Below are 208,714 nucleotides of genomic sequence, written 5' to 3' on the forward strand. Positions count from 1 at the left end.
GAGTTCAAGCCCCAGGACTGCCCCCCCCCACCCCCAAAAAAGCTGGAATTTAGATGAGAACCAGTAACAGTCAACTGAGCTTTTGTCATGAGAGGCCACGAGATGACCTCCCACATCCATACACTGCACATCTATGGTTCCACACGTCTCAGTTAGCATATGCATACCCTGCAAAAGCCCTGTATGAGGCTCAAACCTGTAATCCTAGCTGGGATCAAGATTCAAAGCCAGTCTGGGCAGGAGTCTGTGGGACTCTTAACCACCCAAATGCCTGAACGAGAGCAGCGGCTCAATTGATGGAGCACTAACCTTGAATAGAAAAAGCTCAGGGACAACGCCCAGGCCCTAAGTTCAAACTATTAACCATCAAAAAACTGAAGGTGAGCTGTGGCCCAAATGGTAGAGCACTAGCCTTGAGCTGAAAAGGCTTGGGGACATCACTCAGGCCCCAACTTTCAACTATTAACTATCAATTGGTATCTTAAGCTTCCAAAACTTGCCACATATCGGAAGTTTAACAGAAAAAGGAACTTCAGAATTGCTGTCAAGGTGTTGCTAAGCAGGTAAACGTGAAGTACTACTTTTCCTAAATACAAAAAAACCCACTGAGTGGATTTCAAAAAATGTGGGGGGGGGGGGCTTTTCAATTATGCAGGGGAAGTTATGAACAATACAGGGTTGCTGCAGATACCCCAGTGTCAAACACATCAAGACCAGCCGAAACAAAAAACAGGTTGCTTACAATAACAATGAAAATTTGTTTTCCTTGAATAGACTTGAAAACTAGGTTTTCACTACAATAAATTCACAGCTCGTTTTCGTCCAGGTTTGACATGTGGTTTACTATTACTAGTAAAAATCAGCTTCACACTGACAAAAATGGAGACTGAAAGACAGCTGAAAACTTTTCCCATAATTGCATTTTTTATTAAACACCAAGCACTACACCAAAATGTGCCATTCACTTGAAGACCTCTTTACGACTAACACTGACTGCGCTATTCACAATTTCTCTCCACACAACCATACAGGAACATGGAGACAAAGGGGCAGTTAAAACTCTGCCCTCATTACCTTTTCTAAACAGCATATACTGGCCATTTGCTGACCATGTGTGCAAAACACATTAAGGCATGAAGTGCATAGCGCTAGTGACTTTTGAAAATGTTTATTATTTCCACTTGGCAAACAGAAAAAAAAAATGGACTACTTTCCCTGGTTAGTGGTAGTTTGTAGATAAATGGAATACTATTAAGTTAGGCACTTCTAGCCACTTGAAGATTATGCAGTTATGTGGGAGTTTTAACAGGAGAGCCCTAAAATCTACATTGGCTCCAGGTTAAATGTACCTGTGCCACTTATGATTTCCTTGTAAGTGAATTAAAGGCACCCTCACATTTCAACTATTATAAACACACTTAGCATTTCTTCCAAAAAATAAGTTTATTTTCTCAAGGCTAAGTTACAAAATTGAAAATTAACAGCCAACAATTAACTGTAAGAAAATATACGTCGGTAACATTGGTAAATGCAACATACAAACTTTATTTAACAAAAATAACATGTAAAGTCAAACAGGCACTTATATTAAGAGAAAAAAAACTAGAAGAAATTTTAAACACCTTACAATAACCTACTTGCAGTTGCATTTAACTGAGCTCTGTTGCTGTGAAGAATACAGCTCATGCACAGGTATTGATGAACTGTACATCTTTTTTCAAGTATTCATTGAATACTACCCTTATATACACATATACATTTCAACAAGAGTTAACTGATGATCCCAGATAGACTTCATTTTTGTTGCTCTTTTGGAAGAGGTCGTCTAAAGAGAAGAATATGGGGTTCTGTGGAAAGAAAATGTTTAATATGATTGAAAATGGTTAAATTTCATTTATGCACCAAAATTCAGAGAATTCAACTGGACGAAAATTACATTAACTAGTTGAACTATTGAAAATAGATTTTGCTTTCAAGTCAAAATAAAGAAAAACCATCTATGAGAACATTCCTGAAGACAGTGATGAGTCAGAGTTGTTCTTAATTTTACAGTCTTAATCACAGCCCAAAGCAGGGAAGTGTAGTATCTCCACAGGAATAGTGTGGATTACACAACTAATGCTTGTCAATAATTACCAAGAAAGAAAACAGCATGGTGACACACACCTGTAATTACTCAAGTGGGAGGATACAGCAGGAAGGCCAGCTATATAGTGAAATGGTCTTCACTTTTTAAAATGGACACTAATCCTCCACATATCCTGTTTCAGTAAATGTAGATTGACTCAAGTATCTAGGGAGTTCCTCATACTGCAGTTGCTTGCAAAATTCATCCCAATGGTATTTTAATATATAACTTTCCAGCAAGTTAAAGAATTGACATTTGGCAAAAGTGAAATTTATCAAATATTACCAAATGACATTTTTTTTGGTTGTTTTTGGTTTTTGCCAGTCCTTGTGCTTTCTCAAGACTAGAGGTTGAGCCACTGCATCACTTCTGGCTTTTTCTATGTATATGGTATCAAGGAATTGAACCCGGGTCTTCATGCATGCTAGACAAGCACTCTATCACTAGGCTAACCTCCCAGCCCCTCAAATGATTACGTTGCTAAAATAAAAAAACAAAAGCCGACAACTATTTTAATCCAATTAACACTTTTTATAGCAAAAACTTACCTGGCTCATGAATCATGTAATGAACCCAGCCAAGACTCTGTTGGACACCAAGTCTCCTCCACTCCTCTTCAGACATCAGGTGAGTTTTGGGTACTTGTTTAGAAAGTTCTCTGGGTAACATGACATGTCTAGTAAGAGATAGAGCCAGGCATTAGTGCTAGTGCTATGTCTTTTCTACCATTACCATTTTATTTGCATCAGTGGCACTGGGAAAGTTTGAAACCAGGAGTACCATGGCTCAAAGGCCAGCTTAGCCTATGGACAAGAAAAACTTCTCTATAGCTGGCTGAACACTGCAGCACAGAAATACCTGTCCTCTTAGCCATATAAGAGACTGATAATCTGGAGAATCACAGTTGCAGGCCAGCCTTTGAGAGTCTTTGAGAGTCTCATCTCAATGGAACTATGGCTATGATGGTGTATGCCCATCATACCAGCTACCACAGAAACTGTTTTTAAAAATAGGACAATCATTAGCCCAGGCAGAAGATGGGAATATCTCTAAAGCAATTAATGTTAAAAAAAAAAAGACCAAGAAGTATGCTTAAGCAAGTTCCAGGCCTGTTTACATCATGTCTATCACCTGTATAAACTAGCTGTATCAGGGTTTGATTATAATAGGAAAAAATTTTAGTCAGCTTCACATGGGGATTCTTATACTTCATGGACAATTTTCAAACATAACCATGCCATGTTATAGCTTATAGAAACTTAAGCATAAGAAAAGACTAGGAAATTAACTTTAGAAGCACACTAACAATATTAACTTTTGAAATTTACAGAATATACCACAGAACATACATACTCCATTTATCCTATAATCTCCATTATTGGGAAGACTGAGATAGGACTGAAAGTTTTGAGGCTACTCTGGGCATTTTGTGGATAAAGGGCTGGGGAAGCAGTCCAGCAGTGAAGCATTTGGAACATCTTTATTAAACTGAGACTTACTATATTACATCTGAAAATATGAGTACTGTTGATATGTCTTAGAAACTACCTTTGTAAAATGTTAATAGTATGTTTTTAAAAGAAAAACAGCTGGGTCTTGATGACTCCTTTGTAATACTAACTACTCAGGAGGAAGAGAACGTAAAAGACAGCGATTGGAAGCTACCCAAGGCAGGAATGTACTTAAGACTTTAATCCGAACTTGTTATCTCTTATCACCAAAAGAGCTCACAGTTAATTATTAAGGCTGGCCTGGAGCACAAACGCTATGGGGAACATAACAGGCCCAGAGTTCAAGCCCCAGGACTAGGACCAAAGAAACCACCCTCTCATGCTAAAAATTTAGGAAATTTTTATGTTTGCCAAATTTTAGAAAGGTACTGCAATTTACACCCTGCCCCTACCGCTGGATAAATGCTGGCTGGGCTCCTGGTTTTCCTACTGAGAAGTATAAAAGATTTGCAAGTTATTACATACATGGTCATTCAAGAAAGCCACTTTCCTCCTAAGGGGACTACCACAGTAGGGGGGTGGGGGGCAAGGAAGGGGAAAGAAACAATCTACTTAAGCTTGACTTCCTCCTACCCCCAGCTCTTGGAAGCCTAAAACGAACAGGGCAGGCAAACGGAAAGCGAGGTCACCACGGGGCCAAGGGCGGCCCACTCCAGGAGGCTAAGAGGTTGGCGGGGGACATGTGTGGCCTAGGGCCGGGGTGGGGTGGGGGGGCCTCACTCCGCTGCCCAGGCTGGCCTCGGACCCCCTCCTCCCAGGTGCCGGGTTTTAAAGGCCTGCGCTCCCACACCCAGCCCGGCCGAGCAGTTTTTAAGCCTTTCGGCTCCTTTTCCAAATTCCACAGCCTCTCCTTTCCAGTTCAATGCTCGAGCAAAGCCCCCCAAACGAAGCCAAGAGTCCACTCTGGCCTCCAATCGGATCCTGAACGGTGGTTAACGCGGCCGCCTTCGCGGCGGCGGGTCCCCCCCGTCCGGGCCGACCCCGGACCCCGAGGCCTGGGCGCCCGCCGAGGTCCCCACCACACCTCACCCCCAGCCGGAAACCGGCGCGGCCTCTCACTCCCGGCGGGCGGACCAACAAAGGCCCGGCCGACCCGCCCACAACTCGGGCCGCGAACCCACCAGCCCCGGGGATCCGTGCCGGGGGAACGCGGCAGGGCCCACCCAAGACGGCTCACCGGTACTCGTAGTGCTCGTCGAAGTACTTATCCGAGTAGTATATCTGCTTGTGGGCCATCCTCCCGGCGCGCAGAGGCGGGAAAACAAGGTTTGCGTGAGGTGGAGAGAGGAAAAAAAGCCGGGCACAGCACGGACACACGTCCGCTCTCCGCTGGGGAAAAGCCTCCACTAACGACTGTAGGCCCAACGCTCGAATTTGAATCCGACAGCCCACTTCCGATTGGCTAGTGCCATCGACCAATCACCTTCCCCGCTTGCCAACCCGTGGCCGTCCTATCACCGCCGCCCTCCCGCGGGTGAGCCAATCAGAGGTCTGTTGGGGGTGGCCCGAGGGCAGAAACAGACCGTTAAGGAGGCTTCGGGAGGCTGGAGAAGTGGTTTGACGGACAGGAGCGTGGTCTTGGAAGGGCGGAACCCGGACGTTAAAGGCCTCTGGGCTCGTGGGCGGAGGCGGGGGCGGTTCTTGAGCTCTCGCATCTTATCGCGGGGCTTGGTAAGGGCGGGCTGTCGGAGTCGGCGCGGGGAGGGTGAGGTGGACAGAGTAGGTCAGGCCGACTGAGTTACCGGGAAAGTGGTGGTTGTGAGGAGCGGGGGAGCCGCCCCGGGCGCACCCGTCCCGAAGCGCCTACCCAGCTCCGGTGGAAGCTTCTGGAAAGGCGCCCGGGCTGGACGGATGCCGCCCGTCCCCGGGGTGGGGAGGAAGCTCGCCTCGGTCTGCACCCGGCCGCCTCCATGGGGCTAAACGTGATTTGGGTATTCCTGGGGCTCCTGACTGTTGACTCCCAACTTGAGAAGTTGTCAGAATTCACTGTGCTTTTTTATCTCCTGTTAACAACCCCAAGGCTGGAAGGCGGAGCACAGACCTGGAGCACCGAAGGTCCGGGGCCCAGAGGTCCAGTCCCCGGGACTTGGCACCAAAACACACCGTCGGAGGTCGGTGAGTCACGACTATGATCTCAGTTACCTCAAGAGACCTGAGGACTGCGGCCTGGGCAGGAAAAGGTTTCTCCGTTTGGAGAGACGTATCTCCCGTTCACCAGCCAACAGCTGGAAGGGAAGCGGTGGCTCCATGGGTAGAGTACTGATCTTAAACAGAAAATAGTACCCAAGCAAGCCCTGAGTTCAAGATCCAAAGTCATTGAAATGTTCGTAAAATGAGTTACTGGAAGGACATATACCAAGACATAAAGACAGTTACTTTTACATCACATAATTAAAAGTGACGTACATGTATGTCATATCGTTCAGTATTTCCACAGTCGCTCAATTTTATAGGAAATAAAAGTTGTTCTGCGCAATGCGTTGTGTCCTCACCGTGTCCCTCCCACCCTGCCGAACTGTGGGGCTTCTTTGAAGAATTGCTATACACAGAGTGGGTGCCCGAGTCACAGGATGACCACTAAAAGACCACCGAGAGACTTTCCGAAATGCAAAAGCAAGGCTTTATTCAGGCAGGCTGCAGCTCGGGCTTTGCCCTACACTCCCATACAGCGGGAGCCTAGGAGAAGCCCTGAACAGCTTTCCTACAGGGCTTTTAAAGACAAACACTGCAGATTTACATCAACACAGCAATCAGCTACTGGAGTGAGATAAGGTAGGGGTTAGGGACAGCTCAGGGCAGTGGGAGCTAAAGGAGATTCCCATGCCAGTAGAGTCCTAATTAGCTGTCAGGGTAGTTTTATGGTTTTAGAAAACAAATGCCATCCCTTGAAATTACTGGTTAATTTTAACACAGACAGGTCAGTTCCTGGGACTTAATGGCACCACAATTCTGTTTCTTTAATTTTGTGCACTTTTGAGTCACTCACAGTTTACATAAACAACAAGACAGTTGCTGCTTCAGAATGGGGGTGTTTTTTTAGCTCTTCCTTAGAAACAAGTTCCTTTTGCTGCTGGCAGAAGGAAGGTCAGGTGGTAATCCAGTTAGTCCTTGCTGAGGCTTCACACAACTCACTTCTCTGGTTTCTAACATAAGAGAGGAAGCCAAGCCCAGTGCTGCTGGCTCACTGTATAGTCTGAACTGGGATCTAAGGATCCTGATTCTCCATTTAGTCAACAAAAAGCTGGAGCTGTAAGTATGGCTCACTTGGAGAGAGCATAAGTCTTGAGTTGAAACACCTAAGTAAGAGCATCATGGCTGAGCTCAAAGCCCAATGGATGGTGAGATCTCCTGACAACTTACAAAATTTAACATTTACTGGTGCACTATACTACTGGAGCTATGCCAATGGCATGTTACTTCCTAAGTCATTGTTCCTTGGGATAGGAGCTGAGATTAAGGTTTTCACCTAGAGGTTGTGGGTGAATTCTCTCCATCAGACTAATAGAAAGCACTTTAAAAATTGCATCAACATTTTCCCCTGGTAGCTTTGAGCCTGCACATTGAGCATTTATAGTGGGCAGGGTAAATAAAAAGTTCAGCTGTGAAATCTTAACTAAAATTTTTTGGTCAGAAAAAATAATTTATTTTCAGTTGCTTTGCAGTGTTGAGGATCAATCTCAAGGCCTAAACACTTCCTAATAAGTGTTCTACTACTTGAGCTATATCCTCAGCTCCTAAGATAAAGTTTTTAATGAATTTAAATTCCAAACATTTTTTAAATAACTATACATTAGCTGTGCAAGGAGGATTGTTCTTTGTGAGATTTCCACAAGTATGTACAATGTATCTTGATGAAACTAATCCCATCTGTCACTCTCCCATTCCTGATTCAACAGGTTTCTTTCTTTTCTGATATATTTTTTTAAAGTTGTACAAAGAGGTCACAACAGAACTGGAGGGAAAAGGGGTAAAAAAAAAAAAGTCCACCAGAAGAACTCAATGGACATGGATGGGAGTGACCTATACAACTCATGGGTGGAGAGGGGAGGGAGGAACTGGGAGAGAGTGAGGGATTTGGAGAAGACAAAAAGAAATGTACTCATGACCTGACTCCTGGAATTGTAATCCCTCTGTACATCACCTTTATAATAACAAAGTAAATTAATTAAAAAATAAAATAAGTCAGGTTATGAGAAGAGTGCTTCTTGTGTCATCCCTTCCTTAATTTCCCATTCCCCCCTCGTAGTTCAGTTTTTACATAATGTACATTGGCTATAATGACTACATCACTCACCCTTCCTTCCATTCCAGCATTCCTTCTATGCCCTCACCATTGTGTGTACATACCATATTTTCTTGATCCATTCAACTACTGAGTGACATTTAGGTTGATTCAATATCTTGACTATGGCAAACAATGCTGTAATTGTAATGCTCGAATTCTGAATCCTTACCCAAAAGACCACCAGAGACCGGAATCAATGTAAAAACAAAGAAGTCTTTATTGCAAGCTCGAGCTGGTCTCTCAAGCACATGGCTGCGATCGGTGGCTGCAACCCGTGACGCTGAGAGCCCCGAGCCCAGGGGTACAGCACTTTTTATACACTTCTTTGGGGAAGCCAAGGGCTTTTCATACATCATTGCATCTTGTAGCAATCCATTACATACTGCGAGAAGGTCACCAAACCACTCTAAAACATAATTGGCATAAAGTGAGAAAGAACTCAAAAAGAATTATTGGCTAAATCAAAGGGACTGGGTACTTCAAACTGATTGGTTAGGGACATCCTGCCCTAGGCAAATGTCACCTGTGGGTCATCCTGCCCTGGGCAAACTTCACCTATGGGTCATCCTGCCTTGGGCAAGCATCACGTGTGGGTCAGTGGCTCATCCTGCCCTGGGCAAACACCATCTGTGGGACCCTCTGCCCTGCGCAAACGCCCTTGAAGCTGCTACCTTGAAACTGCTATCTCTGCTGGTTTAGAACTAGTTCAGAGTGACCTTCTGGCGGGGCCTGCTTAAAAAATAACTTTTTACTGAAGTTGCTCGAACTTCAAAATTAATTTAGGCTTCTCATAATGAACATGATTGTGCTGGTAGCTTTAGTGTGGTGGCCTGTTTGTGGTCTGTTAATGTTTATAGTCTCAATGCCATCCAGTCTTACCGGATAAGATGGAATCTCCATGCTTAATTTTCATTTTCCTCTATGGCCAGGGATATTGAACATTTTCTCATGTGGTTATTCTTCAGTCTTGTGTGGGAGTGGGGGGGGGGGTTGTGGGGCTTGAACTCTGGGCCACGGCACTGTCTCTGAGCTCTTCAGCTCAAGGCTACCGCCTTATCACTGAAGCCACAGCACCACTTCCGGTTTTCTAGTGGTTAGTTGGAGATAAGAGTCTTACAGACTTTAGTGCCAGGGCTGGCTTTGAACTATGATCCTCAGATTTCAGCCTCCTGAGTAGCTAGGATTACAGGCATGAGCCACCACGCCTGGTGTATTCTTTACTCTTGTACATCTAAGAAGTCTCTATCTCATTGTCCAGTTATTGATTGGGTTATTAATATTCAGGGGGAAGAGTTTTTGAATTCCTTGATATATATTAGATATTGGGCCCCTGTTGAACATATCATTGGTAAAGCGCTTCTCCCACACTATTGGTTGTCTTTCTAGTTCAGTAGTTATATTCTTCATTGTGACCACTTCTGAGTCTGATGTCATCCTATTTATCAAGTTTTATTTGCTGTGCCTATGGGACTCTCTTCAGAAAGTTTCTGCTTATGCCAATAAATTCTTATTTCTCCTCCAACATTTAGTAGTTTCAAAGTAAGTTTCAAAGTTTCAGGTCTGACTTTGAGATCTTTAATCCATTTTGAGATGATAATTTTTGCAAGGTGACAAAGGGACCTAATTATAGTTTTCTACATATGGATGTCCAGTTTTCCCACCACCAATTTTTGAGGCTTTTTCCAGCATTTATTTTTGGATTCCTTGTCAAGTAGCAGATGGTTGTATGTACTTCTGGGTCTTCCAGTGTATTCCATTGGTCTTCAGGCCTGTTTTTATGCCAGTGCTAAATTGTTTTTGTTATTAGAGGTCTGTAGTAAATTTTTTTTTACTGAAGTCTGGAATTGTAATATCTCCGGATTACTTTTTTTTGCCTATTATTGTTTTGGTTATTAAGAGGGTCTGTTGTGGTTCCATAAGAATTTTTATATTCTTTTCTCTTGGTGAAGAACGATACTGGGATTTTCATGTATTGCATTGAATTTGTAGGATGATTAATTCTATCTATTCATGAACATGGGAAGTCTTCCTGTTTCCTGGTATCTTCTTCAGTTTCTTCAGATTTTTGTAGATTTCAACATATTGTTAGGAAAATGGAGAGGAAAGGAAGGAGACGGGCGAGACTGTATTTCCCACAGGTGAAGACTGTTTATTGAGACAGAGCAGTGACAGACCCAGCCTTTCCACAGGCTTGGAGACTGTGTGAAGAGAACTGGGACAGGAGTTGGCTTTTTATGAGGTCTGAGCAAGGAGGACGATATTAATGACAAAGCCATTAGGTTAAGGGAGGTAGGGGCTTTCATTTGGGCTCATGATGGAATGTTTACAGCCAGGCTTAAATAGATTGCCCTGCTGGAGTCAGACAGTCTGCACTTATCTTTGGTGGCTTGCCTGGTATATCTATGCACCTGGACAAACAGGGTGGGAGGGGGTGTCAATCCTTCATATGCCATCTTTGGATACATAGAAAGAATGGACTGAGAGGGGAGCTACATGAAGTTATGAAAATAAAGCAGTTCTTCATTGGTTAGGTTTATTTGTAAATACTTTCTTTTTTTGAGGTTATTTCAAATGGAATTGTTTTCTTGATTTTCCTCTCAATTCTACACACTATTGGTGCATAGAAAAGCTACTACGTTTTATTGGTTAATTGCATATCCCCCTAGTTTGACAAAGTTATTAATCAGCTGTAGAAGCTTGGGGCTGGAGTCTATAGAGTCCATAGGATCATGTAATATGCAAATAGGGATAATTTGACTTTTTATTTCCCTACTTGAGACGTGTGTGTGCGTGTGTGTGTGTGTGTGTGTGTGTGTGTGTGTGTGTGTGTGTGTGTGTATTTGTCTTGAGGCTTGAATAGAGGGCCCGGGTGCTGTTTTTGAGCTTTTGTGCTCAAAGCGGGCATTCTACTATTTGAGCCACAGCTCCACTTCCAGCGTTTTGCTGGCTAATTGGAGATAAGAGCCTGAGACTTTCTTGTCTGGGATGACTTTGGACAGGGACCCTCAGCCTCTCCAGGTAGCTATAATTGTAGGTGTAAACTACGGTTGCCAGTGTATTTTGGAGTCCTTTTTATGTCTTTCTCTTGCCTTAGTGGTCTGAGTAGGAATTCTAGTATTAAATTGAAAAGGAGTGGAGAGAGTTGGCTTCCTTGTCTTGTTCCTGATTTTAGAGGAAATGGTTTTAGTTTTTCAACATTTTATATGATGTTGGCTATGGATTTGTCATATATAGCCTATATCATGTCCGGGCACATTCCTCTTATTCTTAGCTTCTGCAGAGCTTTTTATCATAAATGGATGTTGGATTTTGTTGAAGATTTTCTGTTGAGATGATTGTGTGATTCTTTTCATTGGCCTTCATTATCTTATACCAACATATACATTTACCCTCTTAGTTTTTCCATCCTCTCTCAACTTTACCTCTTTTTTTCTGTGCAGCTTCTGCTGTGTAGGCCAGCAGATTACTGTCCCTCCAATAAACTTTTTCTGCCTGAACCATGTGTCAGTTTCCCTTTGGCCAAACCTTACACCTACTACTTTTCCCCGGGCCTGAAGTATGTTGCCTACCCTGAACCCTAGCCACCTGTAGAATCATGGCCATCAAACTTTCGTGGGTTTACCTAATGTTGCCTGACCCAACCTACACCAAGTTTTCTTCTACGTAGTCCATTGTGCTTACCATCGTGGGTTTACCTAATGTTGCCTGACCCAACCTACACCAAGTTTTCTTCTACATAGTCCATTGTGCTTACCAAGAGATTCTAGATAGCTGCAGTGCGGATGACAGCCTGTAGAGGGGTTCTATTTTTCCTGTATTGAGCATAGCATAGTTTTGTTGTTGTTGTTTTCCCCAGGAAGTCAAACTTTGATCTCAGGATGGGGTACCTGTGCTCCTGCACTAGGATATAAATGAAGTATGACTCATAGTGCTGTCATTTCCTATTAGGACCAACAATTGAGTTCCCTATATTAGGTAAAATGTCTGATCTCCTCAGGAAGGAAACTGGGTGGCAGGTAAAAAAGTGCTTACAGAGTGGAGCAAACTGACATGTTCTTAACCCAGATAGAAGTAGGGAAGATGGTTTCTAGCCTCTTGCAGAAAGAGACTTGTTGGATATTGTATAATCTAGGGAATGTTTGGGTCCTTTTCTTTGCCCTTTTTGTATTTCCTTTTTTTGATGATCGTCTTTATGTATGATGTATCTGTATGTATATCTTCAGGGGGTGGGTGGAGGGCACATAACTCAAGGGAAAAAGGATAAAGAAGCACAGCGGTAGGACTCACTGAACACTGATAGAAGTGAACTATACATCTCATGGGTGAAGGGAGGAACTAAGAATGAGGGAATGGAAGATACCATGAGAAAGGAAAAGTACTCATGACCTGACTCATGTAATTGTAATCCCTCTATACGTCACCTTTAAAATAAAAAAGTAATTTTTAAAATCACTAGAAGAAGGCAGAAAAGTGGTTAATATAAACAGTAAATTTATTTGAAGGTGAAAGGAGAGCCATGAAATTAACTAGGGAGAATTAGAAGACTGTCCAAGTAGGGACATCCCCGCAAGTGAAAATTAAAGGCATATTTGTTCCTGCTAGACAGTTGTTCCTTAGTCCCCTCCTTCTGGAAGGATATAACTTTGGCTTTATTTGTTAAGCAGTACTTTCTCGTTGTCAAAGGATCTTCTACTTGGATGTAAGTTTCTGACTAGTCAGGCCCCTCCCATCCTGGGTGAAAGTAGAAGGTTTTGACTTTTGCTTTTGTATCTGACCTCAGCACAGGTGCTGGGACATGAAATCTGCCACCTGAGGCAAGAACAAGAAAGGTGACTTATTTTTTTTTGCTCTACATATTTATATTTTATACTGCAGCCTATCACTATCAGTTACTTCTGAATCTCCATTTTCTCCATGCCACCCTTTTTTAATTAAAGAATTTATTAACATTGATTTTTACATTATATTTTAAATGACAGGTTTAACAAACAAGTATTCAAGAAGGGAATCTTTATTTACAATCACTGAGACTTAGTATTTAGAACTTAATTAAAATTAGGCTAAGGGTTTGTATGTCATAGAAACATATTAATTTATGAAATAAAACATTATGTCTATAGAGTCATAGGCTTTTATGTCTATATAGTTATGTTTATATTTCCATTACCATGTCCATAGCATTGGGTATGCAGTTATTGAGTCCTCGCTCTTGTACTCTTTGGATTTAATAGCCACATATTAAGGATACCATGCGCCCTTTGTTCCTTAGGTCTTGACTTGTCTCACTCAATATGATTTGCTCTAGATTCATCCACTTCCCTGCAAATGCCATTATTTTATCTTGTCTGTTGGCTATGTAGAATTCCATTGTGTATATATACCATATTTTCTGTATCCATTCATCTGCAGTAGGGCATCTGGATTGTTTCCATTGCCTGGCTATTGTGAATAGTGCAGAGATGAACATAGCTGAGCAGGTGTCCTTATAATATCTTGGGTCATGATGTTCAGGGTAGATGCCCAGAAGTGGTATGGTGGGATCGTAGGGAAGGTCTATTTTCAGTTCTTTAAGAAACCTCCACACTGCTTTCCAGAATGGCTGAACTAGTTTACATTCCCACCAGCAGTGTAGTAGGATTCCTTTTTCTCCACAACCCTGCCAGCAACTGTCATTGTCTAACTTCAAAATCTTGGCCATTCTGGTTGGGGTAAAGTGGTATCTTAGGGTTGTTTTTATTTGCATTTAAGAAAAGTGACTTATTGTCCTTTATTTCCTTCCATAGGAACGTTGGACCCAGTTGCCTTTCTATCCCTAACTGCTTAACTGGGGTCAAATACCAGTTTTTCAGATCACAAGAAATCTGAGTCAGAATCAGCCATATTGGATCTAAGACTTGGCACCAAAAGAAATAACATTCAGTAAGGGGAATTCTGAAAAAGACATACAAGCATAGAAATATGGCCATACAGGGAATAGATGTGCCATTGAAAATATAGTGGTTTAACTATCTCTGCCATTATTGTAAGGGACTCCAGTATGGAGAAACAGAGAAGCTACCTGTTAAGAGATTGAATTAGGAGTTTTTATTAGAAGGCCAGGAATGTAGGTGGACTCCTGTGGCAAAGACCTGTAGCCCCACAAATACACTTAACACTGTCAGAGAGGAAAGACAAAGCAGAAAACAATCCACACAAACCAGGTCAGCTCCAGTGGAGAGCGGAAGGGGGACACCATATTGACCAGAGGAGGGCCAGAAGACAGGCCATGGCATGGGATCCCTGTACCTGAGCTGGTCTGGGCTTACCTAGATAGGGCCAAGTCAGGAGGCAGGGTTACAGGCAGCTTACAAGTTCACAACCCAAGACTGGCTGGTCCAGTAACCTATTGTCCAAGTCCCCACCCTAGTTTTAGGAATTCAGGCACACCCATCACATGGCAGATGGGACTTCCCTGCCTCCACCCTGAAGACAAAATGGCACCAGTCATACCCAATACTCTATCATCCACCACATGGCTAATATGGCACCAGTTAAAGTCAGCATCCCTACTTCACCATCATGGCTATCTTGCTTGTTGTAAAGCTTGTGAGAACTGGATTTCTCTCTCTCTTTCTTTTTTTTCCTTCCTTCCTTTCTTTCTCTTTTTTTCCTTTCTTTCTTTCTCTTTCTTTCTTTCTTTCTTTCTTTCTTTCTTTCTTTCTTCCTTCCTTCCTTTCTTTTTTTTTTGTCATGGAGCTTGAACTCTGCACCTGTGCACTGTCCCTGAGCTCTCCACCTCAAGGCTACCTCCCTATCCTTTGAGCCACAGCACTACTTCCAGTTTTCTAGTGGTTAATTGGAAATAAGAGTATCACAGACTTTCTTGCCCAGGAAACCTTGATCCTCAGATCTCAGCTTCCTGAGTAACTAGGATTACAGGTGTGAGCCACCAGCACTGGCTTGGATAGCTTTCTATTGGTGGATTTCTTTTTGGCTTCTGTAAGGTTATGACATCAAAGACTTACTGCTTCTTATCCCTATTCCTCATCCTTTCTCCTTTTCACTTTTTTTTTTTAGTGGCCTCCTCCCCCTACCAATTCATTGTCTGGTAAATTTTGGTGCCTTGGCTTTCCCTGCCATCTGCAAGTTCTATAGGCCACAATTTCTTGATTGACTTCCTTTACTAAACCCATGTCACTACCCTAGCAGCCAACACAAGATTCCTAAAACCTCAGAAAGTATGTTATTTCCTCACCAGCAGCAAGTAAATCTGAAGCAACAAATACTAGCTAGGCATCCTCTTATTCGATTTTTTTCTGATTTTACTTAGAGATAAGATTGGGCCAATCTGCCCCAACTGCTCCTGGAAATCCGGGAAAGTTTAACCAGTTGCTCACACAAAGGACACAGATGAAGGGATGCAGAGGAGTGAGTAAGGAAGAAGTGGCATACACATTTTGTGTCCTTTCCATATGTACCACTTCCTCCAAACACCACATATTCTGCTCTCTTGAAAGTAATGTCTATACTGGGAAGTGAAGGACCTGTCTCTTCCCTCTAGGCCCAATATTTTTCTGTATCTAAGGGTAAAATATGAAGGATTGAGTCTTGCCTTATTCCCCAGGGTCAAACAAAGCAGGTGCATGCTTTTGTGCTTATCTGCAGGCAGGTCATTCTGACCTTGGTCTCCAGGGGATAACAGCCCCCACACCTTAAGTGGAGCATTCCACTGTTGTCCCAGCCAATGATATCCCCCTGGGCCCCGAAGAGACCATAACCCATTTTCTATTTTCTGCTCCCTTGTTATGCCCTATATAAGCCTAGCTCAAAATCCAGTCCTTGACATAACCTTCAATCCCATAGGAAGGTCTATCTATGACCCTTGCTGTTCTTCAGTAAACATTCCTTGCCTGTAGTCGATCAAGTTTTGCCTTTTTCATTCTTCTCTATTTTCCTAACAAGGGAAACAACAGGCTCAGAAAGGCCACTGTCAATCAATGTAACCTTCAGACTCTTTCTCCTCCCCAGAGGCTGGGGGCTAGGCAGTCCCAGTAGGGACTAAGCAAGACTAGGTCTTTCCAATGACCAATTCCCACCCTAAAGTTGCCTAGAGATTAGCCAATGAACTGGCTAGCATGTAAAGGAATTCTATCACTTAAGAGACAACCCAAGATTTTAATAATTGTATGCCTGGAATCTGGCAACCTCTAAAAACAACAAGCCTATATTTAATACTATTACAAGATAATTCCACACATGAACAATATAAATCATAAGAGGAAGGGTTGGCATGATGGAAATGCTCATCCAGGTCCATGAAGCATCCAAGAAAGATCAGCATAACATCACCAGTTATCTATGTGAAAGATAGTCTGGTAACTACTGGGAAGGATGAAGTAGGACTGATGTGTGAGTCGACCATGGAAAAGGAAGAAGATGATTTACATAAGCCAATAACACTATTCGAGGAACTGAAAATTATGAAAACTTAATTATATAATTAGTGTAAACAATCTTCTCCATAATCTATAGGTTGGATTGTTTTTCCTACAAACTGGAAATTTGACTATGTGCAGTTCTCACTTTACTTGATCAAATTGTTGTTATTCTCTCTGAAACATTTTCTGTTAATTATCCTAAGTAAAAACAAAACGAAAACAACAACAAAAAACCAGTTCTGCCAGTTCTGCTAGGATTAGAGGCATGAGATTCAGGAGGCTGAGATCTGATGATTTCAGTGCAAAGCCAGGCTGGGCAGAATAGTCCCCATGAGATTCTTGTCTCCAATTAACAACTCAAAAATCAAAAATAGATCTGTGACTCAAGTAGTAGAGCCAGCTTTGGGCAAAATCAGACAGAGTGCCAACCCCAGTGTTCAAGCTCTAGGACTAACACACACAATTCTGCTAATGATCTTTATTCTCGTTATGGTTCCTTAAGCTATTGAAATATATATATATATATATATATCAAGATATATCAAGTAGTAGAGTGTTTGTCCAATTTGTCCAGCAAATACAAGGCCTTGGGTTCAGACCCCAGAGTCATTCTGCTTATCTTTCTAAATCTAGCTTATCTTGCTACAGTTCCATCTGCTTTACTGAAAGTAGCATCACTCTTGTCTACCCTGTGGTCAGGCATTCTAACTTTAAATAATCATACATAAAGGGAAGGCACAGAACTGGAAGGACAAAAGGTTAACACATGCATCTGGGGCACTCACTAGACACCATGTTGAAAATAAACTATACAACCTGTAGGTGGAAATGAGAGGGGGAAACTGTGAGTAAAGGAAGGGGTGACATGGTCTAAAATGTACTTTTTACTTGACTTATGTAACTTTAATCTCTCTGTACATCACCTTTATAATAATATTTTATTTTATTGCCAGTCCCAGGGCTTAAACTCAGGGCTGTTCTCAAGGATAGAGCTCTACCACTTTGAGCCACAGTACCTATTCTGACTTTTTTCTATGTATGTGGTATTGAGGAATGGAACCCCGGTCTTCATGCATGTTCAGCAAGCACTCTACCACTAGGCTAAACTCCTGGTCTGGTAACAGTATTTTTTAATTGTACATACTCTTCCTCACTTTGCCTCTAAACACCAGAAACAAAAATCATACTTGGTTCGGGTGACAGTAGTTCACATTTGTGAGCTTAGTTATTCAGGGAGCTGAGTCCCAGAGGATAGTAGTTTGAAGTCAGACTGGGAAGAAAATCTTTCAAGAATCCATTTACAAGTAATCAGTAAAAATGCCATATCAGAGGTGTGGGCAAGCTAGACACAGTGCACACAAATGAGAGCTAGAGTGTGAGGAAGATGGATGCTGAGTTTCCAATGATTTTACTCCTAGACATGGGTAACTTTTTTGGTGACTTACCAGGGGCTATTGTGGTAAACCCTATAGGGAGACCAAAAAGAGCCTTTTCAATATGAACTCATTTCCATTCTTGGGACAAGTTGGGTGGCAAACATGAAAGAAAAGATGGCTTCAATAAAGATAGTAATCTGAAGAAAAGCATGTGTGGTGATGTAATTAATGGACTGTTGGGTAAGTGCTGGCTTAGAGCAAGTTACTGTAAGTGGCCTTGTAACTGAAACCTGGAAAAAAAAACAGCCAGGGGCAGAAGAGATTTCAGGAGCTAGGTTACCAGGACCCTGAGACATTCATGAGGGGTTTGTATTTGAGTTGAGATACAATGGGAAAGCATGATAGAGAATGTTAAACAGGATGAAAGCTTGATGTACAGTCTTATTTGGCTTGATTGCACAGCGAAGGGACAAAAACAACCTCAGGATACACCACCTTTCCTGACAGATGCCAGCAGCAGCCCACAGATAAAGCCATGGCCCTACAAATAAATAGTATTACTTTTGCTATTCAAATACAAGAAAATTATACGAATATAGTAAGTACTAATATAGTACTAAGGACTTGCCATTCAACAAAGCAGTTTATGAGTACCACGCATCTTTTTTTTTTTTTTGCCAGTCCTGGGCTTGAACTCAGGGCCTGAGTACCGTCTTTGGGATTTCTCAAGGCTAGCACTCTACTCCTTGAGCCATAGTACCACTTCCTACTTTTTTCTGTGTATACTAAGGAATCAAACGCAGGGCTTTGTGCATGCTAAGCAAGCACTCTACCACTAGACCAAACGCCCGGCTCACAGTGCATCTTGTTTACTGCTTTTTGAATAAGGTATTAAGTTCCTCAGATGGATTGAGGAAATGTTGGGGCCTAGCCTCCATCTCTGAAGCCTGATTCTGGCTCAGCTGCAATTAAAGGGCTTTGTCCAGGCATTTGGTCTTTTGCATACCTCTCTTAAGGCTGTGTACGTGACTCGATTGAACCCCCTGCAGTTTCGCGGGTCTCGCAGCAGCTCAAGTCTCGCTCCTGCACCTGTCCTGCCCACTACCTGAAAGCCCCACCCAGACCCTTAGTGGTAGCACAGGGGCCCTCTTCCTATTGGCTAGCTTCCCAGTGCCCACCTTCTCCTACCCTAACAGTATGTAACTAATTGTCTGAGGCAATAAAGGAGGAGAGCATCAGAGAGAATGAGAGATCAGCAGAGATCAGCAGAGAGATCTGATGCGCTTTCATGGTTAACACTGCTTCTGACTCAGCGTGGTTTTTTCTTCCCCGGTGATTGGGGGAGGGCTGGGTCTTCGACACTTACCATCTCGCTCGGCTCCCGGGGGACTACAGGCTGGCCCTGTGTGTCCCTCCCCGTTCCTGTGTTGCTGCCCCAGAGAGGAGCAACAGCTGGTGCCCCGTGTGAGGAAACTGCCGCCCCGTGTGAGGGCTCCACGTGCTCGAGAAACTCACCGCCAACGAGCTAATCGGACTGCGGGTAAGTGTACTCCCATCAAATATGGGAAAGAACCTTTCTAAGAATGACCCTTCCCTCGACTCTCTAAAGCTCTTCCTTAAAAGTCGAGGGTTAGAGATTTTAGTTGCACAGACATGTAAAGTTTGGGATACTTTAGTTAAAATCGCCCTGTGGCTGCCAACTAGCAACTTGGTAGACTGGAATACTTGGGAAAAAATTGAGCATCTAATCAGAAAAGCCCAGATAAATCTAGGGGAGATTCCTTCAGGAGGAGTTTATTCAGTCTTAAAGTCTAGTTTTTCTCCTCAACTTTCCAAGGAGAGGGCTGAGTCTCCTGGGGACACAGTTAACAAAGAGGGGCCAGATGCCTCCCTTACTCCCTGCGGAGATGCTAATCTCTCATTGTCTACTGAAAGGCCAAGTTCCCCTCAGGGAGATGAGAAGGAGCCACCCTTTACCCCTCCCCCATCAAACCCAGGCCATGAGCCCTCAGTAGTCTCACAGGAGGGTCCGGGCCTAGTGTGCCCTGTTAGCTTCCCAACCCCCACAGCGCCAGGGTTCCATCCACCCTCAGTAGTCTCACAGGAGGGTCTGGGCCTGCCAGGGCTCCATTCACCAGACAGGCTTCTGCACGGTGCTTCTGAGGTCTACAAGATATTGCAGCCTTTGAATGGAAGTGTGTCAGAAAGGCCGGAGAGCGTGACCCCAACAGACAGTGTCACTAGTGAGGCACCATTTGAACCTGGCCCTGAGTACTGCCAGCTTTTCCCTGTTAATATTGACCCGGGTGGTAACCGCCCTGCAACCGGGTATCCCTGGGAGCCTGGCGACCTTAAGGAACTCAAAAAAGCTGTCTTAGAAGTTGGCCCTAATGCTTCTTGGACGGAAACCATCCTCCAAGGCCTTGCTCATCAACCATGTACTGCAGCCGATTGGATGGCTCTAGCCAAAGCAGTTCTTCCAGGCCCACTTTTCATTAACTGGTGTGCCCTGTATATAGAAGAATGCCACCAACAGGCGGAGAGGAACCAACACGTGCAACCTGTAATCCCCATTACTTTGGGGATGCTTACAGGGACCTCCGATCAGTACTCAACGGGGGTCCAGCAGGCAACCATACCCCCTCCCTATCAGGATCAGATTAGAGCTTTGGGCCTAGCGGCCTGGAGAAAACTGGAGGAGGGTCCCTCTGAGTCTCCTATAGCAGGAACTAACCAAAGACCAAGAGAGGACCTGTCTACTTTTGTTGATAGAGTTGAGAAAAGCATAAAAAGGAAGTCTTTGAGCCCTTGGAACTCCCCAGTATTTATGATTAAAAAGCCTAATGGCAAGTGGAGACTACTCCAAGATTTGAGAAAAATAAATGAGAGGATGGAACTTTTTGGGACCCCCCAAAGGGGGATGCCCTGGATACCTGACATTCTTAATGACCAATATCTCATAGTCATAGACATCAAAGACTGTTTTTTCTCTATTCCTCTCCACCCGGAAGATACTGAGAAGTTTGCCTTCTCCCTTCCTTCATTAAATTATAAGGGGCCTGATTTGCATTTTGAATGGACAGTTCTACCTCAAGGTATGGCCAATAGTCCTCCTATATGTCAGGACTATATGTCTAGAGTCTTATCCCCTCTTAACGAGGAGACAGGCTCACTTTTCTATGTATATATGGATGATATCATTATAGGAAGCCCGGACACTCAGCATTTAGATTGTCTTTTTAATAAATGTCTCCAACTGTTAAAAGTTAATGGCTTCCAGATTGCCCCAGAAAAAATCCAAAAGATACCCCCCTTTAAAATCCTGGGATCTGTCCTAACACTGGATGTTGTGTCTCCTTTAAAACCCCAATTAGCTATCCAAAATACTTATACCCTGCCCCAACTTCAAAAACTTCTTGGTGAAATTAATTGGATGAGACCATGGATCTCCATAACCACTGCAACCCTCACACCTCTTTTTGATCTCTTAAAGGCTCTTGATCTGACCTCCATAGTAACGTTGTCAGCTGATCATAAAGAGGTTCTAAATAAAATTCAATTAGCTATTGATGAAGCAGCCTTAAAGAGGTATGATCCTGCTATGCCCCTAACACTCTATGTCCTATCAGGACAGACCCTCTTTACTGCCCTTTTAGGCCAGGAAAGGGAACCTCTTCACTGGATTCACCTGTCAGTCGGAGGAACACCTAGAGTTTACTCCATGACTGACCAGATGGCAGATTGCATTGTCAAAGGACGAGACTTATCCACTCATCTTTTTAGGAGTGAACCCCATTTTCTTATTGTCCCTTTTAGGATTAATGATTTCTCTTGGCTACAAAGAAATAATGCTAGACTAGCAATAGCCATGGAAGGCTTTCCAGGTAAAGTGGATTGTCATTATGGTCCCCATAAATGGATGCGCTCCTTTAGTCAGCTGGAGTGGCAACCTCCAAAACTTTTTCTAGGTGAAGCTGATCCCTCCTTCCCCACCGTATTCACGGATGGAGGCAAGAAGGGGGCTTCTGTTGTTATTTTCCCCCCAGGTAAAGGCAATTCTTCTCCTGCAGTGACCCTGTCTCATGAAATACAGGGCTCAGCGCAGTTTAAGGAACTTTATGCGGTGGTCTTAGCTCTATATGAGGTTACTGGTCCTCTTAACCTATTCTCAGATAGCCTGTATGTGGTCAATTTGTTACCTAACCTCGTAGAAGCTCATATTAAACTTGATAGCAATCCCATCACTCCTTTGATGATTCAAGCTAGAAATCTGCTCAAACAAAGGATTGCTCCTATGTTTATTCAACATCTGAGGGGACATCAAAGCCTTCCAAGTGTTTTGACCAAAGGCAATGCCCTCGCTGACCAGTTAGCCTCTAATCCTGAATGTTACACTTTACAGGAGGCTATCTCTTTCCATCGGCTCACGCATGCCAACTGGAGGGGACTACACCACCGATTTCCCCAAGTCGCTATTAAAGACCTAAAAAAGATTATTAGGACCTGCAAATCATGTCACCCTTTCTTACAGGTTCCACCGCTCCAAATGGGCGGTGTTAACCCTCGAGGTCTTAGGCCTAATAATCTGTGGCAAACGGATGTTACACATTTTCCCTTTTTTGGAAAACTTAAATACATTTTTTTAACAATAGACACCTTTTCCCATGCCTGTTGGGCTACAGCCCATTCCGGGGAGAGAGCTAAACATGCTATCAGTCATTTTCTTCAATGTTTTGCTACTCTCGGATTGCCAGACCAAATAAAAACCGATAATGGTCCATGTTTTGTAAGCAAGTCTCTTGATGACTTCTTTAAACAATGGCAAATTACCCATACTACTGGCATCCCTCATAATCCCAGAGGACAGGCAATAGTAGAAAGATATAACCATGTCCTTAAATCTCAATTAATAAAACAAAAAAGGGGGAATACACTCCCCCCCCATGATCAGCTAAAGATGGCTTTGTTTACTCTCAATATTTTAAATTTTGCCAAAGGGGAACATCTCTCACCCTTCCAGAAACATTGGACAACTTCTATTCCCTATCGAACTGTCTATGTCCGGTGGAAGGACCCCCTTAATGGGGAGTGGAGGGGCCCTGACCCCCTCATTACAGCTGGAAGAGGATTTGGTTGTGTTTTCCCCACTGATGAAACAAAGCCAATTTGGGTCCCTACAAGGGATCTTAAATATTGTCCCCAAATATGGAGGGACCCCAATAATATTGATGAACACCCAGAAGGCTCTCTGCCTCCTGAGGATATCTCTCTCTCTCTTCTTTTTCAGAATAAATGATGGACCTTACAGTGCTGATCCTGTTTCTTCTTGGAGTCAAGATACCCATCATCAAGTTCCTCTGGACCGGACTGCACAGATGGCTACCCTATGTCCTTCCTTGGCCCTATACTCCTCTTCTTCTTATTCTTAACTTTTGGGCCCTGTGTTATCAATAAGGTTACAATTCATTCAAAGCAGGATAGAATCCATTCAGTTGATGAACGAATCCACTCAATTGATGAACGTACAGGTGCATTACCAGAGGCTTGCTACCAATGCCAATAACTCCTATGACCAAGGAGAGCCCAATGACGAGGAAGGATCCCTTGACTCCCCTTAGATGTCTCCCCGAGAGCCAATGACGGGTAAGATCTCTGGAGCGGGGACAACCTAAGACAGGCCCGGGGGTGATCTGTACTGTGGGACAGAAGGCCGCAGAGCGCTCAGTGACGGGTAAGATCCCCTGAAGGGGACGACCTAAGACAGGGGTTTTGCGCGCTTGTCCCCCCCTGTTCTAATAAACAAAAAGGGGGAATTGTTGGGGCCTAGCCTCCATCTCTGAAGCCTGATTCTGGCTCAGCTGCAATTAAAGGGCTTTGTCCAGGCATTTGGTCTTTTGCATACCTCTCTTAAGGCTGTGTACGTGACTCGATTGAACCCCCTGCAGTTTCGCGGGTCTCGCAGCAGCTCAAGTCTCGCTCCTGCACCTGTCCTGCCCACTACCTGAAAGCCCCACCCAGACCCTTAGTGGTAGCACAGGGGCCCTCTTCCTATTGGCTAGCTTCCCAGTGCCCACCTTCTCCTACCCTAACAGTATGTAACTAATTGTCTGAGGCAATAAAGGAGGAGAGCATCAGAGAGAACGAGAGATCAGCAGAGATCAGCAGAGAGATCTGATGCGCTTTCATGGTTAACACTGCTTCTGACTCAGCGTGGTTTTTTCTTCCCCGGTGATTGGGGGAGGGCTGGGTCTTCGACACTTACCATCTCGCTCGGCTCCCGGGGGACTACAGGCTGGCCCTGTGTGTCCCTCCCCGTTCCTGTGTTGCTGCCCCAGAGAGGAGCAACAAGGAAAGCCTGAAGGGAAGTAGATGACGCTGAACTACAACAATCTATACTACCATCCTAAAGCCTTATATAAAACATGTTTGGAATAAATCTTGATTTTACCATCTTCTGCAATTCTGGAAACAGCCACAAGAGGACTTTCTGCTCCTAATGTTTATAAGCAGCAGTTTTAAGATTTCTCCCTCTCCCTCCCCAATCTCCTCTCCCTTCCTTTTGCTTTTACTGAGGGTTTGTAGGCAGTGGTGTTCTAAGAAAATGCTTAAGAATCAGCTCTGACAGGACAGAAGAAGCCTGAGTAGCATTTGCTGATTCTTTGGAGCTAATACTCCTCAGCATCAGATTATAAGATAGCATCTATTTAGCAGTAGGTTCACAAGATTCATAGCAGGCTTGCCTGGGTTAACTACAGCACATCACTAGCTGTCAAATGTTGGGAGTGGCAGAAGAAAACAAGGCAACAGAATCATATCAAGAGCAGATAGCTGGAAAAAAGTATTATCTTGTTTTTAATAAATATTTCTATAGCAGCAGGTACTTTATATTCTATTTCATTAATATAAACTATCAAATATTATAAGCAATAACAAGTGGTAGAAAAGCAGAAAAATAAGATCATTCTTTAATTCTACTTTGTTAGAAATTATATATTCCTAGGATTAAGTACTTTTACGAACATTGACTCATGTATTCTTAATATAATTTCTAGCAAACTTCATTACTTTAACAACCTGATTAAACATAGTATATTGGTTTGTGGCTGATTAAATTAATAACTCCATATTCCTCAAAGTTTTGTTAGTTAGCTGTTAATTGGGACACTAACACAAAATCTGGACATAGACATGCTGGCATTTGGCAGAATAGGAGACTTTAGCCCTCAGCCTCCCACAGGCACACTCATTTGGTAACCACCCTCACACATGGGAACCCTTGTAGGAGGCTCCAACACCCCACTGGAGGAAAATAAAACCTAACTGCACATTGAATAGGTGAACTTTACGGTATCAACCTGCCCCCAACTGGCACAGTTCAGTGACAAGAGCCTCCTTCTGCCAGTGATTCTCCCACAGAGAAGGGAGAATATCACAAACACTTGGTTTCCTCAACTATGTGGAATGTTGCCCAAGACAGCCAATTCTTTTTTTATCTATCCCAATCACTGAGTGATTGGCATAAAGAAATGGTCTGGGGATAGCTAGGAACAGATGTAGGGGTCTATAGCAGCTAGCAGCTTACAAACACTATTAAGAGACTCACAAACCTTGTAGAATGCATCACCCCACCATAACCCATAGGTGCCCTCAGAATTCTGCACACCCCCACAACAGCTGACACTCCCAGGACACCTCCATAGATTATCTGCATGTTCTTGCACATGGTCTATACACCAACAAATTGACTCTATATACAGGATTGGGAGAAGATAGTTTTCTTGAACACTTCAGGCCACTGCCCTAGGGACAACAGGAGGCTCTCAGCTCTTGGGCTGGCTTTGTGAGAAGTAGTAAAGATCTTTCTTCCCCAATACCAGCCAGTTAAGATCAGAGCAGACATCTGCCTCTTCAAACATGTAGATAGCAATCCAAGACTTCAACAAACCCCAAATCATCCAGGAGACATTGTGCCACCAAAGATACAATAATTTTTCCCAAGAAAAGGAGATCTTTACATTTTTCTGAATAATCCAAAATAAATGTTTTGAAAAAAGCTTGGTGAATTTTGTAGACAAAAAGAGAAAGCACAATGAACCCAATAGTTGAATAAGAGTAGAAGTTCAATGAAAGGCTACAAGTTTTTTTTTTAATTCAGAGCTGAAGAACAAGTAAAATTTTAAAATGAAACCAGGAGCTTTGATAACTAACATGCAAAAGAATGCATGTGTGAACTTGAAGAAAAGGCCACCTTAAATAATCCAGTTAAAAAGAAAAAAAAGAGAAAAGAAATACAGTGAGTAATAGAATTAATGAGGCATTTGAACTTGAGCCAGCATATGTGTTATGGGAGCTCTACAAGGAAAAAAAAAAAGAGCAGCACAAAGATTATTTAAGAAAATAATGGGGGTTGGGAGCATGGCCTACTGGTACCGTGCTTACCTAGCATGCACAACACTCTGGGTTCGATTCTTTGGTACCACATATACTGAAAAATACCAGAAGTGGTGCTGTGGCACAAGTGGTAGAGTGCTGGCCTTGAGGAAAGCCCAAGGACAGTGCTTAGGCCCTGAGTTTGAGCCCCAGGACCGGCAAAAAAAATGGCTGAATTCTATGCAACAGCTCACATCTGTCTCCCAAATTACTTGAGAGGTGGAAATTGAGAGGGTCGAAATTTGAGGCCAGCCCAGGTAAAACAGTTCATGGAGATCCTATTTCAAAAGAAAAGGCTAGTAGTTCATGCCTGTTACCTCAGTTACCACAGGAAGTCTGTGGGAAGCAAAATAATAGGATTACAGTCTAGGCTGGTTTAAGAAAGAAATGAGGCCTAGGGTCAAACAAAAAGAAAAAGATAAAGAGTAAAAAAGACTAGTAGTATGGCTCAAGCAGTCAACAATCTGCATAGTATGAATCTTGAAGTTTAAATCTAAGTGCCTAAGTTCACCAAGCTCAAAACTTCAAATTAGTCACATGAACTAGGTAACTCATCAGCAGATTCTCAGCAGAAATCTTGCAAGAGAGGACAGTGGTATACTATTCCAAGTGCTAAGCACCAACATAAACCCCACTAACCAAGAATACTATACCTAAAAAGACTTTTAGAAATGAAGAAGCAGCAAAGACTTTCCCAGATTACCATCCATCAGAGTTTATTTTTGCTAGACTCACTCTTGTAATAAATGCTAAAGGATTGTTTCAAATTGAAATAAAAGGATTCTAATTAGTAACACAATCTATGAAAGTATAAACTCACGAATAACTGCAAACATATAGAAAGCTGTAATACACAAGGAAGGCGCACAAGTCACTACCTCTCCTGGTGGCCACTGTTGCTGTCAGAGTGGCCTTCTCCATAAAAAGACCTTTTCTTTTGAATGCAGGATCACTACAGGTGTATTACACTATACTTTCATGTCCCAGGTACTATTTGTGTATAATGCAGTTATTTCTCTCTCTTCAATCATCCCAGGCAAAGACATCCACTTCCTGCTAGGAACCAAATCTTTTTTTTTTTTTTTTTTTTTTTTGCCAGTCCTGGGCTTGAGCTCAGGGCCTGAGCACTGTCCTTGGATTTTTCTCAAGGCTAGAACTCTACCACTTGAGCCTCAGCACCACTTCTGGCTTTTTCTACGTACGTGGTACCAAGAAATTGAACCCAGGTCTACGTGCATGCTAGGCAAGTACTCCACCACTAGGCCAAACTCCCGGCCCTGAACCGAATCTTTTTCAGTTAAACAACAAATTGAAATGAAGGATGCAGGAGATTTTTTCTCTGAGACCCATAATAGCCATATGTCCCTAAAGATTTGTCATGCAAGCTAAGTAAAAGGAACACACGACACTGCTTATAATGCAAGGATGTAGTGGATACTTGAGTCAGTCTTGGGGTTTTGTTGTTATTGTTGTTTTGATTTTTAGGTGTGTGTGTGGTGGGGGCAAGTACTAGGGGTTGAATTCAGGGCCCAGGCACTGTCCTATTGTCCCATAGTTTTGTGTTTGTTTTGTTTTTTAACTCAAGTCTGGAATTCAACCCACTTGAGCTACTGCTCTACATCTGGCTTTTTGGTGGCTAATAAAGATAAGTATCTGATGGACTTTTCTGCCTGGGCTGGCTTTTCAGTTGTGATCCTCAGATTTTAGCCTCCTGAGTAGCTAGAATTACAGATGTGAGCCACCAGTGCCTGGTCCAACCAGTTTACTAGTCTTGGGAAAAATGGATCATTCTCGGCAATTCGTAGGTAGTTCTGAAAAACATGGTGGCCAAAGTGGAAACCAGACAAGAAAGCCACACAAGCATTTATGTGAATGAAAATTGCACACATACTTCAACACACATAACAACACTACAACACAGCAAGTACAATTGAACATAAGCCACCTACCATCAGGAAGAGGGGGGGAAGAGAGGAGAAAATGCAAGTAGGTCTGTTAGGGACAGTTACTTTTCTCACAGACTGAGGCTAATTATATCTCTCACATTGAAAAGTGTAATGAACGAACTCACTTTCCTGAAGGTTTAAGTTGTACATTTACATGCTAGGTTCTGTTTTGTAGTAGTCTATCAATCACAAAATGTTTGTATGATTTTCTTACAAAATACCTCTTTTATCGCCTTTGTGTTTTGCAGAAGGTTTGATTTTTGCCCAAAGAACTTGGAATTAATTCCTCCACTTTGTGTTATGGTAAAACATGTGTTACCATGGTTTCTTAAAACAAAATTTCAATTAGCAGATGGAGCTACTGAGAGGAAACTGTCTCTTTGGTATAGGAGTTAGAGCAGAATTAAAGCTGAAATAAACACATTTCAAAATATCCTATCATTTAGAACTATAATGGATGACTGCCAACAATATGGTGGTATATTAATTATGGTGTTTAACATTCCTAATTGGTACATATATCTTATAAAAATTAGCAAATTTGAGTATAGAAGTTTAGTTTACGATACACTTTATTTTTGTTAGTAATATTTTTAAACTTAGAGAATGTTGGATAGATAGGAGATGAAATGTAGAAACTTATTTAGAATTGACTGCCAATGATCACAAACTATTGAAACATTTGGAGATGTTGAAGTGAACCAATGGAGATAGCAATTTAAATTTTGGTGATTTAAGATTATCTTTGTACAGTATTTTAAACACTCAGAATCTACTAAGTGAGATTCAATGTCCATGGTTTGTTATCCCTCAAAATTTATCTTCTATAATTTTGGAGAAGAGGAAATCCATCTTCCTCTCTGGCTATCACCTGGCCTCATGTCTTATCCAAACATCAGCCTTTAGAAGCCAGATTCCAGGCACTCTTGAGCCTGTGTGACTGTGAGTTGGCTCTGTCTTGTGCAAATCCAGGCATTTCTGGGGAAGCATGGAGTGAGGAGTAATGAGGTATCTTCCCAAAGGCCAAGGACTGATGGAGAGGAAGCTGAATTTGGCCTAAGCTGTGGAAAGCTCTGTCTGTCTCCAAGGCCAGAGAGCCAGGAACTCCAAACCCCGCCCCCCCTTCCTATAGTCCAGGGAAGTTGTTGCTTTAGCTTCATGATTGGAGCCCCACTTCCACTTCTGGGTTTTTAGTGGTTAATTGTTGATGAGAGTATCACAGACTTTCCTGCCAGATAGGATTTGAACCTCATTCTTTGACTCTCTGCCTTCTAAGTAGACAGGATTGCAGGTATCAGCCACCAGTGCTTTACTTACCAAAGTATTTCAGGAAAGGATTCAAAGCTGAATGAAAAGATTTTTGCTAGGCTGGGAGTTTGGCCTAGTAGTAGAGTGCACAAAGATCCGGGTTTGATTCCTCGGTACCAGATACATAGAAAAAAAAGCCAGAAGTGGTGCTGAGGCTCAAGTGATCGAGCTCTAGCCTTGAGAAAGTCTAAGGACAGTGCTCAGGTCCTGCACTCAAACCCAGGACTGGCAAAAAAAAAAAAAGATTTTTGCCAATAAAGCCTATCATGGGATTTGGACTTAATGTTATTGTTTTGCAGACACACCATTTCCCCTCCTTTATTATGAAAACAGAAGCAAATTTAGACTATGTCTAATCTAGGAGAAGAATAAGGGATGTTCTCAAATAGCATGGATGGTGTGAAGTAGATTCCAAATGAGGAAAACTCAAAGCAACATTTAAAAGTGAGGTAACTAGACACACAAAAAAAGTGAAAAGTAAAGCATGATTTTCTTTTTTCTTTCTTTTTTTTTTCTGATGGAATGTCTCCAAGCAAATTGGGTTTTGAGAGTTTTGTGACTGAATCACAGTGAAATGACTTGATATATTTTGAGCCATATTCTTTTTCTTGAAGGTTTTGTGGCTTTATTTAAACACAATTAAGGGTACATGTGAGCCATCTATTTGCTTTCTTAGCTGCACAACTTGGCACTGAGATAGGTGACTCCCTACAGGATAGCTTTGCTGCAGTTCTTGGAAGAAACATCATGGAGGATCTCAGAACGGTAAGTTGTCACTGCATAGCAGGAGCCCATCCAGATTCTTGACCTTGTAGATAAGGAACTTGGCTACTGGGCAACCCGTTCTTTGTCTTCTTGTCCTTTTCAGAACCAGTGATGGCCATGGTGGGGAGGGCACCTCTTGAATTTTCTCTAGACCTTGTTATCAATACTCTTGGGTTTCCATCTATTTTGATTAATTTTGCGTGATACTGAGGCTTGAACTCACTGGCTGGGTACTGACCCTTAGTTTTACTCTCAAGGCTGGTCCTCTACCCACTTGAACAACATTTCTGCTTCCGTCTTAATTAGCGCTGAGTCTCATGAACTTCTCTGCTTAGGCTGGCTTCAAGCAGTGATCCTCAGATCTCAGCCTCCTGAGTAGCTAGGATGAAGCACCCACATCTGGCTTAATTATGATTCACTTTAACATACTGGTCTGAATGATGGGAGAAGATCTTCTTTGTCTTCTTTCTAATCATCTTAAGCTTCCCAAGGGGTTAGAGGGGAGCTATAATGCTAAAGAGGAGATGGCTGCCATCTCAGTGGGCAGCATTGAAAAAGAGACTATATTTTGAGAGAGGGCTTAGGGTGTGTTAGAATGGAGATGTGGCAGTGTTCAGTTCTTGCAAAGACCATGGGTAGGTAATAAGGACCACAAAAATGTTAATCCACTCACGAGGGCAGAGTTTTCATGACTGAATCACCTTTTTCTTGGTCAGGTCTCTCAACATGATTGCATTGAGTGAAATTTCCAACACATAAACTTTGGAGAGTACCATCAACACCACAGTAGTAGGCTTCTCATAAGATTTCACACATCTAACCATTGCGGGGCAGGAGAGCAAAGTTGTCCTGAGATAGCTCTGGGTTCCTCCATGAGGCCATTATCCATCCAACTTGGGTGGGGGAGAGGGCGAGTGGTGGGGATATTTTTGTGTTTAAAATTTTCAAGGATATGCTCCCATGATGCACTGCTTTCTTCAGCTACTGTGCAGTAGCACAATTTAGTGTATTATGTGGTTCTAAGAGTACATAGGTGTGTTAATTAAGCTTTAGCAGTGAGACAAATCAGTAGAAAAGGACAGAAATCCAAATCTCTTACGTTAAAAGCTAACAGCTGATGTCTTAAGCCTATGGGAATGACTTCTTCCTGGTAGTTAATTATTTTGTGACTGCTTTATAATTTCCAACATGATGTTCCCTTGCCAAGTTTATCTGTTTCCTTAAGTAGGTAGAAGAATGAAACTACAGCTTTATCTATGGGTAGGGTTTAATGTTTATGGTTTGGGTGGCTTTTTTGTGCCAATACTGGAACTTGAACTCAGGGCCTGGGCACTGTTCTTTAGCTTAATCGTCTCAAAACTGATGCTGTACTTGAGACACAGTGCAACTTCTAGCCTTTTTACTGGTTAATTCAAGGTAAGAGTTTTATGGGCTTTCCTGCCTGGGCTGGCTTTGAACAGGAATTCTCAGATCTCTACCTCCTGAGTCACGAGGATTATAGGCTTGAACCACTAGCATCCAGCTTCAATTGTTTGTTTGTTTGCAGGTCCTTATATTTCAGGGCCTGGGTGCTGTCCTGGGCTTTTTTGCTCAAGGCTAGCACTCTACTACTCGAGCCACTCTGTCATTCTAGTGATTGAGTAATGTCTAGAGAATGGTTTTGATAAATGCATTTTTATGCATTGAATCTCCAGCATCTATTTATTTTGTGAAAAATTTCTTGCCATTTACATGCCATCCTATCATACACACTTCTAATACCACAGATTATTTCAAGAAGAAGGGCTGCAGTCAGATTTCCAGCCCATCCCCAGGAATCTCAGACAGAGATGCCAGACACGGCTCCCATCTGCTTCACTCCATGTGTGGCCACAGCTGGCCACACCAACGTCTTCTTATATGCATACGAGATGAAATATCCGTATGATACATAGGGTGGCAATTTTTTTTATTATATTGAGGAGGGGAATAGAGTGTGGGGACTGAGGACGGGTCCCTAAAGGGACTGTGGAGAAATTGTCCTCAGGGAAGGAACAAGCAATTAGCAGTAGAGCCCGGAGAGGAAGATAGGGAGAGTAAGTAAATGGGAGGGAAAATGATCTCTTCCTTGGGGCCCTGGTGTCAAACACTTGATCCCATCAAAGTGATAGCGTAGATCCTAAGTGGCAAAGCTCAAGTTAAGGATAATGGAGGTGGGAGAGGGTGGATTGTCTGTTCTAAGAGCTCGGAATAAGGAACAGAATCCAAAGCTGATAAGCCAGCCCACCCAAGACTAAACTTTCAAAACTATAATTCAATATGGAACTTTTTGTTTTAAGACTATTTGCACGAGTCTATTTTATGTTCTAATAAAATACCTTAAGCTATTAACTTCATAGAGAAAAGTTTCTTGAGCTGATAGAGTGGCGGTGTCCTATTGAGGACTCCCTGACTGTGTCACAAGATGGCAAAGAAGCAGAAAGAAAACTGCTAGTGTTCAGAAAGGGCATGTGTACAAGCAAGGAAGCAAGAAGAGGGGCTCATGCCTTTTACAACAGGGTCATGGCAGGAACTAATGCATCCCTCAGACCTGACCACCCTCACAAAACATCATTAATCCATTCAGGAGAAGAGGAGCCTCATCCTAGATCCTACCTCTTAAAGGTACCACCAGCTGTCAACATGCCCACACGGAGCAGCACATCCAGGCCCTACCACCATTCCCTCCTCTTTTCAAATCACACTGGTGATTGAACCCTGTGGCCTCATGCTTGCTAGCAAGTGCTCTTATCACTGGAGACATTTCCCCATCCCCTTCTTTTTGTTTCTGTTTGTGAAATGAAGTCTTGGCCTAACTACCCTTGAACAGCTCTGTCCTCCTGCCTCCCCCTCTGGAGTAGCTCATGGTAGAAGCATGTGCCACCATGCCCAGCTGTAGCCTTCTTTTGGAGCAAGCCAAATTCTGTCCAGAGAATTATGGTAAAAGTGCTGACATAGGAGACAGTGGGGTCAGAGTTTAAAGGAAAAATGTAGGAGGGAAAGAACTCTTTTGTAGGATTGTCTATCCATCCTCTCTGGCTTCTCCCTAACTCCTACAGGTACCACTTTCTATATTTGGAATTTCCTAAATCCTAAGATTTAAATTTTCTTTTCCTTCCCTTCCTTCCTTCCTTCCTTCCTTCCTTCCTTCCTTCCTTCCTTCCTTCCTTCCTTCCTTTTCTCTTTCTTTCTTCCTTCCTTCCCTTCTTTCTTCCTTCCCTTCTTTCTTCCTTCCCTTCTTTCTTTCTTTCTTTCTTTCTTTCTTTCTTTCTTTCTTTCTTTCTTTCTTTCTCTCTCTCTCTCTCTCTCTCTCTCTCTCTCTCTCTCTCTTTCTTTCTTTCTTTCTTTCTTTCTTTCTTTCTTTCTTTCGTGCTGCTATTGGGGCTTAAACTCCAGGTCTATGCACTGTTCCTCAGCTTTTTTGCTCGAATCTAGCTTTCTACCACTTGAACCACAGCTCCACTTCTGTGGTTAATTGGAGATAAGCTACCATCCTTAGATCTCATCCTCTTGAGTAGCTAGGATTACAAGTGTAAGCTACTGGTGCCCAACTGCAAATGCTTTCTCTTTGTATCCACCTATTTAACTTAGATGCAGCATCACTATTTTCTCAAGCACTGAGTGTTTACATAGCAGGTATTTAAGGTGTTTAAAATTAATGGGATTTTGTAGTTCTAGAGGCGTTTCCTATGACAACATTGGAAGTCTCAAATATCCCTGGCAAGTGAGCATGCAAACCTGGGTTTCTGTGGAAGGGAAAGTTTAGTAACAGAGTTTGCATTATTAATCTCTCCTCTTGTGGGAAATCCAGAAGGATATCAAATATGATGACCAGCTCCTAGACTTCACCAGTGACGGCCTCTTCCTTTTCACTCAGTGTCCACTGACAACCACTTTACCAGGTGAGTATCCCTGTAACCTCTGGATATCAAGGGATACCCCCCATGATTTGGGGGCATTCCCACTTTATATTTGCAGTTTCTGTAATTTCACATTTGAATAAAGGAAGAGAAACTATGTTGGAAAGCTGTTAAAAAGGGGCACAAGGTGGATTGTGGGGCATTTCTTCAGGAGAGCAGTGAGGAGTAACCCGTGGACAGGGCAAGCAAAAAATCACCTGTGGATTCTCTTTCCAGTGTTACTTCACTCTTTCATCTGTTTGGGGAAAAGAAAACCAAAATAATAACTAGGGGGTTTGGGGATTTGGCTGAGGGGAAGAGTACTTTACTTGCAAGTGCAAGGCCCTCAGCTCTGCAAAAAATACAAAATAAAAAATTTGAAGAGTTTCGTTCGTGCCTTGGGGTGAGGGGCAAATTGGGGTGAGGGGTGGATTGTGTGAGCTCTTTGATGGCTGATCCATGCCTGGAGCATTTCCTGGGGTGTCAGGGGTGTTAGCCAAAAGGAAGCACTCTGGGCTTTGGGGCTAGGGTTTGAAATGCACTGCCCCAATTCTCTTAAACCCCCTTTCGTCTAGGCCTCCTCTCCCCCAGGCTTCCTTCCCCCAGTCTTCCCACTCCTATGTTCTAGTGGTTTTTGTTTGCCTTTCCCTAAGAACTAATGACATGGAATATCTTTCTATGTGCTGGTCATTTGTCTATTTTCTTCAGTGACATGTTTACTTCACTTTTGTCCATGTTCTCATGGATCATTTTCTTTTTCTAATGTTGACTTTTGAAAGTTCTTTATATGTTCTTAACACACACACAAATCCTTTGTCAGTTGTAACTTGTGTTTACATCCTATTAACAACATCTTTCCTGGGGTTGAACTCAGGGGCTGAGCACTGTTTTGGGGATACCTCAAGGCTAGAGCTCTACCACTTGAGCCACAGTACCACGTCTGGCTTTTTCTATGTGTGTAATACCAGGGAATCAAACCTGGGTCTTCATACATGCTAGGCAAGCACTCTACCACTGCGCCAAACTCCCGATCCCAAACTTTAAACTCTGATTAGTTAGAATTTATTGATTTTTTTTCTTTTGTGGATTCTGCTTTTTTTTTTTAAAAAAAAAAAAGAACAGTCAGGAATTCTGCCTTCCTCAGGTCCTATAAATTTTCTCCTTTTTGCTTCGACATTTTATAATTTAAATTTTATATTTGAGTTCATGACTCATTTCAAGATGGTTTCTTTTGATAAGATGTCAGTTTTAGTTCTATATTTTTTCCCCTTCAATTCCAGTTCAACTACCACAGGAATTATCCCTTAAGAACCCTGTCCTCACAGAGGCAGGAAAAGTCAGCCCTAAGTCCATATGAGGCTCTTAAGATCATTTGGTAAACTGGGGCATTGGTAGTTCTTGTCTGTAATCCTACCTATTCAGGAGGCTGAGATCTGAGGATCGTGATTTGAATCTAGCCCAGGGAAAAAATGTCCGTGAGACTCTTTTATTTGCCACATATAGGGCTTGAAACAGGGCCTGGGCACTGTCCTTGAGTCTCAAGGCTAGTGCTCTACCAATTGAGCCACAGCACTGCTTTTGGCTTTTTCTGTGTATGTGGTACTGAGGAAACGGACTCAGGGCTTCGTGCATGCTAGGCAAACACTCTATCACTAGGCCACACTTCCAGTGTCCATGAGATTCTTATGGCCAATAAACTACTAAAAAAAAATGCCAAAAGGGGAGCTGGGGCTCAAATGGTAGAACACTAACCTTGAGAAAAAAAAAAAGCTCAGGGATACCATTCAGGCCCCGAGTTCAATCCCCAGGACTGGCACCAAAGAAAATAATCTTGTACGTGAGAGGACAGACATGTGTATCTCAGCAGAAATCTTCAGTTGGGGAATGGGAGTAATTATTTTTCTGATACCACAATGTCTGCTGGTTGGAATCAGACTTGTTGAGTTTATTTTGTATTTCTGGTTTTAATTTTTATTTCTTGTCATTGTGGTATTTGTCTATCCCATTGGTTTCAGGCATCAGATCTCTGTCTCCAATACCCGCTCTGCAATATACAGAAAACCAAAGCCTAGTGATCTCATCATTATGTTTGGGCTCCACAGCCAGTTGCTCTCATTTTTGCTTTTAGAATTCTTTTCATGGTTATATATTAAACTGTTTACAGGGCTTGGGGTTGTGTTTAGAGGGGAGGTCTAAGAACATAATTTTCTCTGAAAGCAAGTGTATCGTTGACTTTTTAAAGCCTGATTTATTAATTGTAGTAATATATGAGCCAATAAATTAGGTTTCTTTCCTGCAAAAATAAGTAGAAAAGGGTCAGTTTGTCTAAATGGCCTACAGATATTTCCCCCAGGCTCTAAGTAGTCAAGAGGTTCTAGTAGGTGTTAAGTCTATCTCACCCTGGAAGCATCTCAGTGGGATACATGCCTGGGCTCTGGAAGCTGATACTTCCTGGCATTCTAATAGATTAAAAATCAGGGGAAGGAAAAAAGATAGCAGTGCATACACAGCGATCCCTACTTGTTTTATTTTTGAACATCTTCTTCTTAATTATTTGCAGGTTTTGATTTATATGGCAATAGCCATATACTGCAAGTCAGCTTTCTGTAACTTTTGTAAGTTGGAAAAGCAGGGAATTGAATTAATTGGGCTCATATGTGTGAGCCCTGAGTTCAAGTCCCAAGAGCAGCAGCAGCAAAAAAAAACCCCAACCAAACAACAACAACAAAAAAAAAAACCCACTAAAAAACTAGCTGAGCCTTAGCTGCAAAGCAAGAGCAGGTTCTATGATAAAATCATCATCTCTACCAGATGCAGATTCATTTGCCATGAAAAATCACAAGAGCTTCCAGGGGACTAGGAGGCCCCTGGGTTGGGGAGTTGTAGGCACAGAGGTGGTGTCCTCTTAAAGAACAAATATCCTGGCCAAGTTATCCATCTGCTTTCCTTTAAACTTTCCAGGGTCCTATTGGATGTGATATGTGGGCAAAGATCCCCAAAGAGCAGTAAAGGAGGTGAGAAGGCAATCTCTCCAGAAGATTGCCCCTGCTGTGCCCTGAGTGGCCCAGGCTTGCCTCAGAAGTTGTGGGTGCCTCTTCTGCCAGCTACACAACTTGGCCTCAGTTTGTACCTGGTAGACCTCGAATGAGTTCTCTGATGAAAATGAGCTTAGTAATAGAGTATTATGGTCTGGCAGCAATCTCCACTGTCTTCAAGGGTAGGGCTGGAGCCAGCAAAGGGGGTCCAATGTGATCAGGACCAGCTAGCTATCAACGAAGTTAGCACTGGTCTGCATAAGGCTTCCCTCCCTCTCATCCATCCATCTTGTCTGCCTGCCTGCCATCTTGCCATCGTGTGTGTGTGTGTGTGTGTGTGTGTGTGTGTGTGTGTGTGTGTGCGCACATGGGCAGTGGTACTGAGTCTTGAACTCAGTACCACTTGGTCACTCTCCCTTATTTTTTCTATTCATGATTAACATTCTACCACAGTTTCACTAATGGATTTTTGCTGGTTAATTGAAGGCCTCAGCTTTGGCTACCTGGGCTGACTTTGAACACAGAACCTCAGATCTCAGCCTTCTGAGTAGTTAGAAGATAGATGTGACCTTCCAGTGCCTGCTTCCTCTTCCTTATCAAAGACAACTGCCCTCCAGGAGCTGAAGAAACAGGAATCAGGAAATGGGTCACTTTCAGGAATTATCAATAACAGAATGTGTCCCCAGCAAATAAGAGCCATGAGAATTGGCTTGGTGGAAGATTCTGGATTCCAATCTGGATTTCTGATGAAATATTACAATCTGCTTGCCAGAACATGATTTTTAGAGACATTTAAATGGAGACTTTAAAAATATTTTGATTTGCTTCATTTGGGGCTTTCTAAACATTTACTATTTAAAAATCTTTCAGATTAATGATTCAAAATGCTGTTTACTTCTGACAACTTATGTTTGGTGTATACTTGCCATTTATAAATGTTCAACAAAACCAGTCTCATGTGGCATTTCAGTAAGGTTTGTAATTGTTATTATTGATTTTTCATATGATTGCAGTGTGGATGATGAGATGTCTCAAAAGGAAGAAAGATGGCAATTGCAAGGGCATAAAAGCTTAGAGTATAACTAGAGAAGGTTCATCTCATCCTATCATCTTCCCCTAGGACCAGCTTGTAACAGTTTCTGATAAATTCATTGTGAGTGATGGAAGAGAATGGCCCTAAATTGAATCTAAATATGCCAGCCAACCCAGCATCTCAAGCTAACACCATCTCTAGGCTATGGATAACAGGCTGATGTACTACTTACAGGATTCCCTCCTTAGCAACAGAGTTTCCATGGAAACACGTGGTGACTCATTGAGAGGAAGGAAGCAAGAGCAAGCAGCCGTTTGAAGGAATTTCTCATTGAAATAATTACTGTCATTTTCAGTGTGTATAAGAAGTTCTCTTTCTCTCCCTCCCCCAAACAAGTCCATAATAACCTTATAGTCAAAGAGTGTAAGTCATTTGCTTAGATTTAAAAGAATTCCAAATAATACAATTCTTTTTTGGAAAGCATATTTGGAAACACTTGGAGGTCAATTATTTCCTTTTTGGGATACAGGGAATCATATTTATTTGAATACTGATCCACATATGAAAATTCAGCTGAAGGTTAGATTATGAATGTACAACATAAAAAGCCATGCACAACACTTCTTTTTTGCAGGTCTTGGGGCTTGAACTCTGGGGTAGGCACTGTCCCTGAGCTCTTCAGCTCAAGGCTACTGCCTTACTCCTAGAGAAGTAGGGCTGTGGCCCCACCCTCCGTTTACTAGTGATTAATTAGAGATAAGAATCTCAGGTCCTTTTGTGCCCAGGCTGGCTTTGAACTGGGATCCTCAGATCTCAGCCTCCTGCATAGTTAGGATTACAGGCATGAGCCACCTCACCCGGCTATAACACAATTTTTAAAAGAAAAGAAAAAAAACCACCTCTTGTGTGTTCATTTCCTGGGGTTTATTTGGTAGATACTATTTTATGTGATCAGTGGTACATATGCATTTCACAAAATGCCTTTCTTAATTTCTTTTTTCTTTCTCTTGAGAGTATCTTCCTTTGGTCTTACTATGTGTGAATTTCTAGAGTCCTATATAATTTATAATGTCCTTGTAGCAACACCATTTTGATGGAATTTTTACATTGGTTTAAATACTATGTATAACAGAATATAATAAAGTATCATTTGTTTTTGGTTAATTGAAGTTGCCTAGCACAGGTAGAGCTTATTCTGCTTAGCAACTGCTAAATGCCAAGTTATTGAGGAAATGCTGATCTGTCATACTTTGTTTAAAAATATCAGGGGCTTGTCTGAATCAGAACTAAAGGAGTAACAATATGGCATTTAATGAGTTGTTCCTAATTCTGTGTGTGCACGCTCGTGCGCGCGCGCATGTGTGTGTGTGTGTGTGTCTGTGTGTTGGAACTAGGTCTTAAACTTATGACCTTGCATTCTTTTTATACTCAAGGCTGGAATGCTACCACTTGAGCCACACACATAGTTCTCTGATTGCTATTTATTATTGTTATTATTATTACTATTATTTTGTCAGTCCTGGGACTTGAACTCAGGGCCTGAACACTGTCCTTGGGCTTTCTCAAGGCTAGAGCTCTACCACTTGAGCCACAGTACCACTTCCAGCTTACTATGTCTTAGTTTGTTTTCTACAGATATAACATCATACCTGAGGCTGGGTAATATGTGCTGCACAAAGTACATTTAGTTCACATTGTAGGAGAATGAAAATCCATGATTGAGCAACTCTATCTTCACGGTCTCTGTGAGAACCCCTTTGGGCTATTTACAGCATGGCAGATGGCTTCATATAGTGGGAGCCAAGACCCACTTTTGGGGTAACCAATCCAATTCTATAAGACCTAACATATTCTCAAGATGGGCATTGATATCTTGCAATGGCTGTGTTCCCAATGACCTGAGCATCTCCCCACTAGGCCCCACCTCTTTAAAGTACCACCATATCCCAATACCATTACATCAGGACCAAGCTTCTAGCTTATGAGCATGAGCCTTTGGGAGACAAACTATGTCCAAACCAGGGTTGACTGGCCATGACCAGTTACTAAGGATTTTCTTTTTAAATTTCAAATCTCAGTCTCCTGAGTAGTTAGGAGTTCATGTATGAGCCACTAGAACTCAGCTTGAAAACTCGTTATACTATAACGATAAGAAAAGATTCAAGATCAAGACTAGCAAAAGAATCTAACTAGTTGGGTTTAAAATGTTGTTGTCATTGTGACATGTGTTTTGTCATATATTATATAAGAAGATATCTGGATGTTAATAGTTTGCCAAGGTTAAAATGCAATATTCAAGCAAAGAATAAGTGGCTCATTACCTCTAATCTTTGCTACCAAGGAGGCTGAGATCTAAGGATCATGGTTCCAAAGCCAGTCCAGACAGAAAGTTCATAGGACTCTTAGCTACCAGAATAGTCATAAGTGGAGCTGTGCTCTGGACTTGAGCAAAAAAGCTAAAGGACAGTGCTCAAGCCCCAAGTTCAAGCCCTAGGAACACACACACACACACACACACACACACACACACACACACACACACACACACTTCCAGTATCCCCCAACTAATTCCATAGACTTGTTCATCTCAATGGAAAATGTCATTTGATTTGTTTTGTGGGTTGTTGTGAAGTTGAGACATGATGTGGACCCCTCTGAAGTAGAAAGACCACAGCTATCTCTCCAGGTTCATGCTCCTATGTTCAGAAACCACCTAACACACCCTTCAAGTTCCTACAAAAGTCTAACACTGGAATGCAGTCCTCTCTTCAGAGTTACAGAAAACTGCCTGAGATAAAAATTTGTACCAGGCAGGTCTATAAATATGTAAGCTATATAGGCTGTCATTAAGACCCCAAACTGTCAAATTGGATTCGTGTAAATGCAAGAGGAAGGACTGAAAATGACTTTCAAAATATGACATATATGGTCAAAGCCCCTGGAAGCTGGCACACTGAATTTTCCATGGGGGCCATCAATGTCTTCCCTGATAAACATGCAGTGAGCCTCATTTCATCCATGCAACATAGCTGTAGTGATCCCAGCAGCTGGTTATTCACCTCACACAGTCTTGGCAGAGGCCCTGCTGGCCTCTGCTCACAGAACTATCCACAGCTCACAGGACTCTGTATAATGACTCTCTCTGCCTCCACTCAGTAAGCTGTTTCCTAGCAACAGATTCACCATAGTCTTCAAGCCCAGTGATAGACAGGAACTCCATGCAGACAGAAAGTCTACTCCAGGAGCCTCACAAGAGATCCAGCCATCTTCCATGACTGCAAGAAAACCCTCAGTGGGTTGTGGTAGCCAAAATCCACCAGCATTGTAGAAACATGTCAGCATCCTTCAAAGAATGTTGGAAGGATCAACATAACTGAAGTAAACTAACCAATACTCAAGCCTTAGAATTCAAGTAGAAATAAGCATTTAAAGAGCTAAGTATTCATTTGGCATATTGTATTTCTTGTGTGTGTGTGTGTGTGTGTGTGTGTGTGTGTGTGTGTGTGTGTGTCTGTGTCTGTGTGTGTCTTTGTCTGTGTTTGTTTCTGTGTCTGTGTGTTGGGGCTTGAATTCAGGGCCTGGGCACATTGTCCTTTAGCATTTTTGCTCAAAACTGGCACTCTACCATTGTTCCCTTCCACCTGATTTCTATTTTCATTTCATTTGAAAAAAGAAAAGATACTGTAAATTACTCCAATCTTCTGAAAACTTGCTAGGACTCATTTTGTGGTCCTAAACATTGTCTCTTCTATGTGTGGGAAAAAAATTGTATTTTCCCATTTTTTGAGTGGAATGTTCTGTCTTTGTCTATTCGGTCCGGGTAGTCTTATGTGTTCTTTAAACCCCCTTTCCTTTTTGCTCTTCACTCTGGTTCTATCCATAATTGAAAGTGAGGTACTAAAAACTCCACCTGTGTTATCTTCTCCCTCAATTTGGTCATTAATTTCTTTACTTATTTAAGAGGCTGATGTTTGATGTATTTATTTATATAATTACTCTATCTTTCTGGTAAATTGTCTCTTTTATCATTCCATGTTTCTCTTTGTCTCTTGTAACATATTTTTTACTTAAGGCTCATTTTGTCTGATTTACCATAACCACATCTGCTTTCTTTGTTTGATATTTGGACGCATATGTATATCGTTAGGTCTAAGTCTCTTTTGGACAGAACATATTTGAATAGAAAAATTGTAAGGGTATGAAGTAAAAATTATAAATTTAAAGAGCAATCAATTATATTAAAATACAATTATCAGGGCTGGGAGTTTAGCCTAGTGGTGGAGTGCTTGCCTAGCATGCACGAAGACCCAAGTTTGATTTCTCAGTCAGTACCACATACATAGAAAAAAGCTGGAAGTGGTGCTGAGGCTCAAGTGGTAGAGCCCTATCCTTGAGAAAGTCCAAGGACAGTACTCAGGCCCTGAGCTCAAGCCCAGGACTGGAAAAAAAATACAATTATCAACATTTAAAAAAATCACTGCCAGGCGCCAGTGGCTCTCAACTGTTCAAAGGATCACAGTCCAATGACAATCTAGACAGAAAAGTCCATGAGACTTATCTTCAGAAGTAGAGATGTGGATCAAGCAGGAGAATACCAGCCTTAGGCAGAAAAGCCATGTGACAGCATAAAGTCTCAGTACTAGTGCATGTGCACCCCCCCACACACAAGCATTGATATAACATGCTAATCAAAATGCTTATTTGTTAATTTATAAAATATGAAGATAAAGAGTCAGACGCCCATGGCTCAACATCTGGAATCCTACCTACTTGGGATGCTGAAATCTGAGGATCCTGATTTGAAGCCAGCTCAAGAAGAAAAGTTTGTGAGATTCTTATCTCCAATTAATTACCAAAAAGCTAAAAGTGGAGCTGTAGCTAAAGCATAAAAGCTTAAAGACAGTGCCCAAGTCCTATGTTCAAACCCCAGGACTGGAACACACATACCCATACAAAGTAACCAGACATAGTATTATTACTACTTTAATTCTGAGGTATAAATGATATTTTTGAATTCATGTAGAAACTACTCTGGTGGTTGTCTGTTCTGGTTATAGATTTATTTCTCCAGGTTAGAAACAGTTTTCTTAGAATAAGAAAGGTGTTTGGGGGGTTGGGGCTGGGAATGTGGCTTAGTGGTAGAGTGCTTGCCTAGCATGCATGAAGCCCAGGTTCTATTCCTCTGTATCACATACACAGAAAAAGCCAGAAGTGGTGCTGTGGCTCAAGTGGTAGAGTGCTGGCCGTGAGCAAAAAAAAAAAAAACTCAGGCACAGTTCCCTGGCCCTGAGCTGAAGACCAGGACAGGCAAAAAGAAAAAAAGAAAGGTGTTAGGATAAATACAAGATCAGTAAGTGGGAGAATTAGGAGATGAAGCAACATGACTTGATTTAATGTGCAAAAACTATAGATGGAGAATGAAAGGGTGGAGTAAATGACTAACTTCTTTATGGATCTGGATTTTGAACACCCACATAAGTGACTCACAAGCTTTGTCTTTCCCATATCATAACATAGTATTGATTACCTGTTCCATGTATCTATTTCATAGGACATAGGCCAGGATTGCTCTTTAGCATAATTGGTGCTCTTTCTTCATAGTGAAGGCTCTGGGCCTTTGTCTAGTCAATCCCAGGCTGACTTGAGCTTCTCTGCTCATCCATTTATTCATCCAAATATTTCCTAGGCTGGTTTTCCCTGAGAGGTGAATGAGTCACATGCTGAGCAGGGTTGGATGCTAAAGATAAAGAGATATTTACAGTGACCCAGGCAGTAGAAAGGCCCCTGGAAGAAGGGTGGGGCAGCCCCATCCCACTGAACTGATTAGGATTCACGTGAACAGCCGTAACTCACTCTTGTCACTTCCTTGAGCATTGTCAGCTTTCTTCCTCTATGTGGGACTATGTACACAGGGCCCCACATAGAGGGTGTTCTGTCTGAAGAATCCCTGAGAATAGAAATCAGGAAATGGCACCCCATCTGATCTGGAATGGATGTGTGGATAAGGAAGTAAAGGAACTATAGGGATGTTGTCTTTTTTTTTTTTAAATCATAAAGTCTGTCCTGACCATGCCAAATCAGTTATGCAGACCTACACATTCTCCACCTCAATCCATTGACAACATTATTATAGGTGGTATGAATGCTGATTACATTAAGTAATCCCTGTTTCCTCCTGAGTTATGCCCCTACAAGTGTCGATTTAAGGATGGAAATGCAGAGCAAGACAAACCTGTAATCACAATGAAATATTATTAAATGGCTACCTATAGGCTCTGTGTATGAAAATGATCATGTATAGTATTATAGATTATTACTCATTCACTAACAATATAGCTGATCATTGTTGCATTATAGATTATTATATATCATTCACATATTATTATATTACACATAGCCTTAAGGATTGCTATCAGTTGTTCCTCTGCTGCCCTATGTGTTTGCAAAGGAGATCTCAAGTAATATTAAGGAAAATCATACTCACCCTAGAATCCTCCCTAACTCCTTAGTCTAACATTTTTTTCAGATAGAAATCAATAAACCCAGCCTTGACTAAGAGATGGAGACATAACTTAGAAAAGTGATCTCTTACTACTGAATTTAATGTCATGATTATAAATAACTCCTTTACATATGTTCAACATATCTCAAAGTATAGTACATCCAGTTTGAAAACTGACAATTATCTGTCATTTGTTAAAAATACAAATCCTGTACTTTGCTAAGTATCCTTCTCCTCATTTCACCCTATCCTACCTCAAATAGCTGTGTTGTTAGCAAGGTACAGAATAGCACAGAATGGTTTTAAGAACTGTCCCATAATAGTACTGCGAACATTAGAATACAAAGTAATACCTCATGTACTATTTCTCTTTCTTGCTTGAAATCAGGCTTGAGCTTTCTTCAAGGCTAGCACTCTACCACTTGAGCCACAGCACCACTCCTGGCTTTTCTATGTATGTGGTATGGAGGAATTGAACCCAGATCTTCATGCAAGCTAGGCAAGCATTCAACCAGTAGGCCAAACTCCCAATCTCTCACTTACTATTTCTTAAGTTAAAAATAGAATTTATGGGATAGAAATATAGAAAAATAGAAATTATGGAATGTGGTTTAGTGGTACAGGGCTTGCCTAGCATGCACGAAGCCCTGGGTTCAAGTCCTTAGTACAATATAAACAGAAAAAGCCAGATGTGGCATTGTGGCTCAAGTGGTAGAGCACTAGCCTTGAGCAAAAGAAGCTCAGGGACAGTGTCCAGGCCCTGAGTTTAAGACCCAGGATCACAATTGGGTAAAGTCATTCTAATCTGCAAACATGATTAAAGGTTGCCAGTCAATTTGATTGCTTATCTAGGAAAAGTTTAAAAACTAGATCCCTCAACTTGAAGTCTAGAAGGTATACATGTACCCAGAGCAAAGACTGCCTTTTGGGGGGGAGGGAGGGTTGGTTTTCTTTTCTGGCCAGTACTGAACTCAGGCCCTGCATGCTGTCCCTGAGTCTCTTGGTACTCAAACATTCTGTCACTTGAATCATCCCGCTGCTTCTGGATTTTCTGGCAAGGCCCGCCATTTTGAACATCTCCGTTCCCACTTCCTGCATGTCAGACTGGAATTGCTCTTTTTTTCTTCTTTCTTCCTTCCTTCTTTCCTTTGTACCTTCATTCCTTCCTTTGTTCGTTCATTCCTTCCTTCCATCTTTCTTTTCTTTTCTTTTTTTTGTCAGTCATGGGATTTGAACTCAGAGCCTGTCCTCAAAGGACACTGTCCTCAAAGCTAGCACTCTTCTACTTTAAGCCACAGCACCATTTCCTTCTGGACATTAATTAGAGATAAGAGTTTCACAGACTTTCCTGGTTGGGCTGGCTTTGAACTGTGATTCTCAGATCTCGGCCTCCCAAATAGGTAAAATTACAGGCCTGAGCCACCAGTATCTGGCTCTTCTTTCTCTTTCTCTTCCTCCCTATTTTCTCCTATCTGATTTGCTAAATAAATCTTAACTTGCAGTCTACCTTGCAACTTTCTTGTTTTGTGAAACCCCTTGAGATGCTTTTTATTGTGGAGTTGGGGGTATTGGTTGCAGAGAATTATTAGGAGCTGAGTTGAGGATAGCTCTTTGCTTTTTAAAAAAATGTAAACTCTAATAGTTCTTCAAGGAAGCTATATAAGTAGCCATAGGCACAGGAAAAATATTGTTTTAGTTACTGGATTATTTACCACCACTCCCCCCGCCCTGCTCCTGGCACACATACATATACACCAGAACTTGAACTCAGTGTCTGATGCTGGCACATCAACAACAGTTGAACCCCATTGGCCTCCAGCAATGCTATGACCCAAACTGGTCTCCAAAGCAGTGACAACTTTTGTCCCTCTGTAGACAAAGGTTATGGCTGAGCCTCCCTCCCCTGGGCCTGCATGTGCCTAGTTTGTTCACCATGCCCAAGCAGGCTGCTCCCTGCCTAGGGCTCCCCTGAAGTTTAGGTGAGGAAGTGTGGTAGGGTGGGACTGGGAGGTTGGGAGGAGATGCAGAACTTTGTCTGCTCTGAGTCCGTTCTAAGTCCTCATTCCTCCAACCTTTTGAATCTTCTTGGGTTCTACACACCTGAGAGTGTGGCAATGGAGAATTCTGTTTTTCTTTACCTTTAGGAATATCTTCCTACATCCAACAGTTTTAGGAGTTAAGTTTGTTGTTTTGTCTTTGTTTTCTTTTTCTTTCCTTTTGCTAATACTGGGGCTTGAACTGAACTTGAGTTCTGTCCCGTCAAACAGCTGGCATTTACCACTAGGCAACACTTATGCTTTAAAAACAAAAACAAACAACAACAAAAAAAAACAATTGAAGATAAGAGTCTTATAGAAATTCCTGCTGAGGCCAGCTTTCAACCAGGATCCTTAGATCTCAGCCTTCTGAGTAGCCAGGATTACAAGTATGAACCACCAGCACTAGGCTGGGTTGTTTTGTTTTGTCTGACCCAGTCTCACTGTGTACTCTGGACTAACCTCAAACCCAAGATCCTCCCAACTCTTGTTTCTGAGCACTGGAGATTAAAGACACATGCAGCCATACCTGGCTTATTTTAGGAGTTTTTATATCTAGTTATGTTTAGAACACTTTATAAGATGATCTCTAATGAAATCCAATAACCAAACTTATGGTAAAGCTTCTAATTAAGGAACTAATCTTAATTTTTCCTTAAGCCTATAAATACCATTATACTTGTATACACATTTGGAGTCTGTCCTTTACCTTACAGTACCATCCTCAGCAAGGAAGTAAAGCAATAATGAGCTTCATTCCAGCTGAGGTCAAGTCTCAGGATCTCCTCCATTTTCCCAAATAATATCTCCTACTGCCTAGAACTTGTTCCTAGCTCAAGGATAGCACTCACTCTACCACTTGAGCCACAGCTCCACAATCTGCTTCTTGTGAGAATTGGATATTAACCTGGCTAATCTTTTAAATGAATTTTTTCATGTGCTAAAATATTAATTTAAAAAATCATCATCAATCTGGGTAACCCATGGCTCATGCCTATAATCCTAATTACTGAAGAAGTTGAAATCTGAGAATCACAGTTTGAAGCTAACCCAGGCAGGAAAGTCCAGAGACTCTCATCTCCAGTTAACCACTAAAAACCAGAAGTGGAGCTGAGGCTCAAATGGTAGAGTGTTAGCCTTGAGTCAAAAAGCTCAGGAACAGCACTCAGGCCCAGAGTTCAAGACCCAGGACTGGCAAACACACACACAACTAATTGTACTAAGGCTGTTTTATTCTAATATATCTACTTATGCATCCTGATCAGTAATCTTGTGTTATTTTCCTTCCCAGTAAAAAATCCTGATTCAGGCTGGGTGCCTGTGATGGAGTGCTGTTTTGTTATAATTTGGATACTTTCCATTTGCATGTTAATGTAATTTTAGGAGGAATACTGAACATCTGAGTCCTGGATGATACTAATAAACTAATAATTACAGAGGTTTTAAATTATTAGTTAAATGGCTTTCACTTGAGAATTTTAAGATTTTGTTGTTCCAATAATTCTTTCTCACAACACTTAAATAAGTATTGAGGGCTGACAAAGTTTCTCCCCTTTCACCTATGCTTATAAATAGGTAAATGATTTTGTGAAATCTTCCAGGTACTCTCAGAATGATAAATTCAGGAAAAAAACTTTGAGAAAATTTGGAAGCTATAAACATGTAAAATCTAGTGGGGTAATTAGGATTCTAAGGTCTTATAGCTGTTTGCTTTTTACCAGGGAGTGTCATTGTCCCTTTCTCACCTCCAGGAACATTTTCCCCACCTTATAGACTTCCTTTGTGCCTATTTTCAGAGCACCCCTATCCTGGCCTCATGCGGATATTTCCCATAGATGGATTTTTTCATTTGGTGGGATATTCTATCTATCTATCTATCTATCTATCTATCTATCTATCTATCTATCTATTGAGGAGGCAGCATGCACCAGTAGTTTATAACCTTTTGCTGTTAAGTAGTATTCTACTCATCAGTAGGTGGATGTACATTTGGGTGGTTTCTACTTTTAGGGCTGTTGTAAATAACGATGTTAAGCATATTTAAGCACAGGACTTTTGTGGGAACATTTTTTTTCATTTATTGGAGGCAGATTCCTCAAGTAGAATAGTTGGGTAAGTAAGTACATGTTTTTTTTTTAATTTTTTTATTGTAATTAGTGAAAGGGTTACATGATATTTGCCAGATAGAAGGTGCATTAATTCACATACATTGATACCCTTTCACATGTCTTGGTAGTAAGTACATGTTTATATTTTTTTTCTTGCTGGAAATTGAAAGCAGGGCTTTGCACATGCTAGGTAAGTGTTCTACCGGTGAGCTACATCTTTAGCCTTATATGTATCTCCTTTAGAAGCTTCAAACTGTATTCCAAAGTGGCTACACAGTTCTGCATTCCCACTCATGCAAATGAGTGATACCTTTCCTGCACTGGAGATGGAGGGCCTTGAACACTGCCCACGGGTGTGGTCTAGAGCAAACAGTATTAACTATTGCAGGTGGGTAGGCTCTCACCATGCCAATAATCATAAGAAAATTTTATCCAACAGCATGATTCACTCAGCTCTCTGGAAATACATTTGCAGTCAGCTCCTACTGATAGGACCGCATGATATAGAACTGTCAACATTAGAACCTTAAAGAAAAACAACTTTTTCTTGTGAGTGGTTTTATCCAAATGGATCTATAAACAGTTCCTTTGACCTAATCTTGCACTCTATTGGGTGGCCTGCTAAATTTCTACCCTATTTTAATTTTTGAGGACTGGATGCCTGTGGGACTGAAGTTCCTTTTCATGTGGGCTAGCAAAAACTGATTGGATCTAAGAAGGCTGTAGCAGTAACCAGAAGAAGACTGCCAAGTTCATTATAATACCATTTGCATGCTTAATGATCCCCCCCCCCATGACAGCTGACAATTACCATAGCGATGACTGGAAAGAACCATAAAAGGAATGAAAAGAGGTGTTTGAATTCCCAGAAAACGCCCTGCCCATTCTCAGAGAAGGCATGAATATTCCTTCCTTTTATAAGCCTGTCTCCTCTCTTCATTTCTTTTACAACTTCCCCACCTCTATAAGCTAAGAAGTTGGTTTTGGAATTTTATCTCCCTCTTCTATTCTTGGCCAAGTTCCCTTCTGTGCTTAATTGCCATTTGGTTCCACAGTTCCTACAGGTAAAAAGGACCTAATTTGGGGGTCAAAAATTAGTAACAGTTGAAGAAAGCTTGTAGCCTTTCTGATTCCTGCTTCTTTATCTGAGCTATTTCTGCCTTTCCAACACTTCTGGCCTCCAACACTTGCCTGCACAGAATGATTATTTTGTCCTCAGGCCCTCAAGGGCCTTTTCTTCCCCCTTCCCACACTTGCTCCCTTCAGTAGTGAGGCTGAAACCTAAAGCCTTTGCATGCTAGACAAGTGCTCTAACACACACACACACACACGCACGCACGCACGCACACACACACACACACACACACACACACACACACACACACACACCAGTCTATTTCAATGCCTTTCTATTAGTGTGGGTCCCTACTGAGCCCCTCTAGTCTGGATGTGCACATACATGGATTATTTCCTACCTCTCTTTCCTTTTATTTTATATTTGTGTCACCTACAAAGAAGAGGTCTCCATAGACACTTTATATTGCCTTGCGAAGGTGGAGTAATCCATGGTCGTGATCATGGCTCTGAAGATGTTTCAAAATAATATGGCTCTGTATCTATTCCAGCCTGCTAAGCCAAGCTATTGTCCTGAGGATTTCGATCCTAGCTAATCTACCCTTTTAGAGCCATATTACCCTTCTTGTTCATCACTCAGTGTGGTCTTGGCACAATGCTTTCTTTTGTGCAAAACAGAACTCAGACTCTTCCTGTATAACTGGTGTGCTTTGCTGCTATGGTATTTGCGGGAATTCTTTATGGTGATTAGGAATGCTAACCACCACTAACTATTCACATTCATTCTTCCATAGCATTTACTAAACTGGGTTTCCATATTTATCTTGTAACATCTGACTTTTTTTTTCTTTTTTTGTGTTTCTAGGGCTTGAACTAAGAGCCTGAATAAGGATAGTACTCTACCCCTTTGTGTGTCACAAGTCTTGCTAATAACACCAGAAATCCAGGAAAGGATTCCTTATCAACATCTAAGCATCTTTCTTAGCTCTTAGGTGTCCTAGCCTGATGCTTATCTCTTGGGGTGTAAGAGGCAAGCAGATACCTGCCTCTGTTATCTCCTTCAAGGGAGTTCAGAGGCAGAGTACTTTAATATATATATATATATATGTATATATATTCTTAGATTCTCTTAGCTTGTTTTGTATTGCTAAGAACACAATCCCATGACCATAAGAATTCTAAAGAAAAGAGGTTTATTATGACTCATTGTTCTGGTCCAAGGTCATGGGGCTGCATCTGGTGATGTCTCCTGTTAACAAAGCCCCAACCTAGCTCAGTAAGCAGGTGTGTGTGTGTGTGTGTGTGTGTGTGTGTGTGTGTGTGTGTGTGTGTCTTTTCTCTAATAAAGCCACTGAGATTCAATCAGGGACTCCTTATAAGGGTTTTTACCTACTTCTACTCCCCATCATTAAATACCTATTGTGAGATTGAATTTTCACTCTAAATACCTCACAAGGATTAGATTGCAACAGGACAAACTATATTCAGACCACCACACACAGTATGTAAATTTAATTTAACTTTATCATTAACCCAACTCAGTAATCTTTCCTCTCATCCATTTCTAGGTGTTTCCAGTTGATAAACCAAAGATTTAGGCTTTGGGGGAAAATGGCCTCAAATAACCATGCATAATGCCCCAGGGAGAATAAAGATCTCTCCTGTGAAAGGGGGGGTTTGGCAGCTTCATTCTGCTCCCGAGACACTTGTAAGCTTTCCTGCTTTTCTCCTATGTTCCAAAATGCGCATATCGTCCTCCAGATAAGTGTAGTTTTATGGCACTATTATACTCTTGGAACATTAATCATTGTCTTTGGGTACATATCTTTCCATATACAATAAATTTCACAGTTATTTATATTATTAAATGCCCCCTCTACTTCCATTCAGAAAAAAATAAAAGAACTGAAATACAAAGAATGCTATAAGAATTCAAAGGCTGCTGTGTGCTAAAGGGTTAACTGTGTTAGAGTTGGGATTTTCCTCCTTGGAGGCAGCCACAGAGGTGTTTCCACCCTCTTCCTTTATAAAGAGAGAATTAAGGGCCAAGAGCCTAGGCTTTGCATGCTCATTCACTGTGCATTCATAATAAAAGCTGAACTGAATGGTACATTCATGGTTATGTCTTGCTGTCGATGAAAGGGTGAATGAAAGTTTGGGGGCACAGCTCACCTCCAAGAGATTGGTCCCGTTCATTTTCAGACACGACCCAACCCGATCTTCCTGAATTTCCATCTAGTCTCTCTCCCTTTTTAATTCTCCATCTCTCTCCAGAACAGCTGCCCTCTCCCCCCTCGAGCATCTTTGTGATGAAGCTGGGTGGATTTTTTTCCCCTCTTTTATTATTTTTTTTTCTTTTCCCACACTGCAGTTGGATAAAAGATCCCGCCCTTGATTGAAATGGAATCTTCCACTATTGAGCGAGCCTTTGTTGAATGAGTCATCGGCGCGGATGCTCATTGGCTAAGGCCGCTGGAGCCCAGAGGGATTGCCTGGCAGCCGCTGCAAGGCCCGGCTTCATTCACAGAAACGCTGGCTCGCTAGCCCTTTCATTCACACAAACAGCATTTCATTCACATTTTTTTTTCCTCTGTTTTTGTCTGCTTCTAATGAAGAATGGGAATGACGGGGCTGTTTGGCTTCAGATTGGAGGGGCATTCTGATAACCATCAAAATCGTCTGTGGGGTGTGCATTTGTTGTTGCTATGCAAGCCAGGGGAAGGGAAAAAAAAAAAAGATTGCCGGATGGCTGTTTGGCTAGGGCTGCAGCACTAGAAGGGAGGCCTGGGGGTTGCATTTCCTGGGCCGGGGATGGCTGAGCTCCTCTGCACTCCTGAGTCCTAAGAGCTGGCTTCACTTTGTGTGCCCATCCTGGAGCAGCGCTCAAGAAGCCCCCATTTCACCACGCTCTGTTGCAAGACTCAGGATTTCATGTATCACTCATGTTCAGTTCTGGGTGTGAGAAGACTCAAGGTGACCTGATAGTGTGCAAGAGGTGGATTTTCGTTTGTTGGCATAGAGATTGCTGGGACACTTTGACAGCGAGTGTGTCACGCAGTGCGTGGCAGGTTATTTATTGTGTAAAGCCAACTGGCAGAGACCAACTGAGGGAGAACTTAGTGAGTCTCCAGAGTCTGGGGGCAGACCTGGTAGGGCTGCCAAAATGCCATGCTCTCCCAACTTGGAGGAAGAAGGCCTGCCTACATCACTGCAAGGCCCCAGAGCTTAACTCCCGAGCAAAACAAAGCAAATCTCACCCACCACCACCCCCTTGTAGATCTGACGTGCTCTTCTTGAGCTGGTCATATTTTCTTCTTCCTGACTGCAGGACTCCGAGCAACAGCGACTGAAGAAACACTGAAATGTATTGGTCGCATTTCTTAGTCATTTTCCCAGAGCTTAAACACATTTAGTTGGAATGAAGCTTGCAAAACAGCCTCTTCTTTGGAATGGATTTCTGGAGCCTGTTGCCGCCTATAGAAGAAACACTTTTCCTTTTTGGAAGTGAATTTTCAACTTAACCCTGGCTGAGAAAGACCACTGTAAACCAGCAGGGAAGACCCTGTGACAGACGCACTATGCTGAAGTTCATACGCAGGTTTATTTTTTAGGGTTTTTTTTTTAAGTTCTCCCCTCCCCCGGAAGAACTGCACTGCCACAAAGACATTCGTCATGGCTGCTCTGTTCATTTGAGATGGCAAAGAAAAGCCCTGAGCATACCGATATCAAATTTGTATTTTATGTTCAATTAGGGGTGACTATATATTCTTCTTCTTCTTTTGTTTTTTGTTTCTATTTCAGTTTTTGTTTTAAAATCTGGCTGCTTTCCGAATAAGAATTCATCAGGATCCACTGAAGACTTATTCTTAAGAGAGGGAGGGAGGGAGAGAGAGAGAGAAAAAAAAAACCTTCGTCACATTTTAATGCATCACTCTTGGCTTTGGGGCTCACTCAGATGAGCTGAGCAAAGAAGAGGAAGAACCTGCCATGGAATAATTGGTTTCTAAAAAGTTCATGAGATCCTTTGAAGCAACTGGATTTACCTTTGGCACAGATACTGAATCCAGGGTGAGGTAGAGGGTTGGGGGGGGTGGGGAGGTGAAGAAAAGGTTGGAAGGAAAAGATCTGTGAAGGTAGGAAAGAGGGATTTGAGAACCGATTGGTTCCAGTTGCTGTCAACGAGTGGATGTCAGATTCCACCCCCCCTTTTTTTTTCTTTCTTGATACAGGAAGTGATAACGCAGCGCTCACCGAGCCTTTGTTGAGAAGGGTCTTCTCTCACAGTGAGTCATGGTTTTGCTGTGAGCCCCGAGCCGCTGGGCGCTCTCCATCCCAGGCAACTATGACTTTGGCAAACCATACATCCAACCCCAAGCAGAGGTCTCCAGGGCGGGGGCTGCGTGGTTGTGGCTGTGTTGGCCTTTGATGGTTGGAGGGCTCTGTCCTCTTGCCTCCTGCTCTCCCCCTCTGGAAGGCTGTCCTAGGACCTCCCTGCTCCTTGTCCCGTGGAGGGAGGGGGGGCCGTGGCTCATCTGCTATGCGCGGCAGCCCGCGCCGAGGTCGGCGGCAGCAGCAGCGCCAGGGCGGATGCGGCGAGCCCATAGAGGGGCATGCTTCCACGCACCAAGTACAACCGCTTCAGGAATGACTCGGTGACATCGGTCGATGACCTTCTCCATAGCTTGTCGGTAAGCGGTGGTGGCTGTGGCGGCAAGGTCTCCGCGGAGCGCACGACCCGGGCGGCGACCCCCTACCTGGTGTCCGGCGAGGGGCTGCGTAAAGCGCCCGACGATGGGCCCGGCAGCCTGGGTCACCTGCTTCACAAGGTGTCCCACCTGAAACTCTCCAGCTCGGGCCTCCGCGGCCTGTCGTCCGCCGCCCGGGAGCGGGCTGGAGCGCGGCTCTCGGGTAGCTGCAGCGCGCCCAGCCTGGCCGCCCCGGACAGCAGCGCGCCCCCCGCCCCGCGCGCCCCGGCTGCGAGCATGAGCACCAGCAGGAAGGGTCGGCCGGGCGAAGAGCCACTGCCCAGGCCCCCTCGGGGGGTGCCCCACTCCAGCGATCAGGTGCTGGGGCCCGGAGTCACCTATGTCGTCAAGGTGGGTACAGGGAGGGGAGGGTGGGCCGACTTGGCAGGGGATCCTGGTGTGTGGGGGGAGGGGGGCTGGGAAGAGATTATCTCAGGACAAACCCCGGTCCCTGAAGTCCCAGGGTGTGGGGAACACCCCCTGGCACGGAAGTCACAGGAGATGCGCACTCCTTAGCCATCAGATGAACCAGATGAACTAAAAATGTGAACTGGAAATGTGCTTTTCTAGAATCCATTGGGGGAACAGAGGGGGCTTCAGGCTGACCTACTGTCACCTGGGCCCCACCCTTTCGGCATGCTCTTCCACCTGGCTTCCCCAGAACCAGTGTGTCTTTTACCATAGGTGCCTATCCCTGGGTGCTTATCCCAAAGTCTGGCCTCTTTAATGTTTATGAAACACACTTGTTAAGCTCTGGGCAGTCCCTTCCGCGGGGACAGACGCGCAGAGCGGCACTGCCTCCTGCGCCCTTCCTGGCAGTGGGCTGGGCGGTTTCTTTCTGCCATAGCCCCTGGCAGGGCACACCAGAAGCTGTCTTGTCTTCAGTAAGACAGAGTCTACTTTCTGGCCCAGCAAAGTTATCTTTGATCTTTGTCTTTCATTCCCTAAGGAATGGCTTTGGCTTACAGCAGAGAGAAGAGAATTCGGGACTATTTTTCCACTGACTGTAGGCTTCTATTTAAATAGGCTCTTGGGCCAGGAGCCATAGGGTAAAAAGGAGTTTTACTTGCCACATATCAGTTATAAAATCGTAGTGGACTTAGTAGAATTTCTCCTTTATTCAAGCATACCAGGAGATTTAAGGGGCCAATACTGACCACAGTTCAATTAATCTGCCAAGCTCATCTTTTCTCTTGCATATGGGTTTTGTAGCCAGCCACAGCCTTATGACTGGACACATCTAGACAAAGTGGAGACAATCTAGGTGGCTTTATTTCACTTATGATTTTTTATTGAAAAAGAAATGAGCCACAAACTATCCCACTTGCATTTTTTTTTTTTTTTTTGCCTGTCCTGGGGCTTGAACTCTGGGCTTGGGCGCTGTCCTTGAGCTTTTTCAAGGCCACTCTACCACTTGAGCCACCACCATAGGGGGAAAAAAAAACACTTCTGATTTTTTCTGTGTATGTGGTACTGAGGAGTCCAACTCAGGGCCTCATGCATGCTAGGCATGCACTCTGCCACTAGGCCACACTCCTGGTCCCAGCACCTGCATTTATTTCATTGAGAAATCTGTACTCTATCTGTAAATAACAACTGCAGATCCAATTCAAAAATTCAGCCAAACGCATCTTCAGGAAAAATGTAGTATCTTGGCAATTTTGTAATCAAATGACAAAGAAACATAACTTTGTGGGTTATCTTTAACTGCATAAGAAGCACCTCTAAACAATGTGACCACTGGTGTTAAAAATAGGGCCTCATCCCCTCTTGAGTCTGCATTTTAATTTGACCTGCTTCTTCAGCTTCTGAATATGGATCATTGTACTTTATCAAAAGGGATCAGCATAATATATGCACATTTGGTTCAGCTTACCACAAAGAAAAATGAATATTCCTCTTGTATTGCTTATTTAAATTATTTATCAAGGAGGTAAAACAAAATCAAAACAAAAAGCTCTGACAACTTTGGGGTCAACTATTAATAGAGCATATTATTTACTTCTAGATTAGTAGTCTTACAATTGCTATTCTCTCTCTCCCCCCCAAGAAAAGCCCACATGTATAATAGATATAGATCTTGGCAAAGCTGTAAGTTACTTATATATGTCATGTAGATCCTAGAGGGTAACTTTCAAATTGAGAGACAGTTCTCAGCACTTTAGTTTTACTTTAAAATGAAGACAGACACCCAGTTCTAAAGATCAGGTGTGGCAAAACAATGACAAACGTGCTAACATAAGTCTGTACTGTCTGGGTATTCTGTTCATACAAGGCTTTGTAAACTAGCCTAACACCTGCAATTATTCTTCCAAGACTCATGTCAGACTGGATGTGCTCAGAGACTATATATCTTCGGGGACTTCAGTGATCCAGGAGGCCAGAAGGCACAATCAGTCTTCTGTACTGTGGTTGGTTTGCCCCCTCAGCCTTGTGTGAATGTAAACTCAGGTCTTATTATTTTTTTTTTCTGTCTATTGAGGTACTGAGGTCTCTGCTTTCCTGGAGAAGTTTGGAGTCATGCAGAAAGGAAATGAGATACTGACGGATAATTTCATTTCTTGTGTGCACCTTTAACTCACATGATCACATGGCCCTTGGTTGGTGCACATGTGCAAACTCCTATGTGACCCATGTTAAGTTTCAAACCACAACTTTATTTTAAAGTCATAATTGGATGTTATTTGCTGATTTGTGAGTAATTCTTTTGGTCTCCTTACTCTTGGTAGACAGAAGTGAGTAATCATATAACTGTATAGCAATGCCAAAATATGAAGGTTTAGAGATTGTGAAAGGATATAATTTTTTCTTTGGTGTATTTTTCTTCTTGGTGGTACTGGGGTTTGAACTCTGGGACTTGTGTTTGCTAAGAAGGTACTCTACCATTTGAACCATTCCTCTAGGGGCCATGTTTCTTTATTTGACCCTTTTATGACAAATAAAGAGACATATGGAAAGGCTAATAAAGGAGATTGGTTACCTAGCGGCTATGGAAAGACCACAATTCAATATATCTTTCAGCTGTTTTCAGTGGTCCAGACATTTGTCTTAGTTAAATAGGGAAAATTAGGGGTAAGAGATGAAAAGGTATGTATAGTTAAAACAATCCTGAATGCCAGGCAGGTTCAGAGGTGGCCAGAGGCGCTGTAAGGTGGACTGACGGTCCATTATCTCAGGGTTGCTCAGATAGGATTCTAAAGACATTGCACTCCACCAGTAGAGGAGAACAGGAAGAAGTTGGCTGGCAGGTAGATTCCTGAGATCAGATCTGTGGACATTGATGTAAATTGGGGGTGGGGGCAGCTCTTATCCTGCTTTTAGTTAACTCAGGCCCAGCAAAAGCATCTTTTACGATGCTTCTTATACTAGATGTACTTTGTTTTTCTAAATTGAAAAAGGTCCTAGATGTGTTCCAGCCTCCTTGAATTTGTATATAAGAGAATCATATCTCATAGAAATGCCTATGACTGGGAGTATAGCCTAGTGGTAGAGTGCTCGCTTAGCATGCATGAAGCCCTGGGGTTGGATTCTTTGGTACCACATACACAGAAAAACTGGAAGTGGGGCGGTGATTCAAATGGCAGAGAAGTAGCCTTGAGCAAAAAGTGTCCCAGGACAGTACCCAGGCCCTGAGTTCAAGCCTCAGGACTGGCCAAAAAGAAAAGAAAAAGAAAAAAGGAATTATCTAAGGCTCTGGAACACTTCACCTAGGGCTGCTGGTGTGGTTTAACACATTCAAAGGCAAAATGCAAGGAAACATGAAGAAGGAAAAAGTCACAGGGAGGAAGAAGTGTTTAGGGTTTTATTTTTTTTTTTAATTATTAGTGCTGCAACTTGGGCGAGTGCTCTACCAATGTCTCAGCTCCACTTTTGACATTCTGGTGGTTAATTGGAGTGAGAGTCTTACAGATTTTCCTACCTGGACTGTCTTCAAACCCAGATCTTAGCCTTCTGAGTAGCTAGGGTTACAAACATGAACTGCTGGCAACAGGAAAGTTTAGGTTAGGATTGTTTTTTTTTGCCAATCCTGGGGCTTGAACTCAAGACCTGAGCACTGTCCTTGGGCTTTCTCAAGGCTAGAACTCTACCACTTGAGCCACAGCACCACTTCCAGCTTTTTCTATGCATGTGGTACTAAGGAATGGAACCCCAGTCTTTGTGCATGCTAGGCAAGCACTCTACCACTAGGCCAAAGTCCTAGCCAAGTTTAGGTTTTAAAGAGCCCTGGACTGACATTGAAGAGCTGTCTGAAGACAGCTTGAAGTTCAACTTGGACGTGCTTCCTGGGGCATGGGATACTGCGTGTGATGCCTAGTGGATACACCAGGTCAGTCTTTTGTTCCAAGCAGGTCTCCATAGAACAACATGCAGCAGTTCCGAAAGATGCCAAGAAGGAATGGGAGGTAGTTAGGATGAAACAAAATGAAATCAGAACGACTAATTTAAAAACAGTGTTTAAAATTTTACTATCTCAGCTGCTAATACAGTTGGCAACATTTCGTGAACAAATAGATTATGCCATTAATAACTTGTACCAGCTCTTTTGGATTATAGTTTGAAGCTATCCCAGTCAGCAAAGCAACTCTCATCTCCAATCAACCATCAAAAAGCTAAGGGGTAACATATAGGTCCTGAGTCTAAATCCCAGCAGAGACAGGCTTGCTAGCTCCCTCCCTCTCCCTCCCTCTCTCTCTCTCTCCCTCTCTCTCTCTCTCCCTCCCTCCCTCCCTCCCTCCCTCCCTCCCTCCCTCCCTCCCTCCCTCCCTCTGTCTCTCTCTCTCTCTCTCTCTCTCTCTCTCTCTCTCTCTCTCTCTCTCTCTCTCTCTCTCTCTCCTCTCTCTCCCTCTCCCTCTCCCTCCCCCTCTCTCTTTCTTTCACACACACACACACACACACACACACACACACACACACACACACACACACACTCTTTGATGACATTGCTGTCAAACATAGATTTCTTCCCCTTTACTGACAATGAAAATAATATGCTAGTTACAAGAAAACTTAATAACTGAAAAAGGGTTGCCTAGCGTGCTATACTATTTTTCTTTTTAATCTCATATTGGGGGAAATCAAGATGCTCCACAAAGTTACTGAAACAAGAAATAGAAGCTTAAGTGAATCATTTAAATCCATCAATGAAATAGCAAAAAATATACTTATCATGTCAAGGGGTAAAGGACAGGAAGGAGAGAGAGGAAGCTAGGTCAAGGCAGACAGTGCCCATAACTCATACTGTGTCACAAGGAGCAACATTTGAGACTAAAAACAAAACAAGGACTGATATCATAGCATTTAAAATGTGAGGACAATAGCAGAATCATCAAAAAGAAAAAAAAAGGACCTGCTTCTTGAGATGGGACCAAGGCGACGGTTAAGGAAGGGGGACAGACATGGTATTGAGGAAAATTTTTTTTTGTCAGTCATGAGGCTTGAACTCTGAGCCTAGGCACTGTCCCTGAGCTCTTCAGCTCAAGGCTACTGCCCTACTCCTTGGCCTGGACACTGTCCCTGAGCTCCTCAGCTCAAGGCTACCACCCTACTACCCCTTGACCCACAGTGCCACTTCTGGTTTTCTAGTGGTTAATTGGATATAAGAGTCTCACCGTCTTTAATGCCCTGGCTAGCTCTGAATCGCAATCCTCAGTTATCAGCCTCCTGTGTAGCTAGGATTACAGGTGTGAGCTACCATGTCCAGCCCTAGTTTTAAGGACTGCAGAATAAGTGTCCTTTAAATAAAGTCCTTGTGATAGGAAGTCTAGGATGGAAGGTGGAAACCTGTAGAGAGACTGCCTGTCCAGGCACAGGTATCCATGAGGGTGTACTAAGCTGTGGCTTTGGCTCTTTTTGGGTGATGGTATACCAAGTTCTAGTCCTGGTCTGTTGAGAGGCAGGGCACTGAATTCTTGCTCAGTATGGCCTTGAGCCATCAGCTTATCTCTCTGGATCTTGCCATCCCCACAGAGGGAGGGGGGTGATTGAGGCACAGGTGTGCTAGGGTTTATCTCCAGACCTTGGTTGAGGTACAAGTGTTGCATTGCGAATGAGGTGGTTCCATATCTAATGCAACTGAAACAGGTGTTTTAATGTCCCACCACGAGGCAGTCTGACAGGAGGAGCCCTGTCTTATTTGGGGGATAGTCAAGCTTTCTCTTTTATTCAGGACTTCAGTGACTTGGGTAAGGCCTACCCACACTGGGGAGAGCCATGTGTTTACTCAACCTGTGAATGCAAATATCCATCTTCTCCAAACTCACCCTCACAGACACACCCAGAGCAATGCTTAACCAAATATTCAGGCATTCCTTGATCCATTCAAACTAACATACTCATCCTAGTATATACATAAACTTTTGAAGTAAAAATGCCTCACCCCCATCCCACCATGATATGAAGAATGTGGAGGGATTCATATGCTAAAGTCAACTCAATTAGAGGCATGCTTAATACATTCTTCAGATCCTTGTTGAGGGTTTACAGGGGATAGGTACAGAAAGACAAGATGGGTCTAAGAGGTAAACTAGTAGTTCAGCCTGTGAGGTACCATGGTTTGAGTCTAGAATGTATACCAAAGGCTACCAATATCTATACCATTAGCCTGTGGCACTGGGGGAGAGGTAACCTTTGGTAGGAGGCAGGGTATAATAGGAGGAAGTTAGGTTATTGGGGGCATGTCTTTGAAGGGGCTACCCTGAGAAGAACTGCTTTGCTCTGCCACATGTTGGCTTTGTGATGTTTTGTTCCTCCTTAGCCCCATGGCTGAGGGGTCAGGGAGGTTGGCAACCATGGATTAAAGTCTCTGAAACAGTAAGTCCAAATAAACTGTCTTTTTTTTCATCATCGTCATTGTTGTTGGTTGTGGGGTTTGAACTCTGGGCGTGGGCACTGTTCCTGAGCTGTTCACTAGCTCAAGGCTAGTGCTGTACTATTTTGAGTCACAGCATCGCTTCCAGTTTTCTGGTGGTTAATTGGAGATAAGAGTCTCATGAACTTTTGTGGCCAGGCTGGCTTTGAACCATGATCCCCAGATTTCAGCCTCCTGAGTAGTTAGGATTACAGGATTACGGTGCCTGGCTAGTCTTTTCTTTCTGTAAGATGACTGTCTTGTGACTCAGAATGTAAAGGCCCAAATGACCACTTATACCTGGAGACACCCAAGTGTTTCATCTAGTGTCACCAGCTGAGGGGGAACAGGAGTGGTAGCGGGAGCACATAGCATCCCTGTGGGTATTAAGAGCTTTGCCACAGATTATCAAGGGATGAAGCATGTTTCTATGTTACAGTATCTGATTACAAAGATGGAAATGTTTTATTTTTACTTCTAGTTTGCAATTAACTCTAACAGTAATAATGTATAGAATGATTTCTCAATTTAAGATTTGTTCCTGTGGGGGTGTGTGTGTGTGTGTGTGTGTGTGTGTGTGTGTGTGTGTGTGTGTTGATCCTGAATCTCAAACTCAGGGTCTGGGCACTATCCCTGAGATTCTTTTTTCTCAAGGTTAGGGATCTTCCACTTGAGCCACAGCTCCACTTCTGAGTTTCTTTTGGGTAGTTTATTGGAGATAAGTCTCATGGACTTTCCTGTCCAGGTTGTCTTTGAACTGTGATCCTCAGATCTTAACCTCCTGAGTAGCTGGGATTATTGATACGAGTCACTGGCCCTGGGCCCTTCTTATAGAATTTTTAAAAAATGATCTTGATTCATATTTCTGTTTGGTTTTGCCGTGTTAAAAAGAACATATGTAAGTCCTATCAGAAAGTGGGAGTCGCCAGAGGTGGGGCTCTTTCAGGAAGTACAAATACCCATGGAAGATTGATTGACTAGTAGGCAAGGGGCATTGATGCTCTTTGGGTCTAGAGTCCTTTGTTCCTGAGCCTCTCCTCTCCCCAGACTGTAAGACATTTTTATCTGTCCTCTGACAGCCCATATTGGAAAGACTGATAGAAGCTTGGTAGCTCCTGGCACATTCTGCCCACCAACTCCTTCCTAGGACCAGGGGTTCCAAACTGCTCTCGTCTGGAATGAAGGAACTACTTTGTAAAGAAGTGCCATTTAAGAAGAAGTGGTGGCTGTACTATCTAAAGAACTGAGCTGTGACTTTTTTCACTGGAAGTCACAACTCCTATAATGGATAATAACCTTGTTTGCAGAATGACTTATAACTGAGGTGGGAGAAGAAAACAGTACTCTGAAAATGATGGCTCTCCTGCAGAAATGTGATGTCCCCTTGTGAATCACAGGCACTGAACCCTTCCTTGCCCCCACTCCCACCCCACTGCTTCCTGCTTAGTGTCTTGGGTAGGATCCCAGGACGGGGGTATAGTGGCATAGGCTACCAACTGCTATCTGAACAATGTAGTATAACTGAGGAGGTGGGAGGAGGTGTACAGTGGTAGCTTTCAGAGGTCTATATAGCACACAGATATAATGGATTCAACCTCCCAATGTACACTGTGGTACAAGAATTGGGAAGTACTAAGGGTTAAGTCATTAAATATCAGCTATGTTTGAAGCCTGGCTTGAGGGTGGAAGATCCACTTCAGAATGGTGCCCACTGGGCTGCTAGTGTTATTGAAGTAAAGCAAATATCACTTTCTTTCCCAGGTGGGCTTTCCACAGAGCAGCTTGAGTGAGCATCCTGGGGTGTGGTGGGTGACTGTCCCCACTAGTAATCCATGCAGTAAGTCTTTTCATGACCATGCACTGGAGTTGCATCTGTGATATCCTATTGGTGACCCTTGGTAATCCACTCCAATGGGAGAGGTGAAGCCCTAAGAATATGAGTGCCAGGAGGCCTCAGAAAAGCATTCATATTGTCACCATGAATAAGGTTTAATGGGGATTTAGGCTGGAGAAAACCATACCAAGACCTTGGATGAGAGTAAGAATTAGCTCCATGAAAAAAGATGAACTTTAAAGCTCAATAGAAAGCTGGGTGCTAGGTCTCATGCCACTAAGCTACTAAGGGGCCTGAGATCTGAGAATCATAGCTCAAACCCAGCCGAGGAAAAGTTCATAAAATTCTTGTCTCTATCGAACTAGCAAAAACCTTTGACTTAGTGGCAGTGTGTCAGCCTTGAGTGAAAAAAGCCAAGTAAACACATGAGTCTCTGAGTTTAAGCCCCAGTATAGGCACCAAAACAATAAAAACAAATCAAAACCCAAACCAAACGAAAACCCAGCCCAATAAAAAACCATTTTGATGGATGCAGTGAGCTACTCAATCCAGGAATAAATTTCTTGTTAGGGAAATGTATGTGATATAGGGAGAGTAGATAATTTAGAAGCCAGATGGGGTTCAGGGACTAACCTGAGGCATACAACAGCTGGGGTCTCTTCTCTATCAGCATCCTAGGAAATGTCCAGCATATTAACTGATGGCACCAAGACCATAGTGTACTGAAGTTTAAACCATGAATTGTGGCTCAGTGGACTAGAATGGGGGTATTGAGACCCCCTAGACCAGCACTCTAGGCCAGTTTTCAGAACCAGCTGGCTCTGTTCCCTACCATCACAGCCAGATCCTGGATGAAGGAGACAGGAGGCAGAAGGAGAAACAATGAGAAAGAAGACAGTGGGCAAAAGCTCAGTGGTGTCTCAGGGCACAACCAAGTCAGGCTTTAGAGATAGTCCTATACAATGATATGAACAGTGGTACTGAGATGACGTTCCAAGGCTGAGTAGACAGGGAGGATGGAGAAGGTTGTTCCATCCATCCACCAACAGGATGGGCTGGTGTCATGTGGGCTGGTGCCCCAGTCTCAGTTGCATCGAGAGGCCATTTTGATCAATAATTCCTTTTATTTGTGGGTGCAGGAAAAAGAAAAGCAATGCTTTAAAGGGAGAGAGAATGAATTTTCGAAGACAAGCTGGCAGCCTAGCATCTGAATGAAGACTAGAATGGTAAATGGAGTGGTCCTAGGATGAAACTAACACTGGATCTCCCTTATGCATTAACGACAGCATGCGGCTTTCCCTTGGTACCAATGCGTATTTTTGGACTATTTCTTCATTCTTATTCTTTGGCTTTGAACAGCGGACATGGTCTATAGCATTACGGTGGTTTTGTAGATGGAATCTGGCAGTGGTTTTACTTTTCACTGATCCCCAGTCATACTTCCTCTCTGTGACTCACTTCCCTTGTCATCATGTAATGGATGGCACACAATCAACTGCTGCTCTCAAAGGCTTCCGGTTCTCTTAATGAACCCTTATAGAGCGTTTTGTGTTCATATGATTTTTCTCTTTGAGGAAATGTAGATACAGGATTAGAATATAGCCAAATGGCTACTTTCTTCTCTGAATTCACTGTTTGGAGTTGAAAAAAAAATGCCTGGTGAAGGAAGTAAAGAAAGTGAGTCAGTGGATTGGTTTCTGTTTTTATCCCTAGCCTTTTATTCCTGCAAGAGTATTCTTCCAGCTTCCTGCTTCTCCCTTTAACACCTTTGTGTCTGGCTCTGCACTTTGAAACACATTCTACCCCAGAAGGAGGCAGGGCCTCCCTCAGGGACTGAGGTTCTTAGAAGATGTGGACAACTTTGCTTCAATTAATCTCCCACTTCCTCCGTTGATGCTTATGATTCAGAGATCACCTGAGTCTTGTGTCCCTTATCTATAAAATGAAGTCAACAACAAAGCCTTACAGGGTCCTCAGAAGGATTGAAACAGATGAAGACTATCATAGATGTGGCAGTGGCTAGGCCCAGGGCAAAGACACCTGAGTGTTCACTCAGGGTTCATTCTGGGTCCTATTGTTTTGCATGGAGCTCACGTCTTTACAGCATCATGAGTCAGGCCAGTCTCTGCTTTTAGTCAAAGAAGTTGATTATTCATATTGGCTTTATTCCAGAGAGAGTATTGTAATGTCACAAGACTGTAACTCCAGCCATGTGTCAGCTTGGCTTCCTAACTTATGTGAAGTCTATGTGCAATGTGCTGGTACTGACACCACAAAGTGAACAGGAGATGCAATGGGACAAATGAGGCAAGTGGCTAATACCCCTTTTGGCCTAATCTTACAGTTTCTAAAATGAGTTACGGGCCTACAGCACTACCAGCTTGAGCCTGTCAGGGAGGGCGAAAGACAAGGGGAAAACCCACCATGGTTTGGAGCAGACTGGACACCGGCACTCTGACTGGGGCTGAGTGATGACTGAGGGCGTTGCAGCTTCCCAGGTTGGCATTGAAGTTGATGCTGTTGATAGAACTAACCATTGGCCACTGATTATGAAAGGGCACCAGACAATATTTGTCACGATGTCAAACTATTCTGGGTGGTTGCTTATGAATAATTTGTATCATTTTTCTTTACATTTTCCAAAGTGTTGTACAGCTTTCAGGGGCTTCTTAAAAAGGAATGACATTTAGGCCAAGGGCTGGTGGCTCATATCTCTAATCCTAGCAACTCAGGACACTTGAGATCTGAGGATCACAATTCAAATCCAGTCTAGGCAGGAGAGCCTGTACGGATATAACCTCCAATTAACCACCAAAAAGCTGCAGCTGGAGCTATGGATCAAGTAGAACAGCAGAAAAAGCTAAGGGAGAGTGCCCAGGCCTGGGGTTCAAGCTGCAGTACACACACACACACACACACACACACACACACAGAGGAATGAAAGAAATAGCACTTAAAATTTTTGGTTTTACCTAGATACATGAGGCCATATAGGATAAGGCTAAATGAAAGGACTTCCAAGATATAGAAACAAGAGCCATATAAGGTGTGACTGTTGTTCTTAATGTACTATGTTGTTTCTCATCTTGCCTTGTTATCTGATATATTGTATATATATGTTTATTTGAAATAGGATAGGGAAAGAGGAAAACAAGATGAGGGGATAGGGTGGGGGCGAGAAATGGGGACAAAAACATGAGAAGGGGTAACAATGATTGTTAAGAAATGTACCTTTTGTCTGGCGAATATAATGTAACTCTTCTATTAATTACAATAAAAAATTAAAAAAGAATTCAGTCGTATAAAAAATTTGGTTTTATTGAGTTTAGCATACATAGTAGACCATGCACCTTAAACATGCAACATTAAAGTGTGAATATTCACATTTTGTGAATTATGCCTTGCCTTATTTTGTGGGGTTTCAATAGAAAACCTGAAATGACATTATTTAGAAAGAGAAGGCATTTAATTAACCACCAAATATACTTGAAGTAGAGCTGTGGCTCAAATAATAGTGCTAGTCTCGAGCAAAAAAATGCTCACGGACAGTGCCCAGATCTGGACACACACACACACACACACACACACACACACACACACACACACACACACACACGTGCGCGCGCGCGCACAACTAATACAATTTGAGGGTACTCCATCTTCATGGCTGCATCCAACTGTAATATTAAATCCTGAAGGCCCCATTTCCAATACCATCAACCTTTGGATTCAGTGTACTAAGATTTCAAATTTGTAGAGGACACATTCAAACTGTGATACGCTTAAACACTGCAAAAAAAAAAAAGAGAAAAGTACAGCTCTTGATAAGTAAATGAATCAGTGGAAAGATGGGGATCTGACCTTTTCCAGCCTCTAAGGCCTAATAGTAAGTTTAATGTAAATGAAGATGGGAGGATAAATATTTAAATATTAGGAGCATAGTGTGTGAAAAGCAAGGAAGTAATATAGGAAGGCCTATGCATTCCTTACTCATGACACTTCTTTTTTTCTTTATTGTGCTAGTCCTGGGGCTTGAACTTAGGACCTGGGCACTGTTGCTGAATATTTGCTACTGATGTTAGTCATCTACCATTTGAGGCACAATTCCATTTCAGCTATTTTATGCTTAGTTGGAGATAAGATTTTCCTGCCCAACATGGCATTAAACTGCGATTCTCAGATCTCACCTTCCTGAGTAGCTAGAGTTACAGACAAGTGCCACTGGGCTTGGCTAAATTAGGTGAGATACTCCTGATTAAGATTTATATTAGGAAGCTGGGAGTGTGGCCTAGTGGTAGAGTGGTTGCATAGCATGCATGAAACCCTGGATTTGATTCCTCAGTACCACATACTCAGAAACAGCTGGAAGTGGTGCTGTGGCTCAAGTGGTAGAACACTATCCCTGAGAAAGCCCAAGGACAGTGCCCAGGCCCTGAATTCAAGCCCCAGGATAGGCAAAAAAAAATTGTATTAAGTTTCAGTTCCAAAGCAATAATATGTTGTAAAAATGCATTGTTGATACAAATAACAAAATAAAAATAAACCATTCTTAATTGCATCCAGGGAGTTGACAATGGAAAGGAAAGGGGCTCTCACAAACTGTGTGTAGAATTTGCAAATCAGTACAAGTTTTTTGTTTATTTGTTTTTTTAAGTGTTAGCCCATTTGGGCTGCTGTAACAAAATGCCTGAGATGGGAAAACATACAAGAGGCATTTATTGCTCACAGTTCTGGAAGTTGGAAAGTTTAAAATCAAGACATCAGATTCATTGTCTAGTGGTAGCTCATTCTTCATAGATGGTGCCTTCTCTTTAAAAAGGAGTTGTGCAGGAAGGATTCAATTCAAAATATTAAGTCAGAAGCACCTTGATCAATCGTCTCTTCCAATGTTCTCCATGTCTTTCCCAACTCTACCTTTTAGCATGGTGGATGGAGAAAGGGAAGAGGCTTGTTGGGGCTTTTAATTTTGTGGTGATTTGTATTATTTTCTTTGTTTTTGTCTTTCATTCTATTTCTCCACTTCTTTTCTTCCTTTCTCTATCTCTTTCCTTCTTTCTTTCTTCCTAGCCTTTGGCATTAGATTTATGCATGTGAATTTTGGGTAGATACAAATATTTAAAAATCACATTGGAAATTTCCCAGCAGTGCATTACAAATGGACAGACAATGTCCAGGATGCAGTAGATAGAAGATGATTTGATCTGGCTCAGTGTAAGCTAGACATCTTCTTGTATAATTCTTATTGTTGTCTTTTTGACAGAGGAGGAAACAGAAGCTCAACAAGGTCAAGTGGTTTGCTCAAGTTCACACAGCAGTTTTCCATGAAGTGAGTCCTTAATCTAGGGCTGGGTAACTCCAAAGTTCATTCTTGACTTGTTGTAATGTAATATACAAAAATGTATGCAAGTTTTCTGGGGCTTTTGACATTTGTCAGCTCAGGGGAAGTGACATATGCTTTTCATGGAAAGTCTCACACTTCAAAATGAACAGAAGACAGAAAGAATTGAGATCTGTCATCTGTGGCTGATGCTTCATTTTCATTTTCATTTTTTTTTTGTCGGTTGTGGGGCTTGAACTTTGGGCCTGGGTACTGTCCCTGAGCTCTTCAGCTCAATGCTAGCACTCTACCACTTGGGCCACAATTCCTACTTCTGGTTTTGTGATGGTTAATTGGAGATAAGAGCCTCCTGGACTTTCCTGCCCAGGTTGGCTTTGAACCACAATCCACAGATCTCAGCCTCCCAAGTAGGTAGGATTATAGATGTGAGCCACCAGTGCCCGGCTGCTGCTTCATATTCTATGTGAGCATTCAGCACATAGAATTTTCTAATATATGTCCAGTACTAACATAGCCATCCACTAAACCTAGGAGTTGGTATTCCAGTTAGTGTTTACTTCTAGATTTTAGTTAATAAGCTCCAACATTGTACATTTATTATAATTAATATTGGGGAACTTTCAGCATGTGATTCAATGTGGAGAATGTTCATCAGACATTATAAGGTGTCCTAGATGTCTTATAAGTGAAATAAAAAGTTAATGAAAATGATTCATGAGATTTCTGCATTATGAAACAAGATGCTATAAAGCATTTAAGTCTCATGGCTAGGGGGACAAGGAGGAGTCTGCAAAGCATCTATAATTTCATTAGCCCCTGGTGAATATATTCAACATTTATTTTGTAGTCATTCCATGCAAAGTCTTTGGAATTCCCAGAGGAATAGAGATATATCCCATACATTCAGTGTCCAAATGCAAATGAGACCTGGAGCCTGTCCTAGGAGTTCTGGGGGAGGTGGTGCAGGCTCTGACCCACCTAGAATTCTGAGGGTAAACTGGAGTGTCAGGGTGTTGCAGAGGATGATGGCGGTAGCAATAAAACCTTAAAGGTTGAAGTCTTCTCAATGCTGAGCATTAGCAGTGTATATTTCTTCTGTGTCCATGTCAAGCATTATGGCATAGTTCAAACAAGGGAGGAAGGTATTATCCAAGCAGGCCCAGAGGTCGATGCTCACGGAATGCAGGGCTTTCTTGTGAGATAAGGACGTTGGTACTTGAGGAGTAAAGAGGGCTTCGTTGGCAATGTGATATTTGACGTGGATTATTAAGCATGATAGGAAGTGATCGGAGAAATGGATAAGCGAAAAGAGGGTTCCGGGAAGAGAGAATCACATATGCAGAAACAGGATGTGTGAAGGGGCAGGAGAGATGACTCATTTAGTTTGGCAGGAATCTGGGCAGGTCGTTGGCACAAGAAGAGCAGAAGATGGGTAAAGTCTAGACTGGTGACGTCTTCCTATTTGTGACCTACTTTCCTCACCAGAATGGATCCTCAGTGAGCAAATGACCTCACTCATCTTGCTTGCTGATTTCTGACCAGTATCCAGATAGTGTTTGACAGAGTGTGGGGATAAGTCAACCATGACTAAATGAATGGAGAGTGCTTGAAGACCCCAGTGGTAATTTGGATCTGGACTCTCTCCAAAGGAGCACATGTTAGAAACTTGGTCCTCAGTTTGGTACTATTGAAAGTGATGGAACTTTTGAAATGGGACCTTGTAGGAAGTTCTCAAGTGATACCAATGTGCCCTTAGGGGAGATTGTGGGACTGGCGCTTTCTTTGTTGGTATCTCAGCTATGATGTTTCACCATCTACTCCTCCCCACTCCCTCCCCCACAATCATGATGTGCTGTCTTATCACTGTTCCAAAAGGAATGGGTTCTCATGGCTGAGAACCTCAAAAATGGATCCAAATAAACCTCTTTTCTTTATAAGTTATTTCAGGTATTTGTTATAGCAATGGGAAGCTGGATATCACGGGTCTTCTTCACTAATCACTGAGGTAACACATGAGGCCCTTCTGGTTTGCCATTCAATTATTCACTTATTTCTGAGACAGGGTCTCACTGTACAATCCAGACTGATCTTCAATTTCTGATCCTTCTGCCTTGCCCTCCAGAGAGTTGAGTAGAATTACAGGTGTGTGCTACTATGTCCAAAATCTTTTTCCCCCTTCTGTTTCTCCTTTGTTTTCTTTCTCCTTGTCCTAATCTTCTTCCTCTCTATCTCTCAATGGAGATCTCAATTCTTGCTTGAGTATAGTCTAAGTAGTCTTTCTCTTTTTTTTTTCTTTCTTGCAGGTCCTGGGGACTGAACTCAGGGCCTGAGCACTGTCCTTGAGCTTTCCTCAAGGCTAGTGCTCTACCACTTGTACCACAGTACCACTTCCAGCTTTTTCTATGTATGTGGAATGGAGGAATAGAACACTGGTCTTTGTGCATGTTAGGCAAGCACTCTACCACTAGGCCAAACTCCTGGCCTCCTAAGTAGTCTTTCTGAGAACATTTCTGGGTGGTAAACTTTCTGAATCTAGGTATATATTTAAGTTGTACTTACTTTCTCCTTATCCTTATATTACAGTTGTAGATGTTGAAGCCTGAGTTGAAGCCTGTATTATTCTTTTGTAAGTTGACTATTTACATACCCCTCACCACCAAACCTTTCACAATCTCATTTTCTGAGTAGGTAGGATTACAGGCATGAGCCACCAGCACCCAGCAATAAATCAGATTCTTTATGGTTCTTTGCCTCATTAAAACACTCATGGTTATGATCTTGAAGATCAAATGCTAGACTTGGAGGTCAAATGCTAGAATTGAAGACACCATACTGTTACTTCAGAGATTGTGCCAAAGTTTACATGTAATTTTTTTTTGTCAGTCCTGGGGCTTGAACTTAGGGCTTGGGCACTGTCTTGGGCTTTCTCACAAGGTTAGTGCTCTACCACTTGAGCCACAGCTCCACTTCTGAGCTTTATGTATGCCAGGCAAGCACTCTACCACTAGGGTACATTTCTGGCCCCTGTTTAGATGTAATTTAAATGTGCCTCCAAAAGTTGAATGTGTTAGAGCTTGGTCTTCAATGAGGCTTATTAGGAGTTGAGATCTTTAAGAGATAGGACCAAGATGGGGTATATTAGGTCAATTAGGATTGTGTCCTTACAAGGGATTATGGGACTTCAGACTCCCTCTCCCTCCCTCCCTCCCTCCCTCCCTCTGGCTTTCTGTTTTGAGATGTGATCTTTTCTTCCCACAAATACCCCAACTATTGCCATCTGCCAAAAGAAGGAATAGCAGAGGGAAAGCTCTCATCAGAATCTGTGCCATGTTGTTTGAGTCTCTGAAATAGTGAATTAAATATTCCTGCCACTCCCCTCCCTGACTCTTTTGTTTTCTGTATGTGCTATTCCTGGGGCTTGAACACAGGGCCTGGGCACTATCCCTGGGCTTCTTTTACTCAAGGCTTAGCACTCTACCACTTGCACCACACCTGCATTTCCAGCTTATTATGTATGTGTACTTACTTGGAAAGAAGAGTCTCACAAACTTACTTTCCTTGGGCTGGCTTCAAACCCAGATCCTCAAACCTCAAGCCTTGTAAGTAGCTAGGATTCTATCTCTCTCTTTTAAAATAAAGCGATTTTGGCTTGAAGTTCCAGTATCACATTGAAAGATGGACTGATCCAGCCTCAATGAAGGTACAGGGTGTGGATAGTGTCTGGACATATCCCAGGGGTATAAAGATACAGTGGTCCCTCTTTTTTTCTGTGCAGAGTGAAGAATGTAAGTTATCATCGGAGTCCTGGGTTGTAATTCAGAAAGCATATTGGTATACTAACCCTGCAGATGGCTCTGTGCTTCCAGTACCTGATTGTTCCCAGCAACAGACACAAACAAGTCCAAAGTATCATTTTCTGGACAATCAAAGCCACCTCTCACCTTACCAACTGTTCTGTGATGTTAAAATTTTCTGTTGTCTTTAATCCCTGTTTCACATCCCTAACTTCCCAGGTCCCACTGATGCTTCTGCAATTTGGGGTCAAAATAATGTGTTTCTTAATTCCTTGCACCCCCTGGGTCCCCTGGGTGGCAGGACAGATATGCCACAGATAGAGTCACTGCTGGCCCATGTTTCCCAGGCCTCCATAGAACACTTGAGATGGCAGGCAGCTCAGGGACTTTTGGAGTCTGCAGACAGTGACACAGCTGTGACTCATTTTTCCCCAGCTCTTTTTTTTTTTTTTTTTTTTTTTTTTTGCTTCCTGCCCCTCTCCCCACATTTGCTGCCAGCTCAGCCTCATGTTGCATAGAAAAGTCCTTAACCAGACTCTAACAAAATAATAGCTTTTGTCTCCAGCGATTGGCTGTTATCATTCTTTTCTTCTCTGTGGAGGGAGCAAGATTTCTCATTTATTTCTTCCTGCTCCCGGTGAATTGAGTTTTCTTTTAGGGTCTTTGTAAATTGCAGGGTTATTTTTTTTTTTGAAGTCTCTCATTTCTTGCCTACACACTCCCATTATTTCTTTGAATTCTTTAGCAGCGAGCTTCGTTTATTCTATTCGTGATGTTCTCTACCCCTACATGTTTTGCCTTTAATGGTTCTTCCATTCAAAAAGCCAATTTTATTCTGTGCCCTTGAGTTATTATTTTTAATAGCAGTATTATTTCTCTGTATTCCATCTACTTCCCAATTAAAAAAATTTCAGAAACTTGATTGGAGTTACTTCTTTAATATCACAAATCTGAGTTATTGCAAAGTCCGTGTTTCCTAAAATGTAGTTATTTATTTTATTTTTTTAAAAATTGTTATTAAAAAGGTGATATACAGAGATGTTATAGTCCATTAATGAGTACATTTCTTTTTGGACAATGTCACCCCTTCTCTTACTCTCAGTTTCTTTTCCCTCTTGTCCCCTCTCACAAGTTGTATAATTCATTTCCAACATAGTGTCTAATAAGTACCACTAATGCATTCACTTCTTGTCCCTTCATTTCTATGCCTCCCCTACCTTCCCAAAGATAGATAAACGAACAAACACGGCAGAAAGAACAGAAAAGAGAAACAATGACAAAAAAACTCTCATTTTCATTTGCTGAAGTTCATTTTGCTATAAATCATTTTATAGGATCAGAGGCATATAGGCTTGCACCTTTGTGTTTCTCCCCTAAGGGTATCCTCCTTTGATTTCACTGTATGTGAGTTTCTAGAGTCATATATATATATATATTTTTTTTTTCCCCCAGAGCTGAGAATTGAACTCAGAGCCTTGCCCTTGCCAGGCAAGGGCTCTTCCGCGAGCCAAATCCCCAACCCCAAGAGTCCTATATATTGTATCATGTCCCAGGCTCTTGTAGATCTAGCTCCCACATTTGAGAGAAAACATGAGCCATTTGTCTCTGAGTTTGGCTTACCTCACTTAATGACTAAATAGCACAATATTACCTTTTCTAATGGCTATGTAAAATACTATTGTGTATAGGTACCATAATTTTGGATCCATTCATCTATTGTAAGTCATCTGCGCTGTTCTCATAACTTGACTATTTGAATAGTACAGCAATGAACATGGGTGTTGCTTGTCCTTTTGGTTTCCTGGCTTGTGGTGTTCTGGATAGATGCCCAGGAGTAGTAAGGCTGGGTTGCAAGGAAGATCTATGTTTAGCTTTTTTTTTGAGAATCGTCCAGACTGCTGTCCAGAGTGGTTGAAACAGTTTACATTCCCATAAACAGTGCAATACAGTTCCTTTCCCCCCCATCCCTGCCAACATTTGTTGTCGCTTAAATTCACAATGTTGTTCAGTCTAACGGTGGTGGGGGGTGAGATGGAATCTCAAAGTTGTTTTGACTCACATTTCCTTTGTGGCCAGGAGCATTTCTTTATGTATTTCTTTGCCATTCTTACCTCTTCTTCTAAGCAGTCCTTCCTTAGCACCTTTGCCCATTCAGTGATTGGTTTATTAACTTGGGAAGTGGGTACTGTTTGAGCAACATGTATATTTTAAATATTAGGCCTTCATTGGGTATATTACTAGTAAAGAGCTTCTTTCAGTCTGTTGGCTGTCTTTCTAGTTTAATAACTATGTCTTTTGCTGTATAGAATTTTTTTATTTTGATGTAATCCCATTTATTGTGCCCCTGGGGCTTGTTTCAAAAAGTTTTTGCCTATGCCTATGAGTTACAGTGTTTCTCCTAAGTCTCTTGCAGCAATTTCAAAGTTTCAGGTCTGATGTTGAGATTTTTGATCTACTTTGAGTTGATATTAGTGCATGGTGACAAAAATGGATCCATGTTTAGTTTCCTGCATATGGATGCCCAGTTTTCCCAACACCAATTATTGAAGACACTATCCTTTTTTTCCCACTGGATATCTTGGCTTCATTATCAAACGTTAGATAACTGTAGGTATATGATTTTATTGAACTTTGGTGTGTGTGTGTGTGTGTGTGTGTGTGTGTGTGTGAAAACCAAGCTGTTTTTGTTATTATAGCTCTGTAGTAGGGCTTTACTTGTCTTCTCTTTTCTCTTCCTCCTCCTCTTCCCCCCCTCCCTTCTTGTTCTTCTGCTTCTGCTTCTCCTGTTTCTGCTTCTTCTTCACCTAGAAATGCTTTGGTTATTCTTGGTCTTTTGTTATTTCTTTTTTATTGCTTCTCTATCTCAGTGAAGAAGTTCATTGGGATTTTGATGAGGATTGCATTAAATTTGTATATCACTTTTGGCAGTATGGTCATTTTCACAATATATATTCTACCTATCCATGAACGTGGAAGGTCTTTCCATTTCCTGATATCGCCTTTACTTTTGTTGTTGTTGTTATGAATACCCATTGCTTCCTTGTTTAAGTTTATTCCAAGATGTTATATTTATTTATTTATTTTAAGTCTATTGCAAATAGAGTTGTTTCTATATTTCCCTCTCTACTTCCTCATTGTTGGTATAAAAAGGCTACTGATTTTTGTGGGTTTATTTTGTATCCTGCTACTGCTACTTTTCCAAAGTAACTGGTTAGCTTTAGGATCTTGGGGGTGGAGTCTTTTGAGTTCTTTAGATATAAAATCATGTCATCTGCAAATAGGGATAGTTTGACTTCTTTCCCTCTGTGAGTCCCTTTTATAACTTTTTCTTGCCTGTTGCTTTGGCTAGGAATTCCATAATTATATTGAAGAAGAGTGAAGAGAGTAGACAAACCTTGCTTTTTCCCTGATTTTAGAGGAAATGTTTTCAGTGTGTTCATTCAGTATGGTGTTGCCTGTTGGCCTGTCATATATACTCTTTATTACTTCGAGGTATGTTCCTTCTATTCCTAGCTTCTCCAGAGCTTTTTAATATGAATGGATGCTCTATTTTGTCGAAGGCTTTTCCTGTATATATAGAAATGATCATGTGGTTCTTGTCTTTGGCTCTGTTAATGTGATTTATTCTGTTTATTGATTTATGTATGTTAAACCAGCCTCACATCTCTTGGATGAAACATACTTGATCATTATGTATGATGTTTTTGATTAGTTGCTGGATTCTGTTGGTTAGGATTTTATTGAAGATCCTTGAGTCTGTGTTCATGAAAAAGATTGGTCTATAGTAATCTTTTTTTCACTGGATCTCTACCTCATTTTGGGATGAATGACCTTGACTTTATAAAATGAGTTTGAAATTGACCCTTCTGTTTCTGTTTCATGGAAAAACTTGAGAAATATTGGTGTGGTTTACACCTGTAATCCTACCTACTCAAGAAGCTGAGATCTGTGGTTGTAGTTCAAAACCAGACTGGACAGAAAAGTCTGTTGAGACTTTTATCATAGATTAACCACCAAAAAGCTAGAAACAAAACTGTAGCTCAAGTGGTAGAAAGTGAAAAAGCTAAGGGACAGTGCCCAATCCCTGAATTCAAGCCCTAGTACCAGCACCAAAGGAATAGGTGAGGGGACATACTATTTGAAAATCCTCATGGTTATCTTGAGTTTCACAGAATAAAACTTCAAACTCACTTTCAGCTAAGTGTCAACTGTAGCCAAACCCTTCGATGCTCTCTAGGTTAAAGTGCCTCTAACCTAAAATGAAGTGAATAAATGCTAATTAATATCTATAGCATCTCAGGCCATAAAGTGATGGCAGTGGTTATCTTTATCCTTATTCTCATTTAAGGAAACTAGAATTCAAGAAGAAGTCATCCTCTCATATACACACTTGCCCTAAAATGTATGCTTAAAACTACTCTATAGAATCGTCAAGATCTGAACCCCCATAACCTGAACATAATATTTATCAGACAGCTCTGAAAATAAGATTGGCTTCTTCACAGACAAATATCCCTCTTGGAGTGGAATTTTAAAAATCCTCTGCAGTGATTGCAAGAAGTTTGGGGTTTGTATCTCTACAAAGTCCCCAAGGGCTGCTGCTGCTGCAGCTGCCACTACTGGAAGATGTCCCATTATGATTGAGAAGAGGGGAGCAGCAAGGCTCCTGTCTTTGATTTTCTTTAGCAATTTCTCATTAATCCAGACTTGGAATGTTTCTTTTGCTGTTCTACAGAAGAGCCTCTGTAGCCATGGCTAGTATATTTGAAGTCTTTAGAAGGCAAGACGACTAACGATAATAAAAAATAGTAAAACCACGAGAGAGAGAGAGAGAGAGAGAGAGAGAGAGAGAGAGAGAGAGAGAGAGAGAGAGAGAGAGAAGAAGAAGAAGAAGAAGAAGAAGAAGAAGAAGAAGAAGAAGAAGAAGAAGGGAGGGAGGGAGGGAGGGAGGGAGGGAGGGGGAGGGAGGGAGGGAGGGAGAGGGAGGGAGGAAGGGAGAGTTTAATTAGAAAAAGGAAGGCAGGATGAAGCTGCTTAGACTTGTCTCTAGGAAGAGCCTCCTTAAAGGTGTGAACTGTGTTTATTAATGATGAGATCAGGATTTTTGATGTAATGAGCAAACAGATGTTGATTTTAACAGCTACTATTTTAGGACTATTTAAAGCTTTAAAGTCTTAAAACTTTTATAAAATAATAGATTGCATTAGTACATTTTCATACCTGTACAGAATGCACTGTACTTACTCCACCACTTTCTTATCTCCCTCCTCACTCCCACAAGTCCTCCTCCCTCTTTTATGATCTTATGTTTTTAGATTTAGAGTCTACGTATCAAGGAAAAATATATTTGTCTTTTTTTTGTAGTCGGGCTCTTTTACTTGATGTGTTAATCCAGTGCCATTCATTTCAACAAATGGTGCCAGGAAAATGGACATCATTTCATTAATTTTAATGGTTGGATAATACACCATTATGAATCTCTATTGTAATTTCTTCATCTATTCATGTTTTGATGGATACCGAAGCTAATTCCACAGCTTGGCCACTGTGAATAGTGCCGTAATGCACATGGGACTACACATATCGGATTCCTTTGTACATGTGCTCAGGAATGGCATAGCTAGATTATATAATAGTTTAATTTTAGTAATAGTTTGGAATCTCCATATTCATTTCTACAGTGGCTACACTAAATTACATGTCCAGCTCTTGTATATAAAGGCTCTGTTACCTTGCTGGCATCTTTGATAAGATTAACTGCTGTTTATTTTGTTAATGGTAGCCACTCTAACTGAGGCGATAGGAAGTGTCAATATTGTTTTGACTTGCATTTTCTGAATGGCTAAGGATGTTGGACATTTTCCCATGTTATTCATTGGTCATTTGTGCTTCCTCTTTTAAGAACTATCCGTTCAGTTCACTTGTCTTTTTTATTAGCTTGTTTCTGCTTTTTGTGTTTATTTTTCATTGTGAGTTCTTTAAAATATTCTGGATATTAATATTTTACCCAGTGAATATCTGGCAAAGATTTTGCTGTCATTCCTTAGGCTGTTTCTTCACTCTGGTAATTGTTTTGTTTGATGTGCAGAAGCTTTTTAATTTGATGCAGTCCCATCTGTCGACTCTTGCTCTTATTTCCTCAGTTATTGGATTCTATTCAGAGTTATTGCTTCTACTTGTATGGTGAAGCATTTCTCCTTGTTTTTCTGTAATAGGTGGAAAGTTCCAGGTCTTACAGTAATGTCCTTGATCTACTTTGAGTTGCTTTCCTCCCTAGTTTAGTCTTCTACCTCAAAACCATTTATTTAAGACACTTTTCCATTCAGTGCCTTTGTTAAGAATTAAATGGCTATAACTGTACTGGCATACATATCTCTTCCTTCCTTTTTTCTTCCTCCTTTCTTTCCATTCCCTCCCTCCCTCCCTCCCTCCCTCCCTCCCTCCCTCCCTCCCTCCCTCCCTCCCTTCCTTCCTTCCTTCCTTCCTTCCTTCCTTCCTTCCTTCCTTCCTTCCTTCCTCCCTTCCTTCCATGCCTGCTCACCTTCATGACTTGCTGCCCTCTTTTCTCTTTGTGTGGGTGTGTGACAGTACTGGGGCTTGAATCAGGGCCTAAGTGTTGTCCCTGAGCTTTTTTGCTCAAGGTTAACAATACCACTTGAGCCACTAATGCCACTTCTGACTTTTGGTGACGTAATGGTCTCTTGGACTTTCCTACTTGGACTGGCTTTGAACCATAATCCTTATATTTCAGCCTCTAGATTAGCTAGGATTAATGAAGAAGCCATTGGAAACTGGCATCTGGGTTCTTTATTCTCTTACATTGGTTTACTTGTTTTTATGACAATATCAAACATTGCATTGACTCTGTTTCTTACTTTCAGTAATGTAACCATTTTTACAATATTACCTCTGCTCTTCCATTACTATGGGGAGCATTTCCATCTTCTAGAGCCTTTTCTTTCTTTTTTTTTTGTCAGTCGTGGGGCTTAAACTCTTGGCCTGGGCACTGCCCCTGAGCTCCTCAGCTCAAGGCTAGTGCTCTACCACTTAAGCCACAGCACCACTTCCAGTTTTCTGATGGTTAACTGGCGATAAGAGTCTTACAGACATTTGTACCTTGGCTTTGAATGGCAAGCCTCAGATCTCAGCCTCCTGAGTAGCTAGGATTACAGGCATGAGCCACCAGCACCCAGCTCATTTTCTTCCTTTACTGTTCTATCGATTTTTTTAAATTGTAAAAGCGTTATCTTTTGTTTTGGCTAAATGTTTGCTAATTTTTTATTATTGGTTTATTTTGGAGTAGTGGGATTATAACTCAGGACTTCTCATTCATTCAATTTGCTTTCTTGATTGGGGCCCTACAACTTGGTCCATTCCTCCAGTCCAGTGTTTTGTGTTTATTTTGGACACAGTCCTCTTCCATGTATACTATACACATGTCTTTTTTGCTGTATTTTTCAAATATGGGGTTACATTTATACCAAGGCTGGGTTGGATCATGACCTTCCTCTTTGCCCTTCCCTGGGTAGAGTTACCCACTCGTCCCTGTCCAGTCTTTGGGCCAGCAGAACAGAATTTGGGGGAAGAGATTCACTGTGGCCTCTTAGCGGAGTCACATAGTGCAGTCGTGACTGTGGAAGAGGCTGGCTGCTCTCCCTGCCTCTACCCCACTTCTCTGTGGCATCAGCAGAGTAAGATAACCATTCATTGAAGAGGCATGTCCAGAACCTTTGTAAACTATCAAATATCGGTTGGTCAAATTTGGTCATCTTTGATCATATGGTGGAGATTCAATTCCATATGAAATATAGTGTTTCTCTTGGAAAACATTTTTTAGTATTCTTAAAAAGTTTTTATTGTAATTAATAGAAGAGTTACAGTTACAGGAGCATTACTTCACATACATTGATACCCCTTCTCATATTTTTGTCCCCATTTCCCTCCCCTTAGTATTTTTTAATCCATCTGAAATCGTACAAGGAATAAGTGAACAAGTTCTTGTTATCCCAGAGTGGATAAACAAAAGTCTATACAATAAAAAAAGCCCTTTCTACTCTTCTTATCTACTCTTGTCATCATCTTCTCTCCTGGCAGACAAAACTTGCTTCAATTTCTTTTCATACGTTCAGCTTCATGTCCCCACAGAGCTGACCATGTTTACACTCTTGAGTGCTTCCTTGTCTGGAGTCTTGGCTGACCTTGTGAGTTGCTTTGATCAATAGGATAAGGACAGTTTGATGACATTTCTTGGAAACTCCAAACAAATATCACTTAAAAACTGACTACTTTGAATTCATAGTTTGGATGAACCCTGGGTTTAGCTAATCTTACTCTATAGAGTCTTATGGAATATCTTTGCATACATATTTCATACACAAGAATAGAATTCTACACATAAAATTCATAAATCAAAGGGCAAGCACATTTTCCCGAAATTATCTTTCAAAAAGCTTTTCACTAAATTACATTTTCTCTATGAATATGCAATGGGGACTGCCTGCCTGCTTGCTTTCTCTCCCTCTTTCTCCCCCCTCTCTTTCTTTCTTTTTCCCGCCCTTCCTTCCTTCCTCCCTCCCTCCCTCCTTCCCTTCCCTTCCCTTCCCTTCCCTTTCCTTTCCTTCCTTCCTTCCTTCTTTCTTCCTTCCTTCCTTCCTTCCTTCCTTCCTTCCTTCCTTCCTTCCTCCCTTCCTCCCTCCTTTCCTCCCTTTTTCCCTCTCATTTTTCTTTTTGCTGATACTGAATCTTGAATTCGAGACCTTATGCTTATATTTGTCTTTTGTTCTCAAGGCTGGTATTTTTACCTCTTAGTCATACCTCCACATTTTTCTTTTGTCTGGTTAATTGGAAATAAGAGTTTCCTAGATTTGTCTGCCTGGGGTGGTTTCCTTAGTAGCAACATTAACAGGTGTCAGCCACCAATGTCTCAGCATGCCCTCTTTTTCATATAAAATCTATCAATTCTGCTGGATTGGAAAAGGGTTAATATTAATCAAGATGTATTGAACTTTTATACTGACATGTTAAATTGAAACCTTTTTGTACAATTAAAGCTAATAAAAACGTGGATGAGAAAATGAAAGCGAAAATGGCATCTCTTTCAGTGCTAATTTCTCTGACCATAGATCTATGTTAGCATATTGTCTTTATTCTTCTGTGAATTTTCTGTTTGTAGTGTGTGTGTGTGTGTGTGTGTGTGTGTGTGTGTGTGTGTGTGTGTGCATGCCTGTTCTAAGGCTTAAATTTAGGGCCTGGATGCACTCTCTTGAGATTTTTGTTTGCTTATTTGTTTGTTTGCTTGATAATTGGAGATAAGAGTCTCAAGGCTGGGTACTGGTGGCTCATGCCTATAATCCTAGCTACTCAGGAGGCTGAGATATAGGGATTGTAGTTCAAAGCCAGCCTAGGCAGGAAAGTCCCTGAGAATCTTATCTTCAAGTAACTACCAGAAAACCAGAAATGGTACTCTGGCTCAAAGACGTAGAGCACTAGCTAGCTTTTAGTGAAGGCTCAGGAATAGCACCCAGGCCATGAGTTCAAGCCCCAACATCAGCAACAAAAAAAGTCTCATGGACTTTCTTGCCCCACCTGGCTTTGACCCACAATCCTCTGCTCTTAGCATCCCGAATAGCTAGGATTACAGGCATGAATCACTGGCATCCAGCTGTGTTTTTACTCTGACTAATATTTTCTTGTTGAACTGCTGGAATAACTGAATGACTCAAAATTCAGTACTGTAGATGTTAATTTTGTTTGTCAAATGTATTGTATTTTCTCAGTCTTTTACTGGGCTTCATATATATATACATATATGTATATGTATATACACATTGGTGCTCGCGTTTGTACGCACGTGTGTGTGTGTGTGTGTGTGTGTGTGTGTGTGTGTGAGAGAGAGAGAGAGAGAGAGAGAGAGAGAGGTCTACAGAAGCTAGTGATGTTCGTGAGTTGACTTATGGCCTTTGAGTCTTATAATACAAATATTTTTACAACATTCTTGTAATGATCTTAAAACTGTGTTTTCTTAACCCTTTCAGCTTTATTCTGTTGTAAGGCAGGCATGTTGAAAAGTAAACACAATTCCTACACTGCTGGATACAAAATCCAATCCTTACCATACATACAGCCTTGGGCTGAGCTGTCTCCAGACACTCTTTTTCTAATGGATTTCTAATCATATCATCACATTTATTTTCTAGCTCATCTTTCCTTCAGTGATTTTACTAATGTGTGCTGTTCTTTGGAGTTTTAGTCTAATCCCTTACATGATATGACTATTCCCCTGTCAATATCAAGTAATTTTCATCCATCCCTTTTTATTTTTATCTTTTTCTTAAACTCATGTTTTTAAGGATCTTTTATTTTATTAACCTAGCTCTGGGGAAGAAGTCTCATGGGGACTCTAATTGTCATCAAAGTAAAAACGTAGTATTAATTTGGGGAGAAGAGGAATTAGCATGTTTTTATATGAAATCCTCAAATCCAGAAAGTATTTTCCAATATCCATGCAGGTGCTACAGTTTGGATAGGGTTTGACTACACCTCTCAAACATTTATGCTGGAAGCTTTGTGCCAGGTATGGCTGTACTGAGATAGTGGGGTCTTTAGAAGTAATTTCTAGTGGGAGGAGTTAGATGATTGGTATACCAACTCAAGATGGATCAGTGCTAATCTTGTAGAACAGTTTAGGTCTTAAGAGTAAGCTGTTGGACCCTAGACATTAGCAAACAGAGGCCAAAGGAGGGTATGCATAGGAGTGGTATACAAAGACTCAAAAGCTATGTGCATATGATCATATAAAATAATAGTCTATGAAATGAACTCCAAGAAAAGGGAACAAGTGACATTTTTTAGTTGCTATTGTTGATGTTTTTGTCCTCTTCTCCTTTTGTCTTGTTTGTTAGTTTGTAAAGGGTAAAGGAGAGGATATAAAAGGTGGAATAAAGATGAACAAATACAACTGTGATGCTTAGTAGACACTATGTGGAAGAGGAACTGAATATCTTGTGGATGGGAATGGGAAGGAAAGACTGGGAGAGAGGAGCAGAAGGGGAGACATGGTTCAAAAAGAACTGTAACTTTAGTACGGCCTTATTTGTGGTCATTTGGGTAAATGCCTAGAAATGAGATTGCTGGGTCATAGGGAAACTCTATGTTTAGTATTTTGAGGAACCTCTATACTGCTTTAGAGAGTGGTTGAATAAGTTTATACTCCCATCAACAGCATAGTAGTGTGCCCTTTTGGCCACATTCCCACCAGTATCTGTTGTTATTAGACTTCTTGATAATGGTCATTCTAATTGGGGTAAGATGGAATCTCAATGTTGTTTGGATTTGCATTTCTTTTGTGGCTCAAGATGCTGAGCATTTCTTTATGTGTCTATTGACCATTCTTATTTTATCTTTAGATAAGTCTCTTTAAGTCTTTAGCCCACTTTTTAATGGGTTTTCTTTGAGGATTTGGTTTTTTTGGGGGGGGATTTGATTTTTTGAATTCTAAGTATATTTAGATATGAGGCTCTTGTCTGTTTTATGGATAGTGACCTCCCAAAGTGTGGGTTTTTTATTTATCTTTGCCATACAGAAGCTCTGCAGTTTAATGCAATCCCATTTCAAACTTTCTATGATTTGTTGTGTTTCTAGGTCATTATTAAGAGAGTTCCCCCAAACCCTTACTGTAATATTTTCAAGGTATCTGCTTTTACCTTAAGGTTTTTTATCTATTTGGAATTGATTCTGGTGCAGGGATGTGTGTGTGTGTGTGTGTGTGTGTGTGTGTGTGTGTGTGTATGACTTTTCTACAGATTTTAGCCAGTTCTATCAGCACCATTTGTTGAAGAGGCTGTCTTTCTTCCATCCCAGTTTCTTTTCTTTTTTTTTTGGCTCCATTAATGAAGATTAGGTGGCCATATGTCTACCAGTTCATTTCTGGGTCTTTGGTTTTATTCCATTGGTCCTTATGCCTGTTCCCAACCCAACAATGTTCATTGTAGCATTTTTTACCATAGCTAAGATATAGATCCTATCCAGACGCCTCTCAGTAAATGAATGGATCAAGAAAATTTGGTATATGTGCACAGTTGAATTCTATGCTTTTATCAGAAAGAATGACACCACCCAATTCATAAGAAAATGGAAAGACTTGGAAAAAATCGTATTAGTGAAGTAAACCAGACTCAAAGAAGCATGGACTCCATGATTTCCCTCATTTGTAAGAATTAGTATATGTCTAGGATAGTCCTAGAAGATGATCACTTAGCTCAATAGCTATGTACACATGACCATATAAAATGATGCTAATTGAGAGGAATTCTAAGATATGGAAACAAGAGGGTTTTCTTAGTCATTCCTGTTTTTTTTTTTTTTTTTTTTTTTTTTTGCCAGTCCTGGGCTTGGGCTCAGGGCTTGAGCACTATCCCTGGATTTTTTCTCAAGGCTAGTGCTCTACCACTTGAGCCACAGCACCACTTCTGGCTTTTTGCTACATATGTGTTACCGAGGAATTGAACCCGGGTCTTCGTGCATGCCAGGCAAGCACTCTGCCACTAGGCCAAACTCCCGGCTACAGTTGTTCTTGTTTTTAATGTACATTGTGAAGTTATTCTTTCTTAATTCATTTTTCCCTTTGGTTTATCCCCTGTTGCCACTGTATTTGATTTTATACTCTCTGTCTTGTCTATATATTTATCTTATTTGGGGAAGGGAAGTGGAACAATAAAATGCTGAAACAAAGGACAAAGGGCAAACCAATGCAACCTCGATATTCACAAGAAAATTTGAACTTTGGAAATGAACTTTATGACTTGGTGGGGGAGGGGCTGGAAGGGGAAGGAAAGTTGAAGAAAAGCAAGGGAGGAGGTATCCATGTTCGATGAGTAATGTGTTCATTACCTTACGTATGTAACTAACCCTTCTGTATAGCACCTTGGCAATAAAATTACATTTGAAAAATAAAACAATGAAAAAGTACTCATTGCTCATAACTCATATAACTGTAATCCTTCTGTATATCAACTCTAAAACAAAAAAAATTAACAAAACAAGAGGGAGCTGTTAAAAAGCAAGGTCTCCCTGTGGCTTATTCCTCCAAATATAGCTGCTCTCCCTTCCTGCTCTCTCCCAGGCTGTGACACTGGTGAGGTCTTCACCAGACACTGCCCCATACTGTTTGGCCCCTCTAACCAACAGAATCATGAGAAAAATCAAATCAGATCAAAACAACATTTTACCACCAAAGAGCTGTATGTAGAGGTATGGCTCAAATGGTAGAGTTCTAGCTCTGAAGAAAAATAAATGTTCGAGGACAGCGCCCAAGCTGTGTGCTGGTAGATAGTACCCTATCATCCTAGCTACTCAGGAGGCTGAGGTCTGAGGATCTTGGTTCAAAACCAGCCCAACCAGGAAAGTCCGTGAGACTCTTATCATCAGCTAATCACTAAAAAGCTAAAAGTTGAGTGTGGCTCATGTTGCAGAGCACTAGCCTTGAGGGGAAAAAAAAAAAACAAAAACGGTATGAGACAGCACGTAGGCCCTAAGTTCAAGCCCTATCACTGGCATGAAAAAGAAAGGAAAAAGAAAAGAAATATCCATTGCTTCTGAAAAATACCCTTGTGATTAAGAACTGTTTTTCTCATCTCAGTTCTCTGGCTTCATGATTTTTCATTTCTTCTCCTTGCAGTACTTGGGGTGCATTGAAGTTCTGCGTTCAATGAGGTCTCTTGATTTCAGTACAAGAACACAAATTACCAGGTAAGCCCTTATAAAAATAGAATCGTGATTTTTTTTTTATTTGCCTCAGAAAAGAATGGTTTCAGAGTTTTACAATCTAGCAATTTCTAGAAGGAAGTCCTTTGGTGAGTCAGTACTTGCGTGTCTTAATACATTGGTGTGCCAGCTTCTCTTTGTGATGCGAGTCATGTGACAAGATCACCATGCAGGACACAGCTTTTCCATCATCATCTGTATAATTAGTTGGTAAAAGAACGGGACAACCTCAATGTTTGTGTTTGTTTCTCCTAGGGAACTCTACTGTGAGACTGATATTCTAAGATGTACTGAACTGTGTTTTCTTTAAAAGAGAATCTCAAAATTGGAAGTAGAAATACTCATAGGAGTAGTTCATTGTTAGTGATTTTGAACAGTTTCTACATACTCCAGTAGTAACTGGATTGTAAACTTCTCAAAGGTCAGGATGTAAGCTTGGTTTGCAGTAGGCTTTATTCACAGACTAGTAAAGTTCAAAAAAATTACCAGTTTCTAGCATTTTCTACAGAAGGAGGATAGAATCCATGAAATAGCTGTTTTACTGGGGCCAAGAAGTTTCTGGTGCTTTGGGCAGAAAATGTCTCATGTATACCTTATTCAAAATCACTGTATTACATATCTTAGAGTTAGAAAGCAATTATTGTACTCAGGATGTAGCTCAGTGGTAGACCACTTGCCCAGAAAGTAATTATATGTTGTAATTATCTTCTGAGCAATGTGCTAAGTACCATAATAATACCTCTTTTCTCCTCACTGCAGAAGGTCATGGTTAAGAGTTGATTTTTTTTCTCTTCTCAAAAAGCAACTCTAGCTATAAGATTAAGAACATCTACCCTAGGGAGAAGGCCCTCTCCTCAAAGTCACAGAACATGGTTTGTGAAACTTTCAATGGCAAAAGAATGAATGGTCTTTTGAAATGAGAGCGATGAAAAGAAAAGGCAGAGTGTTTCTTTGGTCAACCATTTATTCACAGTGCTTGTGAACAGAGCGCAGGGGATACTTTGAAGTGGTCAATGCTGTGCGTACACAGGGGTGTGGGTGTGTGAGTGAAATACATGCTTAATCACACCCTCCTATGAGGTGCTGGCTTTAGTGAATTTTAACTGAATTCCTTATGTAAAGGAATTCTAGGGTATGTATCCTAGAATTTCTGTGGTAATTTCGTAGCATTTAAAATCTGTTACATGTATTGTGCACATGTTTGCTCCAGTGTTGAGGAGAAAGATGCATATGAGCAGGGCTGAGGCTCACTTAGGGGACATAAACTAAGTGCTGTGCTTATTGGTTAATGGGAGATGGGGAAGAGGCGAGCAAGTGAATAATGCTTGTTTTACTCTCTTGGAGATCTCTGGAGTACAACTCAGCTGGACAAAAGCAGGTGGATCAGATATCGGTGAATCTGGATGTTGGATGTCTCAGTCCAGCATCATTTCATTTAGATTTGTGAAAAGGTGAAGCAGTACATGATTGGTCAAGTGGAACATACCTCACAGACTTAGTAAACTTGGTTTTGAATTCAAATTGCAACAGAATTGTGTTGGGTTTCACTAGACTCTGTGTGTGTGTGTGTGTGTGTGTGTGTGTGTGTGTGGTGTGTATGTGCGTGTGGTGTGTGTATGTGCATATGCACACACACAACAGTGGACCCCAATTGATCATCCACAAGGCAGGAGGGCAATCCAAGTTGTGATGATTGTGATCTATGGCAACCATTGCTTTCCAGATGCCAGCCTGTAGCTAGGAAGAAAAGAGGTACCCACTATTTGTGAAGATGTGTCTCAAGGATAGAGATGGACCTTTGAGAAACAACTAGATTCTGCAGAAAAGCACAACTTCCCAAAGGTCATCAGACTCAGTAGAGGACAAATTACCTGAGCTATATCCCTAAAATAGGCCTTGTCAAGCACTGCTTCTGAATGTGGTTTGGAATTCCTCTTCCTGCCTCCTACCTATGGAGTCGAAGTGCTCACTGCAGTATTAAAGGCTATACAAAATCCCTGCTGTAGGGAACTAGTGGAACTTGCCTGTTCTAATGGTCTTCAGACTCACTCAAGTAGCTGAAGAGAACCCCTTACTCTTGCCTCAACATTCATGACAGACTGTGGGCAGTTCCCAAAGCACTTGACTGAGGGAATCCTGGCTGCAGGAGAGGGTCCCACGTAAGGAGGACTCCAGCTTCCCAGCCTGAGGCCTGTCAATGACTTCTGCTTTCATCAGAGTGCTACCACTGGATTTCCATACCGGCAACTTGGTTTCATATGCTGGACATTGTCTTGTTCTCTCAGCTGACTCTAGAGTTGCCTATGAGTACCCCAGAGCTGCCTTCCTATGAATTGTTCTCATGTGATAGTCTCCTCTGGCATTGTCAAAATGCTGTTACTGATTGTCTATGCCATAGTACCTGCCAAACCACACAGTGCTGCTTTCAAGATTGGGACCTTGCTCTAGGATCTGAGCACTTACAGTGATCCTGAAGTAGTCTTGGTCCTCTGGTCTGTGGAGCTCACAGGACCGTGAATTTCTGTTCACAGTAGCCATTACTGACTGTGCCAAGAACAGAGACAAGAACATCCCACAATCCTTGGTCTCTAAGCCCAGTAAAAAAGGACCTCCTTTCCCTTTTACTTTGATTAGTTAATGAATTAACTAATTAGCTTAAATTTTATCTGTTATTAAAAGCTCCTTCAAGCCAGTTTTGTAATCTGGAATGCTATGAACCATATACGTAATGAAGTCTAGGGGAAACCTGGGATTGGTGACTCAGATGTGTAATAATCCTAATTACTTCAAAAGCTGAGATTTGAAGATCTGAGTTCAAAACCAGTCCAGGCAGAAAAGTCCGTGATACTTTTATCTCCAATTAACCATCAGTAGACTAGAAGTGGAGGTGTGACTCAAGTGGTAGAATACCAACCTTGAGCAAAACCAAAAAAATGTGTGAGGTTCTAAGTTTATACCTCAGTATGAATAATAAGCAAGATATTGAGAACACTCAAATGAAGTAGCTTTCGCTAACAAAATTACAAATGTTGAACATGGATTTTTTTTGGTTAAAATGGTCTCCAGCTGACCGCTTGCACTAAATGGATGCATAAGGTGGGTATCACGTCAGTAATTAACTATAACTTCTTTGTATTCATGAAGGCATTAGGAACCTGGCTTAACTGGGTTAGCTTGACTTTCTTACTTTGCAGAGTCAAATCTAAAGAGTCTTATCCTCAGAAATCTGTCAGATAAAATATATGAAGATTCACACTTTTATACCTGGCCCATGCTATAGAAAAGCTGGATTTTGCTCACAGTTTCCTTAGATCTAAGTAGCAATCTTACCTATAGATCTGATCTTTATAAGTAAACCAGTTGCTTATGTAATTCCAGAAGCACTTTTATACTACAAAATAAACGGCTCTCATGTGGCTTACAACTAGATACGTCAGGAAAATGAAGGGCTTTATTTTTATAGCTTCTGTGAGGAAGGAAAACACCCGTGTGAATTGCATCTCTCTGCCTTCACACATTTGGGTAGCTCAGAATGGCTGGCTTTGGGTCTGAGAGTTATGGGCTCAGTTTTAATATGCTCATTTGCAAGACCCTTGGAGCCTAAGCCTTGCTTTTTTTGTTTTGCTTGTTAACTGGAGATAAGAGTGTCACAGTATTTCCTAACTGGGCTGGTTTTGAGCCACGATCCTCAGATCTCAGCCTGTTAAGTAACTAAGACAACAGGTATGAATCACCAACTTCTGAGCCCAAGCTTCTTACAGCCCTTCAGAGCAGTGAGGCCTGAGGGCTAGGGAACATTCGTATTTTCACAGATTTGTGTTCTTTTGGGGAACAATCACTTGTGAGAGCTGGGTACCCACTTTTAGATTTATTTTTATTTGTGAAGCTAAGCATGATGTTACCATAGAAACATGTCCAGCTGTGGGCAGAAGATAGGGACCCAGAAGACATTTCCTTAGTCAGGCATGTGGGTACATGGGACTTACTCTGCACCTCTCTCTTCCTACCTTCAGTGGTCTAAGAGGAAGTAGGAGGAGGTTGGAAGGGAGGTTATCTAGAAAGCCACAGTGAGAAGGGCACAGCAAGCAGGAAAAAACAGTCACCCCACCCTTTTGAGCAGGATCTTACTGTGGGCTCAGTCCTGGAGGCCTTCTGAAGGAACGAGTAAGTGACAGAAGCTGGGACATCTTCCTACTGACTGCCTCCTCTCACTGGTGAAGAACAATTCTGGCTGTTCCGTGCTACCCTGAGCTGATTGAGAAAGCTGAGGAAGCCACCACCCAAGGGCTGGTGGCCATCTGGAGGGACTGTCCAGATGTCTCACAATGGCTAGGGCTGCCAGAGAATAACACTGGCTGAAGACATGAAGCACTGAGTCTTGGCCTCCCATGTCTGGGTCTTTGACTTGAGTTATTTTTGGGTGGAGACCTTTCTGCCCACTGTGTGGTTCCAGAGTCCGCAGAGTAGGCCCCTACCTCCAAAGGAAGTCTAGTTGACATGAAATCTTCAGCTTCCTTATCTGACAGATGAGGTAATGGATCCAGGGTACCTACCATCTCATCTCTACCACATAGAGACACAATGCCTCACTAATGGGTCCATTCTTCTATGGTGGATCCTTGTCCAGAGAATAAGGATGTAACCCCCAGCTACTGAGAAATTTATAACTAAGTCCTGTTGAGGGCTGGAGCTATACCTGGCACATTGTAAGTGTTCAGCAAAGCAGATAGGTTCATTATCATAGGCCTCTCCCTCTATCAATTTCTATATCTGATACTATCAACTACTAATTAATAGAAATTATTACTTAATCATATCAACCAGTTCAATCAAGGATTTTTTTTCCTAACTGGAGAGAAAGATAATTTTGGTGCAGCTAGCTAAAGTAATTGAAAACCTCTGGGGATGGGGCATTCATTTTCACTTGCACAAATACTGTTGAGTATGTCAACAAAGGGTAATGAGGTAGGAATGGGCAAGTATGAAATAACTTCTGGTGTTTCAGGCATTACACAGAGTGCATCATTCATTATTCTTGTTTACGGAACACTGTTATGGTCAGTCACTGTTTGGATATAGACGGTGAAGTACAAAATAAGAGCTTGCCTTCTATCATGGAGAGAGGGAAAATAAACATATCTATAAACACATCTTTTCTTTCTGTCACACAGCACCAGAAATAAACACTTTTTTTTTGCCAGTCCTGGGCTTGAGCTCAGGGCCTGAGCACTCTCCTTGGACTTTCTCAAGGCTAGAGCTCTACCATGTGAGCCTCAGCATCACGGGCTTTTTTCTATGTATGTGGTACCAAGGGATCGAACCTGGGTCTTCGTAGATGCTAGGTAAGCACTCTACCACTAGGCGAAACTCCCAGCCAAAAATAATCACTTTTCTCTTTGAGGCAGAATGGAGTAGGTTTTATTTAAAGAATCCTGCAACCTGCTAAAGCCACAGGGATAGTCTGTGTTTTACAGGATCTTTGAGGCTGGTCCCCAAACACTGAATGTTTATACATATGCCATCTCATTTTCTACACAAGTAGTTCTCAAAATTATATATATATATATCATAATCAACTGTATATTTTATATATTTTAGCTAGTTTCAATAGGAATTGCTGAGTCCCTCCCCCTTCTATCTTGATTCAGAAGGTCTGAGGAGGAACGCAAGACTTTGATTAGCAGGGGATGCTGATAACTGTCCTGGTACCCCACTTTGAGAACCATTGTTCTAGAATTCTCTTTTTAACTATGAAACCATGTGCAACTACCTTCTATGATACCACAGCTTTGCTAATAAGTCCATTTATTAATTATTTCTAACTGATATCACTCATCCAGAAAGTTTCAAAATGGAGAGCATGGATGACTTGGTGGCTGGGAATGGGTTAAATAGAATCCATACAGCGAATTGTGGTATGCATTCCCATACGCTCTGTAGGGACCATCTGGCATGGTGCATATTTATAATCCTTCTGCCAGAAGCACATTTGTGTCACAATGTACCTCTCTGACTGCTCCTTTTCTGTCTCTGAGCTCACGTAGTCCCAAAATATCATTTTAGAAGGATCCCTTTGCTCTTATCAGAGACAGATTGGAGCCAGATTATCTTCAGTGTGGTCTGGGCTACATAGCTTTCCAGCTGGATGATTTTGTGCGTATGACAAAAGTTCCTTGCATGGCAATTTCCATCTTTACAATACAAATCATAATGGTATCTTCCTCAGAGGGTTGAGAACTTATTGATAACGAAAAATTCGTTTAACTTCTTGTCTAGCACACAAGTAGCTTCATATATAATTGCTAAGTACTGTAATTGAAACTTTAATGTTATCTTCTCTATGTTAGTAATCATGTTGTTTTAAATGACACTTCCAGGGGATGAGTTACCTATCTGCTCCCCCATTGTGAATTTCCTCAAGCCTATGCCTGTTAACACCACTATATACACTTCCTGGGATCAGCCACCTGTTAATTCCTCAGTCCTGCACCTGTTCCATTTATTTCCTCCTGTCTCATCTTCTATTGAGTTCACCTCACCTCTCTTCTGAATCTTTACTGCAGTCACATCTACCTGCGTTTATAAACACAAAATTTAGGTCTCACGGTGTCTCCTCTTGTCTTCTGGGCATCAGTGGTTCACATCTATATCCTAGTTACTCAAGATATTGAGACCTGAGGATCGTTGTTTGAAGCTAGCCAAAGTAGAAAATCTGTGAGACTCTTATCTCCAATTAACCACCGAGATGCCAGAAAGAGAGCTGTAGCTCAAATGGTAAGCGCCTCAGACTTGAGCAAAACATGCTAAGGAACAAAGCCTACGCTCTGCATTCAAGCCCAACCTCCCCCAGTTCTTGATTGATCTATCCAGAATTTACTTCCAAACACAGTGCTCATACCTCTGCATTATACTTCCTGTGTATGTTTTCATGGTTCTTTGTCCATATCCTCAAGCCTAAATATTCAGCCACAGACATAGTTACTCTTTCGCCAAGCTACAAGAGCAAATAGTCTGACTTCAAACTACCTGGAGAACTTTACGTCCTTGCTCACTGGATTGGACATTAAAAGACACAGACCATTTGTCATCTATCCTAAAATACCATCGATTGTAAAACACTTCATTATTTTATAACCACTAAAAAAGAGCGCTGCCTATTAAAAGATGACATGATGCATTTATAACACTTAGAATCAATTTATGTATATTGAAAAATCTATTTTGGATTATTATAATGATGTGCATTTATGTCATTATGGCACTTGGACATCTGTTAAGAAGAAAATATAACCATTATATAAAAGAAGGTGTTCTGAAACCTTCTTTAAATTCAGAGTCCAAATACTCTGAATCATTTCTTGAGTCGGAATCATTGCTAATTGTCTTTCCTCCTCAAGCACTATCATCCTTTAGATCATTTCAAGAGCTTTGGAAATCAATGTCATTAGACTCAGAACAAGCTTAGAGAATACATTTGAAGAGAAGGCTTTACAAATTGGATCCAGCTGTACATCAAAAATAAAAAACACATCATAGTCTGGATGTGTATCCCAAAGGTTGTAAAATTTGTTTAGTGTTATAAAAATTCCATTAATGTAAATTTTTGTATTTGAAGACAAAAGACAAAAATTATATGGAAATCTCTAGAGATGCGGGAAAGTCTGACAGATAAGCTAATGGCTTGTGCCTGTAATCCTAGCTACTCAGGAGTCTCAGATAGCATAAAGCCAGCCCAAGCAGGAGAGTCTGTGAGGTTCTTACCTCTAACCACCAAAAAGCCAGAAGTGGAGCTGAGGCTCTAATGGTAGAGAACTAACCTTGAGCAAAAAATCAAAGGACAGTGCCCAGGCCCCAGGTTCAAGCCCTAGTACCAGCATAGACTCAGCAGACATTCCTGAAAAAAGTTGCCAAAATACTTAGAGAACAAAATCTTAGTCTGAAAACAGAGCATCCATAATATCCTATAGCCAACAGCATAATGATTCAAACAATAGTTTCCCTGCAAAGATTTATAGTAGGGCATAAATGTCTGTTTTTTTTTCCACTCTTACTAACATTGAACTAGAGAACATGGTCCATGCAGTAAGGCAAGAAATAATAAAAGCCACACAAAGCTGAACAAGAAGGAATAAAGCTGCCTTTATCTGCAAATGATGTGATCATCTACATAGATCACCATTGAGCTGATAGAAATTACTAGAATTAACCAGAGTTCAGCAATATTACAAAGTGCAAGCACATTATATAAATGTATTTTTACAAATAGAAACAAATTAAAATGAAATTTATCAGAAACCACACAATAGCATGAAAAACAGAAAACAGTTCAAGTTAAATTGAACAAAACATGGCTGCATGCTGGTAGGTCACACCTGTAATCCTCGCTAGGCAGGAGGCTGAGATCTGAGGACTGTGGTTAGAAGCCATCCCAGAAAAAGGTCGACGAGACCTTTTTCTTCAACCAACCACCAAAAGCTGAAAGTGGGGCTTCAAATGGTAGAGAATTAGCCATGTTCAAAGAGCTAAGAGTATCCAGGTCCTAAATTTAAGCCCCAGTACTGGCACACATACACAAAAACATCAAACAAACTATGTGTAAATTTCTAGCTCTAATATTACTAAACTTTACTGAAAAAGCATAATGAATAGAAAGATACTATATTAACTGGAAGATGTAGCATTGTTGCAATATCAAATCTTTCCAGATCAATGCATTTCTAATCCAAGGCCTGATGGGAGTTCTGTAAAAAAATTCACAATGGATAGAGAAAAACTAAGGACCTAGAATAGCCAAAATAATTTTTTAAAGTATTACAAATGGAATTCACATTGCAGTTCTAGTAATCAATACAGTGTAAAGCCAACAGCGTAGACATTCAGATGAAGATCAGAAATACTCCCTCACAGGAGAGTCCATTCGTTTCTGACCACCTGCCAAGATAACTTATTGGGGGCATGCCAGTCTTTTCAGCAACTGCTACTGGGACAATGGGATATATGCAAACACCAAGAATAACAATAAAATAAACAAAAAACCCCTTTCATTTGTACCTCAGAGGCTATACAGTGAGCTTCTCCTGACAGATAGGCCTAAAGGCAAATAGTAGACTATCATGATATCTGCAATAAAACGTGAGAGAACGTTTTTTTGTGACCTAGAATTAGGTAAACACCCATAAACTTAGGAAGGATGATTAAAATCCAAATCACCAAAGAAAAATAATTGGCAAGTTGGCTTGATCAAAACTAAAACTTTTCTCCTGGATAGATAAACAAAAGAAAAAAATGGATTAGGCAAAATATTTATAAAACTTACATCTGATGAAACAATTGTACCGAGAATATAGAATGAAACCTCAAAGTGCAATTTAAATAAACAAGGTAGGTACTGGTGGATCACATGTGTAATTCGAGCAAGCTGATTAAAGAAGCAGAACAAGCTTAGGGCTGAGTTCAAATCCCATACTGGTGATGATGATGATGATTATGATGATGAAAGAAACCAACTTTTACAATGGGTATGTGATTTGAAAAACAGCTCACTAAAGAAGAGACATAGATGACAAATTAGTGTACAGAAATAATCCCATTGCCATTTGTTACTAGGTAAACATGAATTAAAATCACTAGGCTGGGTTTGATAGCACATGCCTATAATTTCAATCATCAGGAGGATAAGGTGGAAGAATCAGAAGTTTGAAGCCAACTTGGCATATACAAGACCTTTAAAAATCAAAACCAATTTTACTGAGATTCTACCACACATCCTTTGTAACAGCACCCTTCCCACCCTACCCCAATAATGCAATGGGGCTAATGGGTTGTAGAGAAGCTGAGACAGTATTGATGCTGTGTCCTTGGATCATGATTCATTTCTTATTAAGTAGTCCTATGACCTAGAATTCCCATATCTAGGTTATTTTTTCTCCATGAAAAAGGAAACATATAGCCTCACAACACACAACTTGTCTTAAATGTTTATAATTAACTTTATTTATAATTGCTTCAAACTTCAAATGGTTCAAATATCTGCCTATTGCTGGAGAAAGGGAATTAATTGTTATGCATTTATACAGTGGAATATCACTCAGCAATAAAAAGAGTGAATTATTCATACATGTATGCAACCACATGGATGAACTTAAGAAATACACTAAATGAAATAAGGTAGAAAAATTAGATTATCCCATTCTGGGAAAAGTTAGATTATCAAGTAGAAATCAAGTGGTTGCCAGAATCTTGGTACTGATGAAAGTATATATTACCAAACAGACCATGGGGGCCTTTGGAGCATAACAAATACTTCAGCTCTTGATTTAGTGATAGTCACATGACACTTTTCCAAACTTATAGAAATGAACATCTGAGAAGGGCAAATTTCACCCAATGTAAATCATCCCCCAATAAAAATAACTTAAAATTTTTTCTATTGCATCTCTTTTGCTGTCCCTTGGTTATCTCATATTGTTACAGTATTTCACTTTGCTATCTGATATATTGGATATATGCGTCTTTGGTTATTTGAAATTGGATAGGAAAGAGGGGAAAACAAGATGAGGGTGGGGGTTGGGGGGAGGGAAATGGGGACCAAGACATGAGAAAGGGTATCAATGTATGTGAAGTAATGCACCTTCCATCTGGCGAATGTAATGTAACCCTTCTATTAATTACAATAAAAAAATAAGGAAAATTTTTTTTCTATTGACAGATAGTAGCAACTCACCCCTGTACTAAGGAGGCTGAACTCTGTGTGAGAATCACAGTTTGAAACCACCCAGGCCCAAGAGCCTCTTACCTCCAATTTATTACCAAAAACACCAGAAGGGGAGTTGTGGCTCAAATGCTGGAACATTAACCTTGAGCAAAGAATCTCAGGGGCGGCGCTCAATTCCTGAGTTCAAGCCCCAGGACCAGCACATAACACATACAAAAGAAGCCCCTCTATTATTATCTCTAGAATTTTCTGTTAAGCTAATGATACCCCTCCTGAGAGTTTGAATTTCTGTGTATAAGACATTAGGGGGCCGGGAGTTTGGCCTAGTGGTAGAATGTCTACCTAGCATGCATGAAGACCCGGGTTTGATTCCTCTGTACCACATACATAGAAAAAGCCAGAAGTGGTGCTGTGGCTCAAGTGGTAGAGCTTTAGCTTTGAGAAAACCCAAGGATAGTGTTCATGTCTGAGCCTGAACTTCTGCCTAACACAGAAGCATTTCAGAATTGTTAAAATTTGAAGCAAAATTCTTGGAGTAACTAAAGGAAATACCTTTCTTCCTCCTACCAACTAGATTTGAAGACTCTTGGGCACATCCCCTGAGCCTGGCTTTTCCTTATTTGCTTAGGCTTTGATGAATGCTTACTGAGACCATTAAAGCATTGTACCACAGAGAAGCTTCTTCAATCCAAGCTAATGTTGAGTAATGTTGTGCCTTGGGAAAGATAGGAGGTTCATAGATTAATAGCAAGCATGAAGTTCTGACAGAATAACTACACTTCATGGATCAAGGTCTATTCCTTATTCTCAATTACAGAAGCATCTCCAACACATTAATATGTGCCTGTTGGCACAAAACTGGAGCAAACAGAGGAAGAAGCCATCAATTCCACATGGTTAAGATCTTAAATGGTACCTCTAAGTCCCAAGTTATTGCTGAAATCTTGAGTCTCTTACACACTGGCGTTTTAAAAGCTTTTGGCCCCATTCATAGCAGTGGTGTACTTGTTGCTGACATTCTTGAGCAGGTACATACATAGTGGTTGTTCATACTCTTAGCAATTTGCCCACTACATGAAAGAAATGAGAGTTGAGCAGAGTCCTTTTCTAGTCTATTCCAGAAGGGTGAACACTAACACATGCAGAATAGGCTACAGTGGTTTTGAAAGAGAATACTAGAAACACTCACAGAGCATTTTTTTTGAAAAGTTGCTCTATCACCTACATGTTTTTTTTTTCTTTACAGAGCAGGGGATCCAATACAGGGCCTTTGCACATGCCAGGCAAGTACTCTACCACTGAGCTCCATCCCCACTCCCTCGTATACATTCTTGATTGTGTGAAGAGCGAGGTATGGATGGTTCACAGAAGAAACTGAGATCCAAGGACTGAGATTTGAAGCCTGTCAGGTTAGAAAAATCTGAGCAATTCTTATCTCCAATGAACCATCAAAAGCTGGAAGTAGAGCTGTAGCTCAAGTGGTAGAGTGCCGGCCTTGATCAAAAAAGCTGAGCATGTGAGAGGTTCAGAGTTGAGGCCCTAGTATTAGCACAATCAAACAAATAAAAACAAAAAGCAAACAGAACAGAAAGTGCAAAAATATCAACAATGTGAATCTCCAAATCACTTAGAAAGTGTTCACTAAGAAAGTGAAGAGTTTGGAAAAATATACTGTAACTCTATTTATCACTTATTTGTTATTATGTATGCAGAAGTGATGTGTAACAAAAATCTAGGCATCAGTAAATCTGGAAGAGTTCACTAACGTATAAAGAAACATTCTAAGTGATGAAAAGGTAGTGTCTCCTTTGTTTTTCATTATTTACAGAGCATAAAATATGATGTATATTGCAATCACTTTTCTTTCTGATTTGATTAAATGTAGCTCTTTTTCATTTTCCCTATGCATTTACAAAGTTTTGTTTTTTAATTTATTTACAACATTGTTTTGCATTTTCAAATCTTTATGACTTCAAACTAGTAGAAAGGGTACTCAAATAGCATAAAGGAATCCTTCATGTTAGAATGAAATGCATCAAATCTCTAAAATCTGTTTGAACCATTTGAGAATAAATTGTGATAATATTACCTGTCTGTTTACTTCCTGACACCAGTTCTATTTTCTTACACATTTATAGCACAATCATCCCAATCCCATCAATTATCACAATACTGGCCGTTGTTGTTGTTGGGAGGTTTTGAACTTGAGGCCTCTTTCTTGTTTAGCTTGCTAACTTAGCTTGCATGGCTTGTGCTGTACCATCTGAGCTACACCTCTTTTTTAAAAAAAAATATTTTATTGTCAGAGTGAAGTATAGAGGGGGTACAGGACATTCGTCAGAATGTGGCTACATTACTTCTTGAACATTGATGCCCTTTCCCATGTTTTTCTCTCACTTTCCCTCCTCCTGCTCCCTCCTAGTCATCTTGATTTTTCCCTTCCCTTCCCTATTTCAAATAAATAAATAAACATATACACAATGTACCAGGTACCAAAGTCAGATACAGTAACAACATGAGATAAACCAGAAGGAGAGGAAGAGAGAGAGAGAAAGAGAGAGAGAGAGAGAGAGAGAGAGAGAGAGAGAGAGAGAGAGAGAGAGAGAGAGAGAGAGAGAAATAACTTCACATAGTAGGCTAACAACAAATACAAAGATAAAACACTTGTTTCCTATCCTTGAGTTCATTTTGTTTATCCTCATTCTATATGGCCATATGCACGTAGGTATTGAGCTATTGTAGTCCTCTGCTAGGAGAATCCTGGATGTTTACTAGTTATTGCAAGTGAGGGAAACCGTGGAGCCTATGTTTCTTTGGGTCTGGCTTACTTCACTTAATATGATTTTTCCAAGTCTTTCCATTTCCTTATGAATGGGGCAATGTCATTCTTTCTGATGGCAGCATAGAATTCCATTGTGTACAAATACCATACCTTCTTGATCCATTCATCTACTGAGGGCCATCTGAATTGGCTCCATATCTTTTTTATTTTCTTTTATTTTTATTGTTGAGGTAATGTATAGAGGGGCTACAGTTACATTCACCAGATAGTAGGTGCATTACTTCTCACACAATGATACCCCTTCTCATGTTTTTGTCCGCACTTCCCTCCCCGCACCCTGGTTCCGTATCTTAACTATGGTAAATAATACTGCAATGAACATGGTTATGCTATTAGCTTTAGTATGCCATTTTTATGGACATTTAGGTAAATACCCCTTCTTTCCTGTACAGTTTTCAGGGTATCTGCCTTGACCTCTAAGTCTTTGACCCATTTGGAATTAATTCTGGTGCAGGGTGACATAGAAGGATTCAACTTAAGTTTCGGATAGGTGTTTAACCAATTCCGCCAGCACCATTTCTTGAAGAGGCTGTCTTTCTTCCATCCTATTTTTTGACTCCATTATTGAGGAGTAGGTGGCCATAGGTCTGTGGGTTAATTTCTTGGTCTATTCCATTGGTCCTCAGGTCTGTTCTTGGGCCAGTACCAAGCTGGTTATTTTTTATTATTACTATACTCTGTAATAGAGGCTGGAGTTTGATATTGATTTTCCTCCAGCACTGTTCTTTCTGCTAAGGACTGTTTTTGCTATATGGGGGTCTTTTGTTGCTCCATATGAATTTTTGGATTGCCTCTTCTATTTTATTGAAGAATAAGATTGGGATATTGATGGATATTGCATTGAGTTTTTAGATAGCTTTTGGTAGGATTGCCATTTTCACGATGTTAATTCTCCCAACCCAGGAGCATGGGAGATTTTTCCACTTCCTCACTTTTGCTTTCATTTCCTTCTTCATGTTCTAATAGAGGTCCTTTACTGCCTTGGTTAAGTTAATTTCTAAGTATTTTTATTTTATTTTTTTTTGAGACTATGGCAAAAGAAGTTGCTTTCCTGAGCTCAGCCTCACTCTTTTCATTGTTGACATACAGGAAAGCCATTGACTAAAGGTGTTAGTTCACATGACAGCTTCAGAGTTGCTCAAGCAGAGCAGTGATGGTCTTTCCTGGACAGCCAGGGCAGCAAGCACTGTAGGCAGGGCCCTTGTGTGGGAGGGCAGTGGGCCTGATTCTACGGCTTCAGCCTTGCCGTGGTGGGCCTGAAGGCCAGCTTCTTTGTGCATTTGGGGTGGTCAGCTGACTCGAAACGTACAGACACTAGGTGCCAGGAGCCTGGCACCTAATATTATGACAACCAAAATTGTCCCCAGAATTTGCTAAAAGCCCTCCTGGGGATTGAAAACACAAGTGCACATACAAGGAGCACAGCAATGGAGACACAAAGGGTTAACACATGCAGCAGTGGTACTCACTAGATATTATGTTGAAAATGAACTATATACCTTTCGGGTAGAGACAGGAGGAAAAAACTGCAGGAGAGTAAGAGAAGGGGTGACACTGACCAAAAAGAAATGTATTCTGGAGCCGGGAGTTTGGCCTAGTGGTAGAGTGCTTGCCTTAGCATGCACGAAGGCCAGGTTTGATTCCTTGGTGCCACATACATAGAAAAAAAAAAGCCAGAGTGGTGAGTCGTGCTGAGGCTCAAGTGGTAGAGCTCTAGCCTTGAGAAAGCCCAAGGACAGTGCTCAGACCCTGAGCTCAAGCCCAGGACTGGCAAAAAAAAAAAAAAACAACAAAATGTATTCTTTACCTGACTTATATAACTGTAATTCCTCTGTACATCACTTTCATAATAACAATAAAATATTTTTAAGGAAGCACATACATATTCAGTAGAAAAATTTTAGAAAGCATAGCTATATAAAAGTGGAGGTGGAATTTTCCATGTATCTGCAATCATATTTACTACAATATCTTATACTTTGTGTCCTTCCTTCCTTCTTTCCTTCCTTCTTTCCTTCCTTCCTTCCTTCCTTCCTTCCTTCCTTCCTTCCTTCCTTCCTTCCTTCCTTCCTTCCTTCCTTCCGTCTCTCTCTTTCTGTCTCTGTCTCTCTGTGTGTGTCGCTCTCTGTCTGTCTGTCTCTGTCTGCCTGCCTCCCTCTCCCTCTCTCTCTCTCTGTCTCTTTGTCTCTCTCTGTCTCTCTGTCTCTGTCTCTCTGTCTCTCCCTCCTTCTCTTCCCCCCCCCTTCCTTTTCTCTTTTTGATTTGGTTCCCGTCCTAGGGCTTGAACTCAGGGTCTGAGCACTGACCCTCTACTCTTTTGCTCAAGGCTAACACTCTCCCACTTGAGCCAAAACTCCATTTCCAGCTTCTTGGTGGTTAAATGGAGTTGAACTCAAGCTGGCTTCAAACCATGATCCTTAGATCTCAGCTTCTTGAGTCAGATTACAGATGTGGGCTGCCGGTACACAGCTCTTTGTTTTCTGCCTAAATGTAATATAAAGTAATCACCTTCACCTAGAATTCAGTGTTAGGTTTTGTGCATACCTTGCCATTGGCATCCCTTCTGATCTGCTCAGATGTTGTGAGTAGAAATCCATTTCCTAGCCTTGTACAATTGACAGGCTAGCAAAGTGCACTTTGAGGGCACATTGGACAGAGCTCTGTTATAGTTTATGGAACAGCCAGCCCAACCTCATTCTCTTTTTTGCTCAGGCTGGCTTTAAACCTGAATCCTCAAATCTCAGCCTTCTCAGTAGAATTTCCATCCTGCAGTCCTGTCTACTCAGAAGAGGAGCTGAGTGGGCCATTGAAAGGGCAGCAGTGTAATGGAGGAAACCAGGACCCCTCTCTCAACATTGCCTCTGATACATAATAATGTTAATGCTAATAAAACCTATTAGTAAAGGACAAGGATATAAACTTTCAGTAGCTTCTGCTTATAAATGGATCTGCTTGTTTTCCTAAAACTTTTTAGAGATCATATGTTTCTGGAGACCATAATGTCTGGAATGGATCAACATATGGTCTTTTTTGTGTGTGTGGATATATTGGTGCATGGCGCCAAAATTAGCTACTAGATTTTCTCTCCCTCTCCTATCCCCTCCTCTCCACTCCTCTCCTCTTTCCAAGTCTCTTCCCTGTCTTTCCTCCCCTTTTCTTCTTCCCTCCATTTCCCACCTCTTCCTCCTCTTCTCTCTTTCCCCTCTATCTCCAAGCACACACACACACACACACACACACACACACACACACACACACACACACACACACACACGAGTCCATGTGTTTCTTGAGACCATGTCTGGGATGAATCAGCAGGTATGGTGTTTAGGGAATATCTGTACACTTCTCTCCCACTCCTTTCCTCCCCATCTCCCTGCTTTCTCATGTCTGAAGGAGGCTGGGCGGCAACAGCTTTGATGTAAGTATTAAAGATAACATTCATAGTTGACTAGTGCACTACTAGTGTTTAGAAGTTGAGGATATTTGTAGATGATGCCTATTTTATCCTTCTAGGAAGGCTTCCTTATGATCCCTCATATAGACTGAGGTCTAGGTGTTCAGGCAGAAGCCCCCTTGCTTCAAGTCTGGAAATGAGGGTTTTACTGAGGAGGTCTCTGCTTCTTACCAGGGTGGATGGTGAAGCACACTCAGGCCTTGAGACAAACCCTGAGTCCTTTTTTATTAATGTTTAGGTGTCTTTGGTGATGGTTCAGCACTTCGATGTGCAGATTAGTGCCCATGGAAAAGCTTCACGTGCAGCTGAGTTAAGCAGAACTGGATGAGAGCTGAGTACTGGTGGCTCACACCTATAAATCTAGCTACACAGGAGGCTGAGATATGAGGATCATGCTTCAAAGTGAGCCTAGGCAGGAAAGTCCATGAGACTATTACCTCCAATTAACCAGCAAAAAGTTGGAAGTAGAGCTGTGGCTCAAGTGGTAGAGTGCTAGCCTTGAGCATAAAAGCTAAAGGACAGAACTCAGTCCCTGAATTCAAGCTCCAGGATCAGCCCATAATACAAAAGAAAACAAAACAAAAAACAGCATTGAGTAGATACCTCTTAAACCCCTGTGGAACAGTTACTGACACCATGTGTGGCTCAGTTCAGCTCATCAGGGCTGCATTTGAAGTATTCCTATATGACCTATTTTAGCAACCTCCAAAACTCATATCCCTGTACCTGCTGTATCCTGCAGGGAAAGACTTTGTGAGGACATTGCGATCTCTCAGTGCCTTAGAGAGTCTGGGATAGTGGGAGCTGTCTGGCTTAAAACTGCCCTGGCTAGCAGAAACCTGAAAAATGAGTTAGATGCCATTTTATAAGGAAAGCAACCCAGACAGCTGAGAGGCTAGCTGTCTAGTTGAGTGTACACGGTTCAATCCCACTTGTGCAAAAAGAAGATTATTTATTTATGGATTTATTTTCAAACACTATGATTGAATGTGTACTACAACCCACATTTACAATATGGAAGTTTTCAAAATCCTAGTACCAAGGTGAGATATACAGGAAGGCGTAGATGCTAATGAGTTGTAATGTAGCTCAATTTTCACCATGAACTTATTACTCCTTTGAAAGTGAAAGCATCTTATAACTTGCAATCCCACCACCCTTTGCTTGACTTCTTTCCCTTTCTGGTCTTGCACTCTCAGCAATTTCTCCCAGGAACATTTTCTTAAGCAGTCTCTTGCTTATGTTCCCTCACCTCAAACTGTCCTCCTGGGCTGTTAGCCTTGTGAGCAGGTGCAGGAGCTCCTTTTGCAGAAGACAGTAAGAGTGCGTGCACAGATTTGAGGGCCTGAAAGGCTTGAGATGGAGAACAGAGACTCTCATAAGAGGCTTGTTGCTCTTATAAGAACAAAGAGAATTCTACATTTATCTTTCTCCCTTCTTTGTTCCCCCCCCCCTCTCTCTCTCGGCCAGCTCTAGGCCTGAACTCAGGGTCTAAGCACTGTCCTTGGGCTTTCTCAAGGTTAGAGCTCTACCACTTGGGCCACAGCACCACTTCTGGCTTTTTTCTATGTATGTGGTACTGGGGAATCGAACCTGGGTATTTGTGTATGCCAGGCAAGCACTCTACCACTAGGCCAAACTCCCAGCTCCTGTTCTCTCTTCTTACTCTTGCTCTTTCCAAGGTAGTTTTATCCTCTGAGTGTAACACAATGCTATCAGCACCCTGGACAGAGTCCTCTCCAGAAAGTACTGCAGAGATTAGGCTCCTGGTTCCCTCAGTACTTCCTTCCACTCATACTGCTTGGAACTTTAGGCTTCCTATGCATCACATCCTATCACACAGCCCCCCACTCCTCAGCTGGTTCCCAGGAACCCCATATTCTGGCACTGCACCCCACCTTTCCTTGAGGCACTCATTATTCGTACCCCATCTTCATCCACAAACCCGACATGCTGTCCAATTCAACTCTTCCTCACTCTACAACTTGGTTCATAATTGGCTCAGTAGAGTCATAGCTACCCACTCCCCAGGTGACTTCCTCCCAGCATCCCCTTGCTCATCAAGCAGTTTGCCAAGGTCTCCATAGCAGCATAGCTGCACCAGGGCTACCTTCTGTCCATCTCCTTGAGCAGCTTCCTGTGATGCTTCATGGCTCCTCAGCCCCAGGTCTTCATGTTTCCATTTTCCTCTGTTCAGACACATCTCATAGCTCTGGTGACTTCTGCTCACAGCTGTGATGGTTTGGAATTGGGTGACGTTGAGCAGCATGGTGACATCTACTTCCTGCCCTCCTTTAGGATGTGTCTACTCATGGCAACTGTGATATTTGTGACTCTGCAAGTGCACCTCAGTTTTTTCTCAACCATTTTCCATCTCAAAGCTGAATGGATCCATGGATCCTTGATTCTAAGCCTGCCAGTGATCTGCGGCTTCTATCAGAGGACTAGAAGACATTGATAAATTTGGCAGCTGATAGGGAGCTAGGGAATTTATGAGGTGTCAGACAACAGCCATTAAACCCCGTGGACCAGAATAATCAGAGTCTGACATAGAGGAACTGAGCTTGTGCTACTGCAGCAGACACATTTTGTCTGGTACACAGAAGATTACTAAAATGAGTTTTGACAAAGAGAGGTGTATAACTCAATGTTAGAACACTTGCCTCGCATGCACAGAACCATGTATTCAAACCCCATGACTGTAAGAAAGAACAAAAGAGGGAAAGTTTATTTATGAGATGGCTGTTATGGCCCATGTAGGTAATTCCAGCTCCCCAGGAGGCTGAGATCTGTGGATTGTGGTTTGAAACCAGTGTAGGCAGGAAAACCTGTGAAATTCTCACCTCCATTTAACTAGCAAAAAGCCATATTTTGTAGAGTGCCAGCCTTGAGTAGAAAAGCTAAGGAACAGTTCCCAGACTTAGAAGTTCAAGCCTCAGTAACAGCACACACACATAAATACACACCCACACTCACACATGCACACACCTATACACAAATCCCAACAGCCTTTACTCTTGCTTATACTTCTGCTGTTTTTCTTCTGAGGAGAGTCACTCTTAATCATCCTACCACCTCTCCACAGTCTCTCATACTTCCTTGTCTCCTAACAGTCTTCAATAGAGCAAAAAGAACAGCCCAGGCTCTTTGTTCCAGCCCCAGTGCTGGTACAAAAAAATGAACAAAAGAATGAGCTGTGGGGCAGAAGAACAGATTAGCTGAGGACAGAGACTGCCCACCCCTTTGATCAGGATGGAGGGAGGGGTTGTGCAAAGCAGCTTGTGGGAACAGGCTTCCTGTTGGAGAGGGCTATGGGCTGGTGGTACACAGAATAAGCTGGCTTCTTCTGGCCAGTCATTGATTGTTTTCTGCCAGCAGCCTGCTAGAAGCATCACTGCAATCAATAGCTGTGGAAGAGGGTCACGTGGCTGGCTTATCCGAGTGCACAGAGTGGCTAAAGGCTTGATGTATCTTCCATTTTGTTGAGGATATGACTCAACTGTCTCTATGTTCACCAATGTGGAAAAATCTATGCCCCTACAAAATACTAGCAAATGTAACTCTGGATGCAGTATATGGACTGTGTGCCTACAGTTGAGAATTTGTTTTTCTCACAACCTCAGGGTCTGGTTCTCCAGAGACCACCAAGACTGGCCTGGATGCAGGACAGGACTTTAGTCTTTGCATTCCTACAGAGGCCCACAAACCTGGAACTGCACAAGAGAGTCTCAGACAGGTGCCATCTCAGCGTGGGCAGCCACAGGGCTTTCTGTTTCCCTCCTTGTTCCCAGCAGTCTGGCTGGGCTCAAGGATATTACCTCTACAGGCTTGTAGATTTAATGCACATTTTTGTCTTGATTTTAAGTTTTAGGCTTTAATTTATCATGTCCCCATGTAGTTTAGATCTAGCTTCTGAATATGTTGTGTTTAAATTATGATTATTATGCTGTTGATGGTAACACTATTTTCTTTTATGGGTTTTATATCATCTTTCAAATCAAAGGTAATTAACAGTAAAATTTTACCACTTATTTTTTGTTAGTATTATTATGGTTTCATCACACATCAATTCAATTTGTAACCCATCTAAGAGTTTATTTGCATTTAAGGCCTGAGATGAGAGCTCAACTGAGTTTTTCTTCTGGACGGTTATTCACCACCTCAACACTATTTGAGTAAATCTCTATAGATGTGGTTGTTCCATGTGTCATGTAGGCTGTTGCTGTGTATATGTGTGTGTATTTGATCTCAACATGCTGTTGAATTTATTTATTTGTACATTGTTTCTCCTTCCTCCTATAAACCAAGGGCAGAAATTGCCCTGCTATTCTACCGTTCTAGCTTTGATTGCTTCACTCTATAAAAGTATGTGTAGGTATGCTTTGGGAGACAGAACAAGCATCCAGGAGACAATGAGCAGAAAGACAATATCCCATGTGAAATTGTCCATGCCAGAGAAAAAGCTGTTAGTTATGGAGGTGCTGGATTCAGTAAGGAGTATATTTGCCTAAATTGGAAAATGGTGTGCTATTGAGGATCAGATTAGCACTTGTGGCAGAACTGGCTATAGTTATTTTCAGATGAATGGGGAAGTTACCAAATGTTCCATTTTCATATTAGTGGAGCTCTGAGGTAAGGAGTTTTGGCTTGCTGAACTGGGGTTTGTACAGAACAAAATATAAGAAGCCATCTCTATGATTATAAACAGGGCAAAATTGGTACCTGAGATTCAAACTGGGATTAAATGAAATTACACAAAGCTAAATAATAATTGTTAGATGAACAAATTGTAGCAGAAGCAATGGCTAGAATGTACTCAACTTAAACAGCAAGGAAGGAAATTGAGAATAGTTACATATCAAATTAGGCTTTGGAGTTAAAGTAACTAATTTCAGGCATCTAAATACTGCCTGATTTTTAATAGTTGTGTCACTCCTGTTTCAAACAGAAATAGACCCCATCAGCTGGGTTGAAATAAGGACTTCTGCACGTGTATTGTCATGTGAGCATTAGGCATGAATCTGTGCCATTTATGAAGGCAGAACCTTTTTTTTTTTCCTGAAGCACAGCTTGATGTGAAAAACCTCTGGAGATTCTACAGGCTATAACAGGGGATCCTTGAGATTTTTCTTGAATGTTTGAGCTTTGAGAATGTCTGGAGCTTCTTACATGCACAGGCTTTAAGGACAAAGATTGAATGTCTGAATGTGCCTTGAGACTTGTGTGCCTTTTATGGAAGGTTGCTGGACAGAGTAGCCCATGCCAGTAGCCATTGCTTATTGCACTTCTTGGGACCATGTCTGACCACTAGATACTTGGTCTTGCAAGACTGTCATAATATTCTTGTTTCTGCTGCACTTCTTGTCCGTGAGTTTATTCTTCAAGCTTTGGACCTTGACAAAATGTTCAATTAAAACAAATATGTCATTGATCACAGGAGACTATTAATGTACAATTACAATCATTTAAAAAAAGAGCAGAATATGTTCAGTGAAATGTTTAAAATGCCTGTGTGTTGTTAGTTTTACTTGGAGAACAGATAGGCTTATTCCTCTTTTCCTTCCTTCTTTCTTTCTTTCTTTCTTTCTTTCTTTCTTTCTTTCTTTCTTTCTTTCTTTCTTTCTTTCTTTCTTTCTTTCTGATGTAATCAGGCAGTTGTTTTCCTGGATGTTCAAGTAAAACCTCTGGGTTTCATAGTTCTAACTGGCATGTGATAAAATGACTCTGTTTCCCTTCCTTCTAAGGGAAGCCATCAGCCGTGTGTGTGAAGCAGTGCCTGGTGCCAAGGGAGCATTCAAGAAGAGGAAGGTACTGCCATGGGCACCATGTGTCTCTGTTGCCATGTCTCACTGCTTGACATCTTCATCCACACTGATCCACTATCTCTTCCCATGGCCTGCCTCTTGTCATTTCTAAACTCAGCTAACTCTCCACCCCCTGTGGTTGAGGCCAGTGAACTGTCATGGCTGACCAAAAGTGATCACTGTGGTCAAGTGGTTTAATCTAAAGACAATGGCAATAACAAACACTTGGCCAAATGTTCCTTTAAGGATTTAATGCACATGAATTTATGTAATCATAGCAACTTATTGTGGTAAGTCTTCCAGTGGTGTGCTGGTCAGTATTGTACCACCAGTCTTGGGGATGAGGGTTTAATATTTGCTAACTTCTGTGGTGTCAGTACTTCTGTGGGGTTGACTTCAGCCTGGTATTCCTGGAAATAGTTGATCTAGGATACACAATAGCAATCAATATACAGAATTTCCACTGCACAGGAGCATATGGGTACAGTAGATATGAAAAGTGCAGGTGGTAAATGTGTGTGTGTATGTGTTGATACAGATTCTTGAACTCAGCACCTCATGCACTCACTTGGCTTTTTCAATAATAGATGGCACACTACCATTTAAGCCATATCTCTACTTCTTTTTTTGCTGGTTGATTGGAAATAAGTCTCCTGGATTTGTCTGCTTGTGCTGGCTTCAAACTTTGATTCTTAGATCTTGGCCTGTTGAGTAGTTTTTATAGAGGTGATGTACAGAGGTGTTCCAGTTACATTAGTTAGAGAAAGAATACATTTCTTTGTGGACAATGCCATTTCTTCTCTCACTGTCTCCCAGTTTCCCTCCCATTCCCTACCCACAAGTCATATAGTTGATTTTCAGCATAGTGTTCAGTGAATACCATTGCTGCATTTTTTCATCCTTTGTCCTTCCATTCCTATGCCTCCCCTTCCATTCCCAAGGACATATAAGGGAGCAAACAGAACGAAAACAGCAGAAAAGAAAAAAAATCTTGTTTCCATTTCCTGGATTTCATTTCAATAAATATTATGTTGTATGATCAGTTGCACATGGGCAATGTGCCATTCTGTTCCTTTCCTAAGAGACTGAAAAAAGTAATATATTGAATTGTGAATTTACACCAATCATTTTTAATGAAAATCATTCAAAAACCGTCCATGCCATTCCTAAAAGAGCTAATGAGATCTCACTAGCTGAAACTAGCCAACTCTACTACATCAGTAGAAATCCCACTTATAGATGATAAAAACGCAGACATGGAGGTGAAAAATCTTATTGCAAATAGGAGGTGGAGCTGAGATCAAGTTCAATTGCACCTTGAATCAAAAGTTAAAATAGAAGAAAACAAAATATTTGAATTAAGAGGACACACACACTCAAAACCCTTCTTTAGTGACACATGTAGTAAATAGATAACTCTGTTTTTAGGATTGTGAGTTTTCTCTGCCTAGAAAGAATTGCAGGGAAGAATATCTTAATGACCCTGAATCTGCCCCTGAACTTGATTCCAATTCATTTGGGGCAACTAAATTCCCTGCTATCCCCAGAACTACTTCTCTGTCATCAGAGCTGGAGCCTGGGAATCCATACGCTTGCAGGGTACCTGAGTTTCTGTCAGAGAACTTTGACAGCTCAGGTATGTTAGCTTAGGTTTTGGCTGATACCCCAGAGATCCTGGGGATGAAGCTCTGGAACTAGGGAAGTGTCTGAAAACAGTGGTAGGGGATCTCATCTCTCAGAGCCAGGGGCTGCTGATGAAACTTGGTGTATGCTTATGGTTCTCAGTAGGTAGAAGTGGAGCTCATGACCATTGCCAAGAGTTTACCTTAGATGTACCTGTCCCAAATCTCACGGGGGAGGAGAAGAGGGGAAGGACATCTCTATTTTTAAAGAGCTCTTTTAGGAATGTTGACCTAAAAAAAGAATTGCCACAGAGACCAAAGGAAGAAACATTGATCTGATTCCTCTGTGAAGTGAAGGCTGTGCTTTGAGTCCATGGAATCAGGGCAAGCTTGAATAGTATATAAGTACAAGAGAGATGTTTTGTAATAGAGGTTTTCCATAAGAAGATGCTTTTAGAGGCATTTTATTGGCTGTGTAAAAAACCCTAAACCGCAAAACCCATTCTGATTGGTTTGTTGCTTAGGGTAAACCCATCTGGGAACTACAAAAGGTCAATGGTTCAGTGACATAAGTGGTTTTGTCTTGTGGTCTGCCTTTTAGTAGATGGAGTGCATTCTTTACAATCCCTCAACTCCACATTAGAAACCTTAGTTTTAGTTACTTTATTTTCTCACCCAGGAGATTAAAAAAAGTACATGCCTGCTTAGAAATTAATTAGCATCCTGTGAGTTGATCCCAAAGGACAGAGAGACAAGTGTTGCAGTCACCCTCTGTGACTGCTCATTAGTCTCATGTCTGTTCTGACAGATCATCTGATTCTTGGCATGCTGAAACCAGGTATCTAAGTATGAAATGCTGTGTGTTTGTGACTTGCTGCCATTTTGCCAGGCCCATAGGGACCCCATGAGGCACAAGTATATGGCAAGAGGCAGCCAGGAAGACTGACACCTCCGACTGTCCACAAGAGCCCTCATCTCAGTATTTGCACAGGGCATCTTGGACCACTTACATATTGTGGATTCTGCATATTAGCACTGACTCCCATCTGTCCTGTTCATCCATTTCATCCTTGTCCTCCTGTGTCTAAGGGAGTAGGAACAATCAGTGAGAGTTTGGGGGTGTGCTGACATCTGTGCTTCCACCCTTCAAGTCTGAGAACAACATAGTGTGGCCTTCTGTAAATAAATAAGAAGCTGAAATGATGTGACATTGTTTGGTTTCACAGCCTCCAAGCAAAATGCTCTCTAGCATCCTAGGGAAGAGCAATCTCCAGTTTGCAGGAATGAGCATCTCTCTGACCATCTCCACCGCTAGCCTGAACCTGAGGACTCCGGACTCCAAACAGGTGTGGTTGCTCAGGGCTTTCCAGTCTGTGGTGCCCCAAAGAGGGATGTGCGTTCATGGACTTCCTGCATGTATTCCTGAGTCCATGGGGACCAAAGGGGTAGGACGGTAGCCTTGAGTTGAAGAGCTCAGGGACAGTGCCCAGGCCCAGAGTTCAAGTGCCACGACTGACCAAAAACAAAACAAAACAAAAGGTTAATTCCAGTTGGGATATTGGTAGATACCACTTCTCACTCTATTCTTTTGTCTTTCAGACACCCCCTCCAACAGACAATCCATTATTGCGGGTTAATTTTTATGTAAAGCAAGCTGGACAGTCTCAGCCTTTCTTTGAGCTGTTTCTAGTGGCACTCATGCTGTTGGTGAATGCTGGCCTTTCCTGGCACTCTTTTGAACTCATATCCTATATGGCTAGTAGATCATTTTGGGGGGCCTGCAAGCAAAATGACCCCTTCTTCATTCTCTACTTCTGTGAAAAAACAGGGGTAGTTTGGCTGGTGCTAGGATGAGTGATCCTACTCTAGCAGTGCTGAGACCCAGGAAACTCAGAAAATGCCATCATGAAAGGGTGTATTCTGAAGCAGGCTGGGTCTTCTTTTGTTTCTTTTGGGTCCCAACTATAGTAATTGGAGACTCATCTGATGGGAGACTCATCTGATGAGAAATTCCCTTCTCTATCCAGAGAAAGTAGACAGGCAGAACTCTCTGCAAATTCTGAATAGAAGGATCAAGATAAAATTCTGAACAGTGTGCTGGTAGCTCACATCTACAATCCTCGCCACTCAGGAGGCAAGATCTGAGGATCAGGGTTCAAAGCCGGCCCAGGCAGGAAAGTTCATGAGACTCTAACTGCCAAAAAAAAAAAAAGGCTGAAAGTGGAGGTATAACTCAAGTTGTAGAGCACTAGCATTAAGCAAGAAAGCTCAGGGACAAGACCTAGGCATTGTTCAAGCCCTAGGACTGGCACAAAAAAAAAAAAGAAAAGAAAGTAGAGCAGAAGCACATACTTATAGGAAAATTGGTTGGCTCTAATTTTCTCATTTCGTTTTCAATTTCTGTTACTAGAAGAGGTTAGATACAGACATCCACGTACTGTCCTGTGTTGACCTTGTGTTGACTTCCATTTTTTTCCGACAACATCATGGCTTCCAGTTTCATTTCCCTTTTTTTTTTCCTTTTTTTTTTTTGCTCAAGGCTAGCACTCTACCACTTGAGCCGTAGCATCACTGGGACCTTTTCTGTTTACATGGTGCTGAGGAATTGAATCCAGGACTTCAGGCATCCTAGCCAAGCACTCCACCACGAATCCACATTTCCAGCCCTTTCAGATTCATTTCTAAGCTCTAGTTTGTTTTTGTTTTAGTTGTGGTTAAAACCACAAGTTACATAAGCAAAATTTTATATACACAAAGATTAATTGTGCAAAAGTTAAAAACATCAGAAGTCCTAGCTTTTCTTTATTTGAGGATGGCTAGTTCTCATTTTTCTTTCAAGAGCTGTCTACTGCTGGCTTAAAGGCAAGATTCTAGGGCAAGCAACTATTATTAGTTCAAGTGAACTTAGGCTTGGGCTCAAGCTATCACTCCAGCCACACCGTTTTATACTCAGGAATATATTCAAGTTTTTCTAGGTCCTGAAGTTTTTACAAATGCCACTCCCCAAATTAAGAATTTTAAAATACTTTGGGAAGCAGAGACCAGGGTATTATTCATAGATAGCCCAGGCACAGAAAAAAAGTTTACTAGACTCCATCTCAACCAATGGCTAGGTGTGTGTGATAATGCATGATTGTCAAAACTGCTACCAGGGAAAGCACCAGGAAGAGGATCACAGTGCAAGCTGGCTGAGAATCAAAGCAAGACTCTTCCCTGAAAATCAGCAATCCCAAAAGAGAATGGAAGCATGACTCAAGTGGGAGAACACCTGTCTAGTAAAGTTCAATCCCCAGTAGTGTCAAACAAAGAAGCAACCCTTCTCAGTGTGTGTTTAACAATGCATGAGGCCCTAGACTCAATTTCCAGCACCTCGAAATGGGGGAAAAATTATCATGTAGTTTGGTTGTGTTTTACATGCAGTTTTACAGGAGCATAATTTAAAAAAAATCTCTGGGATATGATGATTGTAAATCGTATTAAGAAGGTAAATGAGCTTTTCAAATCCCCAGCTGTTTGCCCAAGGGCAAGAGCTTGAGAGAGCTGACCAGAAATAAACCTGGTTGCACTGGGATGGAGCCAGATCTTCTTCCATTCCTAGAAATTCAATGTCATTCCATTGTCTTTATCAAGATAAAAATAGCATGGAAGATCTAGACAGCTTTCAAAATTTAGGGCAGCTTCTAATTTATGCAGTGTCTGCTGAGTTTCACTTAGGCAACAGTTCATAAAGCAAATGGGAATTTCCCATTTTAAAATTAACTTGGAATATCATCTCTGGTTTTTTTTTTGCCAGTTCTGAGACTTGAACTCAGGGCCTGAGCACTGTCTTTGGGCTTTCTCAAGGCTAGCACTCTACCACTTGAGCCACAACACTACTTCTGGCTTTGTCTGTGTATGTGATACTGAGGAATAAAACCCAAGGTTTTGTCATGCTTGGCAAGTACTCTACCACTAGGCTATACTCCCCGCCCCCCTTCTCTGGGTTTTTAAGTTGACACATTTTAACTGTGCTTTGGGACACCCACTTTGGATCCTGGGTACTGATTTTCTGATGTAAGGGAACATGCTACAAATGGGATAAAATGTGTGTGTGGGGGGGAATAGCAGCCTAGCTGTGGGGTCTTAGCAGAGGCCCTGGTGTGCTTTTGGAAATAGAAAGTTGCAGTGTTTGATTGTGTGAGGGACCTTTCTTTCTTTCTTTCTTTCTTTCTTTCTTTCTTTCTTTCTTTCTTTCTTTCTTCTCTTTCTTTCTTTTTTTCCAGTCCTGGGCTTGAGTTCAGGGTTTGAGCACTGTCCTTGGACTTTCTCAAGGCTAGAGCTCTACCACTTGAGCCTCAGCACCACTTCTGGCTTTTTTCTATGTATGTGGTACTGAGGAATCGAACCCAGGTCTTTGTGCATGCTAGGCAAGCACTTTTCCACTATGCCAAACTCCTGGCCCCAGTAGTGACATTTCTTAAAGAGACACACTTGTTAAAATTCTGGCGTTGAGTTGGAGACTTGCGAAGATCTGTCTTCTTTTAGTTTTTCTTCTTATTAGTTTTATTATTACGTGTGTGTGTGTGTGTGTGTGTGTGTGTGTGTGTGTGTGTGTGTGTGTGTGTGTGTGTGTGTGTGTGCCAGAACTTGGGCTTGGACTCATAGCTAGGCAGCTATCCTTGAGTTTTTTTCCTCATGGCTAACACTTCACCATTTGAGCCACAGCTCCATTCATGGCTTTTGGGAGGTGTATTGGAGATAAAATCTCATGGACTTTTCTACTCCAACTGGCTTCCAATCACAGTCCTCAGATCTCAGCCTCCTGGGTAGTTAGGATTATAGGTGGGAGCCGGCAGCGTTTGGTGTAGCTTGTCTTCTTACTTTGAGCAAGCTACTTGGTTTCTCCGACTATAAGCTCCTCATCTGTAAAGGGATTCTCAGCTCCTGCTTGGCTTGCTAACCAACTAGATAGCAGCAGGACTCAAGCTGAGTATATTTAGAACAGGGGATCGATCTGATGTCTTTGCTTTTGCACAGGGACCACTTTTCAAGAAATGCTGTCAATTTCTATGGCTTGCCAGCAAGTAATTGGTTTTACAAGACCTGGGGAGGGTACTAATAACATCATGTCTCTTTTTGTTTGGGCCTGGCAGATCATAGCGAACCATCACATGCAGTCCATTTCCTTTGCCTCTGGAGGAGACCCGGTAAGTGATTTATTTCTCTTGCTCTTGTTATAAATTCCTGAGAAGGGATTCTTGTACCTAAAGCATGTCCCATAAGTCCATATGACATAAAAGAAAGTTATTCTATTTCTCCTTCTTGGTTTCAGAAATCTCCCCCACACCCAACTTTCTCTCTCTCTCTCATTTTTTTCATGCCAGTACTGGGGCTGAACTCCGGTCCTGTGTACTGTCTCTAAACTTTTTTGCTCAAGGTTGATGCTCTAACACTTGAGCTTTGCTACCACTTCTGACTTTTTGCTGGTTAACTACAAATAAGAGTTTCATGGATTTTTCTGTCCTGGCTAGCTTTGAACTGCCATCCTCAGTTCTTTGGATCCTGATCTTAGGCTCCTAACCTGACCTCAGGCTAGGATTACAGGTATGAGTCACCAGTGTCTTGATATCAGAAGCTCTTGGGGAGAGGTTAGAGCACTAACCTATGATTAGTGCTTATTAATCATTTCCATCTCGTTGGCAAACACTTCGGAAATTCTGGAAGCATTTTCTTTCTTAAGAGGTGACAAATAGGCCCAAGTTTTCAGAGCTGCCTGAATCTTCTCACATATGCACTCTGTATTGGCCCTATTTCTGTGTGCATGTGTGTGTGTGTGTGTGTGTGTGTGTGTGTGTGTGATCAAAGACTTTCCTGCTATCACTGGAGATGTCTTTTTCCTGGGAATCCTTTTCCTGGGAAATCTTTCTCTTGCCACCTGAGGCTCTTGCTGTAGGCCATTACATTTTCAGCATGCTTATTTCTGACAAATATCCCAAACCCTAATGCCCCATTACAAATGTATACCATTTATTACTTTGCCCTTTAGTATACCCAGTAGGAAAATGGCAGCTAACTATACAGGTAAGATAGGCTGGAAACTACTATCATGTCTGCGATTAGTGCATTCACTGTGTAACTGGAAATTTCAAGGTCATTGTGTTGAATCCTAAAATCTGCAAGTGTACCAAGAGCTGATCAACAGTAGCTCGTACCTGTCCTCTTAGCTACTCAGCTAGAGGCTGAGATCCAGAAGATCAAAGTTCAAAGCCAGACCAACAGGAATCTTCAAGACTTACCCACTTGACTAGCAAAAGCTGGATTGGACGCATGGTTCTAGTAGTAGAGTACTGGCCCTGAAGGAATAAGCCAAATGAAGAGTATGGATTTCAAGCCTGGATAGTGAAACCAAATAAACAAACAACGACAAGAAGTATACTGGGAAAGGAATAAGACTGACATTGGTTCAGCCATATCCTCACTGACCATCTGAGAGCTGTAAGTCATATCTCATTACTGGCCTTCCTTTCCCAACTGTGAGCCAAAGTAAAGATTCCTAAACTTAAAAAAAAAGTCCATATATTGGGCCAGGAGTTTGGCCTAGTGGTAGAGTGCTTGCCTAGCATGCATGAAGACCCGGGTTTGATTCCTTGGCACCACATACATAGAAAAAAGCCAGAAATGGTGCTGAGGCTCAAGTGGTAGAGCTCTAACCTTGAGAAAGTCCAAGGACAGTCCTTAGGCCCTGAGCTCAAGCCCAGAACTGGCAAAAAAAAGTCTATATATATAAATGCTGATGCAAATTAATTTTGTTACCTGAAGATGTACAAAAACATAGACTCCTTATGCCATACTTTTTTTTAAAAGAACTCTCTAAGCCCCAACCAAAGGTGAAAGTTAAATAAAAAGATTGACTGAGAGATAACATGTTGCCCTTAATGTATTATGTTATCTCTCATCTCTTTTGCTGTCCCTTGGTTATCTCATATTGTTACAGTATTTTACTTTGTTATCTGATATATTGTATATATGCTTATTTGGTTATTTGAAATTGGATAGGGAAGGGGGGAAAACAAGATGAGGGGTGGGGGTGAGGGGGAGGGAAATAGGGACCAAGACATATGAAAGGGTATCAATGTATGGGAATTAATGCACCTTCTATCTGGCGAATATAATGTAACCCTTCTATTAATTACAATAAAAATATATGAAAAAAGAGAAGTAATGCACTCACTACCTGATGAATGTAACTGTAACCTCTGTATAAATCATCTCAACAATAAAAAGTTCTTTTGGAAAAAGAAATATGACTCCAAAGTAGCCATCATCACGTAAGCAATCTTTCTTTATTACTGTTAGTGTAAAGATGATGTGCAGTGGAGTTACATTTGCATAAGACAGCTAATAATCACATTTCTTTTTGAACCATGTCACCTCTTCCCTTGTTTCCTCCCAATTTTTCTCTCCCACCCCTTCTCCCACACAAGGTGTATAATTCATTTTCAACGTAGTGTCTGGTGAGTGTCACTGCTGCACTGATTCACACTTTCTCCCCCCGCTTTCTGTGCTCTCCTTTACCCTCCTCAAGATAGATAAACTTACAGGCAGCATGTTTGCGTTGAGTGTCTCTGTATTGCTGTCGGCACTTGGATGATTCCATTCTTTTGCTACTTCCTTCTCCTAATTCAAAAGCTTTGGTTGTGCTTCATTGTGTGTAAATGTAACAACAATTTGAATCAAGTGGAGCTCAGGTGACTACTCAGTGTGGTCTAATTCTTTAAAAACTGGGCATCCATATTGTCAGAAACCCAACTGCAAACCTTGACATTGAACCTATATACAGAGTTCAACGACACATAGCCTGTCTAAATAATCCTGTTTATTTTTGCATTCATCTAGTCCTTCCTTCCTTCTTTCCTTCTTTCCTTCTTCCCTTCCTTCCTTCCTTCCTTCCTTCCTTCCTTCCTTCCTTCCTTCCTTCCTTCCTTCCTTCTTTCCTTCCTTCCTTCCATCCCTCCCTTCTTTCTTTTCTCCCTCCTTTCCTGTTTTTTCTCCTTCCCTCCTCCTTTCCTTTTTCCTTTCCCTCCCTTCCTCCCTTTCTCCTTCCTTCCCTTTTTTCTTTCTGTGTTTCTTTCTCACTTTCCCTCTTTCTTACTTACTTCTTTTTTTGCTTGAGATTGATACTCTACACTTGAGCCACACCTCCATGTTAGGATTTTTATTGGTTAATCGGAGATAATAATCTTAGACTTTCCTGGGTGGCTTTGAACTGCAGTCTTCAAATCTCAGCCTCCTGAGTGTCTAGGATTGGAGGTATGAACTACCAGTGTCCAGATGGTCACATTCATTTCTTAAGCTTATAGAGAGCAGGATGCAAAACTGGAAAACAGATTTTGATGACAATTCAAATGTTGGAAAACAAATGTAAGTGTTGTAGTTTCTAGCTTGATAAATACAGGTTTTCCAAATACTTGTAGCGTTTCCCTCGAGGACTCTTGAGCTCTGATATACACAAATTCAGAAAGAAGTCTATGAGCTACAGTCTGTGTATTTTGGTCAATAGCTTGAAACCCTCAGTTCCTTGTGCAGTGAATAGAGGTCAGTTCAATATCTTCTTCCTTCCCTGAGCACTAGTGAGCACGAAGAAGGAAGTACAGGTAGAATGGTCCTGGGAAACTGGTCTTTGTCGACACAACTGCAAGAAGAGTTCTCTTTCTCTTACCCATGATCGTGAGATTCAGAAACTTGACAGAAGGTCCATACAGCACCTATCACCCATCAGAACCCAATAAGGACTCCACACAAGCCAATACCCACTCCCCCAATCCTGTTTTTGTAGCATCGTCCATAGTGTTGTTGGGAGATGGAGAACTGTCCCTGTCCCCTTTGCTCCTTGACCAAGCCACCAGAAGAGTCACCATAGAAACCCATTTGAGCACTGGCACGTATATCCATGTGGAAGTGCTTCAGAACTGAGGGGTTTGGGAATTAACTGCTCTCAGAGTTTTGGTTTTTTTTTGGGGGGGAGGGTGTTGTACTTATCTCTGTTTCCAAGAATTCAGAGTATGATTAGCTACTTGATTATTTGTTGAGAAACTAGTAGGCAAAAAGGCTTCCTTGGCATACCTTTCTGGCTTCGCTTTCTTCTATGCATTAACATCCCTGAATTGTACACACATTAATTTACACACATTAATTGTACAAAACAATCGATTGCATTGTAGCAAACTCATGCATGTATATAACACACTTAGATCATATCTACTCTGCTCATATACCCACTCTTATTCCTCTCCCTTCTTCCCCAGATCCTTTTCTCTACTCTTTATTCTATTTTTTAGTTTCCACATATGGGAAGCCACTTTTTTTAAAGATGAAAGGAAAGTTTATTAGAAGAGAAATATGACAGTGAATGAAAGCACGCAGCATACACATGCCATGGAAAGGCCACAGTTAAGCCTGTTCCACCATCTTAATTCCACAGCCATCTTCTTCCTTGCAGAGCTTGGCTTTGGGTTACAAAGAGAGGACTAAAGTCTTGCTGATGGGTGGATCTTCTTTCTCTTTTCTGTAAGGGTATGACGCATAACATGATATTGGTGTACCAAGTTTGTCCTATTTTGCTTACTCTGATCTCTAGCCTCATCCATTTTCTTACAAATCACATGATTTCTTTTTTATTTATGGCTAAATATTTCTCTACTGTGAATACAGACCATATTTTCTGTACCCTTTTATCAAGTGACAGACACCTACGCTGATTCCCTATGGTGGCTGTTGGAAATAGTGCCACTATAAATATCTTAATAGGTTCAAGTATTTATTTTCTTTTATCCGCAAAAAAAGGAAAAGAAAAGAAGAATTGTGTGTGTGTGTGTGTGTGTGTGTGAGAGAGAGAGAGAGAGAGAGAGAGAGAGAGAGAGAGAGAGAGAGAGAGAGAGTGTGAGTGTGTGTGTGTGTGTTGACTTTCCTGCCTGTGCTGGCTTTGAACCATGATTCTCAGATCTCAATCTCCTGAGTAGCTGTGAATACAAGTGTGAGCTCTGGAGTCTGGTCACAGCCCTGATTCTTTAGTGGTGTGATGGATCGGTCCTTACTGGCTTGGGGTCTAGACACTATTCCTGTGGAGTTATCTCTTGGTGTGATGAATGATCTGTCATCTTTTTCTTAATAGGACACAACAGACTACGTTGCCTATGTAGCGAAGGACCCTGTGAATCGCAGAGGTAAGCGAAGCTTGGCTCATACGATCTCTCATTGATAAACAACCAGGCTTCATTAGCCCCGACTAGCAGGTGTTCCTCATTATCTGAGCTCCTGTCACCAAATGAGCCTGTTTCACATAATATTACCAAGGAGAATTGAGGTTTTTCAAGGGCAGCATACCACCTGGTTCAGTTAGAAGATTTGAGACACAGATACACACACACACACACACACACACACACACACACACACACACACACACACACACACCCCACAGCACATCACACACATACACACAACCAAACCAAACAAGAACCTATCGTTTCTGCCAACAATAGCTCTAAGAAGCACCTATCTTCCATCACCACTGGCAGAGGCCCCAGGGAGGAAGACACAGGTACATTTGCTGGGACAAAGGAAGAGCAAAGCTTCTCTCCCTTCTCCGCTTTCTGCAAGGAGCTCTCGATTGACAGGCTAGCAGTTCTCATATATGTCTCTGATAGTCTTATGTCGTCCTTTCTCCCCCAGCTTGCCATATTCTGGAATGCTGTGATGGGTTAGCTCAAGATGTCATTGGCTCCATCGGACAAGCCTTTGAGCTGCGCTTTAAGCAATACTTGCAGTGTCCTTCCAAGATTCCGGCTCTCCAGGACCGGTGAGTAATGCCATTCTCTCATCTGCAAAAACTTCTGGGTGTTCTATGATCTTTCCTTTCAAGGCTGTCTCGCAGACTGTAGGAAAACTACCCAGCTCATCACAGAGCTTCCTGGACTGTCAGACACTTGGTCGGTGCTAGGCTATAGCACTGCAAACAGACAGATGGAGACCAGAGTATGGATGATGCTTTCAGACATTTTCTTGAAACTATAGTAATGGTAGTCAAGGTTACCAAAGGGGGGGGAGGGAAAGCAACTTCACTGTGCAATTTTGATCATTCTGTTCCTTCTGAAATCATGTGATTATTTTTCCATTTGTCAGTTCTAGGTGCGCCATTGTCCCTGTCACACTGAGCTAAAGTCCTATTACAAGAGAAGCTTCCACTCAGCTGCCAGTGCCATGGCTTCAGGGCCTCTGTGTCAGAACACCTTTGAGACTTTTGTGTCTGCTGTGTGGCCCTGAGCTACTTCCTTAAGCTCTCTGAGTCTTGGTAGCTTTGACGGTAAAGCCAGCGTAACACTGGGTGACAGAAAAGAAGTAGTGAATTGTCAGGAGCAGTTATGGGCTACCTAGTTTGTTACAATAGTCAGAGCCTGTTATTACATTTGCATAGTTACGAGAATATTCCATGTAGCATAAATCACTAAAGAACTCTGGTTCTACTGGATGGTTGCTGCCTCATGCCTTAAATCCTAGCTACTCAGAAGGCTAAGATCTGGGAACTAAAGTTTAAAGCCAGTCTGGATAGATAAATCTAAGAAACTCTCATCTCCAATTAGACAGCAAAAACAGCCAGAAGTGGAGAAATGGCTCAAGTAGTAGCATGCCAGCCTTGAGTGAAAAAAGTGATGTGAGAGCAAGAGGCCCTGAGTTCAATGCCTAGTACTACTGGCACAACATAAGTAAACACACTAATAAATTAAACTAAAAATCAAAAGTACTGTGAGTCATTTGATGTTCTTTCTGTGACCTTGTATGTGTTCTGTCCTTGATGAAGCTCTTCATGAAAATCTGCTATAATGGTGTGTTCACTGAAAATACATTTTATTTCTCCTTGTTTTACTTTGTACTCTCTTCCAACTGATAAAGTGACACTCTGTAAAATAATCCTGAAGCCATTTTTTTTGGTCTTTGATTTGAAATTTATTTGTCAGGTGTGAGCATTATCACTTTCAAAATTTAAAATAAGCTTTTATTTGAGATAATTAAAATGCAATTCTTGCCCAGAGGCAAGTATGTAAATAATAAAACAACATTTGATTGAATTAATTAGTGAATTCAATATGCATATTTATAGCTATAAAGAATACTAAACTATAAATGAGACACAGTTATTTATAACACATGTTGCAAACTACTAGCTTTACTATACAAAGAGTGTTTTTGAGTTAGCACTGTTTAAGATTCAAGAAACAAAATCCAAAGGCATAATAGTAAGTTCATGACCTAAGAAATACAAATGTTTAATAAATGTGGAAGTTCTTAGGTGAGTTTAGGAACTGAAGTTTAAAAAATAGAGTAGATGAACATCATTTTTATCTTTTTTGGTAGCGTACTTGAAAATTTTAGTTAAAATGTCAATTACACACACACACACACACACACACACACACACACACACACACACACAACATGTATCTAATACCCTTTTATTGGTTTAGAAAAAGAGACGCTTCAATAAAATATGCAGATATAGCTAATTGAAAAATCTATATAATTTAGCCACTAAATGTTATTTAATAAAATGTAGATATGTTTACCATATATTGTATGCCAATTGTCTACGTCAATGTTTTCCTGCAATAGTTTGTTTCCTATGAATGTACTGGGCAAATGGAGGTTCTCTTTTAAGCCCAGCCAGTTGGTCTTCTCGTTATCTACTACTATAGTACCTTATGCCATTCTGAGATACTTGCTCTAAGATTCACAGAGCTAGCACTCCACTGACATCTAAACATCTACTTGTCATCGATGTTACTACAAAAAAGGCAGCCATTAAAATTCTCGGTGAAACTTTTCTCAATTAGAAATCAGAAAATAGCAAGTTTTATTGGTACTATGTATAACAAGCATATTTTTACAACAGTAAAAATTATAGGGATATACAAACATTGATACCTACATAAAAGTTCAACCCAAAGTAATTTTGAGTTTCCAGAACTAAACAGGAAATAAAATACAGTTGTTGAATTTAGCAGTAAACAAGCTTTATACTCTCATGACAAAAAACACATACTGAAAATTGGAATGCTTAAGCTGACTTCTGACTCAATCTGTAAGAGGCACAACTCATTTTATAACTCATTTTATATATTCTAGAACAGACATAATCATACCAATTTCTCTACCAATGATAAAATTTAGAAAATAGGAACTTCCTAAAGAAATTATCTCTGTGTATAAGCCTATGAAATGCAGATAATATTGGATAGCCTAAAATGCTATGTACTGGTAGATGATATAGTAATTTAAATTTAAAAAAGATTTTCTATACTATCATATTATATGCCTTTTATTATTAACTTTAATGAGTAAAAGTTTGATTTAATTTTTCTTGTAGAAATTCAGTTAGTATAGTACTATGCTATTGATATAAACATTATATAATGCATTACATGTATAACATTATATATAATATATATGCAATGTATAATGAATATGTATGTACACATATACATATATTGTAATATTTTCCAAAACATCTAAATATGGAGTTCAGAGGAAATTTTTGAAAGCAGTGTTTTAATATTCTAAAAACAATAAATGCAACATTAAGTCTAACATTTTGACTATATACATTACTATTAAAATATGTTTTCTGAGCCATACAATTCAATAGAAGTAACATGTTAACCACTGATCACATCATTTTCACATTGAAAATATTTAAATTAAATGTTTCTAGGAAGTGTCATAGCTTTGTGAGGATTAGGTAATATAAAAAAATTATATCTTCATGTACATAATTTGTAACCAGATTAAGATGTGTCAAGAGTTATATCCTTACCTGAAAACATTTTACTTCATAGTGATAATTTCACAGTATTTGTAGTATAAAGTTTACAGTATATGGCTCCTTCAATCCAATAACAAATTCATATTGTGAATAGTCAGGGAAAACTAGCCCTTGGACATGAAATAATAAGACTTAGATTATAATATAAAAATAATTTGTGAGTTCAAAGCATTTAATGTTGTTAGTTTTCCACTTACTGCATGTGTTAATCCACTATTTTTTTTCCACTTACTGCATGTGTTAATCCACTATTTTTTTTTGTACTTACTATATGTGTTAATCCACTATTATTGGGGCTTCTTTAATTTCCTTTGTCCTTTCCTTCTTTCTAGAAATAGACTCTTAGTTTCTTTTCTTTATCCCTTGGACTGTTTCCTTTATCCCATTGGTTTTGAGGCACCCGAGAAGGGCCCACCTCTCCCAGTTGACAGACAGCTCAGCCAGCTGGGACAGTTTAGGAAAGCTGTCTATGACAGTTCGGAAACTAAACATAGCCAAGATGAAGATGGTCCTGGTTTGACAGTCAACAACTTCCTCACCTATGTAAGATAGAGATGTGGCAATTGAAAGAGTTCATTTAGCTACATGGATTCCTAAGACACATCTAAAAAAATTTAGTAAAGTGGCCAAAAGCAAGTTCAGAAGTTACATTTTGAAAAATCCTTAACAGTTGTTATATGTTGTTATGGTTTCATTCAGGTATAAAGGGAAGATGGAAACATAAACTAATGTTACATATCACCTTCAGGGTGATATTTAGCCAAGGAGGCAGTGGGGTGGAGGGATGGTTGAGTTTAAAATGTATTTGTATTTCTCCCTTAATATTTTATAATGAGAAATGTTCCAGTAGACATGAAGAATTTTGCAGTGAGCATTTATATATCCATATCTAGACTCTACCAGTCACATTTGATTATGAATATCACCTATGTGTCTATGCATCACCTTTGTATCACATACACCTAGCGATTGAGCCTTGGTAAAACTTTTCAAAGGAAATACGACAAATTTTCCTTGCTTCCTTCCTTCTTCCGTCCCTCCTTTCCTTTCTGTTTTCCATCTCCCTCACTTTGTTTCCCTCTCTTACTTTTTCCTTTCTTCCACACTTCTTTCTTTCCCTCCTTACTTTCTTCCTTTTTTAAAAATGATTATAGGCTTTCTTTCTTTAAAGAAAGCCTATGAGCAGAGCAAAATGTTAAATAACATGGCCTTAATCTCAGTGGTGGACACTCAGGTGTCTTTCAAATTCATTATGACCGTCTTCTGTATTCTTGAAACATTGCATTAAAGTCAAATAAATACTATTTAAAATTATGGACAAAAATTAGACATGGGTTAATTTACTCAGCTTTTCTGGCCATCGATTTGCATTATAAACTCCTGCATAAAACAGCTCGATACTTGATAGGGCCAAAGGGAAATAGAAACTAATCCACCGAGAACAACTTCAACTCTGAACTTCAAGTGTTATTGGCATACAGTTTCTAAGACAGACCTGCACTGGCTGCCCTGCCTGCAACTCTCTGCCTCACCTTTCCACCTCACTGAGTCTAGCAGTGGTGGGTCCTGTCCACCTTGCAGACTGTGGGAGCAGCAGGTGGTGAGTGAGGGCATTCCTGGGGCTGCCTCCACCTTCTCTTCACCTCCAGTCTGCCAGCGAGGGGCAGTCTGGGGTGGAAAAGCACCCACCCTGCTCCAAAGGTCCTTCTGGTTCAGCAAGATAGGAGCTTCTGTCTCAGGGGAGTTCTCCTTGTTTGTTTGTTTGTTTGTTTGAACTCCCTTGGAGCATTTTCCCCCCTGTTAGGAAGCATTGGCTGGGGGCAGTAGGATTTGGTACTTTAGCATCTTGCCCATGCTCCTTGAGGTGGAGAAGGGATAGGGGAGGAAGAAATGACGGGCAATGTGGCAGTCTAGCAGTACTACGTAGGAAACCTCAGTGAACAATAACTAGGGAACTTTCTTGGCTGGCTGGCTTACAGCTGGCACTCTTTCACTGGAACCATACCTCCCATGCAGCATTTTGCTGGTTAATTGAAGATTGATCTGGAGGCCTTTTTTTTCCCCAGGCTGTCTCTGAATTGTGATTCTCCACATCTCAGCCTCTGTGTAGTTGGGATAACAGGCATGAGTACCAAAAGAAATTCAGCACCCATGAGCAATGACTTAGAATTCTTCACCTTTCTCTTTTCACACAATCATTGGTGTGCTTTTGGTTCACTCCCCAAGCAAACTTACAAAGACAAAAGGTACAGAAAACAAAAACATCAACAAAGAAAAGATAAACCTCTTGTTTCCAGTTCTTGGAGCTCATTTTTTTTTTTTTTTACCAGTCCTGAGCCTTGAATCTCAAATTCAGCCTAGGCAGAAAAGTCTGCAAGGCTCCATCTCCAATTGACCAGCAAAATGCTAGCTGGGAGGTGTGGTTCTAGTGTTATGGCACCAGCTATGGGGCTAATCCAAGCAAATGGGAGAGGCCCCATGTTCAAGATAGAGTACTAGGGAGTGGGGAGGGTGCCTAGGGTAAGCTGCTTGCCTAGCATGCAGGAAGCTCTGGGTTCACGTCCTGGGTACCACATACACAAAAATAGCCAGAAATCATATTGTGGCTCAAGTGTAGAGCACCAGCCTTGAGAAAGCCCAAGCACAGTGCCCAGGTCTTGAGATCAAGCCCTAGGACTGGCAAAAAAATCAATATCTGGTACAGAAGGAAAAAGTCACACTAATACTGTTTGTAAAGATTTAAACAAACAAACAAACAACACTCCCTACAAGTTTCTGGTTAACTTCCAGATTTTTGAGAAAGTGAATTCTGATACAGTTTTTCTCTGACCAGCTTGTTGCTGCTTGCAAGAGAGAGTTTTTTAGGGGTTCTTATCGGCCATTTCTCTGTGATGTCACTCAGGGAATATTCATTTTTTTGTTTTTGATTTATACTAAGCTTAGTACAATATGTACAATTTGCACTTTTGTACACTGAAGATCCAGTTTCCTTTGGGAAGAAATTATTTCTTTCAATTGAATCTACTTTAAAAAAAGGTTTGCTTCAAACATGACAATGATAGGAACTCCAAGTAAGTCTGGGACTTGGCTTGAATCATGTTTTTCACATATATCTAAGGCCTGGATGTCTAAGGAGATAGTGACTAAATTATCTTTCCAACCCTTTACAATAAATTATCTTTTTCAATACTATTACAAAATACTGAAGGCAGGCTAACCTTATAAAAGATAGAGGTCTATTTCACTCTCATGTGTAGAGATGCAAGGTCCTGGTGCTGGCATATGCTGAGCTGCTCAAGGGCCTCTTCCATGCATCACAACATACATGTGTGTGAGTGGGAGAGAAAGGAGGGTATCACCTCTTGAAACAGGAAGCCAGAGAGAGAAATCATGGTCCCACGATCCCTTCTGAAGTGGTTTATGCCCTCAAATGGCTATAGATGTCTTAAGTTTTCCAGTAGCTCCCAGCACTACCATTCTGAGAACAAAGCTTCAGCACTTGAAACTCTGGGCAACAGAATTTCATACTTGATCCATGTCCAAACCATAGCCAGCCTTGATTTCAGATTTGCTTCCTCTGTCTGTAAACTCAGTTTTGGGCAAAAACCTTTAAAATCTTTTAACAGGATGCAGAGTCTGGATGAGCCATGGACAGAAGAGGAGGGAGATGGCACAGGCCACCCATACTACAATAGCATTCCCAGCAAGGTGCCTCCTCCAGGAGGATTTCTGGATGCACGACTGAAAACCAGACCCCATGCCCCTGACACAGCCCAGGTAAGTCTTAGAATTTTCTCACCAAGTAGAGGCTCACTGAGATCTGCTTTTGTCAAATTTCCTTCAGGCTGATAGTCCATTTAGCTTTTGATTCAATTACTCATCAACTTTCTTTCCCTGGGTTTCATAAAACATCAAAAAAAATTGAAGCTTCAGTTCAGCACATCACACTAGCCAAGTACTTTGGAATAATAATGTGATTCCTAACAAAGGTCTGTCCATCCCAGAACATGTCCTATCCTAAAAGGATCTTTTTGGTTTTCTTTGTCTTTCTTTTTTTTGTGTGTGTGTGCCAGTCCTGGGCTTGAACTCAGGGCCTGGGAGCTATCCCAATTTTTGTGCTCAAGGCTAGTGCTCTACCACTTTGAGCCACAGAACTATTTCCAGTCTTTTGATAGTTCATTGGAGTTAAGACTCTCAAGGATTTTCCTGCTTGACTGTCTTTGAACCACAGTCCTCAGATCTCAGTGCCCTGAGTAGCCAGGATCACAGGCAGCCCAGCCCTACTGTGATCTTTGTGAGTGGAAGACAGAATTCAAGGTTTTTAGAAGACTTATGGTACTTTGTGTTATCTAAACATGAATAGAGGCCTATTTTTATTCATTTCCCTTTCAATCCCCCATTTGTTGGTTGTGGGACTTGAACTCTGGGCCTGGGCGCTGTCCCTGAGCTGTTCAGCTCAAGGCTAGTGCTCTATCACTTTGAGCTATTGTGCAACTTGTGGTTTCCTGGTGATAAGAGTCTCATAGATTTGAACCTTGATCCTCAGATCTCAGATCTCCTGAGTAGCTAGGCTTAAAGGTGTGAGCCACTGGCACCTGGCTATGAACACCCAAATTTCTCTTTAACTTAAAACAATTTTCTATATTTTTATAATAAGAATGCTTTTCCTTTGCTTTTCTTTTGTGGTGTTGGAGATTGAACCTAGAGCCTTACACAAGTTAAGTGCACACTCTATCACTTAGTTACACCTTCAGTTCTGGTAGTTTTTAAACATTACATGCTTATGGTCAATGATAATACCATTCATAAAAATAGTAGATAACACTGAAATCAAGGATCTAAGACAAAGAATGAATTTTCTGGGTTCTGAGTGGCTTTCTTTTAGTGTGACTGTGGGTGCGCGGACTGGGTAGGAAATAGTATATAATTGATAGATGCCTTCAATTGAAATTCTTTCTTTCTTTCTTTCTTTCTTTCTTTCTTTCTTTCTTTCTTTTTCCTTCCTTCCTTCCTTCCTTCCTTCCTTCCTTCCTTCCTTTCCTTTCCTTTCCTTCCTTCCTTCCTTCCTTCCTTCCTTCCTTCCTTCCTTCCTTTCTTTTGTTCTTCTTTCCTTTCTTTCTTTCCTTCCTTCCTTCCTTTCTTTATTTTTGTGTGCTGTCCCTGGGCTTGAACTCTGAGTCCCTTAGCTTGTTCATGCAAAACTATCTGTGTGCCACTTGAACCACAGCTTTGTTTCCAGCTTTTTGGTTAATTGGAGATAACAATCTCATGGACTTTCCCACTTGGACTGGCTTTGAACCATGATCCTCAGATCTAAGCCTCCTGAGTAGCTAGGATTGCAGGAAAGAGTCACCAGGCACCTGGCTTACATATATTTTGGTCGCTTTGAATGATGTGGCTATGTGTGGATAAGTTCAATGTATAATTGCACTTGGAGAGATTTGGATGTCATTATAATAAGGAGAAGCCAAGTACAATTCGAATGGGGATACATCCTTCTCCCATCCACATAAACTTACTTGACAGCAACAACAAGCTATGAGCCATAGATATTGGCAGCTATGAGATATGGAGGGAAAATCAGGTGCAACCAAGGAGGCAGTTAATCTACCAGCATCCTACCTGCTCTCCTATAATTTTCAAAGAGTCTATATGTGTCTATAGTTTGCAGGAAAAGAGCAAACTTATTACCAGGGAAGACACTTAGGAGATGCGTTTGGTGAAGACTGGCAACCAACACCCGTCAGGCAAGGTGAGAGGCAAGGTAAGAAACAAACACACAATGCGATTGTCACATGCAATGCATGCTCCAGTGGGTCATTCGTCCATTTCCTGTGTTGTAGCAGAGAAAGTTCCTGCAAACATTTGCAGGGAGTGGCACTGCACATTCCTGACTAGACCATAAGAGTCAGATGACAGCTATCTGCCTTTCTGGGTCCACAGGCACAAATTTTGCAATATCTCCTGGAGTGCTGGATTTAGCTGAGAGTGGCTAGTGTTTATGATTCTGGAGATTGACTGTCAGAAGACTTTCTATGGCCAAACTTCCTTATGGCTGACTTGCTAGGGCTGGCCAAGAAGCTGATATCCCAAGAGGACCTTTGCCAATTAGGATCTGAAGAAGCACTTCTGAAGTGGATTTTTTTACTCAAACTCCATGTTCCCAGCACAGCAAGCCCCCAGGGCTCCAGTGCAAACTTGTCCGGGTTTTTTGACTCACTGTTCCTTATATCTTCCTACCACAGGAGAAACAGAAGCACCTGCCTAGATTTGCACTTGATAGAACAATGAGCCTCTCATAAGCCCTGTGTACTTTTACAAGATGTGTCCGTAGCTTAGCAAATCTAATAACATGTTTATTATAGCACACCCTAAAAATAATTTAGATGTAGCCAAATGTAATTTGGATATAACTGTATATTCTGCATATGTGAATATCTAATGTAGATATACCCAGATACAACTATAATAATTTCTATACCATTAAGAACTATGAGCTACTCATGTCTCTATTTTCTAGTTATTAATATATATGTGTGTGTTTATTCTTTCTATTGTCTACTTATTGATCATCTATTTACATATATCTATCTTATGACCTACCTAGATTTTCTTACATCCATCTATATACCAATTATCTACCTATCTATCATCACTCCTTCCATCCTTTAGAGACCCCTTTAAATTTTCACCTATTTCTCTTCTCAAGAACTATTACCATTCTCTTAATAAGTCCTGTTACAACATAGATTATAGATGAGATGGATCTGTTTATTGCCTCATGAATATAAATTCAAGCACTTACTGGTTCAGGGTTGAGACCTATCATTTTGTTATAGCCATTCATGCTAGGGACCAAGTGACAAATTTTTTCCCACTTCTTCTTCTAAATAAGAATTCCATTTCTAGCCTTTCCCAGATAAAAGAAAGTCCATACTGCTGACCTACTCAATAAAACTTGGTGGCCTGGCTGAAACCACCAGAACCACAGCCTCAAAAATGAGATTGAAATAGCAAATCATGATTATAATTTTGCTAGAAGTACTTTTTCACTTTATACTTTTACTTTATATCTATTTAAAATGTACCAAAGTAACATATGCAGATATATATACATATATAACTATCTAAGATGAATGAAGATATTATTTCCTCTAGCTGTTTGCTTTCATAGAATATTCTTAACATATTCTAGTTATCCCAGCTAGTAAAGTATAAGGAAATATAGCAGGCTTAATCAGGGCAAAGTGAACTTAGTACACATTTCCTGTCCAGGACATGAAAACTCCTAACTCACACTAAGTTTCAAACTCTCCTTTAAAAGCAAAAAATATATTTTCTGAAGAACAAATAAGAATACCCTTTATTAATTTGCAAGTAGATATTCTTCTAAATAAACCTCAAATTGAGGTGTCACCAAGATATGTGTCCCTCTGTGCTACTCAGCATCTGCTGTCCTGCTCAGCTGGAAGGTTGGGAAGGACAGACAAAAAAGACAGAGCTCTTCACCTTGTCCTTCTTGAAATGAGTTTGCAAATTGTATTTTATTTAATTACTTGTTTATGTTTTGGTGTGTGTTTGTTTGAGTGCAAGCGTGTGTGTGTGTGTGTGTGTGTGTGTGTGTGTGTGTGTGTATACGCATGTGTGTGTGCATGCAAACATGCACACACCAATACTGGGGCTTGAACTCAGGGGCCTCATACTCATGCTCTCATTTGGCTTTTTTGCTCAAGACTAAAACTCTACTTTTTGAATAATCCCTCCACTTCCAGCCTTTTGCTGGTTAATTGGGATTAAGAGTCTCAGATTTGTCTACCTGGACTGACTTAAGCCAGGATCCTCAGTTTTCAGCCTCCTGAACAGTTAGGTTTATGGTGTAAGCCTGTTTGTTAGTTTATGGTGTTAGCCTGTGTTAACTGCAAATAATGGTTTCTAAGCAAAGACAGGTGATCCAGAAATAGCATCTTAAACAGTAGAGAAAAGAGCAAAAAATAAGGTTCAAGATTTTTGAGATGAGACTTTCCAGTGAAGTAGTGTCAGCATGACACCTTATTCTAACCTATACACAGTGGTACATACTGCTAATCTTAGTATTCAGGAGGCAAAGGTAAATTTGAGACAAGAACGTGCTATCTACGGAGTTCTAGGCTTGTTGGGGCTACCTAACAAGGTTCTGCCACACACAAAAAAAGAACTCTTGAACTAATCTTGTCATCAGTGCCAAAGCACCAATAAGGTATCTAGAATAAGTCTGTAACACAGTGCAACTATTTGTGAAAACAGCATAAAGGAACTCAAAGAATCAATAAGGAGATGGAGATGAGAAAAGAGAAGTAGACTTTGTGAGCCATGATAATGAAAACAGTTTGGTACTGACACAAAAAAACATGCCCAAGGAAAAATGGAACAGAATAGAAGAAACAGAAATAAGCCCACAGATCCACAGTCATCTAATATTTGATAAAGAAGCCCAAAACATGGGAAAACTGGATATCCCAATGCAGAAAAACTAAAACTAGGTCTCTATGTAGCAATTCAAAATGGATCAGTCTTTAATATAAGACCTGAGACCATAAAACCACTACAAGAAGGAGTAGGAGAAACATTAGACCTTCTTGGTACAGGCAGGAACTTTCCAGGCATTTAGCAAACCAAAGAACCAACAAATGGGAATTGCATCAAACTAAGAAGTTTCTCTATGGCAAAGAACATAGATAACAAGCTAAAAGGACAGTTTACAGGATGGAAGTTCTTTGCTAACTATACATCAGACAATGGCCATCTTACCCAATTGATACATGAGCAAATAAGCTAAATAGAGACTTCTCAGAACTAAAAATGCCCAATAGACACATGAAGAAATACTGAACATCTTCAACCATAAAACAGATGCAAATAAAACTTTGGGATTCCATCTCACCTCAGTTAAAATGGCCATCATGAAGGCAATGATAACAGGTGCTGGCTGGTGAGGATATGTGGGAAAAGGAACCCTACTAGACTGTTAGTGGGAATGTAAACTTGCCCAACCACTCTAAAAAAAAAGGTATGGAGATGTCCAAAAAGCAACCAAACATAGAACTACCCATATGATCCAGTGATAACACTCCTGGACATTTGTCTGAAAGATTACAAATCATGTTACAGCAAAGCTACTCATACAACCATGTTCACTGAAGCGCAATTCACCATAGCTCAGATGCCAAAACATCCCAGATGCCCCTCAATGGATGAAAGGATCAAGAAGATCGTGGTATACATACACAATGAAATTTTACTCATCCATTGGAATGGTATTGCATCATTTGCAAAGAAATGGATGGACCTGGAAGACATTATGTTAAGTAAAGTTAAGTCAGGCTCAGAGAGAGATAGGACACCTATTTTCTCTCATACATGAAGCTTAAACTAATTTATAAGTGTACAAACCTATAGCCAGCTAATATTTGATAAGGGAGCCCTAAACACAGGATGGAAGAAAGCTTCTTCACGAAATATTGCTGGCAAGATTGGCCATATGCATGCACAACAAACAAACAAACAAACAAAACAGAAATTAGATCTTTGTATATTCCCCTGAACCAGAATCAATTCCAAATGGACCAAAGACCTCAATTTAAGATACTCTGAAAATATTATAGGAAAGGGTAGCAGAAACACTAGGCTCCTTGGCACAGGTCAGAATTTCCTAAGATTTAGAATCACAACAAATCAAAGAATGACTCACAAATGGGATTGCATGAAGCTGAAGAATTTCTGCATGGCAAAGGACATAGCTAGAAAAATAGAGACCTTTACTAGCTATGCATCAGACAAGGGCCTCCTATCTAACATATACTTAGAACTCAAAAAATTAACCCTCCCCCCAAAAAACAAATCCTCAAAGAAACAATAACCCCATTAATAAGTGGGCTAAAGGCTTAAGGAGAGACTTCTCCAAAGAAGAAATAAGAATGGCCAACAGACACACGAAGAAATAAATGCTTAATATCTCTGGCCATAAAATAAATGCAAATCAAAACAACAATGATGTTTCACCTCACTCCAGTTAGAATTGCCATTATGAAGACAACAAATAACACCAGATGCTAGTGGGGATGTGGCCAAAGGCGACCATTCTAGAAAGTAGCATGGAGGTACCTCAAAAGATTAAACATAGAGATTCCCTACTTCCCAGCAATCCTACTCCTGGGCATTTATCCAAATGACCACAAACAAGGCTATACTAAAGCAACCAGCAAGCCCATGTTCATTGTTTACCATAGCTAAGAAATGGAATCAACCCAAGGGCCCCTCAGTGGACCAATGGGTCAAGAAAATGTGGTATATATACACAATGAAATTCTAAGCTTCCATCAGAAAGAGTGGCATTGCCCCATTGGTTAAAAAAAATGGAAAGATTTGGAAAAACTATATTAATTAAAGTAAACCAGACTCCAAAAATCATAGACTGCATAATTTCTCTCATTTTAAATAATTAGAATGTTTCTATAAATCTACAAGTAAACTCAGTGATTAGTAAAAGATAAATAACTACACATGGATATGATTAATTAAACACAACGCTGAACATTCACACAGTGAGAACAAAAGAAGATACTCTTAGGAGAAGATCACAAGGGCTCAACAGCTATGTGCTTATGATCATAGAAAATGATGCGTATCAAAATTTAACGCCAACAAATGGAAGCAAAAGGGTGTTTACTATACTGCTTGAGGTTTTTGTTTTCTCTTTTCCTTTGATGTATTCCCTTTTGCTACTGTTTTTGATTTTTGTACTCGTTGTTTTGTATATAAATTTACTGATTTGGGGAGGGGGTGAGGAGTACAGAAATGGTGGATCAAGGGGTTCCACAGTGATATTCACCAGACGCTATGTTGGAAATGAACTATACAACTTAGGGATGTGGGTTGAAAGTCAGAAATCTGGGGGGGAAAATGAGGGAGGGAGGTACACTGTTCAAAAAGGAATGTACTAAAAAAAAAAGAAATATGCTCATTATCTAACCCATAATTGTAAGCTCTCTGTATTTCACCCTTACAGTAAAATTTTTAAATAAATAAATGCACAAGTAAACACATATGGGTTTATATGCAAGTGTACACAAATGAATTGGCTGAAGTATGATTTGCAAGCAGAGGGAATTCCTTAGAATTGAGGTGTAAGTCTTTAGAAAGACTAATTCACCATTTAACAAAATTGGCATTTGAAAGGTATTTGGGGAAGGTGGGGGGAAGGGAATGGAGAGAGGAAGAGGAGGAGGATACAATCATGACATTCAAAACATAGCCTATGAAACTAAGGGAACTGAGGGGATCAAAGGAAAGAGGAGAGAATGATGGAAGATGCATTGGGATGCATTGTATTTTTAAACTGATTTCTGGAATAAGAACTTCTTTGGCAACTGCCTAAAGATAATACAAATACAGTTTAAAAAAGAAATAGACTTGGGGGGGAGGATACTAGTGAGTGGAGGCTGAGCTAAAAAGGAGGATGAAGGAGGTTGAATATGGTTGAAATAGATTTTTGTAACTAGAAAATAGAACAGTGAAATCTGTTGGAATTTTTTCGGGGAAAAGAAGAGGGTCACCGAGAGGGAGGATTGTGGAGGGAGAGAGATGGATGAGAACGCATTGTAATTGTGTGGAGCTGTAACACACGAAATCATTCCCTTTAGAACTAATGTAAGCTTAAAACAAAAAAATGAGATCAAAAGTATCAGTGCCCTAGGGGAGACACAGAAATAAGGCCACCTGTGCAGGTGAATTGAAGACAGAAACATACAGGAAAGAGAAATCTAGATAGAAATCTTCTTGAGCAGTGCCTTGGAAGCTACCTCTGGATAACAGAACAGCCAGAAGCTCCAGGTCCATGCCCACATCCATTTTGTCCGCCCCCCACACACACACCCTGCCACCAAAGTCCCATGGGTCAGGATAGCTATCTCAGAGTAAGGGGCTCTATGGTTATGCACTCAGCCAAGGTTTCCTCCTTAGGCCCCAAGTCAGCCATGGAGGTTGTTTCGTGGTGATGGTGTCTGTTCATTTGGAAATGCTTTAACCTTCATAACGCATCCAGTGACACTTGACAAGAAAGCTGTTAAACTAAGGAGGTGGTTCTGCTCAGTCATTTCATCTGTTTTGGTTTTGTAAAAGAGAAGTTGGACATCTCCCATGAGGCATGCTGGTATTGACCTCAACATTAGCTGACAGGTCTGTGTTTGACATAACCGACTGTGAATCAACCCCCCCCCCTGCCCCGCCCAAGCCACGACACGACCCAGCAGTGATAGGCTAAAAGAGACCTAATGTCGCCACAGGGCACATCCAGAAAGCGTATTCTTATTGGTTGGTTCAAAATCCCCTGCATGGAATGGTGGGTAGGTCAATGACAGAAACATGAATGATATGACAGCCCTCTGGCCATTCTCAAAGGGAAAAAAAGCCTCATTTTTTTTTAAATTGCAGGATCCTTGGACATTTACAGCATGCCAGAAGGGAAAAGCAATGTGGCTCCCATGGGAGAAGCCCCCACCTATGTCAACACGCAGCATATCCCAGCGCAGGCCAGCAGGGCAGAAGGCAGCCCTCGGAAGGACCTCTTTGACATGAGTAGGTTTCCATTTGTCTATAGTTTCCATCTCTTCAGAGTTTATTAAAAAACAAACAAACAACACTGCTTCTTTTCAATTTAAGTGCAATTACTGAATTTTTCTGTTAGCAGGGTTTTGCTTAATGCCTATGATTTAGTTGCACTTTTCTGGGCTCTGATTGGGCTCATTGAAGGCTTTGAGATTACAAACTCTCTCTTGGAGTTAAGAAACAGAACCTATTTTCCCTGTGCCTTTGCTCTTGAAAACTTGCTAATGTGTGGGGACAAATGACATACAGAAATATATGCATTCACTTATCTACTCACTTAAATATTAATTGGCCACAATGTGCTAATTACTGTATAATTTACAAAAGATGCAAAGATGATATGGGCTGTATTCACATTGGGCTCAGTCTATCAAGCAAGACCAACATAGAATTAAGAGATCACAATGCATCTCTCTCACACATGTATTTTTCTCTCTCTCTCCTCTCTCTCTCTCTCTCTCTCTCTCCCTCTCTCTCTCTCTCTCTCTCTCTCTCTCTCTCTCTCTCTCTCTCTCTCATTTCTACACTCTCTCAACTTTTCTCCTTGTTTTATTCTGATTCTCTTTCTTTCTCACTACCCATTCCAAAAATTTACTGAGCACTTATGTATCAAATATCTCCATATTGAACATATGCAAACAGCAACAACATAGAAACAAAACTTGGCGAACCCTTATTCTGATAGAGCTTAAGTAGATAAGTAATCATATGTTATTGGGTAGTAAGACATACTCAAGAGTGATAATCAGTAGAATAGAATGAGGAGAGTAGCAGGAACTTACCATGCTTAGAGGTACGGTGGAAAGTGGATCCTGGGCTTGGAGTCAGTCATATAGATTAGGAAGATTAAGTTATTCTTGAACCGAAATAGATTGAAATGTGAAAATTGTTCTTAAGGAATTTGGAAACTGCTTTCCAAGCACGAATAATTTTATATGTTAAAATTTTCCTTTTTAACTCCACAAGAACTTGACAATCTAAAGTGGGCCTGAAAGACTAATGTTGAATTATTTTCCACATGTGTTGGGCCCTTACTATTTTATTTAATTGTATCCACCACCCTGCAGGTAGATTTTCTTATTCCTTTTGCCATTTTATAATGGAGGAGGAGGTGAAGAATCCTAGAAGTTAAGCAGCTTCACATCAAAGGGCAGCCTTGCTGCTCCAGTACTTGCTGTTTGTAGTGAAGTATGTGGCAGGACAGTGTCATGACCCCACACTGGGCTTTCTCTTAGCCCTGTGGCTTCCCTGACACACAGAGCTTCCTCTGACCCCATACACTCTTGAGTCTCAATGCCTGGAGATACCTAATGGAACCCTCAGTCCAATCCTTCAGATTAAAATAAAAATATGGCCGGGCCTGTAATCCTAGCTACTGAGGTTCAAAGCCAGACCAGGCACAAAAGGACCTGAGACTCTATTTTTTATAATATATTTTTGTAAGTAATAGAAGGGTTACATTATATTCACCAGACAGAAGGTGAATTACTTCACAAACATTGATATCCTTTCTCATGCCTTGGTCCCCATTTCCCTCCTCCCACCCCCCCATCTTGTTTTCTCCCCTTCCCTATCCTAGTTCAGATAACCAAGTACGCATATAAACAATATATCAGATAACAAGGTGAAATACTATAACAATATGAGATAACCAAGGAACAGCAAAAGAGATGAGACATAACATAGTACATTAAGGACAACAATCACTCATTATATGGCTTTTGTTTCTATATCCTGGAGGTCCTTTCATTTAGTGTCATACTATATGGCCTTATGTATCTAGGTTTTATTCTATTGTAAATCTCTGCTAGGAGAGCCCAAGGTTTCTACTGATTATGACAAAAGGGGGAAATCATTGAGCCTATGCTCCTTTGAGTCTGGCTTACTTCACTTAATATGATTTTTTTCTAAGTCTTTCCATTTCCTTACAAATGGGGCGATGTCATTCTTTCTGACAGCAGCATAGAATTCCATTGTGTATAAATACAACATCTTGTTGATCCACTCATCATCTGGGTTTGTTCCATATCTTTGCTATAGTAAATAGTGCTGCAATGAACATCATTGTGCTAGTGGGTTTAATATGTCCTTGGTGGGAGTGCAAACTCGTTCAATCACTATGGAAAGCAGTATGGCAGTTCCTCAGAAGACTAAACATAGAGCTCCCCTATGACCCAGCAATTCCACTACTTGGCATTTACCCAATCGTCCAGAAACAAGGACCTAAGACTCTTATCTCCAATTAACCTCTAGAAAATGGGAAGTGGGGCTTGGCTCAAGGGTAGGGTGGTAGCCTTGAGCTGAAGGGCTTAGGGACAGCGCCCAGGCCAAGTTCAAGCCCCATGACCCACAAAATATATAAATAAATAAAATAAAATAGAAATAAAAATATGGAAGCCACATGTTGATGATTCATGCCTATAATCCTAGCTACTCAGGCTGGGGTCTGAGGATATCAGTTTGAAGCCAGCCCCAGCAGAAAAATCCCTGCAACTCTCATCTCCAAACAACCAGCAAAAAGCTAAAGTGGAGGTATGGCTTAGTGGTAGAGTGCCAACTGTGAATACAAAAGCTGAGCAAGAGCACGAAGCCCTGATTTCAAGCCCCAGTACTAGAACACATGTATGTACACAACACACACACACACACACACACACACACACACACACACACACACACACACACACACAGTGGAAACAGGCCCCAAACCACGGAGTCACTTTCCCAAGTTACCAAGTAAAACACTTGCCATTCAGCCCAAGCCTCAGTTTCCACAGTATTCCCAAATGACAGTATGGCATCGCACTTCCAAACAGACTATTTTTATAGTTTAATTCCATCCATTTACTTCTCACCTCAAAGGCTGAGGAGAGTAAGCTGGGTATGAGGTTGGAGAAAATGGAGAACCAGAGCCTTCCTCTCTTTCCATCCATGAATGTCTACTCCTTCTCCAAAAAACCAGACAAGAAAACGAAAAGTAGAAATGGCCCGGAGGAGTTGGTGTCCACTAAGAGGTGTGACATTGAAGCCAGCATTTCTGTTGTTTGCTTGGGATCAACACAGGTAAATGACAGATAGCGCTGGCAAGATGGTGGTAGATGATGTGGATGATGATTGTGCCGTGATGATGATGATAGTCGTGATGGTGACTTTGGAATGGGTGCTGGTTGCTTTGGAAGATGGTGATGGGAAGGTTGTTGGTGCTGTGGGTGATACGGATAGAGGCAAACAGAACCATAGGGTTGATGCTGACAGGGGTAATGGCAGGGATGTCTTGTACACATTTTCAGCCTCTCCATGTAACCAGACACAACTTTTAAAAGCCCACATGTATCATTCAGGCAATAATTGTAACCTCCCTTTCTGTAAAAGATCTAACACCTGTAGAAGATATAACAGTTGTTGAACAGATTTAATTGGTTTCATGTATTCACTCTTCTTTCCATCCTCTACTGACATTTCCCAAATTGGGTTTATTTTACAGGGTCCATTAATTACTTACAGAGTATAAACTTGTGTCCCAGAAACCACGGGGCTCGGGAGAGCTAACTGTGCGAGTGGAAAGCCATTCCTGCTCTATGCCGAGGTCTTTAGGGGTTTTCTCCTGTGATCCTAAATAACCATCGCAACCAGTCCTACTTTTACAGTTGTGTGGCACTGGGTGTTCTTTTGGGGACTTTTGTCCATACCACCCTACAGGAAAATTAAGCATTGAAATCTAATTAGATGTGCCTGGCTACTTCTTTTGTCGGTGGTATTTATTGCTGTTAGAGCAGCAATCTTGCCATTCATAGATGTTTTAGAGTGAGAATTTGTGTTTCAGTGGGGATAAAGCCTTGCTTTTCCCTTTGGTACAAGATGCATTTGGAGGTCAAGGGATGAAATGGCTTCTAGACTGAAAAAACCCACAGTAGAGGCATTCAAAGATTTTGAGACAAACTGTTGGTAGAGTGACCTTAGGTTTTGTATGAAGTCAAAGCCTCATGGCTTTTCTTTTGTTTTGCTAGTGGCAGTTTTATGCAGAATTTGTTAAGGAGGTTGGCAAATAGGCCACAGAAAGTAGCTGGTGTGAAATATCTATAGCTGTTTGAAGTGTGTCATTCTACCTTTTTGAAGATTGTGCTTAAAGCCATGTCACAAAGTAGCACTCCTGGTTGTCTGGGGAAAGACTTACTGGAGAGAGCCAGGCTAAAATTTGGGTTTGTGCTTTACATGCTTGTTATAATAAGTCTTGTGATATTAACAGCTTGTTGTTTTCCTCTAGTCCCTTTCTCCTAAGAAGTTGTGTTTGCATTTTCATCTTTCACACTGTATTTTTTTTTTTATCATTCCTTCTTGGGTTTGACTCACTGCTGGAAAATATTGTTGACAGAACCTTTTGAAGATGCTCTCAAGAACCAGTCACTGGGACCCATGTTGAACAAGGCGGCCTCTGTGGAGTGCATGAGCCCTGTCTCCCCCAGGGCTCCAGATGCCAAGATGCTGGAGGACTTGAATGCTGAGCCTTGGTACCAAGGAGAGATGAGCAGGAAAGAGGCCGAGGGGCTGCTGGAGAAAGATGGAGACTTCCTGGTCAGAAAGAGCACTACCAACCCTGGCTCCTTTGTCCTCACTGGCATGCACAATGGCCAGGCCAAGCACCTGCTACTGGTGGACCCTGAAGGCACGGTGAGGCACGGGGGCAGGGGTCTTCTAAGGAGCTCAGGGCTTCTTGGTTTCTTCTTTTATTGGTGTGTGTGTAAAGGTGATGTCTACTTCTGGCTGTGTCTATTTAATGAGTACTTGTGGGATGACTACCACACTGCTTCCCCACCTGTAAGGGACTGCCAGGGATAGAGGACCCGAGCCTTTGGCCAGTGCTTGGGGACAGATGTCTGTCAGTATCCCATGGGAATAATGCAAATTTGAAGATGATCATAGCCCAGGCTAAAAGCCTTGACTTTGATGTCCTGTAAGATAAATAAATACAGGCATTTCAATTTACTACATGGAAACTTTTTTTAAAAGTGACATCCTTGTTGCATATCCTCATATCGATATATATATATATATATTTTTTTTTTTTTTTGCTGGGGCTGGAAATAAGTGCCTGGGCACTGACCCTGAGCTGTCATGCTCAAGGCTAGCTCTGCTACCTCTTGAACCATAATTCCACTTCTGGCTTTTCCTGTGGTTAATTGGAGATAAGAGTCTCATGGATTTTCCTGCCTAGGCTAGCTTCAAATTGTGGTCCTCAAATCTCAGCCTCCTGACTTGCTAGGCTTACAGACCTGAGCCATTGGTACCTGGCTAGACTTACCATATTTTAAAGCACCTTCAGTCAAAACTGAAACCTAAATGTGAAATGTAAAAAAAGACAGCAGCAAGCTGTGAAAATAAAAATCCACAATAAAAAGGTTGTCTAGAACTATGAAGGTAAAACCAATAAAAAGAACATTTTTCTTCTAAATACATTCACAGTGGATGAAGCTCAATAGACTCCTGGGCTTCTCCTATTTATCACAATTATTTCCAGAAGCTGAGTTTCCAAGGTTTTTATTTGTGGGCTATAAAATGTGATGAGTAACAAACAAACTCCCCACCAATTACTCTCTTATCTTCCAACTCAGAGAGCTACTGCCTAGTGGTACCGAGCTGGAAGTTTAACTTTGCTCAACAAGTCTGTACATTGGGCTCAACTGTTCGTTTTCTGGTTAATCAATAATATTTGCATAGCCCAATAGTTGCTAAGTTCAATAAACACAATTAAATCACCTTTACCATGAAGTAAATTCCAGTGTTCCTTTTTCAAACCTTTTATGAACCCCCCCCCCAAAAAAAAACCAGGTAGAAGGGGGCCGGGAGTTTGGCCTAGTGGTAGAGTGCTTGCCTAGCATGCACGAAGAACCAGGTTCGATTCCTCGGTAGCCCACATACATATCAAAAAGCCAGAAGTGGTGCTGTGGCTCAAGTGGTAGAGTGCTAGCCTTGAGAAAGTCCAAGGACAGTGCTCAGGCCCTGAGCTCAAGCCCAGGACTGGCAAAAAAAAAAAACCAAACAGGTAGAATTATTTAAATAATAGTGTTTGGTTAGACTTGAATGCAGTGTGTGTGGGAGGATACAAGGGGAGAGAACAGAGACATAATTCAGAGGTCCCTACCAACGCACCTGCATAGCTCAGTTCTTGGTGCTCTGAAAACAGCTCTCTCTGCATAGACCCTCTTTTTAAAAAAAATGAATTTTATTGCCTGGGTAATGTATAGAGGGGTTACAGTTACATTTGTCAGGCAGTAGGTGCACTACTTCTTGAACCTTTATACCCCTTCTTCCCACCCCCCACCTCCTCCTAATCATCTTGTTTTCTCCCTTCCCTTCCCTATTTATATAGATCCTCTTCTATCCCCACCAAGGCAACTCCTTCTCCAACAATGGAATGGAATGAATGTGACTACTTCTTCCAGCTCACCTAAAGTAGACACACACACACACACACACACACACACACACACACACACACACACATTCACACACTCTACCAAAATAATATATTTTTGTGTTTGCACCTTTCAGAAATTTGCAAGCATAATGTTCTACAAATCCTCTTTCACTCTATTCTTTGTAACCCTGCAGATACAATGTTTTGGAGCTTTCTGTGGTGGCAATTATTATTTCAGTGGGCCACAGGGGCCCGTTGTATACACATATCACTTACTGAACTCTCTGGTGAAGGGAGTCTAAGAGAGTCTGCCACAGTCCTTTATGCATCACATTTTTCTTTCCTTTTTTTTTTTTTTCAGTACTTGAGGCGTGTCTTTGAGGCACGTGTCAGCACTAAAGGTTTGGTTAGAGGAAATGCACACATAAGTTTTGCACTTGAATGTTTTTAATTATCTAGACCACTCAGGAGTACATAGAAGACTGTAAGAGGACCCCAATACTTACTTTTCCTTGGTAGTGTTTCCCTAGTTTTGTTAACCTGTAGGAAGAAAGAGTTGAGGGATAGCTCATGATCTGATTTTTCAATTCTTTAATTGTGTATCATAAGTAGGTTGTCATGTATTTCCTATAAATTTTATGCTCTTATAGTTCCCCTATGGTTTTAGTTTCTGTCTTTCTATTGTGCGCTCTCTCTCTCTCTCTCTCTCTCTCTCTCTCTCTCTCTCTCTCCTCCCCATTTCTATCCTAATCCTGGGGGTTTGAACTCAGAGCCTGTGCACTGTCTCTGAGCTTTTGTGCTCGACAAGTACTCTGTCACTTAAACTACATGTCAGATTAATTTGTTGGAGAAAAAAAAGGTTTTTCAATCTTATATGATCACTTCCATGAACATAGCATAACAGAATGTTGTGATTCCAGCAGTAGTGCCAGAACATTGGTCTTGTTTTTGTACAGCACGTCTCTGCTTCCCAAGGCCATCTTTACATCTGTTTTTTCCCCCTTGTGCTAAGGGTGCCTTTGAGTCTTGTCCAGAACAGGATGCTCTTTACTGGTCCAGTGTGGAAAGGAGTGTTTTTGGTTTATGATCCTTTTTAGCTTAAGTGATTTCCATCTTTCATTCATTCATCCAACTATTCAAAAAAAATGTATGTACTTAAGCCAGGCACTAATGGCTCACACCTGTACCTAGCTACTCAGGAGACTGAGATCTGAGGATCGCAGTTTGAAGAAAGCCCAGGCAGAAAAGTTAGTGAAAATCTTATCCCCAATAAACTACTCAGAAAAAGCTAAAAATGGTACTATAGCTCAAGTGGTAGCATACAAGCCTTGAGTACAAAGAGACTTAGGGAGAGTACTCAGGCCCTGAGTTCAAACCCCAGGACCAGCAAAAACTGAGAGTCCTATGAGGTTCCCTGAAAAAAGGGCCATACCCTATGAATGTATAGCCACACTAGATGTAATATATTGTGCAGGTATAAAATCACAAACAAGATTTTCTGTAGACCTAGCACAGAGTTCTGTCTATTTTCATTAGCTATCCAACAATTCAGTTGTGGTTCTCTAAAAGTAAACAGGAAGCCAGATTCTAATGGTTCTCAACTGTATGTAGGCTGAGATATGATGGTTGTAATCCAAAGCTAGACTGGGCAGATAAATATAAGGGACACTTATTTTCGATTAACCAGCAAAAATTTGGAAGTGCAGGTGTAGCTCATTGGGTGAAGTATCTGCCTTGAATTAAAAAAAAAAAAGCAAGAATTCAAGGCTCTGAGTTCAAGCTCCAGTACTGGCACAAAAAGAAGAAAGAATGAAAGAAGAAGCGAGGAAGGGAGGAAAGAAGGAAGGAAGGAAAAAAGGAAGGAAGGAAGGGAATTATGAAAGACATGTATCAAAAAATTCTAAGAAAATAGAAATACTTCAATTGAAATGTGTTCTATTTAAAAACACAGAGTAGTGAAAATATAGCTAAATGTCATCATCCTATAAACACACATTGCATTTCTGTTTACTTCATCTTTATAGACCAAATACAAGAAGAGATGTGAAGCACTAACAGTGAATTTAGTATACATGCACAAACCAGTATCAAAATGGTGGAGAAACTGAAGTAATACAGTTCTGATAATGTTGTTAAACTAGGTGGCCACACAAACCAGTCCAAAAGCTGTGCTACTTATAATATAATTTCATTATTAGAGGAGAGATTTGCAGCCCAGTTGAGAACCCTTCTTACAACAAACCTACTAATGACTGCTCTTTTGGGGGTCTTTTAGGTGAATCTGATTATCTAGCTTAATTGATCCTATGAAAGATAGCTTTAGCTGAAAAGAAAATGGAAGCAAAAAACTTAATTAAAAATGTAAGTTGCTTCCTTGCTGTGAGGACACCAAAATAGATGTGGAACACATTCTCTTCAATATTTATTCATCCGATTTTCATGGTAATTGGCTGGTCTGTGAGTATAAAGGGGGAAAGTTGGCAGAACAGATTACTCAGAGAAAAGAGGGATGCAACACCAAATCCACATCTAAATTTACTCCTGAGTCTGCCAGCCTCTGAGCCCTCCCACTATGCATCAAGGCCACTGGAAACCACGTGAGAAGGCCCTCAGTGGCAGCTTCTCAGCCTCCTTGGTAACATGCACAAAATACAGAGCCTAAAATAGCAATTGGAGAGAGCCCATAGATGAGTCTGTGGGAGAGGCTTCAGAGAGGCAGTCCGTTATTTTTCCTTCTCAGCATCTTCTGGATCATGTAGTTAGCCCAAGTGTGCCTGAAATTATCCCCTGAGTCACCAATGATTCATTGATTTATCCCTTTGGCCTTTCAGGAGCAGCTCAGTGGAGGGAGGAAGGATGGAGGGCCCTGGGCTTTCACTGGGATAAGCCAGCACCACACAGGCAATATTTTTAGGTTCTCGGTGAGCTTGACTCACTGTATTCTTACATGACTGCACTTTCTGGAGCACCTACTGGGATTGTACTCATTAGATCACAGAGCCGTGATGAGTATCCAACACGGCCATATTTCCTGGATTTTTCTTTCATACTGAGAATATGTTTTAAAAATATGACTGGAGGGATAAGATTTTTTTTTTGAGAACAAAAGCAAAATAGACAAATGGAATTGCATCCAACTTAGATGATTTTTTTACCCACAACCAACAGAGGGAAGAGACACCCCAAGAAGGGGAGAAAATGTTTGCAAAGTATTCATTTGATAAGGGGATACTTGCCAGAATATATAAAGAGATCAAACAACTCAACAAGAAAAAAATCAATTGTTAAAATTAGGCAAAAATTCTAAGAAGACATTTCATAAAGCATATCCAAATAAATCAACACATATGTGGAAGAATACTCAGTATCACTAATTACCAGGGAAATGCAAATAAAAACCACAATAAAGTTTCATCTCACCAACTTAGCATAATTATTGTTTTTAAAAAGACCAAAACATGTGTGAGGAGAGTTGCCCAGTGATACATTGCTTGCCTAGCATGCACAAAGACCCAGATTCGATTCCTCGGTACCACATACAGAGAAAAAACCAAAAGTGGTGCTGTGGGAGAGCTCTAACCTTGAAAAAGCCCAAGGACAGTGCACAGACATTAAGTTCAAGCCCTGGGCAAAAAAAGAGATCAAAACATAACAAATTCAGTCAAGGAAACAGAGAAAGAAAGTCTTATCACACTTTTGGTAGGAATATAAGTTAATACAACTACTACTGCATACAGTATGGCAGTTTCTTGAAAAATTAAAAATGAAATCACACATGATAGAGTAATCTTACTGCCCAAAGAAAAAGAATCAATATGTCACATTTACCTCTGTACTCTCATGTTTACAGCAGTGCTCTCCCAGATACGGAATCAACAGATATGTGGAATAGACATTTCCCCCCAAAGGAGAAATTTATGTCATTTGTAACCACACAATTGTAACTGGAGAGAATTATGTTAAGTGAAATAATACAAGCAAAGAGAGCCAAGTTTTGCATGATCTCAGTCATATAATGAGATCTAAAACAAGTTATTTCCTAAAAGCAGGTAGTAAAATAGCGATTATCAAAAGCTGACTGAGGCTGGTAAAAGGGGGATTGGAGAGTTTATCAAGATATATAAAGTTACAGTTAAATAAAAGAAATACACGTTCTTGACTGGACACTGATGGTTCATGCCTGTAATCCTAGCTACTCAGGAGGCTGAGATCTGTATGATCATGATTTGAAACCAGCCTGGAGAAGAAAAGTCTATGAAACTTAATCTCCAAAATAACCAGCAACAATTTAGCTGCAGGCATGACTCAAGTGGTACAATACTAGCTAAGCAAGCAAGCTGAGCAAGTTAGAGGTCTTGAGTTTAAACACAATACCACAAAAATGTTATATAGCTAACCACAATATCTTGTTTTTCAAAAATTAGAAGACTCTGAATATTGTTATCACAAAGAAATTGTGAATTTATGTGGTAATGGATAGTTAATTAATTCGGTCGGTACTTACACAATGTACACATGGTTCAAATCATCACACTATAGCTTATATGTGTATAGTTAGCATACATTTTCAAATTTGATTTGTATCAGGACCAGATAAAACCTGAATTCTCAGTGGCTTTACCGAGTAGAGCCTCAGTCCCAATACACAAGAAGTCAAGTCTCTCTGATCCATCTGGTCCTTAGTTACCCAAGACCCAAGATCCATCTCTTACATCCACCTTCTCACCCCAGAGGTGCAGTGTAGAAGAGGGGCTTAGGAAAGCTCACTGACTCTCAAAGGCCTCTCTGGGATTGTGATATCCTGAGTCCCCACTTGGTTCTGCTTCTTAAGACAGGAAGCTGAGTAATGCCAGCAGTGAACAGTGTTCTCCCAACAAGCTCAGTTCAACAACGCAGGGTTCAAGTTTCTATGAACACAATCATGTAAATAAGTAAGATACTGCAAAAAAGAATTTAATATTATTATTGGTCTTAGTCTTAGGACTTGGACACAGGGCCTGGGTGCTGTCCCTGAGCTCACTGTATTTTAATCTAGCTTTTTCTGTTTATAGGGTAATGAGGAATTAAAACCAAGGCTTCATGAATGTTACCACATTCCCAGTCCCTGTTACTACATTTTAATGTCCTCTAATTGGCTTCAGTGTCCTTTTGATAGACCCTAATTATTTTCAGCCACCTCTTTCCTTCGGACACTCTAATAGCTGATTCATCCTCTCCCAGCCACTTCCATCTTTAGAAACCAAGATCCAGGCACAAGCTGTGCTTACCGGGGCTGAATTAGTCAGGTGTCCACTACTGTGTCAACATCCCTGATATCATTTTAGAAAGAGGAAGAACTTCTTTTTGGTTCGTGTGCATAGAGGTTCCAGCACATTGTTTTGTGGCCCTGGTGCTTTGGGGTTGTGGTGAGGCAGTATGTCATGGCAGGAGGGGTAAAAGAGAAGACTACTCACCTTATGGAAGCCAGAAACCAGAGAGGAGGAGGAGAGAAAGAGAGGAGGAGGAGAAAAGAAAGAAGAGGATGAGGAAGACGGAGGAGGAGAAAGAAAAGGAGGAAGAGAGGGAAGGAGTGGAAGGGGGAGGAAGAGGAGGAAGAAGAAGAGGAGAAAATGTAGGAAGAGGAGGAGGAGGAAAAGGATAAAGAAGAGGAGAAAAAGGATGAGGAGGAAGAAGGTTTCTATCTCATGTCCTAAAGGTTTCACTGCCTCCCAATGGTCTCACAATCTGATAACATGCCTTTGGGAAATGTTACAAACCACAGCAGGAGTGTTGTTGCCCGTCCCTGGCCTCTTAATGGAGAGTTAGGTTACACGCATGTGTGTGTGTGCGCATGCACACACACACACACACACACACATCCTCACACACATGAACCGTCACACAGACACCCACATTTCACCATCTCCCCACACACCTCACTCAAATCTCCAACCACATGCATGCACACATATAGATTACAAGGCACAGATAATTTCTAAATGCATATATCCTAGAAACCATGACTCTGTGACACCTCTTCCAATTCCAGTCCATTATCACAGGGTTCATTACAGATTTTATGTTTTCCACATTTAGAATTCCTTTCTCCAACAATGACTAACCTGACTCCTATCAGCTATATAATGTCTTCGTTGATGTATCCAACATCCATCTTCATGGGTAAACCTTTCTCTGTGGCTGCTGTCTGTTGCCTTCCTGAGCATTTTCCTCACCCTGTCTGGGCTTCCACTCTTCCCATCAGATCACGTGGACTCTCCTTACTTTGCTCACACTCTAGGTAAATTTTAAAAGTTGAATAAGGAAGAGAATGGGTTTTCAGTTTTCCGTGGGTGCCACTCATAAATGCTGCAGCTCAAAATCATTTTATTTGCATCTATTGATTGCACAAAGGAGTTTTATTGGATACATGTATACAATATATCCCAGCTAAAATCATCCCCTCTGCTACTTTCCCTCATTTTCTTCCCATTTGAAAAACAATTTCAGCAAGATTTGTTGCTCTGTTTTCACATGTATTTAAACCATATTCACCCTTTCGAATCCTCTCAATTCACTCAGCCCTCAACAGAATCCGCCATGTATTTCTCTCATTCATTTTCTTCAGCACGTATTAATCGCACTTTCTTTCTCTGGCTAAGTCCCTGATAAAGTTGCCAGGTATGTGTTGTTCTGGCTTCCTGTTTTCCTTTGTGCTGTTACTTAGCAACCAGAAGGCAGGTTACGTGGGAAGATAACTGGATGGCACTGCTTGCAAACTCTCTGAAGACCAGTGCTATTCTCTGGAACCTTCTATCATCTGGTCCTGGGATGTGGAGACCCTGGGAAACTGCACTGCTGCCAGAGAAAGCTCCAGTCCATGGCTTCTGTTCCCAAGTTCTTTCTATCCTCGAGCTATGTCCTGATGGTCAAATAGACCTGTTTATGTAATGGAACTTCCCATATCCCTGATTCAGACATTCCCTCCTCTGGGTATCCCAGTCATCATTCGATAAGAAACTTCCTTATCATTGTGTCCTCACAGACGATGCAATGCATGGACCCCTCTAATGCTGCTAAGCATCTGTGTCTCAGTCCACACACATAGCATGCAGGAACAAGAATGCATCCAGGGACCTGTATTCTATAAGATTCATATATTCCTGTGTGATACGGCTGCAAGCTGCTCCACATCAAGTCCAGTGTTTACTGTTTCTGAGTCAAACTTCCTTTATTTCTTCTCGTTAGAGAAGAAATGGTCTGCTGTCCAGACCATTTGCTGAAAGGTTTTCTCTTTTCTCTCATTCTATTCCAAGTCCCTTCCCCCTCTCTCTCTTTTTTTTTTATTAGTTTCTGTTAACAATCGAGAACATGGTGCCTTTCTTTCTCTCTTTCTTTCTTTCTCTCTTTCTTTCTTTCTCTCTTTCTTTCTTTCTCTCTTTCTTTCTCTCTTTCTTTCTTTCTCTCTCTCTTTCTTTCTTTCTCTCTCTCTCTCTCTCTCTTTCTTTCTTTCTTTCTTTCTTTCTTTCTTTCTTTCTTTCTTTCTTTCTTTCTTTCTTATTTTTGCCAGTCTTGGGCTTGAGCTCAGGGCCTGAGCACTGTCCTTGGGCTTTCTCAAGGCTAGAGCTCTACCACTGAGCCACAACCACTTCTGGCTTTTTTTCTATGTATGTAGTACCGGGGAATCGAACCTGGGTCTTTGTGCATGTTAGGCAACTAATTTACAGTAGGCCAAACTTCCAGCTCCATGGTGCATTTTTGAAGCTCTTATTCTGTACTTTTACTTTTGCTTCAATTCCTTCCCTCTACAGTTGCCTGCCATTTCACATTTGGAGCTAGGCTTTTTGCTTGGGCTGGAGTGGTGTTGGCTACCTTCTCTCTCTCTCTCTCTCTCTCTCTCTCTCTCTCTCTCTCTCTCTCTCTCTCTCTCTCTCTCTCTCTGTGTGTGTGTGTGTGTGTGTGTGTGTGTGTGTGTGTGTGTGCGTGCGCGCACGCCATTACTAGGGCTTGAACTCAGGGCCTGGGTGCTCTCTTGGCATTTTTGCTTGAGACTGTTCCTCTAGCACTTGAGCCACAGCTCCACTTTAAGCTTCTTGGTGGCTAATTAGAGATGAGTCCTCCTCTCTTAGAGGTGCCCCTCTCTTTTGTTGTAGAAGTGTATTCATCTATTGTCATTTATTGGGTTTAGAAAGGTAGAATAGGAAAACACTGCCATCCTAAACATATACAAAATATCAACGCTTCTCTCCTCTCTTGTTTTCTATAAAGCATTCACCAAGTAAAATTCAACAAAAGAAACATATTGGTAAATTCAGTGTCTTCCTTGGTTAGTAATGGGTGGGGAAGCTTCCTGTCAAAGATGTCCTAATGCTTCTTGTACCCAGGAGCTGGGAGACCACATACCCATGGCTTTTGCTGAATTCTGGGTGAGTCCTGACTGAGGACATTCCCTAGATGCATTACCTTTGTGGTCACTGCAATCAATTCTTGACCTCCATTTTCCTTCTCTCTTGTCAGAAGCATCTTACTGACCCTTGGTCACACTTGGTGATGGTAGAGGCTTCTTGGTGTTTTGAGATTCGGAAAGAAAGAGAAATTAGACCTGAAAGGAATGGGCCAGGAAAAGTAAACTGAAAGGGGCCCAAGGGAGCCCAAGAGTATTGGCTGGCCATGGCTGGTGAGGGAGAGCAAGTGCGTGGGGCAAGAGCAACCCATCCAGAGCTCCTCATGGATAGAGACTTGGGGTCAAGCTGCATGTGGGTGAAGAGCAAGGGATTATGGGGGATAGACTGGGGAAGTGGACAGTGAATAGAGTGGGATCCTAGGCATAGCTCCTGGCATCAGAGTGCTAGCCCTATACCTTCACCATTATATTGCCAACGATTTTGCATTCCACTGGAGGCTCAGACAGTCCTGGGCTGGGTTTACATCCATCTGGGCTAGGTTAGAGTTACATCCAGGCTCGTGAGTGGGTGTGGTCTTTCAGTAGATCCACCCAAAGATTCCACAGCACAGCATTCCCTGTGTGTGCACACCCTCCCCATGAAACTCAACGTGAGTCAGGACACATCCCATCCCACAGCTTTGCTCATTGTAACGTGACCGTTTGGTAGGAGCAAGATGCAATCATTTTATTATTGATTGAGGTCACTTTTTAGTGGCAAGTCGTGGGAGTGTTTCTAACTGCCTACAAGGCAGCTGCTTCCACGGGGTTGGAAGCAGAGCACATGATTCCTGCCTTCTGGCTACTGCCACCTCCCACAGCCCCTTCTACAGCCCAATCAGCGAGCCTCTGCACCCTCTTCTTTCTTTATGCTCCTCCTTCAAGTATTGACTAAACTTCCAAAATAATCTGAAAGCTGCCTCTTTTCTCCACCACTTGGCATTTGGTGACTGCCCGCCTCCACTCTCAGAAGCATGACTGCTAATGTCACTTCTCTGCAGAACCTTTGTGGGGACAGGTGTTCAGTGGCTCGTGTCTGCAATCCTAGCTACTCAGGAGGCTGAGTGATGAAGATCACAGTTCAAATCCAGACCTGAGCAGAAAAATCCTTGCGAATTTTATCTCCAATTAACCAAGGGGGGGAAAAAAGCCACAAGTGGAACTGTGGATCAAGTGATACAAATTCCAGCCTTGAGTGAAAAAGACAAGTAAGACGCATGGTTCTTAGTTGTAGCCCCAGTACTGGCAGGAACACACACACACACACACACACACACACACACACACACACACACACACATATCCAAACACCTTTCTTGGATACCAGCTGTGTCCGTGGTGAGGTTGAATTTCACAGCATACTGAGAAAATAGCCACCATGAGCATATCCTGAGCCCTTCTTAGGGACTCTGTGCCACACTCGCTACTTCCAGAGTAATAATCATGTGATTCTGATAATTGTCCTATGACACAGGACACATGAGAGTTCACAGAATGCTCAGGGACCCAGTGAAGTGGGGCAGGCTTAGATATGGCAGGCACTCAAACTTAGCTTCTTGTTCTTGGCATCATATTGCTTCTCACCGGGCCAACAGCAGAACAGACAGCACTTGACAAAGTACTTGGGCCTAAGCATTTGCTTCAGGCATAAGGTACTGCTGCAAGTCAAGGACGAAAGGACATGGGCCCTCAGGCTGTGGTTGTTTTGTTCCATTGGGATCCTGTCAGGGGATGAGGGAACTGAGAAACTATTATTAATTCTACTTAACAGTAAAATGGGACCAGCGGAATGTTGACATGTTGTGAATTAGGTCCATATCCACCAGCTTCAGCTGCACCAGGAACCTGCTCAAAATGCAGATTCCCAAAGCCCCCACTGACCTGCAGAGTTGGAAGTAAAGGCTCTGCAGTGAAAGGTTCATCAGCCCTTTAAGAGCTTCTGATAGAATTCAAGTTGAGAACTATGGTTGAATACACAAGAATCATTTGAAAAGCCACAAGAATGGGTGAAGTGCAAACCACAGCACAGTCACGAGAGAGAAAGGATTTGAACCCAGGACCTGTCATTCACCAGCGGTGAACTTTCACCGGCTTCCCTCTGATCCTGTATTGCTTTGTGTGTTGACTGAAACACGAGTGTGCATTATCTAGATGTGTGGGTTAACCATATTTTAAAAATTAATTTCCAGATTCTGAAAGCTAATTTCATAGGTTCCAAAAGGCAGATCTGAATAAAAAGCGTTACGGTTTGGATCTAGAATGTTCCCTAAAAGCAGGTGTCAAAGGCACAACTCCACCTTGTGGCACTGCTGACAAGTGATGGGATCTTTAGGAAGCCGGTCCAGTGGGAGGAAGTTAGGTTATTGGGGGTGGGGGGGGCTAAAGGGAATACTGGAACTCAGCCCCTTCCTTCTTTGTTTTTCACTGCCTGGCCATTGTGAGGTGAGCAGCTTCTTCTCCATCTTGCTTCTTTCATCATACATTGCCACAGTTAGCCCAACTCACTACGGACTGATAGTTCCCTAATTGAGCCAAATAAACCTTTCCTCTTCATAAGCTGATTATCTCATGCTTGGGGAAAAAAAAAACCACATATACAGAACATTTTATCTTACATGAGCAAAAATGTTTGCAGTTTAGTGATTCAGTTTATGCTGACAAATTTAGGTGGTTGTTAGGATACACCCTGTCCCACAAACCAAACCACAAACCAAAGCAACAAAAAAACCCAGGATGCAGCTGACAATGTAACCCTTAAAAACAAAACAACGAATTTAACTTTCTTTTTTGCATTTCTTATAGAAGATACTCCACTCATAAATTAAGTTTGGTTAGCCTTTTCTAGCCTTTTTTGCTCAATATTTTGAACACCCCTTCTTTTTGTAGAATCTTGGGGCCTCTCTTGTTTTTTTCCTCTCAAATTCTTGTTCCTTAGCAACACACTTAGCTCCTATTTTCTTTTGCTTTTGGATTTGAGGTTTTCTTTTTTTTTCTTTGAAATAGTCATGGAATTTACTGTTTTGCTCTCTTCTTTTCCTGATGGAAGCTACTGGATACCACATTGGTTCTCAGACAAAGTTTGGTCAGTGTTACACTGTTTTTTCATGCAAAGGCTTGATTAGCTGCTTCTTTTGCCAAAGGCCAGCTAACTCTTTTTTTGTGTTAGCCTTTCTTCTTCAGCTAGATAGAAATATTTCAGATGATCTGAATACTGATCTGTGAACTCAGATTCCTGAGACGTTTGATCCTTCTTTTCCTCTGTAATATTGCTGAATCTTCCTTTATTTTCTGAAGTCTAAGCCAGTCCCTTGTGAATGTTCCCCACAAAGATTTGTGAGTAGTTAGGCCACCACGTCTTCTGTCTCACACACTTATTCACAACACGAAGGTATGTTTTGTCAGAGCGATGGAAAACTGACTAATACAGAAAGAAAGAAATAACCAAGAAAGATTAACATCTCCTTAATCCAAACCAATTTTGTAGAGGTGGTTGTCAAGAATAGAAAGAATGGGACAGCTATAACCCTCAATCATGTACTAGGAAATCAGAACAAATAGCATATTTGCTAATGACAGTAGCCCACCAGTATCGAGTTGTTTCTCAGGTATCATTAGTTTTAAATATGCCCAGCCTTCTGGATACTTATGACTTGATTCTTTCCCGTGAAGCTTCCTTCCATCTGAGTCCCTGTTGGGGACTGAGTGTGGGGTCAGTGACCTTGGACCTGCACAATTGAGTACGCCAGGGAGTAAGTTGTTATCATGATGACTTTGGGCTGTGTTAACCGCTTCTCATTTAACCTATTTGAGACTTGATTGCTGTTTTGTACGAATGTAACCTCTGGCAGTTTCCTGGTTTTAAGAAAAGTATTTAAGGTCAGAACTTGAAATAAAAGGTGCTAGTCTTAAGCTCACGGCCTTAGGCTATAGTCTTAAACTCGCCTTAGGCTGGAGTCTTGGGCTGCTGGCTTGGGCTGTAGTCCTCTAGACCCCATCTTTCTCTTGTCTATTTCTTTTCCCAGTCTTCACCCCCAAAGCCAGGAAACCCGGTTCGCTGTTTGCTGGCTCCAGCAAGTCCCCTCTACATTCAGTGATTTAACATATTGTAAGTAACTGAGAAACCATGTGGATAAACCTTATCAGGCTAGCCACTGCCGATGGCCAATCAGATCTCATCATACAGGTCAGCGGTGAGTGTGTCTGAGGCTTCCAGGTATCTGCCCCACAGTGAGAAGCCATGCTCTCCAAAGTCAAGCCCAGGAATATGGCTTTAGTACTTAAATGACTACATTTCCAGGAACCCCTACCATACCACATGCAATGAAAGTCAGGCTCGGGCTGCAGCTATGAAGGCCACTGTTTGCAAGTGTCCCCTTCCCTAGATCACATGATTGAACAAGTTCATCCCTCTTCTTGCCTACACCTTGGTGACACCACATGCTCTTCCAGTCTTCTGGAGCCCAGGGGGACAGTCAAGCTCCCCCCCCCTTTTTTTGCCAGTCCTATGGCTTGAACTCAAGGCCTGAGTACTGTCCTCAAACTTTTCCCTCAAGGATAGTGCTCTACCACTTGAGCCACAGCACCACTTCTGGCTTTTTTCTATGTATGTGGTACTGAGGAATCAAACCCGGGTCTTTGTGCATGCTAGGCAAGCACTCTACCACTAGGCCAAACTTCTGACCCCTTAAGGTGCTTTTGAACAGTGCTAAGGTTATAACAGTCTCCTGTTCTGGTTCTCCACTGGAGACCCAGTTCTGGTAAGATCATGGCACACCCCTGCTCAGCAGAAGGAACTAGAACTTCTGCTCAGGCTGGGGGATACTCATTGACTTCTATCCTAGACCTTGTGCTTGGCTATATTCTATATCCTACAAGAGACAGGGAGATTATACTGTTGCCAAATTTGTCTTCTCAGACCCTGCGCGGTTGTGTGATTTCTCCACGTAGTAGAGATCTTGGTTGGGAAAGACCATCTCAGCAGCCTTGCTTTGGGAGGCCTGTGGACTGTCCCCTCTCATCTTCTTCCTGAGTTGAGCATTTAAGGCTTCCTAGCACAGACTGAGTTATTCCCTGTTTCCAGACAAGGAATCTTGCAGATGGCAAACTTCAAATTCTCTGCCATACTGTTCTTCTGGCCACAAGGGGGCGATAGAAGCACACAGTTTCAACGCTGTGTGGGGTGGAGGAGACTCAGGTGGGAGAACTCACTGCCCATTCCTATGTGCCACTGCAATGCCTATTGCTTCTGGTCATCCACAGTAATACATAAGAAATGAACTCTAGGAAATGGAAACTGGAGGGGTTTGGTGGTGGTGTTGTTTTCTTTCCTTCTTATCTTGTTCGTTCATGTATCTATGTTTGGGAAGGTAACCGGGGACCCAGAAATGAAGGGATAACTGCACAGTGGGACTCACTAGATGCTCTGTTGAAAATGAACTATACAACTTGTGGGTGAGGATGGGAAGGAAAAAACTGCAAGGCAAGGGGTGACATTATCCGAAAAGAAGTGCACTCATTCCCTGCCCTTCCTAACCACTGCCCCTCTCAAATCACCTTTATAAAAACTATTTCTGAAAACCAGAATGGAAGCTACAAGCCCAGTACTACAAGCATACTTCTATTCTAAATGGCTGGGGTGGTCGTGTGTGGGTCTTTCCAGGGCCTGGAAGGTCAGCGTAAAGTAACCATATGAGGACAGACAAGGCCGGCAGCTCCCTTCAGACTTCAAATGCTTTGGAAGGCTCACATGCACTACCAGAGAGTAAGAGGCTTCCCTCTAAGACTTCCTCCACCAGACCTTACTGATGATCGCTGAGTGTACAGAGCCCAGACAGCAAAGCCTGACCCCAACCTGGAAGTGTCCCGTAATGAGTGAGTGTTCACACAAGACTTAGCCATAGTTGATGCAGAGATGTAACTGTCCAAGAGTCTTCACTGTGGCCTAGCACCATGCCTGTACATTCTTCTCACAAAACCCACCCTCTGCTGGGCATCAGTGACTCAGGCCTGTAATCCTAACGACTCAGGACGCTGAGTAGTTCAAAGCCAGTCCAGGCAGGAAACTCCAGGAGACTCCAAAAAGAAGAGGTGGGGCTCAAGTAGTAGAGAGCTAGTGTTGAACCTGGGACAGTGCCCAGGTCCTGAGTTCAAGCCCCAGTACCAGTAGACACACACACACACACACACACACACACACACACACACACACACACACACACACTTTTTAAAATAAAAGAAGGGAGAACTTTCTTTAATTTCTTTACCAAATCTTACTCATTTCTTTCATCTGTTCTTACCAAAACCTTCTCTTATTCAACACTCTCACAGTTTTAGTCTTGGACTTTTTAATTTTTTTATATAAATATGATGAGACACTTAAGCATTGCACCTTTGTGTTTCTCTCCTAAGAGTCTTTTGGCTCCGCTGTGTATGCCTATCTAGAGTCCTGTAGTTTATCATATCCCAGTGCATTTTAGATCTAATTTCTACAATAGATGAGTTGATCAAAAAATGTGGTATCTATACACCACGGATGTCACACAGCCATTAGAAAGAATAAAAGAATGTCATTTGCCGGGAAAGTGAGATAAGCCAAGCTTCAGAGAGGGAAGTGGTGCATGTTCTCTCTGATAGTCTTGGTTTTTAATAGACTTCACATTTCTTAAAAGACGTTTTTGGTTTGCAGCAAAACTGACTTTACCGACCAGAGATTTTCCGTGGAAGGCCCGCTTCCCCTCGATCGCCCGCTATCAATATCTGCCACCCAGAGCTACCTGATTGCAACCAACGCTGTCTTTCAAAACCCACAGTTTACTTTAGGGTTCATTCTTGGTGCTGTTCATTTGGTGGATTTGGACAAATGTATAACAATGTGTACATGCCTTTACAGTATAATACAGAGATGTTTCATTGCCCTAAAAATCCTGTCTGCTCTGCTTACTCATTCCTCTCTCTTCCCCAGAACTCCTGGCACTCATCCATCTATGTATGGTCCTCATAATTTTTCATTTTTCACAGTGTCACATAATTGGAATCATATAGTGTGTGGATTTTTCAGATTGGGTTCTTTCAGTTAGTGACATACATTTAAGTTTCTCCCATCCCTTCTCATGCCTCCTTACTTTATAGTACAGAATTATTACCCAATGTATGGCTATCCCACAATTGATCTATTTACCTTGTCTGCTTTCAAGATTTGAAAATTACGAATAAAGCTGCTATAAACATCTGTGTGGGGGTTTTTGCATAGACGTAAATTTCTCAAGTGGCTTGGGTATGTTTCAAGAAGCATGTTTATTGGACCATATAATAAGAGTGAGTTTACTTCTAAGAAGCCACTGGTTGGTCTGTGGCTGTGCCATTTTACACAAGCAGTGAGAGGGTAGTTGTTGCTTCACTTTGTCCCCAGTACTGATGTTGTCAGTAATCTGAGTTGTCATTCTTCTCAAAGGCATGATATAATATCTCACTGTTGTTTCAGACTGTATCCCCTTAATAATATTCAATGTAGAAAATATTTTGTATGCTTATTTACCAACTATCTTCTTTGAAGAAGAGTCTCTTCAGTTCTTCAAAGAATTTTAATTGTATCATTTGTTTTCTTTTGCTTCCTTTTAAGATGGCTTTATTTTTCTGTTAAATTTCTTTTATCCTGTGTACTTTTAAAGAAGATTTTTCTCTCCGAGTCTGTGGTTTTTCTGTTTTTCTTTTTAATATCTTGACCTGCAAGGTTATTGCTAAATCCAAAATTGTTTAGTTATTTTTCTGTTATTTTTATATCTTGATAGTGCTGGGTTTTGTACTCAAGGACTCATGCTTGCTAAACATACAATTTTCTACCATTTGAGCCATAACCCTCCCCTTATCTTTAGTTAATTTAACATATATGTGTATATATATATATATATACATATGCAGTCTCTGTCTCTCTGTCTCTGTCTCTCTGTCTCTCTGTCTCTCTGTCTCTCTGTCTCTCTGTCTCTCTGTCTCTCTCTCTCTCTCTCTCTCTCTCTCTCTATTTCTTGCACACACACTAATTTTTTTCAGGTATATTCCCAGTTGTTTCAGGATTATCTGTTAAAAATACTGTCTTAGGGCCTGGCACAGTGGCTCATGCCTGTAATCCTAGCTACTCAGGGGGCTGAGATCTGAGGATCAAGGTTCAAAGCCAGCCCGGGAAACAAAAGAGCCTGAGACTCTTATCTCCAATTATCCTCTAGAAAACAGGAAGTGGGGCTTGGCTGGAGGGTAGGGCAGTAGCCTTGAGCTGAAGAGCTCAGGGACAGCACCCAGGCCAAGTTCAAGCCCCATGGCCCACAAAAAAAAAAAAAAAATACTGTCTTCGGCCTGGTAGTTTTGCCTAGTGGCTTTGTGCTTGCCTAGCATGCACAACGACCCAGGTTCAATTCCTCAGTACCACATACATAGAAAAGCTGGAAGTGGTTCTATGGCTCAAGTGGTAGAGCACTAGCCTGAGGAAATCCCAAGGACAGTGCTTAGGCCCTGAGTTCAAGCCAGGACTGTCAAAAAAAAATACTGTCTTAGCATGTTATAATATGGCAGTTCATACCTGTGATCCTACAGCTACTCAGAGGCTGAGGCCTGCGAACCCTGGTGTAAAGCCACCTGACAAGTGCATGGACCAGGCAAGTCCATGAGACTCATCTCCAATTAACCAGTAAAACTCCAGAAATGGATGAATTTTTCAAGTAGTAGAGCACCAGCCTTAAGCAGAAAAATTAAGGGGATAGTGCAAGGTCCTGAGTTCAAGCCAAGTTCCAGCACACATACCAAAACCCTTTATCGTGTATCCATTGTGATTTCTTTGCTCCTGGTGAGGTTCAATTGACTATAGCTGTGTGGATCCCTATTCTGTTCAACTGATATGTTCGTTCTTCTACCAACACCGACGCGGTTTAGTTGCTGCAGTTTACAGAGAAGAGATCACCCCCCCCCAATTTATTTTTTTTTCAGTAGCATATTGGTTACTTTGGATCTCCATTTAAACTTAAGAAACATCTTGTCAATGCCTTGAATATAATTTGCAAAGATTTTGATTGAGATTGCAATGAATTTGGAAAGAATTGACATCTTGATAATATTGGGTCTTTAGTCAGGAACATATAATCTCTTTTTTTTATCAGGTTCTTTGATTTCTTCCAGCAGATTTTTGTAGATTTCTTCACAAAGTATTTACATATTTTATCAGATTTATACCTACGTAACTAAATGTTCAGTTTTTGAGCAGGCTACTGAATTGTACTGAGTTGTGTATTTCCAATTTCTGGTACATAGAAAAGAGATTGAATTTTGTGCATTAACTTTATATCTTGTGACCTTTTTTATTCTTTCCTTAAATCTTTTAACATCTCTTTCTTTTAAAAAAAATCTTATTGTAAAGGTAATGTGTAGAGGGGTTTGCAGTTACATAAATCAGGTAATGAGTGTGTTTCTTTTTAAACAGTGTCACCCCTTGCCTCATTGGCTTGCAGCCTTAATGATAACTGTTTATTAGTTGAAGTTTATTGTTGTTAACTTAGATTTTCCTCATGACCCATCTTGAGTCTGTGAAGAAGGCAGTTTTATTTCCTCCTTCTTAATCTTCATACATTTTATTTTTTCACTTGTCATAGTTCACTAGGTGAGATTTCTAATTTCTTGTACTAGTTGGGTCAGGAAGGAAAGAAAGAAGTCAGACAGGGCTCATAAAGGAGTGAACTAGGGGATTGCATGTTTCCGTTTTAGAGAAGTGAGCAGAAAAAACACACTGACACAAGGTCACTGCACAGATTCTATGCAGAAATCATCTCTGAGGCACAGAAAGCCCTTGGGCTAGGAAGACTGCCCCCCCCCCCACACTTGCCCTTTGCCCTTCTGGACCAACTCAGACAATCCAGCTGATTCTAAGCACACTGTCTGTGTTCCTTTTATGCCCATGGATGAGCTCAATCTCCTCTTCCTTTTCTCCACAGATCCGAACAAAGGACAGGGTCTTCGACAGCATCAGCCATCTCATCCACCATCACCTGGAGAGCAATCTGCCCATTGTCTCCGCTGGGAGCGAGCTCTGCCTCCAGCAGCCAGTGGAGAGGAAACAGTGAGCTGCCTGCCCTCTCTCAATGCTGAGCACCAGGTCAGGAGGACCTGGGGTCCCCTTGGTCTTGGGCTGTGGGAACTGAGGCAGCTGTGTATGGGGATCAACGTCTTCTTCAAAATTCCCCAAAGGAAGGTTTCCTTCATAAACTTGGAACAGATTTCTCATATGCATATTAAAATGTACATTTCTATACATCCTGTACAAATTATCCCTCTATATTTATATTTTTTAAGATTAAGACAGATGTAAGACTCATGGTCTGTGGTGTATGTTTTTAATGAAGAAAAATGGCGGGCGGGGGGGCACTGTAATTGTGCAGGCAAAAATTTAACTCACCCTATCTAGTCCACTGGGAAGTTTCACTGGGAAGGTTTCACCTGAAGCATTATCCAAATAAGCACAAATTCAGGAAGGCAAGCAAGAAGCTGTAGCCTAGGCAGAATGGTGACATGCTGCCTAGATGGTATTTAATCCTGTGTTCAAAGTATTGGATGTACACTGGCTGTGACAGCTGGTGGCAGCTGGAGAATGAGCCTCCTTTGTCAGCTTGCTTGGGTGACACCTGTGTGCTAGACCCACCCACTACCCTGTGCATGGGGTTTCCTATCAGGACAGCTCACTGCAGCAACACTAAGGCATAGAGACAGACTTCGGCCTATCCAGGTCACACAGCAAGCATGGCAACTTTACCACTACTTGGCCTAAGGTGTTTGGCATTCTTGAGGATTGATTTAAAACTAAATCTGCCTGGGGCTGGGAGTTTGGCCTAGTGGTAGCGTGCTTGCCTAGCATGCACGACGACGACCCAGGTTTGATTCCTCGGTACCACACACATAGAAAAAAGCCGGAAGTGGTGCTGAGGCTCAAGCAGTAGAGCTCTAGCCTTGAGAAAGTCCGAGGACAGTGCTCAGGCCCTGAGCTCAAGCCCAGGACTGGCAAAAAAAACCAAAAAACAAAAACTAAATCTGCCACAAAATCAAGACCTTGGTTGACATGGGGCTTCTTTATAATCTCACCCATTTAGATGACATGAATATCTCTGGTTGACTCTTGAGACCGATTCTTAGTCTGGATACATTCTAGTTAGTGGCTTGGTCACAGGCTTCTGGGAGAAGCTGCCAGTGAAATCATCATAATTCACTCTTGTAGTTAATGGGGGGTGAGAGAGGGAGCATGGGAAAGAACCACCTAAAGAGAAGTGTAGGCACTTATACAGTGTGCAGTATACACACACACACACACACACACACACACACACACACACACACACACACACACACTGGCCATTCATGATTCCCAGGTCTGCGTGTGCTTGACACCAAGGCTCTAGAGTCTCAAGAATCAGTGAAGGGTCCCTGGAGAGAAGGATGGTGAAGCCACCTTGTTGTCCCTTCAAGTTTCCTGTGTGACCCACAGCCCTCACTTTCGGCATTGTACCTTCCATATCAAAAGTTATCATTCCTTGATGGCCTGCCTCCTGTCAGTAAGTTGGTAATTTTTATGACCTTTAAAAAAATATTTGGACTGTGACTGTCCCCTAGATGTTTTGAAACAGAAATACGTGACTCATCTGTGGGTTGGCATCTAATTCATGTAGCTGTGGTCCCCATCAGATCTCATGGCATGTGGCACTCCTGACTAGTTGAACAACAACAAAAACAATGTTCTGTACACTCTTAAGGTTGGGTAGTGATACACTAGATTCTTTTAAAGGAGTTAGGAGAAATAAAAATAATGGTGAGTTGTGATTCTGCAAAGTTCCAATACTACTAAGTGTATCTATCCCGTTCTGCTTTGGGACAGGTGGAGCTAACTTGTCCAGACGGGTTGGGGGCAAATCCTAGGCTTTGTACATGAAGGCTTCTTTAGAGATTTTGGTCTTTGAGGGTCCACGGAGTTAGTATACCTCCCCATGTGTTCAGTGATTGGAACTCAGGAGAGTGTGGCATTAGCATAGAGTGCCTGCTGCTTCCTGAGTGATGCTTTTCATGCACATAGATGACTTCTTCCAAGATGTCTGGAGCCAGGGACTCAGTTAAGATGCAGGTGGCAACCAGCTCAGGCTCTTATTCTTGATGGAAACAGTGGGCTAGATTCAAGCACCACCAGGCATTCTGATCTCTGGAAGCTCTCTCTCACACACACCCCACACCCTACACACCCTACACCACACATCTGACCCTCTTATGTGAATGTACTCTATCGAAGAATGTTCACATTACCTCTTTTCAGTATTGTTGCAGTCTTCCCTTGTATAAGACAAAAGTGCTGCTAGTTTTGAGGTACTAGCAAAGTAGTAAGGTTCTAGCAGTTAAGGTCTATACACGCTCTTAAAATTCATTCTACTTTATTTTCCCTTTGAGAGTGAAAAATGTGTAATCCACGGAAATAGTAGCTCTCTTCTGCACAGTGATGCTGATTTTGAGGGTCTGATAGGCTATTTTACGTAATATTCTTTGTATGATAATTTAGAAAACTTAAAGGTCAATTTTCTATTGATGATATCAATTCAAAATATACAGCTTTGATCTCTGATTATCAGGTTGGAAACCTTTGCCAAGTGAAAAGATTAGCATTTCTTTTGAATCAGAGAAGGTTTTGGCAGTAGCAGATGGCAATTCCTTCGTCTTTGCCCCCTTTCTGTTGATAAAGTGTGTTAGAGCCTGTGAGCATCCTCTCCCCTCCTTCTTCAAGGGCCACAAGATGGGGTATTCCGGGAGCCTCACTCACAAATGGGGAAACCAAGGCTTCCTCCAGGCCATGTGATTTACTGGCATCAGAGACAGCCTGCTCATCCAGCCCTCCCAGAGGGCTGCCATCCCAGCCTGGAGCACAGGATTGGGAGGTAATGCCAGCATAGCCTCCTTCCTCTTCAGCCTGGGCCACTCTCCCCATGATTCTCAGGCTGCATCTCTATCGGGGTGGGGCAGGTAGTGCAGGCAGGATCAAGCTCTGCCATGCAATTCAAGGGCTCTGACTCTCACTCAGGGCCCACTGGCTGCGTGCCAGGCTGGGCTACCCTGGACCTATGGAAGGTGCCCAGGTCATGCTGCCCCACTTCTGGGAGTGAAAGATGGGATCCTGCAGGCTTAAAACAGCCCCTCCCAGCTCTTAAGCAGTGGCTTTGCAGACTACTGTCCTCTCCCAGTCACCCTTACTCTTCTGGGTAAATTAGCACATTTTAAATGGCATCTGTGTCTGGTGAGACTGGCTGGGTGCCTTTCGGGGTTGTTCACCATGGTACAGTCAACTGTGACTCTTAACCAACCAGGCTGGCCCTCCTTGCCTCCCAATAGCAGGGCAATCTGATAAACAATATGGCCAAAGTGTTCAACCTTCCATCCTGTGCTTAAGCTACATTGGGTGATACTTCTTGTATTTGAAGGACCATAAGGCTTGCTCGGCCTTGCTGAGTAACTTTCTGATTCAGGCCACTTCCAGCGTTGAGGCAGACGGACCATTGCTATATATGGTATGGCCAAAAGCATATATGGCATCTCTGAAAGTGTTTCCAGGGACAAATGAAGTGGTTGATCATTTCAAATGAAATTACAGAATGTGGTAAGCCATAAATGGGGACAAAGACCCAGGGAAGAATTGACCCTAAAGAGCCCGAGTTCATAGTTCATGAATATCCAGGCTCCATGCTTATCCTTGAACATCTGAAGGTACCTAGACTCCTAAAGTGAAGCTTTCTCCCCAGATATCATGTAGCTCCCTTATCTAAGTGAGGCTTTATTTAGAGCAGACGTCTTTTTTTCTTTCCTTCAGTTGCCAATGTCATCTTCCCTTCTTATTGGGCCGAGCTGAGCAGAAGCCTGGACTACAGACCTGTGTGGACAGCCAGGGAATGACCAGCTTCAGGCTAGATTTCTCTGAGCTGTGGCTTGCTCCACAGAGCAGGACATACACTGTTCTTACTACCCAGTGTTAGGGGTTGATGAATATGAGCTGTTCCTAAGCAGTTACTTCCTGAGATCTTTCATGCATATAAGCGCACATGGACTCTCTTGCACAGTGGGCCTGAGGTTTTGCACTATCTATCTGTAATCTCCTTCCTGCGCATGGCAGCAGCCAGATTGGAAGTGGGTAAGATTATGGAAAGACTGCAAAATTCAGCACTACTTCCAGATGAGTCTTTGTGGTGGCTTTCCGTATAACACTGCTTCTCCTGAAATGTTTCAATGGGGGAGGGATACCCTCCCTCCCCCAGCCCTGCGTGCCTGAAACAGATAGAAAATCCCTGGCTTCCCATGATATCAACAGGGAAGGTGACTTTATTCAATCAGCTGGAAGAAACAGAAGTTGTGTGAGTCCTCAGAGACGGCACCCATCAGTGCTAACTTTTAGAAACAATGCAGCAGTAAGTTACTTTACAGGTACTGGATACTACATCCTCCAACTTTACATTTAATCTCCCTCTCAATAAAGAGGCAGTCCTTCTCCTTCCTTTGTCTTAGCTGGACTCTTCCAGAAGCTGCCCCCAAAGAGGATTTGAGTATATGTAGTTTGTTGAAGTAGTGATCTCAGCAACAGATAAAGACACAGCTGATATGTTAAGCATTGCACTCTCTCAAGCAAGTCTCCCAGTGATATGGCCAACAGGAACTTCAGCCCGTGAGGAAGTCTTATCTCCAATTAACCAAAAAAGAAAAAAAAAGCCAGAAGTGGAGGTATGGAAAAAAGCTAAGGAATGGTGCCCAAGCCCTGAGTTCAGTCCCAGCACACATATGCACATACACACAAAATAAAATAAATAAATAAAATAAAAATGAAGAATTAATCAGCACTTCCAACTCCATGCAACTGTTGCTGGCAGATAAAATGCCATCTGCCAGACTCAATGTATTTATAATGGGGTTTATACATATTTATAAGTTTGCAAGCAACAAATGCAATTTTTAAACTGGCAGATTTTATACCAGCCAAAATTTTGCAACTTTATTCCAGGGCTTATGAATGTGAATTGCACATGTATACACACACACACACACACACACACACACACACACACACACACACACATATATACTAATTAAAATGACATACATCTCTGTGTGTCCACACACAGCTTAGCTATGTTCTATGTACCAGGGGATTCCTAGGGCTTTGTAACTTACAAATACAACTAGAAGATAAACAGGCTTGAATGTTGATTGACAGGCCCTGACAGCCACAGACACAGGGAGAAGGGGCCTAGATGCTGTAGGATGTGGGAATCAGCACAAAGGGAGTGGGAATAGCGCACAGAGAAGGCATAAGACAAAAGGAAAGAGAAGCCAGCAGGGAAAGACAAGGAAAGGAAAAGACAGAGGTAGGATGAAAGTAAAAATAGCCAGGCACAAGTGACCAATCCATGCAATCCTTCCTTCTCAGGAGATGAGATCTGAGGATTGTGGCTTGATGCAAGCCCAAGCAGGAAAGTCCATAAGACTCTTCCTTCCAATTAACCGTCAAAAGGCTGGAAGTGGAGCTATTGATCAAATGACAGAGTACCAACCGTGAGCAAAAACAACAAAATCTCAGGGACAACTTCAGGCTCTGAGTTCAAGCCCTATTTCTGGCACTCACACACAAAAAGTAAAAAGGAGAGGAGAAAAAGAAGTAAAACACCTCAAATCTCACACCTTTAACTAGCAGCACACATTTTCCCTTGACCTTGAAGGAGGCTTTGCCCATTGGTGGCCTACTGGGTTCCTGGGTCAAGACGGTCCCATGCTTTGCTAACCAGTGTTACTGGTGATGAATGCACTGATTCCTTTGTGGCTAGCTCTGAACTAGGCTCCTAGGACAGAGACAAGAGCCTTGGAAGACCTGCTTGAGTTTCTAACCTGGTAGAAAACCCAATGGTGTTTTAGTATGATTGTGTATCTGGTGCTTGTGTGTCAGCTGATGCAAGACCCCAGATGGCACTGGAGGAGGCAGGGAAGGGTGTAGGGAACTCAAAATCAGGTAGACCAGGATAGCCGCATGCTGGTGTTAGCAGGATGCTGGAGGGAAGGGGCTGACTCCCAGCCTTTCTTTCCTCTCCCTGCTGCCTCAGATGACCTGAATAAGTGATTTCCTAAGACTTCAAACACACAGGCTTCTTCCCCTGGGAAGGGGAAGGAGAAACCACAGGAAATAAAACATCACAATTTGAAGTATCCGCTTTGTGGGCTCTTTTTAAATCACTGTAGATGGAGAATTGATGCCTGAGTGTGTGGGCCGAAGACCCTGCAGCCCTTTGGGAGCTTTTGAGTTTATGAACTCACAGGCATACACGTAGACATATTCAACACAGCCAAAGTTCTTAACCCACCATAGAAGCTAAGCACAGAAATGAATGGTCAAATCCGCCTCTGAACACGGAATTCTTACTTTTGTAACAACTGTGTATGAGTCACCAGTGGAATGTTCTCTTTTCATTTGACTTTTGACTGTAACTTGTTCCAGAATGTTGTGACATTAAGTTATGTGACTGTTGCTTTGTAGTCAAAATTAAATATTTGGTGTTTCAATCCCAGGATGAGAAGACTTTGGCTTCATATCAATTAAATTGTATAATAATAAAGGCATTTAGTGATTTCTTAAAAAAATTGGATGGCTAATTGTACATATTGATCATTAGTATTTGAAATTTTTGGTTGGCTACTATTAAATTTTGTAAAACTAAGAATCACTGTAACAGTTCATCTGGGTACATTGCCAATTCACCCCTTTCCTATTTTGGAATGAAATCGAATTGATTTGGACATCTTCGGGGAGGGAAAATATAAAACTGTCTTCAGGGTTTTTGTTTTTCAATTTTTGGTCTTTGGGAAAGGATAAAATGCCAACTATCTGGCTAATGATTTGGACTTCCAACCACCCAGGGAAAAGTAACGGATTCAATACTTTTCTTATTGCTAGAGAATTCAATCTTCTTCTGGGAAAGGTATGGGTACCATGAAACACGTGTAAACCCATGCTTTGAGGATCACCAGATGTCAAGCGGCAATTCCAAGTGTCATCATTACATCCTCAGAGTGGAAGGTGACACTTTTAATTTAGGCAATGCTGAATTTCTCATACTAAGTGGTTATATCAGAAAATGTGCCTTCATTGTCTGTATAGTGGTATATCCATTTCTGATTACATAGAAATCCCTTGGGATATTTGAGTTAGATGCTAAAAAAGTTTGGGTGTTGAGGTTTTGTACTTGTATATACAACTTAAAAGCATGGGACTGACACTGTAACTAAATGTTTTCTATAAAATGCACCTCGTTACCATTTCTATGAAAGGCTCTTTACCAGCTCAGAGTAACTATTGCTCAACAGTTGAGAGAAACCATCATTTTTAATAGTTAATTGTTTTGATGACTATTGATGTATGTCTGCTGGCAATAAAGATTGTTGTGAAAAGTCTGCCAGTTGGATAATGGATCTTGACTGTCTCATGAAAGAGAGGAAGGTGGTTCGAAACTTTTCTCTAGAAAGGTCATATTCTCTAGCTATTCTCTGAATAGGAAAAGTGACAGCTTGACAGAAGTGACTTTAGGGTATTTGTGCCAAATTTGTTATGATTAAACATCTAGTTGACATTGGATAGGATCAAGGGTGGTGGATGAGCCAGAGAGTTGCAGTGCTTGGTGGCATTGGAGGAACTTCATGAGTTGCAATGTTACCACCAGAACATAAGGTACCTGGAAACAGAAAGATGAAAACTCACCACTTGTGGAGAAGAAAATGCAGTGGGCTGATATGAACCAATTTCAACTCTGATATAAATCATAGCAAAGAAAGCAGAGCCTAGAATCCCATGCATGAGGCTGTGACTCAATTGCTGAAGCTCTAACAAGTGTCTATTATTACCTTCCTAAAAAGAGTAGGGTCTACAAAACTGGTAGCAGAGTCTTCAATACATCAAAACTCCACTAAAACACCATCTACATTATCATTCTTTCTGACAGATGAGTAGAACTCTATTGTGTATAGATACCATACTTTCTTGATCTAATCATCAACTGAGGGGCCATCTGGACTGATTCCATATGTGGTTATGGAGAATAATACTGCAGTGAACATGATTGTGCTGGCAGCTTTAATGTGGCCTTTTTGTGCTCTATTGGATGAATGCCCAGGAGTTGGCTTGCTTGGTCTCCATATTTAGTTCGCTGAGGAACTTCCATATAGGTTTCCAGAGTTGTTGAGCAAGTTTACATTCCCACCAACAGTGTGATTGAATTCCCTCTTGGCCGCATTTAGCATTTTGGTGAAGTAGAGTCTCAGTGTTACTTTGATTTGCATTTCTCCTTTGACAAGATATGTTGAATATTTCTTTATGTGTCTATTGGCCATTTTTACTTCTTCTTCTGAAAAGTCTATCTTTAAGTCTTTAACCCATTTATTAATTAGATTGTTGCCTCTTTGAGGGTTTCCCAAAGAAAGATATTGTACCATTCATAAGGAAAGTTAAAAACTTGGAAAAAGTTATATTAAGTCAAGTAAAGGGCCAAACCCAGAGAACAGAAGTTGCATGGTTTCCCTCATTTGTAGTGGCTAGAACATGCCTATAAAACTACACGTAAACACGTGGGTGGTAAGCGAGGGATAATAAATGAACTGAATGTAATTGACTCAATAGAAAGCCCAAAGAGTGTAATTCTTTAAAAAGATTAATTCAAAGCCCAACAAAATAACTACCAGAAAACAGGTATTTGCTGTTGCATAGCAGGGAGGGGTAGAAGAATGAAGTGAGGAACTGAGGGAGAGTGCAGGCACAATGTATTATTTATGTCACAGAACTGAGAAATATAAGGAAGGGGGTGGCTGGAAGGCAAGGTGACAACGCTGAAGTGATGACACCCATAACATGCATTGTACATATAAACTGCTTTGTTAAAAGGCAAAAAAGTTAAATAACATAACTTAGAACTAAGATAAGTAAGAGAAGAGGTAGCTTGGGAAGGGTGTGGGAGAATTATAGAAAGGGATAGCATTGATCAAGATGCACCGTATTCATAAACTGCTTGGATGAAGGGCAACTCCATTGTATAACTAAAGATAATTAAAAAAAATATCTGGGAGGAAAAACCCCACCATGTAACATAGCAAGGAAGGGTAAAAGTAGGCTTCTAAATATGGTCGATTCCCAAAACGCTAAGCAACACAGGTACCAAGTGAAAAGCCCACCACACTGCACACTCTGATGAAAACCATAAAACAAGCCACCACACAGACTCCCAAGAATGGGTTTATATAAATGTTTTTTGTTTTATTTAACAAACACATACTAGAAAAAAAATTGCTACTTGCGATGAGATCTAACATGTAGGTTCTCTGAGGCATTTAAGATCTGTTTCTAACCTTCAGGGTAAAGCCTTTGGCATGCTTAACTTCTTAATTATCTCTTAATGGCTTAGCTAGTGAGGAAAGTGCATATGGGTAGCAATTGTGGTTCATTTTTGCATATATCATATAAGCAAATGAAAATTTTTAGTGTATTTGAGATTCCAATTGCTTGAAAGTTTTGTGTTATTGCCCAGGGTCTTAGGTCGTTCCCCAAACATGACACTTTGGGAGAAGTATGATGGGCATGGTTCCTTAGAAGAGCTAAAGAATGACATTGGTAGTTAAGGAAAAGTCTGGATTATACAAGAAGTGCTATTAATTAATATTAGTAAGAAAGATCCAAGGCCTCTAATGCAACTCCAAAGTGTGCCAGGAAAATGAATCTTGATATCTGAATGCTTTCTTAGAAATGCCCTAGGTTGGGGTCGGGAGTTTAGCCTAGTGGTAGAGTGCTTGCCTAGCATGCATGAAGACCCAGGTTTGATTCCTCCATACCACATACATAGAAAAAAAAATGGAAGTGTTGCTGAGGCTCAAGTGGTAGAGATCTAGCCTTGAGAAAGTCCAAGGACAGTGCTCAGGCCCTGAGCTCAAGACCAGGACTGGCAGGAAAAAAAAAAAAGCCCTGGTTTTTTCTTCAGGCTACATGGCAACAAAATATCCCTCTCCTACCCTGGAGTATCTCTTGACTAATAAATTCTCATCAGGAACAAAAATCAGGCAAGTCTTTGGTAAGTGCATGGAAGTTACCTGGGACTCACAAGAACGTTCCAAAATAAAAGTAATTTCCATCAGGGCAACATCTAGGTGTAAATTTCTTCTAGAAATCATTTGGGTGTCATGACTAGTCTTTCTTATTAAAACCTTTTAATAAGGCAACATTTCTCACAGAGCTTATAAAATTTGAAGGGGCTCTGATGTGAGGCTCACCCAAGCCAGAATCCTTCGGAAGGATGTTTTTGTTTGTGTTGTCACCAGGAGCTCAATACAATAAATCTACCCCATGCATTTACTTTGCATCCAACTATTGCATTCAGACTGCTCGGGAGGAGCTCATACAGACGTCTTTTGCTGGTCCTTTAAAAGGGCATCAAAGCAATACAGGATCAACTGAAAAGTAAACTTAGAATATAGCATGTCAGAATGATGACAGGTCAGTCTCTGAAGAAGGCAGACATGGCCAGGTTACATTTCCTGATAATTTGCAACTCTTATGAGCAGTCGTGCTTAGGGGTTGCTTCTGTAGTTAGCTGGGAAACTACTGATGGCCTCAGTTCCTTGGCAAAACTCCTTGCAGAACGGAGGCTGTGCTTTGGTGATACAGAATCAAATGTGATCTAAAACCATTAGACCCTCCGTGGTATCTTGTAAACCTCTCCTTTGGAAGCTCTTCATTACAGTAAGCATACCAGAATGGTAAAACAGGGTAGAAGTACCTCTACCTTTCCCCTCCCTCGTGGTTTTCTTCTTCCCTTGGTGGTCTCCCAAGGTCCTGAGATATCCTGGCTGGCTCTTCTGTGTTTTTCAGACAGTCCCACGACAATCACATGCAGGGAATGCACAAAGAAAGGAATCCGGGTGGAGTCAGGCTAGACTCACACATCGAGGCTGGAGTGGAATCTAAGCCTTAAAAACATGCATATTCCAAGACTACATGTGAGCCTGAGAAAGCAAGTTATGTCCATCTCATCACACCCTGTCCTTGACCCCAGTGCTTCAGTCAGAACACATCTGTTGAACCAGTTGAAGAGCTGTACCGAGTGCTGAGACTTTCTGTGGGCCTGGAACACAACTCACATGCAACCCAGATGGACAAATCTACACACACCTGCACCCATTCTGTATGCCTAATAAATGTAGTGTGAAGTTATCAGAACATCATCCAGAGCCCCCCCCAAGGAATGAACACCCTGTGCACCGTGCAGTATGATCATCCCTCCCTGGGGACAAGAACCGGTGGTGTCCAGGATTCCATGGAAGGCAACGGACGACGTCAGCAGCTTAGTACATTCTGAAGATGCTGGAGCCTGAAGCAGCCAGGACATGTCATCCTCATTGAAATAGGCTGGCAGTTCCTGGGGCCCCCTTCTTGGGAGAGGGTCCACACTGGGCAGGTTCTTGGGCAACAAAAAGTAGCTTCCCCAAGTCAAGGTTTTTAAGGGCCCACATGAAAGGGACACATGCAATAAATAAGAGCCAGGATGCACAGCTGGTCCCATGGAGACATTCATTTGCAGAGGATCCCATTCTGAAGCGTTCTGTTTCTGTCCGTGATGCAGGAAGAGGCAGCTGTGTGGGGCAGCTCTTCCTTGATCTTTGGGGAGTGATTGCTGTTGTTACTAGTGCTTGATTTGCTTCTGCTTGGGTCGAGAGCAGGTTGCATAGGTGAGGCTCGGACCCCCTTGCTCCTGATCAGGCAGCTACAGATAAGCCGGAAGAAGGCACGCCTCATCTCCTTGCTTGCCAATGTGTAGATGATGGGGTTCATGGCAGAGTTGAGGACAGCCAACATGATGAACCACTTATCTTTGAACAGGATGGGGCACTCATTCACCCTGCAGGCCACATCAACGAGGAAGAGGATGAAGAGAGGGGACCAGCAGGCAATGAACACACTCACCACGATCACCACGGTCCGCAGTAGGGCCATGGAACGCTCTGAGTTGCTGTGATTGGTCACCTTGCGGCTGCTGGACTTGACCAGGAAATAGATGCGGGCATAGAGGAAGACAATGGTCACCAGGATGGCTATGAAGATGCTGATGCAGAAGGCGATGTATTTCTTGGAATAGAGGGGCAAGATGGTTGAGCAGTCAGAGAAGTTCTGCAGACAGTTCCAGCCCAGAATGGGTAAGGCACCCAGTGAGAAGGCGATGAGCCAGCACATCCCAATCAGAAGGAAGACTCGGTGCTTCTTGTTGGCATCGTAGGGTCTCATCTTGATCATGGTCAAATGCCGCTCAATGGCAATAGCCAGTAAGCTACAGGTGGATGCCCCAAGGGCCACAAACATGCTTCCCTCCCTGAGGAACCAGACTGTCAGAGACAGGCTAAATGTCGTCTTGCCTGACATCAGAATGTTGACCTTGTAAGCTATGCCAGCCAGCAGGTCACAGAGAGCGAGGTTACCGATGAAAAAGTACATACGATTGTGGAATTTATTGTTTTTCCAGATGGCAATCAGAACCATCAGATTCTCCAAGACAATAAAGCTGCAGACAACCAAGAAGAGGATGGTGGTGATGGTGAGTTTGCTTTCCTCGGGGGAGTCCCGCAGTCTGCCCTCCAGCTTTCCCACATAGTTGTAGTGTGCCAACAGAGTCTCATTTCCCAAGACAGGATGTGGGTATGGTGGAAGCATGGTTGGCATGGCTTGGCATTGACAGATAGTTACCTCCACAGTCCACAAGGGGGCGCCCAGGGACCGTGCATGTCAGAGGACCACCAGGATGGCAGTTTGGCTTCAAGAATGTGCGCAGGCCAGACACCAGCAGGGATGTTGAAAACAGACTCCTAGAACAAGATGAAAGGAGCAAGAGCCATAGATAAAGTGAGCCACCTTCGGTAACTGCGGATGACAAACTCAAACGTTTAGACAGCTTGCAGTCTCAGGGCTGCAGAGAAGCGTGTAAACCCAGGCCAACCTTCTCAGTGGTTATGAAAGGGGAGGGAAAACTAAGAGGGGTCTGGAGTTTCAGGATAGAGCAACACAATGCATGAATCATTTAATCATGTCTCCAAGGCACACAGGTCCAAATAAAGCCGCCCACGTAGAAACCTCCAAGCAGGAAATGCTACTACTGTGTTAGTCCTCATCTACCACAAGGGAGCTGGTAAGCCATTATCCCCTGTTACCCAGGGAGAAACAGGATTTTCTCAGGAAAAGCAAAACAAACAAGAAAACCCACGATGGAGCCAGAATGATGCCCACTGGACTTCTGAGACCTCCCTGATGAGTTTCGGAGTGATATGATGGGAAGTACCCATGATTTCCTTGGGCGGCTTCCCTGGAAATCTGGATGGGCCTTTGGTCCACCTGGCAGAGAGCCCTGAGCCTGACCATGCAGTCAGGATGGGAAGAACAGCCTGGGGGCTAGGAGAAGGCTGAGCATGGCCCTGCAGCCGCTTCACTGAGCTGGTGGCTGCTGGGAAGGAATATAAATTGGCATGAACAGTAGCCGCTAACTGTACTGAGCTAAAGGAAGAAAGGAAAAGGAATGACATAGAATTTGGGAAGCATTTAACATGCAGAGGCCTGGGAAGAGGATGTAGTTCAGTGGTATAGTGTGTTCTTGACATGCTGAAAGCCCTGGGTTCAATTCTCAGCACTGGAAAGAAAAAGGAATCAGAAGCTTGCAAATTGAGCATAAGCCCATGAGTGGGTGTGAGCAGGAAGATATCTCACCATAGGAGCCCTGAGAAAGCAAAAACAGCAGAGTCAAGCAATAACCCTTAGTGGGTTTTTTATTTCAGCATCGCACCACCACTTTCCCCACCCCAGGCCCTGGATAGATACATTCTGTCTGTCCCCAGTGGTAACTTTTTTTTTCTTCCCAGTCCTGGGGCTTGAACTCTGGGCCTGAGCACTGTCCTTGGGCTTTCTCAAGGCTAGAGCTCTACCACTTGAGCCTCAGCACTTCTGGCTTTTGCTATATACGTGGTCTTGTGTATGCTAGGCATGCACTCTGCCACTAGGCCAAACTCCCGGCCCCTCTAGTGGTAATCTTAATTGTCCTCCTTCGACACTAAGAATGCTGCCTACCAGCTCTCAAGTCAGGCACTCCTTTCCATGGATTGGTGTCCATTAAAAAAAAATTGTACCGGGACGGTGGGAGGGATGAGAAGGGGTATTAATGTGTGTGAAGTAGTGCACCTTCTATCTGGCAACTATAACTGTAACCTTTCTATTAATTACAATAATAAAATAAAATTAAAAAAAATTGTAACGGATACCTGATAACTACATATATTTCCAGGGTACTGAGGGAATAATTCAGTGCATGGACATAATGTGTACTGATCAAAGAACTATAATTGGTATTTCTGTCTCCTTAACATGGATCATTTGTTTGTGTTGAGACATTTTGACCTCCTCGTCATAAAACATATAATGGTTTGTGGTAAAGTCAAACCACCTTGCTGCTTATCTAGAATTTACTTGCTTATGACTCATACATGTTATCTAGCCTCCTTCTATCCTAACTCTCAGCTTTTAGTGACCACTAACTATGTCTACTTCACAGAAATATCTTTTTAGCTTAGTCACATGGGATTGAGAACTTGTGGTGTCTTTCTAGACTAATTTATTTTAAATGAAAACTATTTGACTATTTAAATATACAGTGGAAAGCCAGGTAGCAGTGTTTACGCCTGTAATCCTAGCTACTCAAGAGACTTTCCTGTCTTGGTTGACTTTGAACTTTGCTCCTCAGATCTCATCCTCCTGAGTAGTAGGATTACAATCTGATAACGGATAGCTTTTTTTACAGAGATGTCTTCCCCGGAGCTCAGAAGAACTCAGTGTTCTGTAGGCCCTGGGAGCTGTCTGAGCTGATATCTGTTACTTGGCAGGAACTGCCTCTATCCAGCCCCTCCATGAAGGCTGACTTAGATCACAGAGGGCCAGAGTCAAGGACAGCTTGAATGCAGGGTGATGGCAGAAACTTTGGGTGTAGCTGAAGTTTTCAGAGCACAGACTAGACAGCCATTAACATGTGATGCTGGTTTGCCTGGAGTATGTCAACATATATTCCTGCCAACATGCTGCAGTTGGAGTTAGCAGTCCTAGTGCCGTATATATGAATACATTAATCAAGACACTCCCATGCCCCTTCCTATTCCTTATCCATTTATGTCTTCATCTGTGCAGGCTAGCTGCACAATTACTGTGACCATGCCCTCTTTGCTCCATTTCTATCCCAAAGCAGCAGCATCTCATGAACTCATTGGGATGAAAGCAGAAAAGGCTGTCCCCAGAGAGCAGGCTCAGCACAACATATGTCCTGTGGGTATAGTAACTCCTGCGCCCCGCCCCCCTAGTAGCTGAGTTGGAGCTTGTTTTACCGTCGTCGTGCTTAGTGGGCCAACTAGATTTGCATAGCTGCCAGAGGAACCATCCAGTATTCTACACCCTCCCTGCCAGGCTGGCAGCAGCACCATCCATGCCACCACAGTGTCCAAGTTTACCTCAATACGCCCTTGGGCTATCTGCTCTGCCCTCGGAGGTATCTGTCCCAGAGCCAGACAAGCTGGGCCCGAAATCCTGTCTCCCAACTGGAGTGGGATTTCAACAGCAGCCCCACAGTTCCCCAGTCTTTTAGGTAACAGTGGCATGTTTACACGCAACCTGTTCCCATGCTAACTCAGCTTGTCTCCTGTGTCTTACATTGTCTCAAGATAACCCCAGGCCCACTTTGAAAGTTATCATCACCTAGGACTGGGGTCAAAGGTGCCATAAAAGGGAAGGCAATCTCTTTAAAATGGACATTTCAGAGATGCTCAGGAGAAAGCAGAGTTCATAGAAACCGGCTCTGCAAGCTGACATCTTTCCTTGTCCTCCTGCATGTAAGCCTGAGGAAGAAGTCAGGCAGCTCACACCTGTCATCCTAGCAACTCAGGAGGCTGAGATCTGAGGATCATAGTTTGAAGGCAAACAACACAGACAGATACGAGAGAATCTTATCTTGGATTAACTAGCAAAAGGCCAAAAGTACAGTTGTGACTCTGAAGTGGTAGAAAAGTAGCCTTGAGGAAAAAAGCTAAAGAAGAGTATAAGACTAAAGTTAAGGGGCTGGGAGTTTGGCCTAGTGGTTAAAGTGCTTGCCTAGCATTCACAAAGACCCGGGTTCAATTCCTCGGTACCCCACATACATAGCAAAAAGCCGGAAGTGGTGCTGAGGCTCAAGTGGTAGAGCTCTAGCCTTGAGAAAGTCCAAGGACAGTGCTCAAGCCCTGAGCCCAAGCCCAGGACTGGCAAAAAAAAAAAAAAAAAAGAACTAAAGTTAAGCCCTAGTATGGACAAACCAAACAACACCGAGCAGAACAGAATAGAAGAAAAACAAGCAAGCAATATAAACAAGTAACTAACAATAAATGGTTACAATAAAAAGAATAGAATCCATGCCAGAAACTCTATAGACTATGAGTTTTGAGTATGAGCATGCTTCACATCTCCATTTATGCTTGCATTATCATTTCTTTAATTAAATATTTATTATTCAAGAGACATGTTTTCGTAGAACACCTTTTGTTAAGTATAATTCTCTGCCTTTGTAACTGGGAAATATTGATACTCCTCAAAACCCTAAAGTGCTTTTTTTCCCCTTGGATTATCAATAATTACGAAGCTGAGAATAAAGTGCTGGGCTAGGAACCAAAAGGTGCGATCAATTATGATTATGTCTACACATTTTTATGCTTGGTCAAAAGCATGTTATGGAGAAGTTCTCTCCTCTGGAGAGTTTGTTGGAAGAAAGTTCTGCCTCACACCCTACCTCATCCCCTGGTATCAATGAATCCTAGCCAAAGTGAGATAAGGACACTGCAGGAACACTGCATGTATGGAGGCCACCCTGACATAGCTGAGACAACTTCAAATCAGTACCCAGACCAGTAAGTAGATAGGTGTAGGGTACCTACACTTCTCTTGAGTCACCAATCCTGAGTATGACAATACTAAATGGGTCTCACACCTAGGCGAGTGTAGCTTGTTTCTGATCTTAGAAGAAAATGAGACCACTGTGTCTGGCAGATCCACTCAAGTGAATCATGCTTAGGGATGGCTGGCAAGTCCTGCTTGCTCTTACCCATCCTGTGGGGGCACACATTACCCTCTGTTCACTGTGGAACAGGGGCACAGGTAATTTCTTTCATCTCCAAAGTGACACTGTAAAGGTTGATTGAGATATTCTCTAGATGAGAGAGAGAAAAAAAAATGGGCCCACAATTTTACCATTCACCCTTGGTTTCTGAGTGGCATGCTAGCTAGAGCGAGCTTTAACCATGATGTGGAGATGTTAGGCTTTCTAGAGATTACTGACAAGTGCTCATCCAGTCTACCCTGAAAAACAGGTATATGTGGGGGGCCTCTGGGGGAGAGGCATCCACGGCATGGCTGGTGTTGTAGAATGGCTTACATCTTGCTTTCTCAGAAAGGATTAAAGCTAGAGGTGGCATTGTAAGCCTTATGCAGCTTAATTTCTGCACAAACATTTACAAAAAAAAGTCCAATGTCAAGAACTGCGGCTATCTGTACACTTATTATGCATACATTTGGAAAGCTGAGGCATATTCCAGATGGGAATATAGACGCCCACATGGAGATTTCTCTCATTAACATCTTTCTCCTCTAGCTCTTCCTCCTCCTCCTCCTCCTCCTCTTCTTCTTCCTCCTCTTTGTCCCTTTTTTTTTGGGGGGGGGTTGTACTGGGACTTGAACTCAACAAGGCTTTACTCTCTCCCTTCATGTTTATGCTCAAAGATGGCAGTCTACCACTTGAGCCACAATTCCATTTACAACTTTTTCGTGGTTAATTGGAGACAAGAGTCTCATGAAGCTTCCTGCCCAGGCTAGCTTTGAACCACGGTTCTTAAATCTCAGCCTCGTGAGGTAGCTAGGATTACAGGGTTGAGCCACTGGTGCCAAGCAGCAGGACTCTTCTAACCAACACGTATTCCTTGGCAGTTCCTTGCCTAGCACTCCGTACTCACTTTCAAGTCCTGCACCAAGAAATACTGTGAGGTTCCCTGCAGGCTCACTACTGTGCGCTCCCCGCTCTGGTAAAGACTTCAGCATTCCACATCAGTATCATTCATTGCTCAGTCAATCTGGGTTTACCCAAGTCACTGCTCACATCTGAGCTTCCCTTAGAATCCCCATAATACAAGTGTTTCTCGTGGCCTCGTGGAGCTCAGATCACTTAGAGGACCTCAGGACCTTTTAGCACCAAGAACTTTTGGCTGAGAAGGAAAAGATGCCTTCCAAGAGGTGATTCTGTGCTGGCTGACCCCACGTTAGAGCATGTTAATGTCAAGGAAGCCTCCCTTCCCCCACCGCTCCAGAAGTGTCCCTGGGGAAGGTAAGCTTGGGAGAGGGGCAGATGGACTCCAGATGTGGTTCTCCACACTGGTCACTCACTTTCTCCACACAGTGCACTTTGAAAAGTAAACAAACTATAAAAAGAAGGAGAGGAGGAGGGCAGAAAATATTTCTACAACGTCTAGCCTTTCTTTCCCCTCCTCCTGGCCTTTCCCCTCCTCAAGAATGCACACATTTCCCTTGTCAGATTTGGGACACTACCATTTTTTTTTTTTGAATGCATGGCTTTCCTGGGAAATCATCCTTCATCCTTCCAACTGCATTAAAACACAACTTAGAAAGCAAGAATCTCTCTCTTCTCTCTCTCTCTCTCTCTCTCTCTCTCTCTCTCTCTCTCTCTCTCTCTCTCTCTCTCCCCCCTCTCTGTGTGTGTGTGTGTGTGTGTGTGTGTGTGTGTGTGTGTGTGTGTGTGTACTGGGGCTTGAACTCAGAGCCTGTTGTCCCTTAGCGTTTTTGGTCAAGGATGGTACTTTACCACTTGAGTCACAGTGTTAAGGAGAGATAAGAGTCTCATAGACCTTCCTGCCCTTCCTTCCTTCCTTCCTCTCTCCCTCCCTCCCTCCCTCCCTCCCTCCCTCCCTCCCTCCCTCCCTCCCTTCCTTCCTTCCTTCCTTCCTTCCTTCCTTCCTTCCTTCCTTCCTTCCTTCCTTCCTTCTTTCCATTTCTGATCCTCGTCCCATCCCCCTACCCCCCCACACACTTTCAAAAGAACTTAGGAAGTAATGAGCTGGCCCTTTCAGGACTCCAGCAAAATTCCTTTGCTAATGAGTCTTTCTCCTGCTCTGGGTTTCTTGGGTGACCTCATTCTGCCTCCAGAGATAGACTATTGGCAAAGTGCAGCCTTCACACACACAGCCTGGTGCACTTGACACTTGATCTGAGCCTATCAGTGAAAGGCCCCAGAGGGGGAGAGGGCTAATAATCACCACTGACAAACCAGGTGAAAGTAACTGCCTGCTTGAGGGCTTCCGCTGTCCCTGTGGCTTTTCACATGATCCTTGTCTTTGGCAAACAAAGCCAGGATGGCTAGGACTCCATTGCAGAGCTGAGCATCATTCAGAGAACCCTCAGGATAGAGCTGGTATCTCTGAAACTCAGCTCCAAGTATCTTGCCCATTAGCAGTTTCTTGGGCTTCCACACTTACCCATGGAAGGAAGGCAACAGACTTTGACACAAGGTCTTCTTCTAGCTGCCTCTTTGTGTCTCACCCATCATTCTCAAGCTTTCTTTTTTCTGATCATTCTGAGGGAAAGGAACTAAATTATTACTGAGACTGTCACAACAAATAAAGAGGTGGAGAAATAGATTCCATGAGAAAGCCAGAGACATGTGAATGACAGGTATCCTGTCCAAAAAGTCTACCCACGGTCCCTTCATGTCACGTCTGGTCTCTACAGTGGCACGTACCTTCTGAATGAGGATGCTAGGGAGCATGCATCCTTATGGGCCATTAGTGATAGCTCCTACCTGGGCTGGATGCCCGTCTAGTTCTGAATTATCTCATCAGGGACCAGCACTGGATAAGGCTGCCCCCTTAAGAGCTTCACCAGTGTGTTTTACAGTTGCTTCTAGCGACTGTGCTAGTAAAATGTCAGGATGCTCTTTTTAGAGGCTTTATTGATATATTCTGAAGCCAGAGAAATAGAGTGGAAACTTCAAAGCCAAGGAGCACAGTGAACTGTCTGAAGGCCTCCCTGTAGCTCACTGGGCCTGGATACCTACCCAGCTTGCTGACAGAGAAAAGTCACCCACTGGGTACAACACTCCATGCAATGTTTAACTTCACTGAACTGTTCCTTGTCTCATTCCTTAAAAATGAAATTGTAGGAAAAGGGACTGGGAGAGGGAAAGGGAGAAAGGGGGGGGGTAAAGAATTAATAGTGCTAACAAAAGCAATGATTGAAATGTCTTATTAAATGAAGTGTAGACATCATATTATCACCTCCACATACTTATTGAAATTCTCCTGAAAGCACTTGCTTCACCAGAAAGCACAAAGCAAAGGAATCTAGCATCTATCAAGAAAGGATTTACAAAGCCAGATATAAAGGGAAAGAAAGGCCAGCTAACCCATAACATCATGGTTCCAGTCACCGCATATAACTTGCTTAAACTGGGTGGGAGGTGTCTGTGGCTTTAGCAGAGGAAAGGTGGGTTTACCACAGGGCACCGCATGTTTTTCAAGATGGTGACATGCTTCTTTTTTTTTTGTCATAAAAAGTACATACATCAAGTGTAGGTGTTGTAAAGGGTGGGACTGACACAAGTGTCATAATTTCTAGAAAGAGGAAAACTAGTTTGTGAATTATGAGAAATCAGGTCATTAGGCCAATACATAAACCTCCCTTCACAGGAAATGAGAATTTTTCCCATCCATATATGGTAAAAAAAATCAGAAAAATCATTTTTAAGGGTACAGATATATAGAGAAAAATAACATTTTTATAGATGGAAAGTATCTATGGCATTATTCCTTCTGTGCTTGAGAGGGAAGGTGTGATAGGGTAGTCTTCAGGCTAGACCTCTGGAATCAAGGGATAGCAGTGGCACTTAGACCTGAAGGAATGGTAGCTGGTTTGTGGTTGAAAAAACCAATATGTGGTTCTTCCATGCCCACAAAAAGATTTTTCCTTTTATTGAGCTCTGCACCAGTGAAGAAATTGCACAGATCTAGACCCATCCACAGCTCCTCAAATACAACACATACTATCACTACCACCATCACCATAAAATAATCAACGCTTACCACACCATCTTTGTCAGTCATACACCTATAGAACACAGTATTTTCCTGTACTTTCCAGGAATTTGCTTCCTTAACCATATCTTCAGATTTTCATGTATGGAAAAAAATGTTGCAAAGCTAAATTACATACATGTCACAACCCAACACTACCCATGCTTTACTATGTCCAGATTTTAGAAAGACATAGAATTCTGGAGGCCTCAGATCAGAAACAGGGAAGAATAATTTTCATTCAACAGCTATCCCTTCCTAATTAAAATGTTCAAAACAAAGTTTGCTCCCTTTAAAAAGTTCTGCAAGATAAGCTGGGTACTGGTGGTTCATGCTTGTAAATCCTAGTTATTCAGGTAGCTGAAATCTAAGGATCACATTTCAAAGCCAGCCTGGGCAGGAAAGTCCATGAGATTCTTCTCTCCAATTAACCACCCAAAAGTTGAAAGTGGTAGACCCAGGCCCTGAGTTTGAGCTCTAGTACCAACATGTACACACACACACACACACACACACACACACACACACACACACAATACAAGAAATCCATCTCTTATATCTAAATATAAAAATGCCACAAGGAAATATGCCATTGGGAATGTCCAAAGCCAGAAAGTAAGAAACAGACAAACAGACAGACAGAACATTCAGGAACTGGGTATTTAAAAGCCTTCCTACACTACCTCCAGTAAGGAATGCATACCAGTTTCCATTGCGAATCCTATTAATACATTGTGAGAACTTTGCTTTCCAGCTCCAACCCTGACAGCTCTAATTGTCTTGGTGAAGAAACGTTAGGAAAACTGGAATGTGGCAGCTAATGTGACTTAAAAGAATGCTTTGTCCGGCAGGAATAAAAAGACCACAATCTCCAATCCCCAGTGAGGGCGCCTCACTTTTTACATTGTCCAAAGAAGAAGACTGACAGGACCTCTCTATGGATAGCTACTTCAACAGTGTTCGGGGTTTTCAGATACAGCTCTCTTTAAAAAGCTCCAGTTGTGGTTGAGGAAGAAATGCACCCCTGGGCCTCCGGGGGTGGCTGGGTCACCGCAGTGGGGAGGGGGTGCGGGGAGGGGACGCGGATGCGCAGCGCTCACATGCGCCCTGGTCACTGTGGCGCCCAGAATCGGCTGGGATTTTGTCCAGTAAGTGGGCCCAGCGGTGGCCCTAGCTTTCCGGATCCCGGTTAGGGGTCCGCATCTCCCGCTCCCCCCAGCCCCAGGACCAGTCCCTGCCACTCACGTCTGTCTGGAAAGGGCGTTTGGGTCACCGGCATCCTGGCAGGGCGCGCGCGGCGGTGTCGGGGCGCCGCTGCCACGGCTCTGATTTCAGGCTTGGAGCTCCAGAGGTCGCCCTTGGTTGCGGGGGGGGGGGGGGGGCGGTCTCCCGTGGGGTTCGTCCTGCCGCCTCGCACTCACTCGGCTCTGCGCTCGTGGATGTGGCCCGTCGCGCGCGCGGCTCTGGATGCGGCCGGCTCAGCCTCTGCCCCAGCGCGGCCCAACGCAAACTTTTCCAGCTGCCCGCCGGGGCGGGGCCTCGCGACGCCCCGCCCCGGCCCGGCCCCGCCTGTCTCCCCGCCCAGCCCCTTTACCTGGGCCGGGAATTCTGGCTCTTCCCACCATCCCATGCTCCTCAGTCCCCACGGGACCCCACTTGTCCGTCCCCCCCCTCCCCAAGAATCAACTCCTGGATATATGTCAGGGACAAACTCCTCGTGTCACCCTGGCTGGGCACGACAGGACCCAAGGAAACTAGATCCCAAACCCGGTCCCAGGGCTTAGGAACCCGCTCAGCCTGCCTAGCTGATAAGGAAAGTCTGAGCTGAATGTTCTTGTTAATGCTGATATCATCATCCTTACTATTACTACCATTAATAAAGTTACCATCAGCCAGGCCTGGGTGACTCAAGTCTATAATGCTTGTTACTCAGGAGACTGAGATCTAGGGATCACAGTTCCAAGCCAGCCAGGGCAGAGAAGCCTGTGAGACTCTTAGCTCCAATAAACTAGCAAAAAATGCCAGAAGTGGAGATGTGGCTTAGAGCACCAGCTTTGAGTGAAATAGCCAAGTGGGAGCAAGAGGATGTCTTTGGAACACGACTGTTTCCCACGAGCTAGCACTTGTAGGTCAGCGTTTTTCTTGCCCAAGGATCTTGGCCATCCTTGTCCGCCTTCCAAACTGTCTCCTCCTCCCAGCTCCAGCCCTCACTCATCTGGAAGCTGTGCCCACTCTTAAATTTGGGAACAGTGTGGAAAATCTCTGCCCATTCACCTCCACATCTACTAGGCCACATCCACCCTCCTGTGTGTTCCAGGTTTTGCCTTCTCTGCCAGGAGAACAGAAAGAACCTCAGAGAAGTCTTTTTTTTTTTTTTTTTTTTTTTTACCCCTTGTTGGTCCTGGGGCTTTGAACTCATGCTCTGGGTGTTGTCCCTGCACCTCTTTGTGGATCAAGACTTGAGCTCTACCACTTTGGGTTTTGGGAAGAATGGAGACCAAGAGAGAGAGAGAGAGAGAGAAAAAAAAATGATGGAGGATAGAGGAGAAAAAGGAGAATGGAAAAGAAAGATTTTTTTAAAGTAGAGGAACCAGAAGCCAGGTGTCCAGAGCATGATGAAATTCCTTGGGCAGGCAGGATGGAGACTCCTAAGGCCAATGGAGTTCTTGGTGACAAAATCACCCTCTATCTTGTCTCCAGACGCTAAGTCCCACTCACAGCTTGCGGTGGAACAGAGAGTAACCCCTGCTTATTTGGGAGTGCACTGTGAAAGTTGACTGCAGAGTGAACATTATCAGCACTTCTGGCCTTGGTGAGAAACTCAGGCCCTTAGGGACATGAGCTGTACCCAGGGGAGGCCATGGGGCCCTTGCTTACCTCAGGCACTCAATGGCAAAGTGGGTCTCCTGACCTGGGGGGACTTCCCTGGTCTTTTCACTAACTATTTGCATAGCTCCGTGCTTTGCACATAGCTTTCAGTAGCCAAATTGCAAAAGTAAGACTCAGTGGGCCTCCATTTTATTAACCCCCATGGTATCAGCTCAAAGGAAAGGAGAGGTGAGAGGCTGTTCTGGTGGTCATTCATCTCATAGCCAATGTGACAGCATAGTGAATTTCACCACATCACGACGCTCAGTTGGTTCAACAACAAATCTGCTACTCAACTGCTTCCTGGTGTTTAACAGTCATTGCTGGGGCACTAGCTAAAAGTTTTGTATGTATGTGTGTATGTGCCAGTACTGGGTCTTGAATTCAGAGCCTGAACACTACTGTCTCTGTGTTTTCACTCAAGGCTGGCACTCTACAACTTGAACCATAGCTCCACTTCTGACTTTTTGGTGGTTAATGTAAGATAGGAGTCTCATGGACTTTCCTGCTGAGGCTGGAACTTTGAACTGCAGTCCTCAGATCTCAGTCTCCTCAGTAGCTGTAATTACAGGCTTGAGCTACCAGTACCTGGGTTCTAAAATTGGTTTTGATTGGTCCCCGAATCTTCATTTCCTGAGAACATCTTTAACCCTAATGTAACAGACCAGCCAAGAGCCCCAGCAATGCCTTCACAACTTATTTCAGAAATTGGATGGCCGCAGCTCCGAGAAATAATGGGTTTCTTAACTGTCGATTGTAGGTGTCCCTAAAACAGACTAGGGATTTGACCCACGCTAATGCTGAGTTCCCCTGAAACACTACTACTATGTGGTTTCTTTTCTAGCTAAGACTTACCAGCTGTCTTTCCAGCTTCAGATTTCCTTGCATACAGCTCTGAGTAGTCAAGTTGCAAAAGTCAGATAGCTGATCAGGGACTTTTCATCTCCACAAGTTCCCTAGAGACAGACCTCTCTCATTATTTCTCTATGTGGATTCCTAATACTCAAGGTTTTCAAGTGAAAAAAAAAAAAGAAAAGAAACTCCCTAGACAAATCCCTGACCCTAAGTACAGGAGGAAAGGGAATTAGAAAGTCAAACAGCTTTGTAGATGGGTGTAAATCTTAGACAAGAGTGTGCAGGTGAACTGGTGAATGACATAGTACTAATTGGAAAAGGGTAAAGGCTTTCCATTTTCCTTGGAGGCATCTGGTAGATATGATGGTTAATATATGTGTCAACCTGATTGAGCTATGGGGTACCCAGATATTAACATGTATCTGCAAGTGAGTTGGGGGATGAGCTGAACATTTGAGTCAGCAGACTGAGTGAAGCAACTGGCCCTCCCCACAGTGGTAAGCCTCCTCAAATCAGTTGAATGCCTGAGTAGACATTTTTGAAAATCCAAGATTAACTAGTCTCCTGGTTAGCAAAGATTATATTTGCTGACTGTCTTTAGATTGGAGGCTCTTCCTGGTTCGGTTCTAGCTAGGATATCAGGTCTACAGATTTGGGACTTGTCAGCTTCTACAATGGTGTGAACCAATCCCTCATAGAAGTGGTGTGTGTGTGTGTGTGTGTGTGTGTGTGTGTGTGTGTGTGTGTGTGTGTGTGTGTGTTTCTGCAGAGCCCCCACTGCTGACTTAGTGGTTGCAGGGCAAAGGCAGACCTTTTCACAGATAGTGACACTGTAGTAGAAAGAAACTCTAGGCAGTGCTGGGGGTTGGGGCCTTGTGGTCATTCTGCAACTCGACCAACAACCCCAAACCACTTCCTCACTGCTGGCTCATTATACAAAGACCATAGGCGACTTTGCTTCAAAATATTGACACAGATGTGGGCTTGCAGAATGACACTTAGTAAGTGCCCTGTTTGGATCCAAAGCAAGCCTATGACTTCTAGAATCCTTCAAGGCAGAGGGCTCATTCAGTGACAGAGATACTAAAGCTCCATGCCTATACCACCAGCCACCCTCTCCATACCATTCGTGCTCTATCCTCAGTCTTCAGCCTTGAGAACCAGGAGAAGTTGCCAGTATGTGTATGTGGTATGCATCGTGTGTGACATATGTGCATATATATGTAGTATATATGCTGAATGTGTAGTGTGTAAGATACATTGTACGTGGTGTGTGTGTGTGTGTGTGTGTGTCTGTGTGTGTGTCAGAATTGGGGGCTCGTGCATAGCACCATATGAAGGGACTTGCAGAGGCTGTGAGAGCTTCACGTCCTCCCCCACCATACCTTACCCTTAAAAAAAAAGTTTCCTATGAATTGTTAGGGGAAATCCTCACACCTGAGGGGTTCCTGGGAACCCCTGGATTAATGGTTGAGGAGCAGAAGTATGGGACATACTGTTGGGGGCAGTCTGGAATGATTGATCCCCTTTAACTTCAAAGGTCCTTGCTATCTCTGGGTAGTCCATAAGAGAAAGAATTGAATGGTAGGCACTGGAGAATTGAAGATTTGGTTGGAAGCAACCACCTCACCCTAATCAGAAAGATTCACAGGGTGCCCTGTTGGTCCCAGCATCTTATCTGCTGCTCCCCCAAACATTCTCATAGCCAGCAGGACCATGTCCCAAGTAGGTAGTGAGCATCCAGCCCTCTCTCATCCGGGTATCCTTGTCCACCTCTCCCCCTCCCAGTCCCCCACGCCCCTCCACTGTTCTGCAGGTCCTCTGTGCTTCAGCCAGCCTAAACCCAGTAGAATATTGACTGAGATATTAAATGTTCAATTATTTGGCAACTATTTTTCCCCCTTGGCTTTTCATGTACCTAACTGTGGGTCCTGATGTGATTCCAATATGCAGGGCGATTCAAGGGTGACCATCCAAGTTTTAACAAGGTAAGCTTCATTGGCTATTTGATGGTAGGAATTTGCCTCATGAGATACTTGAGAAAATTCAGCAAAACACATAGGTTTGGAATTGCTCACGAGGTCAGAAGAACAGAGGCCACCCCCCAGCCAAAGCTGAGTACAACTGTGTGAGCTGTGAGCCTTGAAATGGATCTGTGTTTGCTCACATGGTAAGATGACTAATATCAAGTGAAATCATAAAGTATAATTTCATTTGTGTTAACCCATGTGTAATTAAATCATATAATATGATGTCACTTAGAGTCATCTCTGGATACCTGATAGGATTGGGTCTAAAGTCCCCTCAGGCACTGAAATATGCGGATAAGCCAGGCTTAGGCCTGTAATCCTAACTACCCTGAAGGCTAAGATCTGAGAATTACTTTCAAAGAAAGCCCAGGCAAGAACATCCTGAGACCCTTATTTCCAATTAACCAACAAAAAGCCAGAAATAGAAACGTGGCTCAAGTGGTAGAGTGCCAGATTTGAGAAAAAAAAAAATCTGAGAGACAGCACCCAGGCTCCAGGCCTTGAGTTCAAGCCACAAAAATGGACACACACACACACACACACACACACACACACACACTTTGATTTGCATTTTCCTGATGGCTAGCGGCATTAGTAATTCTTTCCATGTATTTATTGGCATAGGGGAAGCACTTGAAAATGGTAGTACAGGTCATAGCTTGCTGGATAAGACCTCAAAGGCACAGGAAACAATAGCTCTTTAAAACACAGATACCCTTGAGGAAAGGCCCAGATCTGTTGAGGGCAGAGAAGGAACACCCACAGTGTGCCTGCTATGGGTTAGGTTGCTTCAGGTTGCTTCATCCGCCTTTTGGTGAAGCAGGCAAGCTTCGCTGTGGTTTTACACAGGAGAAGAAAAGGCTCTGAAAGGGAAACTCAAAGCCCACATGGCCTATTAGGAGATCCAGTGATTGTCACATAGCCCAAATCCCATTTCCTCTCTGTTCTGCTGGTAACAACCCCATGTTAAAAGAACAGGAGCAAAATGTGGTTCAAACTATTGTAACACGCATCCTCCACAGTCACAGGTGGATCCAGAGTATGTTAAACTACAACATCACCTTAAGACCGAGAAGAGAGTAAGTAACAACTGTGAGCACTGGCTATAGGGCTTTCAGGACACAGAATGGAGAGCTTTGGAGAGGTGATGGCATCCGGTAAAGGAGAACTGAGACCTCAGCCAAGACAGAGGGGCTCATTTGCTGTGAGTGTACATTTCCTGTAAGAACCTTTTCTGTCAAGAGCTGATGGCAAAGCACAGGTTGGAAGACACCTGACTGGTAGGTGGCCAAGTTGATTTATTTCCCTTTGGATGAAGAATAAAAGAGCTCTCGGTGAAGTTGGCAGCTGAAATTCACAATCAGGCCATACAATTAAGCTTCAGCTGCCTGAATACTTTAGGTTCAATTGCCCCTCAAAATTGTCATGTGTGTGGGGGTGAGGGGGCACAGCAAGGAAATTGTAGCAAGGGCTGACAGAGTAAACTGCATAATTTAACACCATTTTTTGGGATGTTCATTCACTGAACAGTATATGGCAGGACGGATAGGGTGCCTGGTTGTGTTGGAATGCATCTGCATTTGGCTTTGATTGGCTTGGTGCATTTCCCAGTGCCTCTGGGGTTTGCACAACTGTGGCAACACTTCTGAAAAACAGCTTTCTCTTGGCGACCAAATGGTTCACTTGGTGGCTGGGTGGAGAGAAAGAGTGGAGAGAAACATAAATAGTAATTGCCAGTGTCCTCACCTGATCAAAGGCTGTGGATTGAAGGCAGAACAGACTAATGATTTGGTGAGGCCCGAAGAGCAAGTACCAGCAGATGTTGGCCCCGTGCTTCCATGGATGGGCCAGGTGCTACTTAAGGAGATGTCTTTTCCTTTCTGCAGCCTTAAAAGAGCCATACCAGCCCCACCACTTTCCGCGGATGAGCAGAAGAGTGCTGATCCTCGGTGATGTCCCCAGACTGGCACAGCTGGTGAATGTCAGTGCGATGACTTGACACTTGAACATCTGTTCAGATGCTTTGTCCAGGAGCAGGGAGAGGAAGAGGAAGATGGATCTATTGCAGATCCTCTATCTTGTCTCTCCTTACATCTCCCAGTTCTGCACTGTGATGAGGTGATTTAGATGAGACTGAATGGAATCCATGTTATGTGGTGAGAAAACAGAGAAGTCACATTTTGAGAGGTAGAATTGGGAGTCTTTATCAGAAGGCCAACAACCTCAGGTGGACTCGTTGCAAAGACCTGCAGCCCCATGAATATACTTAGCACTGTAGGAAAACCGAGCCACGGGAGTAGGAGAGGAAAGAGCAGAAAAACAATACCAACAAACCAGATCAGCGCCAATGGAGAGCTGAAATGGGATGCCATGGTGACTGGAAAAGAGCCAGGGGACAGGTGACAGGACACAGAACATGAGCATGGCATAATGGCATCTGAGCTGGTCTGGACCTAAATAGGGTGAGGTCAGGGGACAGGGGCACAGAGAGCTTGAGAGTTCACAAACAAGGGCTGGCAGGTCCAGTAACTATTGTCCAAGTCCCTACTCCTGCATCTAGGGATTCAAGTATGCCACCATCTAGGAGGTGGGACTTCTCCACCTCCACTATGAAGATAAGATGGCATCTGTCAACCCACTATTCTGTCATCCACCACTTGGCCAGGATGGTGCCAGTTAGACTCAGCATCCCTGCTTCATCCACAGTGTGCCTTTTGGGAGCTACTACCATTGGAGATGGGAGAGAGAGGCTAGACTACCTCAGGGAGAGCAAAAGTGTGGTGTCTTGTCTCCACATCACCCTTGATTAATCCCTGTAAGTTGGCTCCCTTAACTACAGCTTTTTGTAGCTTGTGTGTATTTCTTTCACAGTAGTGAAGGAAACAAAAGGCAGATTGGGACTTCAAAAATATGGCAGCCTGGGGGCCAGGAGTTTGGCCTAGTGGTTAAAGTGCTTGCATGCATGAAGACCCGGGTTCGATTCCTCGGTACCACATACATAGAAAAAAGCCAGAAGTGGTGCTGAGGCTCAAGTGGAAGAGCTCTAGCCTTGAGAAAGTCCAAGGACAGTGCTCAGGCCCTGAGCTCAAGCCCAGGACTGGCAAAAAAGAAAATGGCAGCCTGTTATAAGTATGTATTTTGCAAGGTGATGCTTTTTGTTTGTTTGTTTTGGTCGGTTGTGGGGCTTGAACTCTGGGCTTGGGTGCTGTCCCTGAGCTTTTCAGCTCAAGGATAGCACTCAACCACTCTGAGCCACAGCACCACTTTCAGTTTTCTGGTTGTTAATTGGAGATAAGACTCTCCAAGATTTTCATGCCTGGGCTGGCTTTGAATTGCGATCCTCAGATCTCAGCCTCCCGAGTAGCTAGGATTATAGGTGTGAGGCACTGACACCCGGCTACAAGGTGATACTTCATTGGCTGGGTCCCACAACTTTCTTATTGGTTGTTAATTCCTAATCAGAACCTTTCTCTACACCTTCTCCTTAAGGTCATGATAAGTTTATGAAAACTAGATGGGACTACAGAGAGGTAGACACATAATTTGGATTCAATTTGCTAGTCCAAGATATTGTCTTAGATCCTAACTAATCTATCTTTTCGAAACCAGGACTCTAATGGAAGCCTTTTTCTAAGCTCCACAGTTCCTTTTGTTGTGGCATTTTTAAAAAATGCATAGCACTTGTTTCCATACCCCGGATCTCCGGGATATGTTATTTCTCTTCTCTTTTGTTGCCCTTTGATTAATCTCATATTGTTACTGTATTTGACTTTGTAACCTAGTATACTATATATACGTTTATTTGATTATTTGAAATAGGAAGGGGAAGGGGGAAAACAAGATGATTAGGAGAGGGTGAGGAGAGGAAAAACGGGACAAAAACGTAAGAAGGGATATCAATGTGTGAGAAGGTAATGTATCTATAATCTGGCCAATATAATTGTAACCCCTCTATACATTACAATAAATAAATAAATAAAGTATGAAAATGCATAACAGATCTCTTTCATATAAAACGTTGGCTCTAATGCACTAAGAGATCATATCCCAGCCCTGTAGCAAATGTGTAATTACTAGTTAGTGAATGTGTAAGTCTCCAATACTGTAAGTCAGTAAGAGATCAGAAAAATGATGACTGATATTTATAAAGCCAAATGTTGTGATATGATTGTTCAAAAGAAGCATTCGATTTCATATATGTACTTTATTTCATTGATTATACCTATACCATATATTTTGATTTATGCATATATTATGCATATATTTACATAATTAAATGACTACTTCAAGAAAAAAATTATGGCAGATATATATATGTGGCAGATAACATGCGGTACTTCTCCTCATGGTCCCAACTGAAGCCTTGAGCCCCCACTCAAACTCTTCTTTTTCCCACAATTCCCTGGGTCCCAACTAACTAGTGAAAAGAACCAGGGAAGCCCCCCTGCCCGAGCCTTCAAGCAGTTAGCCCAAAGCCCAAGAGAGGAGCGATGGAAGGGGTCCCTGTACTGAAAGAACTATCCTCTGAGAAGCCTCCTTTGGATTCTCATCTTTCAGGCCCTTGTTTTTCTTTTTCTCTAAACTAAACTTGCTCTGTCTCTGTTAAACACACTCCTGTCTTTTAACTCTATAATTGGTGGAAAGATGAATCCTAGATGGTATCAGTGAGTGAGTGAGTGAGTGAATCTTACTTTATAATTCAAGTTTTGTTTAAGCTGAGGTAGAAGCAAGATAAGTCTCAAGTCAATAACTTCTTGAAGCTCACTTCAAGAAACTAGAATACTCAAAGCAAAATAAACTCAAAGCAAGCAAAGGGACTGATGTAATAAAGGGAAGAAATGAGTAGAAACAGGGAAAAAATGAATAGGGCTGAAGTTTCTTTGGAAAGACGCCATTTGCTAATGCTTTCTTAGGAATGTCTGTGTCTATAGTATGAGGGATATTGGTCCACAGTCTTGTTTTTGCATGGTAAAAGTATTTCAGTGAGGCAATGCACACCTCACCAGCGGAAGCTGCCTGAACAATTAGATAAGCAAAATGTCTTGACCTAAGCCTTATACTGATACAAAGGCTAACTCAAAAGATCAGATTTCAATTAAAAAAATCATAAAAATTGAGAAGTTTCACAAGATAATATAGGAGTCTAGAGTTTGATGAAACACAATTCAGTATAACAGAGGGCATGGTTTATAAAAGAGAACTTATCCATAAACAGGACTTTGTCAAAATGGAAATGTTTGCTTTGCAGGGAAAAAAAATCTAGATGAACAAGAAATTGGAAGAAAATATTTGCAAACCACAGGTCTGACACAGGGCTCTTATCTAGAATATATAAATAACTCTCAAAACTCGGCAGTTATGAAAAACAATCCAAGTAATTCAAATAGAGCAGAAGATGTAAAGGTCACATGGATAGTTAATAGATACAAGAAGAGCCATCAGGACCATTCAAGGAAAGCCACAATGAAATTTTACTATGGATCTATGGGAAAGGCTCAAACAAAATGTACTGCTCAAGCAGCAGTTTGACAGGAGAGGGAGAAATCCGATCACTCTAGTGGGACTGTGGACTGGTACTGTTCTGGAAAATAGGCTGTTTTCTGAAAAGTTATACTTCACAATACCCCACAATCCAGTAAATGCCCTCTTCAGAATGTATCTTAATACAATTAAAATAGAAGTCATAAGTCAGAGACTAGTGGCTCATCCTTGTAATCTTAGCTGCTCAGGAAGCTGAAATTCAGAGAACCTCAATTCAAAGCCAACGTGAGCAGGAAAAGTCCATGAGACTCTTATCTTCAATTAATCAGCAAAAAAAAAGATAGGATGAAGGCATGGCTCAAGTGTTAGAGCATCAGCTTAACAAGCAAGTTGAATGAACACAAGGCCCTGAGTTCAAACGCCAGTATTTCAAAGCCATCCCAATGGAATTTATGGAGTGAGCTTAGAGAACCCAGAGGAGAGCAGCTTTGCTTCTAATAGTCCCAAGCTGGAAACCAGCAAAGCATTTCCACTGGGTACATCATTAAAGAAAGTGAGGCCCCCGTAGTGTGGCATTTTCTCTGCAATGAAGTAAGATTCTATGTCGAATGTGAGTGAGCCTGGATGGAGCTCGAGGACACTGAGTGTGAAGAATCCAGCTCGAATGGCCACATTCTGTATTTTTTTCCCTTTCTTCTTCACTCTCCTTATTACACTATTCTATCAGAAGTTAAAAGTGGTGAAAGGGCATAATAGATCACTTAACTATCAGAGCTTGTTCTTAGTAGATGGTTCTTGATCAAGGAATCAATAAAGACCTGGGTCTGCTTTATGCAAGGAACAAATTGATCAAGCCAGACAATACAGAGAAGCTCAGAGTTTAAGATTTCCTCAGCCGAGTTACAGAAATATCCCAGATTCCTTACAATGGATGAGTGGATCGAGAAAATGTGGCACATACTTACAATGGAATCTTACTCATCCACTAGAAAGAATAGCAGTACGTCATTTTCAGGGAAATAGGTAGATCTAGAACAAATCACACTAAGTGAAGTAAGCCAGGCTCAGAGAGACAAATGGCACAAGTTTTCTCTCCTATGTGATTCTTCTCTCTCCTAGGACACACCTGGTAGCAAAAAAAAAATGTGTGTTAGGCAATCTCATAGACTTGGTTTTGGGTCATATTGCTGCTCCTGATCACGTGGTCTTCTTCCATCCATAAGGGAAAGAGCTCATAAAATGAACATCTTGAGCCAGCAAACCCTAGGATCCTGAGATCACTGGGAAAGCTGGAAGGAAGCCCTGGGGCTGACGGCTGGAGGCTGTCCATGCTGGGCGATGCAGGACCACATCCTGTTTCAAGGAGCTAGAGCTTCTGGGATTTCGTGCTTACTGGTTCTCATGTTGCCTTTGAGTCTGCCTTTCAGATAACTGCATGGCTCCCAACTAGTTCATTTGCCCTAGGTTTATCTATTCCTCTCTGCTTGGTCAATCTGAGCATCTAAAATTTCTTTTAATTAATTAATTAAAGGGGTTCCCAGTCAAGGTATCAGTTTGTGCGTACAACACACCTTGATCAATGTCAGCCCTTTCATCATTCTCCCTCTTCAGCCCTGTCCAACCCGTCCAAGTTGCCTGGTTCCATTTCACATGTGCATTGAATCTTATATCTTATGACTGTATGCTACCACTCTTCCCTTCTCTATTAGTCCACCCTCCCCATCCCTTGGACTAACCCACCTGTGATAACATGCGTACAAGATTCCTAGTATTCATTTTGTTAAACTATAAGTTAGTTGTTGTTCATAGGAGTTATACTACTGGAATTCTTCCCAGCATATACCATATTTTGGTTAGTGCTTGTATATATACATATATGTATATATATATGTATGTATGTATATATATGTGTGTGTACATGTGTGCATATATATTATATATATAATTTAGATCCAACTTCCACATATATCCTTTGTCTCTCTGAGCCTGATTTATTTCATTTAATCTAATTTTTTTTCAGGTCCATCTATTACCCTGAAAATGACATAATACTATTCTTCCATATGGAAGATTAAAATTCCATTACATATATCACATTTTTTGATATATTTGTCCACTGAAAGACATCTGGGCTGTCTGCGTAACTCAGCTTTGGTGAATAGTGCAACAATGAGTATGGATGTGTGAATGTCTTTACTGTATTTTGGCTGAGCCTCTAAAATATTAAATCACAATATTGAGAAGGTTCCTTGCCACACCCCCCAACCCAACTTACACACTTTTCCCCTTTTTATTATTTTTAAATGCTCACGGGTCCCATGTGATCTATCAAACCCTGCCACCCTTTCCTCCCTTTATTGAATACAATCTCCTCTCACAAGCAAGGCTCATTGCTTCCTGTCCTATAGGCTTTCTTTCCAGGTGATGGGCAGAATTCCTGACTACTTGCATGGCTGCAGACAGCAGGTTACACTTAGTACACAGGAATTATTTTCTAGTTCATGGTTTACCTCTGGCTTATTTATCTCAAGTGCCCCTGCCCCTTACTGTGTTCTTCCTTTAATGTTTTTGTTAAACATCAGGTTATCGCTTTGCCTCTCTATTCATAGGTACAAGTTGGAGTAGATAGTGATGCTATAGTTTGGCCCGTGTGCAATGCAGTGCTGTTCAAGAAATGGTAGAACCTTTGGGGGAGCTTAGAAGGAGGTCTTTAGGTCACTGGGGGGGGGGAAGACCCTGAGAGGAGATTGTGGGATTTCATTTACTCTTCTTCACTCTTCTTTTATGTCATTTCCTGGCACTTATAAGATGATGTGTGTGTGTGTGAGTGTGTGTGAGTGTGAGAGAGGGGGGAGGGAGAGCGAGAAGGGGGGGCAAAGAATTATATCCCACAGTGCTAACAAAAGCAACGATTGAAATGTCTTATTAAATGAAGTTTACAGAGGGAAGCCTCCAGATCTGTAAGCCAGAGTAAGCTTTTCCTCTCGTTGGTTATCTCAGTATTTCCTTACGGTTATGGAAAACTGGTCAACACAGTTGGTATCTTTCCTACAAGATCTGGGCTTGGCCTCTAGTCATGCTCTGGCAATGAACCCCTAAGTCTCTTCATTCTGATGACAGCAACCCAGCCCCTCATGTGACAATCACCAACAGCCACTCTCCTGCCTCTTTCCTTTCCCTTTTGAAAACTGAGGATCTCCTTCCACTCTTCCTTCTCTTTCTCCTCATTCACTCTCGCTTAGCTTGAATTCATCGCTAACCTCCAGAGATCTCCCAAGCTCAGCGTGATGTGGACTCTACCCCCCCACCCCTTGGCCAGCTCTACCACACTCTGTCCTAGTGGCTTCTCCCTCCACCCCTGCTCCCTCTCTATCCCATGCTCTTGTCTTCTGCTTTGTGAAAGGCTGGTTTACCCCAAGGCTTAGCCATGAAGGTCTGAAGGCTGGATCAAGGATCTTCTCATTTTTAACTCCACTCATGGTGATTCACATCCACATCCACACTTCTCCCCAATCAGACTGCAGACGATAGCCAAAGCGTCCTTCTAAAATGGTCTTCGGTGATGCCCCAGCCCCAAAGGTACAATCCAGATACTTCAATGGCCTCTGTACCCTGGGTACTGTGGCTCTGGCCTGTGTCTAGCCTATTACACTTTGTACTCTCATGGCATTCATCTTCATCTGACACCTTACACTTTACATGCTGGCTCCTGTCAGGAGCTTGGCACATGCTGTTCCCCTACATCTTAAATGTGCTCTCCCCTCTTTACTTTGTTGCTTCCAGTCGAGCCGTCTGGTCCTTCCGGAAGTCATCCCTGAAGTATTTGATTTGCTCCATATTCCATCCTGGCCATTCAAGAGAGAAATGCTTTTTAATGTCCTTCTTTCTCCTTTCCAGTGGTTTTCTGCATATGCCTAGAGTGCCTGAGTTCTATCACCAAACGGGTCTAGATCGCTGTTACACTTTAGCAACGGGTCTCCTGAAGTTTTGGTATCATTCAAACCCATCGCAGTGTGGGTGAGAGAGCTGCTGTCCCCCGCGGATGGAATGGAGACACCGTTATCATTTGCTTTCCAGGCCTGCACTGAAATGATGCATTTCTTGGTCTGTTTAGGGGTGAAAGTGGGAGGGTTTGTACTTTTCCAGTAATTTACATGAAATGATATTTTTGTTTTATAGAAAAAATAACATGTAAAACAGCAGCAAACATTCAGGATGTGGAGACTACTTGAGGTCTCACAGCCCTATACACCTAAGTAGGAGCCTTGGGGAAACACCTGGGGAGCCCCCAAACCACAGCTGGGACAACTTAGGGAGGGAAGGGGCTCTTTGGGCCCTGATGCGATATGCAGCAAGTCATATTGCATCCGCACACATACATGCATGGACATGAATACATACACATGCATACAAAAGTGTGTGGTACACATGCATAATCATGCATACGTGCATTATCACACGTGGTTTTTGTCTTGTTTGTTCAGTTATCTGTCTTTGGGAGGGTAAGGGGGGGGACACAGAAATGGAGAGACCAAGGATGAACAAATGCAGCAGTGGTAATCACTGGACACGATGGTTGACAATGAACTATGCAACTTTTCAGCCAGACACTGGTGGCTTCAGTCTACACTCCCAGCTTCAAGGAGGCCGAGACCTGAGGTTTTTAGTTTGAAGCTAGCACTGGCAGGAAAGTACAGTGAGACTTTTATTTCCAATTAATCACCAAAAAGATGGCCTGGGAGGTATGGCTCAAGTGGTAGAGCTCCTGCCTTGAGTGAAAAAGAAGTGACAGTGCCCGGGTACTGTTTAACTCAGTTTTTGTTCATTACATTGAGAGAACATCTTAAGTGCAGACTGTTTCGTTTTCTTTCCCCCTGTCCATCTTGCGTCATGTGGAGTCTACTGCAGTGAGGAGTTTTCTGGATGAGCAGGACTGGGGAGCACTGGTGCTGACATGGAACAGAACTTCATGTTCAGGATAGCAGCCGCACTGCGCCCATCCACTCACCACCCACACCCAGTGGGTTTGCAGTCTTGCTACTTTTAACTAAGGTTAAAGTGGGAACCTGCCATATGCAGCAGCTTCCCTTTCACCATGTGTTCTGTCATGTAGAGAGAAAGTAAGTCACCGTGCCCTTAAAAAATAGAGAACAGGGGCCAGGAGTTTGGCCTAGTGGTTGAGTGCTTGCCTAGCATGCACAAAGACCTGGGTTCCATTCCTTGGTACCCCACATACTTAGCAAAAAGCTGGAAGTGGTGCTGAGGCTCAAGTAGTAGAGCTCTAGCCTTGAGAAAGTCCAAGGACAGTGCTCAGGCCCTGAGCTCAAGCCCAGGACTGGCAAAAAAAAAAAAATAGAGAACAAAGTTTGGGCAACTATATGCTTTGCCTGCCTCCCTCCCACTTTGTTTATTTTGCAGGTACTGGGGCTTGAACTAACAGCCCCATGATCGTGCTCATTGGCTTTTTCACTCCAAGTTGGCGCTCTACCACTTGAGCTGTACTTCTACTTCTCCCTTCTTGCTGGTCAATTGGCATTAAGAGGACTTTCATGAACTTTGCTGTCCCATCTGACATCACTTCTTGATTCCTAAATCTCAGCCTGCTGAGTAGCTGAATTACATGCATAAAGCCACCCAGCTTCCCTTTCCCCTTTTATCATTTGTTGATTTCTTTTCAATCATTAATTAATGCCAGCCTCAGAACTAGCACTGGGGACATGTTGGCTTCATGCAGCCACTTTCTGTTACTGTAACAAAACACTTGAGACCATCAGCTTATAAGAAGAGAAGGTTTATTTGGGCTCATGGTTAGAGTCTAAAGGATTGGCTCCATTGCTTTGAGCCTGTGGCGAGTCAGCATATCATAATGAGAGCTCATAGTAGAGTTCCTTTTATAGCCAGGAAATCATTAAAAAAAAAAAAGACAAGAAACAATTCCCTTTGAGTGGTCACTGTCAGTGACCTGAAGATCTCTACGAGGTCACCCCTCCCAAAGCTTCCACCACCTCCCACTATCACTGTAGGCTGGTGAACCAAGCCGTTAGCACCTGGGGCTCTGGAAAATATTTGAGATTCAAACTATAGCAGAAAAGCACTAATCTGTGCTCAAAACAAAAGGCTTTCACTTATGAAGAGATGGATCTAGAAGGTACAAGTGACAATGACAAAGGGGGAGTCTCATCAAGACTCCCCTCCCCAGCCAGTAGTGGAAGAAGAGAAGAGGTTTCTGAAGGAGAAAGGCCCTGCTCTATAAGCACAGAAGGCTTACATGCGAAGCTCAGCTTGGGTGGACTTTGAGAAGGAGCCTGGGGTGAATGGTGGGGTGGTGGCATGGCTAGAGAGGGCCATATCTCCCTGGTTTGCTCCCAAGCTTGGGATAGGTATGTGTGGTGAGAGTGGGGTGTGTATATGGTGTGTGTGTGTGTGTGTGTGTGTGTGTGTGTGTGTGTGTGTATGTGTGTATTGCAGGAGTAGCAGGCATACTCGTGGGAAGAATAAATGCTCAGCATTTCCAAGACCACCTTTCCCCACACCCTACCTAGCCCAGTTGAATCTGAAACCAGGAATGGTAGTTCTCAACCCCAGCAGACTAGGTTTGTTATCAAGGTTGAAAACTCAGGTCTAGTCCAGCACTGGTGACTCACTCCTGTAACCCTAGCTACTCCAGAGGCTGAGATCATTGTTCAAAGTCAGCCTGGGCAAGGAAAATCTGTGAAATTCTTTTCTCTAATTAACCACCAGTAGATCGAAAGTGGTGCTATGGCTCAAAGTGGTAGAGCACTAGCCTTGAGTAAAAGCGGTTAAGGAAAGCACCCAGGATTGGAGTTCCAGCCCCCACCTGAAGAAAGGAAGGAAGGAAGGAAGGAAGGAAGGAAGGAAGGAAGGAAGGAAGGAAGGAAGGAAGGAAAAGAAAAGGAAAGAAAAGAAAAGAAAAGAAAAGAAAAAGAAAAGGAACAGAGGTCTACTTGGCTTCCAGGGTAGTTCTGAGATTCCCCTGCATCCAGAGAATTATGGTACAGTTATGGATGCAGAATTTTGACCAGACACTGGTTGAAGCCCAGAAATGTAGGGATGATATAGGACCCTTAGCTAGAAGGTTGGTAAGGCCTCATGGTGAGTGGATGTCCTGCCATAATACATGTGGAGCTCTGTATGGGGAGAGATGGGGGACAGGGAGAGGCAGCAGCTGGGTTAGGCTGTAGGGATTAGGAAGGAGGCCTCAGACATGGGAGCAAAGCATGGGGTATTTGGCTGCTGACAGGACAGAAAGAGACTCTGCTGCCTATATTGAACAGTGGCATCTAGAAGGAGCTGGTAGAAGAGTTCCTCAAAGTTGGCAGCTCAGGCTGCCTTGGACAGGCCCAGGAGAAGTCCTGCTCTTGTATGATGTTGTATTTATCCATCTACCCGGCAGGGAGGCTTTCTTAACATCCTCACTTTCCAGGGGTTTTGGCCTAAGAAAAGACCCAAGAAGACCAAGTTAGTGGTTGCGATACATGAGGAAGAATGTGATAGGCATACTCCAGCATCTTAACTAAGGAAGGAGGCTGACTCTGCAGGGGGTCATGGGAAAGGGTAGGGGCAGAAAACAGGGCGATCCAGAGAAGAGGTGAAGATGGGAGGACAATCAGCAAGGGCCTGACTTTGCTCTGTGGATTCCAGGACAGCACTCCAAGAGCCGTCAGGAGTTGCAACCAGGCAGGCAGAGGGATTGAAAGATGGGAGACTCCTTTCCCCTTCCAGCCAGCTGGGCTGCCAGAAGCTGAGATCAAAGGCTTTGAGAATGTGGACTGCTGCACTGGGTTACTAGGTTCCATCCCCTCCCAGGAGGGGTTTCCTGCAAAGAATGTTCAGGAATGCAAGGGGAGGGGGAGAGTCTGAGTTGACCTGTGGGTCAGACAGAAAGCTGGATCCCTGAAGGGTGGGCGGAGCTCTGTCTGCCTGCTGCCTGGGACAATGCCATAATAAAGTTAAACTTCAGAACCTAGGAAAACCCCCAGATCGCTCCTTTTTTATTTTATTTAAGTGTAAGTTTCTGGGGGTATTCTGACCATATAATTAAAGACCAAGTGGGCTGGAGAAAGAGGGCAGGGGATGAATTACAAGAAGCCTGTGGCTTTTCTGAGGATGATTTCAAAGCTAGGACATTTGAGATGCCCAGCTGGAGTCGTCGTTAAGCCCAAGGCTGATAGGCAAGGTCATAAGTGGACCTGTTCATTCAAGGGTTCTCTTTCCTTGATTTATTAGCTGCCCCTACCATCTCTCTAAGAAACGCTGATGGATTTTGTGTTAGAAGCATTTCTAAGTAGCATTCCACCCCAAATCCTTTCTCTGGCAAAAAGGGTGTTGATCTAGGCAGGAAACTCAACAACAATTAAGTCCTTCAACATAGGAATGAGTGGAGGTTTAGATGCAAGCTTGGAGATGGAGACTACAGGAAAGGCTTAAGAGGAAGGAATGGTATTTCAGATGACCTAGGAAACATCTCACCTCTAGAAAAACATAAGGGCGCTCCAAACCAAAATCTAGGACCAGATGCCGGGGGGAGACTGAAGGCCTGCCCTCCCGGGTGATTCGTCTGATTGATTCAAGGAACTTGTACATGTTAACAAAGAGGCATGGAGCCATTAAGGTATAAACTAGTGTGTCCACTGCGGTGAGGACATGGGTACTCTGTATATGAACTGCTTGAACGTCATCTGATATAAAGACACTCTCAAGAAGTATTGGGCATTTCCTTACTGTTCTGGCAGCTCTCATATTTTTCTAAACTTCATTTTATTGTTAATGGAAGGTACAGAGGGTTCTAGTTATATATGTCAGGTAGCGAGTACATTTTTTGTTGATTGTTGTTATCCCCTCTCTCGTTTTTTTCTCCCAGTTTCCCTCCCTAACCCAGTTCTCATCAGAAGGCAAAAACATTTTTTGTTTCAATTTGATTCAACCTGCTCAGCTGACATAGCTCCGCAAAACCTCCATTTATCCATGTATTTGTTGCTGTATTTGTATTTTAGAAACTCAGCTTATATTTAGAGTCATACTTCACAGTGCTGAACACTGGCTCATTGTCATAGCCTTCCCGGGAGGTTTTCCCCTCTCCTTCCCCTTAACATTTGCTTTAATTCTCTCTTTGGATTGATACTACTTGAGCCTGAGATTTGACTGATGACTTTAGCACCAAGGACGGCTTCCATGTCCAGACCTGGGTGGGAAAGATGGCAGGTTAGTGTAATGTAGCAGCCAGCTGTGACTCAGCCAACAGGCAGGTCCTCACATTCAGGATGTTAACTTCAAAGTGGTACTTCTCCCAGCTTATTAAAGTTTAACAGACAAATGGAAAATAGTATATGTTTACTGTGTACAACCTGATGTGTTGGTACATGTACACAGACTGTAAAATGGTTAAATAAGGCTAATTAACATTATCACCTAATATACTTCTCATTATTTTTGTGGTGAGAGCATGTATAATTTAATCTCTTAGCAATTCTCAAGTCTATGATACATTATGAAAATACTTACCATGAGCTGGATACTGGTGGCTTATGCCTATAATCCTAGCTACTCTGGAGGCTGAGACCTGAGGATCAAGGTTCAAAGCCAGCCCAGGCAGAAAAGTTCAAGAGACTCTTATCTCCGTTTACCACCAGAAAGCTGGGGAGTAGAGCTGTGGCTCAAGTGGTACAAGACTAGTCTTAAATAAGAAAGCTCAGGGATAGCACCTATGTCCTGGGTTCAAGCCCCAGGACCAGTGCACACGCATGTACATGCACACATATGTGTACACACACACAAACATTCATCATTCTGAAGATAGATCTTCAGATATATTTCTCTTTCTTCTCTCTAACTGGATCTGAGCAGCCGCTCCCATTTCTTCTTCTCCCTAGCCTCGGGATCTTCATTCATTCATTCTCTCTCTAGATTTTTTTTTTTTGCTGTGGGTCTTGAACTCAGGACCTGGATACAGTCCCTGAGCTTTTATCCTCAAAGTGAAGCACTCTACCACTTGAGTCAGAACTTTACTTCAGGCTTTTTTTTTATTAAAAATAAGAATCTCATGGACTTTCCTGCCCTGGCTGGCTTCAAACTACATTCCTCAGATCTCATCCTCCTGAGTAGCTAGGATTACAAGTGTGAGCCACTGGTACCCAGCTCTTTCTTTTCTATTATGATATTGCCTGGGGGAGGGGGGTAGGGGTCTGTTCTACTGAATAAAGAGTTAAGAAGCAAAGGAGTAGTGAAGAGTAGTGAAGTAAGAAGTTTATTGAAAGCAGAAGTAGGATATGGACCCTCTGTAAAGAAGTAAGAAGCTGGAGGTCCAGTGGAGTCCCCCAGGGAAGTGCTTTTATAATTCTCCTACCACAGGACACAGTTGGTCAGTGAGGGCCCTCGCTAGATTCTTCTGCCAGTGGGCATGGGTAAAGGATTAAGTTTGACTGTTCATGCTTCCCTCACTACTGACATAGGATTTTTAAGTGGAGATCTAGGGCATAATGGGAAAAAGAAGTATCATTTTGTTCAGGAACCTGAAGTACTATGGGAACAAGAAGCACCGTAATGGGTCTCCTGTTGTCGATGCTGTCATTTTCTCTCACTATCTATCTCCATAACAGCTTCCTTTTATTTTCCTTGGTGACTTCAATGTTTGCAGATTCTACACTGAAGTCAGATCCTATATCATTTGTCTTCTGCACATGACTTATTTAGGTCTTTGAGGTCATATTTTTTTTATTATTATCGGAATTTCATTCTTTTTAAAGACAGGACAGTATTCCATTCCACATATTCCTTATACATGTCACTTATCTGTTGATCTCATATCTTGCCTACAATGAATCATGCTCAGTAATCACGGGTGTACACATAACTGAAGCACTGATTTCACTTCTTTTGGCTGTAACTTCAGTGATGGAATGGTTGAATCACCTGAGAGTTCTGTTTTCAATTTTTTTAGGACCCCCCCCATCCCGGGGTTTTCCACACTGAATGTCCTAAGCGACTGTCCCATCACCGGTGGATAAGGGCTCTTTTCCCTTCTTATCGTCACCAACACTTTTGTTCTTTTGATAACAGTCATTCTGAGAAGTAAGAGGTGCTTTCTCATTGTGGTGTTGATTTGCATTTCCCTCATGAATTGTTCTTTATATATACCTGTTAGCCTTTTGTGTCTTTTCTGAGAAAAATATATTTGGGTCCATTGCCTATTTTTAAATTGTATTCTCTCCTATGACATTATTTGCATTTCTTACATATTTGGATATTATATCTTTGCAGACCCATTACGTGGGTCATTGTCTCATTAACTCTCGTTCCTTTATTGTGCAGCTTTTTGGTTTGATGTAATCTCATATGTCTATTTCTGTGTCTGCTGCCAGTGTTTTATTGTGGGGGGAGGGAAGTCCATAAAAAATCATTGCTAAACAATATTTGGTTCCTTTTTTTTTTACCAGTCTTGGGGCTTGAGCTCAGGGCCTGAGCACTGTCCTTGGGCTTTCTCAAGTGCTCTACCACTTGAGCCAGAGCACTACTTCTGGCTTTTTTCTATGTATGTGGTATCGAGGAATTGAACCCAGGTCTTTGTGCATGGTAGGCAAGCACTCTACCACTAGGCCAAACAACTCCCCCATATTTGGCTTCTTGACATGAATCAAGGCATCAGTCTATGTTTCCTTCTGACAGTCTTTACTTTACATCTTTAATCCACTTTAGGTTGATTTTATAGTGTGAGATAAATGTCTAATTGCATTGTTCTACTTCTGAAATGCCTTCAGAGAATCCATATGAGAGAATCTCAGCTGCAGGTGATGCTTTTGCCCACCAGGGCATGTATGGTAATGTCTGAAGATATTTTTGTTTGTGACATCTGAGGAGAGGGAATTGCACTGCCATCTATTAATGACAAGACAAAGACATTGCTTACCAACCTACAGTACACAAGACAGCCCTTCTAAGAAACAAGAATCTATAAGCCTCAATCCTAATATGGCCAAGGAAAATATTGCCCTACAAGTCATTTTGAAAACTGATTATGCTTAAAATAAAAAGGCAACAAGATTTCCCCAAGCATGCTATGCTTTCTTTTTACTTTTTTTTTCTTGACCATGGTATTTGAATTCAGGGCTTGGGTATTGTCCCTTAGCTGTTTTGCTCAAGGCTAGACCTCTACTACTTTGAGCCTCAGCACCACTTCTGGTTTTCTGGTGGTTAATTGGAGATAAGAGTTTCACAGGGATATTTTGAATCAGGATCCTCAGATCTTAGCCTGATGAGTAGCTAGGATTGCAGGCATAAACCACTAGGGGCTGGCCATGCTGCTTTTCCATGTGTCTGAAGCCCTTGAACACTCTAGCCATATCCTCTTCCACAACTTATTCAAGCTATGGCATCCTAGACCTATCAGCTCACCTGGATCTGGGTTGGAAAAGTTTCATCATAGTACAGACTCCTGCCAAAGCAAATGCTGACACACCACTTAGTGGTAGAAATTTACAAGGAGAGGGACGATTCCAGGAAACAGTACTGAGGACACAGGAAGTGAGGCCGCAAGAAAGAACGAGTTTGCATTCCCACCAAGGACATATTAAATCCACTAGCACAATGATGTTCATTGCAGCACTATTTACTATACCAAAGATATGGAACCAACCCCGATGCCCCTCAGTTGATGAGTGGATCAACAAGATGTGGTATTTGTACACAATGGAATTCTATGCTGCTGTCAGAAAGAATAACATAGCCCCATTTGTAAGGAAACAGAGAGACTTAAAAAAATCATATTAAGTGAAGTAAGCCAAACTCAAAGGAACATAGGCTCAATGGTTTTTCTCATTTGTCATAATCAGTAGAAACCTTGGGCTCTCCTAGCAGAGATTTACAATAGAACAAAACCTGGATACATAAGGCCATATAGGATAATGCTAAATGAAAGGACCTCCAGGATATAGAAACAAAAGCTATATAATGAGTGATTGTTGTCCTTAATGTACTATGTTATATCTCATCTCTTTTGCTGTCCCTTGGTTATCTCATACTGTTACTGTATTTTACCTTGTTATCTGATATGTTGGATATATGTGTATTTGGTTATTTGAAATCAGATAGGGAAGGGGGAAAAACAAGATGAGGGGTGGGAATGGGGGGAGGGAAATGAGGACCAAGACATGAGAAAGGGTATCAATGTGTGTGAAGTCATGCACCTTCTATCTGGTGAAGATAATGGAACCCTTCTATGAATTACAATAAAAATATATGGAAAGAAAGAATGATGAGCTTTGTACTCCTATAGACAGCTAGGACAATGCCCAGCCCACGCTTGCCAAGAGCAAGATAACCCCTTCTTGTTGTCATTTTGAAATGAAGGGCAAAATGAATAAATTCTCCCTTCAGTTTACTCTGTTTGTGTGGTATCAGGGTTTGAACCCAGGGCCTCACTCACAGCTGGAACCTTACTATTTAAGCCTTGCTTTTTGCTGGTTACTTTGGAAATGGAGTATCTCGGACTTTTTTGCCAGGGCTGGCTTGGAAATGTGAGCCCATAAATCTCAACCTCCTGTGTGGCTGGGATTACACATATGAGCCTCAGAAGCCAGCTTCTTAGTTGACTTTGAAACAAAACTCACGATTTTGTAAATGGCGTGTATGAGCAATATGTTATTTTATTATTCGTGCCCCTTAGCTCTGCTGTAGATGGCACTCTGACATGTGGATCATGTTTATAACAATTGCCTAGGTTGCTTTTCAAGGACCTGAAGGATGCTTCCATCAAAGCTATTGATCCTTCACGTGAATGACCTTTTGACTTCAGGAGGGTATGGCTTCACCTTCAGATCCTAGCATTTCTGTCCTTTTCTGAACCTGGGTCCTATGATGAAGATTCATCACACACATGTGTAGGTCAATGATTTCTTTGCCTTTCCCCGACTCACTATCCTACAAATATCTCCAAAGCCTAACCTCTCGGAGACAGATTCGAGACTTGGGTTTCCTATCTGCATGCATGGTTGTCTTATGAATAAACGTATTCTCTTTTGCCAGCCTCACTGCTCCAGTGATTGCCCTACAGAGCCTTCACTCAAGTTCAGATTACCACCATCTTATCACAGCAAGCTGGGCCTCTGTTCTGGCTGGGGACCCTGGAGAGCAAGGATGGTGTCTTGCCCTGACCAGGAACTGAGGAAATGCACTGCAGTGTTTACTGAACACCACTGAAGGAGCCTTGCTCAGATTCCAAGAGAAACAGGCCATGAATCCCTCAGCCAGAGTTATTCTGAGA

At 42.1% G+C, this 208,714-nt stretch overlaps 3 protein-coding genes across 3 annotated transcripts; 1 reads left to right on the top strand and 2 right to left on the bottom strand.

The window, feature by feature from the left end:
• Positions 1-926: 926 nt before the first annotated feature.
• Cks2 (CDC28 protein kinase regulatory subunit 2) lies at positions 927-5,002 on the bottom strand. The gene is made up of 3 exons (XM_090329771.1): positions 4,817-5,002; positions 2,677-2,804; positions 927-1,847 (listed from the first exon to the last, which is right to left on the bottom strand). Exons 1-3 carry the CDS (start codon positions 4,873-4,875, stop codon positions 1,795-1,797), a joined length of 240 nt encoding a protein of 79 aa, XP_090185897.1. The 5' UTR covers positions 4,876-5,002; the 3' UTR covers positions 927-1,794.
• Positions 5,003-53,490: 48,488 nt separating this feature from the next.
• Shc3 (SHC adaptor protein 3) lies at positions 53,491-162,311 on the top strand. Its single transcript, XM_090329772.1, has 13 exons — positions 53,491-53,939; positions 54,101-54,967; positions 86,105-86,175; positions 108,948-109,011; positions 111,856-111,975; positions 115,762-115,815; positions 120,780-120,831; positions 121,340-121,466; positions 128,111-128,261; positions 130,149-130,248; positions 136,953-137,096; positions 141,499-141,794; positions 161,932-162,311. Exons 2-13 carry the CDS (start codon positions 54,482-54,484, stop codon positions 162,058-162,060), a joined length of 1,794 nt encoding a protein of 597 aa, XP_090185898.1. The 5' UTR covers positions 53,491-53,939; positions 54,101-54,481; the 3' UTR covers positions 162,061-162,311.
• An 8,956-nt stretch (positions 162,312-171,267) lies between these two features.
• On the bottom strand, positions 171,268-174,877 carry S1pr3 (sphingosine-1-phosphate receptor 3). Its single transcript, XM_090329773.1, has one exon. It carries the CDS (start codon positions 174,738-174,740, stop codon positions 173,598-173,600), a length of 1,143 nt encoding a protein of 380 aa, XP_090185899.1. The 5' UTR covers positions 174,741-174,877; the 3' UTR covers positions 171,268-173,597.
• Positions 174,878-208,714: the final 33,837 nt, after the last annotated feature.

This window comes from Megascapheus bottae, chromosome 3 (genome assembly GCF_031878675.1).
Source record: "Megascapheus bottae isolate mThoBot1 chromosome 3, mThoBot2.hap1, whole genome shotgun sequence".
Lineage (NCBI taxonomy): Eukaryota > Metazoa > Chordata > Mammalia > Rodentia > Geomyidae > Megascapheus > Megascapheus bottae.

What these genes read in the sequence shown, in the direction of transcription:
- Cks2 (XM_090329771.1), bottom strand. Translation starts at nt 4,875, where the DNA reads ATGGCCCACAAGCAGATATACTACTCGGATAAGTACTTCGACGAGCAC. An exon ending in GACGAGCACTACGAGTACCG is followed by an intron (nt 2,805 to 4,816) that starts GTGAGCCGTCTT and finishes ATCTCTTACTAG; the next exon opens with ACATGTCATGTTACCCAGAG. An exon ending in TTACATGATTCATGAGCCAG is followed by an intron (nt 1,848 to 2,676) that starts GTAAGTTTTTGC and finishes TTCTTTCCACAG; the next exon opens with AACCCCATATTCTTCTCTTT.
- Shc3 (XM_090329772.1), top strand. Translation starts at nt 54,482, where the DNA reads ATGCTTCCACGCACCAAGTACAACCGCTTCAGGAATGACTCGGTGACA. An exon ending in GAGCATTCAAGAAGAGGAAG is followed by an intron (nt 109,012 to 111,855) that starts GTACTGCCATGG and finishes TTGGTTTCACAG; the next exon opens with CCTCCAAGCAAAATGCTCTC. An exon ending in TGGTGGACCCTGAAGGCACG is followed by an intron (nt 141,795 to 161,931) that starts GTGAGGCACGGG and finishes TTTTCTCCACAG; the next exon opens with ATCCGAACAAAGGACAGGGT.
- S1pr3 (XM_090329773.1), bottom strand. Translation starts at nt 174,740, where the DNA reads ATGCCAACCATGCTTCCACCATACCCACATCCTGTCTTGGGAAATGAG.